General features: G+C 48.4%; 5 protein-coding genes and 3 long non-coding RNA genes across 31 annotated transcripts in view; 3 read left to right on the top strand and 5 right to left on the bottom strand.

Annotated features, from left to right (window-relative positions):
• KALRN (kalirin RhoGEF kinase) overlaps positions 1-34067 on the top strand; it is a 651147-nt gene extending 617080 nt beyond the window's left edge. For 12 of the 17 annotated variants that reach the window (XM_064156794.1, XM_064156788.1, XM_064156780.1 and 9 more), the window contains 13 exons: positions 491-729; positions 1593-1840; positions 5241-5364; positions 6759-6818; positions 17771-17798; positions 18236-18407; positions 20961-21082; positions 22534-22665; positions 25093-25257; positions 26178-26256; positions 27900-28100; positions 29597-29735; positions 32268-34067. In XM_064156794.1, coding sequence (XP_064012864.1) covers positions 491-729; positions 1593-1840; positions 5241-5364; positions 6759-6818; positions 17771-17798; positions 18236-18407; positions 20961-21082; positions 22534-22665; positions 25093-25257; positions 26178-26256; positions 27900-28100; positions 29597-29735; positions 32268-32813 — 2255 coding nt within the window. In that variant the 3' untranslated portion in view covers positions 32814-34067. The other 5 variants (XM_064156835.1, XM_064156843.1, XM_064156859.1 and 2 more) reach the window with 5 other exon arrangements.
• On the bottom strand, positions 14808-18333 carry LOC135182619 (uncharacterized). Of its 2 annotated transcripts, XR_010305251.1 has the most exons (4): positions 18186-18333; positions 17533-17727; positions 17304-17440; positions 14808-16586 (listed from the first exon to the last, which is right to left on the bottom strand). It is a non-coding gene; the product is annotated as an uncharacterized LOC135182619 (long non-coding RNA). The 2 variants fall into 2 exon arrangements; XR_010305250.1 differs by having other exon boundaries at positions 17304-17727.
• Positions 25965-40852, bottom strand: LOC135182624 (uncharacterized). Of its 3 annotated transcripts, none has more exons than XR_010305254.1 (3): positions 40634-40852; positions 28031-28148; positions 25965-26742 (listed from the first exon to the last, which is right to left on the bottom strand). It is a non-coding gene; the product is annotated as an uncharacterized LOC135182624 (long non-coding RNA). The 3 variants fall into 3 exon arrangements; XR_010305253.1 differs by lacking the exon at positions 25965-26742 and adding an exon at positions 27825-27955; XR_010305252.1 differs by lacking the exon at positions 25965-26742 and having other exon boundaries at positions 27825-28148.
• A 100-nt stretch (positions 40853-40952) lies between these two features.
• Positions 40953-48115, top strand: UMPS (uridine monophosphate synthetase). The gene is made up of 6 exons (XM_064156758.1): positions 40953-41106; positions 41395-41548; positions 43011-43679; positions 44383-44558; positions 46036-46150; positions 47114-48115. The coding sequence occupies exons 1-6, from the start codon at positions 40963-40965 to the stop codon at positions 47293-47295; spliced, it is 1440 nt and encodes a 479-aa protein (XP_064012828.1). The 5' UTR covers positions 40953-40962; the 3' UTR covers positions 47296-48115.
• Positions 48116-65299: 17184 nt separating this feature from the next.
• Positions 65300-131935, bottom strand: ITGB5 (integrin subunit beta 5). The gene is made up of 15 exons (XM_064156734.1): positions 131815-131935; positions 127841-127926; positions 117551-117755; positions 111894-112143; positions 107625-107793; positions 101571-101732; positions 100134-100229; positions 97889-97978; positions 94030-94164; positions 90696-91125; positions 72269-72491; positions 71454-71557; positions 67783-67899; positions 66410-66576; positions 65300-65870 (listed from the first exon to the last, which is right to left on the bottom strand). Exons 1-15 carry the CDS (start codon positions 131918-131920, stop codon positions 65775-65777), a joined length of 2436 nt encoding a protein of 811 aa, XP_064012804.1. The 5' UTR covers positions 131921-131935; the 3' UTR covers positions 65300-65774.
• LOC135182532 (uncharacterized) lies at positions 66514-76263 on the top strand. Its single transcript, XR_010305237.1, has 2 exons — positions 66514-66596; positions 75984-76263. It is a non-coding gene; the product is annotated as an uncharacterized LOC135182532 (long non-coding RNA).
• Positions 131936-149198: 17263 nt separating the features above from the next.
• MUC13 (mucin 13, cell surface associated) lies at positions 149199-192450 on the bottom strand. Its single transcript, XM_064154323.1, has 26 exons — positions 192359-192450; positions 192207-192257; positions 192054-192154; positions 190187-190237; positions 188170-188220; positions 186149-186199; positions 184132-184182; positions 182111-182161; positions 180094-180144; positions 178072-178122; positions 176064-176114; positions 174056-174106; positions 172034-172084; positions 170025-170075; positions 168017-168067; positions 166000-166050; positions 164376-164495; positions 163380-163486; positions 160485-160543; positions 158593-158732; positions 157532-157657; positions 156299-156410; positions 155187-155224; positions 153126-153213; positions 151854-152061; positions 149199-150648 (listed from the first exon to the last, which is right to left on the bottom strand). The coding sequence occupies exons 1-26, from the start codon at positions 192448-192450 to the stop codon at positions 150613-150615; spliced, it is 1941 nt and encodes a 646-aa protein (XP_064010393.1). The 3' UTR covers positions 149199-150612.
• A 21720-nt stretch (positions 192451-214170) lies between these two features.
• HEG1 (heart development protein with EGF like domains 1) lies at positions 214171-278325 on the bottom strand. 5 transcript variants are annotated; one of them, XM_064156695.1, is made up of 21 exons: positions 277845-278325; positions 256160-256417; positions 254940-255170; positions 252482-252784; positions 251735-252043; positions 249859-250191; positions 248645-248959; positions 247696-248019; positions 246632-246937; positions 245785-246120; positions 241856-243202; positions 238614-238733; positions 236922-237016; positions 236195-236253; positions 235561-235721; positions 233180-233314; positions 224200-224242; positions 224054-224091; positions 223324-223411; positions 222340-222514; positions 214171-220775 (listed from the first exon to the last, which is right to left on the bottom strand). In XM_064156695.1, exons 1-21 carry the CDS (start codon positions 278011-278013, stop codon positions 220626-220628), a joined length of 5295 nt encoding a protein of 1764 aa, XP_064012765.1. In that variant the 5' UTR covers positions 278014-278325; the 3' UTR covers positions 214171-220625. The 5 variants fall into 5 exon arrangements, with proteins under 5 accessions (XP_064012765.1, XP_064012770.1, XP_064012776.1 ...); XM_064156700.1 differs by having other exon boundaries at positions 247696-248016; XM_064156706.1 differs by having other exon boundaries at positions 277556-277928.
• Positions 278326-285025: the final 6700 nt, after the last annotated feature.

Here is a 285025-nt window from a genome sequence, read left to right as displayed (position 1 = left end):
AATACAGAAATCACAAACAGAATCCAATTGCAGTGCATCAAGTCTGGAAGAGTATTTAGTAGTCACGCTCTCTTGGGAGTATGCAACTGAGACTTAGGGTCTTGACCTGTGTTTTCTGGTGATAGCAAAACTCGCTGTAAATGAGCTGTGCATCTCTTATTCCAGCTTCCATTTATTTTGACCCCAGGACACAATTAATTTGTGCAATCTCAAAGAAAATTAATGCAGTTATGTATGTTACCAATGACAAATATTTTAGCCTAGCACGTTGGTTATAGAAGCAGTTCTTTGCAGCAGCAGAGTGTTCTGCTCATGCACAGCACAATGTAAATGCTTGCCCCTTCTCCAGCCATGCGCTTCAATGGGTGGCATCTCCCGTTCTTGTTTGGTTTGCAGCTTATGTGTTTATTCCAATTACATCACTTCACAGGCTTTGCATCCTCTGGAGCATCGTTAAAAGCATCTAGCTAATTCTTGTCTTCTTTTGCAGCGCTCCAGTCTCCCATAGAGTACCAACGCAAAGAAAACAGCTCGGCAGTGCTGAGGCCTCAGACCGGTAGGGGCACTCAGCCCAACAGCAGACCCTATTCTTCCGTTCCAGTAGGGTCTGAGAAGCCTTTGAAGGCTACAAGCCGTAATCCATCTCTCCCACCCCTGAAGATATCTACCTCCAATGGCAGCACAGGGTTCGAGCACTCACAGTCTGGAGACAAGTATGAACAAAGCAAGGTACTGAGCTCATCTGATAAAACATGATCTCATAGCCCATTTCTCATACCCTTAGACAATCTGTGAATACCTTAGATAATCAGGTACCCAGGTCAACAGCTATCAACATAATGAAGCAGTGGTGTAAAGTGTGATTTGGGATTAAACAAACAGTGAAATTCTGGCATCCAGTGCTACTTCAGCTGGGAAACGGAGCCTAGAGCACTGATCCCAGTGTTTGAGGCAGTGCGTTTGCAGACCTGGTGAACTGAAAATCCATGTGCAGTACTGGCAGCAGTAATATTTGTGCTCATCTGTCATCCATTATCCACCCATTCCTGACGAGGTCTGCTCTGTTGGCATAGAAGTGCTTAGACCTTTTCCCACATAACAGCTCACAGGGTGCCAGTCAAAGATTGTAATCTGGTTGCATGTTCACGACACACAAACCTGCCAGGAGTCAGTAACCATCAGTGGTGTTTGGACTCTGCAGCTGGTTGTGGGTGACCACTTTCCATTGTGACCTGTATTTCAGATTGTGGGATGTGCAAGTATTCAGTTAGCTTCTGACAGTCTTCGTTGGTCTTTCCCCATTTAGCTCATCACAGATCACTCCTCTGTAACACCATGCAAGGGGAACATGGCTGAGCCACCACCCCTAGCAGTTGTGAAACGTAATTTGAAATACAGGGCTGGTTTGTATCCAGTTATTGCAGCCTTTCAGATCCTTAAAATCCTTTTCTACCAATGTGATCTTCAAGTGTTATGCCTCTTTTTTTCCCTGGTGCAGTTAGACTGGAAATGAAGTAGTGGAATTGCTGCCAACACAGGCAGGTTCCTCAGCACTGCCCGCTCACCACTTTCTGTTGTGTCCATTTTCACAGACTGATTTGGGAGGGTGCAATGGGACCTCTTCCATGGTGGTGATTAAAGATTACTATGCACTGAAGGAGGATGAGATCTGTGTGAATCAAGGAGAGGTGGTTCAGATCCTTGCTATCAACCAGCAGAACATGTTCCTGGTGTACCAGCCTGCAAACGACCACTCTCCGGCCGCTGAAGGATGGATCCCTGGCAATATCTTGGCTCCCCTCACTAAATCAACTACAGATAATAACGACGGAAGCATCAAGTAAGTGCCATGTTGGCTTCGCTGGGAGCACTATGTGGATTTTTTGAGGAAAAAAAAAAATATACATATAATAAATAAAAATAAACCAACCCAAATGGTAGGGAATTCCTGCTGATTTTTATCTACAGTGCCACTGGAACAAGCCGAGCGGTCAATCTGCAGCATTGGGCAGCCGTGGTGCATAGCTCGGGTTTGGCTTATTTTTCATTTTGTGGGGTTTTGTTTATCCTTTGGAGAGAAATAAACCCATAGGTGGTTAAAGACGTGGTTTACGTTACACCGTTTCACACCAACATGGACACGCTCGGACTGGACTCGTATTTATGTTGTATTGAGTTACTAATCTATATATTGGTTATAACAGCATCTAGCAAAACCAGACAAACAACAACAACAACCACCAAAAAAAGGCAACACAAACAATTCCAGGCCCTGTGTTGGACTGAGGTTCACTTCTCAAAGAGGAGAGATTTTGTTGTCTATGGCAATTTCTTTGTACAGCTTGTAACTTTTTTTTTTTTTTTTCCTCCTGTTGTTTTCTTTTCCTTTAAGTTTGGTTTGATTTGGTTTTATTTTTCTGTTTGCTGTAGCTTTTGTAAGATACTTTTTTTGGTTTGCAAGCTCCTCCCTTTCCCCCACCCCCATTCTGAGTACATTCCTGTATAAAGTATTTTGCACTATTTAAAACATAAAAACAAAAAACCAAACAAAGATTAAAAAAAAAGGAAAAGAAACAAAACTCATCTTGATGAAGTCAGGTTGTGCAATACAATGGATAGTCGCAATGTTCATCATTGTACCTGTAATGTAACTAATTTTAAATGTACTATTTTAAATATGTAAAATAAATTTTCACCCTGAGCATGTTTTAATGAGGTAAAAGAATTAGTTTGACCCTTTTCTTTTTTTTTGTTTTGATTTGTTTGTTGGGTTTGGTTTTTTTTTTTTTTGTTGATAAGTTTTTTTTTGTGTTGCTTATTTAACAAATGTGTGGATATATATTTTTCTTTCTCTGATTTTTAGACGTTTGTCAGTCTGAAATGACTTAATGCAAGAAAGTGGTTTTTTGGTATTAAACACAGAAGGTACAACCCTCTTCTCAGTAATACCTGTTGATTTCTTTTAACCTCTAAAATAACTAGCTGGTAATGCATGATGTATGCCATAAATTTTGTTGCCTTACATGAGTACCTTGAGTTGCAGAATTGAACATGAGGAAGGATTTTGTGACAGAGGCACTAAAAATAATAATTTGATCTCTGCTGCAGTTTCCCTTAAGAGAAATGATGACTTTACCTGTCAGTAAGGAATGCTACTATGAACTGCATGTTAAGCCAAAGGAATTGCTTAGCATGTCTCTTGCACATCCACCACAGCCATTCCCAGGTTCCTCTCTAACCACAATGCGCAACCACGTGCCCTTAGATTCATCCATGGCACCAGACTCCTGGTGAAGACTCTGATTTCGTGGCAGCTGTGCAGTCAAATTCTGCATCAAATTGCGTAGTTGAATGAATCATGGCCAGGAAAGTGTTATAAAATTGAAAACCACGTGCATTGCACTTCTCTCTTTCTTGCTGCAGTGAGATTTAAAGTCTTAAATCATGTTTTCAGGCTCAAAACAGCTAAAACAACCCTGAACACAAAAAAATGTTGGAATAATAGGTGTTCTGTGGCTAGAAACACAACCTGGAGCTGGTGTTATCTTCAGCCCTGTCTAGTTTGCCAGATCATATTGAATAATTAGTATAAGTAATAAAACTGTTTCTTCTGCTGACAAATACTGTAGACAAAATATGTGGTTGGTCCAGTAGCGTTGACACCAATAGGTCAGGGAGTCCATCAACCACATCCTTGTCTCTTACTGTATCTTAAAGGCAAACGTAACAGTCTTGAAGTGTTGGATAATTTTCCCTGCTCTGTGCATCTAATTTGGACCTACTCCAGAAACACCCAAATATCAGACAGCACTTACTGTCTGGCTGACACACACAGAGCGCTCTGGTCTTCGTTGTGCTCAAATATGACTGCTCGTGCCAGCTATTTGCAGTGGAGACACTAATCCTGGCTGCACAAACAGTCAGTGTGACCCGGTTTGGTCTTGTGTCAGTGGCAGGCAGCTGCTGGGAGGGCATTGGTTTGCTTTTTAAATTTGAGCTATTGTACAGCTCCCATCAGGTGCTGAAGTACACCCGAAAAGCTGCAGTATTCATGGGGGAGTATCGGCTGCGTGGGGCACCCTTTGAGTCCTACCTTGCTAACATACTGCGTTTTATTGGCACCGCAGGTGGTCGTTGGATTACATGAAACTTGCTTTGTAAAATAGATCAAGGTACTGTAGACGTGACACGTGCAAACATTGGGCTTAAAAACATGCAAATCAAATTTGCATGACTTTAAAGGTGGGCAGATGCTTTGAACCTGGATCCCAACTCATCACACTGCTGTTTCAAGAGCTTTCTGCTTTGGACAACATGCCCCCTTCCCAAATATATCCCACTTTCCCCCCTGCCCCTCCCCCCCAACCTGTCCACTATTTAAACCAAATGAAATCCATATTAAGAAGTCTTTGTTTTCTCTTACCTTTCTTTTAAGCTTGCTTTGACGTGCAGTTTCTGTTGTGGACACAGCATAGCTCTTACAAAGGGTGACATGGTCTATCTTTTCATTACTTTTTTTTCCCCCAAGAGTAAGGGCATAGGAGCAGCAGTAATGAGGGATGAAAAAATGCCTGTTGTGACGCTAGTCAAAACCCATGGGGTGAGTGATGTTCTCTCTAACCAGACTGCCAAAATCACGTGGGAGATTCTTGGTCTGGAGGGGCACAGCACAGTTTGCCATTCTAGGAAATGACTTACCTCTCGGAAAGCTGATTGTGTAGCTCCTGGTTGTTGAGCTATCTGTTCTAAGGAGCATGTTCTAAGCAACATGCAGGGACCAACACCTCAAATTTAATTGTTTTTTTTTAATTTGCTCTACTGAGTAATCTCTTAAGACTGTTCTCCTGTATTTACATTTTTTCACTGCCTCTAACTAACAAGACCAAGGAACAAATTCCCTTTTTAACTGTAGCAAAAAGAATTCTCTATTTGTGGCCATGCAAGACGAAGTCCCTGAAACCAGGTGACCAAGTTCTAGTTCCCTGCTTCCATCATGGGCATTTGTTTTTTCTGCTCCATGCATTTAAACAGCAAGCGTGGCACAACATCTGCTTCACAGAACCGTTTGGTTTGGGTTTTAACTTCAACTCTCATTGCTCAGATTGAGATGGGCATTTGCCAATGGCTTTCACCTTCTAGAGAACTGCAGTAATCACAAACGCGGATGCTGGCTCCCCTTTCCAAATCCTCCCCTCCTGCAATGATTTGCCATTTGATTGCTGCGTTTTTTGGTACAACAGGAAGTCATGTTCATGGCATACCCTGCGCATGAGAAAGCGGGCGGAAAAGGAGAGCAGTGGCAAAAATGAAGCCAATGGGCCACGTAAATCCAAGGATATTCTGGGCAACAAAGTCTCTGTTAAAGTGAGTAAGGCCATCTGAAGCTATGTGCTGCTCTCCTGCTTCCCATCCTTTTCACCCCCTATAGCATCCTCTCCTGAGAGAGGGAGGGGGCGGTGATTTTGGGTTTGTTTTTTGGTGTTTTTTTTTTTCCTTTGGTTGGTTTGGTTTTGGTTGTTTTGGTTTCTTTTTTTCCCACTTTAGTTATCTTTTTTTTTTCTTTTTTCTTTTTTTTGTAGTATCCATTTTAGCAGGATTTTTGCATGCAAGATAAAATGCAGCCTTTGTTTTTTGTTTTCTTTTTCCTGGCCTCCCACATGCAAGTAAGTAATCTTCAGTAGAAACCCAACTACATAGGTAGTTAAATAACTGTTCAGAAAAACTGGGGTAGTAGTGGTTTATTAACCTCTGACCTAGCCCAATCTGTAGCTCCATCAGAGCAGCTGCAGTGGTGAGGAAGCCTCTGGATGAACCAATGGCCTTGCTGAAGTCAGCGAGTTTTCTTTAGACCAAGATTTCACAACATCTTAAGATAAGGGGTTCTCAACCTTGAGATGCTTTAGTTTTATGGTTTGAGGAGATGGTCTCAATGACCCTTTTCTTTCCATATTATCAGATAGGGCAGAGACGCTGTCTTGCCAGGAGAGGGTCGTGTGTGTGTCTGTGTGTGTGTGTGTGTGTCTGTGTCTGTCTGTGTCTGTCTCTCTCTCTGAGCTCTCCCAGTATGGAAAAGATTGAGAACTGTGGGGTTAAGCTCCATCTTCTGCTCTGGGTGCCTGACTACTCTGCTCCAATTCAGAGGATCCACCTCTATAAACCGACCATGAGACCTGCTCAGGACTAATGTGGGGTTTTCCCTCCTAACAGAGGCAAGCAAACACTTGTGATTTTGACACAAACCAAAGCCCAGTCTTGACTCAGGAAAGCACTTGAGCATGTCCTCTGGATCCACCTCTCTCCAGGAGAGCCCATGATTAAGTGTTTTCCTTTGCAGAGGCTTTCCATTTTGTAAGCCTAGTGCAACAGCCATGGCATGTGCAAAGGGAAGAACTCTGCCACTGCAACCCGGGCACCCCCTGCACCCACTGCGCAGCCACCCTGCAGCCCCTCTGTCAGCTGTGGAAGGACTTGGGCCCAAGGGAAACGATTGCTCCAGCATGGTGGCCACAGTTCTTCCTCCTATTGTTTCCTTGCTGTTTTTACTACCTAAACAACATGCAGAACCACAGCTGCTTCTCTGGCAAAAGCATGTCTTTGCCTTTGCTTCCCTTGTTTGTGGTGTGGGTTTTCTTTGGGGTTTAGAGCATTTTCTGTACTGTTACCATGCTGCTCACAAATCCTGTGCTGCTCTGCTCTGTCTAACCAATCTCTCTTCTAATCTCTTGTTCTCTTTCTTCCTCTTCATGCTGCCAAACAAGGAGACAAACAGCTCAGAGGAATCAGAGTGTGATGACCTTGACCCCAATACTAGCATGGAGGTAGAGACAATTGTCCTTGTGATGTTTTTTTCTTAATTACTTTTTTTTTCCCCCTATGAATATGTGCCCATTCCAGAGTGCCTGGATGAAAGGAGAACTGCAGGGGGAGGGGATGTATCACTCATGGACATATGTGCCAATTATATGTGAGTCACACAAAGCTCCAGTTCTAGGTTTGCCAAGTGGTGAACTGGAGTTTGGGTTGCCGTTGTGGTGAAAGAAACGGAGGAAGCTGAGGAACAAACCACTGCTGAGCTGGAGGCTCACTTAACCACTCTCAGTCGCTGTTTCCCACCTGAGATTCCATTTAATGGAACAACCATGCATGTGTGCCAGCTGCTGATAAACGCTGCAGCTTTCTCTGTTGCCTTGCCCTGGCAATACGTGCTTGTGTTAGAAATCACTGGAGCAAACGTGGCTGCACCACAGTGAGTGGTTTAAATTATCTAGAAGATCAGAAAAGGCAGTGTGTGTTTGTTTTGGGCTTTTTTTTATAGCTTGCAGAGTAGGGAATTGTGTTTCTGTAAAGGTGTACTGGAGGAGAATGGTAAAAGTGCTTGCGTGAATGTAGCTACATCACAGACGAGGCTGATGTGGATAGAGGCACCCAAATTACGATGCAGTACACTATTCTCTTTCCAGTGTGAAGCCACCAGTTCTAGTGAAGTGACAGACCTGCTCTTTGACAGAGCCTGAAGGAGCTTAAAATCATGAAGAGTTGGAAATTTGGTTCTCTTCAATTAAGATCTTGCAGGGCCCATTTTTAACTGTGTATGGCAATCACACCAAGCATTCATATACATGGTACCAAGGCTGAAAGAGTTTCCTACTGAAATAGGCCAGGACACGGTCCAAGAGAGACAGAATTGATTTTATGGAGGTATCAAGTGACTGGAGAACAGAGATATCTGTGTCCTAGATCTCCAGAATGCTGTTATCCAGGCTGCTGCACTATAAACATCCCACAAAAGGAAAACTGATTTTCCTTTTGGAAGGTGGGGAAAAAAATATAAAAGAGTGAGGAGTGTTGAGATGCACCTATTGAGATGCACCAACTCAGCTATTAACCCAAAGGCTCTCTTTTATTTTGATTACGTTGGTGTAAATGAACACATTTTTGAGAAGGGGATGTGTACTAAGGGAAAGCATCTTACCCAGCTGAAGCCCTGGAGGTTGAATACTCATTACCACCAAAGCTGAATTAGTGTCAAGAGTGTGTTTGCATTTTCAAAGAGCATGTTGCCAACCACGGGTGACAACTAGAAGTAAATAGGTTTGTTACAAGGAAGTGGCCAGGTATTGCATGTAAGTCTGTGTAAGCATTAGATCACTGGAAAGTGCCCTGTGGAGTGAAAGGTGGCTGAGCTACAGGTGTATTGCAGAGAGCTGGGTGAGAATCACCATTCTTCTTCCAGAGGACTTTTGTGTTATAACTTTGCTTGATAAGTGGAAACACATATGTCTTAAAGTTGTCAGTGGAAGGTTAACTGAATGTCTCCACTATTGGCATTTCTCACCTATTCCACGTGGCTCTGTTTCTTTTGGGCTTTTTACTATGGTGCAATCTATTGTTCTTGCCTGGCTCTTTGAAATTCAGGAGATTTAAACCTTCCCATTTAAACCAAAAGACACTAATGTGAAGTCTTAACTATGGTATGTCTCTTCTACTGGGGGAGTAATTAGATGCCTGGTATGTGACTTGATTTACACTCAGAAATCTTGTCCTGCATGTTCTAGGTCACTTACTGGGGGTGACAGTGTCACTGTGCTGCACTATAGTCCCCAGGAGCCACAAATGTTCCCCATGATTTCAAAAGCTCAAGACTACTTCTGAGCAAAACTCTTTGGGACTGAGCAAATATTTAAAATGGCAGAGAGAGAGAGAGAGAGAGAGAAAGAATGCAGTTGTGAGGGTGACTTACTAAGGTCACACTGTCCTGCAAGCTGCAGCACGGCCCTTGCTTTGTGCTGGGTTTAGTACATTTGCAGCCTGCAGTGAGTGTGGTAAGCTCGTTGGTCTGGCAAAGAAATATTAAAGGGGAGGAATCGTTGGTACCCGGAACAAATGTAACAGAATCATCCAGAGGGAGCAGGGCAAAGATGAGTTAATAAAATGTTCATGAAGCCCTTGAACATGGGGAATTCTAGTCTGTGGAGATCTGGGATATTCACTGCTAAAAGCCACAGGTTTTCTCCCTTTGCCTTCATTATGTGTGTTTTGATGAGCTTCAAACAGGTTATGAGAAATTATCTATATTAAGGCCTTGCTAAAAGTCTTTTCTCATTAAAACAGAGGCATGGCAACTACTTCCACCACCACAGCCTGGTTCAGGGGCTCATCTGTCTTTTAGGCTTTGTGTCCTAGTCTTAAATAATTGTTAAACATCTGTGCTACCCCTCCACCCCAACCTGTGTGTGCAGTGAACCTCATCATCTCACCTAGTTTTCTGTTCCTTGCTCTGTGTGGTACATCCCAGCAGAGCCACTGGTGAGCGCCCAGGGCAGCTGGAGACAGCAAGACTGACAGCCTAAGGAAGGGGGAAACCTCGTCCTCACACCTGGCTCAGCTTGTGATGGATTTTGTAAATACTGGAAGTGCTGGTAGGAGAGTTGTGTCCTGATCATCAACATTCAGCAGAGCACAAGCCCCTGCCTGTGTCATCAAGTCGGTAGCTATCATTACTGCTAGCTAATAACAGGACAAGCACCTGGCTTCTCTTACAGGACAGTCACCCCTGACATCCCTCTTCCTTCCACTGTGCATGAGAACGTGCCTCCAGTGCTAGAATAGGAGCAGACTATTCAAAGCAGGCATATTAATTACCTGGAAATGTCAGTGCAGTTTACCTCCAGCTTACTCATTGCTGAAGAAGCCAGTAAGCTGGTCATAGTGTCCATGAAGTCCCACAGCTACTGTGGTCTTTCAGATCTGGTTTGCTTGCTGTTTATGAAGTATCAGATGTCTGCTCAGTAGATTACTGAAGCACTTTGCCTTTCTTTCAAGAGAAAGCATGGAAAGAAATGGGAGAGAACACAGAGCAGGAGATTGAAAGTCTTGGTGACTGTTTAAGAAACTGGAAAGCCATTATTGTGGTTTTGCCCACGCAAGGACATGCTGGCCCTGGTTATTTTAGAGTAGAAATCACATCTCTTGGTGATTGCTTCTTTTCTTTGATTAATATGTAAAGAAAGTGTCTAAGGATGAAAATTGAATTTAGAGGGTTTTCTGCTTTGCACTGTTGTTTCACCAAACAGCAAGGTGCAGACTCACCTATTAGGCATGTGAGTGCAGGAGCAGGCACTTAAGGACCATGTGTAGCCACGTGAGGGATAGAGTAACCTGCATTTAAATAAGATTGGAGACTCCCTTTCCATGTGCTTGTAGCTAATTGCACAGGGACAGGCAACTCCACTTCTGGGAAGAATGTGTATGCCCTCGTGAATCAGTATCATCCACACCCGTCTGGGGTCCTGGACAATGACACAACTAATTGTCCTACAATTCTGTGTCGTAACATCTCGTGGGGTTTCAATATTGCTGAAAGGGTCATAAGTCAAACCTGTTTTGTCTAAGTCAATTTCCTTTCATCGGTCAGAAGGCCTGACTAAATCTCACCAAGTTCAGCCACAGCTCTTCCCAGGTTTGGGGTGGACCTCACATCTGACCCTGGCTCCAGACATTGTGTTTTGCAAGGTGCGACTCCGCCTGCAGTGCTTTGCAAGTAATCCTGCCCAACACACAACTGTCGCCAAGAGTCCTGTGTTTGTTCCAGTTTCTTAGCTGTGCAAAGGAGATAGGAAGTCCAGGCCCACCCCAGGTCAGTGGAAGTGTCATCACTAGATTAGTGAGCTGGGCTGTTGCCAAGGTAAGCTGAGCTTCATAATCTACTTTTTTCACTTACAACAACTCAGGAACACTTGGAACACATCTGTGTTGTAAACTTTTTTAAAACCCAGAAAAGACTTTATTAAACATCTGATGCTAGCTGAGTGCCTGATGCTGGCTCTGCATTGCCTTTCCAGTCGTCCCATGGTGTGTCTAACAACTGGAGTGACACACAGCAGAAGTTACCAGCTGAGGAGCACCTACTCTGGAGCTGTTCAAGGCAAGATTGGATGTGGCACTTGGTGCCATGGTCTAGCCTTGAGCTCTGTGGTAAAGGGTTGGACTTGATGATCTGCGAGGTCTCTTCCAACCCTGATGATACTGTGATACTGTATGAAACATCCCATAGGGAGGAATATTGTGCTAGTAGCCCCAGAGACCAAATGGTTGTGTAGGCAATGGTTGGTGGACGCAGCATGGGCTCCAAGTCAGTGCTCAGCTCAGGCCAGGAATTCCCACATTCTTTAGGAAAGTGCTTTCACCCTCTGCCTTGAGTTTGTCATCTCCAGAGTGGATCTAGCATGCTCTTTTGGTGATGTCTTGCACAATACCGGTAAGAAAGCCTTTCATGGTCTGTTACCACAGTATGAATGAGTAGAATCCTTAGACCATCCTGTGTTTCCCTGTGGTGGACTCCATAGGCAACACCAATGCCCTGAATGGACAGAGACTGCTGAGGCTGACCAAGATGGCTCATCAGATGTGACACAGCCTGAGCTGGCAGCACAGGTGTGGTGGTTTATCCTTTGGAAAAGGACAAAGCGACCTGCTTCATCTGTTGCAAGGAGGCAGAGTGCTACAACATGGTGTCTGAAGTTCCAGAGACATCACACAGCTAACAGAAGCATACCAGCCATGAGGGCAAGAGGACTTCAGCTTTGCACGGATGTACATACAACCACCAGCATCACTCTCATAGAATCATAGACTAGAGTCATAGAATGCTCTAGGTTGGAAGGGACCTCAAGGATCATTCGGCTCCAACCCTTCCCACCAGAGCAGGTTGCTCAAGGCCAGCAGATTGCTCAAGGCTGATGCTGTGGGACCTTTCACAGATACCATTCCCACATTTGAAATTGCATTTTCCCTTTGGTAGCATCTATCCATGGGTAGCAGGATCCTTATTCGCTCTTTTCATCACAAAATCTTTCTTGTGATTTTGTTTCTTCTCTTGAGGGGGGTGAGGCTGGTGATGCTGTGAGCTTGTCCCCCCCGAAAAGGCTCAAAGTAGCTGACCTAGTCAGAAATGGATTGATAGATCTGATAGATCTTTTCCCACAAATGAGAGTCGGCTTCATACTGTAACTCGTTTTTTTCTTAAGAATCATTAATATTTCACTTGGGCTGGGGGGGTGGGGGGGTGGGGGTTGAGTGAGGGAGCAAGGAAGACGCCGCTGACTCTGCTACCAGCATCTGCAAATGCTTCAATATTTTATGTTAATGCAATGAACAAATGCCATGAAGCATTTGCAGAATGCTGAGCTGCTCGTCTTGGAGTAAACATGCCCTCTGCTGTTTAGGTAAAGCATGGATCTCATTTGCAGATTAGTCTTGGGGGGAAAAGAATTCTCACTCCTGCTTCTAATGCACTCTTACCGTGGGACTGAAACGTGGCACTGGAAAAATCTGGGCATCTGCTGGGTCCGTCTGTGCATTACATGTGTCTGGGCTGGGCTCAGGCCTCCTCCAAGGAGGTGGCACAGCGAGGACATGGCTGCGATGGAGAAGCAAATGCTGGTGAAGGCAAGAAGCCCTGGCAGGCAGCCAAGCTGTGCTTGAAAAGCATTCCAGGAGTGGTGTTGGCACTGCAGAACAGTTTCTTGCTCTCCACCAGGTACAGCTTGTTGCACAAACGAAAGATGAGCTCTTGCCAAGAATTAGGGCAGTCAGAGTCATTTTGCAAGTGGACTTGCTGCTACTGCTGCAGCTGCCTTTCTGTCTTCATAACATGAGCTTAAAATAGCAGGAAAAGAGTGGCCTAGTACTGCAAAATACTGAGTTGCTGTATGCAGCACCTATTACTGTTTTTCTGAAGCTTGACTGTTACACTTAAGTCACTTAGATCTAAGTCACTTAGATCTCTGCAGGCCCCCAGAGGCATTCAAGTACATGCCTCAGATGCCTTTCTTGGTTTGAGCCCTGAAACAGTGCAGGCTGGAAGAAGGACAAACAAGTTCTATTCTTTTGTTGTTGTTTTTTAATTGAGTAGCCCTGCCCCATCCTCCCATTTCTTCATCTCATCCCCCTCCCTCCATCACCCTCTTTGCCTGGGCAGCCTTACACCTCACATCACTTGAGCAGAGGCCATTTCGTGGTCTGCCTTTGTCACCTGGTGTGGGCTTTCCACCTCAGCTGTCATTGTGTGGGAAACAAATTCTCCTGGCAAGGGAGGGAGCATTGCAGGTCTTCCCCTATCCTGCAGGAGGCTACAGGTACTTCATCCGTGGAAAATACCAATCTATCTCATTTCAGCTAACTGTACCTCCCTGGAATAAACGAGACAGCTGTATTTCTCACCTGATGAGCAACTGCATTGCCAGCTGAGTTTCTTTGCTCTGGGTTTGTGCTTGCCTGGCGTGGGCTGACCCTGAAGATGGTATGAGAAGTTTCTGGATTGAGTAGTTCCACCCCCCACAACTTTGCTCACTTGCAGGCCAGACTGGCAGCCACAGTGGTTCAGGTGATTGCAGTGAGCTATTCAGGGAGCCCCTGTCAACACCAGACTCCAGGCTGCCCTGTGGCTGCCCATGGCTATCATGGCCAGGAATGCTTGTCTGTAGGCTGGGCTGTGAGCTCCCCATTCAAAGTGCTACAGGGCAGGTGAGGTTGCATTGTGGAGCTTCATGTTTCTTTTCAGAGAGAAGAAAAACTTCACCAAAGCCACATAACCGGCAGGGGCTTCCCACTTGGTAATCTCAAAGCAGTGCAGCGCATTCCCTGATGGAGTGATGCACAGAAGTGATGACTCCTGCATCACCCCCCACAAACATCCCTGCTGCTCTTCAGACTGAGTAAGCAAGCAGGGGCTTTAAAAGGGGGGAAACATGCTGTAGAGCGTGGTCTTTCACCTTTTCTCTGGAGAAGAAGTCCCTTGGATTTCGAGCCCTCCATATTGCCCATGCGAGCATCTCTGGTAGCATCCTGTGGTGCAGCAGGTGCAGCATTCTGGCCTCGACCCTCAGCAGCTGTGGGCAGCTGCACCCCCTGCTCATAACCCTCATTTCAGTGCACAGCACCTCACCTTGCTGACCAGCAGCCCACCCCAGACCCATCACTGTCAGGGATTTCTTCTCCTCAGAAAAACATGGCAGGGCTTTCATTTCACTAAAGCCTCGAGAAACAGGAATGGAATTGGGAAGTTCCTTGTGTGGATTCTGACAGCTTTTCTAGGTTTTTATACACTCCATCACTTTCAAGTGGCTCTGGAAGGTGCTTGCCAAGTCCATCCATAAGGGAAGACAGCATCAGCAGGAGGCTGTCTGGACAAGCAGCGCAGGAGCTCCATCTTCCAAGGGCAGCTCGGCCACACTCTGGAGCCCTCCTCTCCAACATGGGGATTAAAAATCTATTTGCCAAATGAAGAGATCATCTCCAAAGGTCTTGCATTTAATGTAGAAGGACTCTGTGGACTGTGTCATCTTCTTAAGAGCAACGAAGCTGGTGAGGGGCCTGGAGCACAAATCCTATGAGGAGAGGTTGAGGGAGCTGGGCCTGTTTAGCCTGGAGAAGAGGAGGCTCAGGGGGGATCTTATTACTGTCTACAACTACCTGAAGGGGCATTGTAGCCAGGTGGGGGGTTGCCTCTTCTCCCAGGTAACCAGCAATAGAACAAGGGGACACAGTCTCAAGTTGTGCCAGGGTAGGTCTAGGCTGGATATTAGGAAGAAGTTCTTCACAGGGAGAGTGATTTGCCATTGGAATGGGCTGCCCAGGGAGGTGGTGGAGGCACCGTCCCTGGGGGTCTTCAAGAAAAGACTGGATGGGGCAGTTAGTGCCATGGTCTAGTTGATTGGATAGGGCAGGGTGATAGGTTGGACTGGATGATCTTGGAGGTCTCTTCCAACCTGGTTGATTCTATGATTCTATGATTCTGCTATCACCCATAGCCTGAAAACCTGGTCAGCCTAGAGAGAGAGGCAGCAAACCCCTGGGGCCTGGGAGCAGATGTGTGAGCCAGCAGAGATGGCTTCTGGATGCAGATCTGGCTGTGAACCTTTGCTTTCCTGTTTCTGCTTTTCTCACTCCATCTTTTGACCCCCCCTCTTTCAAAGCAGACCAAGTCCCATTTCCTAGCTAAAGATGTATTAAATCACTTTGGTGGCACTTAAACATTCTCTTGCAAACAGGCTTTTATTTTTGTCTAAGATTAGAGCAGGCAAAAGCAGTGATGTGGCTGTGAGGGTGTTGTTAGGTTAACATTTCATTAGTTAACAGTTGAAGTTTTAGCAATGGAAGTGTAAATTTTAGCCATAGACTCTTCCATTATTATCAAGCAGCAGTAATTTTATTTCTGATGTTCCCATGGCAAGACAAGGGGGAAAAAGCATTAGTAAGGCCTTGGGAGTCATTAGAAATGCAGCATTACTTATTCATGGATATATCCATTACATTCATCACTGGAGCTGCAGTTTCTAATGAAACCTTAAAGTTACAAAAGTAACATGAAGGGTTAGGAGTGTTTCTTTCCCCTGTTCACTGGTGGAGATCAGTGAATATTAAGGGAATTTAGTGCCCATTGCAGGGAAGGAAGAGGAGAGGTTGGGGGTGGGGGTAAATGTATATTTCAGAACTACAGAAATGAAGCAAATGAACTGATGCCTGGGGCTGCTCAGTTGATAAGTAGATGGTCTCACTGAGAAGTGGCAAGTGATGGATATCCACAGAACAGCTTTTTCTTCCTTTTCTGTGTTGTCTAAGCAGTACAATTTAATCACAAAGATCCAGCTCCCCTTTTCCACATGCACAGGTGGGGAAGAAGTTCTTCTTCAGCCAGTGCCTTCTTGCTCCCCAAGTCAATCCTGTCTGCAGGAGCCAAGGGGCTGTATGTGGGTCCTATGCAAAGCAGCAATATCTGCATCTGAGCCACTCACCCTCTCAGAGGCTGCCAGGCTGGCTAACTAGAGGCCCACATCCTAGTGTTGGTGCATAGATGCACCCTTCAGATGGAGCTTTCTGCTTCCTGGGCAACCAAGGCCAGAAGATGCAGCCAGGAGGAAGATCTGACACAGGACCCAAAGAGGTTGGCTGGCTCTCTTACCCACTCAAGCTCCTACCTGCTGAGCCATTGTTGTCCTATTGCAAGGTTGGCATACTGTCCTGCACCCTACCCAGCTCAATGGTGCTTCCAACAAGGCTTTAAAAAGTAAGAAACCCTAATTCTACTCATAGTGCTCAAAGAGCCATCTGCAGAGATGTAAGCAGAGGTTGGTGCCTCCCAGAATGCTGAGAATGCAGTGTTTGAAACCTCAGTGCTCTTGGGAGCATGTGAGAGTCCAAACCATCACACTTTTGCCCACCAGGTACAGACATTTAGGAACTGCCTGGCTATGTGGTAGGGCCTGAAACCTTCTTTTCTCACAAACAGAACCCCCTGCTCATTTCTGGAGTGCAAAGTGTAAAGCACTGGCATTGGCCTGTTGTTTCAGCCAGCACTGTGAGCTGTAGATGTGTCCCAAAGGATTAAAGTTTGTCTATTGCTAAGGACAAAGGACAGTCTCAGTGGGCATGAAGTTTGTTGCAGTAAGGTGTCTTTTTCTGGGGGGAAAAATGAACCTTTTTGAGCAGTGAGTCCATATTATGCCTGATTCGTTTGAGCTCTCTGGTGATGACAGTAGAAAGGAGATCCTGACATCTCAGGGCTGGTACCAGGGGTTTGCCTGGGGCTGTGAAGAAGGGCAATGAACACGAAATAAACCTGGATATGCTTCTTGGGTGCCATTCTGAGCTATTATAATAGTAGCATTCTTATAAATGGTAACATTTATAAAGCCAAAATATAACTATAAATCTTGAGGATGCATCCATTGTTTTGAAGGGCTACAGCTTCTGCCTTATGGCCTGGTTTCTGAGCCTCTGCAAAACCTCCCATCAGCTTTGGCAGGCCACAGAATTAGGTCACTGCTTCATTGGCATCTCCCAAAATAGCTCTGAATAGATAGGAACAAATATATTTAAGGTGATGCAAGCCACATTGGTGTTGATGGTGCTTGATATCAAATTACTGGTTTGAATTCAGATAACAAAGCCTTATGATAGTATTTTTAAAGTTAATGAAACTAAACCCCCTATGCTGTTGTACACTACTATGTAGTTAGGGCTGATGCTGTGTGTAAGAACTTAGTGGCATTGTCCCAACTTTGCTTCCAGGGATACTTGAGGTAATTGGTGTATATAGGCCATGGAGAGAGTGTACCTTTTCAAGTCTGTGCTAACTTGATCAATTAACTGGTTATACAGAAATAACTTTGTTAATCCAAACCTAGTTTCAAGTTGGAAAGTTTCCTGCAGTTCAATGAAATGAGCAAAAAAACAGAGTTGTTGCAGGCCTGACAGTTGCCAGTAGGCAAAAAGAAGGCAATATTTCTGTTTTAGTGCTTTACCTTTTCTTCCTGAAGCTGAGCAGAAGTCAAAAGACGTCTCCCCAAGGCTGATTAGTGGCCAGAGTGCTGGTGAGATGCCCCAGGTGCACGGTGTCTGCAGGTGCTGTGTGATGTGGGTAGAGAGGGGCACAAACCACCTCGGGGAAGATGAATTAATGGCTTGAGCATTGTCACCCGGGCAAGGAGAACGCATGTCCACCCTCCTCAGCCTCAGTGTTCTGCCTGTTACCTGTGATGCTTCCTCCAAATTCCAGAAGCTGTAGCTTTCCTGTACTGTCCCAGCTGTGCACGGGCTTGTTCTGTTGTCACTGGAGCTTGCTGTGTCTGCCAGTTGTTAGAGGTTGCTTGTAGCCACTGGTCAGTGTGTCTGTGGTTCTGGTCAGGTTCACCAGAGTACCTTGTGAAACCAGATGTCTCTCTGTCACTGTCCAGAAAAATAAGTGCTTTTATTTCTTTGTATTTTACAGATAATCAACCCTAATTTTATTCAAGAAGGTAAGTTAAGGACAGCTGTGCACTGATTGGCATGGAGGGGTGAGTAGGTAGCTGTAATTTACTCCAGTGCAACAGCACACTCTGTACTCACCATCCTGCACAGCACAGGCAGCTCCCAGCTGCTTGGTGCCTGGGGACAGTGGTCCTCCTCAGACAGGGCACATGCTGAGCCCCTCAAGCCTGCTCTCACAAAGTCTCACTCTCCTGCCAGAGCACAGTGCTGGGGGACAGTCTCTGCTGCCTCCTTCTCTGAGCTGTTGACAGCTGGTTTTTAGTGGAGGAGGAATCCTGGTAACATGGACTCTCATACTCTCAGCTGTTTGGGACCCAGATCCTACAGCTGATCCTGCAGTGTAATCTCTAGACTTATATGGGGAACATCCTCACCTGTAGACCAAAAGAAAATGCCACATATGTGTCCTCATGTTTTTGTCCAGTGGCTCCAGAGTTTCTTGTGCCATTAGTGGACATCACCTGCCTGCTCGGTGACACAGTGATGCTGCAGTGCAAAGTCTGTGGACGGCCCAAACCAACTATAACCTGGAAAGGACCAGATCAAAACATTCTTGACAATGACAACAGCACAGCCACTTACACGATGTCATCCTGGTAAGGACTTGCCTGTGGACCCAGACACAGGGTCGTGATGATCATGTTGCCCTCAAGTATGGCACCAGCCAGGCTACAAGACCCATTAGAAATGAAGTTAATCATCTGATTTGGTGTATCAGCAGCTAGAAAGGGCCAAACACTGGGGCTGAAGTAGCATTATCATTTCCCTAGCCGACATGGGATGTATCCATAAAGTGTATTGCTGGCAGAGGTGAGCTTGCTCCTATTGACCTGCTGAGACAGCTACAAGCCAGAAGCCAGAATGTTTCAACATAGTAGTTTGGCTAATATTGCCTCCAGATTGCTGGGCTTTCTCTGAGTTCAATGCCGTGCTGACCTTTGGTAGGAACAGGAGTTAAGCCAAGCAAGTCCTCACCATCTTGCAGTACCTGTATCACTGGGCATTGTGTCACAGGCAGAGGTGGTAATTCATGCAAGTTTTGCTGACCCTTTCCTCAGCTGCTCCTAAAAGAGCTTATCTGTGCTCCCAGGAAGGCTACACCTGGCTGCGCTTAGACAGAAAGATGCTTGCCGTGATGTTCCTGGTCTGGCTAGTGAGGAGGAAAACCACTTTCACAGCAAGCACAGGGAAGATCTAAAAAGATCTGGAGTTGAATTCAGGTCAGGTGACAGCCTGCTGCTGGATGCTCATCTGCAGCTTATATAAGCAATCTGGGCCAAACTGCAGTGGAAATCTCCAGAAGGCAGTCTTTCATGGGAGCTATTCAGCACTTCTGGCTCAGGCTGAGATGAATCCAGGGAGTACAAAGTCACTGAAAGTGAAAAATGAACACTAAGAGAAAAGGGATTTTACTTGTTCAATTTAAAAAAGAAAAGAAAAGGGAAAAGTACCTCTGATCATGAGCTTACTTCAGAGACCATTGCCTTGTGCAGTCACCCCAGAGGACCCCAAAAAGTTGAGCCATTACTCGGTAGATCACTGGTGCCTTACCTTCAGGGTCTGACTGGGGTTGGGATAGGAGGATATTTCCATACTGGGTTCTGTTTTCCATCAGAGTCTGCCTGTGCATTTGCTCCCTATGTGCTATCAGCACTTGTGTTGCTGCCTTACTCCTTTCTCAGTGAAGACACTGTCTGCCAGAGAGAGGCCTAGCAGATCAGGGGCTGTCTTACAGATCTTGCTGGCATGAGTGTCTGGACTGGGGGGGAAAAGGTTATTTCTGTCCTGTTTTAAACCAGCATAGTCAGAGCAGCAAAAGCCACAGTGTCCAGACAGTTACACCAGCAACCGTGTTCTCCTGCAGTTTCCAACAGATGACACATTCAAGAACCAGTCTGCTCTTGCCATCAAGAGAATTTAGTGTTGGCTCTAAGCTGGGGCTACAGTACAGCCAGAGCAAGCAAAATCCTTTCATTCACGCCAGCTCCTTTCATCTAGAGGGAGCTGGACAGGCTGGAGAGGTGGGCACAAGCCAACCTCATGAGGTTCAACAAGACCAAGTGCAGTGTCCTGCATCTGGGCTGGGGCAATCCCAAGCACAAATACAGGCTGGGCAGTGACTGGCTGGAGAGCACCTTATTGTGGCCTTCCAGTATCTGAAGGGGGCCTACAAAGAAGCTGGGGAGGGACTTTTCAGGATATCAAGGAGTGAGAGGACAAGGGGGAATGGAGCAAAGCTGGAGGTGGGTAGGTTCAGACTGGACATGAGGAGGAAGTTCTTCACCATGAGAGTGGTGAGAGCCTGGAATGGGTTGCCCAGGGAGGTGGTTGTGGCCCCATCCCTGGAGGTGATTAAGGCCAAGCTGGATGAGGCTGTGGCCAGCCTGATCTAGGGCAGGGTGTCCCTGCCCATGGCAGGGGGGTTGGAACTAGATGATGCCTGTGGTCCCTTCCAACCCTGACTGATTCTATGACTCTAACTGCATATTGAGGACTGCAGTGTGCAAACCAAAGTGACTGTGCACAGACCTGCCATAAAGCCACTAGACTTTGCAGGGCTGTTTATTTTCTCATATGGGTCCAAAGATTGAGTGTCTCTCACTAACTCAGTGCTGGTGCTCTTTATCCCCCTGACCATGGGCCTGGCAGTCACATTAGGTCCACAGCACATGCTCCAGGGGTCTGAAGCTCCCCAGAAGTGTCAGGCACCCTGTGCTGTGTGGCCACCTTCTGCATCCACAGGAAGTCCAGTGTGTGTTGGACTTCACTGCAGAGGCACAACAGCTCAGCAGCTCCAGAGACAGGGAAGTCTTTCCAGATATATGGAGTCTAAGGATCCAGCTGTGGACAGGCACAGCAATGTGTACATCTTCTGGACTTCACTTGCTCTACTTGAATGGTCCTTTCCCATCTCTTCCAAAGTCACAACAGGCAGTTTGGACCACTCTGCTCAAAGGTTTCATTAACAGCTCAATCCTAGCACATGGTGGGGGTTGTGCTTGGCTACCAGATTGCTGGGGGGATGTTCCTACAAGTGAGTTAACAGGCTTTGTGAGCAGGTGTGTTAGAATGAGGCAGGCTAGGAACTGGCATGAAAAGCACTAGCAAGTGAAGAAGCACTTTCTAACTAAGGCTTCCTGCATCCACAGTGACTCTGGGGAGCTGACCTTGAAGATTTGCAACCTGATGCCCCAGGACAGTGGCATTTACACTTGTGTGGCAACCAATGAACATGGAAGTGCATCAACGTCTGCAACCATCAAAGTTCAAGGTAGTGCATCTGTCCCTAACATCCAGGATGTGTTCTGTCTGTGTCCCTTAGTGGGGGCTGGGAGCACACAGGGATAGTTGGTGCAAAGGCAGCCAGACATGGAGCTGTGCCAGGTGAATTGAGATGTTAAAATCATACAACTGTTCCCCAGACAAGACTCCCACTGCTGGTTGAAGGCATTGCAGACTCTCTGTGCTTAAGTCATCTGATCATAAGCATCACATCTGGGAACTGAGCACAAGCTGGCGCTGGTTCAGCTCCTGCCTCCTGCTCTCAGCACTGTGTCCCCGGGGCTCGGTAAAATCAGCCAGGGAAGCCGAACTCCCTCAGGCTGCTGAGACCCTGGGAGATAACTCCCTGGTTACCTGCAGGGAGCTCTGGGGTTCAGAGACTGCCTGGAGCAGAGGGACCTGAGATTCAATTACACAAATTTGTCAGCCTCTCCTTCTGTGTCAGGGGCAGAGGAGGTGAGAATTAAGATTTGACCTGGGTGAAGTGTTCCACAGGGATTCAACTCAGAGACGTGTCTCTGGGCCTGAATTCTCAGCACTGTAATTAGTGACCCCATCTGATTGTAATGAATGTGAAATGATGAGTTGATGCTCTGGGAAGGGATCTGCTGGCATGAAAGATGAGAGGTGACTGCTGTGTGGAAGGAGATGGCACAGAGATGGATGTCTAACCAGTGAGTTAGAGATGCAAAAGTGTCACAAGCATTCAGAAGTCAATTTGTTTGCTCTCCCAAACTGCCCTAGAGATAAAATTTCCCCAATTTATCCAAGCAAGTTAGTGGCTGCACTAAGCACTCCCGTGCTGAAGAGAGCCCTGAGCTAAAGACAGAAGGATTACTAGTCATTTATCAAGCTGCTGCCAAACATACCAAGCATCATGCACTCTGAGTGGCTTTCTTGTGTCAGTTTTTGGACACTTCAAAGTGAATCCCCACCTCCAGAGCCTCACTCACTGCTTAGTAAAGTCCAAGAAAGTATTTGTTTTCCTTCGTTCCATGGCCTTGAGCTGGAGCCAGAATTAACATCAGAGTGTGGCAGATAATGAGGCTCTGCATTTACAGCAGCTGATCCTCAGCACCCCAAGGTGATTGTCTGAGCCAATACTGCAGGTAGCTCTCTGGGGTGCTGCAGTTCAGGTGGCCACCAGCTATGACCAAGAAGGTACTCCCCCTGCCCTGTAGTACAGTGAGACCATATAAAGGCAGTGGAGCTTGCAAGCAACGTAGTTCTCTCCTAGCTGCTAGCATGGAGGTCTCAGACACAAAAGGGTAGGTGAACAGCACAATAACACTGCCTTTCCTCTGGTTGTGCTAGTAAACCCAGTGTAAACTTGGAGCATTCCCTCTGCAGAGTTCAGCTACCTTGTCTGTTATACCTGGTCTCCAGAATGAAGCACGAGTGCTTGTTGAGGTGATGCTGAACTTGTTTTCTTTTCCCAAGGTGTCCCAGCTGCCCCAAATCGCCCCATTGCTCAGGAGAGAAGCTGCACCTCTGTGATCCTACGCTGGCTACCCCCATCCAGTACAGGCAATTGCACCATTTCAGGCTACACTGTGGAGTACAGAGAAGAAGGTAAGCTGTGCTCACTGGCTGGGAGAATAAGAACAAAGTAAAACTCTTTTATGGCACAATGGTTCCCAAAAGCATCCTTGCCACTTTTGGGATGCCTTCCTGTTTCCTCCATCACTTATGGCAGGTGAAGTGTGCTAAGCTAAAACATAATCCTCACTAAGCCATCCTTTGCATTCTACCACTGTGACATCCATCCTCTCTGGTGAATGTTTCCCAGAAATGCAGAAACAAAGCAGCCTCTATTTTTTTCTTTTCCTCTGCATACAGTTGCAGATTCCTCCCTGCTTTTCAAATCAGCTCTGAAATCTATTGGTTCTTAAATCCAACCACATTTTACCCCTGAAGAATTAAACAGATATTAAATGCACTGTTTCCCAATATGCCCAGGGAATGCTCTTGAAGAGGGCATTCGAAATGATTCACATCCCTTTTTGCATTCTGTCTGAAAGGTGTGAGGCTCTCTGGGCAGTAAACCTTGCTTAGGTATATGGTCTCTGGTTTTGACCTTTTGTCCTTCCTCTTGCCAGTAAATCCTTCATACCTCCTCATGCTTCATCATCCTACCTCATGCTAGTAAATGTGCAAACTTAATCACTCCATTGTATTAATAATTCTCTAAGCAAATACTGTGTGACTGGTATTTTTGTGGAAGAGCAAGTAAAAGCTCTTCCATTAACAACAACTGCCAAAACAAAGAGCAAAAAGCAACAGTGTTCTCAGTATTCCTCCCACGCCAAAGGAATCACTGACTCTTGCCTGTGAAGAAAAACCCTTGACCTTGTGAGACCTGGCAATCAGAATTTGGCCACAGAACACAAAAAATACATGGGTCATGGTAAATAATGTAAAGGTAAAGAAGCCCTGAACTTACTAAAATAGTAAAATGTATATATTCTTGAATGCAATCACAGGCTGTGGCAGGCCTTAGTGTCCTAGAGGTCCTTTTCTGTTCTGTTCTGTGACCCTGTACAGATGAATCAAGTACCTCACCTTTGGATGCCAAAGGTTAAGCAACCATTGGGTTTGTTTCTGTTAAGAGCAGAAACACATGACAGAATCCCACACTGCTGTGATCCTGCTCATCTGCAAAAGGCCAGTGCTAAGCTTCAGAAAGATCATAGAATCACACAATCAACCAGGTTGGAAGAGACCTCCAAGATCATCCAGTCCAACCTAGCACCCAGCCCGATCCAATCAACTAGACCATGGCACTAAGTGCCTCATCCAGGCTTCTCTTCAACACCTCCAGGGACAGTGACTCCACCTCCCTGAGCAGCCCATTCCAATGCCAATCACTCTCTCTGGGAAGAACTTCCTCCTAACATCCAGCCTATACCTCCCCTGGCACAACTTGAGACTGTGTCCCCTTGTTCTATTGCTGGTTGCCTGGGAGAAGAGACCAACCCCACCTGGCTACAGCCTTCCTTCAGGTAGTTGTAGCAATGAGGTCACCTCTGAGCCTCCTCTTCTCCAGGCTAAACAACCCCAGCTCCCTCAGCCTCTCCTCATAGAGTTTGTGTTCCAGGCCTCTCACCAGCTTCATCACCCTTCTCTGGACATGTTTCAGCACCTCAACATCTCTCTTGAATTGAGGAGCTCAGAACGGGACACAGTACTCAAGGTGTGGCCTGACCAGTGCTGAGTACAGGGGAAGAATAACCTCCCTTGTCCTTCTGGCCACACTGTTCCTGATGCAGGCCAGGATGCCATTGGCTCTCTTGGCCACCTGGGCACACTGCTGGCTCATCTTCAGCTACTATCTACCAGTAACCCCAGGTCCCTTCCTGCCTGGCTGCTCTCCAGCCACTCTGTCCCCAGTCTGTAGCACTGCTTGGGGTTGCTGTGGCCAAAGTGCAGAATCTTGCACTTGGCCTTGTTAAATCTCATCCCATTGGCCTCTGCCCACCCATCCAGCCTGTCCAGGTCCCTTTACAGGGCTCTCCTCTGGGCTCTGCTGTAATTACCATGTCTTCTGAAGGATTTCATCTGCAAAAACACTTGGATTGCATTGACATCAGGCCTCCAATTCACCTGGGACTCTCTACTTCTTTTGCTGACATCAAATCAGCCTTCCATTCCATCAGCCTTATCACACTACCCCGAGACACCACTTGTAACACACAGCCACTGCTAGGCTGCTGGAGAAATCAGCTTGTCCTTGGGCTGCATTTTTTCCACTACCATTGGTCAATTGAGGGGCATTTCCTTCTTCCTTTAGCCAGACTAGAAGGTGGCTGTAGCACAAGAGAGCTTCCTGTGCTTCTGGTTTAACAGAAGACATCAGTCTACTGTAATGTTGCCTTTTAAACACCTTGTGGATTTTAACCTCCTAGGATGCTGCATTAGTTAGGCAGAGAAAGTCTCTGAGCTAGGTCCATCTACCAAGACTGTTTCCTTCTGCTCTCCTCCTCTCTCTGTAAAACACAGGCTCGCAGGTCTGGCAGCAGTCAGTAGCCTCAACTCTGGACACATACCTCGTCATTGAGGACCTGGCCCCAGGCTGCCAGTATCAGTTTCGAGTGAGTGCCAGCAATCCCTGGGGGATCAGCTTGCCCAGCGACCCATCCGAATTTGTACGGCTCCCAGAGTACGGTGAGTGGGGCATGGCGAGAAGGGGCTGATGCACACAGGTGTCCACCTGTGCAGTCCATATGGTTGAGTTAGATGTGTGCTTTGGTGAGTTCCAATGAAAATGTCAGTCCTGGAGCTGGTAGGAATACAAGGAACAGCCTGGAAGATACTCAGAGCCAGCTCCTGCCACTAGAAGGGCTTTCCACGTCTGTCCCTTCAGCAGGGCTCGCAGCCTCCCTGCCACAGAAGCTATGCAGTTTCCAAGCACATCCCTGCTTTCTATCCCAAGACCGTTTCTTGTCTCCATCTCTGGGCAACATGCTCTGTGTCCTGGTTGGTGTTCCCCCTGCTTTTCCACAGTGCTAGCAGCACCAGCGTCTTCTGCTGGACAGTCTGGCTGGGGTCTGCAAGTCAGCTGGCAAAGCATACTCCACCAGGCAGTGCAGCTGGCACAGGGCAGCTGCGACCAAGGCGAGTCCCCAGCATGTGATGCTGCAGGAATTTGGGACACAGCTTACTCCTACCCATGCTGAGCCCACATTTCCCCATGTTTTAGCTGCTCCAGTGTGTAAATAGATCTGTGACTGGCTTGAGTGGCCAATGCTGGATGAAACGAGAGCTTGCACGGTGTAGTTCTACCACTCAGTGACACACAGCTATGCCCTTAGACTGTCTGCATAGCCCTTTGCAGACCAAAACTGCAAGAACAGATTTGAATCCACCTTTATTTATCCACACCTTATTCCTTTGGGGAGCTCTGGCTTTTAAGTGATGTAACAAGTCAGAGCTGTGCATTAACACTCTGAAACTGGACTCCCAGTGGTATTATTTGCTGATTTAAGTAATATAGTCTCACATCATTTTTAAAATATGCAGTATGTAGTAGACAGGAATCTGTCCTTAATTTTATGCTTTCTTGAATGTCCTTTGCTCCTTCAAAGACTCTGCTGCCGATGGTGCCACTATTTCATGGAAGGAAAACTTTGACCTTGCTTATGCAGAGCTGCACGAGATTGGGAGGTAATATTAACCCTGCTTATCACCACAATAAACCACCAAAACGATGGCTTGAAGCTTTTTCCTTGTAGGAAAGCCCAGGGTGCTTTTTGTAGTTAGCTTCAGAAGTGTTGCCCCTTGAAAAAGCATGTTAAGTGCTGATTGACATACAGACTAGGTAAAATACGGACTGAATTCTGTTTTTAAAGATTATCTGTGATTTGAGGATTGCAGTCTGGCAAAACTTGTGAACAATTAAGCAGCCAAATCTCTGACAGCCACTGGCAGGTCCCACTGATATCTCCTCTGTTATCCCTGATTTGATGTGAGCTTTGGAAGTCCTGATAGTTTGCTCGTTCTGGATAAGCTTAACCTCAAAGTCTGAGTTTGCTGAAGCACACGAGGCATATGACTGATTTAAATCACATGCTGAAGCCCCTTTCAGAGTAAGATGGTCACTTGAACAGGAGACCGAACAGGCAATGCAGAACGTTGTCAGGCCTTGGTGCTCTGTGCAGACAGCAGATAAGAGGCATGTAATTAGTGCATTTAATTGAGATTAATGCAATTAGTTCTTCAACTGCAAGATCTGAGGAGTGTGTAATTCTGGGACTGAAAGGAAAGGAGTCTCTCTAGTTAGAATCATAGACTCAGTCAGGGTTGGAAGGGACCACAAGGATCATCTAGTTCCAACCCCTCTGCCATAGGAAGGAACACCCTGCCCTAAATCAGGCTGGCCACAGCCTCATCCAGCCTGGCCTTAAACACCTCCAGAGACAGGGCCTCAACCACCTCCCTGGGCAACCCATTCCAGGGTCTCACCACTCTCATAGTGGAGAACTTCCTCCTCACATCCAGTCTGAACCTACCCACCTCCAGCTTTGCTCCATTCCCCCTAGTCCTGTCACTACCTGGTATCCTAAAAAGTCCCTCCCCAGCATTTTTTGTAGGCCCCCTTCAGATACTGGAAGGCCACAAGAAGGTCACCTTGGAGCCTCCTCTTCTCCAGACTGAACAGCCCCAACTCTTTCAGTCTGTCCTCACAGCAGAGTTCTGTGCAAAGAAGAGTGATGTATTAACAAGAGGCCAAGTTCAGCACACGTCCTGACTGAGTAGTTTTACTTTCAGGAGTGGCAGTAAGCACTAGTCTGTATGAGGTTCCTAATTGCTTTCCTGACAGCTTTTTTTTCTTTAACTTCTTACTGTGTGCCTGAAGCAGCGAGACAAAACGATAGCTCAGTGACTATTTAACAAGGCTTCTCTTTTCGTTGTCTAGGAAGTTTGGGCTTTTTATTAAAGCAGCTGGAGAAGGGAAACCCACAGCTGAAAGAAAAAAAAAACAGAGAGAGAGAGATAGAACCTGTAAAAGTGGCTGCAAATTGAACCCAGGGGAGATTGTTAGAGGACATCAGTATGGCTGCACAAATCAAAGCGACACCATTTGCTCTCAGTGTTTGCTAGTCCCCAGTGAATCTCTACACCCAGAGTAAGAGGTGGAGGCCTTTGTTGGGAAAGGTTATGCACAACTACTTCAATCTGATTCCTTGTGAAATATTGATGTGCTGAATCACATAACGCTTCCGAAATCAGTCTGTTATTGCACTGAAAATGAGGCATGGTTTATTCATGAGGCTCCTTCATGATTCTGCTTTTTAATTTCATTTCAGGGGTCGCTTCTCCATAGTAAAGAAATGTGTTCACAAAGCCACCCGGAAAGATGTTGCTGTAAAATTCATTAGTAAGAAAATGAAAAAGAAAGAGCAGGCAGCACATGAAGCAGCTTTGTTGCAGCACTTACAGCATCCTCAGTACATCACCATCCACGACACCTATGAGTCTCCTACTTCTTACATCTTAGTTTTGGAACTGTAAGTATGTGGAACTTGCATCCAAGTGCCTGGACAGGAATCACAGCCCTGTTAAAAACCAAGGACAAAATTCACCCTGAGTTCAGGAGGGCAAAGATTTGCTCATCTGTATTTTAATGTTTGTGATGTTAAATGAAACATCCATTTTCTGCAGCACTTCCACTGCCTTTTCTGTGCATTAAATAAGTTTCAGAGGGACAAATCAAACTGCTGTGTACTCCAGTGAAGCTCAGGTACTCGTGTCAGCAGTTAGTCTGTCCTACTGCAAACTAACTTGTCCCATTGCAACTGAACAGCATCAGATATATTTGGGCAGTTTTGTCCACATTACATATTTGAGTAAATGCATTTCAGATAGATTGAAGCCTACATTGTTCTAAGACTTCTTGGTGAAGAGCTGTGTACCAACTATGCTTGCCCCTAGGAGGGGAAATAGCAACCAAAATCCAAACAACTTCTTTGTTCCAGTATATCCAACCAAGTGTACTCAGGCTATTTGCTTGCTTATTTACACATGTGGTGATTTGGGTGTTATCCACCCTCCCACACTTTGGAAATCACCCAGACTAGACTCAGCTGACTCTGGAAATTTGAATGAAGCTTATATTTACAACTAGCACAATATACAAGCAGATATTTACAGTATATACAGTTATAGACAGAAATATACAAGGTACAAAGTAATACAGAAACACAACAGCCCACCCAGAAACCTGAGTCCCCAGGAGGGGCTCCCAACCACCCTTCCACCTTCTCCCACTCCCCTACCTTACCCCAGACGTTGCCTTGTGCCCCAAGGGAGAACGGAGAGTCAGCCAAGGGGGTTAGGAAGCAAAGTGGATTAATCAGAGAGAGGGAGGGTGAGGTTAGAGAGAAAATACCCAGAGCCTAGATGAAGAGTGACTCCCTTATCTATGTTTGGATTCTTGTTCTTATACATCTCAGCAAGCCTATGAGTGAAGTAGACATCACCATTTGTTTCTCTTTCACAGCCTGTGATCTAATCCTACTCACCAAAACATTCTAGCTAGCTTCAAACTAGCACAGTACAGATAAATAAAACTAGGTGGAAAACTTTTCTTGGGTTTGTTTCCCCACAGAGAACATATTACCAGCTGAAAATGTCAGGGAGGTTTTTCTCTCTTCTGCATTATGCAACCAGCTCTATAAATAAACAGATGAATCCAAATAATGAAGAGGATCCTTTTTTCAAAGGAATTGCCTTTGTCTATTGAATCCATCCTTAAGCAAATGAGTTTACTTTGAGACTGTTGCTAAATTTTTCAAGGACTGGAGATAACAACTGAGGATTAATCATTCTACCAACTCCATGGCCTGCAGTATCTTGAGATATCATTAAACACTCATCAGGTCTTGCATTTTAGTTTCCTCCATTTTTAGGTCACAAATTTTGCACTGTGGTTTTGTTTTCAATTATTAACTGTTCCTAGAGATGCCAGGTGGTGTTTCATGGGCCAGGTTTGGTTTGTTTGTAGGATGGATGATGGCCGTCTCTTAGATTATCTCATGAACCATGACGAACTTATGGAGGAAAAAGTTGCTTTCTACATAAGGGACACAATGGAAGCCTTGCAGTACCTGCACAACTGCAGAGTGGCTCACCTGGACATAAAGGTAAGGAAAGTGAAGGACGTAATTATTCAGTGCCCTTGTACAGACAGTTCCCAGATGCACAGACGGGGAGGATGTGCATTGTGTACCCCAAGGGGATGATCACTCCATGGGCAAGCATCACGGTTCAGACTTGTTGACCAGATTCATGACAGACCTATTGACCAGATTCTCAATTCTCAGACTTAGGGACCTGCAGCACAGGGTCTTTTTCTTCCTTCAGACAAGATGCACCTGTTTCCTGACTTCACTGCTTTGTTTTCAAGGGCTTTCTAGATTTAATGAAGGAAAAGGATGATGTCTGAGACAAGAGTGAGATGTCCCTAGCCCTTGCCTGAAATGGAATCTTATCATCACAGAATGTCAGGGGCTGGAAGAGACCTTGAAAGATCATCTAGTCCAAATGCCCTGCCCGAGCACCTATACCAGATCACACAGGAACGCGTCCAGGCGGGTTTTGAGTATCTCCAAAGAGAGAGACTCCACAAGCCCCCTAGGCAGCCTGTTCCAGTGTTCTGTCACCCTCACAGTGAAAAAATCCTCTTTCTGTTTAAATGAAACTTCCTATGCCTCAGCTTCCACCCACTGCCCCTTGTCCTGTCACTGGGCATCACCGAGAAGAGCCTGATTAATCCACAGGGTATGGTTTGGGTTTACACCTGTACCAACTTTTCTACCAAGCTTGCTAAGCAGAGCTGGCTTGTGCCTAGAAAGCTCAGGGCAGGTCAGAAGGAGTCCACCTCTCCCTCACAGTGCCCTGAAGAGCCCAAATGCAAGGGGAGGGTGCAACACATGGAGGAACTGCTGACAGGGGCAAAGGAAAGCAGCATATTGCTTTGTGCTGCAGAGCCTGAGAGGGGAACTGGGGTTTTGAGGGAGGAGTTCAAAGGAAGAACAAGCTGCATCATGGAGAAGACATTCAGGCCTTCTGTAATGTCCTGCTCAGTTAGATTAGCACAGCTTGTACCTCCTTTTGTTAGCACACATGGCAGGAGGCACTGTACTGTCCTGGATTCGGCATTGTGCTGCTGTCCTCTCCAATGTCCCAGTTATATTGGATGACCAAGAATTAACAGTTGAAGTTATGATCAAGAGTTTTGTGATCTGAAACATTGATTCTGGTTGCCAGGCATACAAGATAATCTATAATTTTTTGCAGGCTTAAGTGCCAATTATAAATGGGGAAGAAGAGATTAATTTAACTTTCTTATACAGTAGATAGTCCAGCCCCAAGGAGGTCTCTTCATAACTCCCCAACTTCCCAGGCGTGTCAGATGAAGTGATGCTTTCATTCTTCTGCTACCTACTACCACTACAAAAGAAACCCCAAAACTCCAACAATTCCTTTTGTACAGTAGCTTTTGTGAACATTAGTCCCAAAAGGCTAAGTCATCCTAGTTTCTTTCAGTAGGATTGTTTGTATTTTCTGCTGTATTTATAGGATCTGTCAAAAAGCAGATATCACTTGGAGGTTAGAAACTGCACTATTTGATCCCAGAAACAAGGTGGGAAGGCAATCTTCTGTGACCTATTTACAGTTTTGCCAAATAAGGGATGCTATATAAAGCCCTTTTTGTTGCTAAGTGGGAAGCAGAAGATGCATTGGTAGTGACAACAGACCTAGCCATGGAGTGTCTTGTCCCAGGATCCTGCTCAAGAATGTGTTGATTTTCTTGATGCGGAGTGCAAAAGAGAGGTTTGAACAAGAGTGTAGTGAACTTTGTATTATATATATATGTAGCCATAAGGCAGCAGTAAAACATGCATGTGATGGGGGGCTATAGAACAGAAAGGTGAGTCCAAAGAAAGTGCAAGAAGTACATTCAGAAATCATCACAAAGCCAACAAAGAAAGCCCTGTTAAGTACCCAGAGTAGAGCGCATAAACAATACTCAGCATCTCCCACTTACAGAGAGATCTTAGTACTGAAATAGTTGGCAAAACAGAGAGAAAACCAACTGGAATGGAATATAATTGCACTCTGGCTTGGAAGGCATAACTGTGAGCTCATATTTCTTAGAGGACACTGGCATCTCCACGTGTCAGCTGAAAGCAACAATAGTGGCACACATCAGAAGTCCTCCCAGGATGAGAGGTAGAGGGAGCAAATTTGAACACCAACTTCTGCTACAAATTACGCACATTTATGTAGCCAGCTGTCATGGAAACAATCAGAATCTAAATAAACTGAGCAGAGACACACAAGTCTTATCAAAATTTAAAACTCTGACAGTGCTCTTAATCTGTAGAGATTAGTTTAGGAAAATAAACTGAGAGTATTTAGGACAAAGTGCAAAATTCCAATGTGTTGCCCTAGTGCAAAAGAGGATGTTGTCATTGCAACTCTAGCATCAATCTGAATTTACAGTAGTGTGAACAGCAGCCGAGCTGGTTCCTTGTCATTCCCTCTCCTGATCTGTACCTCACACAACTGGTTAAATTCAAGTTTTGATTGGCTATTATGATTTTGTAATCTACATCTTTTGTTTGCAAAAACATAATGCGATTAAGGTTTCGTTACTGTCTTCTCAACAGCCAGAAAATCTGCTCATTGATTTAAGGATCCCAGTACCTCGTGTCAAGATCATTGATTTGGAAGATGCAGTTCAGATCACAGGTCATTACCACATCCACCACCTCCTCGGAAACCCAGAGTTTGCAGCACCTGAAGTTATCCAAGGCCTCCCTGTCTCCCTGAGCACAGACATCTGGAGCATTGGGGTCCTCACCTACATCATGTTAAGTGGTGTCTCTCCTTTTCTGGATGAAAGCAAAGAGGAAACCTGTATCAATGTGTGCAGAGTCGATTTCAGCTTCCCACCTGAGTACTTCTCTGATGTGAGTCATGCTGCAAGGGATTTCATCAGTGTTATCCTCCAGGAAGACTTCAGGAGAAGGCCAACAGCAGCCACTTGTTTACAGCATCCGTGGCTTCAACCACACAATGGCAGCTACTCCAAGATCCCTCTGGATACCTCCCGCTTGGCTTCCTTCATCGAGCGCCGCAGGCACCAGTACGACGTGCACCCGGTGCCCAGTGTCAAGAGTTTCCTGATGAGCAGGCTGAACCCAGGCACGTAATGTCTCCTGGGATCCTACACTGAGGCGAGGCGCAGGTGGCAAGCAGGCACAATGCAGACTTGTCTGTACATAGTCCAGCATTTACATTTCACCTGGCTTCCCTAGCTGCAGGGTGCAAAGCACTGCGGAGGTGGCAGCACCTGCCCAGCTCCTCAGGACCAAGGCAGAGGGGGTAACAGTGGGAAGCAGTCATCCCCTGCCTTGGTGGGCACCTCCTGGGACAAGTGCTGCTGTTGCATCCACTGCCAAAAAACCACTGCGGGAAGCAAACGCCAACTGGAAACCAGAGCCAAAACTGCAGTTGCCTTAATCTTTGAGAGGCAGCCTTATGAGAAATCCTCTTGATCTTTCTGAGCTGACTTCAAAATGTACAAGAGTTTAGCGGTAGGATAGTGGTGAGGGGCGAGACTGGGCTGACCTCAGCACATACTGCAGAAATGGACTGAAGTCAGTCTTTGCTGAAATCATTGCAAGCCTGCTCCAGGTTCACAGAGAGGTTTTGCATGCCTCGTATACCCAGGTCTGCTGTGATTTCCATGAGGGCTTTGCCTACACAGGACGTGCAAGATCAGGTCCTATTCACTGCAGGATCAGCTTCCATGGTGGCCTGGCTTAAATACGCTCTCGTTGCGTGGTAGTGCTCAGATCAAAACCCACCGTTAATTCTTGGGCTTTCTGCTGTGTCACATCAACATGCAGCACCTTCAGAGCTACGATCAAGACAACGAATTCATTGGAGCATACAGCTGGTTTTGACTAAGCACAATGGGACTGTGGTGGGGTTTTTTAAAAGCATTTTATACACACTGTACAGAAATCTTTTGCAAAACCTGTGCATTGAGAAAAGGCTGTGTCCAATTTTTGCAGTATCTGTAAACTAGATGATGATGGTGGTGATGAAGACAATTTTTTTTCTATCACAGGTTTTCAATATACATATATTGTATTATATATAAAAATATATATATAAGGGATCCTGTTCCATTTCTAGCTTCAGAATTGCTTGGCCCAAAGTCCATCTAAGACTTTCAGAGTGCAGTAGGAGTGGTGAGTTCACCCTTGTGCTTACATCCCAAAAACTGTTTTCAGTGTTTAAAGTATGTCATTTGCTTCGTTTCCAAACTTGTAAATATCTGCCAGCTGCCATTAGCACCTCATCATCAAAGCATTTGTGAGGATTTTTTTTTTAATGTCCAAAGCCTAATTTGTGATAAAAGTAAAACTATTCACAATTAAAATACTTCTCCCTTGCAAGCCAAGTTGCAACATCATCATATTGATGTCACAGTGACAGAGACAGCTTTAAGTATAACAAACGCAGGGAGTCTGCAAACACAAATCAGCAGCTCACAGGCGGGCCAAATCTTCCTCTCTAGCAACAGGACTGGAAGGAGAAACATACCCCCAGCTGGTGCTTCCTCATCCTGCTAGCACACTGTAAAACTCTGCAGTCTGGGTTTCTTTTTTAACCCGGCATGTGAGGGCTTTTTTCTTGGTGCTGAGTGCTGCTGCGGCTTAGAATGGGAAATGTCAGTTGTTACCAAAGGTTGCCTAAGGAAAAGGGCTTGATCTGACCATGTGTGCTCAGCATAGACACTCTTTAAGGGCAAAAGTCAAATTTAATTTACCATCCAAGTAGCTGCACTGTGAGCCTGCAATGTATCTGCAGGACCAAAAGCTGTTTCTGCCTGCAGATGGTGGAGATGCTCTGCAAGTACTGTTAAATTCTCAGGGTCCTGCTAGCCCTTCTTTTAATCCACTTCCAAGCTCAACTTCACAGCAGGTAGGTAGACCTGGCCCTTCTCTTTGCACTCACTCTATCACTACACTGGAAGAGTCAGTATTTTGCTAGTGGAGAAGAAAGCAGGCACAGCAGAAAAACCCAATGTTCAGCACCATGTGGATGTGATACAAGAACAGACCTTGAAGTTGAGGAGCCAGAGTCAGAAGGCTAAACCCAGGTACCTGAGCAGTCTGATGGAAAGAGATCTAATACAGGGGGAAGCTGTAGAAAGGTTTGGAGGAGATGGTATTCTAAACCATCTAGATCAGCTACAGCTTATCTCAGATTGGCCACAACAACCCCAAGCAGCACTACAGGCTGGGGACTGAGTGGCTGGAGAGCAGCCAAGAGGAAAGAGACTTGGGGGTACTGATAGACAGTAGCTGAAGATGAGCTAGCAGTGTGCCCAGGTGGCCAAGAGAGCCAATGGCATCCTGGCCTGCATCAGGAACAGTGTGGCCAGCAGGACAAGAGAGGTTATTCTGCCCCTGTACTCAGCACTGGTCAAGCCACACCTTGAGTACTGTGTCCAGTTCTGGGCCCCTCAATTCAAGAGAGATGTTGAGGTGCTAGAAGGTGTCCAGAGAAGGGCGACAAAGCTGGTGAGGGGCCTGGAATATAAACCCTATGAGGAGAGGCTGAGGGAGCTGGGGTTGTTTAGCCTGGAGAAGAGGAGGCTCAGAGGTGACCTCATTAATGTCTACAACTACCTGAAGGGACTTTGTAGCCAGGTGGGGGTTGGCCTCTTCTCCCAGGCAACCAGCAATAGAACGAGGGGACACAGCCTCAAGTTGTGCCAGGGGAAGTATAGGCTGGATGTTAGGAGGAAGTTCTTCCCAGAGAGAGTGATTGGCATTGGAATGGGCTGCCCAGGGAGGTGGTGGAGTCACTGTCACTGGAGGTGTTCAAGGAAAGACTGGCTGAGGCACTTAGTGCCATGGTCTAGTTGACTGGCTAGGGCTGGGTGCTAGGTTGGACTGGATGATCTTGGAGGTCTCTTCCAACCTGGTTGATTCTATGATTCTATCTGCATTAGTGCCATTAGCTTGCCAGCATGGCTTTGTAGATTGAGGGGCTGGCTTTCAGAACAGCTTCTTTAAAGGAATTAGTCATGTCTGAGTAAAACAGATCCCCTCTGCAGCACAGCAGCTAATCGTCTAAGCAACCCAGAAGCACTTCTCAGAGTGAGGAAGAGTGTGAATTATGGGATTTCTTAGCAACCAAAACTTCTTCAGGCAGCAGCCATCAAGGGGTGTCTTTAATTAGCACCAGCCTCAGGTACCTTCTCATAACAGGACTGTGTGTACTTCTTCCTGTTTGTCAAAGCTGGCTCTTTGTGCTCTGATTGTGCTGCCCTAAAAAAAAAATGTTTTATGGAAGTGTGGTTTATAAACCCCACAGTTTTATGAGGCCTGTGGGTATAGCTTAAGCCACAGTCTTTCTGCCTGGCATTAATAGAGGCAAATTCTTATGCATCACATGAAATCTGCAGTTGTTTATCATTTTATTTTCCTACCTCATGAATTTGCATACAACAGACATTTTGGATGCACAGGTGGGGAAAGCTGAGTTGCTTAAGGGAATATTTAAGCCTTTCAGTGCTATCAATTAACAGAACAAAACCCAAAAGGCTGAAAGAGGATACATGTTTAGGTATCGGTGCTTAGACCCAGCAAAGAGATTCCTCATCAAAGCAGAGCTGGAGGTGCTGAACTCTCAAGATTTTTAAGGTTATAGGGCTGCTTTCTTTAATGGTTCTGCCTTTTCCATATCCCAGCACTTTCAGGAAAACTGGAACCTGTTAGTATTTCCAGATACACTTGTGATTGTCAACCACTCTTGCATTTTATCTCAGAGTTGTGTGTTGGTTGGTTTTGTTTTTTCTGAGTAAGGTCAACTTGACGTGAAATGCTGCTGTATGACAAACACAGAGGAAGTAAGTATTCTGAATTTGCTCTCTTGAGGTCTTTTTCAGCCAACCTGTGGCCTCTCTGCAGATCCAATGGGTCCTGTAACTCTGTTGTAAACAGACTACAGCTCCGTAAGGAGGCCTGGAGAGAGCCCACAGGGTGAGAAGCACAACAACTAAACCTCTCTGCAGCATTCTCCAACTACTGGATTTTTTTGTGCATGAAGTATTGCCTGTAAGAAACCTGGGGAAAGAGTTTCTCATAAAGCTCTGTTAGGCATTTAAAAAGCTCCCCAGAGAAAAGCTCTCTCCAAGGGGAAGATTTCCACCTGGAGCATTACCAGTCAGGGTGTTCTCAAGACATCCAGGTGAAGGCATGATGGGCTGCACTCTATAGCTCCTGCAGCAGCTTCAGATCAGCTAGAATGACCAACAGTAATACTAGCAACAGAACACCACAAGCTTGGTGCAGGCTAGCACTACACACACAGCCACCATCTTCAGACATCCTCAGAGCGGTCTGACCTTGCACTGACATCCACTTGCTCACAGCATCTGCAGGAAGGCAGTAGCAAAGGCGCTGCTGAAGTGGAGACCAGAGGGTATGGTGCTCATCACCAAAAAGGGCTGCATTTACTGATCGTGCATGGCAATGAGACTCTGACTTTCCACCCTCTCTCCACTCTGCTTGAAGCCACCAAGGCAAGCTATTCCTCTCTCAGCCACTGGATGGGAAATCTGATTGCCCATGCAACACTGTCAGCTCCCATCAGGTGACTGAAGCACTTACTGCCATGTGGGAGATCCCCACCCCTCTGCCAATCTGCCAAGCCCCCTGTGCACATTGCTACAGGTACCACACACAGCCAGTCCAGGGTTTTAGGCCTCAATGTTTCAAAGCAATCCAGGCTTTAAAATTTCCCTCTCCCTACTTGTGCCAACAGGTCTTGTTTAGTTAGTCTGACTGCCTTTTTATTTTGTTCCAATAGCAATTACTTCTCAAGGTATATTGCTTATCAGCTAAGTTAATGCTGAGACAAAGCCTGTGCCCTCGGCTGACCTGCACAAGTTCTGTGGCTTCAGTGGAGCCCATCAGCATTTCTGACAATGCTATCAGGCCTTTGTTATGAATACCATGAGTAAAGGCTAAATGCACAACTGCACATAATGACCTGAGTACATATAACCATACTTTAACACCTTTGCAATGAAGGGACTGCATCAAGTGATCTGGAATAGTATAAACTTCAGAGACAGATATAAAGGCCAGTCTGTATATTCAAAGGTCTAACGGATCATTAATGCACACAGGGGCTAACAAACTGGGTTTGTTTCTGTTCCTTTCCATGCAGAGATCGATTCCCCTCTACACAGGGCCTGAATTTATTTTCCAGCTCGTTCTTTCATGTCCCATCAGAAAATGGTGCTTTCCCAAGGAAATAAAACAAATTCACGTTTAGCTAAGCTGACTGCACACTGCCATCAAGTGATGAATTCTTGTTCTGGGATCTGTATAGTGGTGAGTGTTACCATAGCTTCAAGATGCTGAATATTCACTGTAACTGTAGTCTTTATTATTAAGCTAGTGAAAAACAAACATCTTCTTTACTCAAGCCATATTTCACCTTCATGTCCAACTTCTGATGCTGGTGCTTTTACTTCTCTTTCTACCAAACTTGTCAGCATTGCTCTGCCACTGAGGTCAATTTGCTGATAACTTTTAGGAGGCAAATGCAATCAAAATTGCAAATAAAATAATAATTTTTAAAAAAATCTCAGATTTATTCACTGAGGTAAGAGCAAACAGTGGGCATATATTGATGCTTTTCAATCTTTGCAACAATCAGCTGAAGGAGATAAAAAGAAACAGTATTGCTAACAGCTCGGCATTTTCAAGGTGCAAAGTAAATTCCACAGCCTTAATTATTTCAGTGTATTGCTGGTCTGCCTTAAATGTATCTTCAGTTTTACTGCTAATTTCATTTTGTATGCACACAATGTCATTTTGTAAAGGTAAGTTTGTAAATATTTCCTTTGTAAGTCTAATCATTCATGTGTACTGTTGCGAGGTGATTACTTGCTGTCCCATGTTGTTATTACTGTACTGCAGTATCTATGATCATCTACAGATGTAGTTTCAAACTGTACATCTTGTCCTTGCATTCCTATAAATAGAGTATACTAATGATTCAGTTTCTGGGCTTTTTGATTAAACACAATTGTTCAGAGAAGACTGGGTCAGTATTATTTCAAACGTGCATGGGATCGAAGACTCAGAGCTTGCTGATTGCTGTACTCAGCTCATCACAGAAGCACAGAATGGCAGGGGTTGGAAGAGACCTCTGAAGATCATCTATTCCAAGCCCCCTGCTACAGCAAGATCCCCTAGAGTAAATCACATAGGAGCACACCCAGGAAGAGTCATAGAATCACAGAGTCATAGAATCATAGAATCATAGAATCAACCAGGTTGGAAGAGACCTCCAAGATCATCCAGTCCAACCTATCACCCAGCCCTATCCAATCAACTAGACCATGGCACTAAGTGCCTCATCCAGGCTTTTCTTGAAGACCCCCAGGGACGGTGCCTCCACCACCTCCCTGGGCAGCCCATTCCAATAGGAAATCACTCTCTCTGTGAAGAACTTCTTCCTAATATCCAGCCTATACCTCCCCTGGCACAACTTGAGACTGTGTCCCCTTGTTCTATTGCTGGTTGCCTGGGAGAAGAGGCCACCCCCCACCTGGCTACAATGCCCATTCAGGTAGTTGTAGACAGTAATAAGATCACCCCTGAGCCTCCTCTTCTCCAGGCTAAACAGGCCCAGCTCCCTCAACCTCTCCTCATAGGATTTGTGCTCCAGGCCCCTCACCAGCTTTGTTGCCCTTCTTTGGACATGTTCCAGCATCTCAACATCTCTCTTGAATTGAGGGGCCCAGAACTGGACACAGGACTCAAGGTGTGATCTGACCAGTGCTGAGTACAGGGGAAGAATAACCTCCCTTGTCCTACTGACCACACTGTTCCTGATGCAGGCCAGGATGCCATCATCTCTCACAAGGGATGTTCACAGGCAACCAGAGCAATGACCTAACACTCCAGCCAATACTGAGCCTTGGATACATCAACCAGGAAACCAAGCAGCCTCTTGGGGGTCACCTCGAGAGTCAAGGAAGAGAGGAGATGTCTTGTCACACCAAGCCCTCCCTACAGCAGTGCTTTCTGCTTCTCTGCGCAAAGCACAGGTGGGGATGGGAGAGATGTACAGGGAGGGCAGGCCTGAAGTGGCCCTCCTGCTGCAGCAGTCACCCTCTGAGAATCATACAGTTGTTTTTGTTGGAAAAGACCTTTAAGATCATCGAGTCAAACCATTATCTAACTAACCAAGTCTGGTGCTAAACCATACCTCTTAGTACCACATCTATGTGTCTTTTAAACACCTCCAGGGACAAGGATTCAACCACCTCCCAGGCAAGCCTAATCCAGTGTTTGATAACCCTTTCAGCGAAAAAGTTTACTCTAATATCCAACCTCTCTTTTAATCTTGAAGCCATTTCCACTTGTCCTATTCTTACTATGGAGAACAGACCAACACCCACCGCACTCCAACCTCCTGTCAGGTAGTTGTAGGGAGCCAGAAGGTCTCCCCTCAGTCTCCTCCAGACTGAACAGCCCCAATTTCACAGTATCACAGTATCACCAAGGTTGGAAGAGACCTCACAGATCATCAAGTCCAACCCTTTACCACAGAGCTCAAGGCTAGACCATGGCACCAAGTGCCACGTCCAATCCTGCCTTGAACAGCTCCAGGGATGGCAACTCCACCACCTCCCCGGGCAGCCCATTCCAGTGTCCAGTGACTCTCTCAGTGAAGACAGCATCCTCAGATGCTCCTTGTAAGACCTGTTCTCCAGACTCCTGAGCAGCGTAGTGGCCCTTCTCTGGGCTCATGTTCAGCCGGCTGTCGATCAACACCTCTTGGTCCTTTTCTGCCGAGTAGCTTTTCAGTCATTTTGCCACAAGGCTGTAGCGCTGGGTGGGCGTAGGAGTGCGCTCTGCTTCGAAGGGGTCTTGTGACCCAAGTGCAGGACCCAGCACTTCACATTGCTGAAACTCATACAACTCACCTCAGCCCTTCGATCCAGGCTGTCCAAACCCCTCTGCAGAGCCTTCCTACTGCCAAGCACATCAGCACTTCCACCCGGTGCAGTGTCACTTGCAAGCTCACTGAGGGTGCACTCAATCCTCTCACCCAGGTCGCCGATAACGGCGCTAAGAGAGAACCGCCCCAAGACCGAGTCCCTCAGCACACTCCCACCCGCTCCGGACCGCGCCGAGACCCGGCCCTGAGGGGTGGGGCCCCTGAGGGGCGGGGCCGGGCTCCGGGGGCGTGTCCAGGCCGTCCCCGCCCCGGCAGGCTGCGTCATCTGGCGGCGCCGCGGCAGCGTGCAGCGGCATGGCGGCGGCCGGCAGCGTGGCGGCGGCGCTGTACGAGGCGGGCGCCCTGCGCTTCGGCGAGTTCGTGCTGAAGAGCGGCAGCACCTCCCCCGTCTACGTCGACCTGCGCGGCCTCGTCTCCCACCCGCGCCTCCTGCGCCAGGTGCGGGGTCGGCGGCCCGGGGGTCTTTCTGCCTCTTGCGGGACGAAGGGTCTGAAGGAGGGGCAGGGGCTCGGGTGCGCTGCTGGCGCCTCTCCTGAGCCCTCCCCGGGGCTGGGGCCGCGCTCTGCTGGCCAGGAGCTTGGCATCTGCTCGCTGTGGCGGCAGCGGCTGCCAGGTCGTATATAAAAGAGGGAGGTTTCGGTGCATCTGCGTTACTTCCCTTGGTAGTGCGTTTGTTTAGTCGCCTTCGCGCCAGGCTGTTTACAGACGCTGGGTTTTCGTTTTCAGGTGGCAGCTCGTCTCTTTCAGACAGCCAAAGATGCTGGTCTCAAGTATGACAGCGTGTGTGGTGTTCCGTACACAGCACTGCCCTTGGCCACCATTATCTGCTCAGAAAATCAGCTTCCAATGCTTATACGGAGGAAGGAAGCAAAAGGCTATGGTAAAACCCTTCACACCCAAAATTTGCGCCAGCTTATTGCTTTGTTTGGGAAATTACTTTTCCTGTTTGTGGTTCATTTGTAACGTGCAGCATCCCTATTCCGGTTTCACGTTGCTACTCCGATTCAGAAAGCAGCCGCTCACCCCTCTGAAATGTAGCTCCCCAGCATCCCAACCTGCTCAGGCTCCCCCGGCTGGTCGCTGATTAGGCTGCAGGTTGAATCCTGCTGGTAGTAGGTTTGGAGAGCCGAGGGGGAGCTTCTTGTTTCTTTGTGGGAAGTTTTTTTAATTGTTTCTTCGGCAGTGTCTTGTTTTCTAAAACACCACTGCCGTGGTGCTGGGTTGCTCACCTAACCGAAACCCCAGACAGAGCTCCAAGAGGAACCTTGCCGGTCTCATCTCCGTTTACCTCTCAAGCCCTTTTTTCTCCCAGATCCTGTAGTTCTGTGATCTGTGGGCAGGGTGAAGCAGTCGAGAAGCAGTTCTCTACCTAATAAACCACTTATTTGATTTTGGTAAAGAGCAGGGAAAGAAGCCTGAAGCACTAACCTACCATGGCAGTTGGATTTTTACATGCCATAAGAGCTGCAGTCTTCCAACGGTATTTAATTACAAAGTATGTTCATTAAAACTAAGTGTTACTCCTGTGGTAGTGTGCCTGGCATGAAAATGTTTGCTGCTCTTTCTTGTGAGGCAGAAGTCAATTTTGAAAGCAGTTAACTGCCTGGCACTGTGTTCCTGGTATCATGAGAATTACAGAGCTGTACAGAAGCTTGTTCTCTAGGCTGTCACAGTCTAAGCACCACCTTCTGGTATTGCTGGCTGCTTCCTGGGAAAGCGAAGCGTCTTTTATTGTTGCCCCCCGGGAGGTCTTTGATGCACATGTGCCTGTTGTTTGTTAGGGCAAAGGAATTTGGGGCTTTACTCCTTCTAATTGTTGTAGTGTCAAGCACTCCAGAGTGCCGCCTGGAGAAAATGGGAAATATGCTGAAGAGTACCAAGAATTTGGCTGCTTTAAAGATATTTTAAATAACTGGAGATAATAGTTTTGTTTTTTTATTCTGAGTATTCGATTAATGGCAGTTAATTGAAGATTAAAAGATTTAAATGTATGCAGTTAACATCACATTTTAGTTAATGGGCATAACTTCAAGGAACATTCTAAGGAGCATTATATTTACCTGAAGAAGTAGCAATCTGTATGAATTGAATCACAAGTCAGTCACTGAGCTGTGGTAAGAGCTATGGCTGGTATCAGGTGACAACTAAACAAATTAGCTCTCCATACTGACAGTGAATGTGAGATTCTTATTCTCTTGAAGTCCAGTTCCACTGAACTTGAGGGCATGCTGCAGCATGTGCTTGTGTGTGATCTTTATGCTAGCATAGCAAGTTAAGGCTTAATACTTTAAGCTTTTTGGGTGTTTTTTAAAACTTGCTTCATTTAGTGTTTGCCTTTTAAGGTACTAAGCGGTTGGTTGAAGGCACCATTAATCCAGGAGAAACCTGCTTGATCATTGAAGATGTGGTAACAAGTGGATCTAGTGTGCTGGAAACTGCAGAAGTTCTTCAGAAAGAAGGACTAAAGGTCACGGATGCCATCGTGCTGCTGGACAGAGAGCAGGGTGGGAAAGCCAGGTTAGAGGAACGTGGAATTCACCTGCACTCTGTCTGCACATTGTCCGGGGTGTTGGAGATTCTTCAGCAGCAGGGAGAAGTAGCTGTTGAGGTGGTTGAAAATGTGAAGAAGTTCATTCAGGGGAATATGTTTGAGCCACTGGCTCAGAATGGCTCTGCCCCTTTGAAGAGACTGTGCAAAGAGCTGAGCTTCAGCGCCCGTGCCAAGCTGCCAGGGGTGCATCCTGTTGCAGCCAGGCTTCTCACCCTTATGGAGAAGAAGCAAACAAACTTGTGCCTTTCTGCTGATGTAACCAACTGCAAGGAGCTGCTGCAGTTAGCTGCCAGCCTAGGCCCCAGCATTTGTATCCTGAAGACTCATATAGACATCCTGGATGATTTCACCCAAGAGGTAGTAAAGGAGTTGAGGACACTTGCAGATCAACATGAATTCTTGATTTTTGAAGACAGGAAATTTGCAGACATTGGAAACACGGTGAAACATCAATATGAAGGTGATTATCATCAAGCTCAATTTACTCAATGTGACTTTGCTGATGGTATAGCTGCAGTGCTGGCATGTGTTGCCAGGAGAGGTTGTGGAATCTTCAGCCTCATTGAAGAGACTGAAGGGGTCAAGGCCCTGAGCAACCCAATACAGTTTTGAGGTTAACCCTGCTGAGAGGGCATGACCTCCAGAGATGCCTTCCAACTTAAACCTTTGTATGACTCCATGGTTGTGCTTACTAAGTACTTCTGCATAATTTGCTATGAGGAAACATAGCAGGCTGCCTTAAGAAGCCACACTATTTTATGTTTGTGTGGTGCTAGGGCTATCAGTCACCTGCCACGGTAGAACCATTTTTTTCCTGACCATATATTCCATATGACTTGCACACTGTGTTGAAATGTTTGGTTTCTGGGTTACCCTTCACTGTGACAGTGGATTTCCAGCTTGGCACCAATGTCTCAGTGAATACTAATGGTGAGATACTAAGAAGTGTTTGAGGAAAGTAAAGCTGAGAGGTTACACTTTGTGGTTAGGCAGCTATGAGAACTGCCTGGTGAGGCTGAACTTGTAACAATCAAGCTTCAGTAGTAAAACTGCCTTGTGAAATGTGAATGATTTAGCATGCAGTTTGTTTTGTTTGGCTCATGTTTCCTGCTCACTGCATTTCTGGTGGCGCTTTGGCTACATCTCCCTCTCTGTGTTCTCAGGTGGTGTATTCAGAATTGCGTCCTGGGCAGACGTTGTTAACGCCCATGTGGTTCCAGGCTCTGGAGTAGTGAAAGGTCTGAAGGAAGTAGGTCTTCCCCTCCAGCGTGGCTGTCTTCTGATTGCTGAGATGAGTTCTGAGGGGTCTCTTGCAACAGGTGCATACACAAAAGCTGCAGTAAGTAGACAATCTTGTTTCGGGTTAAAAGCTCAAAGTGTTGTGTCAGGGAGGTGGGGTTGCTTTTTGTGCTTCTAGTATTTGTACTTCCTGCATCTCAACTGATGCAGGATTTTTTCCTGTGGAGACTCAGGAACCTGGCAGCGTCGTGTTTACAGGCTGCGGCTGTCGGGTTTTTCCTTAAGTGATGCTTTCTAACTGTGCTAGTCTGAAGCTAGCTAGAATGTTTTGCTGAGCAGAACTAGATTACAGGTTGTGAGAAGAAAACAGTGGTGATGTCTACTTCACTCATTGACTTGCTGAGATGTATAAGAATAAGAACGTAAATACAGATAACACAGTCGCTCTCTGGGCTTTCTGGGCTGCTTCAGATAAGTGTTAGGTGCTCTCTAACCTAACCTGTTGTCTGTGTGACTAATTCACCTGCTTCCTGACCCGCCCCGGCCAACCTTCCAAGCTACTTTGAGCATAAGGCAAGGTCTTGGGTAATCTAGAGGGATGGGAGGAAGGTGGAAGGGTCGTTGAGAGCCCCTCCTGGGGACTCGGGTTTCTGGGAAGGGAGTTGTGTTTCTGTATTACCTTTTACTTTGTATATTTCTGTATATACTGTAAATATCTGCTTGTATATTATGCTAAGCTGTAAGTATAAAGCTTCTTTCAATTTCCAGAGCCACTGAGTCTAGTCTGGGTGATTTTTTCCAAAGTGTATGGGGGAGCAGGTAACACCCAAACCATCACACTAAATTTATTCATTGCATTATTTATAACATAGAAAGAAAAGTGCAGTAAGATCAGTGAGGGATGAGTCAGTGTGCTAGTCTGAAGCTAGCTAGAATGTTTTGGTGAGAAGAACCAGATGACCAGCTGTGAAAGACAAACAATGGTGATGTCTACTTCACTCATAGGCTTGCTGAGATGTACAAGAGCAAGAATCCAAAAATAGATAGGGCACTTCTTCTTGGGGCATTGCCTGAGCTGCATTTCTCCCTCTAGCCTCTCTGCTGTCTCTCTGATTAATCCACTTTGCTTCCTAACCCCCTGGCCAAACCTCCATTCTCCTTTGGGACTGGGGTAAGGTTGAGATGGGTGGGAGAAGGTGGAAGGGTGGTTGGGAGCCCCTCCTGGGGACTCAGGTTTCTGGGAGGGCAGTTGTGTTTCTGTATTACCTTTTACCTTGTATATTTCTGTCTATAACTGTATATACTGTAAATATCTGCTTGTATATTGAGCTAAGCTGTAAAAATAAGCTTCATTCAAATTTCCAGAGCTGGCTGAGTCTAGTCTGGGTGATTTCCAAAGTGGGGGGTGGGTAACACCCAAACCATCGCAGTCAGCTCTGGGTGATGTTATATTGGTAAAGCAAAAACTGATGTTTCGTACCCTGACCTTGCACAGCTTAATGTGTCAAAGGGTGGGTGAGAAACAGATTGTTCAATTTTATGTATATGGCTTCTAACTTTTTACTGATCATCCTCAGGTTCAGATGGCTGAAGACAACTCAGATTTTGTCTTTGGATTCATATCTGGATCCAGAGTTAGTAACAAACCAGAATTTCTTCACTTAACTCCAGGGGTGCAGCTGCAAACTGGAGGTAACTTTTTTTCCTGCAATACTTCAGTTATTGTATTTACAAACAGACTGTATGTAGCTTTCAGTGAAAAACTGACTTCTGAAAAGGATTTTATTGCTGATTGTTTGGTGGGAGGAGTCTGTTTGCCATTATGGGCTGCCTTCTATATTTCTGGGTATGCTGATCCTTTTCTTGGAAGCTGTCTTGGGTTCAAATGCAAGTTCCCAGAGACTCTAATAAATTTAATAGACCCAATGACAATTTATAGAATTTATAGAGTGCCCTCCCCTCTTCCCCCTCCTTTTCCCAAAAGATAGGGAGTAGATATAAGGAGAGAGAGGTAAGCACACCCAAATAAATCAATCTCACTCTATTTAGAAGTAAAAAAGGAAAAGTTTAACAATAACTTAGAAAAGGTATTGGAGGTAGGGGAGTTCACAAAGGATAAAGAAGGGAAAACAGCAAAATACAAAAAGGGATGGATACAACCCGAGCAATGTGATGGTGTCTCTGCCTCGTGGCTGCCACGTGGTGTGCTGGTATGCAGTGTGTGTGTGTGTGTCGAGAGGGAGCGAAGAAAAGAGAGGACTAGGAGCAGGAAGCTCCTCTGTTTTATAGGACAGGAAGTGGGGGGGGAGTGGGCTAACCATCACCTGGAGTGTGGCCCACCCTTGGGGAGGGGCCAAGACCCCTAGGGTCAGGTTCAGGGTTACTCCCCCCAGGAGTGTTAACCCTCTACAGAAGCTCTGAAGGGCAACCAGCAAGCTACACAGATTTTCTTGTGTGCTGAGGTCTGTGCATACCATAAAGTACAGTCCTTAAAACATGTGAGGTGTCTTCAGATAGGAGTTAGGTTAGATGTACAGTTCTGTTTGTAGGTTGTTAGGCTGAGAGCTGGGACAGTGTACCCGTTCTGTTCCAGCACATCTTTAAAGGCTTTTAATAGAGCTTTGTGCAAACTAAAAAAAGGTGTCTTTGTTTCAGGTGATCACCTTGGACAGAAGTACCTAAGCCCCAAGGAAGTTATTAGTGAAAAAGGCTCAGATATCATTATCGTGGGACGTGGCATCTTGTTAGCTTCAGACCATCTTCAAGAAGCGGAGAAGTACAGGAAGGCAGCTTGGGAGAGCTACATAAGCAGACTTGGTATTCATGCAGAAGACTGAAAGCAGGCCACTTCCCTAGGCAATAAGCAAAGCTGATGAAGCTGCCATCGTCATGAGACTTCCATTTAAATACACAGGCACTTCAGCCAGCAGAAAACTGCCCTTTTGGAGAGAAATTTGTTACTAAATAACTTGGGTTTTGTTGTACACAGATAAAGTTGTACGTGCCATGGTTGGTTAGTTGGTATGCTTTTTTAAATGTTTGGATGTATGAAACCAAACCTTCATGCCCAATTCCTAGCCTTAATAGCTTTTCTCTGCTTAAAAACCTTGCACAAAACACTCCAAGGGTTTTTTGTTTTGCTGTTGTTTTTCTTTCTTTTCTCTGCCCTTGCAGTCCTTCTGTCTGTGGAAATAGTAATTCACTGTTCTTAATAAACTTCACCTGCCTACCTAAGACCTGCTGCCTGACTAATGGATTACTCACTTTCCAGGGAGCAGCAAGTATGGGTCTTAATCCCACATTGAAATTGAATCATATGTTGCTTAATAAGCACTCTCTTGGTATGGTTTTCCTTTTATTGGCTCTATAGGTCTTCCTTCTGTGGCAGTGTGAAATACTGTGTTCAGAACCCTAGTATTACAAAAAGTCATCTTAATGTGTTTGTGACTGCAGGAATGGGTTGTGATTCTTGTTTACAGGAGCTACAGAGAATTTGTCAGAGCAACTACTTGTGTTCTTAATTACAGTGAAGCTATAAAGAGCTCTGTTAATGAGAAACAAAAATACACTTTCTGTTAATTGACTTTCTCTGACAATAGAAGGAATGCTTCCAGGGATTGCTTTTCATTCTTCCTATTGAATAAAGAGATTCTTGTATTCTGTGTTAAGAAATTGATTCAATGTGAAGAGATGTCCCTAAGGAACAGCCACGAGGAAGTAGAAAGCTCACGTGTAAGAATTAGAGGTAAGGCAGCAAGGGGAACCTTGTTCGAGGCTACTACAGGCCTCCTAATCAAGAGGAGCCTATTGCTGAAGCATTGCTACTCCAGCTACCAGGAGCATGGTGCTCACAGGCTCTCATTCTGCTGAAGGACTTAATCCACCCTAACATTTGCCTGAAAAATAGCACAGTGAGCTGGAAAGGGACTGTTTACAAAGGCATGTAGTGACAGGATGAGGGGCAAGTGCTTGAAATTAGAGAAGGAGAGATTTAGACTGGCTGTTAGGAACAAGCTCTTTAAGATCCTGCGAGTGGTGGAACATGAGCAGGTTGCCCAGGGAGGTAGTCAAGGCCCCGTTCCTAGAGATAACCAAGGTCAGACTCTACAAGGCTCTGAGCAACCTGATCTAGTGGAGGATGTCTGCTCACTGCAGAGCAGGGTTGGACTAGATGCCCCTTGGAGGTCCCTTCCAAGCCAAAACATTCTCTAATTCTGTGATTGGCTTTGATTAGTAAAGAATGGAATAACATTCAATATAACCAGTGCATGTGGCAGAAATCACCTTGAATTTCCTTTGCTCTCAGGAAAGCAAAGGTGAGGCAGTTCTGGGCTGTTGCTGTTCCTGCAGTGATGCACAGCACAGAGAAAGCTGGGTCCTGTTAGTACAGCGACCTGTAAACTAGGAACGATGGCTTGGTGAGAAAAGTTTTGGCATTAGTACTGTACTCTTGGCTAAGCCTTTCAAACCAGGAGGCTGGAGTTATACTGAAGTTCGAGAGAAGAGGTTTTGTTGATTGTTGGTTGGATTCATCTATGCACGATGTATGTAAGATCAAAGGGGGCAGGCTTGGATCTGAGGCTTTTGCCTTGTGTTTGTGGCACTGTGCTCTTATTGGCACTTGTATTCTGAGATCTGAAAGACTTCTCACTAGCTAGGGATAGTTGGAGCAATGATTTTACCCCTTCACATGCCCTGGAAGTATGCATCTACTCCCTTTGATGTACATGGCCACTTACAGGGCTTAGGAGTTGTTTCTTGCGGAGGAAAAGATTAGAAGGCAGTGTGTATGGTTTGTTTTCCTTTGGGCTACCACTTCCTTCTGTAGTTGTTTCGTGTGCTGTAATTTACATCTGGAGAGCTCCATCCTGAGATGGAGACTCTTCAGACACCTTTCACCGCTGAAGCTTGGTGATCAAGTCTGTCTTGTGCAGTCACCCTGCAGCAACGATAATGGTGGTGTTTAACGTCCGCTTCTGAGGCGTTCTCCTCCTCAAGGAAAACAGGATTTGGGATTCGTTTACTGTCTCGGCTTAGTTTATGGCCTTGAGGCGTGGAGCAGAGACAAGACTCTTGTCACTTAAACGGTTTTGCATAGAATTACTTTTGCTCGGCGCCAGAGGGAGCTGAGACTCTGTTTTTCAGGGTAGTCGACGCCCTACCCTTTTTACGGCTAACAGTTTCCAGCGGCGATACCAACTTCAGATATGCTCGGCATGGAAATCGGTCTGGTTTTCAACAAGTTACACCCTTGGTGATGCCCTCATTTAAGGCAGACTCGTTTATTAGAAGGCAGCCGCAGGCGTGGGCTCAGCACTGTCTGTTGCAGGCTCACTCTTGCAGCCCAGGCAGGATTTTGTGAGCTCACTGCTTCGCACTGTGCTGGGCTGCGTCGAAGGGGCGGCTGGCATAGTGCAGCTAAATCCCTGAGCCGACCTTTGGGAGAGCTGAGTTATCAGTCATGAAGGCATGGAGTCAGTCATCAGCAAGTTTGCAGATGACACCAACCTGGGGGCAGATGTGGCTGGGTTGGAGGGCAGAAGGGCTCTGCAGCGGGACCTTGACCGCCTGGACAGATGGGCAGAGTCCAATGGGATGGGGTTCAATAGCTCCAAGTGCAGGGTGCTGCACTTTGGCCACAACAACCCCATGCAGAGATACAGGCTGGGGTCAGAATGGCTGGAGAGCAGCCAGACAGAGAGGGATCTGGGGGTGCTGATTGATACCCGCCTGAACATGAGCCAGCAGTGTGCCCAGGTGGCCAAGAGAGCCAGTGGCATCCTGGCCTGCATCAGGAATGGTGTGGTCAGCAGGAGCAGGGAGGTCATTCTGCCCCTGTACTCTGCACTGGTTAGACCACACCTTGAGTACTGTGTTCAGTTCTGGGCCCCCCCAGTTTAGGAGGGACATTGAGATGCTTGAGCGTGTCCAGAGAAGGGCGACGAGGCTGGTGAGAGACCTTGAGCACAGCCCTACGAGGAGAGGCTGAGGGAGCTGGGATTGGTTAGCCTGGAGAAGAGGAGGCTCAGGGGTGACCTTATTGCTGTCTACAACTACCTGAGGGGTGGCTGTGGCCAGGAGGAGGTTGCTCTCTTCTCTCAGGTGGCCAGCACCAGAACAAGAGGACACAGCCTCAGGCTGCGCCAGGGGAGATTTAGGCTTGAGGTGAGGAGAAAGTTCTTCACTGAGAGAGTCATTGGACACTGGAATGGGCTGCCCGGGGAGGTGGTGGAGTCGCCGTCCCTGTGGCACTTCAAGGCAGGATTGGACGTGGCACTTGGTGCCATGGTGTAGCCTTGAGCTCTGTGGTAAAGGGTTGGACTTGATGATCTATGAGGTCTCTTCCAACCCTGATGATACTGTGATACTCTAGCTGGAAAAATTAGCATCCGAATTCGGATAGATGGATGCAAACTAAACCTAGTCACTTGCAGAGGATACGTGCAACTTACTGTCGTTACAGAGCAAGTTGCAAGGAACGGATGGGTTTGGAAACTTTGTTTCTCAGTTGTTCCTTGTGCACTTGCTAAGTGGGCTTAGTGAAGGCTGCATTTGGGTGCTTCCCTTGACACCGGTGTTGTAAACGTTTCGATTAGTCAAACAGAACCCACCTTACCTCCTATATGCATTCTTCTGTCAGAATGATGATGGTAAACAAGACTGTGCACTTTCTTTGGGGCACCTGAAAGTGATTAAAAGTCCATTTCAAATTAAGGACAAACGTTAATTTCCCTTGCTTGCCCCTGCTGCTCACATTCATAGCATAGTTCCTGCTGCTGGTCCCAACTGTTCCTAACATGGGAACTAGGTCACAATTTACAAAACTCATTTGCATCATAATGTATGAATCTGAAAGTCTTGCAATTCATTTTCTGATCTGCTTGAGTCCAGGATAGAGGCATAAGGGTGTGTTTAAACTGCTGGGCTGTCACATCATTTATATTGTCTGGCAAATGGATGTTTCTATGAAATGGTGATCCTTAATCCATTCTGGAGTATGGTTTATAACAACAAAATTATGCCAACCTCTTCATAGTGGAATCAGACTCTTGATCGAGTCTTGTGGGTGCTTGCAGCAGAAAGAAAACTGACTTGCTGCTGTTTCTTAGCAGCATAGCAGGGACCCTGCTTTTACAGCACAGGTTGGAAACATTAGGGAGTAGCTGCTACATAGCCTTTGATATTTGTGTGTGAAGTTCACTTTATCTCTCCAAGGCCTGAGTATCTCTGTGTGGCAGGAGGAGTGCCGTGTCAAGAGACCCCAGCCTGGGCACTTCAATCGAAGTAACTCCACTAGCAGAGTGCTCGACTCAGACTTTACATTCCTGCAAAATCTTGATAAACCCAGCACCAAATTAAAAACAGCCCTGCTAAGACTTTTGTCCTTGACAGTATGATTTGTATGTCGCAGTATCAGGATTGCTTTTCTAACCAGTGACTGACTGAGCATATTGTAGTTTCCATAGCCTTTTGTAAGAAAACTTAGTTAAGGTTTAGTCTCAGAAAAATAACTGAACCACTTCCCTTTAAGTTTACATGGAAAGCCTGTTGCTGTGGATTTTTTGTTAGTAAGGGACACAAACATTGCATTTAGGGAACGGGACCAAAGGAATGTGAAACACCCAAAGGAAGTTTGTTTCCAGATCTGGGTTTTGAAGGTCACTGTCTCTGGCAAAATGATCTGTTTTGGAAGGCTCATAACAGGGCCACGGGCTACACAGGCTGCATGTTTTGTTTGTTTGTAATCACTCTGTTTTGTTTGCTAGACAGACTGCATGTTTTTGTTGGTTTGTAATTGCTCTGTCGGATCTTGGTCAGCCTGCACCACAGTGACAAGTACAGCTTCATGGTCGAAATGCAGCAAATTAAAGCTCAGCCTCTGCCTGCTCCAGCTTCAGGTTTGCTTCTAACTCTCTTGGTTAGGTGTTTGCATGCTGGAAGCAGTGACCCTGCCAGCATGTTGGTTTGGTTGAATTTGTTCTCAGCCTCAGTTTTCTTTTCTCCATGACTCATGTTCTCTGAACTTTTTCTTATAATCTGATGATGTCCACAGTCAAGCTGTGGAAATGCACAGTTGTAGGTGGAGGTTGGCCAGTATGAAAAACAGGAGGAAGCCCAAGCAAGATTCTAAGTGTAAAGTTCTTGCTTATAGTGCAGAAGTTGTGCCAGGGAAAGTACAGGCTGGATGTTAGGAGGAAGTTCTTCACAGAAGAGAGTAATTTGCCATTGGAATGGGCTGCCCAGGGAGATGGTGGAGTTGCCATCCCTGGAGGTGTTCAAGAAAAGACTGGATGAGGCACTTAGTGCCATGGTCTGGTTGATTGGACAGGGCTGGGTGCTAGGTTGGACTGAATGATCTTGGAGGTCTCTTCCAGCCTGGTTGATTCTATGATTCTAAGTGTGATGGTATAGTGCAAACAGTATCACAGAAGAGGCTAAGCTAGAGCAGTGACTTTTGATCTGATGCTGAACAACTAATAGTGGCTCTACAAAGGATACTTTGCACAAACAGGACTATTTAGATGGAGGAATTCTACAGTACTACCTGCAGCCAATCATTTCTACTTTGCTAAGAGCTCATCATTTTAGGCTGATGATGAAATCAATCACCATAAAGGTGACCTGGTTGTATGAGGGAAAATATTGAAAAGAACATCTCTGCTCACATAGTAAAGGAGAAAGTGCCTGCCAGCCTGGGAACCAGAAGCAACCTTGAGGAGTACAGCTGGCATCATTTGCAGTGCAGCTGGATACCAAGAAAACAGAGATAGTCCAAGATACCATTAATTAGTGCAAAAACAAGGATGGTAACAGCAACTTATCTCCTGGGAAGGCAAAAAAAAAAATCTAGAAATGGGACAAAACATCCTGAGAAAGTAAGCATTGGTAACTGCCATTGTCTGTTCTAACTCACAGAACAGAAAAACAGTCTGATAAAAATTGGTCTGAAAGCACAGAAAACATCACCAGTTATTGGCTGTGCCAGATCAGAAACAGAAGCTAGCAACATCTATTGGTTGCCCTGCGTGGTGGTGCCCTGTGCCCCTTTACATCTGTGTGATACAGAAAGGACTTGCTTTTCACCCCAGCTAGAGCCTCTTTCCTGCACACAACTCCTTGTTCCCCACATTATTTCCTTGGCAGAGCAGACCCCTATCAGGGACACCAGGCTGACTCTGGGCTCCGTGGTGCAGATCATCTTCCACATGAGATTTCATCCACTGCTGACTGGCCCTGCTGCTGGGATCTGCTTGATGAGCACTTGCTACTGGTAAGGTTTAAAAGTATATGTATAAAATAAGTACATTTGCTGCTTTATTTGTGATAATTCTACTTTAGTATGTACTACTGAAATACAGTCTGGGTGCTGATATTGATTGCTGCCACAGGGGAGCTGTCTGTTTGCTTTCTACTAGCAATTTGTAGCTACTTTTATAGTAGTACTTGTTTTACCAATCATAACTACACTCGTCTAGTAGTAAACTATAAGGAAGTAAAGAACATACTTAATAAATCCTCCTGGGTCTTTGTGTGTTACGAAGTCCCGCAGACCTACAAAGGGTTTGCACACCCACAGGTCACCTGTGGGTTACTGATGTCAGAAGTGGGATTCTGTGAGGCGCAGGACATGGACGATTGGCAGAAAGCAGTGGAAGAGCAGCGAAAGTGGCAAGAGGCCATGGGGTGGACAAGCCCTCAGTGGAACAGGGATTGGGTGTCTGAGAATTGTCTGAATTGGGAAATGCTGCGTGCAGAGTTTCAGAAGTGGCAGGACAGTCACAAATGCAACGCAGAGGACACCAAGGGAGCCTTCATTGGGCTTCTCACAGAGGCGCTGGCAGCTGCAGGTGCTTTGTTTAATAACCTTAGACAGAAACTGGAAGCTTTGCAGCAAGCTAAGGATGCTGAGGCAGAAGCAGTGGGCTTTGAATCCCATAGTTTTGTCACTAACCAACTACTTAGGCAATTGGAAATGAATATCAGACCTCTGGGTATGAAACAGCTCGAGCAAGAGCCTACATGCATGGACTTAGAGAGCGAGCTCAGTGAAAAGATGCGCACAATGGAAATAGACAATCAGGAGGAAGGCTTTGCTTCTGGCAGCTCTCCCGCCCCGGCTTTGCTGCTGGAGCACTGTCCAGATAACGCAGCCGCTTTATTCCCCAGCATTAAAACTTTACCAGTACAACTCCCAGCTCCTGCTGGAGAGGAAGGTGCTGCCCTACTGCCTGGAGCCATGGTGAGCACTGCAAATTTTAATGCAGAACAGCTCTGGCAGCTGTCCTTGCAGTACAGCAAAAAGCCCCTCGAGGACTGGGTGGGATGGGTGGCACGGTGCTACCAGCTGGGAGCTGGAGCTGTGATCCTTAATCAGACTGAGGCCGAACAAGTGTTCCTGGGAGGAGGAATATTTCTCCAGAACCCTGATGCAGAGGGCAGGATGAATACCTTCTCCTTGCTATCGTCAATAATTCATGCTGTTAGAAAAATTCCAGGACCACAGGGATACCTTCCTCCACCTCCCTGGAGTACTCCTGATGGGTTTTCTAGCTGGACAGTAAGACTGGCTGCTCGAGATGTCATTAAGGGACAAGGGCCGATACCCTGGGACATGATGGCTCTGCCAGCAACAGCAGCAGGGAAACTAAAGCTCTTGCAAAATGCAGCACTCGGGGGCCCAAAAAACCTGGCCTTAATGTTATGCTATGAAAACTGGGACTGGAACACCATAATGGCTCAAGGGCTGCAAATTTGGACAGCCCTTATGGGGAAGAAACAAGGACAGGGAAGCACTCCCAAAATGATGATCTCTAAAAGAGAAGGTTTTGTCATGGCCCCCCAGATGCCAAAGGGAGGTCGGAGTAACAAGAATAAGGACCAAAATGCTGGAAATGCTGAAATGAATCAATCTAACACAAAGCAATTCCCTGGCAAACGAGAGTGTGAGCTGGAACGGAGACGCTTATGTGATCTCCTGCAAGGAATAGGATTTACAGCAGGCCAGTTAGAGGGGATGCCCACATCTGTTTTGCAAAGACTGTGGGATAAGCGTGATACTGGCAGCATCAGCAGACCAAGAGGGTCAGGGAACGCACCAGGCAGTCTTAGTACCTCTGCTTCTTCCATCATGGACAGCCTTGTTCTGCCTGCTCCCCTAGCCCCCCTACCTGAAATGAATTAGAGGATCTCTCAGCCTCAGCCCAGGGAGTCACAATGACCACTGCCAGGTGCCCACAGTTTTTTTAACTGATGTAGGCAACTTTGTATGGCATTAGATGTGGCTGGTCTCTGACAATTTCAGTGTCCACAAATTAGAAAATCACTGTTCCCACATTTGTGATTCTCTGACTCAGAGGACTGGGTAGTATTATTAAAGACTAGAGCAAAAGCATCATCAAATGACTGTTTTTCCTTCATCCCTCTTAGCCAGATAACCATCTTCAATAGGTATCACACCAATGTTTTCTTTAGTCCTCTGCTTGCTATTAACACACTTTTAAAAGCCCTTCTTGTTTTCTGACACAACACTAGCCAGTTTTAACTCTGAGCTTTGGCTTTTCATGGCTTCTTCCTGCAGATAGAATGCACAGATCTGTAATCTTCCTACAAATTCTGACCTTGCTTTCAGGATCAACCAACTCCATTTTCCTCTTGAGCTCCATGCAGAATTCCCAGTTCAAACAAATTGGTCTTCTGTCCCATTTGCTTGATCAGCATTCATGGACTCCTAAACCCTCAAAAGCTGATTCCCAGAGCACACTGCTAAGTAGCTCCCTGAGTAGCTTGACAGCTGCTCTCTTGAAATCCAGGGTAGAAACTGTCCTGTCCTTCTGTGGTAGGTTGACTTTAGCTGGACACTGGATCACCACTAAGCGACTCTATTGCTCCCTTCCTCAGCAGGACAGGGAAGAGAAAATAAGATGGAAAAAAAACCTCAAGTGTCAAGATAAAAGTTGTTTAATAAAGCAAGAACAAAGGCTGCACACAAAAGGAAAGGAAAACAAACTATTTTATTCACCACTTCCCATCAGCAAGTGCTGTTCAGCCACTTCCCTGGAAGCGGGGCTTCAGTAGGCATAGCAGTTGCTCTGGAAGACAAATACTCACTCTTCCTCCCCCTTTCTCTTAGCTTTTATTGATGATCTTATGGTATGGCATATCACTTTGGACAGCTTGAATCAGTTGTTCTGGCTTTGCCCTCCCCTCGCCCCCTCCAAGATTTTGCCCACCTCCAGCCAAATAGTTGGTTGGGGGCAGAAGGGGGGAGAAACAGCCTTGGTGCTGTGTGAGCACTCAGCAGCAGCAGCCAAAATACTGCTGTGTTATCAATACCTTTCTGGCTACCACTACAAAGCACAGGCTATGGGGGATGCTACAGGGGAAATTTAACTCCTTTGCAGCCAGATCCTGGGGGGAATCAACAATACAATATGCAAAGGTATGGGTTGCTGAGCCAGCCCCAGTGCAATATATACCACAGAATCACAGAAGGCTAGGTGAAGAGACATCCCACACACACACCTCTAGGTAACAGTAGTTTAGTAGAGCCAGTACAGCCTGGCACTTTGTCAACTGAATCTTAAAACTGCCTAATGTAGAGGAACTCACTGCTTCCCTTGGGAGATTATTCCAAAGTCTAATTCTATCCTCTTGCTGAAAAATTTTCATCTGCAGTCCAATCAGAGTCTCCCCAGTCATAGCTTGTACCCATTAGCCTTTGTCCTTTCCGTGTGACTCCTTGTGACAATGGACTCTCCATCCTCCTGGTAGCCACCCTTTATGTAATAGTACCTGACAGGTCTTCCAGTGCTCTGATCATTCTTCTGGTCATTCTCTGGACACTTTCCAGCCTGTCCACATCTTTTCTGTACAGCAGAGGCCAAAACCGCACACAGTACTCCAGGTATGGTCTGACAAGTGCTGAGCAGAGTGAGATAATGTCATCTTTATCCTTGCTGGTAATGCCCTTGTCAGTGCAACCCAGCACCCTGCTAGCTTTCTTTGCTCTGCAGCACACTCATGCTAAGCTTGTTATCCCCCAGGCACCTCTCCACCGGGTTGCTCTCCAGACAGGTGGATCCCAGTCTGAGATGCACTCCTAGGTTATGTATTGCCCCGTGCAAGACCCTAAATTTGTCCCTTTCCAGCTTCATAAGGTTCTTGCTAGCCCTTCCAGCCTGTCCAGGTCTTCCTGGAGGATGGCTCTCCCTTCTAGACTGTCAGCCTCCCCCCTCCCTTTGGTGTCATCTGCAAGCCTCATCAGGGTGCTCTTGTTCCCGACATCCAGATCACTTATGAAGATCTTAAACAATGAAGATCTTAAACAGCATCAGGCCCAGTATTGATCCTCAGAGGACCCCACATGCAACTGACTGCCAGGTTGAGAAAGAACTATTTACCACCACCCTCTGAGTATGGCCTATCAGCCAGTTTGTCCCCCTCCCCATCACACAGATCACTTCTCTAGGCCATAACCTAATGACAGAAAAACTAAAAGATGGAAAATTAAAGGAAGATGCTCAATCACCCTGGTGGGTGCTTAATAATCATTTATTAATGACTAAGCAATGATAAAATGGCAATTAACTAATAATGGAATGAAAATACGTTTCATCTCAATCTGTGGTTAAGCACTGATCTAGTTTCTAAGCAGTGGCTGTCCAAATTACCTAATATCCAAAAGGAATGAAGCGCTGTTTTTTTTCCTACAGGTGCAACAGTAGCAACTTGGAACTCAGATTGCTCTCCCTGGATTTTGGTCCTACCTTATTCGTGGCACTCATCATCTGGCAAGTTGGTGTGAAATGGAACACTACCATGAGCACTTCTCTTTCCTACAGCTGTTACAGACACAGTGACTGGATCAGAGCTGGTAATTGCAATTTGCTTGTTCCCTTATCTCACGGATTGAATGGCAGTCACATTGGTCAGTTTATGACCATCATTTCTTGAGCAGGCAATGAATTGGATTGTTGGTATTGCTTGCACCACCTTCAGCCATTAGATACCAAATTTTGGTGGTAAGCAGAACCTGTCTCTGAAACACTTTGGTATTAACGATATGTACTTCCCAATGCCCCAAATTACCAACACCAAACTTTCACAGCTCATTCATATAAGAACCCAGGGTGCATTGCAAAGCCCCAGGATATACATTCAATTTGGGGAGCGGGGACAAGCAATTGCTCTTTGTATTATTGTCATACCCAGGCATGGTTTCAATGTCATCGGCACAGATAACAAGCTTGTATTGATCCTGGAAACCTCCTGGACCTGGAATAATGAGTTAGCAGTTACAAAGTGGGGCTTCATGGGCACTGACATCTTACACGGGATGTTAATAACACAAATTGTCAAAGCTACTATTGTTTCAACAATCATAATTCTATGTGCTGTTGTCTGCAGAGTAAAGGTCAGCTGTGTAGAATGTAATCCTTTTGGTAGGTTCCTTTTGATGTGTTTAATAACATTTAATTGTTTTCCTAATCCATGTTCTTCTAAAGCATTCTGAAAACATGACAATGACTGTGGGTGAAGCTGGTGGCCAATGTTTTAACACCTACATGGTTCTGGCTTTGTTGCACTAATACCTCTAAGAATCACAGAGAACAAGCACTTGTGCTGTAGCATGCCTTGCTCCTTAGGCATTTCTAGCTCAAGATTTGATGTCTAACTTCCAATACAACCATTGCCCTATAGAGAACCAGGGCAGAGTGTTTAACCCTGCAGTAACAAGACCATCTAAATTTGTGTATGTGCCATTTCCAAACTTAGTGGCAGTTGGTTGGGACAAACTGTTGTTAATATTTCTGCTACTATGAATGCTTTGAAGGACAGAGATTAACTCACTGTCACAGCTGGCTGCTGTCACAGGTGAATTATTAAGTGCAGTCATCATTGTGAGGTTAAATAAAAGGAGTTAGTAATGATGAAGGGATGATCAAATGGTAATTAATCAATGACTGGATGAAAATCAAACAATAATCAAATTATGGTTAACCAATAACTGAATGTTAATTAGTGATTTAACAATAATCTGAGACTTATGTGAATGATTGTTTAGATAGTGATTAGGTCATGATTTAGTAATGCTCTTACCTTTGTAGTAATTAAGATAAAATTAGCCATATAGGTGTAGTTAGCATGCAATGTACTGTTAGGCCTAATGTAGAATGTTGCTTGCCTTGTTATAGATATCAGATGCCAGATAAGAGATGTCTCAACCTTGAGAGTCATCCCTGCCAAAGGGGATACCACCTGCTGCCATGCAGGAAAGTTCAATGGGCTCAAGGGGCTGTGACATCTATAGCTTGAAGTGATTGGTTCATAGTCAACCTCTCTTGCTGTGTGTGTGTAGCTGTAGAAATTTTAGTTTTGCCCAGTCTCACCTCGGGCTGGTACTGTTAGTTCTGATAAGACTCCTTAGACCCTGAGAAGATGTGGCCCAGAGCTGTTCTCAGGTTTTGCACAGCAGGGCTGATTTCAATCAGAGCTTTTTTTCAGTGATGCCTGAACCACAGCACTGCTCAGGCAGTCAGAGTGGGGGAGCCTGTTGCAGCTACCCACAGTCACTAGGCTTCAGATTATCTTTTAGGCTGCCAAAGGGGTATTAGTATGTTGATGAACACTATCCATTGCATGGTGCTAAGGGACATGGTTTAGCACCAGACGTAGTAGTGAGATAATGCTTGAACTCAATGATCCGTAAGGTCTTTTCCAACCAGATCTATGCTAACAAAATCAAAACAGTCCAATGTGAAGTGAATGTTATTCAGTAACATACCCACTAAACAGCCTAAGAGCCATCCTCTCCCGGGGCCAGCTGTGGACTTTATCTTGGCTGCTACACCCCAGAACACAGGTACAGCACATCTCAGTGACATTCTCTCATCCCAGCTGTAGAACTGGTGCTTTCCTGCAGTGCATCTCACTGCAAAGCACCATCTTCAAGAGCGCCTCAACCAACAAATCCTCTCAGGAGTTGCCACAACACTGGACCTGACGTAAGGCTCCTTCATCTCACATTAGGATGCAAGAGAGACTTGCCATGAAGGGTGTAGTCTCACGCCCAGTGACTCATCAGTGCTGTAGGCCAAGTGCTGGAGTGATGGGAGCAGCCCTAAAGTTGACCTGGTTGCAAGAGTGGAAAATATCCAACAGCAGAAGAGCCCCATTCAGATACTGACAAAGAAAAAGCCTACCAACCTGGGAACCAAAGGCATCCTGGAGGAGTTCTGCTGGCATCTTTTGAACTGCAGCTAGGTACCAAGAAAACAAGGACATCTCAAGGTGCCATCAATGCAAAGCGCAAAACCAAGACACTGTGACAAGAATTTATCATCTGGAAAGCTGAAAAAACATGGATGGGAAAGGAGGAAAATATCCTGAGAAAGGAAGAACTGGTAACTGCCATTAGCTGTTTAAATGGCAGAAGAGGAAATACAGTCTAGAAATACAAAAAAAATGATCTTGGAGAACAGAAAATATCATCATTTGTTGACTGTACCAGATGAGAACCAGAAGTTAGCAGCATCTGTTGGCTGCTCTGTGTGGTGGCATGTTACAAGGACTCACTCTTTTACCAAAAAATGGAGTCTCTTTCTGAGAAGAGCCTGCACATGAAGTCCTGTTCCCTACATTATTATTTCCAGGGCAGAGTGGAACCTTGCCAGGGACACTAGGCTGACTCTGGGCTCTGTGATACAGATCATCATCCAAATGACTTTGTCCAGATGACTTTGTCCAGTGTTGACTGGCCCCACTTCTGGGATGAGTTTGTTAAGCATTTGATACCAGTGCCATTTGTGTGTGTGTGTGTATGTGTGTGTGTGTAGACAGGCATATATATATATATATGTATATGTACACATGGAGAGAAAGAGAGATAAAGGCATGCATAGAATCATTCAGATTGGAAAAGACCTTGGAGATCATTGAGTCCAACAGTAAACCACACTTGCAATTCTACCACTAAACCATGTCCCTAAGTACTACATCTACATATCTTTTAATTACCCCCGGGGGGGATGGGGTAATCCCCACCCCATCCAGGGTGGGATGCGGACTCCACCACTTCCCAGGCAGCCTGATCAGTGCTGGACAACCCACAGGCAAGAATTTGTTTCAAGTATGCAACCTGAAACTTCCCTGGTGCAATTTAAGGCTATTTACCTCTTGTTCCAAAGAATAATTACAATTTTAAGTGTATTTGCTGTTCTATTAGTGTTAATCCTTTAGCAATTTGTAAAACTGGAATATATGTTTGCTACTAATATTCATTACTACTAATATTGGGTTTTGCTGATGTTGAAACATATATATTTGCCTTATGGTAGCTATTTGTAGTAAGTTTTGTGCTAATCATAAGTATACTTGCCTTGATAGTGGTGACCTGTAGTAAAATGCAATAGTAACTTAGAAAATAAGGCTTCTGTGTCCTTATTCATTACAGAGTCCTGCAAACCCACGGGTGTGACCTTTGCCCACCTGCAGGCTATAATCCTCTGGGTTGTGACAGCTAAATGGCTAATGCACCAACTAGTAGGCATGGAGAAAGGGATATGATGAAATACACCCCTGTGGCTCTGCTGTGTTGTCATGCTTTGGCTTTTTGCAGACTGCCAGTGAAGAGTAGGTAGAGGAACAAGTCACTTGCAGTTCAATGTGTGTTCAAATATGGAGATAATGATGGAATATAAGGACCAAGAGCTGCTGCGGGGTTGCAGAAGTAGTCACTGCGCCATGGTGCTTCCTGCAAGCTAGTGACCACTAAGCTCCTTTGCTTTCCATGTGGCTAGAAAAACACAAGGTTAAACAGAGCCCAAAGTGTGGTGCAGTTTATCTTCCAGAGCTTGGGCTTTGCTTTCAGCTGTTGAGCACCTTCTCACTCCACTGTGCAGAGCAAAAAGGATGCCAAGTGAGCATGCTCTGCTCCAGCCTGTGCTATAGCAAAGGGTTACTGTGCATCTCCACAATCAAAGCAAGTAATACTACTCTGGCCTTGTCTTTTTCCAAGATATGGTGTGATGCTCTCACCCCCACAACACCAATGACACAGGGAAAATGCGCTGGTGAGCCCCAGCCCCAGTGGCCACGGAGCAGAAGCCTTCAGCTGTAGCTGAGAAAATAGGAGGAGTTGATGTTGCAATGGCATCCGGATTCCAGCTTGGCTAGACTCGTGCTGACATTTTTCCATCACATGTGACCCCTTGATGGCTTCTGCTGTAATTTTCATTCAGGAATGCTAGCTGTGGTCAGGCTGCCTGTATTTTCAGACACAAATAAACTGCTGCTGACTGAAATACACCATTCCCATGACTGCATTTAGCATTATAACCTTGCAAGGGTAAAGGCAGATCTGCTTACACGCTAAAACAAAACCTTCTTGCTCTTAGCATCATTTCCTTCTCTGTTTTTTTTTTAGATGCAACCTTGTGGAGAAGCTAAATTTGGAAGGCAGAGTCTAGAAAAAAATAAAAACAAGAACTTGTTTCTTTTTAAAGTTTATATAATGTTTCTTCAGTATCTCCTGGTAGCAGAACTCAAAGCAAGCCTGACCTAGAAGCTGAAGCCTTTCTGCACCCAGGCATGGCTGCTGCTCTCCCTGTGGAACAGACACCCGTGGTGTGCTCTGTACTGCCTGGAACTGGGCAGCCAGATACTCTTTGGTGACTACAACCAACCCTATTTCCACCTTTTTTCTTAGACTTTCTTGGGCAGCTGATCTGGCCTACAGCACCCTTCCCACACCTACTCTCTCCTCAGCTTACTCCCTGACTACTTTGCAGACCAGTTTGTCCTACAGCTGCATCTCTCTTTGCAGAGGCAGGTCATTTGCAGTCCAAGCCCTTGTCTCTTGCTCTCCTCCTCTGCACTCTCCCTAACCAAACCAGCCGTTTGCAGTGACTCAAACTTCAGCTTCCTGCGGCTGCCTTGGTTGTTTGGTCCCTCAGCTCTAACCCAGCTTGCTGGGAAATGCCACAGAGCAAAGGTAATCCACAAGGGAAAGGGAGGGCAGCTCTCGTGCCTTTCCTTTTGGAGTGTAAAGCAAGAAAGCAAAGGGTTTGGTTGTTGTTTTCAAACTGTCTAGTCCCTTGCAAATTAACTGCAGCAGAGCTGCATTCAGTGTCTGCCGCACTGAGTGGCAAAGCTGATTTAAAACACTTCTGCCCTTCCTTTCCCTCCACTTTCCTTCTTGCTCCTGCTTTCCATGCCTGGGGCAGTATGGCTTGTGTGAGGCAGGCACGTGAACCAAGCTAAAACTTGCTCTGTCTACATGTGAGGACTATTTTTTGACTGTTTTCTATTTTTTGTTTTGTGATAGTGATGAACTCTATCTTGCCAGCCTGGCACTAGGCGGTGGGATCATCACAAAAACTACATGTGCCCTGTGGATGCCCCTTCTCTGGCAGCAGCACTGGTTCCAGGTATTTCATATGTACTATCTCAGCCTCTAAAATGTAGCCTAGAGTTCAGTGCTGCATGGGAAAACTGGGAGCTCTGAAGAGCTGCCCCTCTGCAGTGCTTAGGGAGGCAGCAAAGGCCCCAGCCCACACAGGGGTGGGTTAGAGGAAGGCAGCACCAGCCTTTAATCAAAGCCTGCCCTTGCACTTGCTTTCATGCTGTATGCACCCTCCTTTTCTGCTAGAGCAGAAAGGATACAGATTTCATTTGTGTAGAGCTTTGGAGGTTTTTACTTACCTTATTAGTGCCAATGCTGCCAGTGTGCCACTTGCTGCACTTGTGAAAAATCCCCATGTAGTGCTATTTTTAGTGTGGTCTGCTGCATTTCTTCAGTGCTGCTGGCAGATGGATTGAAAGGGGGGGCTTAAAGTTCTTGAAGGAGCACTGTTTATACTGAGCAAATAAGAGCCTCTGTTTATAGAGGCAAAACCAAACAAAACAAAACAATCCGGAAGGATGGGCTCATGGCCCCGTTCCAAGGAGAAGAACAAGTCAAAACAATGAACACCGTTTGGTTTTGCTTTTCCCTGGCAAGCTCCCTTGAGCTGACTGTTGTAGGCTGTTCTGGGCAGAGACAAGAGGAGAAAAAAAAAAAGGAACAAATAAAAGCAGGCAGTAGTGACTGCTCCAGTTTCTCTCTACTTTTGGTGGCTGCAGTCTCACTGCAGTCACTGTGGGTTTAAAACCGCATCTGTCAGCCAGGGTAACCCAAACCCAAACTCCAAGTGGGAAATGGATGGGGCTGGGGGAACAGTCAAAGGGGGAGGAAAAAAGGCAACAAATCCAAAGGAGAAGGTACGATGTGAAGGAACAACACTGGGCTTTATCCAGCTCTCTTTACCAAGCAAAAGCTCAGAACTCCCCTGCCACAGTCTGCTGGACCCCACAGCAATAGTCCTCCAGTAAAAAGTCAGAGATCTGGAGGAGCTGCTGTGTCTCCCAGCTGACCCAGGCTAGATGTCTACTTGTGTACCTGAAAGAATGGGCTTTGAATTCAGTTTCCTCTGACTAAACTCCCATTTCCCTCAGGCTCATAGAATTATGGAATGGTTTGGGTTGGAAGGGACCTTAAGTATCATTTGGTTCAAACCTCCCTGCTGTGGGCAGGGACAACTTGCCTGTTTAACATTGCTAGCACAGAGCAGGAGTTCCTTGTGGCACTCCCTACCCTGGGTCAACACCAGAACATTAAATCAACCTACCTTCTGCTGCAGCCACTGCTGCTCCAGCTTCTATTTCTGTAGCCATGCTTTGGCTGACGAGGCTTTATTAATAAATCAATCAGGCAGCACCACTTGCACTTCCAGGAGGAAGCCCCAGCTCAGTCTGTCACTGATGGGGTGCTCAGCAAGGGAAGAATGAACTCTACTCACAGCATCACATTTGCACAATAGTTTTATTTCTTTTTTATTTTTAATATAAAAAAATCCTAAAGACTGCAGACCTCTTGTATCCTAATTTCTTACACAACACCCCCTTCTTTTTAAGCTAATTGCCCCCTAACAAATTGCAATGGCACGGGTTCCCCTGATGTTCAACTAGTCACTCTTTCTAATGGGATATGTTCTAAAGCTGTAATATGGCACTTGGTTGACTTAGTTGGCAGGTTTAATACATCCAGGAAGCTGGGGTATGGAGTAACACACGGCTCAGAGTCCACCAGCAGGGGCAGGCAGCCTGCTTTTGCGTCCGTGCCTCCAGAACGAACCAGACTTTTCTCCTTACTGTGCAAATAACAGCCTTGGGTCATCGGCCAGTCCTGTCGTAAGGGATTCTCACCCCTGAAGAGGATCTCTTCTTCAAGTGGGGAAGCAGCACGTACAGTCAAGCAGTCCCAGGTGCTGAGGCCCCATCAGTCAACTGTACCGTTGTAAGACTTGTTGAGCTTGTTGAACGTGAACTCTACGTTGTGTGTGGAAATTGGCTTTCGGTAGAGAGGATTTGAGGCCTGCGGAGAAAGGAGTGGACAGAAAGAAAAAAGGTGAGGAAAGAAGTGTACAATCCCCCTTTTCTTCACCACTTAATCTGGAGACAGCACTGCCTTTGGCTTTGACTGAGATGTGCATTCAGATCCCAAAGCAGTGCTGTTCAGCCACAGTTTGTCCATCAGACCCACCTTGCATCCTGTCTGTAGGCACAGGTGATGTCATCAAATGCTGGGCATCCCCATCTAAAGCCTTCCAGATGGGATCTCTCACAGACCTGACCAATCTGGCTGCTGCCAGAATCGCAGCTCAATTCCCACTCCCCCACCACTCTCAGCTCTCCAGCCCCTCTGGGGAATACATGACAAAACCAAAGGCTGGCCATAATTTTGCAGAATATTTGTAACTTCCTGCAGGGAAGGGCAGTGCAACCTGAAGTTCTGCTCCATGCCACCACAGGGCACAAGAAGCACTCACACTCCTCATGCCTGTCACCCTTCCTGATCCCTGCAGAGCTGTTTGCTGCCAGTGCATCCCAGCAGCACCCCCACCTCAGGCTCACCATTTCGTATCTGGCCCGAGAGCGTTCGCTCTGGAACCGGTCGAACTCCCGCCTGTCGTGGATGGTGACCAGCAGCTTCCAGAGCGCCAGAAGAATGATGCCGATCAGCACCACGCTGCCAATCACTGCCAGCACGATCGTCACGGCACTGGGGGCTGAGCTGCACTCTGGAAACGAGGGGCAGAAGGTAATTAGCTCTGGTGTGAGTGTATCCTGGATCAGGATGCGAGGATGTAACTACCTGGACCAGCGCCACTGAGCGAGTGACCTCAGGGCGGCACTAGCAGCAGCGACTAAGTTAAAAAAAGCAACTGCCCCCTCTGGAACCAAAGGGATTCTATTTAGTAAATCCATTCCTGGATAGAGGCAGATCAAAGGCACAGCTCTCATGGATGTCAGAGACAGAATGTCACAGAGCACTTTAGGGGAAGAATAGTGCTGCAGTGCCACCGTCCAACAGCGACGCCTGGATTAATGCCAGGTGACCCATAGGGGACATGAGGTTAAGGTCCCTCTGGCAAAAGCTAGCTCAGCTTCTGGCCCACATGGAGACAGGTGATCACTAGGCTCTTTAAGCAAGCACATTAACTGTCAGCTAATCAACTGGTCTTCCGAGCCACTGCACAAATGGAATAAAACATGCTGCGTCTCAGTCCTTCCCATACTGGCCTGTGCCTCAGAGGACCAGAGCAGATAGCAAGAAGCTACTGCTGGGTGCTTGCCAGCTTGTCCCACAACACCACGTGGGGTTTTGTTTGAGAAACTGCATTGTACATGATTAAAATAATGCTGGGAAACACAGCTGCCTGCAGCAGGGGAGAGGGGACACACAGCCCTTACTCTGCCTGGACCAGAGCTGGCTCTTTGGCAGTGCAGAAATCCATAGGTTGTGTGGGGCTTTCCTAACAGCCTGACTTAACCAGCCGCAGCAGGTGTGCCTTCTGATTTTTTTTCACTCCCAGTGCCTGTATCTCCAAAGCAGAACCTGGCATGCTTTTTGCTGTGTAAATAGGCTGTGTTTAATTTCAGCATCCCAAACTGGCACAAAGCTCTTCAGCTGTTCACTAGCAATGCTGGTGGCTCAAGTGCATGTTTCACTCTCACTGTTCTGTTTAACTAGGATGGAAGCATTTGGAGCTGGGTTTCAGCACCGCACAGCACTATTTTAAATCATCTTGTTTCATCTGCTCATCCGTGCCTATGGCAGGGTGTTGGAACTGGATGATCTTTGAGTTCCCTTCCAACCTAAACCATTCTATGATTCTATGCCTTTGTGCAGGCAGTGCAACCAGCCTTTCTGCAACATGCCAGGCTCCCCAGCAGCATCCCATCACCTCTCCCAAGGCAGCGTGTGCTATTAATAGGATATCAACCTGGCTCTTTGAGGACGGTGAGGTTGGATTTCCCACTGGGAAGTTCCAAGTAGGTGAACTTCATGACACAGTTGTTGACTGGGTAGGCGCAGAGGATTGCGTTCGGGTCATCTGTTTCTGGAACAAGATGCAGAGTCACAAAGTTTTATTTTGCTTTATATATTTTAGTAAGTCATCATGATTACAGAACTCTTGTATCCTGGTTTCTTACACAAATGCTTCTAACACCCTCTTCTTCTGAAGCTAATTTTCCCTCACAACTTGTGATGGTATGTGTTCCCCTGACTACGATTATAGTCAGTCATCCTTACAATAGGATGTCTAAAGCTGCACTGTGGTACTTGGGTGACAGTTGGCAAGTTTAGTACTAGGAATCAGCACAGTTCTCCTCTGCAAGCTGAGCTGGCCTTCCCACAGATGTCTAGGAGTGGAGGAATGGGGAGCAAGCCTGGAAAGCAGCAGGATTTGATCACAGCTCACACAAATTGTAACTGAGCAGCATCCAGACCTGCTGTTAGTGCTTGAGAAAATGTGTAACTCAGCAGACACTACAGGGCACAGAGACACAACTCACACATACACACGTGCTTCCTTCACATAAGTCTGCTTTGGCTATTTGCCTCTTACATTACTACATTGCTTGAAGAGTGGAAGTTGAAGAGAAAGCAAGGGGCACAGACTCAGCCTGTGAGGACACAGACAGGGCCACCAGCAGCAGTGGTCCATTCCTGGCTCATGCTCGAGCTGTGCCCAACAGGTCCAGCTCTGGAAATGGTCAAAAAGCTTGTTTGTAAAGAGATAGAAAAGGAAAGCATGGAGGAGGAAAAGGGTTGGGGGGAAAGATGGAGAGGAAGGTGGAAGAGATGAGTTGGTTGGACAGAAGCATGTGGAGATTGGGGAGTTGCAAGAGATGAAACTACTTGATTCCCATGGCCATACAGATGCTGCCTGTTTGCTTGTTTAATATATCATAGCAGCAGACAGAGCCTGTCGCTGCTCTGCTAACTGTAAGCTGCTTCGTGAAGAAGGCTGCCCTACAAAAGCCATTACAAAGTTTTGGCAAGGCCATTATCTGAACTTTTGCAGCTCTAAGCTTCAGGGATGATTATGGCAGAGCTACCATCATGCAGACACAGCTTGTGGGGGTGTCCCTGCTGCAGAGTCAGTGCCTGGAAGGAAAGGGGACAGCATGTTTAGCCACAGCAGGAATTTCTGCAGGAGCACATCTCTGTAGGCCTGCGTGGGTTGAGTTTCAAAGGAGAGGAAGGGATTTGGGCAACCAGTGGTATTGGCTGGCAAAGGCATGACTTTAGCTTAGGCACCTGGAAAATGCTTCTGACAGCTCTCCTTCTCACTCATAGCCACACCTGTCTGTCACACTGAAAAATGGCCACATTAATGACCACTGCTGTTACAGCCCCTTATCTCTCTCCTGTCTGTTTGTTTTTCCTTTTCATGCCTTTGACCTGCTGCTTTCAGTAGGAAGACTAATGGGCTCCATTTCAACAGCTCTGAGCCCTAGATGCAACTACCCCTCTCTGACAGGAATCCTGGACAAACCCCAGCTGTTCCTGACTTGAGACAGGAGAATCTGCTCTACCTACACAGTAGTATCAAAGTCAGGACGGAAGAACTGCAGATTGTTACAAAGCAAAGTACTAATTAGATTAATATTGATAAAACTTGCATGTTTCTTGCCTCATGCCCTTCTGAATTAAGGAGCAAATCTCAAGCAGGCAGTAAATCTTTGTTCCTTCAGGTGCAGCTGTTTTCCATCCTACTCTTGTACTGCTGGTCTGCTAAAAGATATGGTAATTGAAGTCTTGATAGTAACAATCTGTTGGTCTTCACTAGGTTTCAGAGATCACACACCCACAAAGATGTACAATGATCCCATCAAGCTTTCAGGGCCATTGATATGTGCTGTTAGCAGGTTCAGCTCAACACTGGACCTGTCATTGAAAACTTCTCTCTGGAACCATTGGGAATGGAGATTTACCCACTGCAGAAACAAGTGAGAGCCTGCAGAATCCAGTGCAAGTCATATAAGCCTCCCCAAAGGCACTGTTCTGGCTCTTGAGTCCAATAATAGATGTCTATGCTCTATGAAGCTCTGAAGCACTGACTGCTTCACAGATAGAGGCAAAAAGCATGTGGGACCTTCCAGGGTATGGTGATTGCAACTTGATATTTAAAGTCCCATCCTCCACAGTGCAGACCTATATCTTCCTATTTGTGACAAATATCAGAATTCAGCCCCTCAGCAGGGGCTTTTAACAAGTGCTACCCATGACAAAAGCACTTCAACACCAGGATTTGGCTGAGTCTGCTCATAGAGAAGTTTGCAGTCCCCAAGCACTGTGATACAAGGAATATTTTGCTCTGTATCTTTCCCTAGTAGCTTAGATCTCCAAGCTGCAGAGTGCCCTGAGCTATCAAGAGCTCAGCACCACCTGCAACCTGACTGCAATAGCTCAGCAGAATAAGGGTCATTCAAAGAAATGTCTCAGCCCAGAAATTAGGCTGTGGTTTGTTGTTTTCTTTCTCAAGGCCATGCAGGATGCTGGCAAGCCACAGCACATTCTCATCTCCCAAGGTGCCATCAGCACAAAAGCTGACTTTGGTGTGGTGCAACACCCAGGCAGGAGAGATGAGCTCCTAAGAAAAGCAAGTAGCTAGGCATCAGGAAAGAGCTTTGTGATTTGTAACTACTTTGTAACCTCTCACAGTGTGCTGTTGTAGGTGTGCTCCCTGCTAAACTGCAGGGAGGATGGAGAGAATGAGAGCAAGTGTCCCAAAGGGAAAGGTAGGAAACCCCACTGGTCATAATTTAAAAGCTAGACACTGGATATGAGAGAAGTCAATAGGAAAAACATTGCCTGTTGGCAGCTTGGGAGGAAGGAAGAGAAAGGGCAAGCAAGGCAGAGCACTCCTTCCTCTATAAACTATGGGAAGATGAGAAAATGTCAGATGTGGAGGGTAATTTATCTCTGCTTGATCTCTATTCATCCCTCCAAGGGTTACTGCGAAGGCCAGGGTGAGGATTAAAGCTGTCAGTTTGGGTCCCCTCTATTTCACCAAACAGAAACCAGGGACTCCCAGAAAGAAGCTTGAAAAGAAGGGGTTGGGGGGAAGTAATCTGCTAAGGGATGCAGGTGTGGAGTGACCTCTAGAAGAGGATATAGAGTGCAGGAGGGGAACTTGCCTGGGGGACTTTTAGCAGTCAGTTCCACCACAGAACTCATCATCTCCAGAAAGCTTTGCTTTCTCTTTTAAACTCACTTCTTCTAGAACAAGTTCTCAGAAGTTTAGAGAATGCCTTTTTCAGGTGATACTTTGTCCCTTGGTACTCCCTCGTAGCTCATCTAATCTGTATTATCTGATCTCATTCTACTCTTTTTTGCTCCTTGCACTGTCAGTAGTGGTCCTCACATATCTTGACTTTAAGATGTTATTTAAAAAGCAAAGGATTTATTACTTAAAATATAGATTGCAGCCAGGAGTGAGGCTCACACCTACCACATGTGCACACTACATACAGGTGTGCATTTCTAAACCCCAGGTTTTCCCTGAGGCTTTCTTTACAAGTATGTCTTGATCTGGTTAACAGAAGTTCCATGCCACAGACACGAGCACCCACATCACCTGCAGTCCTGCTGCTGCCTACTTACCGAGAACATCCACAGTGGTGATGATTTCATCCTTGCAGTGCTTTTGGCAGGTTTGGTTATCAGCCAATCTTCCTGAGTTAAACAGCTTGCACTCAATGCAGTCCCTACAGAAAGACACAGGGAGGGGAAGAGTCAGCACCTGTCAGGGACTGCATGAAGATAGATCTTCAACCCTCACAAAGGGACTCCCTGGGTGTTGATCTGGAAGCTGCACATCTGCACTACAAGGAAACTGAAACTTTAGGGCCAAGAATCTCCATCTCAAGGATGGATTTATTCTATGGGTGGATTTAATGAGGGTGCAAACAGCTGGTAGGTTGTGGTGTGTTTGCCCTTTGCATGTCAGCTGCTGCACATCAGCTACTGCAAAATCCATCATGCCTGAGATTAAGGCAGATAGCACTGCTGCTTTGTGCCAGTCTGAGGCTGACGCCCAGGATGGACACCTCCATCACTACAAGGCAGTCAGTCATCTCTGTCCTTCCCTCACCTGCACCTTGCAGTTTCCTGGGCCCAAATATTTGCAGCTCAGAGCACAGCAAAACTGGGATAGCCTTTCCTGCAAAGTGGGACAGCATTGCAAATGAACAGGGATATAAATCTGCACAAGGACTTGGGCAGGAAGATTTGAGGGTATCTCAGGTAGAGAAGCAACAGGTTGCTTAGTGTGGGCTTTGAGCATCAGCAGGCTGCTCTAGGACTAATCACTCCTGTTAAACGAACCAGGAATAACTCCTTAGCTGGAAAGCCTCCCAAGAACTAAAGATCTGCCCTCCCTACCAGCCAGAAGTCCCTCCTGAGCCCTTCGTGGGTACCTTTTAGTGCTGCAGACACCTGGGCAGGTGGGACACTTCTCACATGTATCTCCAAAAGCCCCAGGCTCGGTGCACTGGCACTTCCCACAGGCGCAGGTGCCCCTGCCGCTGCACATCTGCCCGTCGCTGGAGACGCAGCCATCCGTCTCAGTGGAGCAGTTGCAATTGTCCCCGATGTAACCCGCGTGGCACTTGCACTCCCCGCAGTGACACTCCCCGTGACCTGACGGCAAAGGCAGCAGATAGGTGTCAGCAGCATCCTGGGACAACACTGGGCACTGCAGACGTCCCTGTGCAGGAGAATCCAGCAGTCCAGCAGGAAAAGTTGCCAGAGATACTTTGCTTGGCAGAGTAACAAACAGATGGTGATGGGAAACATCTAGATGTCAAATTATTACCTACAGTTGGACATAAAAAATGCCTACCCACAGCTCCTCCAGCTTCCCACTAGAGTCACTCAAGACAAATGGGCACCTCTTATTTGCTAGGTGGGACCAGGTGGCCAGAGCAGGGACACAAACTGCCCTTGGGAGGTACTAGCAGGGATGGTGAACAGTACAGTTCTCTTTCATCAAACAGCCTACAGGCAGGGGAGATGACTTCCTCTCCAAGTCCACGTGAAGATGAACCATTTGCTATTGCAGAGCCCAAGCATGATTTCAAACCACATGCCTCAGCCAGGTGTCAAACTTGTTACTCCTATTTTCCTCTCTCTAGATGAGGGTTTTGAAGCATGCCGCTCTTTTCAGGACACCCTTTCGCACCTTCCTAGCTCACTGCCATACAGTACTTGACACTGACAAGCAAGCAGGAGAGCATGTTTCAGCCATGTGTTGTCTGTCATAAGCCTTTCATACTCTCAGTTTGAATGTCCCCCTGTTCTGCTTAACACTGAAACTGGGCTTTGCAGAGTGATACGTGCCCTGCCTCCTGGTGAGGTGAGCAGCATCCCTGGTACAGAGCTGAGCCAGGAGGGTTGTGTGCAGCTCAGCACTGTCATTTCCACTGCTACTGGAATGGCAAAAGTATTCAGTCTGACAAAGGGTCTCTGGCAGCAGCTTTCAAAATGCTGCTTCTAAAGCAGTGCTGCTAAAGTCCATCTCAGAGACAAGGCACTGGTAAAACACTTCAGGGCACCAGAGGATGCCACAGAGTTGATGTGATCTTGCTGCTCAGCATATGAGCCAAGCGAAAGGTAACATGGCCAGACTGCAGCCAGTTTCCTCTTGAGTCTTGCTGCAGCACTGGATTTTGCTAGCAGAGACACTATGCCAGTAAATGGGGGCTCAAGTCACAGTTCCAGCCTAACTTTCTCCAGGCCACAGCACTCAACAAGAAATTTTCTCCTCCTCCACACTTATCCACTGCAGACCTCAAATTCTGGAGATCAATATTACTGCTAGGCCCTCAAAATGGGGGCTCCTGTGAGGGCTTCCAAGTTTAGTGGGCTGGCTGGTGCTTTGTATCAATTAATCTCTTCCTTCTCTGTCTGCATCAAGAGACACGAAGGCAGGGATGGAACAGTGCTTTCTCGATGGTTTTAAAAGCAGGGTTTAGCAGGGGAAAAAGCCTGGCAGGGCAACCATTTCATCAGGTCTTTTCAACCTTTCTTTTCTAACAGTTTTACTTAAGAAACACTTCCCAACACCCTAAAAAAAAAATCTTTTTAAAAAAGCAAAGCACCATCTCCTGTGCCCAAGACAGACCTGTATGCCCAGCCAGTGCTATGAAGGCTGCTGGGAACAGCTGAGCCTCCCCACCCCGGGAGTGGCTCAGGGTAGCTCTCAGTAAAGATGAATGAAGAAATTGACCCAGGAAGGGCATTTCTCTGCTGAAGCACCTCCTTGCAGCTATGGGGTTTAGCTAGGGGCTGAGTAAGTCAACAAGCTTCAAAGCTTTCAGTGATGGTAAGTTGAGTGGCTGACTGCTGAGCATCTGGTTTGGGAAAAGCATCCATTAGCTCCCTAGAAATACTGCTCAAATTGCTCCTTGGCTGGCCCCTAGGAGAAGGGCTGTGTCTGAAGGCATAGTTTATAGAGCTGAAGGGTTTGTATACGAGGCTCATCAGCAACCTAATTACAGCTCAGCTTTCCCACTATAAACAACCTCAAGCTCCTCAAACAAGGCAAATTATAAATTACATACATGCTCCTTTCATCAGCACAAACCCACTCATCTCCCTCCTCTCCTACAGCTTCGAGTTTACCAGACAGGCTGTGCATTGTCAAGATATATCCCTTGCCAGAAATCATTGGAACACCTTCTGTTTTACTAGGCATCTCATATGTTCCAGCACATCACAAGCTGCCCTCCTACAGCCTCCTTTGCACTCCCACCGTTTGCTTTGGATTCAGCCTGCAAAGTCAAACACTACTAGACAGAGGAGATTACGTTTAGAAGATCTCTAGAGGTGACCTCCTTCCGTGCCTACATCTGATGGAGAGTAAAGATCTCTGCTTGCCTTCACAATGACAGCCTTGCCCTTTCTCCAGACACATCTGCAGACAGCTATGGTTTGTCCTTTCTCCACAGTGCTCTGATTTTCAGCCTGTGGACACAGCTACACCCACCAGCTCTGCTGCTTGGAGCACAGCTGCAGAGCAGAGGCCCTCAGCCCTCCACCAGCAAACAAAATGGGGTGCAAGAGGTCAGGGTCTCACACAGAGTGAGTCTGGTGTCTCCATGGTAGTGCATGTGTCCAAATTAGCTGTGAATCATGGGCACTGCTTCAAGGAATCCAAAGCAGCTGGCATTGGGAACCCATGTACATAGTATTTAGTAAATGTGCTCATGCTTGAATCTGAGCTGTGAGGGCCAAGAGAAGCAAGTCAAATACGTTCACAGCATCCACTTTAAAAAAAACAGGGTTTAAAGCTGTCAGTGCCAGGCCAGCAGAGGAGGCTAGAAAGACTGCACATCGCTTCCAGGCCCTGGCAGGCTGGGGACAGAGCCTGGAATGACTGCTCAGGAAAGGGAATAACAGCCATTTCCAAATAGTGCATCTTGTTAAACCACGGTGATTGGAAAATCTAAGAAACAGCATCTTAAAGCAGCTATTTTCATTTACTGAAGGGGATGAAGAAAAAAGTCTTTCTGTAGAAGGATGACTAAGTGTGGGGTGTGAGCTTAAAAGTTAAAAACACTGAGATATGTTTTCTGCCTCAGCCATACCGATACAACATGCAGAAAGTCACTAGCTGAAGCTCACCAGGAGGAATGTGCCAAGAGTGGGAATTTCCATGCTGAACTTTAACAGCAAAGATGTTACAACCTTCCCGGCCTGGAGTCAGCTTGAATGCAGGCTGCATGAGCTCCACTGCTGGTGCTCTCTACCTATCTCCCACACAGCCTGAAGGCTGGAGAAACGTAGTGAGTGGGAGACGTTTCCCATATGGAACATGACAATGTCCACCTGGAGATGGGAATGCACTTCATTCTATTGTTCAGGACACAACCTGAGAGAAGCCTCAAGGCGATGTAGCAGCAGCTCTTTGGGTGATGGTGACCCAGAGCTGAGGTTTGTAGCAGAATGCTACCCAGTACTCATGTTTTGCAGTAAAATGTGCTGCATGCTTCCAGTTTCAGCTATCTTACAGTCATACACGGTGTTAATGTGGTTCAGCAGTCTATAGACCACGTAAGATCATGCCTGCAGGAAGCCTTCCACCACTATGCTGATGATGAACCTATTTTCACTTCCCTGTTTCATTTCCAGGATGAAAATGTGTCCTCGAAGAGGGTGTGTTTCAAGACACTTCTTCACCAGAGCAAGTCTTATGGTGCAGGATTTCACCCTGGACTTCAACTTCCTGGAACCCTCTGAGCTTACATGTTCTCTATAAAGCAGGTTTGTGAAGCCAAAAGACATTAATTACATTCTCCAAACATAACAAGAGATGTTTTCTTCTGTCCCCATCCCTGAAATAAGACAGGCTTAGATATGTAAAAGATCCAGATCAAACTGAGAAATTAAATGTTCCCTCTGAATTTGATAACATATTTTCCAGCCAGCTCTTGATTGTTGGGGGGCTAACACAAAACACATGTAAGAGTGGCTGCTGAACCATGCTGAGAGGGTGTAGCAGAGGAAAGCAAAGCTTCTGAGGAGAGAGAACAGTCCCCACAATAAGTTTGGAATAGTCTGGGAAGCAGCAGGGTAGGAGCCACAGGGTGCACTGCTGCTTGGAGGCCCTCCCTTCCCAAGGAGGCCACCAAAGGTGGACTGAGGTCTGGAACTCAGCTGGTCCCTCTGTCTCTCATCTCACCCCAAAATACATCCCCATCCCACTGCTGTAGCCCGGCTGAGCTGCAAGTCTCACTGTCACTCAAACAGCTTTTGGCAGGACATCCAATTGTCCTCGTCTCACCCCCAGTCACCTCTGCCTCTCCCCCTCGACTGCCTGCCAGGGTGATAGCTGTGGACTAAATCCCCCCTGCCCTCTCACCCCAGCACCCTGTAAACTTGGCTTGGCAGCCTGACGCCAGCATTGCTGTGGCTCTGGTCACTGAGCAGGGTCATTGCTGGCAAGCAGGAACTGAGATAGCAGCTACTGGCAGGAACTTCCAGCCTCAGACCCCGATTTTATCCCAGCCTTCCTGACAGCAAGCAGGACCCTGTATGGTCAAGTGCTTGACGGCACTGTCCATCTGCCTGCTGTAGTAACTCTTTGCCTCCATCACTCCCTTTTATCCCCTCCTAGAAAACTAATTTGATGTGCCTACCATACCAGGGAAAAAAAAAAATCCTCAGGATTTCTAAGCCAGTTTCTTGGGTTTTGAGCACTCTGGGGAGGAAAGGTCATACTTTACTTTGCTCTGAGACAAACTTATTTTTGTGCCTCCTTGCTCACACACAGGATTTGTGTCAGGACCTTCACAATGCTGTGATTCTGTCCTTTTTGATTACTTCTACAACTAGTTTGAAAAAAAAAGCAAACAACTACAAAAGCCCCACAGAAAAAAAAAACACCCAAGAGAAATAAGTTATGGCAAGTAATTTCCTAATTCCCTGGTGCCATCCCTTTAAATGAGCCCTGGCTGCTGTGCCCATCACCTGGAGAGTCCCAATAGAAAATCTACACATGTTTTGTGCATTGCTTGCATCAAAACCATCTGCTTCTGAGAGTAGAAGAAATCAAACCCTACTCACACAGTGCACTGCTTAAACATTAGTTTTGTACCATGCTGGACAATCTCTCAACAAAAGTGCTCAATATCTGCAGGAAAGGCTCCGTGGAAGAGACATTTTGAGTGGGAGGAGGGAGGACAGCAGAAGAGGCTTTGAACACTTGGAAAATGCAGCCCTTTCCATCTGTCAAAGGCTATGACAGGACACAGTGCCTGTTCAGGCAAATAAATTATTGACTTCTACACTCAACTTTTTCCATGACTCAAAGCAGCCAGCATTGCACATCAGGAGCCCAGGCATGGCAAGGCTGCCTGCCCATGGCACAGCTCAGGCTCATGACACCGTCCTGCTGCCAGATGGTCAGCACCAGTGGGAAGTCAGGGAGAGCTCAGGAAATTAAGTGCTGAGAATGGGCTTAGGATCCATTCCCCAGGTCACACCAGTTTGGCAGAAAAAACAGGAGTGGCAGCCTGGCAGGAGCATCCCAAACTTCGGGAGCCTACTGAGCATAACAACCTCTTTGTGAAAAGGAGGTTACTGTGTAAACAAGGACAGACAAATGTCAAGAGTCTCTGTGTAAGCTGAAATGCATCCACCAACCGCCACCATTCACAGCAGAAGAGAGCCTGCCCACGCTCATTCATCCAAAACACAGCACTGAAACAACAAAACAAACACTAAAAAGCCAGACATAAGTAATCAGTGATTTCTGTATGTTATTTACACAGACGCTATGGATCTGCGTATCTTCCCATTGCATTCATTTCAATGGATATTGAAATCTGGCCAAGAATTGGCAAGGTTTTAACGAAATCTTCACTTCAATCCTAGTGCTGGCTGAGTTCCCCAGTCATCAAAAATAGCAGCAGGGATGCAAACTAATGAAACCAAAGGTGAGGGAATAAATAGATGCTCGAGCTGCTAATTCAGCCTTGGGTACCACTAGCCCCGTCACCAGCCCCACATCACTGCCAGCATCCCCCATGCTACAGCACTGCTATTACAGAAGAAAACCCTGCAGACCCCCCCAATGTCTCACTCACTTGGGGACTTCTGAGTTAAAGGAGAAATGGGCAGGGAAAATAAGGCTTTTGAAACTGCTGTGTCATGAAGGCAGATGAAAGCAATCAGGGGCAGGCGGATTTCCTGCAGCAGCCCTGGCCAGCCTTTCCTCATTTTCCTTCTCTCTGCTACAGAAGCAGAGCTGAAACACAATCATGAGATACGGCTGATGATCCACCAGAAAGCCAAACCGGGCAGTGAGGAGTCATTTCCTGGAGGAGAGCTAAGCTGCATTTCTTAAAATAAAGCCTCCTCTTTTTTTGTTTAAGTAGGCTCAGCACTCCACAAATCTCTTGACTTTTGCTTGTGTTAGTGCCTCAGCTGAGCCTGCTACACGTGGCCTTTTAGACAGAGATCCAGACTTGGGAACTGGAGATTTTAGGTCCTGTTGCTGACTTTGCTACTGATGCAGGAAACGATCTGGGGCGAGGGCTGCTCCCTGAGAAGGACAGCTTCATCCTCAGCAGAGGCAACTAGGATGAATGTGCTGGTTCCCTTAGAGCCATGGGTCTAAGTGCCATCCCATCAAACTGGACACAACCTTAAGAACCTGACACAGCATAGCAATTTTTATCACTCCTTAAGACAGGAAGGAGGGTGGCTGTGTATGTATAGGGGGAGATCTCCAGCTTTTTGCCTCTTCCTGTGCTTCCCTCCAATCCTCTAACTCAAAGGACTCTGTGCCACTGTCCTTTACCACTGACTTTAATCCATTGTTAGGCAAGTATTTATTTGGTCTTCCGTGGGGTGTACTAATACCTTTCTCAATGTCATGCTCCTCTCTCCAGTCAGCTCTTCATCTCCTGAACAGATAAGACCTGCACACAAAACCCCCTCAATGCAGCTTCTTCCACTTATTTCTGTTCTCCCAAAATAATCATAGAATCAACCAGGTTGGAAGAGACCTCCAAGGTCATCCATAATCAAAGAAGATTGTTTGACAGAGAGACATTTCCATTTGGCTCTGCCAGCCCTGCCCAGATACCACCAACAAACACGAGTCCAAAATCAGGAGCTTCTCCCCAGCTTACATACTTCTTGGTCTGCCTCTTAGCCCAGGTCCACTTACACAACTTTAGCCATCAGCTTTTGTCACCATGAAGCTCTGGAAGGTTTAGAGAACTGAAGGGGCATATGGTGATCATGTGTTAGATGAAATGCAAATAAAAGGCTTGAGAAAATCTGCAGTGCTGCAACCATCCTACCAATGCATGGTGCTTATAGAAAGGAGGAGCTGTCTCCCTGCTGTAATGTCCAGACAGGTTCCTACCATCACCTACCACCCAAACCCCTCCAGATTTATTCTTGAAAACAAAACTTGGCTCTAAAACAAAGCTTACAGTCTCAAATGCCTGTGCCCCAGAGCCAAATTCTATGGTTCAGACCCATTTTTCAAATGAAAATCAGGGTAATTCCTACTCTGCCAAATGGGCTGAATGTCCTTTCAGCTGGATTTTGTTAAAAGAAGTGGGCTCTGGAGCAGAGACAGACTCTTTCTCTGCAAAATCCAGTGCTGTGGGAGCCTTGCCCAGTTCTGTGTTTGGATGCAAACACATCATCTGGTGCAAGTTCACCAAAGGTCCGTGGCTTTTGGAATGAGTTTCTCCCTTCCCAAGGAAGCTGGAAGAAAACAGAATATCATGCAAAGTAAGACCAAAAAAAGCAGAAAGAATGAAGTCACAGCCTCTGCTATACTTCCCCTCTAGGTCAATTCTTTCAAATTCTTTTTTTTTACACTAAAGCAGGCTTGCCAATACATGTCAAAAAGAAATGCAGAGACCCAGAACTGCACTCACCTGTTGGTTTTATGCTTTCATCTGCCTCTAAACCCCAATGCAGCACCCATGTCCAAATGGTTATTTCTGTTAAATCAGGACCAAACTCGTTGGGATGCTGGCTGTAGAGGCAAAGTGTTTAAGTGCATTTGTTCCATGACAATCCTCTTTCTTTGAGAGCAAACAGGCAATGCACTGTGTTTTCAGAGTTCATGTCCTTTTTCTTTTGGAGCTTTCTACTTTTCTGAGATGGGAGGTTCTGGTGATGGGAGGGGGCAGCTGCAGGACAGTGGAGTTTGAACACTTGCATGCAGCATCAGATCACACCTTCAGCTGTCACTCAGGCGTTGTGCAGCTTTAAGAGTGGCGACCCGCAGACAGAGCTCTGGCTCCCATAAAGATGTCAAAGACGTCACTTCTTTATTCTTTAACTCTGCCCTAGCATTTAATGCCTCATTAGTATGCATTAACGCTTGCAAAAGGTCCTCTCCAGGACAAGCAGAAACCCCAGAGAAAAGAGGCAGGAACAGCAGTGCTCTGTGTGGGTTGGTTGTCCAAGGAGCTGCTGCCAGATTTGGGAAGAGCTGCAAGACTTTGACAGCAGTGAGGGCCCAGGCAGAGGGAAAGGAGGGGCAACAAAAGGCAGCCTTGCCCTTTCATGCCAGGAATGGAAACTCTGGCAAAGCAGTATGAGATACGCTGAGGAAAGGAAAGTCCAATCCAACTGCTCTTTCAGTGTGAACAACCAACACAAACCTTTGGTGTGAATAAGGTAGGGCAGGCAGGGTGTATCTGCTGCCAGAAGCACAGGGGAAGGCGAAGAACAAACACAGCACTGAGTAAAAACATGAATGGAAACATCATTTGTGTTTCTGTGAGAAATCTATGCAAAGATCATAAAATATCTTGAGCTGGAAGAGATCCAGGAGGATCACCAAGTTCAAATCCCAGATAACCCATAATATTTAACAGGCAACAATGTAACAGTAATGCCTGGTGGTGTTATCACCTAATACTGCATGTATTTCCTGTGAAAGAAATCCAGAGGAGTACATACATCAAGTACAGAGCATTCTAGATAAAATCCATCCACCTGTACTGAAAAGCAACCACTTCTGACCTGGAACACAGGGGCTGCACCAGGCAACATAGGAGGTCATCAGCAGAGCAGTCAGCAGGGGAAACAGGCATTTCTGCACATTGCAGCTACAAGCACTGGCCCTGCTTTTGCAGGTCATGGCCAGCAAGCAAGGGTCACCCCATGCCATTAGCCCAGGCCCAGTGGCCATTTGAACCCCTTGGGATCTCCAGCTTCTTGAACAGGCATGGAGCAGGGCAAGGAGGTGCATGCTCTTGGAGTAGAGTGGCACATGTCTCATGACTAAATTGAAACAAGAACAGAAATCATGCTCAAGGAAAAAAACAAATCTGGAGAGGAAGCAGAAGAGAGATATAGGGGAAGGGTGGAAATGATGCCCTGAGAGGGAAGCAGCAGGCAGCAGGAGCCTTTCGGGACTGGAGATGCGAGGAAACACATGCACAGAGTCACCCCTATGCTCATCCAAAATGCCACTGAGGATTTCTATGCCAGGGAAATAGAAAGTTCATGAAGATTATATTTGGAATGTAAACACTTCCCATCCTTTTTCAGCCTCCCTCTTCACTGGGCTTATGAGCCATGGCTCCTGGACATGGGTGCACCCAGAATCACATGGGACACACTGCTGAATTTGGTAGCTTAATGTAGAGAGATCTCCAAAGGGCAAAGGAGCTATTAGGTGTTAGAGGATGACTGCACAGATACCAGCAAGACTGGGGGCAGATATGACTGAGTTGGAGGGCAGAAGGGCTCTGCAGCGGGACCTTGACCGCCTGCACAGATGGGCAGAGTCCAATGGGATGGGGTTCAATAGCTCCAAGTGCAGGGTGCTGCACTTTGGCCACAACAACCCCATGCAGAGATACAGGCTGGGGTGGGTGTGGCTGGAGAGCAGCCAGACAGAGAGGGATCTGGGGGTGCTGATTGATACCCGCCTGAACATGAGCCAGCAGTGTGCCCAGGTGGCCAAGAGCCAGTGGCATCCTGGCCTGCATCAGGAATGGTGTGGTCAGCAGGAGCAGGGAGGTCATTCTGACCCTGTACTCTGCACTGGTTAGACCACACCTTGAGTACTGTGTTCAGTTCTGGGCCCCCCAGTTTAGGAGGGACATTGAGATGCTTGAGCGTGTCCAGAGAAAGGCAACGAGGCTGGTGAGAGGCCTTGAGCACAGCCCTACGAGGAGAGGCTGAGGGAGCTGGGATTGTTTAGCCTGGAGAAGAGGAGGCTCAGGGGTGATCTTATTGCTGTCTACAACTACCTGAAGGGTGGTTGTGGCCAGGAGGAGGTTGCTCTCTTCTCTCAGGTGGCCAGCACCAGAACAAGAGGACACAGCCTCAGGCTGCGCCAGGGGAAATTTAGGCTGGAGGTGAGGAGAAAGTTCTTCACTGAGAGAGTCATTGGACACTGGAATGGGCTGCCCGGGGAGGTGGTGGAGTCGCCGTCCCTGGGGCTGTTCAAGGCAAGATTGGACGTGGCACTTGGTGCCATGGTCTAGCCTTGAGCTCTGTGGTAAAGGGTTGGACTTGATGATCTGTGAGGTCTCTTCCAACCCTGATGATACTGTGATACTGTGAAGACAGCATTAAGTACAGGTCCCTTCCAGGGTAGTGATTTATGGATGCTTGTCTCTTGATTTAGGGCTGCCAAGAGGAAGGAGTTTGCACCCAAGCCAAAGCCTGACTGTGTGACCCAGAAAGCCTGCATTGGTAAAAAAAATATCTTTTAAACAAAAATCCTTCCTGGGTTCTCTGTTAAAAACAACAAGCAGTTACTTGTTACACCACTAACACATGATGGCAGGTATCAATCATCAGCATGAGTCACCTCATTTCTCTGCCTCATCATAGCCCTCCAAAGTAACTCCCCAAAATAATACTGTCCTCCAAAATGGAGAATTGCTTGCAAGAAAAATTCAAACACTGCTAAAGGATGTTGATACCAGCCAGCTGCTAAAGCTCCTGGGGAGCCTCCCTCTTCCCTTTCAAAGTATTTGGGAGCCTAGGTCTGGGTGTGTCTGCTTCTCATCGCAGAAGGTGCCACTCCAGCTCTGGGTAAAATGGAAGTGCAGAGCCCTGTGGGCTGCCCGCAGCAAGCATGTCCTGTATGTGCCCCTGTGAGTTCTCATCCTCTTCACGCTGTAAAGAGCTTCTCAATGACATTCCCCATTAAAGGCTGAGAGCTTTTGAGTGTTGCTCTTGGAGGTCACTGCCCCCAGGTCAAGCACGGGCAGACCCAGCTTTTCAGGAATGCCTCGCGGGAGCCAGCCTAGGATGACCCCAAGGCTGGCTGGCAGCTCCTGGCCCTGCAGCGAGACCTAAAAGCCAACATCCCACATGTAAGGGCAACCACAGGCTCCTCCCATCAGTGGAAATGTTTTCTAAACTACCACTTGAGCAATCTTGCTGCCCCAGAATGCTGTGATATCATGCTCCCTCCCCCTCTCCCCCCCTCCCAACTCTGCAGGAGATCAAGCAGGAATGTAGGAATATCAACAACTGACTTCCAAAAGGATCGTGTCTACACAAACATGCTTTGGAAAAGAAAAACAAAAGCTCAGATCTGTAGCTCAGATGCAGACAAATGACATTGGACACATGGCCAACAGCATCTTCAGGGAGTTTGTGCACTGGGTGAGGATGGCATCAGTCTAAGCAGGATGAAGGTGAATTCACTTGGCTGCTCTTCCAGTTAATCCCCATCACAGCCCTTAGCCATGCCTGACTTAGTTGACCTGGACTTTACATTTCTTTAGGCTGACCCACAGGAAGGGAATAAAGAGAGCTGACCTAAACCTCACATTTCTTTACACTAATCCATGTGATGAGAGTGAGTGGAGCATGCCCAGCTTCAGTTCAACCCTGACAAAGGGAACGGATGTCCCCAGTCTGATTCATTTCTTACTGCATGTTTGAGGTCTACTCTTGTTGGAGCCAAAAATTTTACAGGTGGAAAGGGTGAGGTAAGCCCACCCAGCAGCAATGCCAGGCACAGGTGCTCCAGCCTCAGTTCATCAATGCTACAGGACAAGGCAAGCTAGAGGTTTATTTTTTACTCTTCTTCAGGAAGATACTTGTGGTCTATGCATTTCTTCACAGGCACTCAGCTGTCTTGGAGCAAGTGCTTTGCCTGGGCAGCTTCTGCAGCTGATAAAAGCCAAGGCTGAACAGCAATGCAGCAAGGAGAAAGGCTTTTTGAAAGGTCTAGGATAAACCTGCGGCCTGACTGAGACTTGACCACATCTTAAAAGGCAGATGCTGCCACAGTGCTCCTCTTTATTCACTCTGGCCATAAGGGCTCCCTGGGCTACGCAGCAGCTCCGTAAGCAGGAGACTTCAAGATGCCTGAAATCAAGTTTGTGGGCTGCTAAGAAGGACTGATGGGCACCCTAGACCCCACATAGTGTGGCAACATTTAGATATCCCTCTGTTTTCTAGCCTAATTTCAACTGCTTTTTAGCTCCCTGTCCCCAGCCATTCCTTTTTTCTTTACTAGGGAAAAAGAAGCACTTTCAGTCCTGTAACCCAGAAAAGGTTCCAGCTCAGAGGGTATTACTAGGTTCAGCTGACTCCAAACCACCTTCCCATGCCTTGCAACCCCAACAGCACACACAGCTGCTGCCTGGTCCCCTGCAAGCCCCAAACCTGCTGCTAATAACTAGGGCCACAAACAAACCAACCAGTCCCATGAGGTTGCACTGCAGAGACCCAAGCTGACAATGCATTCTCTGTCACCAAAATAAGCCTTAAAAATGCTGGTGGACACGTGCTTCCCACCCTCATCTAGCCCTGGAGTGGTGCAGCATTGACCTGAAGGGCAATCACCCCAGAGATGGAGTCATGTCTCCTCTGCAGATGCATGGCTCTTGGCTGAACAAGCACTTAGCAACAACCAAAGGTTTATTTTTAACTTCCACATCTTATACAGTCCTTTTGTTCCTTCCTTTCTTTTTTTTTTCACCAGGCAGTGCATTTTTTAATGCAAACTAAATTAAAAAAAAACAACCAACCAAGCAAGCAAATCTCCCATATCAAAATGCTAAAAATAACAAGACTTGACATGACTTCAAATAAAAGATTGCAGATGTGGTTTAGGCTATGTTCTCCACCCTCCTCTTGCCACAAGCCATCTTCTTCCCTTATGGCAGTGACTTAATGTGCAGGCAGCGAACACAGGCAAGTTCCCCTTCCTCCCCAAACCACACTCAACCTATCACCTTCACCTCTGAGGTGAACAGATCAAATACTACCCCCTTTTTTTTTTTTTCTTAACAGCAGCTTCTGATAGAAGTTCACAGTATCACAGTATCACCAAGGTTGGAAGAGACCTCACAGATCATCAAGTCCAACCCTTTACCACAGAGCTCAAGGCTAGACCATGGCACCAAGTGCCACGTCCAATCCTGCCTTGAACAGCTCCAGGGACGGCGACTCCACCACCTCCCCAGGCAGCCCATTCCAGTGCCCAATGACTCTCTCAGTGAAGAACTTTCTCCTCACCTCCAGCCTAAATCTCCCCTGGCGCAGCCTGAGGCTGTGTCCTCTTGTTCTGGCGCTGGCCACCTGAGAGAAGAGAGCAACCTCCTCCTGGCCACAACCACCCCTCAGGTAGTTGTAGACAGCAATAAGATCACCCCTGAGCCTCCTCTTCTCCAGGCTAAACAATCCCAGCTCCCTCAGCCTCTCCTCGTAGGGCTGTGCTCAAGGCCTCTCACCAGCCTCATCGCCCTTCTCTGGACACGCTCAAGCATCTCAATGTCCCTCCTAAACTGGGAGGCCTAGAACTGAACACAGTTCACACATTACAAAGGAAGAGAATTAAGGGAAAAAATGTCAAAGCTGGATCACCTTTGTTTTCACAGTAACATCCTCCACCCAGGCACTACCACTAGGTAGGTGAGTATTAACTACAGAAGTATGGAAAGAAGTCCATTTCCATAAGATGTATTCCTGGAAACAGTGATTTGTATAGTCACAGGCCCCACCAGGAACCCAGGGGTGGAGACAGCAGCAGTGGTATCAAACTTGAGCACTGCTCTCAAAGCATGGGGCTCTATTTCACAACCAGAAACTGCTGTGCTGGCAGCAGAGCCATGCTCCCACCAGACCTCCTGCAAACACCCTCATGGTGCCTGGGATGGGGAACACCAAAAACAAATTGCAGAACTGGGAGTGAGATTCTCAGTTGAGGCTGACTTAAAGCCAACACAAAAGCCATACTCCTCTGGGCTTTAGTGCAGGCTAAAACCTCCCAGTGCTTCCCCATTTAATGAAACCAAGAAAGGGAAGCATCCAGAAATAAATACTGAAGACTTGTACATCCTCAGCAGTTTTTGAAGTGGTTTCAATGGTAGAGATGTTCCTGTGCACAACCACAGTTCTGGGTTTTAGGAGCACACAAATGTCACCCACATGGGAAGCTGGGTTACAGCGGTGAAGGTTAAGGGCAAGTTTCTCCAGAGACACTACAGTAAAGATGCTGTTGTACTGCTCTGCATCCCCCACTCTGAGAAAAAAGATTGCAACACTGAAGCCAACAAAGCTTGGCCTCCAGTGAGCCAGTCTCTCTTCATTAGATGCAAACCAGTGATGCCCTCCCAAGGCCTCTCCTTCCTCTTGCCACCTAGTTTTATGGGACCTTCAGGAATGCAATTAGTGCTGAGATGTTTCCTTCTTTTTCAAGCTGCCTGGCAGGCAGCCAAGGGGTTCAAAAAGCTGCTGGGCCCCTGAAGCCAGATGCCCCTTCCCCCACTTAGCTGCAAGCAGTAGGGCAGGCTGTGGGCAGGAGGTCTCTCTGCCCCTCTTCCACACCCACCCACATCTCAGAGTAGAGGCCAGATTAAAACCCTGAAAGTCTCAACACAAGAGGGAAGATCCTCCATCTGGAGCAAGATGGAGAGTCAAGCATTTATGGGCTTGGGAAGTGACTGCCTGCATTGTCAGAATAATCCTATTGCATGGCTTTTGGAGCAACCAAGGACTTCTGCAAGCCATTCCCCATGGCCCTTCCAGAAGTTGGATTAATGGCTTGAAACAGCCACTCTGAAGATGTTAATTGAATTCAGGGATCAGCAGAACAAATGCCACTTGTCAATGACTAAGTGGCATTGACTAAGAATTCGATGCAACTTGACTCAACATTTACAACGTGTTATAAATGACTCTTTTCCTGCCTGCCTCGCAGATGCAGGAGGCATGTTAAACCTCCCACTAACAGGAATTACATTTTTGCTTCTCCTTTACATTATCACCCACCCAAACTCTGCTTCTCCACTTTATAGGAGACTACACTGTCTGCAGTCATCTCTCAAATGCTGACAGAATGAGATGCCACTATTTATAAATTAAGCCAGAAGTGAAAATGCTTTCGCTGGCCAGAGAACTGTGTACCAAGAGACAAGAAAGTCAACGTTTATTTCAGACTAGTTTAACCTTGCTGTGACTTTTGCCAGGAATACAGCATGTCCGAGTACAACCTGCCACCCAGCCCTGTGTCGTGGCAGGGACTTGACAGGAATAGCTTCATTTTGGATCACAAAATGAAGAAAAGCCCAGGCTGGCTGTTGATGGGCTCACGGTGCCTCTGAGTGAAGGCATGCAAAAAGCAGCCTGCACATGTGGATTTTCACTTCTCAGCTTGGAAAACTGCTTTTCTCCTCATGCTTCCCAAAACCTTGGGCTGGGCTGGACTGGCCGTGTTTCCATCAGCTCTGTGTAGAACAGGCACTCAGAGCTAATCATGATACCATTTGGTTCAACGTCTTGGGTAGACATAGATGCATTTACTGGGTAATACCACAGCCCCTGTGCTGAAACAGGTTGGGTTCCTTTGGGGTGAAAATGCTGTTCAAAGCACTGAGAGGCATTAAGTGCCTTCTGTACTACTGACAAGTGGCTGGGCAAAGCCAAGCAACTCCCAAGCAAAAATGGAGGTAAAAATGATCTGCAGCAAAATGATGACTCCCTACATGCTGCTTTTTTGACTTCTGAATTTGCTAAAACCTGTTGATCTCCTCTTGTAGTAGGATTCTTGGAACTAGATGATCCTTGTGGTCCCTTCTGACCCTGACTGATTCTGTGATTCAGTCTGTGAGAGTGGTGGGCACTGGGTTGGTGAGGCTTTTTAAGTACAGACATTGTGCCCAGTAAAAGACAGAGGAAGGGCAGGGTGTCATTTCTCCACCCCTGCAGGAACAAAACCAGCAACTAGACCCTGTGTGACTGCCCCAGGAAACATCTTGCACCCAAGGTGTGATCCAAAGTCCCCTGGCTGCCGGGTTTACACATGCCAGTGGGCTGTGACATTCAGTGCCAAGCCAAACACAGAGTCTTTTTGAAGAAGGCTCTACCTGTAGAGAGGAGAGAGTGCATGTCTGCTGGAAGCCATAGGAGATGCTTGTATAGCAGATGGCTGCTTGACAGGGCAGCTTTGGGCACTGCCCTGCTGTCCCAGATACTTTTGGTGGGCTGAAGAAGGATCAGGCCTCTTGGGCTGACAAAACTATTTCAAAGTGTTATGTCATCAGCATGGCACTTGCTCAGATGTAGCATCATAAGTGCTGGAATTCTTTTTCTAAAAGCCAACAAGCCATAGAAATACCAGGAGGGAGGCACAGGGAGAACCACTCCACCCCAAGAACCTGTGCCAGACTCCATTCCACCCCTGGAGCAAAGAGGCCACTTGGCCTCAGCCTATCCTTTGTTTTCTTTCATAGCTATGAAAAGGACCTTGAAATTACTTTTTAAACCTCGAGCAAATCCCAAAGCAGCTATGCTGCTCTTCCCAGCACCAGAAGCCCTCTACAGGGACAGAAGAAAGCAGATGCAACTACAACATACAACTTATTTTCCCTGTGGAGTGGCAGAGGCCTGGCTCTCCTGATGAAAAGGAGATTCAACCAAAGGAGTGTTCTCCTCTTGCAGTACCAACCAGTACACCAGTAAATTCCAACTTCTTTTTATAGCACCACGCCCCTGCTTGCTATTAAATTAACTGCATTTGGGTGGGAGAACCCCTGGGAAGCACTGCTCCTAATTATTTCACAGCTGAGCTTATTTTTCCCTCCATCTACTTTCAAATATTTTTTTTTCCTTGCTTGCTTACCCCTGTTTCTACTTCTGTATCAGGAAAGAGAGTCCCAGCTCTCCTGGCCTGGGGTGATTGCCGTGGGAGGTGGTACTGACCTTCCTCACTACCCTGCAGTGGGGAGCCCTGGGGCAATGCCAACACCTGGGGTACCACCTGCTCCACCTTCAGCAGTGATAAAATATCACCAGCCAAGCCACAGGACAATGTGCACAAACACCCTCTACTCTCCTGAACAATAGGACCCTCCAAACAGCCAGAAACTTGCAACCCACAGCTGCCCCACTGCTTACTGTGTGGCTCAGAAAGATGCAAAGGGAAGATAAACAGCCAGGGAAAACCCCACCACTTCCCTCTGAAGAAAACATGAAATGTAGCTACTTTTTCCAAGCTTGCACTCATCTTGAAGATTGTGCTCAAGATTTTCAGATAAGGAAATATTTCACTTGCTCAAAAGCAGGCAAATTTTAAAGAGCAACCTTTTGCCCAGCTCCAGCTGAGGGAAATAAGTCAGAGGGCTAAGCCAGGCAATTACTTGCAAGGTAAATTATGTGACCTTGTACAGGGAATTAAAGCCACTTCAGCAAACACAGCTAAATAGCTCCCTTACCTTTGCTTAAGCAAAGCTGGCTACATCTTGCCCAGGGAATGATGTGTTTGGGCAGAAAAATCTAGAAGTAGAAAACCTTTAGGAATCTTTAACATGGATTTTCTCTAATAAGTAACAGACTGAAACACAACCTTTTCTTGCACCTGCACTGCACTAGGGGATCACTTCAAATGCTTCCTCCTTTAAAAAGCAATGTTTCTGCCTACACAAGGAAAGATGCCACATATAGGAGAAATCAAACCTAGGAAGACACCAAAAAGTTTCAGAGAATTCAAGTTTGAGCTGGTTTACTCTTTCCTAGAGATACACTTCAGTGTGCAAGAGCTGTGCATGGTTATGTCAAAATAACAACACCAAAGACAAGACCTTTCCATGGGACACAAGCCAAGACAGCAAACAGAGCCTTTCATTCAAATGCTGGAAGCTCATTTCGGATGGGGAGAATACACTTTGTGATCATTAGTGTGGATGCGCTTAAGCATCTCCCTCCTTTTTTAGTAATGAAAAGAAAGGGAGTGCAGATCCCCCTAGAAACAGGACACGTTTCAGCAGGCAGGGAAAGCGCAGCCCCTCCCACACCCTGCACACACCATCCCAGCAGACTTTCCCGTTTTGGGGCACTCTTCACATCCCTGCAAAGTGGGGCGTGTGGGGGAAGAAAGGCTCCTACCTGAGCAGAGGACTCCCTTGTACCGGGCGCAGGAGAAGTCATCGCACTCGCAGAAGGGCCCGTAGATGTTTCCGAACTCGCTCTCGTAGCAGAGGCACTGGTTACAGCTGCACTCCCCTCTCCCGCTGCAGAGGGGCTTGCCCTCCGCCTCCCGGCACATGGCATTGTGGATGTCCCCGCTGGCACCCTCCTCGCACTCGCACCTGGCGCCCAGGTAGCCGGCGTCGCACTCGCACAGCCCGCAGGCGTAGGTCCCGTTGCCGCTGCACTTGCCGCTGGCTGGCGCGGCGCTGCCGGTGCAGCCACAGAGGCAGTTGTAGGTTACCACCACCTCCAGCGTGTCCCGAAAGCCAGCAGGCTTGATGGTGAAGGTGTGAGAGGTGTCCTCAGCAGGGCAGCTCCGCGCCTCCACAGCCACCTCGAAGGAAACCTGGCAAAAGGCACAGGTTGGGATGCAAGTTAAACGTGCATGGCTCCAAAAGGGTGATAAAGAGCGTCTTGGGAAGGAAAGCAGAAGAGAACTACAAATGTCTTGGAAAAAAAGAGCCATGGGGACCACTCTCAGCACATTAAGCTTCACTTCCTGGTATGCAGAAAAGCCCCCAAACAAATGTAGATCTAGCAAGGGCATCTGCAGCTCCATACACCAATCTAGGAAGGGCATCTGCAGCTCCATACACCAACATCTGTTAGTTCCACAAAGGTTTTGACATCCTCAGCATTGTAAAACTCTTTACTGTTAGCCAATAGCAGTGGTTTTTGTCCACCAGGGACCACTGGCTTCTGAGAAGAGGAAAGAAACTGACTTATTCCCATGAAGCAAACAGGGCAAAACTCTATCAAATAGCCTGGATTCCAAGCTATTTAAAATAACAGACTGCCAAATTAAATTCTATCAAAGATCTAATGAACACAACACAAGGTGCCTACAGGATCATGGATTTAGAAGGTTTTTATGGGAATCCTGCTCAGCACATAGAGCTGTGTGTCAGTCACATAGTCCCAGGCTATCAGCACACTGCTAACAGCCCATTTTTGATGGATACTTCTACTAAGATAAGAGAGTTCAAGTCAGTTGTCCAAGTGGTGCTCCCTCCCAGCTTCCTGTACACCTGCTCACAGATAGCGCATGTGAAACAGAGAAATCCTTAACTCAGGACTTGCACTACTTAGCAACAACTAAAACATCAGTGAGTTATCAACATTAGTCTCACACTAAAGCCAAAACACAGCATTGCAGCAGCTACTAGGGAGAAAATTAACTCTGTCACAGCCAGAACTAGGACTAAGGACTATCCACCATCCCTCTACTTGCTACCTGTTGCAACAGTCCAGGGTGTCTCAGTTCTAATTTAAATTCCCAGAGACCCAAATACAGTTGGTAGAACCAATAACAATTTAAAGAATGCCCTTCCCTCTTCCTCCTTCTATCCCAGAAGAAAAGGAATTAGACGGAGAGAGAGGAAAGGTAAAGCAGACCCAAATAAATAATCTCACTGCGATTTGGAAGTTAAAAGAAGGAAAGTTTAACAATAAATATATTTTTTAAAAGGTACATGAGGTAGGGAAGTTACAAAGGTGTAGGGAAGGGAAAACAAGGTACAAAATATGTAAATATACAACCAGTTTTGTGGTGGCAATGGGTTTTGTCTGCCTCGTGGTGATGGTGGCCACGTGGTGAAACAAAGAGCAGCAGGAAACAGAAAGGGTGATGCGAGCAGGCAGGCGGGGGGGGCAGAGAGAGAAGAGGAAGCCCCCCCCTGCTTTTTTTATACATTTTTAGGCAGGAAGGGGGAGTGGGCTAACCATGAATCACCTGGTGGTGTTCAGACCCACCCCTGGGGTGGGGCCAAGGCCACCTAGAGTCAGGTTCAAGGTCACTCCCCCAGGAGGGTTAACCCTGTACACAGGGTCAGGAATTTTCTCCTTGGGAAAACCAAGACTGTCCTATGGCCATTTGCCTGGCCCTTAATTTAATCCTGCTGTTTGGTGGGAGTCCCAGGCCTGCCAGTGCTGCCTGAAGCTGCTGATGAGCAAAGAGAATTAACCTTATTCCAAGAAAACTAGTCCCTTTCCTAGACATCAGGAGGAAATGATTTTTCTCTGGAGACATTTGGGGTCACTTCAACCTCTTACTGCCTGCACTACCCCACATGCCAAGGGGTGAAGTGCAGACCACCTCCAGCCAGGAGAGCTCACTTCCAGGAAACCTCCTGTGGCCTCCTCCCTTTCCCAAGACTCGAAACAATTAGGCAAGGAGCTCAAATTACAAAGGAGAAGGACATCAGAAAGCAAAATAAGGAGATCAGAGTAATCCTGCTCCCTTTCACCTGCTGACACCCATAGTGCTATGATTAAACCCCAGCAGATTAGGACCCAATGCCAGCCTTATCCTTTCTGGGGAACCTTTCTTTGCAGGAGTCAGATCTTGATCAACATGCAAGTAACGGAGTAGAGAGAGGCAGAACAAAAGGGAATGGAGGGAGAGGATACCCATGATCCTGTGGCACGTCTGCCTGTGCAGGAACCTCAATACTCAGGTGCACCTAAAATGGGAGATGTGCCAGCGCCAGCTTTCTGCTGCATCCACTGCCGAGCCCCCACACTGTGCAATCTGCAGCAGCTGGAGCAACACCCCCTGCTCATGCCAAAGCCAGGAACCCAGGACCAACCACCACACTGAGTCTGCTACCTCGGGGGCTCAGGCTTTCCTGAAGAACATGGAGGGCACGTGCAACACTCCAGGGATTGCTTTTACCTGCCCATCAGTTATCCAGTAAGGTCAGCCAAAAAAGCAGAGGCAACCGCCCTCTTTAACACTTTGCATGATCCTTATATGGTGGGGTAAAAATTCAGCTACTGTTGAGTGTTGCAAACTATTTTTATGTGTCTTAGCACTTAGGGCTCTGGTATGTTTGCAGTGTCACTCTTCTCAAATAAGGCAATCGGGCTGCTAACAAACCCACACCCCTCTCCTTGCAGACAGTGAAAGCCTTGGAGAAGGGGAGTTCCCCACTAGTCTGAGCCTATCAACTCCTTTATCTGTATCAACATTCAACTTAAACCAGCAAAGCTTGGCTTCTTATGTATATATACATATATAAAAGCATGAGATAGATTATGTTGTGCATACTTTTGGCATTAAGGGGTAAGCTGTATTTTTATTCCATTCTGCCATCTGCTAATCCTAGGATCTGAACACACAGGAGGAGGGTTGCTGCCTTTCTGAGCACCTAATCCACTTTTTTGCAGTGCATCCACAGTTGACCATGACCCACAGCTGCACAGAGGCTGAAACGGCATCTCCAGGGGACAGACAAAAAGGCAGACTTACCGTATCTCCTATTTTGAGATCTCCACACTTCCTGAGCCCAGGATAGGACAACCCATCTTGGCATGTGGCAGTGAAGGTCAAGCCAACATCTTCAGGGCTGTCCCAGACTGTGAGCTCCACCTTTGATCGGATACTCTAGAAATGCAATGGGAAAGGAAATCATCAGGTTCTCAAAGGTGTCATTCATCTGCTTTAGTCTCTTCCCCTGATGTTTCCAGAGGTTGGCCACCATATCTCTGCACTTACATGAAAAAAATCACCCTTGCATGCACACTGAGATTCAACATTGACACTGATGCATGCTACTAGACTCACAGAGAGCTGTGGGTGGCTTATGCCCTCTACAACTGGTGTGATGAACACTGTAGCAAGCATTGGAATGATCAGGATGCACAAGAACCAGAAAGAAAACATTCTCAACCAAAAATGGAGCAACTCTGAGCTTTGTGTGCACATCTGTACCTCCTCCTCCCCATAAACCAGCAAAGCACAAAGCCTGATTTTCCACTGGCAGCCATCCTGTGCCATCTGTCATACAGCACAGAGAAGGTACAAAACAGCATTAACTCTGTCCTGCTTTCTTCATTTCACCCATCTGGTCAGAAAAAAATACTTCTCTTCTTAGAAGAAAACACCACACAGCATGTTTTTAGGTGCATCATCTGGAAACACCACCATGGGAAAAAAAAAAAATAAGAAACCTCTTTCTTCTGCCTCTTACCTCTCCACTCTGCTCCACACACAGACTTTTAAAGTCAAAACTAAATCAAGTTTATAAGAATTATAGCAGAATAAGGTTGTTTTGTTTAATTCTTCCAATGGCTGGAACTGATTTTTTTTTTCACGAGTGCTGTCCAAAAACTACAAAGGTTTCACAATGGAGCCTTTCGTACAAATACATGTCTCTGCCAAAGCCAACTTACAGCTCCATTCCTTTCCCCCACCTTGTCCCCAGTCCTTCCCAAAGTGATCAGACCAAGGAAAAGTGCTAATTCAGACCTATTGCCAGTCTGCATGGTGACAAAATCAGAGTTTACACATCAGAAACTTTTGGAAACAGGCAGAGAATAAATGTTTTGGTGAGGTGAATCCTGAGGAAAGAAAGGAATAATTTCCCATCTCTCTGCTGTAGCAGAGGAACCACTCATGGGGAGGCAACGTGGACCACATAGAGCATCCATTGCCTGCAGGTTGAACACCATGCATATTGGGAAAGCTGAACATCCCATTACTGCCCAAAATTATCCCATAGGAATTAGCTGTCAGACTGGCAAACACCCTCTCATTTTCCTGCCCAGAGCACCTTATTTGGGGCACGGCAGAAGGCAGGACAACAGGTCAGCCCTCTGTATGGCCTTGTGGGGACCCTTCTGGTGTTTTTACACAAGTACCAAACTTTCTTAATAGTTCTATACAGTAAAGCTACTCATTTAATTATAATACTGTTATTAGGCACTGCACCCTTACACAGTAATACCTCCTCACAGCACCATGGCCACTGCAGGTCTTTCTGCTATGTTGTTCAGTGGGACCCTGAGTTTGTTGTGCCTTTAAGGATGTCCAGAGAATGTAGGAGAGAACCAGAGGAGAAGAGCCTGTCTCTGAGGTTGAGCAACATCTCTGCCTGAAATAAATCTGCTTGCTATAGCCCATGGGAAATGCAAAGGCTGCATGAGTTCAGTGTAAGAACAAGAAAATCCTGATCTGGCAGAAGCTCCAAAGACAGCTGAAGTGAAGGCCACCTGCCACGGGAAACCCAGTAGTGGTGTAACAGGAAGCACATCTGAGAGCTGCCTGGACTGGGTTTAGGAAAGTGTTTTTTAAACCAGGGTCCCATTTGCTCCCTTCAGTCCCAACTCAGCCCATCCACCCAGGAAGAGACTCCCTGGTATCCTTATCGGCCTGGGCACAGCCATGCAGAAGCCTTTTCATTTCCCAGACACAGTGAGATTTGAGGGAAGGGTTTTTTTCTTAGTGACAGCAGAGAAAAAAGCAGTCACAAGTCTCTTGCTTCTGCTGGGCAGTAGAAAAGGGAGATGGAAGATTAAGTGGTGGGGTAAAGGGATCTCAGGGTAACATAAGCTCTGAGCAAGTCTGATGTACACAGTATGGGAAGTAGATTAGAGAGAATCAGAGATGGCTAAAACACTGGAGAGGCTGAGCCTAGGCCCAGAGCACCAGCCACTGCCACCCCACAAGAGAAAACAGTCTCTATCACAGGTGATGGATTTCTTCAGGCTCAGACTTTCCTTGCCATGATGGATAACAAAGGTTCACACCCACTTGGGAATCAGAAATTTTAGCCTTCTCCCTTAATGATAATTTCCTCTTTCATTTCAGGATGAAAACAAGGCTAGCAAGAGGAGACAGCCTGGGCAGGTGCCAGGTTTCCTGTTGCCCCAGACTGCTCACAGCATAGGCAGGAGCTGCCAGCTCCTGGCAGCTGACTCAGGGGTCTCAGCCCCTGCCCACCACCTAGCTGAAGAGACAAGAAGACAGCCTCAACAGCAGGCGATGGCCCCACACAGCTTCCAAGGGGCACCTTGATTTTAGCATCCTACTGGTTCCAGCCAGCTGCACTGGTGGAAAGCTCACCAGAAAGAGGAGGGAGCAGGGTTGAGGGTATGAAACCCCCACTGTTTTTTTATCAGCTCCTCTCTCTCTGCAAAGGCTTGGAGAGTGGCGAGATAGAGGCCAGGATGCATGTTACCACTGGGAAATCAAGGCATATGGAGGCTCTGAGGCCACATGTAAAGTCAGTACGCAGTGAATGTTCATTTGTTTCACTCGACCAAGCGTCTCAGCCACAAGACCCTCCCTTCCTCAAGGGTACAAACGGGGACAACTGAGCTTTTGCTTTGCAGTGCCTCCAGGGCCTCATTAGCAGATTAGCTGCTCTTTGCCCTTCCTCAGAGGGTGAAGCTTTGTGAAGCACTCTCCCTAAGGGCATACCCAAATGTCGTCGCTTTAGCTGCAGCAGGCTGCTGGGGAAAGAAAGATTAATGTTACAAATCATGCAAGGCACGGAACAAGCCTGCACGACCTCTAGACGTGTAAATTCTTCTAAAGAAGCCCTTACTCATTCTCTTGCACTAATAAGCATAGTATGAAGAAGAAGAGGAGCCTGCAGCCAGGGTCCTACGCATGAAGAACCCTGACCTGAAGGCTCACCAAAACAGCAATATCCTTCCAGAAGCACAAAGTGCCAACCTGTAATAATTCAGGGAGAAGTCAATGGAAACATTGACAACTGAACATCCAATGAACATAAAATTTAGCTGTTTCTAATTGATCTGCTCCTCCAATCCCCACAGAGATGGACAACATCAGGTCAGCAGCACAACTGCAGTTTCTTCGCTGTCCTCCATGGGCCCTGCTGCAGCAGGGCAGACTACACTGGCAATGCCACATAGGCAGGCTCCCTTGGGATACAGGAGAGAACAGTGATGCTCGTGGGTTGCTGAGAACCAATTCATGCTGCATGGAGATCTGTGCAAGGATGTGACTTTAGCTGGATCCTGGTCAGATGCTTGGGAAGCCTCTGGACATCAGATAATAAAGAAATCATCTATTTTACCTACTGGTAGAGATTCTCTGTCTCAGAGAGAGAATAGGTCTCAATCAGGGTTGTAGTTTAAGGGTCATTCTGTGCACAAGAGACATGGGATAAAAGCTCTGACATGCTCCTCCACCTCACACACCTTGTTTCCCTTCCCAGCATGGATGCTCGAGCTCCAGCAGTGTGCAGGGGCCTGGGGAAGGAGGTGGCCCAAGCCAGGTGGAGCACACCCAGAGAGGCAAACCAGCTGAGCTCTTGGCACTTCACACAACAGCAGCTGCAGTACTGAAAGGCACTTACATTGTAGGCCTTGACGATCAGCTCAATGATATTCTTGGAGTCTTTGTGCAAAATCTCCACTGTCGTCCCAGGAATCAAGGAAGTAAAGTTCTTGAGGATTAAAAAAAAAAAAAGGAAAATTAAAGAAAACATTAAAATGAAGAGAGAAAAGCAGAGGGTGAGGGACCAACCATGCACCAGGCACACCAGCCACACACCCTGCTCCATCATCCTGTGGTGTACTACAGCTTGGCTGATATCACTGTGGAGCTTTTTTAAGCAGAGCATTGCTAATGTGGCATGTCAAATGCTACAGGGAGCTCATGGCCATTGGACAGCCCCCCAGGTTAGGAGGGACATTGAGATGCTTGAGCATGTCCAGAGAAGGGCGACGAGGCTGGTGAGAGGCCTTGAGCACAGCCCTACGAGGAGAGGCTGAGGGAGCTGGGATTGTTTAGCCTGGAGAAGAGGAGGCTCAGGGGTGACCTCATTGCTGTCTACGTGGTAAAGGGTTGGACTTGATGATCTATGAGGTCTATTCCAACCTTGGTGATACTGTGATACTATAACAGACCTAAGTCTGCTGCTGGAGGGGGTGAGACCCAGATGCTGTGCACTCTGGACAGCCAGCACAGAGGGGAAGGAGGTGTGGCTGCCTCGTCTCACCTCACGACCTACGGAGCATCCCCAGGAGAAGGGGTGGAGAATGAGCTCAGCTCTCCCGTTCTCCTCTCTGTGGGCGACCAGCAGCATCTCAACCGTAGCAACGCGACTGCTTGCTGTTTTCACTTGAGCCTGGAGAGCCAGCACAGAGGTTTCCAAAAGCAACCCTGCCTAAGATACCTCCCCTACATCCACACAGGAGAAAAACTCCACGGGGCAGCTCCAGATGCAGGCCAGCCCTTGCAGCTCAGGTCACCTTTTTCTTTCAGAGGGAGTAGTGTCACTGATGAGCGACTTCAGATTGTTTGTGGCGTGTTGGGGCCCTGGACTTCATGATGGAAAAACACAGCTGGGCAGAAACACTGTGTGTGATTAGGTAATGGGATTAAGTCACTGCAGAATGGGTTGAACAGGTTTCGGCTCTCCCTTGCATGCTGCACGGCTGGCAGCCGTCCGAACATCCAGATTCAGCTGCAGTCTATTTTAGGTGCTCACATGCTCACTAACACATACATCTGTTTGCTCTAAGAAGCTTTAGTGCTTTTCACTGACAGGACCAGAGGGGAGGGGAGGGATGGGATGGTGAGCTGAGCCTGCCCTGACAGCCCCACTGCCAGCACGTGGCCGTGTGTGTGCACAGCTGCATACGCTCATGCTCACGCCTGTATGCATGGGCACTGGAAGCTGCACACATGTGCTCATGGCTGCACACACATGCTCATGCCTGTATGCATGGGCACTGGCAGCTGCACACATGTGCTCATGGCTGCACACACATGCTCACGCCTGTATGCATGGGCACTTGCAGCTGCACACATGTGCTCATGGCTGCACACACATGCTCACGCCTGCATGCATGGGCACTGGCAGCTGCACACATGTGCTCATGGCTGCACACACATGCTCACGCCTGTATGCATGGGCACTGGCAGCTGCACACATGTGCTCACGCCTGTATGCATGGGCACTGGCAGCTGCACACATGTGCTCACGCCTGTATGCATGGGCACTGGCAGCTGCACACATGTGCTCACGCCTGTATGCATGGGCACTTGCAGCTGCACACATGTGCTCATGGCTGCACACACATGCTCACGCCTGTATGCATGGGCACTTGCAGCTGCACACATGTGCTCATGGCTGCACACACATGTGCTCACGCCTGTATGCATGGGCACTGGCAGCTGCACACATGTGCTCACGCCTGTATGCATGGGCACTGGCAGCTGCACACATGTGCTCATGGCTGCACACACATGCTCACGCCTGTATGCATGGGCACTGGCAGCTGCACACACATGCTCACGCCTGTATGCATGGGCACTGGAAGCTGCACACATGTGCTCACGGCTGCACACACATGCTCACACCTGTATGCATGGGCATTGGCAGCTGCACACATGTGCTCGTGGCTGCACACACATACACTTGCAGCTGCCCACATGCACTTATGGCTGCACACATGCACTCATGGCTCCACACAGGTGCTTGTGGTTGCACACATGCATGCTTGCAGCTGCTTCCACTACATGGCATCAGCAGGAAGATGCTTTCAAGAGATACTTAAATCTCACCCCAGCCAAGGCAGCTCAGCAGCACTCACCTTGTACAGGATGTAATGACTTTTTGTAACAGCAAAAATTAGGTGGATGTTGTTTTCAGCGAGTTTCTCCCCAAGCAGTGCAAGAGAAGGATAATCCTAAGGGCACAAAAAGGGCAAAGAAACTGATGGGTAACACAGAAACAGAGACTCATTTCACTGCTCATCTTGCCCCAGCAGCAAAACTCGTTCCAGAAAAGTGGCATGTTTTGTTACAGGGTGAAGTGCCTGGGGTACCAATTGAAATAACAGAAATTCTGTCATCTCTTAAGCATTTCTGTAGCATCTTTCATTAGAATATATGACTGACAACACAATTAGCCACAGGAACACCTGAACACTGTCTGCTTTTCTTTCCTCTGTCTGCTTTGCCATCAGCAGACACCTGTATGTAATAAGCTGGCTACTACCTTCAGGTATGCAAGGCAGGAAGATCCAGAATTCCAGTAAGTGGAAAAGTCAGATTTTATTTCCCCCTAAAGTAAAACCACCCATTGCCTGCTCTTTTTGCATGCTGGAACCAAAAAGAGATTACAGTGAGCTCCTTAATTCTGCAGACTTGTCAGAGGACATGGCAGGAAAATACTGCTCTACCTACTTACAAGCAACTGAATAATGAACCAGGCATCACTTAGAGGAGACAAGCTTGAGTTTAAAATCTCAAGTTGCTTCTGCAGTGCTATCCTGGATGAAAAACACCTCATTTAGTGGCAAACTGTAGGGTTGGTTGAGAGCCACCAAGATTCAAACATGGAAACACCAAGGCTGCATCCCCATGTCACCTTCCCAGTCAATATGGGAGCTGTGAGGATTCTAGCTTCCATCCAAATATGCCTGCTATTATAAGATGACATCTGTACAGAAAATAGTGCTTGTGACCTGCTGAATAAAGCACACTGTTGCAGAAGGATGTGATAATGAGGTGGCAGGCAAATGCTCCTTCACCCTAGAAGTTTCATCCACTGAGCTTAACTTAAAAAAAAAAAAAAATTAAAAAAATTGGTAAGATCTACATTAGTGATGTGCTCAAAATTTTAAGAGGAGCATCCTGTTACATTTTCTACTACAGTAACCTCAAGGTAGAGTCAGCCTCCTCAGGGAGAAGCTGAGAGTCCACTGGACATTTTAGAGAAGAGATAGCATTTTAAGTTTCCCCTGCACTTCACAGGCAAAATTTGATGCTCTTCAGGATACCATGTCCCTTTGCTCTGCCTTGCAATGAGTCTTGAAGGGACTCACTAAGCTCCTAAACAATTCCTGAGCATCACAGAAACGTTCTCTATGGCAGGGGTGCACATTTTATTGGCAAATTGCAGCAGCAGGTGAAACCATGCTGGCTAGGGGGTGAGTCTGCCACAGGCTGCTGGAGCCACGGGTGGCTGAGAAGTCCATCGACATCCTGAGGTCTCCAAGGGCTGAGTCTCCCATGTAACCCCTCACCAGCTGGCTAGATGCGCTGTATTCATTGGCTTCATTCAGGTGGCACTGGCCATCATGGGGCTGCACCAGCCCCCCCAGCTTCCCATCCAGGGCTATGTGGGGCACATCATCCGTTGTGAAGACCAGCAGATGAGACGCCTCCTTGCGCCAGCCGATCTTCTCCTGCGGGAAAACAAGCCTGTGAGATGACAACTGGCCTGCTCCTGCCAAGCCCAAGCTTTGCCCCTCACCCTGCACACTGTCCCAGCCACGTGCCCATCCAGCAGCAGACCCATTAGCACTAATCAGAAGAGCACTATGCTCCTGTCCACCCATCTCTGGCAAGAAAACAAAATGTCAGTGGCTCATCTAGCAGTTCCCAACATCTCCCTCCAACACACTTACTTACAGGGAGGTATGTGGACTGTCCACCAGACATTCCCTGCCCAGATCCAAGAATAAGAATTTCAGCTGCTTTTAGAGCCAAAGGAGACCTGCCAAATTCCTTCACATATTTAATCTGACTTTGTTTCCTCAGATTTGTGGAGTAGGCAAGGCAACAGTGAGAGCTGCAATATCCCCATTCAGCAGATTCATTGCCAGACACTTGCAGAAGAAGTTGTTTCTGAGCTGTAACACACAGTGAGGTTCCTGCCTGAAGGGGTTGGCTTTGGTGAACCCATGTGCTCACACAGGCACTCTGTGCAAGGACCAGACATTATCACCACCTCTGCATGGGGAGAGATGCAGAGAGATTTTTTTTTTTCCACATAAAGGGATAACATCTAGTGGATGTTTCCTTCCCATGGAGCTTCCCCAGGTTTCTGGCTTTGTGTTGGCTCTAGGAGCAGACCTGTGCTTACCGCAGCACACTGAATCTGTTTGTTGCAATGGAAGTGGAGGGAAACAGAGAAGCCCCAAGGACATTTTTGGAAACCATAGAACTGCACCCCTATGTGTGTTGGCTGCTCCTATGGCAGCTCATGCCAAGCCAAGCAGTCTGAGCTCCCACCTGCCAACAATGGCAGAGAGATCCTGCTATTGGAGTCTCCTTGGACTGGCCACTCTGTCCATCTGCTGGCAGAAACACAGCCCCACACTTTCTCTCTTCACACACATACAGCATCCCACTCCGTCCAGCTCCCAGCCCAGAACAACAATGCCCAAATCCCACAGCAAGGAATGGAGGAAAAGCTGGGAAAAGCTTCCTGATGGGAACAAAGCACAGATGAATATACTCAACTCCTCCAGAGCTACCTAGCAAAATCTGAACTCTGCCTTGTTTTGCAGTAAGATGCCTACAAGCTGTCACAGCCATCTGCAAAGACACTTCCTATGGACAGTCCTGGCACAAACAGGGCAAGGGGGCACAGCAGGCAGAAGGCTGCAAAATCACAGCTGCCAGCACAATTTCTGCCTGTAAAATGTGAGTCGTAGCCCAAAGCCTGCTGATCTTTCAGGTAAATATAACCCTTGCTCAGTGACATCATTCCAGAGTAGTTTTCTATTTCCTCCCTATTGCAGAAGGTTGTTGGGTTTTTTTTCTTTAATGGCATTTTAAAGACCCACATGATACAAAAAAGGTCATAGGAAGGTATCTTTGGCAACACACATCCTTTGCCATGTACCAGTACATTAGAGTCCAGCTGAGTACACAGTGAGGACTTTCTTGCTCTGGGCAGCATAATTCCACTGAAATGACCTCACTGGACAAAACAGGAGAACTACATGCCAAAATGCAATTCCTTAAGAACTCAAACGTCTATAACAAAGCAAGATGCAGTTCTCAGTCTACTCAGCCATCAGACAGAAGCCCATCCAGTATACTTCTTTTTGCACATTCAAAGTGAACTTCCTTTTATTTGATGACTGAGGCTAAGAAACTCCAAAAGAGATTAGAAGGATTAATCTAAGTTTCATTTCCTCAGAAATGTGCTACACACAACAAAAAAGAGCTGCATTCCAGCAGCATTATGAAACCCCTTCAGCACTGACACTGCTGTTCACCTACCTGCTAAGCCAGATTTTCAATCAAGGGCTAATCATCCCTTTACAGATCAACTCTCTGTGCCTCCAACACACACTTTCTCACATAAACAACTTCAAAACCACTTTGGTAGCTTAGCTAAGGAACTCACTTGCCAAAAAAAAAAAAAAGCACCCACAGTGCTGGTGCCAATATTCAGGCACTGAGAGCAACTGGTGCTTCAGAGTATGGGATCAGGATGTCTCAGACAAGCTGGTCAAGCTGGAGACCTACGTAAAAGGCACTGAGAGAGGCTGGCATACTGAGTAGCCACCGCATCTCACACTGCTTCTGCCAGCGGCTTGCAGACGCTGGAAAATCCAGCTCCTCAGCATGCAGTTTCCACCACAAACCCGAGCAGCACTCTGCTCTGTTTTAAACAAATAACCAAAGAGAATTTCATTTGTTTTTACTGGACTGGAATTGTTGAAATGGAAAGACCTGCACTCATATCTCATCTGGTCTTTGATCCTCACGGGATACAAAGGACTTTGAAAGCAAGGATGGGACCCGACTCCACAGGCGAGCAAAGTGGGAAGACGTGTCTCTGCAGGGCTGGGCATGCTACAGGTCTTACCCCTACTCGTGTGACCGACTACAGTTGCCTTCATACCCTCACAGATCAGTTTCTCACTCCTTACAGCCAACAGTGACTGGCTAAACTGCCACAGCTGTTTCAGCACAGCACAGTCCTCCAAGTAGTATTGAAAAGGCTGTAAATCTCTGCATTAGTACCTCCAAGCCTGAAACAAACATCTACATTTATGCTTGGGGTGTTGAATAAAACAGGTCCAATTGCCAAGACATCAACTGCCAGGAGATGTTCCCAGTTTCGTCAATCTACCTAAAACCCCACCAGTTTCTCAGGTGCAGACCTTTGTGGAAGCAAGAAACAGATATGAATGCAAGACAAGTATGCTTTAGAGATTAAAAGCCAAAACCTCCCTCATTTGATGTAGCTCTGAAATGCACCTCAGTGTCTCCCAGGTGTCCTCACCATCTCCACATACCAGTGTTTAGCAAGCACCAAGCAAAAGACACTTTATTTCCTAATCCAGCACCACCCTATCTTAGTGAATAACATCTGCAACTTACATAGACCACCAAGCTGTATGATGCTTGCACCTAAAGAATGGCAGAAACCCAAAATGCTGCAAATGGAAAACATAATTACAGAAGGCTGATTAATATTCCTGGCTCACCCTATTAGCATCATGATAAAGGCTTATTGTCTCATGCTCTTTCATTGCCTCCAGAATAACATTTACCATATCTTCATCTTTCAGAAAGGAGCCAAACAGTGGGCCTGTTTGTTAGTCTGCATTAGCTGTGCACACTTTTGCTACAACTTGGATTGAAAATCAGGCCAAAAAAATTACTCTTAGACAGCTCATGCAGAAGAATATCTTGATATGAATTACAGAATAAAAATACCTAGTCAACAGAGTAGTATTGTTTCTGACACCTCAGCACTTGGAAGGAAGGAAGGAGGAGACCACACTTGGCCACTGTGGGTTGGAGACAGGCTCTGTCATGTCATGACTGGTTGTCCCAAGCACATCTCCCTGGATGCCACAAACACTACTGCTGAACACAATGTACTCCATGGTCAACATGCTGCATAGTTCCTAAGGCAGGAGACTTCCTAAGGTCATAACTGCCCTAAATCTTGGGTTTAGAACATGGTACTGAGGGTGAAATCTGGAAAAAGATGGAGCATATCAGTGAGAAGCAACAGTAATGCTGAGGAAAATCATTCCAGAACTCACCAAAGTATCTATATGCTGCTGCTCCTGCACTAGAGGAAAAGAGTTCCTGAATTAGTAGATACCATCTGTGCAGAATTTAGTCTCCAAGGTCCTTCATTAGTCACCACTGGATGCAAAGCAGCAAAGGATATCCTCATCAAGAGGCAGCACTTACTTCACTGTCACCTCAGATGCCTGACACCTCCACTCACCTTGCCTGTGCTCAGTCTGGGCCATCACATCCCACTAAATGCTCATTTTGGCTGGGGGGCTTAAAAGGTCAATCAGCTGGCCTGAAATTTTGGGTTTTCCAGCTCTGGATGGATGGAGTCTTTGGTGCTCATTCCTGTGATCAGCAGGCAGCTGCTTCACCCACAGCCAGAGGCTGCCAAGGCAACTTGAGCTACAGTATAGCTGGTTCTCCTGCCTTGTATACCAACCCCATGGACTTCATTCCCCACACCTGAGCTCTGGTAATTAATCAGCTGCCATGGCTACAGATATCCTTCTGTCATGACATGCCACATCATGCAAAGAGTCATGCAAGTGCACATGCTCACCTCTGCCCATCCTTCCCAGAAGATACCATACTTTAGATGGTATTAGCATCTAAATTTGTCTTTCGTGTACTCAAGGAAAGCAGTCAAACATTTCGGTCATTTACCAACAGTCTGAGACTAGCACAAAAGTGCAGGAAATATCTTGCAGGTCTCCTGCCTTCCACCAATACCTGCAAAACGAGTCCTTGTGACACAGGCCACGATTTCTGCACCACAGGGAAACATTGTCCCATTTTTGCAATAATGTGATGGAAGGAATTGCAAAAAACCCACGTTGGAAGGCACAGCTGACTCACCGTCCTGAGCTGTCTCTACTCTAACCACGAGAGCCAGCTCTTCAAAACTGAGAAGCACTTTACGGCCAGACCAGTACTGGAAGCAGCACTGCAGTCGTGCCAACAACAATATCTGTGCCAGAGAAGGGAAGGATGACTGTTGAGTGGTATCATATGCAACAGGGCAGGTTCTATCCTGTGAAGAGCGTGAAGCATAAACGAAGCCAACCCAGACAAGGAAGATCTTGTTTCCCACGAGCCTGCGTCCCATCACTCTTGCAGACGATGCCTATCTCCTGGCTCCCAAAACGCAGAGCCAGAAGAAAGCATGCCCAACCAAAAGCACTACGTAAGGCTGGAGCAAATGAAAAACAAAGTGTATGACGAGAGGGCAAAGAGCAACTGGAGCCAGCCCTGGCAAGCTCAGCCATATGGCAGAGTGGAACAAACACTTCCATCGCTAACACGCAAAGTGATACAGAGCAACTCACCTACTTTTTTTCCAGAAAGATATTCAAGCAAACAACTCCAAACCCCCTAAGAATATACCTAATGAGGCACCAAGCTCACGAACTCTGTCTTTAGTTACTGCTAACACCTCCAGTTCTGCTGGCAAAGAGAGTGAGCAGGCTATCAGTGCCTGGATCATCCAGTCCTACGCAAGCAGGGGGAAGGTAAGAGCAGCAGGAATCAGCTCCAAGCCTCAGCAAGATATGCTTGACGCACACTGAAGAAACATACCGAGCTAATGCACAGTGCTGCTGCACACAACTGTATGTGAATCTTAAAGGATTTTGTCCAGCGGCTCAGGGATCAGCACCTACGAGCCTAATCATCGCAAGTCTAACCCTGTGATGAAATCTCAGGCTTACTTTGATTTGGAAAATCACAGTATCACAGTATCATCAGGGTTGGAAGAGGCCTCACAGATCATCAAGTCCAACCCTTTACCACAGAGCTCAAGGCTAGACCATGGCACCAAGTGCCACGTCCAATCCTGCCTTGAACAGCTCCAGGGACGGCGACTCCACCACCTCCCCGGGCAGCCCATTCCAGTGTCCAATGACTCTCTCAGTGAAGAACTTTCTCCTCACCTCGAGCCTAAATTTCCCCTGGCACAGCCTGAGGCTGTGTCCTCTTGTTCTGGTGCTGGCCACCTGAGAGAAGAGAGCAACCTCCTCCTGGCCACAACCACCCCTCAGGTAGTTGTAGACAGCAACAAGCTCCATTATTACTCCTTTAAACTAGAAGAAATACTCTTTTGTCTTTGCCTGTCATGTACAAAAGCACACAAAAGCAACAGCTATGAATTATCAAAGTATTCTTTCATTGTTTCTGGAGGAAAAATGTAGCAGCTATTTCCAAGAAATGGCAAACTGAAGCTTTGCCCTAGTCCAAGAACAGAGTAGAAGAAACCAGCTCTTCTTTTGCTTTGCTTTAAAACCCCAGAAGTCAGAGTGGCTCACCTTGCAGACAGCAGCCTGCAAAATCGCATCGAAGCCGCCCTCCGGAGCATCTCGGTTGCGAGAGACCTTTTGTTTTTTCACCTCTTCGTTGAAACGGTCGACTTTATCCGTCAGGGACAAGAGGTGGCGGAAGCCAAAGGACGGGACACAGCTGGGGAACAGCTTGTAACTGTAGGAGGAACAGCGGAGCGGTCAGCTGGGAGGAAATGCACCACCAATCAAGAGCTGCAGAAGCTCCCAGCCCTGCTAAGTTGGTCTCCAAAGTTCTGTTCAAGAGGATGAAGTATTTCCACAAGGCTTCATGTTTTGAACACTTCAGTTTCTGACTATTGACAGCATCATGCAGTAGAGCCCTCTTTCGGTTTCTCTTTCCCCTCCTCCCCCTCCCCAGGGCTTTAAGTAGCTGACTTTTCCAGAGTTCACCAGAATTGAACATCTCTGTCTATGTGAGCTGTGAGTGGAGACACCAAGCACCATCCCACTTGGCCACACAGCTCTGTAGTTTCAGCACCAATAAAGCATTTTTCACACTGGGAATCCACAGTGCATGATGGGACCTGCAGTGACAGAGAGAGTGCTTTTGGCAGAGACACCCTCACCAGCAGCCTGGAAGGGTGCTGGGAGCTGTGCCACATGGCTGCAGAACTGGTAGGTTAGTGTCAAAGGGCAGCACATGGGAGTGGCACTACCAGGAGCTACTTTTCCCCTATCTTTAAATCTGCATTTTTCACTCAGTCATCCTGTTTTCTTGGCAGTACCTGCCACCCTTTACCCACCACACGTCACCAGGCACCTGGCAGTTGCCCAGCATGAGATGTGTTAATAACTAACACCAACTTATGCATCCTCCCACTCTCCCTGCAAGCCAGTGAGCAAGCACCAGCCTTGTTTCCCACGGCTCCACTGGAGAATAAAGGTAGGAGTGGCACCCTAAGGCAGAGAAATGCCTCAGCAGGCTATCAGGAAAACTTTTTCTGCACAGAACTATCAGGAGGCAGCTTTGGTGCTCACTGCATGATCAAGAGAGCCCAGTAGGCAGCTCCTGTGGTGTAGGACATCAGTGAGTGTGTGTTGGGCAGAGGACACAAAGGGTTAAGAATAAAAAGCATTTAAAAAGGCATTGGGCTTACACTAATTCACTCTTATCTCCAAAGATAAACCCACAGAACAATTAAAGGCATCTGCTGACACATGACCCACTAAGGGTAAATTGCTAAGAGGCTTTTTACACAAAGCCATATTTAAGTTTTACTACTGCTGGTAACTCAAATCCTTCACCAAGGACCCCAGAGTAGGGATTTCCACTCAGCCATGCATGCACCTAACCACAGGGGAGGTCCCCACAGCCCTGGGCCCCATGACTATTAGAGCCATCCCTCGTGATCAACCTCATGTTCAGGCTTGCAGCCACTCACACCCAGGGCCAAGGCAAGGACTGTGCCATGTCTGAAGCCTCTGTTCTGCAGAGTCTCAGCGCAGCCCTTAACCCACCCAGACGTTTGGCTTCTCAGAGCCCTGTTGCTGAAACAAAACACTGACACACTGTAGGATCCCACCTCTCAGGAAGATATATAATTTAATTATTTTTTGGTAGGTTGGTTGGGTTTTTTTTTTCCACACTCCATCCAGGTTTGCTGGCAGAAGCTGCAGGCAGCAGCAGGCTGGACAGTGGATATCAGAGTGACTAGGCAAGAGCACACAGCAGTGTGAGTAGGTTATCTCAGTCTGTAACCTCCACAAGTCCTGTCACAGATAGATGGGCAATTAGGTGTTTGGTCAGACCTTTTGCCTTCCTTATCTTTTTTTAATTTAATGTTTATTTCCTTCATATTATCCCTCATGAATGACACCATCTCTGCAAAAGACAGTATCTTGGCTTCCTGAAAGGTCTCAGGCAGGACGCTGAGCCAGAGCAGGGATGAGATGAAGGAGGCACAAGGAATCCCAAACAGACCTCACAAAAAAATTGGGCTGCACCTCACTCAGACCTACAGAACAACAGCCATCACTGCAAGCAGGAGGAGGAGAGAGCCTGAATCAAGGGCAGACCATGCTTACTTGCAGCTTTTCTTAGATGTGAGCAGGCAACTGGACAAAGTCTACCTTGACACTAGGAATAGCTGCAGATAAAACCACAATCTGACAACTCACCTCACTGCCACATCAGGGAGCCACTCAGCAGCAGCAACAGCTCAGCTGCAGAGCAGGTAGGGGAAGCTGCCACCACTCAAGAGCAATTGGGAGCCAGCACCCCTCATAAGGATGAAGAGGAGACAATTAACAACTGGAAGGGAGCACCCACCAGATGAGCTGCTTTGGGCAATCTTTTCTAAATGGTTTCCCAAGCCCAGACTGGCCTGATGCATCCCATAAAAGCAGAAAAGCAACCATCTGGGTAAAACCAAAAAGGACATGCAGATTGCCCAGTCACAGTGAGAAAAAACAAGGCAATTGCTCTGGATGCCCTTGATAGAAAGACATCAGCTGGCTCAGGCATAACTTGCTGCATACCTCTACCACCCCTCTCCTTTTGCACACTTCACACATCTCATTCATCAAAAGCTGTGTCACCCTAAATCACACACCAGCCAAACAAAGTTTCTGAATGTTCCCCAGCTGGAGCAAAATCCTATCTCCAGCCCATGAGCAATACACGTGGGTGATGAAGACTAAGCCAGAGATGACTGACAGCATCCCTCTGAGGCCATGCCAAATCTTGGGGAAACAAGCTATGAAGACTGTGGTGTGCAGTGCCATGGTGGCAGAGCCACCTTCACATCTTAGTCAGCATAGTCACCTTTGGCTACATTTCATGGCCACAGCATGAGTTTTCAGTGTTAAAATCCATTTAACTTTCTCTCTGGATAGAACTGGCAAAACCAGAATACAGATAATTCCATGTGGGCAACGGTCAGTGTGCAATGAGATGACAAATGCTTGGGCAATGCCAAAAGCTGACCTAGAAACATAGCTGATGTAAGCTCTCTCTAACTTGCCTCTGATATGGAAAAGTTACAGGATACATGCTTGCAGAGCCTGGCATCCATTCATGAAGTCATCTGACAACATGTCTGTGAATGACTTAAGACAGAAATGCTAACCTTATTGCCCTTACATGACTAGAAAGCATCCTAACCATGGATGAGGGACCATGCAGGTAAGCATCAATGGCGAGTGACATCATTCCAGGAGGGCACTTGCTGACATATTCATCTTTTTGTGCCAACACTCAAACCCAGCTGGAGACTTTCCACTACATCTAATTTCACGCTGGAATAATCCCCATTTCAATGGACTGGGTCCCAAGTCTGGTAATTAAAAGTCAAATGCAAGAGTAGCAAAGACACGTAAGCCACCCCAAATGTGAGGAAGGGTGTGATAGAACTGCAAAGCAAATCACATCACTTGTGTCTCTTGCAACTGACAGTTTGCTTTCCCTCCACAGTAACACAGACAACAAAATCTGCCTGAGGTCTTCAAAACACTTCACAATAACTCATTAATCAGTGCTACAGGCTATCACAAATCTCACCTCCCCAAAACACTTCTGTTGGGAAGGACTTAACATTGTCCTGGTCTCTTATCTGTAAAATGGAGATAAAGAGCTTAATTTCTTTACTTGAGGCCAAACTGTGACTCAGAGCTAGGATCAGAAATGTCTGGATCTTGCTCCTTTTTCACAGTATCACCAAGGTTGGAAGAGACCTCACAGATCATCAAGTCCAACCCTTTACCACAGAGCTCAAGGCTAGACCATGGCACCAAGTGCCACGTCCAATCCTGCCTTGAACAGCTCCAGGGATGGCAACTCCACCACCTCCCCGGGCAGCCCATTCCAGTGTCCAATGACTCTCTCAGTGAAGAACTTTCTCCTCACCTCAAGCCTAAATTTCCCCTGGCGTAGCTTGAGGCTGTGTCCTCTCGTTCTGGTGCTGGCCACATGAGAGAAGAGAGCAACCTCCTCCTGGCCACAACCACCCCTCAGGTTTTCTTACAGCCTGCAAAAAAGCCTGCTATGCTCGCATCCTCTTCAGGTACTTAAAAATAGCTTTGGGCTCCTGATACAACAGTTTGCCAACTCTGGATGCAGACATCTCCCAACAGCCACTGCAAAACTGGAAACTCCTATTTGGATTCATTCTGGAGCATCACAATGACATCCATGGCTAGTCAGCATTCCCAAAAGCTAGCAAAAGTAGGAAGAGAAGTCTGAGGCTGGGCTCTGTACCAACAGAGGGCTTGTCCCTTTGGGTTACACCTGCCACTTACCCAATGCAGGGATTGTTTTGGTATCTTGGGGCCGTGTAGGAGAAAGGAGAAATGTTTTTGTCCACGAAAGAGCCAAACCCCAGCCGGAAATTGCTAGTGAGCTTTCGCATCTCTTCAGCCAGCTTTGTCCCCAGGTTACGAATGTTATCTAGGTCATCGTTCATGGAGAGGGACAGATCCATCAGGTAGTAGAGGTCCACAGGATAGTCCTCCACTTGACGAACTTGAACTCGGAAGGAGGTCTGGTCACCTGCACATACACAAGCGTTGAGAGCGATGAAGAGGAAGCTCCTAGCACATGCAAAATCCAGACCAAATGTTTTTTCCCCCCTTGTGGGGCAGATAGGTCACTTGCAAAAGAAGAGCAGGAGAGGAATAAGCTTTTCCAAATCCATCCCTTAGGAGAATAACAGGAAAGCAGGCATTCAGTCGGGATCTTCCTGAGCTGGGTAGTGTACTGGCTGGCAAGAAAACAACACTTCCATAGAGTGCATGTCTCTATTTTACTTCTGAGATATGGAAAAGGCCTTTCCATTTCAGCTGAGAGAGTGTCTAGTGGAAGACACACAACAAATGCTGCTGCCCCAGCCTGTGTACAGTTCAGGGATATTTTCCTAGAAAACTGGGAAGAAAAGCAAGCAGAGCAAACCTCAGATGGATGTCTCATAGACTACTGAAAGAAGGACCATGCACACGCTTACTTGGGTGCATCCTCAAAGCAAACCAGGAGCAGTCCAAGAAGTCCTGCACAAAAGAAAGAAGTGGAGTGGGAGAAGAAGGAGAAAACTGACAGAGTGAGATGAATGCAAGATATCCTCTGAGCTGTGCAGGGAACTCAAGTCCAAGCAGACACAAAAGAAATACCTTTGAAAAGCAACTCTTCCCTGAAAAAACAGCTGTGCCATCATGATTCTGGAGAAAGTAAGGCAAAAGGGAAGTGAATTGGAAAAAGAAGATTGTTAGGATCACCCAAGAAAGTACTGAGGCAAAGATGAAGCTTCCTAAAGTGGCAAACAAAAAAGGAAGGAGCTGTGAGGGCTGAGTCACAGGCTGTGCAGATGTGAAGATCAGCAGGGCAAAGCCTTTCCTGTGACCTTCCCTTTCACCAAACTGTTTTCTCAAGAAGGGCTGTCAGGAGGGCAGGTCACCACCAGCACTGCCCACACCCCAAAAAAGGTGAAGCATCTTCAAAAATGATAGATCTTAAAGGAGTCAAAGAGGAGATGGCAAATGCTTGCCTTAAGCTTTGCTGAGAGAGGGGTCTAGATGGAAACCCCAGACTCTAGCACCCTCAAACCCTAGGCCAGTTTGGAGATCCCACATCCTCAGCCACCAACCTGGCCCCTTTTCCAGCTCAGTGGGGTCTCAGATCCAGAGACTCAAAACCTCTTAAGACTAAGTTTCCCATCCTGCCCATCTTTTCCAGCTCTTAATGGCTGAGGCTGAACTTTGGGCACTGGCAAGTTCAACAAAATAAATGTGGCTTCCTCTCTTCTCCCCCAGAAATGAAACACACATTTTTAGCATTGTGAAAACACTTCCCTAACCATTTTGTTGTTCTCCTCATTGTGTGCAGCAGCACAGCTGCTCCCACTTATTTCCAGCTCAACAACATTCAGGAGCAGCATCAAAAAACTGCCATGCTGGCAAGGCATGGCATGGAGGGCCTTTATGACCCAGCAAGCAGAAGCCCCGAGTGGCACCTGGGGTCATGCAGCGTGGAGGTCAGAGCCAAACACCCTCTCTAGCTCGTAGGATCTGTTTCATCATGATCCCTGCCACATTTTTGTGCACAGGGAGCGAGCAGGCATCCTGTCCCAGCCCCCTGCAGCAGTTGCCAAAGCCCAGCAGCATCCACTCCCTCAGCAAAGCAGCCAGGGTCCCAGTCCCCAGGGCAAAATGCATAAAGGCCAGAGCCTGCCTCCTATAAAAGCAAGCTGTGGAAGGTTTAGATTCAGCTCTGCTTTTCAACTAGATCAGGTTGCTCAGGGCCCCATCCAACCTAGTCTTGAATGTTTCCAGGGATAGGCCTTCAACCACCTCTCTGGGCCAGTGTGTGACCACTCTCCTTCTAAAACGTTTCGTCTTTATCTCTAGCTTCAGTCTATTTTCTTCTAGTTTAAAACCACTACCCTTGTCCTGTCAAAACAAGCCCTGCTAAAAAGTCTGACCATCTTTAAGGATTGAAAGATCACAGTAAGTTCTCTACAGAGCCTTCTCTTCATCAGTCCAAAAAACCCCATCACCATCAGCCTTTCTTCCACGGCAGAGGTGTTCCACCCCTCTGATATTGTTTGTAGCCTCCTCTGGACCAGGTTTACAGTGTAACAAACCATGACTGCAAGCTTGGATTAAATTCAGTGCTGCAAGAATGTCTTTAACTCTGGGAAAATTTGTTACCATGGCTATTTTTCTCATTCCCACATATTTTTCCCACTGGAATACCCAATCCTTTCAGAAAAAAAAGAGGATGTGCCCTTTTGCCTTTCCCAGCACTTCCATTTTCAGAACACTCTTCTTTCAGAGCAAGTCCTAAGACGGAAATTTCTGTGCCAGAAAGGGTATTTGGGATACACTGATCAAACTTTCTTCTTTTAATAGTTAATCAATTTACCAGCCCCTGAGAAAACCCAACAGCATCCTGGAACTGGAGCTCCTTTTCTTTCTTAACTGCACACATCAATTATGTCTGAGAAAACATTGCTAAGGTATGAAGATGTAAGTGCAAAAGAATTTATTATTCTCGATGTGCAGCATTACTCTCACACTTCCAGGCATAATCCAGCCCTCCCCTTCCCCATCTATCATCACCACCATCCTCTCCTTTGGGCTTTTCCCTGAGAAGTTTTAAACTCACAGCTGAATTCAGAAATGTTTCTTGGATACTGTCATGCAGAGGCAGCGCAGAAAATGGGAAGACTGTTTTCAGTCAATTTAAGAACACAAAGTCTACAACTATGCTTATCCAAGGAAAGCCCTCTCCCCCCCCCCTTTTTTTTTTATTGCTTGGTGAGTTTTAGGGCTTGCTAAGCAACGCAGCCTGCATCTAGTAATATTGTAATTCTTTTTCTGCCATTGATATTTTTCATTTAACCAGAACATGCTGCTTTATAGCTGGACCCAGGATTAAAAAGCAACATCATAAAAATTAAATTCACAATTTAAGGCTTTTGGAAACTATGTGTAGGCACAGGGATTGGGGCATGTGACTTCTGCCACAGGACAATTAGATCAAACTGCCTGAGTGGGAACAGCGAACAATTGACAATTCGCTCCCTTCTGCTTCTGCTTAGTGGTCTAAGAATAAAAGCTCGCCACTGCTGCGGACCGCCATGTGAATGCATCTTTGAAACAGTACACCCTTCATGCCCAAAATTAAATCAACATTGTCTCCTTTTTGTCTTGAGTTCACTGGGTGAAACCTATTTTCAAGCCTGAATGGAGAATTTAAGCTGAGGATGCTAATACGAGGGTTTAGAAAGTTATCGTCCCTAAGAGCGCTGCCCAACATCAGCAAGAGAACAGAAATAGGAGTTACTACTACAAACGTGTCCCTCCTCCTACAGTGACTCTGATGCTGTGCAAGGGGAGCACAGGCAGGGGAGCTTCCCAGCCCAGTGTGGGAATAACTGTGGGACTTTCAGAGCATAGAATCATAGAATGGTTTAGGTTGGAAGGGACCTCAAAGACCATCCAGTTCCAACGCCCCGCCATAGGCAGAGACACCTCCCACTAACACAGATTGCTCAAAGCCTCATCCAACCTAGCCTTGAACACCTCCAGGGAGGAATCATCCACAACCTCCCTGGGCAACCTGTTCCAGTGTCTCACCACCCTCACTGGAAAGAACTTTCTAACATCTGGTTTAAATCTCCCCTCTGCCAGTTTAAACCTATTACTTCTTGTCCTGTCATTATAAGACCTTGTAAATAGTCCTCCCCCAGCCCTCTTGTAGGCCCCTTTCAGATACTAGAAGGCCACTACAAGGTCTCCTCTAAGCTGAAGAGCCCCAGCTCTCACAGCCTGTCCTCATAGCAGAGGTTCTCCAGCCCTCTGAGCATCTTCATGGCCCTCCTCTGGACTCGCTCCAACAGTTCAATGTCCTTCTTGTGCTGGGGGCTCCAGAACTGCACCCAGTACTCCAGGTGGGGTCTCACAAAAACAACAGGGGAGAATCACCTCCTTTGCCCTGCTGGCCATGCTTCTCTTGATGCAGCTCAGGACACAGTTCCTGCAGTGCAGCCCACACCTAGAAGGTTTCCCTGCCATCCAAGAAGAATCAAAGATGTCCCTCTGTAGCCCAAAGCACCTGACAGTGTGTCCTCCCAGGAAGAGGCAGGGAGATCAACACCTACAATCTGCCACAGAACAGAGCAACAGGAATCTGCACCTCTGGCTGAGCAAAGGGGAATGGAAAAGGGGAATTTGCTGAGAACTGGGCACTGCATGTGAAGGAGGGTTTGAAGGTGACACGTGGAAGCTGAGCCAGCCCTATGTGCCTCAAGAAACTGAAGTAATAACAACCCCCTTTTTTACAGCAGCAAACCTGTTCCATCAGCAACATTCAGATGCAGAGGCAGGCATCAAGTCGAACATCCAGTCCTGACTACCCTCAGGTATCTGCTTTAAAGGCTTTGAAGTAAAATTCCTTTAAATTTGAGAGTCTGACTGATGACAGCAGTCAGATTGCTGAGGAAGAGTTAATTAAGAGACAGCATGACTACTTAACCCATAGAATTAAGCAGAAGAAATCCTGCAGCAGCTATTAGGCTTTGGGAGAGCCCTGGTAGTGTGAGCACCAGCTCAAACCTCTGTTTTTCTTGGGTAAAACATCCAATTTCATTTTTCTGTATGCTCATGAGAGCTGTCACAAAACTGTAAGCCTTAGAAACCCACACCAATTGCTTATAATGAATTGAGCTTTTATATTTGCTTCATAACTTTGCAATAAAGAGCTTTATTTTTCCCCCTGCAGAACCAGCAGCTGCCAAATTTTTGCACAAATTGTGAACCCATATTAAAGGCTCCCCCCCCACTATGCAAAAAAATTTGATAACAAGCATGCTTACGTGGCTCAGTCCTGCCATTCCCTCCTGATTTTTAATTAAAAGGAAGAGATTGAAGAAAAGTGATGGCTCAGGGGAATGAAGCAGGGATCTGGCTACAGTCCAAGGCCTGAGTCACAAGTTCATATCTCCACCTTCTGCCTTGATCCCATGGCTCTTTTGCATACCGACAGAAAACAGATATGTGTTTTTGTTTCCAATTTATAGAAGGAACTGTCTCAGTTCAGAGTCAAGCACCATCAGCTTAGTGGAGGATCCAAAGTTTTTTTAACTCCTTCCACCCAGTGGTTACATTTTTAAGCTGAGCAGGCTCCCTTTTAACACATGCAGGGGTTAAGTTTGGTACTGAAGTAGCTGTGGGTAGGCATGATTGTCTTTGCATAACAGCAGTGTGCTGTCATGAAGGACACACAACTCAGCCCTAAACCTGCTCATGATGCACCACCAAAGTTGAAGGTCTGTGGAAGGAGCCAGCAGTCACTACCTTCACACAAGGTAATGAGATGTACACTTTGAGCATGTCCCAGCCACCCTTTCCCATGAGCACACACACACTCCCAAGCATATGGCTGTCAGCCATCAGGGACTCACCAGGACGAAGGTTCAACGCAACCTTCTGAGGCATGATCTGTGTGACATCCAGGTGGGTCTGGTCGGAGCCCTTGCTGCTCAGAGGGACATTCTTCACAACACTGATGCTGCTGCTGGGGTTTTCAATGGCCCCAGCACAACCATTTGCAACCAGGTTCTGCAGGAAGTCACACCGTGATGTGATGGACTTTGTGCTGCCAAACTCCTGGGGGATGAAGAGTGGACAAAAGATAAAGGGAGGAAGAAACATCAATCCCACAGCAGGGGCTCTGTTTTGATATGCTGGTATCTGTAGCAAATAGGAGACAACAAGGAGAAACTGGTGTCCTTTGCAGTGGCTGTGCTCAAAAGGATTGATCCTTGAGCCTTTCAAAGGGGTCGAGCAAAAAAAAAAAAAAGGAAAAGCAAAAAACATCTGCAAGGATTTGAAGATGGAATTTGCTCACAGACCACTGCAGCAGAACGCTAAGACTTGAGTTTTCCCCCAGTCACAGCATTTGCTCCCATCCCTGCCCAACGAAAAACGTTTAGTTTGCTGCCTGGACAGCCAGTTGATGTCTCTCTGAGTGGAAGAGGTGAGAAGTTGTTACTTTTTGCACGTGCGTGCACTTGAATGAGCTTTGCAAAAGAGGGGAGAGATGACACAGAGGTGGCACCAAAGGGAAGCAGGACAAACCCATTAACGCAGATGTGATGCTGAAGACTGAGGCTGGATGGCTCCAGGAGCCTGCATCCTCTTCCCTGGCGAGAGACTGCATGTGCCCACACAGGCACCATGTGTATGCTCTCAAACCTCTACGCTGCAGATGCTGGCACAACACCATGACATGATTAAAAAACAAGTGACAGCAGGTGGCCCCTGAGGCACGGAACACCCGTAGCAGTCTCGATGTGGGCAGGCTGTCCTGGGCAGCATTGCTTGAAGAACACAGAATATGGAAGAACCCTCTTGGGAGGTGATCAACAGACAGCCCAGGCAGCAAGGCACAGGCAAGGGGCTCACCCTCAGAGGACAGGCTGCCACGGCAGGGAGTCTCCCAAGGCAGAGCTCCAGCCCTCGCTGCGAGCCCCGTGGGTGGTGCACAATGCAGCCTTGTGCGGGGCAGGGGCAGCGCCGTGGAGCAGCCGGCTGCACAATGCAGCCTTTTGCAAAGGGCCAGTTTGGCAGAATGCTGGAGGAGGAGTGGGGGGGTGTAAATATTTTTTCTATTTCCAAAAAGCACCAAAGGGAGCAAATTGCATGCCCCAAACTCACGGGATGTTTAACAGTTGATTCCTAATTATTTCTGCACTCTAACAATAGAGACAGCTGTCTCCTGCTCCAGGGCCCATGGACTAAGATGACAGGAAATAATGCAGAGAAGATGCTCACAGCAATGCCAGACCCTTTCCTCAGCTGTGTAGCCAAAAAACAGTGTGGAGCTGAATAAGCCTCACTTTTTACACAGCAGAGGACAGGGGAGATGTCAGTGAGGGAAAAGTCCCTATGAGGTGCTTCAGAGGTCCCCCAAGGACAACCCTTGGATGTGGGGCCCCAGGACAGACAGTGGCCCTCTGCTGCCTTTTCTCACTGCAAGGTCCCAATGCTATTTGAACAATGAGAGATTTGCATTCCAGCATCCAGCGGCTGGGTCCAGCCAAAGAGACATCACATCAGATGGATACAAGCACAAATTTCTTGGAACGAGCTGTGTAAACAGGTGAACTTCCAGCAAGGAGGACTGGGACTACTTCAGTTATCTCCAGGATGACAAAATAAACCCAGAGTCTCTGACAAACCAAAAACAACACCCAGCCTTTCAGACCAGCACATTTAGGGCAGCACTGGAGAAGAGTTTATCTCAGATGTGGTTTGACCTAAAGTCAGTGAAAAGCTGGTGGGCTGTAGGCACTCCCCTGGGACAAATTCACCCTGCAGGAAGATGCTCTCCTAGTACCAGGACCACTGCTCCCGGGCAGCACCTCTGCCAGGTCATGTGTTACCTGGTGGTGTTACCCACCCCCCACACACTTTGGAAATCACCCAGACTAGACTCTGCCGGCTCTGGAAATTGAATGAAGCTATTTATTTACAGCTTAGCTCAATACACAAGCAGATATTTACATTATATACAGAAATATACAAGGTAAAAGGTAATACAGAAACACAACAGCCCTCCCAGAAACCTGAGTCCCCAGGAGGGGCTCCCAACTGCCCTTCCACCTTCTCCCACCCCTCAATCTTACCCCAGATGTTGCCTTATGCCTCAAGGAAAAACAGAGGGTTGGCCAAGGGGGTTAGGAAGCAAGTGGATTAATCAGAGAGACAGTAGGTGAGGTTAGAGAGAAATGCAGCTCAAAGCCCAGGCAGTGCCCAAATGCCTTATCTATTTTTTACTCTTGTTCTTATCCATCTCAGCAAGCCTATGAGTGAAGTAGACATCACCATTGTTTCCCTTTCACAGCCTGTAATCTAGTTCTTCTCACCTAAACATTCTAGCTAGCTTCAAACTAGCAGACTACCTATTAGAAAGGGAACTCTGGCAATGCAAAAACACCCCACACAAATAGCACTAGGAGTGCAGCCTAGAACTTTTAGTTTTTCCTTAGGATTTAACAGTGGAGAGAATAAAAAAACAGGATGACATTTAGGGCTGCTCATGCAACTGCAGCCTTTATCAGGCATTTTCAATCCTCCTCGAGGTCTGCTCCAAAACCTCTTGATGTGAATGGAAAGGCTCAACTTCAAAGGGCTTTGAATTAGGGCTTAATTTTCTGGCTGGGCCTGGGATAGCAGAACAAGAGCCAGTAGGGCTGGGCAGCCCAGGGTGAGGAGGATGCTGCTACCTCCCCCAGCTGCTACTCCCTAGCAGTCGAGTGAACACCATGAGAAATGGCTCTGGCTATGGGACCGTTTATGTCAGTGTCCAAGAGGTATACACAAGAGCAGCATTGACATGCTGAGGACAAGACAGCACCAGCACATGGGGTGAAGAGTCTCAAGTTGTGCCAGGGGAAGTATAAGCTCGATGTTAGGAGGAAGTTCTTCACAGAGAGTGTGATTGGCATTGGAATGGGCTGCCCAGGGAGGTGGTGGAGGCACCGTCCCTGGAGGTGTTCAAGAAAAGCCTGGATGAGGCACTTAGTGCCATGGTCTAGTTGACTGGATAGGGCTGGGGGATAGGTTGTACCGGATGATCTTGGAGGTCTCTTCCAACCTGGTTGATTCTATGATTCTAGACTGCTGTGAGACTTGCCAGGAGCTTTTTTGGGAAGGCCACTCATGCATGTGCAAACCTGTTCTTTTGCACAGTGGTGAGAAATGGTTAACACTGCAGAGTGCTTTTCTGCAACCTCTGTGACAAAAGTTCTTCAAAGAAGGAAGCACAGGAGGCGAAGGAAGCCACTAACACAACTCTTTCTGACAGGAGCTGCAGGTCAGCAGTATCTCTGCACTCCTACAGTTCACAGGATGCCTCACTCAATCCAGGTATTTGACCTGAAACTTGTTTCTAAAATAGGCCCAGAGGGCTTGCTAAGCTACAGACCAGCAATTGCTAAGCTACAGCTCCAATTAAATCCAGCCTTCTTGTTTGGTGAAACACCACACTACCCAGGGTGGAAGAAAATACGCCCTGCTCAGGGGTGCAAACATTCCAAGGCAAGGGAGGTGTAGCTTAGCAGCCAGGGGTCCAGGACTGACCTCTACTTGTGCTTGGGTTTCTAACTCAAGCAGAGAGACACTGAACAGAAGGCTAACAGTGGTCTCAGGAAAGACCTGGTGATTACTACAGCACCCTGCAAACAAATACCCCTCACATGCACTCATAGGGCAAAACCCAAAGCCAAAGCTGCAGCTACCAGGTGTCACCCAACTCAAGCACAAAGTTTTCTGCAGCAGAAAAAAATCAAGGCCCCTGGAGAGTAAATGAAAGGGGGAAGAGAAAAAAAAAAGGCAGATTTGAGGAGCAAAAGGACATCACACAGGTCCAAATAACTCATGAGCAGTCATTCTGAAAGGCAGCCCAATACCCATCCAGATGTGGCACATGGCACACAGGTCCTCACCCTGAGCAGAGAACACCTTGCAGCTAGGTAAGCAGTTCAATGCACCTAAATACTTGACCATCTACCCTCTTGTCAGAAATGCAACAGGTGCCCCACAGCAAGGAGGAGGTGCCCCCAGCATCGCTTCACACCACTGTGCAGCATCAGCTCGGGGAGATCCCAGCTAGTCCTTGCTAGCGACGCCGTCTGCCACAGCCCCGTGGGCAGCTCCCCGCGCAGCTGCGGCGCTAACAGGCTCACAAAGGCGAAAGCACGCAAGCAGGCAGCGTGAATGGAGACAGCAGCCTGACAATTACATGCTCATCAGTTTGACAGTTTGAAGACAAATTGTGATGGTTTGGGTGTTACCCGCCCCCTCACTCTTATGAAATCACCCAGACTAGACTCAAACGAGCTGGAAATTAAGAAATGAAGCTTTATATTTACAGCTTAGCACAATTTACAAGCAGATATTTACCATATAGACAGCTATAGACAGAAATATACCAGTTAAACAGTAACACAGAAACACAACACCCTCCCAGAAACCAAAGTCCCCAGGAAGGGCTCCCAATCACCCTTCCACCTTCTTTCCACCCCTCTACCTTATCCCAGACTTTGCCTTATGTGCAAGGTGAGTTTGGAGGACTGGCCAGGAGGTTAGAAAGCAGAAGGAGGAGACAGAAAGCAGGCCAGGGAGAAAAGCACAGGCACCAGCTGTGACAGAGAGTCACTGTGATATCTACATTTATCTTCTTGTTTTTACACATCTCAGCAAGCCTATAAGTGAAGTAAACATCACCATTGTTTCTTTTTTCACAGCCTAAAGTTCTCATCAAAATATTCCAGCTAGTCTCAAACTAGCACACAAATTGTTAGGTTTATGCTATAGAAATGGAGAATAGCACTGACTGTATCTAACTGCCTGCATCTTGCTCCTGACAAGACATGTCCCTAGCATTTTTTACTTTAATCTGTCCATTGTGCATTAATTCAGTCTGCAATATGCCTGCTTTTTTCACTGAAAAAAAAAGACATGTTCCCTCTAGGAACATCCTTGATTTCCCTTCCTCATTCTCCAGGCACACATTCCTGAGACAGGAGATGATTGGGTAAAAGCAACCTGCTGGAAAACAGAGGGTGCCACTGGGGGGACTTCAGTTCAATTAACCAAAAAGGAAATATCAGTTAAATCATCACGATTAATGCACATCTTAATTCTGCAAATGCATCCACCTAAGTAATGCAGGATGAACACACCACATACACAAACCTAGCAAACAAGAGAAGCCCCTGCACATCTGTAGCCTGCTCCCTAAAGAAGCAAGCAGAAGATAACAGTAATATAACAATTTTCCTCCCCTCTTTTGGAAAGTATTGCCCCTGCAATCACTCCAGGTGGGTTTATCATAACCCCCACCTGTCTATCACGCCCCAGCTGGCAGCTCACAGGACAGAACTGAAGCCACTTCCAGAACTCCCTGCTTTCTCCAGCAAGCCTGACAAGCTTGGCTGAGCCTGGACAACTGGATGTCACAGCAAAAAAAAAAATTCAACAAGCACCCTCCTTTCCCACCCATAAAAACAAGGCTGCCACAGAGATCACAGCAACCCCACAGGCAGCCAGAATCTTTCCCTGGCACCATATCGACCATTTCTAGTCTCTTATGGAACTTGCAGGAGAAGGTGAGGAATATCCTCAAAATTCCATCATGGATGGCAAGGCTGTGTCAGTCTCCATTACCCAAGAGTCAATTATTTCCCCCAGATAGCTCTGTTTCAAGGCATACTCAGGTGACATTAAAAGCCACACACATTGTTGCTTCTCTTCTAAGTGCTACGTAAACAGATTACTTCATTCAAGTTCTGTCTTTCAAGGTATTCTTCCAAGAGCCAAGAGATTCAGTGTCTGCTTCCAAATCTCCAGCAGCCCAAAGACGTGGTTAAATGACAGCCCCTGTGGGCTCTGAGGCTGCCGGATACCAGAAGCTGCTATCATCAACTCGTCTGTCATCACTCTCTGAGATAGGAGCAGAGATGATGAATACCAGCAGAAGGCCAATTTAAGCAAGGGTACATGATGCATCCTGTAATAGCAAGTTGGGAGGTGGTGGTCATAAATTCATAACATCTTGACTGCTCTGCTGCAAGCATGTATCTATATGCATGATCTTACCAATTCAAGGCAAAGTAAATACAAGCAACCTTATCCCACTTGGAAAATCATTGAACAGAGCTCCTTGTATCCACAGAACTGCTTTCAAGAACTCCTAGCTCCTAAGTGCAATCCATGAGTGCTTGAGACTTTCTGTTCCTCTGTGGCCATGCAGAGCCAGGATCCAAGAGTGCAAAGGATGATGAGGAGGATGCAATATTGCTGGAGGCTGCATAAGGCATGATTGCCTCTGGGAAACAGTATGGCTGTCCTGCTCAAACTGCTCTTCAACCACAGCTGAGGGGACCCTCTTGATATTGGCACAGCTGAGCACCCAGGGGGACAAAGACCAAACAGGCTTGATGGCACCACCACCAAGGGGGCTGGAGCACCTCGGCTGCAAAGACAGGCTGAGGGAGCTGGGGTTGCTCAGCCTGGAGAGACTGGATGTTAGGAGTAAGTTTTTTACTATGAGGTTGGTAGAACACTGGAACAGGTTCCCCAGGGAGATGGTTGAGGCCCCTTCCTTGGATGTATTCAAGATGAGGCTCAACAGGGCAACCTGATCTAGTTGAGGTTGTCCCTGCTGACACTGAGGAGGTTGGTCTAGATGACATTTGGAGGGCTCTTCCAGCCCAGAGCATTCTATGATTTTATGATGCTATTCCCCAAAGGGAGGAATACTGTAGAGGAGAAGCTATATACACAGGGAAGATACAATAACATATGTAAATGTGTATGCACATATTATAGATATATCTATGCTTTCTGTATGTACAATACATATACACATATGGTAATAGATATAAATATAGAATTATATATGTTTATAAACTTCTATTATACATACCTCCTGACAAGATTATTAATTGTTGCCTGCAAAGATCATAAAATCATGGAACCACAGACTGGCTTAGGTCAGAAAAGATTTTTAAGGTCATGGAGTCCAGCTGTTAACTTAACACTGCCAAGATGACAACAGCTGGTCCAGTTTGCTTACAAGCCTATTAAGCAAATGCAAAGGGAGCAGGAAATGCAAAAGAATCAGCTGATTGTGTTTCTACCATAGCATAACTAGCATCTGTGGAAATGGCTCCAATAGCTTAGCCCCAACTCTTAAACAGAAGCAGAGCTACAGAATTTGACAGGCATATAGATTCCTGAAGCAACATGCACAGTGAATGCCAGATGATGGAAGTAGGTGAAGAAAACAGATTCAAGTTATGAAGCATACCTGACCAGCCTGTGGCAGAGGGAAAGGAAATAAGGTGGTGAAATGGTTATGCAAAGAAAGCAGATATTGAAAGTTTGTAGAATCACAGAATTAGTTGCAAAAGACCTTTAAGATCATTGAGTCCAACCACTACCTAACACTGCCAAGCCTGGTGCTAAACCAAGTCCCTTTGCACCACCTCTATGCATCTTTTAAACGCCTTCAGGGATGGTGATTTATAGCATTGCTTTAAATCTTCTGAAGTCAAAAACCTCCAGGTATCTTTCGCAATCCTATTACCTAACCTGATGAGCTCAGCTAAAGGCAAATAATTAGAGTTTGAAACAGTCCATTAAAAACAAAAACACACAAAAAAACCCCAACAAACACAACAATCAAAAAGAAACAACAAAAAAAACCCCAGAATTAGAATAAGAGTTGAAGCATGCAGCATGTAAAGGGGACAGCAGCTCTTAAACACACAGCTCTTGGCACGAAACACCTTAAAATGTATTTTTAAATAGCTGCTGCAAGCTAAAGGTCAGGAAGTATTACAGCACTTCCTTGTAAACAGACGTCTTCCTTCTTGCCCTCCACCCCCCCGTTTCCATTTAGGAATGTTTTTTTTTGGGTCACTCTCCCATCAGCAAGCTAAGAGCCAGGCTGCCAGTCCCTTGTGTGCTGCCTAACAATTAGTGGTCACAGCCACCACCAGATAAACATTTCCACTGGCAACGTTTTGCAAAAAAGTGTGGTTTGGTTTGGGTTTTTTTTTTTTTCTTGGCATCAAAAGACAAAGAGAGTTTAAAAAAAGAGAGAGAAAAAAGTAAGCTCTTGGGTACCAATAGCTTAATGGCCAGTGTTCCTGGATCCCCTCTCACCACCACAGCTGGCGGGAAGAAGAGCTCTTACAGCTGTTTACAAGATGCCTCAAAAGCAGGATCTATTGCTTTACCCATTCCTTTCTGCACAGCATTTGCCTTGATGGAAAAACAAACAAACAAACAACAGGAAAGCTGTTATACTGCTGGGCAGCATGGTGCTAGCACTATCAGAAAGTTTTCCTGGGAGAGCTGCAGATAGTCATTAGAAGTGAAAATCCAGTATAACAGACCTGGAGAACCAGAGGCTGGGGTACCTTCTGAGACTCAGCAAACTATAGGGCTTGGGGTCCTCCATCTTCCTATGCCTAACTCCATACTTATCTTCATCCCTACCCTCCACCCCAAGGGGCTGCAGCCATCCCAGAGGCAGGGCTGGCAGGAGGAGGGTTGAGACCAGTAGAGAGACAGGACCTGCATCCTCAGTTCAGCATGACCAGCTAGAGCTGGATGATGAAGGGTGTGCCTAATCCCACATCTTGCCCCCCTCAAAATGGTAGTAAGATGGCCATACCAGAAGAGAAAGGATAACTAGGGAAGAGGAGAGCATCACTGATGGCCATTCCTGTTGAGAGGTTCATGATTATCCACTGCTCTGCTGGGCAACCTGATCTAGTTGTGAGGATGTCCTTGCTTATTACAGAGGGAGTTGGACCAGATGACCTTTAGAAGTCTCTTCCAACCCAAACCATTCTATGATTCTCACAGCCCAAATCTTGTTATAGCAGCTGTGCCTGCAAGTAGGCAGGATCTTTTCCTTCATCCATAAGCACCCATATTCCTCTCTTAAACATTTAGGACAGACACAGGCACAAAGCAGGCAGCTGTCTATGCTGACATTATCAGATCTTTCACACCCCTTATTCCCTAGAAATCCTAACTCTATGTGATAAGATTCGATTTGATAAGATATATATGATCAAGTCATAGATATCCAAACTTACAAGCACTCCTTAGGGAGCGGGGAAAGATATTTGCAATTTCTCACAAACCAAGGAGGCCAAATTAAATTACAAGACTGGTGAGAGGCCTGGAACACAGCTCTATGAGGAGAGGCTGAGGGAGCTGGGGTTGTTTAGACTGTGGAAGAGGAGGCTCAGGGGTGACCTCATTGCTGTCCACAACTACCTGAAGAGAGGCTGTAGCCAGGTGGAGGTCTGTCTCTTCTCCCAGGCAACCAGCAACAGAACAAAGGGACACAGCCTCAAGTTGTGCCAGTGCAGGGGGAGTATAGGCTGGATGTTAGGAGGAAGTTCTTCACAGAGAGAGTGATTTGCCATTGGAATGGGCTGCCCAGGGAGGTGGTGGAGGCACTGTTCCTGGAGGTGTTCAAGAAAAGACTGGATGAGGCACTTAGTGCCATGGTCTAGTTGACTGGCTAGGGCTGGGTGCTAGGTTGGACTGGATGATCTTGGAGGTCTCCTCCAACCTAGCTGATCCTATGACTCAGCACCAACACAAGGATCCATTATTACGCTGAAGTGTGCTGTTAAGCTCCATCACTCAGCGCCACAGCACAGTGCAGACACCAGAAGCATGGGTCGCTCCCCAAAACGACACAACAGATTCAGAAAGAATTATCTTTGTGAGAGAATTATCTTTGTCACGGACAAAGAGCCTGTGCTGTGCCAGGCCATTCGAGAAACACGCAACAGGACACTAGCCTGGGGTTAAGGGCTTTGACAGCTTTTCAAGCAGGGCTCCCTGCACTCTAGAGCCCATGAAGGCACTCAGCATCTACCAAAACCAAGAAGGAAACTGAAAGCAGAGAAGGACTGAAGGAACAGTGCTGCTCTGTTAAAGATGCACATGGGCCAGCAGGGTCAGAGACCTATTTCTTACAGTGTTAAAGAGCTGAGGAGTCACATCCACCCAAAATACTCTTGGCATGGAACACCCACTACACTTACCCACCCCTTTGGGCACAGAACTGTGTCAGGAACAGTCAAAGTAAGGGAAGAGCTCCCCTTCTGTGTTAAAAAAACATGCAAGACAAACAACCTTCTCCCACCTACCTCCTTGGAGCACCAGGCACACTTGGGGTGGATGAGGAGACACTCTTCACAGGACGTGGCACTTCCACTGGTGCACAGATTGAGACCTTCAGCAAGAGAGAATGACAGAATGGGATGATTACTTCACTCCAAAGAGTGGCGAGGAGTTTCCTGAGATATTGGTGAGCACTAAATGCACTGTGAGTTCAAACAAGACCAAAGGATCTTCTCAGAGCCTAAGAGGCAGAAGGCATAAATCTTTCTTCACCTGTAAAGTCTGTTTCTTTTATTCTTTCTTTCTTGAAGGAAAATGAAAAGGACAAAAATTTGTGTTGTGGGCCTGAGAACATCTAGTGATTTTTCTTTCCTCTTTTTCATTGGTTTCTGGTTAATGAAAGACTTCCATCTTCCCAGTGAAATACTTTCATCACTGCAAACAGAAGGCAATAGATATTTGACTAGCCTGAAACATGGAGGTGGCTATCCAAAAACCACTCTGAGATACCAACTTCAAAAGTCATACTAGGCACATCTTCTCCATTTTTCCAGCTGAATATATATGGAAGCCACTCTCTCCCCAAAATGTTCATCATAAAACAGTCTTGGAAGATACTGGTCTCTCCTCCACACAGGTGATTTCTATAGGGAACTCAAGTTACAGTAAATTAGTTTCATTACAAGAGTCATTGCCACAGGATATCCAGGTTAAGCCTGGCAGGGTGTTTGCACTGGGGCACATCCAAGGCTGGCTAGGGTGGCAGACCCCACACTGCATCCGAGGCCTCTCCCTGGCCATATTAGCAGGGGCTCTGTGCCCACCAGGGCAGTGGAGATACTCTCCACTCCTGGATTGCTGGTGGCCAGCAGCACAAGGAGTACTGAGTGAGTTTTGCTTGCAAAATTCGCAATTTGGGCTTTGGGCTTTAAAAAATAAAGTGGAACCACACAAGTTAAACTGAAGCAAACATCAATGGTGTTGTCTCTGAATGCAGCAGCTTGTTTAAGTATGCCTTTGGCTATGAATGTGCCCTTCAATACCACTGATGCCCCCTGCTCCCCCGGGTGCAGCTAATAACTTCTACTGTCAATAACTGATTAAACAAATCTTCAATCCAGGATTCAGCACAGAGGCTGCAAACTCCAAATGAAATGCCTCAGGCTCAGACTCTGAGTCTGCTATTTTTTCCAACCCAAATGTCAATAAAAGCACTGTCAGGCCTCTATTTTCAGCCAGTTGCATCCGCAGATACCGTTGCACCACGCTGCTGCTGGGTATAATCTGCAGATTGCGCAGACTTGCCTGCCGAAGAGCCCCACTGAGTTTTCTGCTGTCCCAAGAACTTTCTGCCCCAAGAGCTTTGGAAAAGGGATTCTTTCCACATCCCATGAGATTATAGCATCGAGAAACGCAAAGCGGTGGCTGCCTGGGTTACTCCCATATGAGGGCAAGCTGTGAGCGCAGGAAGCAGTGAATCAAGCTGGACAGCTGGAGGAAAACTTAGCATGCCCTAGGCTAAAAGCAAAAAGAGGATAAGTAGGTCCTGACAGTAATTCTCAGTCATCGCTGAGGCATGACCGTGTCAGAGCCCTGCAATGAAGGGTCTCTGCTGCCCGCAAGGTGGTTAACTCTAACCCGGGAGTGCAAAGCCCAGGACTTTCTCTATGGCTCTCATTCAGACAGGCTGCTTGGGCTCATTCATACTGAACAAGAGCCTTCTTAGTTTTTTTTTCACGTTGCTGGCTGTTACCACATACTTGGGCGTTTCGTTCCTTGTTCACATTCAGAAGCTGTATTCCAGCTCCTGGATGCTGCAAGAGCTCAAAAGTAACTGGGTAATGCAAAGCAAAATGTAACTTGCTTGCCTGAGTCATAATTTGCAGAGAGATTAACACTTCCATTTCCAATCCTACAACACTGCTCCAAGCCTATCCTCCAGAGCTGCTGCTCCAGCAGCAGTGCACGAGGACACACAATAAAAAGTAACAGGCTTTATAAAGAAAACACTTGCATTTGTACTCTGCTGCCCAGGCCTGGATCTTTCATGGCTTCACTTGCCTGTCTGCAAGGAATAGAGTGATTATTTACCTCCATTCCTGACTGCTGGATTTTTGAAAGATTACTTAGTGAAGGAACTACCTGAACAAAAACTAAGGTCTTTCCTTTCCATGAGTGCCATGACCAAAACAACTCACACTCCTGCAGCCAGCCATGGAGCCCAGTGACAGCTTTGAAGTTTCCAAATATGCTTTTCTTTCCACTTTGGAGCAACATCAAACCATTTCCAGCATTGTTGTGAAGACGAAGCTTTGTGAAGTGCTCAGTTTTTGGACTGAAATGTGAGCTTTCTGAGCTGAAGTAAAAACATGCAGGATTTTTTAGATGCCAGTCTTTGCTGTACCTGTTTCAGTGTACCCTTTCCAGGACTGGGCAAAGGAAGGACCTGAGGATGCTCATGCTAGTCCAGATCCCTTCAGGTATTGGGTCTTCACCCACTAAGACTGGAAGAAGCTCAGTCTGTTTCTTGATTCTCATATATTTAACAAAACTACTCCTGAACCACTTCAAGTAAACTTCTTATAATAGGAAAAATTCCACCTTGGATTTAGTTGAGATTAGTCTGGAGGAAAGTAATCCACCCCCCTTGGACTGCAGAGGTCCACACCCCACATACAGTCCTTTACACCGATGTTGCTCAGTAATTTTGCAGAGCAGCGTCCAGCAGGCACAAAGAACATCTCCAAACATTGTTACCTTGGGCAGAGCCACAGGAAAGCCCAGAACAGCAAAGGAAGAGAGTGCATCCCACTAAACAGATGAGATTTTAATACATCAAACTACTGATGCAGAGCAAGATAAGAAGCTCTCATGAAAGGTACTCAATGAATTTACTTATAAAGATTCTCCAGACAATCAGACCTCATTTTAAACCTGTTCTGCAAGAAATCCTAGTTTGGGCCACTCCTCAAACCAAAATTAATGTACTGGCTTGCTTGGGAGAAAAGAAAGTGATGTACTTTATCCTTGATATAGCTCAGTGTGAGGAGTGATTATTTTATTTGTGACTGCAACAAGCATTCTAACAGCTGTGTCTGCAAGATGGTCTTCAGCACAGCTGAATCACCAGTCCTAGGGACCAGACCCACAGAATAATTAAATAAATTAAAGACACTAAAACCTCTTGAGTTTTGCAGTCACATCCCACAGCACTCTGCAAGATGAGCCTCCTCTTAATGTAACTCGTTAAAACATTAAGCATTGAGAGTAAGCACCAGGATGGTGAACTCAAGACACTTCACGGGCTCCCTTCACATAAAAACGTTTCTCTGAGCGCTCAGAGAGAAGAGAAGCCCCGTTTCCAGTACAACTAGAGCAGAGCCACAAATTACACAGTGATCTCGAGTGCGTCCAGAAGCCATGACAGCGTTCCCAATGGGAACATGGGCTGGGACAAGGATGCAACACGCACGTCAGGGAAAGACATAAGGTGGGAGCGAGGGAACAATGTAAGGTGAGATCACGGAGATGGATCCCTGGCAAAGTCAGTGCTTGTGGCTTTCTGCTGCGGTTCCTCATCCAATCATTTGATACACGATGCTCAAACATCCCAGCGAAGTGCTTTTCTCTGAACATAAATAATTAGAGGAGGTTGTATTAAAGTACATATATAGGGAGAGCTGTATTTATAGCTGTTCCCTGCTTTTTACCGCCAAGGTGCAAAGCCCCGCATCGCAAAGCGCCAGCACCGGCTGCCCTCTGGGGCAGCGGGGCACAGCGAGCCGCGTCCCGCTGGCAGCGGGACTTCAGGCGGAGCGGGCGCACACGCCAAAAGTAGCAGAGAAAGCGGCGGGGAGACAGGAGCAGCCGGGAAGAGGTGCGGGGAGAGGAGGAAGAAACGCAGATCGCAGCCGAAGTGCGGCGAAGCGGGCTGGGGGACGATAATCCCCCTTCCCAGGCGGCGCTTGCAGGGCCCGGAGCGGCGGGAAGCGGCCCTTACCTCTGCCAGGCTGCAGTGGGGTGGCCAGGACGAGGAGGCGGAGGAGGAGCAGCGGGGGGGGCCGGCGGGCGGCGGCGGGGGCCGGCAGCCCCCCTCGGCGGGGCATGGTGCGGGCGGCCGGGGCGGCCGGGCAGCCCTTCCCGGCCGGGCCCTCCCCGCCGCCTTTTGTGCAGCCGCGGCGGCGGCGGGAGGAGGAGGCGGGGGCGGCGCCGCGGGGCTGCCCCGGGGGCGGCGGGACGGAGTTGCTCCGCGGTCGGCGGCGGGACGGGGCGGAACGGGACAGGACAGGCTGGCGTGCTTGTGTGCCGCTGTGGTGTCCGTGTGTCTGTATGCCTGTCTGCGTATCCGTCCCGCTCCCGAGAGTGCGCCGCCGCCGCCCCGCCGCGCAGGGAGGGGTAGCGCAGTCCCCGCGGGCGCGGAGCGGGCACGGCCTGGCCCGCGCACACGTGTGGTGCACAGGGACACGCAGGCAGTTCCACGCACGCCCGCGTTCGTGCACATCATCCCCCCGCGCGCGTACGTGCGTGCCTGCGCGTGCACACCCGCACCATCCACGCCACACATCCATCGTCACAGCACCGCGAAAGGGGCTGGGACCTTAAAAAGTCATCTAGACTAACCCCTTGCAGTGAGCAGGGACATCGTCAACGAATTCAGCTTGCTCCGAGCCCCGTTCAGTCTGACCTGGAATGGTTCCAGGCTTCTATCACCTCTCTGGGCAACCTGTGCCAGCCTCACTGTAAAAAACTTCTTCCTCGTCTCTAGTCTGAATCTCCCTCTTTTAGTTTAAAACCATCACCACTCGTCCTATTGCAACAGGCCCAGTTGAAAAGACTGTCCCCGTCTTTCTTGTAAGTCCCCTTTAAGTATTGAGAGGCCACTACAAGTCCTTTCCACAGCCTTTTCTGAGCAAGCACAATTCTTTCATGCTGTCTTCACAGGAGAGGTGCTACGCTCCTCTGATCAGTTTTGCAACCCTCCTCTGGACCCACACCAACAGGTCTGTGCTGGGAGCCCTTTTCATGCACATGCATGTGTGCACCCACCCACACAGGCACCCACGCATGCAGATACCTGCACACGGATGCACACGTGTGCACGGACACACACATGTCTCTCACAGACACCCACAGAGATGCACACACAGAGGCACACCCAGACATACGCCAACTCGGTGTGCACAGCCCCACGCACACACAGACACAGGCTGCCGTACCCACAGGCACAGGCACAACGCATGCCCTCCTCTCCCAGCTCACAGCAGGGCTTGCCCGTATTCCCCACGGGTCAGTGCCTGCTCTTCTGTGGCATTTTCCTGCTTCAGGGATTTTCTCTCAGCAAACAAACCGCGTCCATCTGTTAAGGGGCTCTTTAAGCAAAGGCATCCAGGCAGCGCAGCGCAGCCCTGCCTGCTGGCTTTTTGGCACTGTCCACAGACCCAGTGCCGGTCCCTGCTGCAGTGGGACATCAACACTTCAGATCTAAAGCAAACGGTGGGTTTATGAGTGCGTTTGCGTTGCTGGGAAGCTTTCTGTTTTCTTCTGATTTTAAAAGAAGCCGTAAATCACCCATTGAGCTGATCAGTTTACAGTAACAGTTAACTCCCCATGGCCTGCTGACCTTCATACCACTTCAGCATAACGTCTACTAGAGCTCGCCACTGGATTTTGCTTACAACCTGTCCTTAATCCCACACGTTGTACTGCTGTCTTCAGAAAGAAGTGACTGACTCTAGTGCCACCTGCCAGAACTTCATTCAATTTGCACTAAGTTCTGCCACTGCGTTCATAGACCTGGCTGGTTTCTGCAGACCCCGGGGTGACACCAGGTTTGGGTTTGAAGTTGCTACTTGTTACCTTTGGAAACAGCCACCTACAGAACTTGTGGTATTTCAAGTTGTAACATTTTAGCTGTCTCGGTGTGGCTAGCTCCTGCTATGCTTGTGGGATGGTGGTAACAGTACTGCTTGCAGCCAGTGCAAAAAAGACAACTGAATGTCCCACGGAAATCTCTGCTGTGATAGGAACATGGTGCCTGGGCCAGGCTGTGACCTACAAGCTGCCTTTGAGGCCTCAGCTGTGCGTGGAGAAAGGGGAGGCATCAGCTCTTCCCCTTATTCCACGAGAGCAATTAGGTGCATGCCATCACTCTTTCTTAATAGTAGAATTACTACTGGTCATGTTGCAACTTACCTGGAAATGCAAGCTGTGAGGACTGCAAAGCAGGTCAGTCTTCCATGGCACATTTTTATATATCTGTGAAAAGAGAGAAAATTAAGTGCAGAGGTAATTTGCATGAGATAAAGTACCTCATACAAGCCTCAATGTCCACAGAAGCCTCATGCAGACCTAGAAGTTTCTGCTCAGATCTGCTGGCCATGCCCAAGTACTCTGAGACACAACTACATGTACAGCCATATATAGACAGATTTGTGTGTGAGCTTCAATCACCCTGGCTGTGGGAGCAGGGAGCCCCTCATGCTTTGTCCCTGTGTCTTGTCGTGACATCCAGGGAGCAATGGAGGGAAGAAGCAGACGCACAGAGGTGAATGATGAATGGGCAGCAGGAAAAAAGGAAAAGCAGGGTGATGTGAGAAAGAAACTACCTGAAGGGAAGAAAACCACCTCCTGAGACTCAGCTGCATCACCTCAAGTAGCAGAGGAGAGGATTTGAGGAAGAGGGCCATGACTTGCAAAAGGAACGTATTGGAGTGGGACAGGAGCCAGGTGAGACATAGGAGCTCACTTGTCATCAGTTATATTTAGCCAGGCTCAGCCAAGGTCAAGCTTGTACCCTTGCTTTCTGTGGGTGCCTATGGCATCACTGCAAGCACCTAGTGCCCACCGTGTCTAGACTAACCACAGCCTTCAGCCCCTACAAGAAACCCCTGAGAATGGCCAGGAGCCATTACTAGACTTCTTTTGGGTCATGGGCTGTTGTCAGTGCTCAACGTCTGTTATCAGTCTTGTCACCCTAATCATATTTTTCTAGCCAAATCCTTGTGGAGGTCCCACAGATTCACAGGCTGTAAATCTCATCCCAGTAGACCACCCACAGCCTTTGGTATGGGCCCAGGACTCTACAGGAAAGCCTCCTTGGCACTGCAGGGAGGAAGTGCTACAGTTTCCCTGTTGAGAAGGGCATTAATACCCTTCTCCAAAGCCAGCACTGTGCTCTTGCCTGGGCATGCAGCAGCCAAAGGTGACATAATTGCACTAATGATCAATCAAGTAGCTCTAACCTCATGAGGGGAACTTTGTAATGGCCGACTGTGGAGAATGTACCCACCATATGCACCCACCTCTGAAGTGAGCCTTGTGCCTCTGAAGCTGGCCAGGGACCAAGAGGTGAAGCATCAGCATAGATAACATGGCTTGAAGTGAGGTGCACATAAAGAGTGTATAAATCCTTCCTGCTTGTCAGTGACCATGGTGCTAGACCAAAGCACACTGGCTGGTTTTCTGAAGTCAGGGATGAAGTGGCAGCAGATGCCTGAATAAAAGATTGCCTCCATGTATAAAACCAGATAAATCCCTCATCTTCCTCCTGAGATTCCCTTCTGCTGAATAAAGGGTAAGGAAAAAAATGCTTTTAGTGCCTATGCTCTAACAAGATTATTAAGAGCAAAGGGATCACACAAACAAGTAGAAAATGAGTTTGAAACAACACCATGAGTTTGGGACGGGAAGCTGAAGAAAGGGTCCATCCCCAGGGGATTGTGAAAGCATGACTTGCAACAGTCACTCTTGATTTCCAGGAGACATCACCACTGACCATGTTTTTTCTCTTCTGACCTTCATGTCTCCTGTCTAACAAACGCCATTCTTGAGGATTCTTTAGTCGATGGGATTGAGATCCCCCGAGCTCCTTCAAGTGTTTAGGTGCCACAGCGGCAATTGAGTCTGGGATTTGAGTATCATTGCTCAGTTGTGTTGCAACAGTAAGAGGAAAAAACCCAAGCTGGAAAGGCCTAATCTTTGTCCTTCCTTTCTTATCACTTGCTTTTTGAAGCTATGGTCAATGTGGGACACGAAGTCAACGTATCTGATCTAGGCATGCATTTGCAGGCGATGCAATTGTAAGATAGTTCTTTGGCTCTTTTATTATCAGTCAAAACAAATAAAATGCTTTATCAAAGATGCTTTGGGTGCTTTAAAGATAGGCTTTCATTCTCATGCCTTTCTTGTTGCAGGAAGGATGGAGAAAGACAGCTGAGTCACATCTAGATTTCTGCCATGGCGCTGAAGAGGTTCTATATTTTCAGTGATGACTACTCTTACTGAACCAGTTTGAGCAAAATGCTGGTCTCAGGGCCCCAGCCTACAATGGCAGCACATTGCAGATTGACACTTCACTTCTGCCTTTATACTTTGCAAAATATTGCCTTGATACTGCAGTAAAATCCTGGGATATTGCTGATTTTGTCCCATTTCCAGACTTTGGCGTAAGTTTAGGGCTGCTACTTGCTAGCAGGTCCATCTGGGAGACACATCTTCCAACTGGATGTAACTCATTGTAACCTCATTATTTGCTATAACTCATTTACCCACCATATCTGCAGTAAGTTCATAAGACACAGAATCTCATGCATAGCTCCCTAGTGTGGCAGAAAGATGAGTCAAGACAGCTAAGATTACCTTTTTCCAGAAGTCACAGTGAAGGTGGTGATGGCTGCAAGAGGAATCCAAGTGCAGCCTGGCCTTGGGCATCAGCATGTGGCAGGTCCGGAATATACCCCTCTGTCCTTTGGTCCAAGCAGCTCTCCATTCAACAGAAGATGGTCAAAACTAGGTGATGGAAGCCCCATCCCTCAAAGTTTTTAAGGCCAGGCTGGATGGGGCTCTGAGAAACCTGGTCTAGTCTGAGATGTCCTTGGCCATGGGAGGAGGGTTGGAACTGGATGATCTTCGAGGTCTCTTCCAGCCCTGAGAGTTCTGTGATTTTGTGACTATCAATCTGGGCTGATTTATGGTATCATAAAAAGAAGTTTTGGGGGAGCTAGGGATAAGCTGGGGTGTAGGAACAGCAATATGACATAAAAGACAAACTCCTTTGAACCTTAGAGAACTCCACTGTGTTACAAGCAGTTCTTGCATTAGGAATACACTTGATTTGCTTTTCCAGTTCCTCATTGTGCTGCTTCCCAGGTCCTCCCTGGCCGCACTGCAAAGAAAAATGAGAGAGCAGAGGCACATGCTGTGGGCACTGTGTGGCTGTGCCATCCTCACACTGCCTCTGTCAGTCAACCCGGGCCATAGACCCGGCTGCTGGACTTTTCACAGCCATGGAAAAAGTTTGTCTCCTACTTTTTCTGTGAAAGCTACCAAAAATTTCCAACTCACACAAAATCCTTGTCAGCATTGGGCAGCTATGGCATACCAAAAAATGACAGTCAAGGATTTCATCCTTTCTTATACACTATGTATGCTATTCTCCAGTTAAAGGTGTAGTTCATGCTGCTGCCTGCCATAAAAACAGATATTAAAATACCTTTTTTTTACCATCTGAGGATATATACTTCTGTTCTCAGCTACTCAGGAACAATGCTACTACTCCTGACCTGCTGAGAAGTGTTGCAGTACTGCTGAGGATCAGAGAACTACAGCTAAAGCTGTCTTGCCAAGTCTTGTCTCTCTCCTGCATGAGAAAAGGCAGGGTTCAGAATAAAGCTCTGTACAAGTTCATGCCTGGAGCTGGTGGGCTGGAAAGCAAGGGAAGCACATGGGGGAGGTTTTCCCCATGCCTCTAATGTGCATAAACTTGTTTCTTTCAAATAGTGACAATTAAGCCAGACCAATCTGGTAAGTTTTGATGTTCCTGCAGCTCCTTGAGCAGACTGGAGGCACTTATCTGCCTCAGTGGGGCACTGATCTGCTGAATTTAAATAGGTGATGGATGTCTTTGACAGAATCACAAAATTAACCAGGCTGGAAAAGACCTTCAAGATCGTTGAGTCCAACCTACCACCTAACACCTTATAATTAACTAAACCATGGCACTAAGTGCCTCATCCAGTCTCCTTTTAAACACCCCCAGGGATGGTGACTCCACCACCTCCCCAGGCAGCCCATTCCAATGGCAAATCACTTTGTGAAGAACTTCTCCAAACATCCACCCTAAACCTGCCCTGGCACAGCTTGAGGCTGTGTCCTCTTGTTCTGTCACTGGTTGCCTGGGGGGAGAGACTGACTCCCACCTGGCTACAGCCTCCCTTCAGGTAGCTGTAGAAAGCAATTAAGATCTCCCCTGAGCCTCCTCTTCTCCAGGCTGAACACTCTCAGCTCCCTCACCAGCTTTACTGCCCTTCTCTGGACACTTTCCAGCACCTCAGCATCTTTCTTAAATTGAGGGGTGCAGAACTGGACACAGTACTGAAGATGTGTCCTAACCAGTGCTGAGCACAGGGGCAGAATGACCTCCCTGCTCCTGATACAGGCCAGGATGCCATTGGCCCTCTTGGCCACCTGGGCACACTGCAGGCTCACGTTCAATTGGCTGTCAACCATTAGCCCAGGTCCCTTTCTGCCTGGCTGCTCTCCAGCCACTCTGTCCCTAGCCTGAGCACTGCATGGGGTTGTTGTGGCCAAAGGGCAGAACCTGGCACTTGGCCTTGTTAAATAAAACTCATAGCATTGGACTGTGCCCATCTATGCAGCCTGTCCAGGTCCCTCTGCAGAGCCCTCTTGCTCTCTAACAGATCGACACATGCTCCCAACTTGGTGTCATCTGCAAACAGTGATGCTGGACTCAATCTCCTGGTCCAGATCATCAGTGAAGATATTGAACAGGACTGGGCCTATGTGCTAGTTTGAAGCAAGCTAGAATGTTTTGGTAAAAGAACTAGATAATGGGCAGTGAGATGAAAAGCAATTGTGTCTCTTCACTCACAGTCATGCTGAGAACTCTGAGAAGAAGAAGTAAAACATTCTCCATTTTGTCTTTCATTCTGCCTTTGCCTTCAGACCTGGTCACATCTCATTAACCTTGCTCCCACTAACCTTGCTCCCTAACCTCTTGGCTGCACCTCTCTTCTTCCTGAGAACTGGGGTAAGGTTGAGAGGGCCGGGGGAGGTGTTGGGGTGGTTTGAGAGCCCCTCCTGGGGACTCAGGTTTCTGGGAGGGGAGTTGTGCTTCTGTATTGTTTATCCTTTGTATATTTCTGTATATAACTGTATATACTGTAAATAGCTGCTTGTATATTTGCTGCTGTAAAATAAATAGCTTCATTTATATTCCCAGAGGCCATCTGAGTTAGCTGGGGCAAATTCCAAAAGTGGGGGGGGGGCGGGGTAACCCCCAAACCATCACAGCCCAGCACTGATCCTTGGGGGACACCACTAGTGACAGCTGCCAACTGGATGTGGCACCACCACTCTCTGGGCCCAGCCCTCAGACAGTTCTTCACAGTATCACAGTATCATCAGGGTTGGAAGAGACCTCACAGATCATCAAGTCCAACACTTTACCACAGAGCTCAAGGCTAGACCATGGCACCAAGTGCCACGTCCAATCCTGCCTTGAACTGCCCCAGGGACGGCGACTCCACCACCTCCCCGGGCAGCCCATTCCAGTGTCCAATGACTCTCTCAGTGAAGAACTTTCTCCTCACCTCAAGCCTAAATCTCCCCTGGCGCAGCCTGAGGCTGTGTCCTCTCGTTCTGGTGCTGGCCACCTGAGAGAAGAGAGCAACCTCCTCCTGGCCACAACCACCCCTCAGGTAGTTGTAGACAGCAATAAGGTCACCCCTGAGCCTCCTCTTCTCCAGGCTAAACAATCCCAGCTCCCTCAGCCTCTCCTCGTAGGGCTGTGCTCAAGGCCTCTCACCAGCCTCGTCGCCCTTCTCTGGACATGCTCAAGCTTCTCAACATCCCTTCTAAACTGGGGGGCCCAGAACTGAACACAGTACTCAAGGTGAGGTCTAACCAGTGCAGAGTCCAGGGGCAGAATGACCTCCCTGCTCCTGCTGACCACACCATTCCTGATGCAGGCCAGGATGCCACTGGCTCTCTTGGCCACCTGGGCACGCTGCTGGCTCATGTTCAGGTGGGTATCAATCAGCACCCCCAGATCCCTCTCTGTTTGGCTGCTCTCCAGCCACTCCGACCCCAGCCTGTATCTCTCCATGGGGTTGTTGTGGCCAAAGTGCAGCACCCTGCACTTGGAGCTATTGAACCCCATCCCACTGGACTCTGCCCATCTGTCCAGGCGGTCAAGGTCCCACTGCAGAGCCCTTCTGCCCTCCAACCCAGCCACATCTGCCCCCAGCTTGGTGTCATCTGCAAACTTGCTGATGACTGACTCCATGCCCTCATCCAGATCATCTATGAAGATGTTAAAGAGGATGGGGCCCAGCACAGATCCCTGAGGGACACCACTAGTGACTGGCTGCCAGCTGGATGTGGCACCATCTTAACCCAGCACAGAGTGCCCCTGTCCAAGCCAAGGGCTGCCAGCTTGGCCAGGAGTTTGCTATGGCAGACAGTGTCAAAGGCATTGCTGAAGCGCAGGTAGGCTACATCCAGAATAACCATGAGCCATGCCAGGAACTGAGGAGCGTGTGGCCAAAGGAGTGGGCATGAGGACACACAAGACTGTGGCACGGAAGAGAGTTAAAAATTAAGAGCTGTCTGGAAAGCTGCCTGTGGTGTCTATTAATGGTTAGCCCTAATTAAAACGTGCTCATTACAAGGCTTTGCTGCTCTGGTGCCTTCTCGAACTGCAAAGAGCCAGCTCCATCTTGTGGCCAGGGACTCTGCCAAGCCGCGGGGAGAAGGCAGTGCGAGGAGGAACTGATAGCCTGAAGGTCTGTCCCTACCTCTTTGCAGGGGGCTTTAAGAAACGTCCTCTCTTCCTGCAGCTCTTACCTCAGATAAACAGGACCTGTTTTAATTAGTACTCTGGGAAAGCCACAAGATCCGAAAGCATTCACTGGGTGCACCTAGCAGAGGCTTCCTCATAAATGGAAAGCCTGAAGAGACTCCCCTTTGTATGTGTCTGTATGGGGGAGGAATCATTAAATCTGATTTAATATGTCCACAGGAAGAGCCAGCTAAGGTTGACTTCACTCAAAGATCTGGCAAAATTCCCACTACATGGAGTAAAAAGTCCAGGCCCCTATCTCAAAGGCAAGCAGAGGTGTGTGATGGTTTGGGTGTTACCCACCCCCCTACACTTCAGAAATCACCCAGACTAGACTCAGCCTGCTCTGGAAATATGAATGAGGCTTATTATTTACAGCTGTCACAATATACAAGCAGATATTTACAGCATATACATTTATATACAGAAATATAGAAGCTAAAAGGTAATACAGAAACACAACTGCCCTCCCAGAAACCTGAGTCCCCAGGAGGGGCTCTCAACCACCCCTGCACCTTCCACCTACCCCTCTCAACCTTACCCCAGTCCCAAGGAAGAATGGAGGTTCAGCCAGAGGTTAGGAAGCAAAGTGGGTTAGTCCAAAATAGAGGGTGAGGTTAGAGATGCAGCATAGCCAGCAGCCCAAGTGAGAGTGATGCTGAGTGTTATCTATATTTTGACTTATGTTTTTATACATCTCAGCAAGCCTATGAGCAACGTAGACATCACCATTGTTTTCTTTCCACAGCCTGTAATCTAGTCCTTCTCACCAAAACATTCCAGCTTGCTTCAAACTAGCACAAGGTATCAACTGTTTTCTGACAAATTCCCCTTGGATCTGTGTGATTTGAGCCTCCCAATGTCCCATGTAGCTTTTTCAAAACCTCATTTGACCCTGGGCTATGTACTCACTTTCTGAAGCAAATCGTTGGACTCTGGGTTTTTGCTTGTGTTTTTCTGGCAAACTGTTTCTGCCCAGCACAAGCCTGCTGCTAGAATCTGTTCCCACCAACCTTGGAAGGACAAAACGGTTGAGACATTATGGCAGGTCTAGAAGAAAAGGCCTTGCTTTGAAAAGAATAATAATGTACTGTTGCTGCACACCTGCAACACAAGCCCTGTTTCATTTAGAGGCCCATGTCCACAGTTCCTCCTCAGGGACCTTTATTCCTGTTTGAGGTCAGTATAAAAGAGCAGTGTGCACTTGCAGCCCAGGATCTGGTTGGCACTCTGGGCTGCATCAGGACAAGTGTGGTCAGCAGGTCAAGGGAGGTGATTCTTCCCCTTTGCTCTGCTCTGGTGAGACCCCACCTGGAGTACTGCATCCAGTTCTGGAGCCCCCATTACAAGAGGGATGTGGACATGCTGGAGTGTGTCCAGAGAAGGGCCACTGGGATGATCAGAGGGCTGCAGCACCTCTGCTATGAGGACAGACTGAAAGAGTTGGGGCTGTTCAGTCTGGAGAAGAGGAGGCTCCCAGGTGACCTTATTGTGGCCTTTCAGTATCTGAAGGGGGCCTCCAAAAAAGCTATCAGGGAGTGACAGGACTAGGGGGAATGGAGTGAAGCTGGAGGTGGATAGGTTCAGGCTGGATGTGAGGAGGAAGTTGTTCACCATGAGAGTGGTGAGAGCCTGGAATGGGCTGCCCAGGGAGGTGGTTGAGGCCCCATCCCTGGAGGTGTTTAAGGCCAGGCTGGATGGGGCTGTGGGCAGCCTGATCTAGGGTAGGGTGTCCCTGCCCATGGCAGGGTAGTTGGAACTGGACAATCCTTATGGTGCTTTCCAACCCTAACTGATTCTATGATTTTAAAAGTCAGGCACTGAAATACCTGCCTGAACTTGACCCCTGATACCCATCTAATTAAACATTCCTCTGCCTGAGAGGGAATGAGGTATCTCAGCATGGTAATAAACTCTTGGATTAATTTGCTGTCCAGATATGAAAGGTTTTTTTGGTTTAGTTTGTTTTTTGTTTTGGTTTGGGTTTTTTTTGGGGGGGGGTTGTTTTAAATTTTGGCTGATTTATCCTATAAAAGGACAAAAGTCTTCTTAAGACTTTTTTTCCAAAGTCTTATCCATGCAGCAGATTTTGTTTCCCTAGCTACAGCCTGTAAACTGAAGGAGAGGCTGAGATTCTCTAATGTTTAACCAGACTCACATCAGTGGGTATGGGGCAGGCAGCAATAATGCTCACTGGCTGAAAGCTTTCCTCGCCCTCCCCACCCTAACAAGAAGTGATGGACATTATTCTGGGAAGCTGTAAATGTAATTTTACAAAGCTGTCTGCCAAAAGCAATGACCAGACTGAAATCAGCTGGGTTAAATGCCCTTCAGGGTACTACCAGAAGTGTTAGAGAAAAAAAGGGAAGAAAATGCTTGGCTGTCATAGATGTCCACTAAAAGCAATACTGACCCTTCCACAGCCCTCTCTGGGCAAAAAAACTCCTATCCCTCTCAGTGCTCTATTTTCCCTTTTCCTGCTTATCTGACCCTGCAAGTCTTCCAGATCCCTCAGGGAAAACTCTGCCGTGTCTGGGCCAGCAGCTAGGCAGATACTTTCCCTCCACTCCCCTTGGTGTAGCCCACCTTGGCAGGTGCCATGGGGAATAATGCCTGGGGTTTGGGGACATCACCTGAGAACTGGGGAACAGAGAGAAGCAGGTGAGGCACAGCTCCCTCACAAGCTGTTTTGCTCCCACCAGGAGAGAGGGGTTGGGAGCTGTTGGTTTGCTTTTCCTGGAGTGGAATAAACTGCTCTCCAGAGGTTACTCTTTGGAGCTTGAATGTGAAAGGCAGCACCTTTCTGGAAACATCTTTCATTGGTTTAGTTAGCTGCTTGCAAAATATTTCCTTGTTTCTTTCGTGAGGCTGTGTTTATATAAACAGTAGGAGCCTGGTGAGAAGCAGCTTGCCCTGCCTCTGCATAGTTTATGGACAGCCTGGGTATAACTAAGGCATAAACAATGTACTAAATACACACACTCCAAGCCATCACCTTTCTGCTGCTGAATAAAGTAGCTCAATGAGTTTGGAAGATGAGAAATGTCCCCTTGGCTCAGGTTGTCCATCCATCCCCAAAGCTCTGTTTCAGGAGAGGTTACCCTGAAGGTCTGGCTCATTTTACAACCTCTTCTGCCATCGGCCCTACCTTCTCATACTGTTGGTAGAGGGCACATCTCTATCATGCAGTTCCATCCTTAAATATGCCTTAATCTAGTTTTGAACACATAGATACAGTGTCTCCAACCCCCCCGTGGCAGCAACCTCACCACCCACCTGTAAAGTACTTCTTTATTCTGTCTGGTTTATGCTGACTTCCTTTAACTCTGTGTACCCCCAATTTCTGGTGGGTGTTTCACTGCCATCCCAAATCAATGGCTTTGGGGACCTATCAAACTCAATGAGTTCCGATGAGTCTATGGGGTGTGATGGTCTGGGAACACAGCTCCTTCAGGTCCCCTGCATCAGTGCCACCTGGTCCTGGTCACTTATTAACAACCACTTTAATCTGTTTGACCTCATACTTCTTGTTACCTAGTTACTTCCCTTCCCTTTACTCCAGCTACCTCTCTGCTCCATGTTACCTTTGTAATTCCATTTGCTCTGGCTCCTCTAGCTGATCCACTGCAGAGCATAGCAGATGTGGAAAGCACCCCAACAGCTTCAGCTGCAAGAGGAGCCACAGAGAAATCACTCAGCTTCTCTGCTATGTCTTTGTCAACTTCGTATGCCCCTTTTATACCCTCATCATCAGCATTTCCACCAATTTCCTAGCTGCCTTTGTGGTTTTGGTGTATTTGAAGAATCTTTTATCAGCAGTTAGAGTGTCCTTTGCAAGGCAATTTATGGTTTCTTATTTTTAGGCCTGTTTATTTCCTGGTTACTTGTGACCTGACATGTTTTATAGGTCTCTTGGTTCTTACACCACTTTTAGGCTCTCAGAGTTGAGTTTGGGAATTATTTTTGCTTGCCGCAAGAAAACAGCATCTTTGATCACACCCCAAAACCTGAGAGAGTTCAATCTAGTCCTCTTGGGAACTCTTAATAAGCAAAGCTGCTCCATCTGCAAAGACCAGACGCCTGGCTTTGAAGCAAAGAGCATTACTGGGCTAAAATAAAAGGCTGAAGAGTGAGAGAAATTGGGAGAAAAAATGAGCAATCAATGACTTTGCAGTTGCCCAAGTTAGCAAATGGCAGTCCTCCTCCCACAGGAGTGGCAGGTAAACAAGGCAGTTGTGGGCTTGCCTTGATTGCCTTTCTGTGGTTTGTGGTTCTGGGATAACAGATCCCAGAATTCTCTTCCTGAGTTGTATCGGTGTTCAGTCACCCTCCTGCTCCTAGGGGTAAGCAGAACTGGTTTCCTTAAAACTGGACAAGGACACTGATGTTCACTGGAGCATATTCCTGAAGCCCTCCAAGTCTCAGATGAGTTTCTCTAAAAGTTTCCTGTGCAGGGGGTATCTGCTGGGGAAGCCATTCCTGGTGAGAAGGGGGAAAAGAGCCTCTCTTTACTCCTGTTCCTCTTCTAAGAATCATAGAATCAACCAGGTTGGAAGAGACCTCCAAGATCATCCAGTCCAACCTAGCACCCAGCCCTAACCAATCAACTAGACCATGGCACTAAGTGCCTCATCCAGGCTTTTCTTGAACACCTCCAGGGACGGTGCCTCCACCACCTCCCTGGGCAGCCCATTCCAATGCCAATCACTCTTTCTGGCAACAACTTCCTCCTAACATCCAGCCTATACTTCCCCCAGCACAACTTGAGACTGTGTCCCCTTGTTCTGTTGCTGGTTGCCTGGGAGAAGAGGCCACCCCCCACCTGGCTACAACCTCCCTTCAGGTAGTTGTAGACAGCAATAAGGTCACCCCTGAGCCTCCTCTTCTCCAGGCTAAACAACCCCAGCTCCCTCAGCCTCTCCTCATAGGGTTTGTGTTCCAGGCCTTTCACCAGCTTTGCTGCCCTTCTCTGGACACATTCCAGCACCTCAACATCTCTCTTGAATTGAGGAGCCCAGAACTGGACACAGTACTCAAGGTGTGGCCTGAGCAGTGCTGAGTACAGGGGAAGAATAACCTCTGTTCTTGGAAGAAGTGCTGTCATTGACCTTTGAAATCAACAAGCCAGCCAAGTCAAACAAAATACACAAGTCGAGCCATGGTACCTTACCTTATTTATGCCTCCAGCTTGGTACATCACATGCAGGATCTGTGTAAAAACAGTCTCATAAAGGAAACAAAGGTTGGCTTTTGATAGCAAGTCCACAGAAATAAGCAAAAATACTTCCTGAGTTCAGGCCTGAAAGGTGCTGCCTTTCACATGCAAGCTTGGATGCTGGGCGTGTTTGGATGAAGAGTTTTGTATCTCATTTTCCATGCTGTTTTCAGGCATAAGATCAAGGCCATCCTTACCCCACCTTCCCAACATATGTGTGACAGTGCTTCTCTAAGGCAGCTGCCCAAATTCAGGCTCTTACCCTAGAGTCATCCACAGCACCATACCCCTCCCTTACAACCCCTCATCACTTCAGTACTCTCAGGTGTACCCAGATAAATGAAGAATGACACCTGACTCAGGTGGTCCAAATATCCCCAATACAGGTGTGTGCAAGTATTTGGCCCCAACTCATTTGGCATATTTTAGTACCCCTGTGCAGTTGTACTAAGCAGTCCCTCTAGCCTGATTTTTAGTCAGGGCAAAAGTAGGTGGCAGACCTTGGAGTCACCATCACCCCACTTTCTCTGTGAGTTACATACCAACAGGATGCCTTACATCTTAACAAAGCAGATGATCATCAAGGCTGGAGCAGGTGAACCTTGGGGGCCCTTTGAAGCTGGCATTCTGTGACTCTGTGTGATCTCAGGATGGGTAAAAAGTTGTGGCAATTCCCTGAAGACTGCCACTCTGCCCGCAGGCATGTCCTCTCTCACACTGATGGGTTGCACTCAGCTCCCTTTCCCATGCCCAGTTGAATTTTGCAGGATAGGCAGCTGAAACAACACATGAGCAAAGTGGCAGTAGCCATAAAGCACCACAAAGAGCTATTTTCCATGATCATATTTCACAACAGAGTTACACATTGCTAAACAGAAGAGAAAGATCTGAGAATTTGCCCTTTCACTGCAGAATTCCAGTCCAGATAAAATAGCTGCAGCAGCTTTTGAAATGTTAAAGACTAGTAGGCTTACAGTAGTATCTGATAGTCCATCTCCAACACAGGCTAAATGAGAATTCATTGCAGCTGCAGAAATTAGCTTTGAACTAGAACAGAGAAGATTCCTGTGCAGTTCAGTGATGCAGACACAGAACTGTTTTTGCCACTTTTTATTATTAAAGTCAGAAAATGTCTAAATAGCAGACCCTAAGTTTTACTGCATTAAAGTTTTGTTGATCACTGACCTTTCAGCAGCATTTCCAACCCCTATTTCTTTGTGAATGAATAAGAGATAACACTTGAAAGCCTCTTTCATGTGCCTCTGCAGCAGGCTACTGTTACATGTACTTTAAGGATCTTCTGCACTAAGCTGAGGGAACCAGGCAATTCACTTCAATGAAAGACTCTTGATGTATTGAAAACTCTTTATTAGACTTCACATAACCCCATGTTTCAGTCTGCCACGCAAAGAAGGGGAAAAGTATCCAAGCAAGAACAGCAAGCTGAACAAACTAGAAGTCTACACTGAGCTTGATGACTTTTTGCCATTACTTCTGTCTCTATCTTACATGCCCTTCAGTGTCTTATCCTGTGCAGAAAAAAACAGGGGAAAGGGGGAAAGGAAAGGGCTTAGCAGAGAGATTAGAAACAGGGAGCATCCCCTTCACTCCTGGAATGGTGGAGACAGGCAGGTCTCAAAGAAAAAGAAGGCAGGCGTGAGAACATCATACCTGAATGATACTGTTGGGGAAGGGAGGTTGTCTCCTTTGTAGGGCTTTTCTAGCTGGAGGAATGTCAGGGCCTCTCTGCATTTTGTGCTAAGGGTAGCCACTGTGCTTTGTTTTGCTCCTTACAGTTACATATTCTCAGAAGAAAAAAGTCAAGAAAATACGACCCAATCTCTACCAACCTTCGAATAAGGAATAGTGAGTATCTAAACCCAGCCATCCCTGCTCAGATAGAGCGAAGATCATCTTGCGCAGGTTGAGATGCACAGAGCCAGTGGAAGGTGAGTAAGGCCAGGTGTCCTCCAGACACCAGCCAATAGTAAATGCTGTGCAGCCAAATCACAACAGCAAAAAAGACAAGGGTCTACTGGAAGAAAGAAACAGTGAAATCTCAGGAAAATAATAGAGAGAAAATTGTACCTGCCTGGATGCATACCTGTGTGATCTGGTACAGGTGATCCTGTTCTGGCCGGGGGGTTGGACTGGATGATCTTTTGAGGTCCCTTCCAGCCTTCTGTTATTTTTTTCACCTGGCTACTTCTAAACTATGGCTTATTTCAGGCAGTCCATACAAAGCAAGGCTTGCCTTCTTTTGCTGGAGAAGCCAGATGAGAAAGATGAGGACTGTTTAGTCCCCAGTTTTCAATCACGTGTCTGACAAGTGGGAGCTGGTTTTGATCCCAGAGAGTACTAGAACAACACATCTGTGTGCCCATCCCAGTATCCTCTACAGTCACACACAGTGCACTCTACTGCTGGCCCCCAGACTTGTCCTTTTGATACTGTGCTAACACAGGAATATCGAGGAATATATAATTCTCATAGAATGAATGATTCTTAGTTTCCACAAGAAATAAACTGGGTAAACAGTAAGAAATTGTAACTGTGGGTTTGAGAAAGAAGTTAGGAGGAGCAAACTGGTTTAGACAGACTCTGCGTTCAGTCTGTCTCATCAACCATATCAGACAGCCTAAAGAGCATGCACTAAGAAGTTGGTCAGCTGAAGGCTATAAGGAGGAAAAGGAGGGATGCCCCAAGCAACCACTAGGAGACCCCCACAGCATATAATGAGCATATGTGCAGACTTACATATGTAGTGAGTGCCATTAATATGAATATGCTAATAACTTCTTAGAAAAATGGTGAAACTGTATGAGATGTAAGCAGAGATGCCCTGAGTTTTACTGCCTTTGGTACACTGAGATTGAGCAATCCCCTGCTGCTAAAGAAAAAAAATGCCTGCTTCCTAACACCTCACTGGGCTCAGGGCATTGTCTTGCCTTATTCAGAAACAATTTAAGCCAAACCCCAATTTTATGTTATTTTAGCTGCATGACATTAAGAGTCCCAGATACACACAGCTGCCCTCACAGAGAACACCATGTCCAACGTTTTCAAAGCACTGCTGCAATAACTACCCAGTTTTCACCACACAAAATTGCTGTCAGCATTGTAACAACAAACTTTTTAGCTTCATTAAGACTCAATAATGTTTGTGATTGGAACCTCTGAGTGACAGCTGGGTGCTGATACAGTCTGTGCACGTTTACACCTGAACTCAGCACAAGTTTTAATATAAACTAGCATCTGGAATTGTAAAGAAAAAACAACACCACCAGGCAGCAAGAGAGGAAAACCTTAGTATTGAGAAACAGGAATGTTTAATAGCAAAGTGAATCTGCATATATAAAAGCCAAAACGCTAAATATAACATGGAATTCAACAATGCTTTAAATGAATTTAATCTATAAATATATGTACATATTTATGCATATATATAATATATAAGGAAATGTTAATACTAGCCATTAGATAAGGCACAGTCAGTAAATTCCAGTAAAATGTAGGTTCTTTTAGAGGCAGATTTATTGAGTGTATGTAAAAAAAAAAAGAGAGGGAGAGAAAAGAAAAAAAACAAAAGTAAAAAATCACCTGAAGACCATTCAGACAAAACATAAAGAATTGAAATAGGGGGAAAACAAACCAAGCCCACAATTAATGTTTTTCACAGGAGCTGAGAATATCAAATCAGCCTAGTTGTCCAAGCTAGAGGACAGCAGCGAGTGTTTGGTTGAAGACGTTGTTTCTTGTCACTATATATATTGGGAAGGAAGGCTGCACGAAAAGTCAGGCAGTACTATTGCCTCACACATTGCAGGAATGCAAAGTGAAGAAGGATAAAAGCAGGCAGATGCTGACCTTGGTTCCCACCAGCTGCTGGCTAACTTATCCCAGAAAGGATAATGGACACCTCGTTCATGAGGAAAACAAGGCGTGGTTTATACTGATGGAGTGGGTTGTCCTTGACTAATTATGCTAATGTGTAGGCATGTGCCTTGTGGCCCTGAGGGTATATATTGAGAGCCAAAATGATCAGTAAAGGTCGCTGGCATAATTCACATTGAATCATCTGGAGTCCATGTGGCATCGCCTTGATCACATTGATCTGTGGGGCCTTGACCACGTTCCCGCGGCAAGGTAAACAGCATTCTGCAACAACACATGTCAGCAGAGGGCTGAAGAGAATGCTTTCAGGTAGGAAATATTGGGACACTGAGAAAGGGGAAAAGATTGTATCATATATAGTGTAGAGAAACAGATTAGGTTCTCATGAAGAACAGTTTTGATCACCCCAAGCCATGTAGGTTGCCTGTAGCTGAAAGAGCAAGCACAAATACAGACAAAGCTCTGGATATGGACATTTTTCAGCATAGCACATATTGTCTGGGCCATCTTTCAGAAGGATTTAAAGACAGCAGGTATCTTGTCTACACTCTGATCTCCTAAAAGAAGTCTATTGTTTATTGGAGCTAGTTAGTTCTTGCAAAAGTTTTTTTCTTCTCCCTACCCTTTGCTTCATTTTCCCCCTATTTCAGAGAGTTGCCCATGATCTCTTTCATGCAGGGATCTTTTTCCTTTAGAAAGTCTTCAGAGAATCTGGGGTTATGGACTTCTTGTCTCTTCTGCTGAAGTAGCTGCATTGGTGAGAGGCTGTGAAACAATTTGGTCTGATCCTTTGTCGTGGTGATTGTCCATCCTTCTACTGCTCTGCTTGCTTAATATCTGTTCTGCATCCTGAAGCCCTCAGGTTCCTGTGACATTTTATAGAATTTGGACAAGAAAAGAAATAAAGAGTAGCTCTGTGTCATAAAGCTCCCTTCTCAGAACCATTCAGCATTCAGCACACTGCACATGATAGTCCTCTCTTTGTGAAACACCATCCCTCCAGGAAAACCAAGCAAGGTGAGAAGCTGGTATCTTTAGAAAGTTAGAAATGCCCACATCCATGTGAATCTAATCAATTGACTAACGAAACAGATGTGCTTCTTCTCTTAATTGACAGCTTTTTAAAAGCAGGGAGTTTTTAAACATGAAATTTCTGGATGGCTTCTATCACAGTTCAGGTCTCAACTCTGCAAAATGCATTAATATAATAAAATTATTTTCCTCCCTAAACAAGAGTAGTTTCTTGCACCACAGAGGCGGAGGTAAAATGTCATTTAAATGAGCTGTGAACAGAAAATGTGCTTCCCTATTAACTTGATGCATGCAGAATCCAGCAAATCAACTGTATCACAGCATAGCCCATTTCAAGCCCATGCTCCCTCCACAGCTGCCTTGCAGAGTTCAAGAGTAAAGCAGGCAGGTTTTTCAGGACACACCTTCCAGCTGATGACATCTCCAATGATCAGGCTCCCCTGGGCTATACCAATGCAGAAGCAGCATTAGCTTTATCATGGCAACTTATCCCCTTGCCATGTTGCAGCAGCTGCAGTGGCTCTGACAGTGGGCTAGGCAATGGAAGAGGGGGTGGGAGGATGCTGACACTTTGGCCAGCTGTGCCTGCTAAAGATAGCTGTGGATGTTCTTTTGTTTCTGGATTCCAACTGGAATCTCCCCAGGAGTAACTTGTATCCATTACCCATTGCAGCACCTAATGACACCACAACTGGCCTAAAAAGCAGCACAGGCTGTAGCAGCCTGTAGCACTTGCATGCAGGCCTGTGCTGAAGGATGTGTTTGCCGGTGCAGAAAGAACAGCAGATTGATGGCAGCCAAACTGATGTTTTCACCCTCGCTTTTCACATATCCCTTCTGTGATCCTAGGCTGAATACCAGGCCTTTAGGAAGGTCTTCATGAGTTCAGCATTAAGCATATTTTTTTTAAGCTACAGCTACAGTTGTTCAGTTGCCTTTTTACCCCTCTGGCCTCCTAGGTCAAGGCAGGACAGACAGAGTGAGTTCAAACTCCAGCAATGTAGCCCACATTTTCTGAAGGCCTGTGTGAAGCACTTACCAAATCATCATAATCCCTCTCCGCAAAGCGACCTCTCTTTGTGGAATGGGTCTCATATGGGTTGTTTGGCTGATATCCTGGATTAGAGTGGCCAGAAGTGGTCTGCACTCTGGGGAACATCATGGTTGGTCTACCTCCAGAAGTATTTGGGTTGGAATATTCTGAGTTTATGAGAGTCTTCTTCTCTGGGTCTTCTTTGTGTTTGGCCCTTCAGAGGAAATGAAAGAACAGAGGTTGTTTTAAAAGAGCTTTTAGTGTGCCTTACTTACTCAGTAAGTCCAACTCATGGAGTTATTCACTCCCACCTTGCTTTTAATGTTCAGTCCAGTTCTGAAACATGTAACAGATTTTTCTAACATACCTATTGCAAAAGCCTTTTAATATATGTCAGAGTACAGCATTTGGCACATTTTGTCACAAATGGGGCTAAAGTCCTAGGATAGACAGAGGAGGAATTTGGCCTCTTTTCAACTAGTTCCTAAAGGAGTTTTCTTAACCACCTTGAACTCTGATTATTCAGAGGAAGAAATGAGGAATCATTAGGCCCAATTAAGAAAAGCTGCCCTCATGCCTGCAGCCAAATCTGGACACTCAAAGGGTGCATTTGAATTGTCTGAGATCATAAGTTCATATGTTGCATACATGCCCAGTGCCAGCTTGTGTACCTGCTGGCAGCCTATGCCTGCTATGGGCAGTCTTCTAGGCATCTTCACCTAGGCAGCGCTGAGAGCAAAGGCAGAGGAGCCACTTAAGTGTTTCTACATTTATTGTGTAGAGAAAAGTGAGGAGGTGCAACTGCAGTTGGTAATTTGCCAGTACACCAGAAATAGGAAGCTTTAAAGAGATGCTTGGCTGGAAATGCCACCCGTATTGAGCTGAAAGGCTTTGAGCTGAAGTGTGTTGCAACAGGAAAAGCTTCCGAGGGTCAGAATTTGGGCCATGCAGTCTTCTGATATCAGCATCCTTCTTCAGTCTCATATGGATTCTGTATCAGCACTGGCCAGGGCAGGATTAGTACAAATGGGTCAGGTGTGTATTTTGAAGACTTGGATGAAGCATTCATAGCTGAAGTTACAGCAAGAGAACAAATACTTTGGGGAAAAGCATACTGGCAAACCCAAATTCTAATGGCTACATGGCTTAAAGGAACTTGTCTGCCCCACCAGGCAGGCGAACACGTTTACAGCCCTGCCCCTCTTTAAATTTCTGCTTAAAGCTCTCTATGAGTGTGCATCAATGCAGCTTCTGTTCAATTTTAAGAAATAATCTTACCTTACTGAAACAATGGATATAGCTATCAACAAACTCAGGACAATAGCTCCAAGCACTGTACCCACTATTATAAGGATGAGTTCACTATCTGGAAAAAAAACAACAACAAAACAAAATCAATTAAACAAGAAAACCAGTTTAAAACTCCCAGCAAATAATAAAAACCAAGTCCTGTCCCTGTCCCTTGTTGAATTTCATGAGGTTGGCCTGGGCCCACATCTCCAGCCTGTCCAGGTCCTTCTGGATGGCATCCCTCCTGGCATCCTTTCCTACCTTCCTCTTTTTGGGGATGCATTGCTCTTGGGCCTGGAGGAGATAATCCTTGAACACTGACCAGCTTTCCTGGGCCCCTCTTCCTTCCAGAGTTCTTTCTTGGCACCCTGCCAAGGACATCCCAGAAGAGGTTGAAATCTGCTCTTCTGAAGTCCAGAGCACTGAGTTTGCTATGAACCCTCCTTGATGCCTTGAGGATCTTAAACTCCACCATTTCATGGTCACTGCAGCCAAGGATTCACTTCACTGACCAGCTCCTTGTTGGGGAGGACTGGGTCCAGAATAGCACCTTTTCTTGTGGGTTCCTCTACCACTTGGAGGAAGGGTATCATCAATGCATCCCCAGAATCTCTTAGATTGCTGGTGCTCTGCTGTGTTGTCCTTCCAAGAGATGTCAGGGTGGTTGAAGTCCTCCATGAGGACCAGGGTCTGTGATCGTGAAGCTTCTCCTGTTTGTAAATGGCATCATTTGATTCACCTTCCTGATCAGGAGGTCTATGTCACCTTCTTGGGTTTTTTGCTTGTTAGTGGGGCTGGGGTTTAAAAACAAACAACCCACCCAAACCCAAGAAACATCTCAACATGCTGATATTGCTTGCCAAGATGGCATGAAACAGCCATTGCCCCTTCGCACAACGCTGCGCTGCTGGCTCGCCAGGATGGTGTCTTGCAGCCGCCACCTCCCCACACGACGCTCCGCTGCTGGCTCGCCAGGATGGTGTCTCGCAGCCACTGCCTCCCCACACGACGCTCCGCTGCTGGCTCGCCAGGATGGTGTCTCGCAGCCGCCACCTCCCCACACGATGCTCCGCTGCTGGCTCGCCAGGACGGTGTCTCGCAGCCACTGCCTCCCCGCACGACGCTCCGCTGCTGGCTCGCCAGGATGGTGTCTCGCAGCCGCCACCTCCCCACACGATGCTCCGCTGCTGGCTCGCCAGGATGGTGTCTCGCAGCCACTGCCTCCCCACACGACGCTCCGCTGCTGGCTCGCCAGGATGGTGTCTCGCAGCCACTGCCTCCCCGCATGGCGCTGCGCTGCTGGCTCGCCAGGATGGTGTCTCGCAGCCGCCACCTCCCCACACGACGCTCCGCTGCTGGCTCGCCAGGACGGTGTCTCGCAGCCGATGCCTCCCCACAGGACGCTCCGCTGCTGGCTCGCCAGGATGGTGTCTCGCAGCCGATGCCTCCCCGCACAGCACTCCGCTGCTGGCTCACCAGGACGGTGTCCAACAGCCGCTGCCTCCCCGCACGACGCTCCGCTGCTGGCTCGCCGGGACTGTGCCTCGCAGCTGCTGCCTCCCCACACGACGCTCCGCTGCTGGCTCGCCGGGACTGTGCCTCGCAGCTGCTGCCTCCCCACACGACGCTCCGCTGCTGGCTCTGCCGCCTTTGTACCTCGCGCGCAACCGCGGCCACGCCCCCGGCTGCGTCAGTGCCTCGCGTACGGCTCGTGAGGGAGCCGCCCCTGCCGCCCCTCCCGCCCTTTCTCCAGGCGCCGTGCCCGGGGGCAGCCTCCCGTGTGCCCGAAAGCAGTAGTGCAAGCGCCGGAGTCTCTCCGAATGGCGATTCAAGTTTCAAGAAAGACTTTTAACTCCAGGCAACAGTGAAAATTCACTTCCCTCCCCATCTTTTTACTGCTGTCAGTTCAGGACAGTAGCACTCCTAAAGGCTGCTACTTGTTTGCGTTTTGGTGTTTTTGTGGTTTGTTGTTTTTGTGGGTTTTTGGGTTTTTTTTTTGTGTCAAGCAATTCTGTGCTAGAATTAAAAGCCAGAGACTGTTTCACTTACCGTTTTTGCATTCCTCCCCAGAGAAGCCCACTGAACAACTACATGAAGGGGGGGTGGGGGAAAGAGAACAGAAAGAAAAGAAAATTTCACTAAGTAGAAGATCACCAAATAATAGCATATTTCCAAGTTTTATCAGCAATTTCTCCACAAGGTCTGTTTGTTACAGGTCTCCTCTTTAATGCTATCTTAATCTTGATTTACTTAGTTTCATTGTTAAGGTAAAACAATCTGAGAGTTTCAAATTGACTGGTGAGATGGACACTTAAAACTTCAGGTTCTTAGGCTTAAAAAATGTTGAAAGGGCATAATTTCTCCAGAGAGCTAAGCCCTACACTTCTCAGATTCTTGGAATTGCTACCCACTGTCAAAAGAGTCTCACTGTAAGGTCTGTGAGCACTGGCAGCTCTTTATCTTCCTCCCATATCAGTTTCATGTATTTAAAATACATAGACTTTATGGTAAGAATTCTGTGTTCAGTGTATAGCAGCAATAACTACCCAAAAAATGCTGAATTCATGGGTATGGGGAGTGAAGTCTCTGCTTATCCATGGGAGCAGAGCACAACCAGTCACTTGACCAGCTTCACTAGCAGACTACACTGTTCTGTTCTGATCCTGAGCTGACAGAAATACCCACAGAGAGAAAATCAAGGTCAAATAATACAGGCCTGAAAGTTATCAGAAAACAGAGTCCCCACTGATATCAGTGGAAACTTTGCAGGAGTTTGAGGCCAGTCTTGCTTCAACGTCAGTGGCTTACTAAACATTTCAGCATACAATTCACATAGCTCAATTACTCTGAAGGAATATTTTATGCATATGTGGGTAATCCACAAACTAAGAATGAAGTGGTTTGTCCTCTTCACTGACCCATAGCTGCCTTGGATCTCCTTGACTTTCCTCTGAGGTATTATGAGTGTACACCAACTGCTAATGCCAGGCAGTTAAAACATCATAACTTGTGACACCACAAGACATTATTCACCTGCTAACCACCTTAGACACCTCTCTGGATTCACATAGCTGCAGCCTGTGCTTCTAGACTGAGGGTGACTCTGTGTTCTTCTACCTTCGCATAGAACACAAGAAAGCAAGAAAAAGCTGAGTACTCACGCTACACACGTTCCATCCTCCATCTTTTTAAAGTTAGGAAAGCATTTGCATGTTGGAACCCCTTTTTCTTTTACACAGTACTTCTTGTCTACTTCAGAACAGTCTTTGCAGTCTGTATTTTCAGAGGGAAAAAAAAAACATAGAATGAAGACAGCCCCAAAAGCATCAGCATTGGAAAAATTTCCCCATGATTTTTTGCTTTATTGCAGTGTAAACACACACAGCTTTGCTATGCTTTAGAGTACCAGAATGGCTTTTGGGGGCTATCCCTAAGTAGAACAGAAACTGAACTACAAAAGCAGAAAAAACAGAAGTAAATGGTCTTTGTTTTAAACCATCCAGCTTCATCAGAATGAAAATCTGGATAGGCTGCATCTTACAGAGGCAGGCAATGACCTGCAGCTTGATCTCACAACATGTGATTTGTATTGCAACTGATCTAAAGCTGGATCAGGTTTAGACAGTTTAGGGCTCACAGAAATCTACACATCTCGCTGGCTTTTATTGTAGTCAGCTTTTATAACGGTATCATGAGTGTTTGCAGTATTTTTTTTTTTCTTACAGTTGCACATCTCAGACTTTTTTACTGCTGTGTGAGAATGTTAGGTTATGTAAGAAGAAAGTTTGGGGGCTGTGGAGAGTAGCTAAAAATATAAACAGAGTACTTATTAAAAGGTTCAAAACCAGAAAGCAAATACAATCCAGACAACTAACAGTTCTTAAAGATTGCATAAATTATTCTTCCTACAAAAACCTAACTAATGAAGGTAGTGCAATCCTTGAACTACCAACAAGGCACAGAAGTTTATCATTGTGCATAGTGAGACCTCCAGTTCTGTCAGTGTCCCCGTAGCTGCCTCCAGGTAACATGCAGAAGTTATTTTCGGATGTCCTAGCAGTGAAAGCTGTGAATACAGGATTCAGTTTGTTCCATCTTTTACCTATTTAGGTTTCAGTTCTCACAAAGAGTCTAACAATGCATTTAAAGAGTTGCCCACTAACTGGTTTCAGTGATAGTTTTCTCAGGCTTTAGTTTTTTTTTTTTTTTTTTTTTTTTGGCTGGAACAGGATTATGGATACATTTAAAGTGAAATGTGAGAATGTGTTTCTATGGCTTTCTTAATAAGACACACATTCTCTGATTTTTAGAGGTCAGCACGTTTGCAAAAGGGTCTGAGAGAGGCATTAACCAGGTCATCCTTTCAGGGATAAATAAAGTAGACATTTTCTTACCCGAACAAGAACGATCATCCCATTCTGTCTTTGTGAAATTAGTTTTGCATATACACTCTGGGAACATCATTTCTTTGCATTCAGTGGTTTGACTATCACAATTAAAAGCAGAGCAATAGCTTGCACCTTTAAAAGAGAAACAGTCAAGGAAATGCTCAGTAAATCATAAACAAACTATTTTGCAATTCTGAACAAAAAAAAAAAAAACAAAACACCTTTCAAGATGCCCTTTTGGGGCATCAATACTGCTGGCATTTGGACCAGCCCTTTCTTTTCCCATGCTCTTTACAAGGTCTCATTCACACTATATCTTCTGATCTTCTGTTTCTCAGCATCCTGTAACTGCCTCCAAACCTTCCTGCCCTTCAGTCTACAAAGAGGGAAATTCTACCCAAAAGTTCATATTCTGAGCACTGACTTTCTGACTCACCTTAAAAAGAACCCAAACCAAACAACCAAACAAAACCCTCCAGCACTATTCCTCTGTTTCCCCCCTACAGCTAAACTGTGAGGCCCAGATCTCATTACAGTTCCACATAGATATAAATAACTATGGGCATACAGCTCGTTTCATGAGCACTGTTAGTGTGCCCAGCATGTTGCTCTTTAGATCCATGTCCAAATGATGGGAATGGTTTACAAACTTCAAAGAGTGGCATGAAGTAGAGAGGTGTGATTACTAAGGCTTTTTTTTTCCTATTTCCCTCTCAAATTTAGGACTAGAACACAGGAGTACAGAGACCAAACTCGGGCTATAACGCTCAACAGGTTAGTATCAACATGCTGTTGCTTCCTTGGGAATAAGTATTTCCCCTCTCTTCTTTGCACAGAAAGTAGAAAGCCTTAAGAAAACAAACAAACAAAAAAGTCTAACACTGAATGATTGAGGCTTCAATATTACCTAAGATTGAACATTCAGCTCCTTAAAATGAACAAGGGATATGCTTTGATGGGCTTTGCTGCACACAGGAATGTTCTAAACGTAGAACACAGAATGCTCTTCAGCCATAGAAACCTCTGTTTCTACTAAGCATTGACTTCCACAATAAGAAATTACATACCTTTGTAATCCTCGATATCAGACAAATTTTCTGCTGCCTTATCTACTGCATCCTGAACTGTCACATTGGTCACATTTGAGTTCTCTCTGAACAGGTTTGTCACTGTTACACTCACTGAAGGAGCTCTGGCTTCTGGAAGTCTGAAAAGTACAGATAGCACCATTTTAAAGTCTTGTATAATCCATATGGATAGCATGCTAGATGGAAAGACTGGAGATGATTTCTGCCAAAATCTCCTCTCTCCCCTACCTTCTTTCATCCCATAGTGTAAGTACTTGTCAAGACACCTAAAAATGAGTTTTGAGCCTTGCTCAGGAATACTTTAGTGGCCATCTTTCAAGTAGATACAGATGTAAATAGGTGGCTAGTAAGCAGAGGCTGTTGGATGTGATACTAAGAGCATCACTCCTTTGTTTGTTGTTTGCCCACAACAGACTTTCTTTTAAACTGGTCTAACTTCAAGCTGGCTGCAGTGTGAAGGCCCTCATCTGTTAGACTCTAACTTTTATATGCATGCCTGTGGCGTCATGTAGGAATGACAGGGAGAAGACCTCCTGAAGCATAGTGAGGATAATTCAGGGCACAACTGCAGTGAATTCAGAAGGGTCTGTTCACAGTGTAGAGGTATCTATGCTAACTTCATGGTAGTCGGGTTGAGTTCTGATGGACAACAGTCTCCCTGGGATGAGGTGGAGAACAGCAATGACTACCCTGCTCTTCATCTGAACTTCATGCTGCTGGGATAGGCACACAAATATCTTTTAAGTGATAGGATAACAACAGCAAAATAACAAAACTTTAGAGGTTGGAAGAGACGTCCAGAGATTGTTGAGTCCAACCTCTCTGCCAAGGCAGGATCACCTGGGGCAGTTCACATAGGAATGCATGCAGGTGGGTTTTGAAAGTCTTCAGAGAAAACTCCACAACTTCTCTGGGCAGCCTGTTCCTGTGCTCTGCCACCCTGACTTTAAAGAACTTTCTCCTCATGTTGAGGTGAAACCTTTTATGTTCCATTTTATAGCCATTGCTCCTTGTCTGCTGATCACCAAAACCAGATTGGCCCCATTCACTTGACACCCACACCTCAGGTATTCAGGATCATAGAATGGTTTAGGTTGGAAGGGACCTCAGATCAATGTAGTGCCTTAAGATGTCAGAGTGCCTCATGTTTGTCAGAACTGCTTTGCTGGAAGGTATTGCTCTTGCAACTCTGCTAGAACTACTGCTTCATCCATGGGGTTGAGAGGGCTACAGAGCTGTGTGTGCTGGCATGGCAGGTTTTTCTTGCTATGGCTTAGGGAGCACTCCTAGAGAAGCTAGCAGAGCTCTGGGGACAGTAACCTGTAGCAGGCATGGGAAGAGAGGAGCATCTTCCAGAGTCCACTTGGATCAGAAGGGCTCTATGACTACAGCTGCAGTCACCACAGCCCATTCAATAACATCTTTTCTCTGCCTGCCATCAGGAGGAACCAGCAAATGTGCAATGAGATGCAGTGACCTTCTGTAATGAATCTGTCTTAAAATGGGACTCTAAGCTGGACCTGCTTCTGAAGGCAGGAACCTCAGAGTTAACTGTTATAATTTCAGAGACATGTCAGATATTACAGGGACTGCTAGTTACAGCACAGTCCTACATCCTTCATGGTGCTAGAAGGGGGATATCCACTGTGGAGGTGCCTCAGCCAGACCACCTCACAGATATAATGGAAATTCATGGGGTGAAAATGGCAACTGCATCCCAGAAAAGTAAAAAAATCTGTAAAGAGTGTCATTCTTTAACAAGAAGCTGAACAAATCCCATGTCCTTTCTTGACCTGGGTATTCCATGGGAAACATTAAAATGCAGCATGTGGGAAGCATGTACCATGTAAAATTCAAACTGGCAAACTTACTGAATTTTCAGGATGACAGTCTGTTGATAGGTTTTGAAATCTCTGAAGGCATTCTCAAACTACAGAAGATAAATGAACGGGTGTTAAAGGCAAGGAAAAACTTAGACCAAAATCACATGAACCACTGAGGTCCAAGCTTTAAAATGCTACTAGAGTCACAATCAAAGCAAGCTGATTTGTTACATCCACCATGCAAGGTATTGCAGAAGTGGTGGGAAGGTACTGTAGAACAGGGAATATGGGAGAGCAGTGGATGAATGGAAAAACAAAATAAACGTCAGGCAGAATACTGAGACTGACTGGCTGGATAGCTTCAAATACTCCTTGCAGACTCATAGTTCAGAAGGACATCTCCATGGTACCAAGCTACATATGATTAGAAGGAACAAGGAGAAGTAGACTTCCTCACAGATGGCCTATGTCTCTAAAATGCAGGAAAGTGGAATCGCCAAAGCTTAATCTTGTGGGGAGAAACACAACAATAATACAAGCACTGACAGCCGGATGAGGTCAGTACAAAAGTCACTGCTTTTCCTCATCATATGTGCTAAGGAGGGTTCTGGAGAAGAGCAATGAAGATCTGGAGAACAGTTCTTATGAGGAGTAGGAAACTGGAGTTGTTTAATCTGGAGAGAAGGAAGCTGAGAGAAGACCTTATTGCTCTCTCCAACTAACTGCAAGGAGGCTGTAGTGAGGTGGATGATGGTCTCTTCTGCCTAGTAACAAGTGACAGGACAAGAGGAAATGATCTCAAGTTACACTGTGGGAGGTTTATATTGGGCATTAGAAGAAATTTCACTGAAAAAAAATTATTAAGAATTGGAATAGACTCCCCAGGGAGCTGTCTGAAGCCCCTGTTATAAATCACTGTCCCTGGAGATGTTTAAAAGACACACAGATGTAGTGCTAAGGGCTGTGGTTTGAGGAGAGGAGAGGTTCATTTTCATTCATACCACTGAGTAATTACTGAGACCTCAGCAAACAGTGGAAGTCAAAAATTAAATGGGCTGGAAAACTTCACTCAGCCTACAGTTTCTGGAGAGAGAATGGTGAAAGACACATGTATAGGGTTAACACTCCAGGGAGAGTAAACCCTTAACCTGACTCTAGATGATGGTTAGCCCACTCCCTCTTCCTGTCCCATAAAAGCAGGGGGACTTCCTGTTCCTCTCTCTCTTTCTCTCTCTCTCTGCCTCATTCTCTTCATCTCTGCACCCACTCGGCACCTCTCTGCATCTCCCTGCCTCGATCATACCACCATTACCAGCTGTTTTACCACATGGCCATCACCCACGAGGCAGACAAAGCCACCATCACAAATGCGGGTTGTATTTATACCTTTTGTATTTTGCTTTCCCTTCCCTATAACTTTGTAACTTCCCTACCTCAGATACCTCTTTTAAGTTATTGTTAAACTTTTTCTTTTTTGGCCACAACAACCCCATGCAGAGATACAGGCTGGGGTCGGAGTGGCTGGAGAACAGCCAGACAGAGAGGGATCTGGGGGTACTGATTGATACCCGCCTGAACATGAGCCAGCAGTGTGCCCAGGTGGCCAAGAGAGCCAGTGGCATCCTGGCCTGCATCAGGAATGGTGTGGTCAGCAGGAGCAGGGAGGTCATTCTGCCCCTGTACTCTGCACTGGTCAGACCACACCTCGAGTACTGCGTTCAGTTCTGGGCCCCCCAGTTTAGGAAGGACACTGAGATGCTCGAGCGTGTCCAGAGAAGGGCGACAAGGCTGGGGAGAGGCCTCGAGCACAAGCCCTACGAGGAGAGGCTGAGGGAGCTGGGGTTGTTTAGCCTGGAGAGGAGGAGGCTCAGGGGTGACCTTATTGCTGTCTACAACTACCTGAGGGGTGGTTGTGGCCAGGAGGAGGTTGCTCTCTTCTCTCAGGTGGCCAGCTCCAGAACGAGAGGACACAGCCTCAGGCTGCACCAGGGGAAATTTAGGCTCGAGGTGAGGAGAAAGTTCTTCACTGAGAGAGTCATTGGGCACTGGAATGGGCTGCCTGGGGAGGTGGTGGAGTCGTCATCCCTGGGGCAGTTCAAGGCAAGGTTGGATGTGGCACTTAGTGCCATGGTCTAGCCTTGGGCACTGTGGTAAAGGGTTGGACTTGATGATCTGTGAGGTCTCTTCCAACCTTGGTGATACTGTGATACTGAAATTGAGTGAGATTCATTTCTTTGAGTTTGCTTACCTTTCCTCTCTCTCTACTTCTAATTCCTTTCTTTTGGGAAAGGAGGGGGGAGAGGGAAGGGCACTCTACAAATTGTTATTGGTTCTATCAAATTTATCTGAGTCTCTGGAAATTTAAATTAGAACTGAGACAATTTATTTGGCGCCCAACCTGGGGCTCAAACCCATGACCCTGAGATTAAGAGTCTCATGCCCTACTGACTGAGCCCATTGGTAATGGTGGCATGATCGAGACAGGGAGATGCAGAGAGGTATCGAGTGGGTGCAGAGAGATTAAGAGAATGAGGCAGAGAGAGAGAGAGAAAGAGAGAGGAACAAGAAGGCCCCCTGCTTTTATGGGACAGGAAGGGGGAGTGGGCTAACCATCACCTAGAGTCAGGTTCAGGGTTTACTCCCCCTGGAGTGTTAACCTTATACAACACAGAGAAATTTATATGAAAACTTCCCAGAATAAAAGTAACACAAAAAATGCAGGTATAGCTTATTTCAGGTACATCCCTTCCCTTCAGCAAAAGCCATGGATATACTCATCTGAAGGCAAAATCCAAATTTTTTATGAGTAAGTCTAAATCAGTGTAAAGCATTCTTCAAAAGAAGTTGAAGGCTCTACATTAAAGGCAGAGTGTAGTTACTGTGTCTGCAGGACATTCAGGATAGCTTTAAATATATAGAAAACTCTTCAACATTATCACTTACAAAGTTTGTTATAAGCATGAACAGATTGTTGTACTCTGTGGAATTTACAATTTGAACACTGTCGCTGTAAGCTCTTGTCACTGTAATGACCCCTGGGAATACTTCCCCTGAAATGAAAACAGAGAATATTAGCTAATTAGAAAGCATTTAAGGTTTCACCTTCAAGTTCTCTAGTCTTCAGAGATGGGGAAATACAATGCAGAAATCATTCAGTATAATTTTTGCTATACTGGAGCAATTAGTAGAAAAATACTTGTTCACGCAATTCAGCTGCAGTGGGGGATGTATCACAGCTACCTGGGAAGTGGTTGAGATCCTGAGGTCAGCCAGACCAGCCAAATTATGGAACTGAATTAAATTAAACCATAAGCATGGCCTGAAGCTAACAAAAGCCTCCATCTGAAGTGTGACAGCATTTAGTGAGAAGATACCTGTACTAAAGTCTCTAAATTCACAGGCACTAACATGGCTGAGCATAATGTGAGAAAGCAATTCAGTCTTTGGTCTCACAAGGAAGTTTCAGAATCCTGCTTGCTGGCACCCATTTGCTTGCACACTTGGATTTTAGCATCCCCTCAGAGATGCATTTCAACAGGGCTGTGATGAGTGTTTAGTGATAGGGAAAAACAAGTCAATTGTTCAGAAGTCTTGATGGGTTTGGGCCTTTTTAAATCCCAGTTATTAATACCTGACGCTAAATTTACACTTGCATTTTTTCCTGCTTTCACTCATTTTAATCTCCAGCACCCCTGACAGAGAATTTGCCTGCTGTTCCTAGCACATTAACTTCTTTGGCTGTTACTGTTGTGTGAGATAACAATCTAGGTCATTGTAGTAGTGACTGACTGCGAAGTAAGGCATTATTCATCAGGCAGTTTCCCAGAGTGATTATGTTTTCAGTTATAACTGGAGAACAAGGGATATGTGAGAAAAACCCTCACCTAAGCAATTTTTCATGAGGCAACTAAAAATACAAACAGCTGTTTTGCAACTCACCTCTGTGACAATCCTTGTTGCTATAGTAGAATCCGTATTGGCATAGGCAGTTAAAACGAGTAGCTAAAGAAACACATTTAGCTAATTTGCTTCCACAAGGGTCTCCATAACAAAAGTCACCTGGTAAAAAGATGAAAGGTAGTGACATCAGGATTTATAAGAAATTCTGATAGCCAGTTTGTGCATAAAATACTTTGCATATTAAATAGTTCATATATACTCCTGCTAAAGGAAAATACCTGGTACATTTTATAGACTATAGAGGCACATGTCTATATCTTACTTCATTTATATCTGCATAGTCTGTTTCCTGCATAGAATCCAGCAGGATATCGCAGCGAGGACACAGAGTGAGGCTGGAATTCATTCTCTGTCATACAGAGCATTCACAATTTAGCCCTACTTAACACAACTAAAACCAAGTCAAACAAACAGAGTCTATTGAGGGTTGCCAAAACCAGTGACAAAGCCAGAAGAAAAGCAGAATACAATAGCCTGCATGTCTTTAATGCTGCCCTGGTGTTATAATACAGTCTTGTGATAAGGTCCTTTACCACAGACATATGGTTGTGGTATGAAGCTTCCTAATTAATCTCCGTCATATGCATTCCTCAAGGAGATAACAAATTATGCTGCTCAGCAATTTGTTGCAGTGTCAACAAAGAACTTTTGTTATAGGGTATGGTCTTTGCCTAAAATGGTCACTATTACACTTTGTCTAAGTAATTATATAGTCCATAAAGACTTTACAGTATATATTTTGATACCAATACATAACAGTTAGATTTCAATATACAGTATATATAGGATAGCAGTTACAATTCTTGCCCAAGTCATAATTATTTGGTTTTAAACCCTATCTGATTTCTTTCACATAACTCTATAAGCACATTTTCAAAGAAGAAGCATAGAATATCTCTATAATGGGACAAAAACTTGCAACTCTCTTTCAAACCAAAAACCATGGAAGAGAAAATATGTAATGAAATTTCAATGGGTAAAGACCTCGTCCCCACATATTGTGATTTCACAGTTCCTTCCTGAAGGAAAACTCCAATTCAGAAAGAAGAAATCACAACTAGAGAGAAATGTCACAACTGGAATCATGCCAAAACTACACATTTAGTAAAGACCAGCAGGTAAGAGCGGAAGGCAGAAACACCATGAGCGAGATGCTAAGTGACTCCGCAGTGTGATAAGGACCTGCGTAATCATGGACGACTCCGAAAAACAAATGATACAAAGGCACCCATCACAAGTAGCTGGCATTCATAAAACTTGGTGTCTACTAACTGTATGACCAAGAGCCAAAAATCATCAGGAACACTTTTCTGAGGAAACCATTAAAAACGTGATCTCTGTATGAAGGTCCGGGAAATACAAAGCACAGGTGTGGGTGGCAAAGGCAGCAAAAAGGACTAAAAAGGGGAGACTCTGCAACACCTTACCACAAATTTCTCCTTCCTTATAGGGTCACCAGAGACAAAAGCAAGGCATCACCACCTTCATCTTGAGAAAATCCCATATAGGACAACAAGATGCTTCGCTTAAACCCCGTGCAAATTTCTACAACTAAGTTACTTCAGACTGCCAACATCAGAGCCAGACAGATTTTCAACCTTACCTGAACCCTCCGGAGGCACAGTTGTGTTCCCATTTCCTGTGCCATTGTTTCCTAGGGAAGGAGAAAGAAGCAGATGGTAGCAAGGTGCGCTGCAGTGCACAGAAACGTCATGCAGAACAGCCAGTGTGCAGGGTAATTTCAGAGGAGCTACGTATGGGAGCTGAGCAGGCCAATCGTCGACTGCCCTGCCCTGCCCTTGTTTTCTGCCTAGACAGCATGCTCGTATCGAGGGAAATGTCCATAGCCCCTTCTGCCCATGGTCCCAGACCAATCACACACAGGCTGCGGGTTGTCCCCACCTCACCTCCACACAGTGAGCACAACCAGCTGAGCCGTTGTCAGGCCCGTCTGCCTGCAGCAAAGCTCCCTCCCCCTGCCCAAGACAGCACCACAACAAAGCCAGAGCTTCCGAGCAGCTCGAGGGGTGCCCTCACGCTGTGCACGGCCAGCACACTCGCCCCTGCGCCACAATGGCCTTCTCCCCACCATCTGCCAGAAGAGGCTCTCAGGCCAGGCCACGGGTCTCGATAGCGGGCAGGTCTGATGGGACAGTAGGCAACTGGCAGGATGGATGTGATCATCCAAGCCCTCTCCAGTGGAGGAAGAGCTGAATGGGCAGGTAGGAGCGTGCCACTCAGGGCGACACTGCCAGAAGCTTTGCAGCTCTCCCCTGGTGCTCCCTGGCACCACGCAGGGTCTCAGGGACTCGGCCTGATGTGAAGGATGCCTGGCACGCACGGCTCAGTGGTGCCCTGGCACCCAGCCCCACGGATGCTGTGTGCCACAGCTCCCTCCCCGCAGATGCTGCAAGCAGCCAAGGAAGCAACTCCGAGAAGGGAGCGTTCAGAGGCTGGGCTCTGGGCACCTCCTCTACGCGCATCCTCTAGCACCTGGCACTGGTGTGGGAGGCAAAGGCAGCAAGCAGGAGAAGGGCAGCCTCCGCAAAGCTCTGCCCACACGTTCTGCTTGCAGCTAAGGCCCGCAGGGAGAAAGGGAAGAGTGGAGAGGCTTCACTGCCTTCCTCTGGATTTTGTCTGCCATGGGACAGGCATATGATTTGCGTGACGGCAGAGAGGCCCTTCAGAGGGGCTTGGAGGGGCTAGATCACTGGGCCAGCGTTAATGGGATGAGTATCAGTGAGGCCACATGCCAGCTCCTGCTCTTGGGTCACAAGAACCCCAAGCAACGCTACAGGCTTGGGGCAGTGTTTCTGGAGAGGTGCCTGGCAGAAAGGGGTCTGGAGGTTCTAAGAGACAGGCAGCTGAATAGGAGCCAGCAGCGTGCCCAGGCAGCCCAGGAGGCCAAGGGCATCCTGGCTTGTACTAAAAATGCTGTGGCCAGCAGGAGCACGGAACGATTGTCCCCTTGTACTGGGCTTTGGCGAGGCCACACCTGGAGCAGTCTCTTCAGTTTGGGCGCTGCAGCACAAGAGAGATGTGGAGGTGCTGGAGTGGGTGCAGAGGAGGGCAAGGAAGCTGGGGAAGGGCCTAGAGAAGAAATCTTATGAGGCAGCCGGGGCGGTTTAGTTTGAAAAAGAGGAGGCGGTGGGGAGACCTGCTTGCTGTCTACAGCTTCCTGAAGGGACGCAGTGGAGAGGCTGCTGCTGGTCTCTTCTCACAGAGAAGTGGAGAGAGAACAAGGGGCAATGGCCTCAAGCTGAGACTGGGTAGGCTTAGACTGGACATCAGGACAAGGTTTTCCAGAGAGAGAGTTGTCAGGCACCGGAATGAACTGCCCAGGGAGTCAGTTGCTAAGGGTGTGTTTAAGGGTCGACTAGATGTGGTGCTTGGGAATATGGTTCAAGGCGGATCTTGTAGAGCAGGGCTATGGGTTGGAGCTGGGGATGCTGGGGGTCTTTTCCAACCTGGACGTTTCAGTGATTCTGGGAGTACGGCAAGCTCATGCAGGGCAACGAGACCCTCCCGCTGGGACTCGCACAGCTCTCGGGGACTGACTTCCTCCCATCTGCACACACAAGGGGCTAACGGACTGCTGACTGACTGCTTCTTCTCCTTACCTGAACCCTCCGGAGGCGCAGTTGTGTTCCCATTTCCTGTGCCATTGTTTCCTAGGGAAGGAGAAAGAAGCAGATGATAGCATTGTGCGCTGCTGTGCACAGAAACGTCGTGCAGAACAGCCAGTGTGCAGGGTAAGCTCAGAAGAGTTACGTATGGGAGCAGAGGAGGCCAATCGTCGGCTGCCCTGCCCTGCCCTTGTTTTCTGCCTACACAGCATGCTTGTATCGAGGGAAATGTCCATAGCCCCTTCTGCCCATGGTCCCAGACCAATCACACACAGGCTGCGGGTTGTCCCCACCTCACCTCCACACAGTGAGCACAACCAGCTGAGCCGTTGTCAGGCCCGTCTGCCTGCAGCAAAGCTCCCTCCCCCTGCCCAAGACAGCACCACAACAAAGCCAGAGCTTCCGAGCAGCTCGAGGGGTGCCCTCACGCTGTGCACAGCCAGCACACCCTCCCTGCGCCACAATGGCCTTCACCCCACCATCTGCCAGAAGAGGGTCTCAGGCCAGGCCACGGGTCTCGATAGTGGGCAGGTCTGATGGGACAGTAGGCAACTGGCAGGATGGATGTGATCATCCAAGCCCTCTCCAGTGGAGGAAGAGCTGAAAGGGCAGGTAGGAGCGTGCCCCTCAGAGCGACACTGCCAGAAGCTTTGCAGCTCTCGCCTGGTGCTCCCTGGCACCACGCAGGGACTCGGCCTGATGTGAAGGATGCATGGCACACACGGCTCAATGGTCCCCTGGCACCCAGCCCCACGGATGCTGTGTGCCACAGCTCCCTCCCCGCAGATGCTGCGAGCAGCCAGGGAAGCAACTCCGAGAAGGGAGCGTTCAGAGGCTGGGCTCTGGGCACCTCCTCTACGCGCATCCTCTAGCACCTGGCACTGGTGTGGGAGGCAAAGGCAGCAAGCAGGAGAAGGGCAGCCTCCGCAAAGCTCTGCCCACACGTTCTGCTTGCAGCTAAGGCCAGCAGGGAGAAAAGGAAGAGTGGAGAGGCTTCACTGCCTTCCTCTGGATTTTGTCTGCCATGGGACAGGCATATGATTTTCGTGAGGGCAGAGAGGCCCTTCAGAGCGGCTTGGACGGGCTAGATCACTGGGCCAGCGTTAATGGGATGAGTATCAGTGAGACCACATGCCAGCTCCTGCTCTTGGGTCACAAGAACCCCAAGCAATGCTACAGGCTTGGGGCAGTGTGGCTGGAGAGCTGCCTGGCAGAAAGGGGTCTGGAGGTTCTAAGAGACAGGCAGCCGAATAGGAGCCAGCAGCGTGCCCAGGCAGCCCAGGAGGCCAAGGGCATCCAGGCTTGTACTAAAAATGCTGTGGCCAGCAGGAGCACGGAACAATTGTCCCCTTGTACTGGGCTTTGGCGAGGCCACACCTGGAGCAGTCTCTTCAGTTTGGGCGCTGCAGCACAAGAGAGATGTGGAGGTGCTGGAGTGGGTGCAGAGGAGGGCAAGGAAGCTGGGGAAGGGCCTAGAGAAGAAATCTTATGAGGCAGCCGGGGCGGTTTAGTTTGAAAAAGAGGAGGCGGAGGGGAGACCTGCTTGCTGTCTACAGCTACCTGAAGGGACGCAGTGGAGAGGCTGCTGCTGGTCTCTTCTCACAGAGAAGTGGAGAGAGAACAAGGGGCAATGGCCTCAAGCTGAGACTGGGTAGGCTTAGACTGGACATCAGGACAAGGTTTTCCAGAGAGAGAGTTGTCAGGCACCGGAATGAACTGCCCAGGGAGTCAGTTGCTAAGGGTGTGTTTAAGGGTCGACTAGATGTGGTGCTTGGGAATATGGTTCAAGGCGGATCTTGTAGAGCAGGGCTATGGGTTGGAGCTGGGGATGCTGGGGGTCTTTTCCAACCTGGACGTTTCAGTGATTCTGGGAGTACGGCAAGCTCATGCAGGGCAACGAGACCCTCCCGCTGGGACCCGCACAGCTCTCGGGGACTGACTTCCTCCCGTCTGCACACACAAGGGGCTAACGGACTGCTGACTGACTGCTTCTTCTCCTTACCTGAACCCTCCGGAGGCGCAGTTGTGTTCCCATTTCCTGTGCCATTGTTTCCTAGGGAAGGAGAAAGAAGGGATATGGTAGCATTGTGCGCTGCTGTGCACAGAAACGTCGTGCAGAACAGCCAGTGTGCAGGGTAAGCTCAGAAGAGTTACGTATGGGAGCAGAGGAGGCCAATCGTCGGCTGCCCTGCCCTGCCCTTGTTTTCTGCCTAGACAGCATGCTTGTATCGAGGGAAATGTCCATAGCCCCTTCTGCCCATGGTCCCAGACCAATCACACACAGGCTGCGGGTTGTCCCCACCTCACCTCCACACAGTGAGCACAACCAGCTGAGCCGTTGTCAGGCCCGTCTGCCTGCAGCAAAGCTCCCTCCCCCTGCCCAAGACAGCACCACAACAAAGCCAGAGCTTCCGAGCAGCTCGAGGGGTGCCCTCACGCTGTGCACAGCCAGCACACCCTCCCTGCGCCACAATGGCCTTCACCCCACCATCTGCCAGAAGAGGGTCTCAGGCCAGGCCACGGGTCTCGATAGTGGGCAGGTCTGATGGGACAGTAGGCAACTGGCAGGATGGATGTGATCATCCAAGGCCTCTCCAGTGGAGGAAGAGCTGAATGGGCAGGTAGGAGCGTGCCCCTCAGAGCGACACTGCCAGAGGCTTTGCAGCTCTCGCCTGGTGCTCCCTGGCACCACACAGGGACTCGGCCTGATGTGAAGGATGCATGGCACACACAGCTCAATGGTCCCCTGGCACCCAGCCCCACGGATGCTGTGTGCCACAGCTCCCTCCCCGCAGATGCTGCGAGCAGCCAGGGAAGCAACTCCGAGAAGGGAGCGTTCAGAGGCTGGGCTCTGGGCACCTCCTCTACGCGCATCCTCTAGCACCTGGCACTGGTGTGGGAGGCAAAGGCAGCAAGCAGGAGAAGGGCAGCCTCCGCAAAGCTCTGCCCACACGTTCTGCTTGCAGCTAAGGCCAGCAGGGAGAAAAGGAAGAGTGGAGAGGCTTCACTGCCTTCCTCTGGATTTTGTCTGCCATGGGACAGGCATATGATTTTCGTGAGGGCAGAGAGGCCCTTCAGAGCGGCTTGGACGGGCTAGATCACTGGGCCAGCGTTAATGGGATGAGTATCAGTGAGGCCACATGCCAGCTCCTGCTCTTGGGTCACAAGAACCCCAAGCAACGCTACAGGCTTGGGGCAGTGTGGCTGGAGAGCTGCCTGGCAGAAAGGGGTCTGGAGGTTCTAAGAGACAGGCAGCCGAATAGGAGCCAGCAGCGTGCCCAGGCAGCCCAGGAGGCCAAGGGCATCCAGGCTTGTACTAAAAATGCTGTGGCCAGCAGGAGCACGGAACAATTGTCCCCTTGTACTGGGCTTTGGCGAGGCCACATGTGGAGCAGTCTCTTCAGTTTGGGCGCTGCAGCACAAGAGAGATGTGGAGGTGCTGGAGTGGGTGCAGAGGAGGGCAAGGAAGCTGGGGAAGGGCCTAGAGAAGAAATCTTATGAGGCAGCCGGGGCGGTTTAGTTTGAAAAAGAGGAGGCGGAGGGGAGACCTGCTTGCTGTCTACAGCTACCTGAAGGGACGCAGTGGAGAGGCTGCTGCTGGTCTCTTCTCACAGAGAAGTGGAGAGAGAACAAGGGGCAATGGCCTCAAGCTGAGACTGGGTAGGCTTAGACTGGACATCAGGACAAGGTTTTCCAGAGAGAGAGTTGTCAGGCACCGGAATGAACTGCCCAGGGAGTCAGTTGCTAAGGGTGTGTTTAAGGGTCGACTAGATGTGGTGCTTGGGAATATGGTTCAAGGCGGATCTTGTAGAGCAGGGCTATGGGTTGGAGCTGGGGATGCTGGGGGTCTTTTCCAACCTGGACATTTCAGTGATTCTGGGAGTACGGCAAGCTCATGCAGGGCAACGAGACCCTCCCGCTGGGACCCGCACAGCTCTCGGGGACTGACTTCCTCCCATCTGCACACACAAGGGGCTAACGGACTGCTGACTGACTGCTTCTTCTCCTTACCTGAACCCTCCGGAGGCGCAGTTGTGTTCCCATTTCCTGTGCCATTGTTTCCTAGGGAAGGAGAAAGAAGCAGATGATAGCATTGTGCGCTGCTGTGCACAGAAACGTCGTGCAGAACAGCCAGTGTGCAGGGTAAGCTCAGAAGAGTTACGTATGGGAGCTGAGCAGGCCAGTCGTCTGCTGCCCTGCCCTGCCCTTGTTTTCTGCCTAGACAGCATGCTTGTATCGAGGGAAATGTCCATAGCCCCTTCTGCCCATGGTCCCAGACCAATCACACACAGGCAGCGGGTTGTCCCCACCTCACCTCCACACAGTGAGCACAACCAGCTGAGCCGTTGTCAGGCCCGTCTGCCTGCAGCAAAGCTCCCTCCCCCTGCCCAAGACAGCACCACAACAAAGCCAGAGCTTCCGAGCAGCTCGAGGGGTGCCCTCAAGCTGTGCACAGCCAGCACACTCGCCCCTGCGCCACAATGGCCTTCTCCCCACCATCTGCCAGAAGAGGGTCTCAGGCCAGGCCACGGGTCTCGATAGCGGGCAGGTCTGATGGGACAGTAGGCAACTGGCAGGATGGATGTGATCATCCAAGCCCTCTCCAGTGGAGGAAGAGCTGAATGGGCAGGTAGGAGCGTGCCCCTCAGGGCGACACTGCCAGAAGCTTTGCAGCTCTCGCCTGGTGCTCCCTGGCACCACGCAGGGACTCAGGGACTCGGACTGATGTGAAGGATGCCTGGCACGCACGGCTCAGTGGTGCCCTGGCACCCAGCCCCACGGATGCTGTGTGCCACAGCTCCCTCCCCGCAGATGCTGCAAGCAGCCAAGGAAGCAACTCCGAGAAGGGAGCGTTCAGAGGCTGGGCTCTGGGCACCTCCTCTACGCGCATCCTCTAGCACCTGGCACTGGTGTGGGAGGCAAAGGCAGCAAGCAGGAGAAAGGCAGCCTCCGCAAAGCTCTGCCCACACGTTCTGCTTGCAGCTAAGGCCCGCAGGGAGAAAAGGGAAAAGTGGAGAGACTTCACTGCCTTCCTCTGGATTTTGTCTGCCATGGGACAGGCATATGATTTGCGTGAGGGCAGAGAGGCCCTTCAGAGGGGCTTGGAGGGGCTAGATCACTGGGCCAGCGTTAATGGGATGAGTATCAGTGAGGCCACATGCCAGCTCCTGCTCTTGGGTCACAAGAACCCCAAGCAACGCTACAGGCTTGGGGCAGTGTGGCTGGAGAGCTGCCTGGCAGAAAGGGGTCTGGAGGTTCTAAGAGACAGGCAGCTGAATAGGAGCCAGCAGCGTGCCCAGGCAGCCCAGGAGGCCAAGGGCATCCTGGCTTGTACTAAAAATGCTGTGGCCAGCAGGAGCACGGAACGATTGTCCCCTTGTACTGGGCTTTGTCGAGGCCACACCTGGAGCAGTCTCTTCAGTTTGGGCGCTGCAGCACAAGAGAGATGTGGAGGTGCTGGAGTGGGTGCAGAGGAGGGCAAGGAAGCTGGGGAAGGGCCTAGAGAAGAAATCTTATGAGGCAGCCAGGGCGGTTTAGTTTGAAAAAGAGGAGGCGGAGGGGAGACCTGCTTGCTGTCTACAGCTACCTGAAGGGACGCAGTGGAGAGGCTGCTGCTGGTCTCTTCTCACAGAGAAGTGGAGAGAGAACAAGGGGCAATGGCCTCAAGCTGAGACTGGGTAGGCTTAGACTGGACATCAGGACAAGGTTTTCCAGAGAGAGAGTTGTCAGGCACCGGAATGAACTGCCCAGGGAGGCAGGCAGTTGCTAAGGGTGTGTTTAAGGGTCGACTAGATGTGGTGCTTGGGAATATGGTTCAAGGCGGATCTTGTAGAGCAGGGCTACGGGTTGGAGCTGGGGATGCTGGGGGTCTTTTCCAACCTGGACGTTTCAGTGATTCTGGGAGTATGGCAAGCCCATGCAGGGCAACGAGACCCTCCCGCTAGGACCCGCACAGCTCTCGGGGACTGACTTCCTCCCATCTGTGTGCACAAGGGGCTAACGGACTGCTGACTGACTGCTTCTTCTCCTTACCTGAACCCTCCGGAGGCGCAGTTGTGTTCCCATTTCCTGTGCCATTGTTTCCTAGGGAAGGAGAAAGAAGCAGATGATAGCATTGTGCGCTGCTGTGCACAGAAACGTCGTGCAGAACAGCCAGTGTGCAGGGTAAGCTCAGAAGAGTTACGTATGGGAGCAGAGGAGGCCAATTGTCGGCTGCCCTGCCCTGCCCTTGTTTTCTGCCTAGACAGCATGCTTGTATCGAGGGAAATGTCCATAGCCCCTTCTGCCCATGGTCCCAGACCAATCACACACAGGCTGCGGGTTGTCCCCACCTCACCTCCACACAGTGAGCACAACCAGCTGAGCCGTTGTCAGGCCCGTCTGCCTGCAGCAAAGCTCCCTCCCCCTGCCCAAGACAGCACCACAACAAAGCCAGAGCTTCCGAGCAGCTCGAGGGGTGCCCTCACGCTGTGCACAGCCAGCACACCCTCCCTGCGCCACAATGGCCTTCACCCCACCATCTCCCAGAAGAGGGTCTCAGGCCAGGCCACGGGTCTCGATAGTGGGCAGGTCTGATGGGACAGTAGGCAACTGGCAGGATGGATGTGATCATCCAAGGCCTCTCCAGTGGAGGAAGAGCTGAATGGGCAGGTAGGAGCGTGCCCCTCAGAGCGACACTGCCAGAGGCTTTGCAGCTCTCGCCTGGTGCTCCCTGGTACCACGCAGGGACTCGGCCTGATGTGAAGGATGCCTGGCACACACGGCTCAGTGGTGCCCTGGCACCCAGCCCCACGGATGCTGTGTGCCACAGCTCCCTCCCCGCAGATGCTGCAAGCAGCCAGGGAAGCAACTCCGAGAAGTGAGCGTTCAGAGGCTGGGCTCAGGGCAACTCCTCTACGCGCATCCTCTAGCACCTGGCACTGGTGTGGGAGGCAAAGGCAGCAAGCAGGAGAAGGGCAGCCTCTGCAAAGCTCTGCCCACACGTTCTGCTTGCAGCTAAGGCCAGCAGGGAGAAAAGGAAGAGTGGAGAGGCTTCACTGCCTTCCTCTGGATTTTGTCTGCCATGGGACAGGCATATGATTTGCGTGACGGCAGAGAGGCCCTTCAGAGCGGCTTGGACGGGCTAGATCACTGGGCCAACGTTAATAGGATGAGTATCAGTGAGGCCACATGCCAGCTCCTGCTCTTGGGTCACAAGAACCCCAAGCAACGCTACAGGCTTGGGGCAGTGTGGCTGGAGAGCTGCCTGGCAGAAAGGGGTCTGGAGGTTCTAAGAGACAGGCAGCTGAATAGGAGCCAGCAGCGTGCCCAGGCAGCCCAGGAGGCCAAGGGCATCCTGGCTTGTACTAAAAATGCTGTGGCCAGCAGGAGCACGGAACGATTGTCCCCTTGTACTGGGCTTTGGCGAGGCCACACCTGGAGCAGTCTCTTCAGTTTGGGCGCTGCAGCACAAGAGAGATGTGGAGGTGCTGGAGTGGGTGCAGAGGAGGGCAAGGAAGCTGGGGAAGGGCCTAGAGAAGAAATCTTATGAGGCAGCCGGGGCGGTTTAGTTTGAAAAAGAGCAGGTGGACGGGAGACCTGCTTGCTGTCTACAGCTACCTGAAGGGACGCAGTGGAGAGGCTGCTGCTGGTCTCTTCTCACAGAGAAGTGGAGAGAGAACAAGGGGCAATGGCCTCAAGCTGAGACTGGGTAGGCTTAGACTGGACATCAGGACAAGGTTTTCCAGAGAGAGAGTTGTCAGGCACCGGAATGAACTGCCCAGGGAGTCAGTTGCTAAGGGTGTGTTTAAGGGTCGACTAGATGTGGTGCTTGGGAATATGGTTCAAGGCGGATCTTGTAGAGCAGGGCTATGGGTTGGAGCTGGGGATGCTGGGGGTCTTTTCCAACCTGGACGTTTCAGTGATTCTGGGAGTACGGCAAGCTCATGCAGGGCAACGAGACCCTCCCGCTGGGACCCGCACAGCTCTCGGGGACTGACTTCCTCCCATCTGCACACACAAGGGGCTAACGGACTGCTGACTGACTGCTTCTTCTCCTTACCTGAACCCTCCGGAGGCGCAGTTGTGTTCCCATTTCCTGTGCCATTGTTTCCTAGGGAAGGAGAAAGAAGCAGATGATAGCATTGTGCGCTGCTGTGCACAGAAACGTCGTGCAGAACAGCCAGTGTGCAGGGTAAGCACAGAAGAGTTACGTATGGGAGCAGAGGAGGCCAATCGTCGGCTGCCCTGCCCTGCCCTTGTTTTCTGCCTACACAGCATGCTTGTATCGAGGGAAATGTCCATAGCCCCTTCTGCCCATGGTCCCAGAGCAATCACACACAGGCTGCGAGTTGTCCCCACCTCACCTCCACACAGTGAGCACAACCAGCTGAGCCGTTGTCAGGCCCGTCTGCCTGCAGCAAAGCTCCCTCCCCCTGCCCAAGACAGCACCACAACAAAGCCAGAGCTTCCGAGCAGCTCGAGGGGTGCCCTCACGCTGTGCACAGCCAGCACACCCTCCCTGCGCCACAATGGCCTTCACCCCACCATCTGCCAGAAGAGGGTCTCAGGCCAGGCCACGGGTCTCGATAGTGGGCAGGTCTGATGGGACAGTAGGCAACTGGCAGGATGGATGTGATCATCCAAGGCCTCTCCAGTGCAGGAAGAGCTGAATGGGCAGGTAGGAGCGTGCCCCTCAGAGCGACACTGCCAGAGGCTTTGCAGCTCTCGCCTGGTGCTCCCTGGCACCACACAGGGACTCGGCCTGATGTGAAGGATGCATGGCACACACGGCTCAATGGTCCCCTGGCACCCAGCCCCACGGATGCTGTGTGCCACAGCTCCCTCCCCGCAGATGCTGCGAGCAGCCAGGGAAGCAACTCCGAGAAGGGAGCGTTCAGAGGCTGGGCTCTGGGCACCTCCTCTACGCGCATCCTCTAGCACCTGGCACTGGTGTGGGAGGCAAAGGCAGCAAGCAGGAGAAGGGCAGCCTCCGCAAAGCTCTGCCCACACGTTCTGCTTGCAGCTAAGGCCAGCAGGGAGAAAAGGAAGAGTGGAGAGGCTTCACTGCCTTCCTCTGGATTTTGTCTGCCATGGGACAGGCATATGATTTTCGTGAGGGCAGAGAGGCCCTTCAGAGCGGCTTGGACGGGCTAGATCACTGGGCCAGCGTTAATGGGATGAGTATCAGTGAGGCCACATGCCAGCTCCTGCTCTTGGGTCACAAGAACCCCAAGCAACGCTACAGGCTTGGGGCAGTGTGGCTGGAGAGCTGCCTGGCAGAAAGGGGTCTGGAGGTTCTAAGAGACAGGCAGCCGAATAGGAGCCAGCAGCATGCCCAGGCAGCCCAGGAGGCCAAGGGCATCCAGGCTTGTACTAAAAATGCTGTGGCCAGCAGGAGCACGGAACAATTGTCCCCTTGTACTGGGCTTTGGCGAGGCCACATGTGGAGCAGTCTCTTCAGTTTGGGCGCTGCAGCACAAGAGAGATGTGGAGGTGCTGGAGTGGGTGCAGAGGAGGGCAAGGAAGCTGGGGAAGGGCCTAGAGAAGAAATCTTATGAGGCAGCCGGGGCGGTTTAGTTTGAAAAAGAGGAGGCGGAGGGGAGACCTGCTTGCTGTCTACAGCTACCTGAAGGGACGCAGTGGAGAGGCTGCTGCTGGTCTCTTCTCACAGAGAAGTGGAGAGAGAACAAGGGGCAATGGCCTCAAGCTGAGACTGGGTAGGCTTAGACTGGACATCAGGACAAGGTTTTCCAGAGAGAGAGTTGTCAGGCACCGGAATGAACTGCCCAGGGAGTCAGTTGCTAAGGGTGTGTTTAAGGGTCGACTAGATGTGGTGCTTGGGAATATGGTTCAAGGCGGATCTTGTAGAGCAGGGCTATGGGTTGGAGCTGGGGATGCTGGGGGTCTTTTCCAACCTGGACGTTTCAGTGATTCTGGGAGTACGGCAAGCTCATGCAGGGCAACGAGACCCTCCCGCTGGGACCCGCACAGCTCTCGGGGACTGACTTCCTCCCATCTGCACACACAAGGGGCTAACGGACTGCTGACTGACTGCTTCTTCTCCTTACCTGAACCCTCCGGAGGCGCAGTTGTGTTCCCATTTCCTGTGCCATTGTTTCCTAGGGAAGGAGAAAGAAGGGATATGGTAGCATTGTGCGCTGCTGTGTGCAGAAACGTCATGCACAACAGCCAGTGTGCAGGGTAAGCTCAGAAGAGTTACGTATGGGAGCTGAGCAGGCCAGTCGTCGGCTGCCCTGCCCTGCCCTTGTTTTCTGCCTAGACAGCATGCTCGTATCGAGGGAAATGTCCATAGCCCCTTCTGCCCATGGTCCCAGACCAATCACACACAGGCTGCGGGTTGTCCCCACCTCACCTCCACACAGTGAGCACAACCAGCTGAGCTGTTGTTAGGCCCGTCTGCCTGCAGCAAAGCTCCCTCCCCCTGCCCAAGACAGCACCACAACAAAGCCAGAGCTTCCAAGCAGCTCGAGGGGTGCCCTCACGCTGTGCACAGCCAGCACACTCGCCCCTGCACCACAATGGCCTTCTCCCCACCATCTGCCAGAAGAGGGTCTCAGGCCAGGCCACGGGTCTCGATAGCGGGCAGGTCTGATGGGACAGTAGGCAACTGGCAGGATGGATGTGATCATCCAAGCCCTCTCCAGTGGAGGAAGAGCTGAATGGGCAGGTAGGAGCGTGCCCCTCAGGGCGACACTGCCAGAAGCTTTGCAGCTCTCGCCTGGTGCTCCCTGGCACCACGCAGGGACTCAGGGACTCGGACTGATGTGAAGGATGCCTGGCACGCATGGCTCAGTGGTGCCCTGGCACCCAGCCCCACGGATGCTGTGTGCCACAGCTCCCTCCCCGCAGATGCTGCGAGCAGCCAGGGAAGCAACTCCGAGAAGGGAGCGTTCAGAGGCTGGGCTCTGGGCACCTCCTCTACGCGCATCCTCTAGCACCTGGCACTGGTGTGGGAGGCAAAGGCAGCAAGCAGGAGAAGGGCAGCCTCCGCAAAGCTCTGCCCACACGTTCTGCTTGCAGCTAAGGCCCGCAGGGAGAAAGGGAAGAGTGGAGAGGCTTCACTGCCTTCCTCTGGATTTTGTCTGCCATGGGACAGGCATATGATTTTCGTGAGGGCAGAGAGGCCCTTCAGAGCGGCTTGGAGGGGCTAGATCACTGGGCCAGCGTTAATGGGATGAGTATCAGTGAGGCCACATGCCAGCTCCTGCTCTTGGGTCACAAGAACCCCAAGCAACGCTACAGGCTTGGGGCAGTGTGGCTGGAGAGCTGCCTGGCAGAAAGGGGTCTGGAGGTTCTAAGAGACAGGCAGCTGAATAGGAGCCAGCAGCGTGCCCAGGCAGCCCAGGAGGCCAAGGGCATCCTGGCTTGTACTAAAAATGCTGTGGCCAGCAGGAGCACGGAACGATTGTCCCCTTGTACTGGGCTTTGTCGAGGCCACACCTGGAGCAGTCTCTTCAGTTTGGGCGCTGCAGCACAAGAGAGATGTGGAGGTGCTGGAGTGGGTGCAGAGGAGGGCAAGGAAGCTGGGGAAGGGCCTAGAGAAGAAATCTTATGAGGCAGCCAGGGCGGTTTAGTTTGAAAAAGAGGAGGCGGAGGGGAGACCTGCTTGCTGTCTACAGCTACCTGAAGGGACGCAGTGGAGAGGCTGCTGCTGGTCTCTTCTCACAGAGAAGTGGAGAGAGAACAAGGGGCAATGGCCTCAAGCTGAGACTGGGTAGGCTTAGACTGGACATCAGGACAAGGTTTTCCAGAGAGAGAGTTGTCAGGCACCGGAATGAACTGCCCAGGGAGGCAGGCAGTTGCTAAGGGTGTGTTTAAGGGTCGACTAGATGTGGTGCTTGGGAATATGGTTCAAGGCGGATCTTGTAGAGCAGGGCTATGGGTTGGAGCTGGGGATGCTGGGGGTCTTTTCCAACCTGGACGTTTCAGTGATTCTGGGAGTATGGCAAGCCCATGCAGGGCAACGAGACCCTCCCGCTAGGACCCGCACAGCTCTCGGGGACTGACTTCCTCCCATCTGTGTGCACAAGGGGCTAACGGACTGCTGACTGACTGCTTCTTCTCCTTACCTGAACCCTCCGGAGGCGCAGTTGTGTTCCCATTTCCTGTGCCATTGTTTCCTAGGGAAGGAGAAAGAAGGGATATGGTAGCATTGTGCGCTGCTGTGTGCAGAAATGTCGTGCAGAACAGCCAGTGTGCAGGGTAAGCTCAGAAGAGTTACGTATGGGAGCTGAGCAGGCCAATCGTCGGCTGCCCTGCCCTGCCCTTGTTTTCTGCCTAGACAGCATGCTCGTATCGAGGGAAATGTCCATAGCCCCTTCTGCCCATGGTCCCAGACCAATCACACACAGGCAGCGGGTTGTCCCCACCTCACCTCCACTCAGTGAGTACAGCCAGCTGAGCTATGGTCAGGCCCGTCTGCCTGCAGCAAAGCTCCCTCCCCCTGCCCAAGACAGCACCACAACAAAGCCAGAGCTTCCGAGCAGCTCGAGGGGTGCCCTCACGCTGTGCACAGCCAGCACACCCTCCCGGCACCACAATGGCCTTCACCCCACCATCTGCCATAAGAGGCTCTCAGGCCAGGCCATGGGTCCTGATAGTGGTCAGGTGTGATGGGACAGTAGGCAACTGGCAGGATGGATGTGATCATCCAAGGCCTCTCCAGTGGAGGAAGAGCTGAATGGGCAGGTAGGAGCGTGCCCCTCAGGGCGACACTACCAGAAGCTTTGCAGCTCTGGCCTGGCGCTCCCTGGCACCACGCAGGGACTCAGGGACTCGGCCTGATGTGAAGGATGTCTGGCACACACGGCTCAGTGGTGCCCTGGCACCCAGCCCCACGGATGCTGTGTGCCACAGCTCCCTCCCCACAGATGCTGCAAGCGGCCAGGGAAGCAACTCCGAGAAGGGAGCGTTCAGAGGCTGGGCTCTAGGCACCTCCTCTACGCGCATCCTCTAGCACCTGGCACTGGTGTGGGAGGCAAAGGCAGCAAGCAGGAGAAGGGCAGCCTCTGCAAAGCTCTGCCCACACGTTCTGCTTGCAGCTAAGGCCAGCAGGGAGAAAGGGAAGAGTGGAGAGGCTTCACTGCCTTCCTCTGGATTTTGTCTGCCATGGGACAGGCATTTGATTTGCTTGAGGGCATAGAGGCCCTTCAGAGGGGCTTGGACGGGCTAGATCACTGGGCCAACGTTAATGGGATGAGTATCAGTGAGGCCACATGCCAGCTCCTGCTCTTGGGTCACAAGAACCCCAAGCAACGCTACAGGCTTGGGGCAGTGTGGCTGGAGAGCTGCCTGGCAGAAAGGGGTCTGGAGGTTCTAAGAGACAGGCAGCTGAATTGGAGCCAGCAGCTTGCCCGGGCAGCCCAGGAGGCCAAGGGCATCCTGGCTTGTACTAAAAATGCTGTGGCCAGCAGGAGCACGGAACGATTGTCCCCTTGTACTGGGCTTTGGCGAGGCCACATGTGGAGCAGTCTCTTCAGTTTGGGCGCTGCAGCACAAGAGAGATGTGGAGGTGCTGGAGTGGGTGCAGAGGAGGGCAAGGAAGCTGGGGAAGGGCCTAGAGAAGAAATCTTATGAGGCAGCCGGGGCGGTTTAGTTTGAAAAAGAGGAGGCGGAGGGGAGACCTGCTTGCTGTCTACAGCTACCTGAAGGGACGCAGTGGAGAGGCTGCTGCTGGTCTCTTCTCACAGAGAAGTGGAGAGAGAACAAGGGGCAATGGCCTCAAGCTGAGACTGGGTAGGCTTAGACTGGACATCAGGACAAGGTTTTCCAGAGAGAGAGTTGTCAGGCACCGGAATGAACTGCCCAGGGAGTCAGTTGCTAAGGGTGTGTTTAAGGGTCGACTAGATGTGGTGCTTGGGGATATGGTTCAAGGCGGATCTTGTAGAGCAGGGCTATGGGTTGGAGCTGGGGATGCTGGGGGTCTTTTCCAACCTGGACGTTTCAGTGATTCTGGGAGTATGGCAAGCTCATGCAGGGCAACGAGACCCTCCCGCTGGGACCCGCACAGCTCTCGGGGACTGACTTCCTCCCATCTGCACACACAAGGGGCTAACGGACTGCTGACTGACTGCTTCTTCTCCTTACCTGAACCCTCCGGAGGCGCAGTTGTGTTCCCATTTCCTGTGCCATTGTTTCCTAGGGAAGGAGAAAGAAGCAGATGATAGCATTGTGCGCTGCTGTGCACAGAAACGTCGTGCAGAACAGCCAGTGTGCAGGGTAAGCTCAGAAGAGTTACGTATGGGAGCTGAGCAGGCCAGTCGTCTGCTGCCCTGCCCTGCCCTTGTTTTCTGCCTAGACAGCATGCTTGTATCGAGGGAAATGTCCATAGCCCCTTCTGCCCATGGTCCCAGACCAATCACACACAGGCTGCGGGTTGTCCCCACCTCACCTCCACACAGTGAGCACAACCAGCTGAGCCGTTGTCAGGCCCGTCTGCCTGCAGCAAAGCTCCCTCCCCCTGCCCAAGACAGCACCACAACAAAGCCAGAGCTTCCGAGCAGCTCGAGGGGTGCCCTCACGCTGTGCACAGCCAGCACACCCTCCCTGCACCACAATGGCCTTCACCCCACCATCTCCCAGAAGAGGGTCTCAGGCCAGGCCACGGGTCTCGATAGCGGGCAGGTCTGATGGGACAGTAGGCAACTGGCAGGATGGATGTGATCATCCAAGCCCTCTCCAGTGGAGGAAGAGCTGAATGGGCAGGTAGGAGCGTGCCCCTCAGGGCGACACTGCCAGAAGCTTTGCAGCTCTCGCCTGGTGCTCCCTGGCACCACGCAGGGACTCAGGGACTCGGACTGATGTGAAGGATGCCTGGCACGCATGGCTCAGTGGTGCCCTGGCACCCAGCCCCACGGATGCTGTGTGCCACAGCTCCCTCCCCGCAGATGCTGCAAGCAGCCAAGGAAGCAACTCCGAGAAGGGAGCGTTCAGAGGCTGGGCTCTGGGCACCTCCTCTACGCGCATCCTCTAGCACCTGGCACTGGTGTGGGAGGCAAAGGCAGCAAGCAGGAGAAAGGCAGCCTCCGCAAAGCTCTGCCCACACGTTCTGCTTGCAGCTAAGGCCCGCAGGGAGAAAAGGGAAAAGTGGAGAGACTTCACTGCCTTCCTCTGGATTTTGTCTGCCATGGGACAGGCATATGATTTGCGTGAGGGCAGAGAGGCCCTTCAGAGGGGCTTGGAGGGGCTAGATCACTGGGCCAGCGTTAATGGGATGAGTATCAGTGAGGCCACATGCCAGCTCCTGCTCTTGGGTCACAAGAACCCCAAGCAACGCTACAGGCTTGGGGCAGTGTGGCTGGAGAGCTGCCTGGCAGAAAGGGGTCTGGAGGTTCTAAGAGACAGGCAGCTGAATAGGAGCCAGCAGCGTGCCCGGGCAGCCCAGGAGGCCAAGGGCATCCTGGCTTGTACTAAAAATGCTGTGGCCAGCAGGAGCACGGAACGATTGTCCCCTTGTACTGGGCTTTGTCGAGGCCACACCTGGAGCAGTCTCTTCAGTTTGGGCGCTGCAGCACAAGAGAGATGTGGAGGTGCTGGAGTGGGTGCAGAGGAGGGCAAGGAAGCTGGGGAAGGGCCTAGAGAAGAAATCTTATGAGGCAGCCAGGGCGGTTTAGTTTGAAAAAGAGGAGGCGGAGGGGAGACCTGCTTGCTGTCTACAGCTACCTGAAGGGACGCAGTGGAGAGGCTGCTGCTGGTCTCTTCTCACAGAGAAGTGGAGAGAGAACAAGGGGCAATGGCCTCAAGCTGAGACTGGGTAGGCTTAGACTGGACATCAGGACAAGGTTTTCCAGAGAGAGAGTTGTCAGGCACCGGAATGAACTGCCCAGGGAGGCAGGCAGTTGCTAAGGGTGTGTTTAAGGGTCGACTAGATGTGGTGCTTGGGAATATGGTTCAAGGCGGATCTTGTAGAGCAGGGCTACGGGTTGGAGCTGGGGATGCTGGGGGTCTTTTCCAACCTGGACGTTTCAGTGATTCTGGGAGTATGGCAAGCCCATGCAGGGCAACGAGACCCTCCCGCTAGGACCCGCACAGCTCTCGGGGACTGACTTCCTCCCATCTGTGTGCACAAGGGGCTAACGGACTGCTGACTGACTGCTTCTTCTCCTTACCTGAACCCTCCGGAGGCGCAGTTGTGTTCCCATTTCCTGTGCCATTGTTTCCTAGGGAAGGAGAAAGAAGGGATATGGTAGCATTGTGCGCTGCTGTGTGCAGAAATGTCGTGCAGAACAGCCAGTGTGCAGGGTAAGCTCAGAAGAGTTACGTATGGGAGCTGAGCAGGCCAATCGTCGGCTGCCCTGCCCTGCCCTTGTTTTCTGCCTAGACAGCATGCTCGTATCGAGGGAAATGTCCATAGCCCCTTCTGCCCATGGTCCCAGACCAATCACACACAGGCAGCGGGTTGTCCCCACCTCACCTCCACTCAGTGAGTACAGCCAGCTGAGCTATGGTCAGGCCCGTCTGCCTGCAGCAAAGCTCCCTCCCCCTGCCCAAGACAGCACCACAACAAAGCCAGAGCTTCCGAGCAGCTCGAGGGGTGCCCTCACGCTGTGCACAGCCAGCACACCCTCCCGGCACCACAATGGCCTTCACCCCACCATCTGCCATAAGAGGCTCTCAGGCCAGGCCATGGGTCCTGATAGTGGTCAGGTGTGATGGGACAGTAGGCAACTGGCAGGATGGATGTGATCATCCAAGGCCTCTCCAGTGGAGGAAGAGCTGAATGGGCAGGTAGGAGCGTGCCCCTCAGGGCGACACTACCAGAAGCTTTGCAGCTCTGGCCTGGCGCTCCCTGGCACCACGCAGGGACTCAGGGACACGGCCTGATGTGAAGGATGTCTGGCACACACGGCTCAGTGGTGCCCTGGCACCCAGCCCCACGGATGCTGTGTGCCACAGCTCCCTCCCCACAGATGCTGCAAGCGGCCAGGGAAGCAACTCCGAGAAGGGAGCGTTCAGAGGCTGGGCTCTAGGCACCTCCTCTACGCGCATCCTCTAGCACCTGGCACTGGTGTGGGAGGCAAAGGCAGCAAGCAGGAGAAGGGCAGCCTCTGCAAAGCTCTGCCCACACGTTCTGCTTGCAGCTAAGGCCAGCAGGGAGAAAGGGAAGAGTGGAGAGGCTTCACTGCCTTCCTCTGGATTTTGTCTGCCATGGGACAGGCATTTGATTTGCTTGAGGGCATAGAGGCCCTTCAGAGGGGCTTGGACAGGCTAGATCACTGGGCCAACGTTAATGGGATGAGTATCAGTGAGGCCACATGCCAGCTCCTGCTCCTGGGTCACAAGAACCCCAAGCAACGCTACAGGCTTGGGGCAGTGTGGCTGGAGAGCTGCCTGGCAGAAAGGGGTCTGGAGGTTCTAAGAGACAGGCAGCTGAATAGGAGCCAGCAGCGTGCCCGGGCAGCCCAGGAGGCCAAGGGCATCCTGGCTTGTACTAAAAATGCTGTGGCCAGCAGGAGCACGGAACGATTGTCCCCTTGTATTGGGCTTTGGCGAGGCCACATGTGGAGCAGTCTCTTCAGTTTGGGCGCTGCAGCACAAGAGAGATGTGGAGGTGCTGGAGTGGGTGCAGAGGAGGGCAAGGAAGCTGGGGAAGGGCCTAGAGAAGAAATCTTATGAGGCAGCCGGGGCGGTTTAGTTTGAAAAAGAGGAGGCGGAGGGGAGACCTGCTTGCTGTCTACAGCTACCTGAAGGGACGCAGTGGAGAGGCTGCTGCTGGTCTCTTCTCACAGAGAAGTGGAGAGAGAACAAGGGGCAATGGCCTCAAGCTGAGACTGGGTAGGCTTAGACTGGACATCAGGACAAGGTTTTCCAGAGAGAGAGTTGTCAGGCACCGGAATGAACTGCCCAGGGAGTCAGTTGCTAAGGGTGTGTTTAAGGGTCGACTAGATGTGGTGCTTGGGAATATGGTTCAAGGCGGATCTTGTAGAGCAGGGCTATGGGTTGGAGCTGGGGATGCTGGGGGTCTTTTCCAACCTGGACGTTTCAGTGATTCTGGGAGTATGGCAAGCTCATGCAGGGCAACGAGACCCTCCCGCTGGGACCCGCACAGCTCTCGGGGACTGACTTCCTCCCATCTGCACACACAAGGGGCTAACGGACTGCTGACTGACTGCTTCTTCTCCTTACCTGAACCCTCCGGAGGCGCAGTTGTGTTCCCATTTCCTGTGCCATTGTTTCCTAGGGAAGGAGAAAGAAGCAGATGATAGCATTGTGCGCTGCTGTGCACAGAAACGTCGTGCAGAACAGCCAGTGTGCAGGGTAAGCTCAGAAGAGTTACGTATGGGAGCTGAGCAGGCCAGTCGTCTGCTGCCCTGCCCTGCCCTTGTTTTCTGCCTAGACAGCATGCTTGTATCGAGGGAAATGTCCATAGCCCCTTCTGCCCATGGTCCCAGACCAATCACACACAGGCTGCGGGTTGTCCCCACCTCACCTCCACACAGTGAGCACAACCAGCTGAGCCGTTGTCAGGCCCGTCTGCCTGCAGCAAAGCTCCCTCCCCCTGCCCAAGACAGCACCACAACAAAGCCAGAGCTTCCGAGCAGCTCGAGGGGTGCCCTCACGCTGTGCACAGCCAGCACACCCTCCCTGCACCACAATGGCCTTCACCCCACCATCTCCCAGAAGAGGGTCTCAGGCCAGGCCACGGGTCTCGATAGCGGGCAGGTCTGATGGGACAGTAGGCAACTGGCAGGATGGATGTGATCATCCAAGCCCTCTCCAGTGGAGGAAGAGCTGAATGGGCAGGTAGGAGCGTGCCCCTCAGGGCGACACTGCCAGAAGCTTTGCAGCTCTCGCCTGGTGCTCCCTGGCACCACGCAGGGACTCAGGGACTCGGACTGATGTGAAGGATGCCTGGCACGCATGGCTCAGTGGTGCCCTGGCACCCAGCCCCACGGATGCTGTGTGCCACAGCTCCCTCCCCGCAGATGCTGCAAGCATCCAAGGAAGCAACTCCGAGAAGGGAGCGTTCAGAGGCTGGGCTCTGGGCACCTCCTCTACGCGCATCCTCTAGCACCTGGCACTGGTGTGGGAGGCAAAGGCAGCAAGCAGGAGAAAGGCAGCCTCCGCAAAGCTCTGCCCACACGTTCTGCTTGCAGCTAAGGCCCGCAGGGAGAAAAGGGAAAAGTGGAGAGACTTCACTGCCTTCCTCTGGATTTTGTCTGCCATGGGACAGGCATATGATTTGCGTGAGGGCAGAGAGGCCCTTCAGAGGGGCTTGGAGGGGCTAGATCACTGGGCCAGCGTTAATGGGATGAGTATCAGTGAGGCCACATGCCAGCTCCTGCTCTTGGGTCACAAGAACCCCAAGCAACGCTACAGGCTTGGGGCAGTGTGGCTGGAGAGCTGCCTGGCAGAAAGGGGTCTGGAGGTTCTAAGAGACAGGCAGCTGAATAGGAGCCAGCAGCGTGCCCGGGCAGCCCAGGAGGCCAAGGGCATCCTGGCTTGTACTAAAAATGCTGTGGCCAGCAGGAGCACGGAACGATTGTCCCCTTGTACTGGGCTTTGTCGAGGCCACACCTGGAGCAGTCTCTTCAGTTTGGGCGCTGCAGCACAAGAGAGATGTGGAGGTGCTGGAGTGGGTGCAGAGGAGGGCAAGGAAGCTGGGGAAGGGCCTAGAGAAGAAATCTTATGAGGCAGCCAGGGCGGTTTAGTTTGAAAAAGAGGAGGCGGAGGGGAGACCTGCTTGCTGTCTACAGCTACCTGAAGGGACGCAGTGGAGAGGCTGCTGCTGGTCTCTTCTCACAGAGAAGTGGAGAGAGAACAAGGGGCAATGGCCTCAAGCTGAGACTGGGTAGGCTTAGACTGGACATCAGGACAAGGTTTTCCAGAGAGAGAGTTGTCAGGCACCGGAATGAACTGCCCAGGGAGGCAGGCAGTTGCTAAGGGTGTGTTTAAGGGTCGACTAGATGTGGTGCTTGGGAATATGGTTCAAGGCGGATCTTGTAGAGCAGGGCTACGGGTTGGAGCTGGGGATGCTGGGGGTCTTTTCCAACCTGGACGTTTCAGTGATTCTGGGAGTATGGCAAGCCCATGCAGGGCAACGAGACCCTCCCGCTAGGACCCGCACAGCTCTCGGGGACTGACTTCCTCCCATCTGTGTGCACAAGGGGCTAACGGACTGCTGACTGACTGCTTCTTCTCCTTACCTGAACCCTCCGGAGGCGCAGTTGTGTTCCCATTTCCTGTGCCATTGTTTCCTAGGGAAGGAGAAAGAAGGGATATGGTAGCATTGTGCGCTGCTGTGTGCAGAAATGTCGTGCAGAACAGCCAGTGTGCAGGGTAAGCTCAGAAGAGTTACGTATGGGAGCTGAGCAGGCCAATCGTCGGCTGCCCTGCCCTGCCCTTGTTTTCTGCCTAGACAGCATGCTCGTATCGAGGGAAATGTCCATAGCCCCTTCTGCCCATGGTCCCAGACCAATCACACACAGGCAGCGGGTTGTCCCCACCTCACCTCCACTCAGTGAGTACAGCCAGCTGAGCTATGGTCAGGCCCGTCTGCCTGCAGCAAAGCTCCCTCCCCCTGCCCAAGACAGCACCACAACAAAGCCAGAGCTTCCGAGCAGCTCGAGGGGTGCCCTCACGCTGTGCACAGCCAGCACACCCTCCCGGCACCACAATGGCCTTCACCCCACCATCTGCCATAAGAGGCTCTCAGGCCAGGCCATGGGTCCTGATAGTGGTCAGGTGTGATGGGACAGTAGGCAACTGGCAGGATGGATGTGATCATCCAAGGCCTCTCCAGTGGAGGAAGAGCTGAATGGGCAGGTAGGAGCGTGCCCCTCAGGGCGACACTACCAGAAGCTTTGCAGCTCTGGCCTGGCGCTCCCTGGCACCACGCAGGGACTCAGGGACACGGCCTGATGTGAAGGATGTCTGGCACACACGGCTCAGTGGTGCCCTGGCACCCAGCCCCACGGATGCTGTGTGCCACAGCTCCCTCCCCACAGATGCTGCAAGCGGCCAGGGAAGCAACTCCGAGAAGGGAGCGTTCAGAGGCTGGGCTCTAGGCACCTCCTCTACGCGCATCCTCTAGCACCTGGCACTGGTGTGGGAGGCAAAGGCAGCAAGCAGGAGAAGGGCAGCCTCTGCAAAGCTCTGCCCACACGTTCTGCTTGCAGCTAAGGCCAGCAGGGAGAAAGGGAAGAGTGGAGAGGCTTCACTGCCTTCCTCTGGATTTTGTCTGCCATGGGACAGGCATTTGATTTGCTTGAGGGCATAGAGGCCCTTCAGAGGGGCTTGGACAGGCTAGATCACTGGGCCAACGTTAATGGGATGAGTATCAGTGAGGCCACATGCCAGCTCCTGCTCCTGGGTCACAAGAACCCCAAGCAACGCTACAGGCTTGGGGCAGTGTGGCTGGAGAGCTGCCTGGCAGAAAGGGGTCTGGAGGTTCTAAGAGACAGGCAGCTGAATAGGAGCCAGCAGCGTGCCCGGGCAGCCCAGGAGGCCAAGGGCATCCTGGCTTGTACTAAAAATGCTGTGGCCAGCAGGAGCACGGAACGATTGTCCCCTTGTATTGGGCTTTGGCGAGGCCACATGTGGAGCAGTCTCTTCAGTTTGGGCGCTGCAGCACAAGAGAGATGTGGAGGTGCTGGAGTGGGTGCAGAGGAGGGCAAGGAAGCTGGGGAAGGGCCTAGAGAAGAAATCTTATGAGGCAGCCGGGGCGGTTTAGTTTGAAAAAGAGGAGGCGGAGGGGAGACCTGCTTGCTGTCTACAGCTACCTGAAGGGACGCAGTGGAGAGGCTGCTGCTGGTCTCTTCTCACAGAGAAGTGGAGAGAGAACAAGGGGCAATGGCCTCAAGCTGAGACTGGGTAGGCTTAGACTGGACATCAGGACAAGGTTTTCCAGAGAGAGAGTTGTCAGGCACCGGAATGAACTGCCCAGGGAGTCAGTTGCTAAGGGTGTGTTTAAGGGTTGACTAGATGTGGTGCTTGGGAATATGGTTCAAGGCGGATCTTGTAGAGCAGGGCTATGGGTTGGAGCTGGGGATGCTGGGGGTCTTTTCCAACCTGGACGTTTCAGTGATTCTGGGAGTATGGCAAGCTCATGCAGGGCAACGAGACCCTCCCGCTGGGACCCGCACAGCTCTCGGGGACTGACTTCCTCCCATCTGCACACACAAGGGGCTAACGGACTGCTGACTGACTGCTTCTTCTCCTTACCTGAACCCTCCGGAGGCGCAGTTGTGTTCCCATTTCCTGTGCCATTGTTTCCTAGGGAAGGAGAAAGAAGCAGATGATAGCATTGTGCGCTGCTGTGCACAGAAACGTCGTGCAGAACAGCCAGTGTGCAGGGTAAGCTCAGAAGAGTTACGTATGGGAGCTGAGCAGGCCAGTCGTCTGCTGCCCTGCCCTGCCCTTGTTTTCTGCCTAGACAGCATGCTCGTATCGAGGGAAATGTCCATAGCCCCTTCTGCCCATGGTCCCAGACCAATCACACACAGGCTGCGGGTTGTCCCCACCTCACCTCCACACAGTGAGCACAACCGGCTGAGCCGTTGTCAGGCCCGTCTGCCTGCAGCAAAGCTCCCTCCCCCTGCCCAAGACAGCACCACAACAAAGCCAGAGCTTCCGAGCAGCTCGAGGGGTGCCCTCACGCTGTGCACAGCCAGCACACCCTCCCTGCGCCACAATGGCCTTCACCCCACCATCTGCCAGAAGAGGGTCTCAGGCCAGGCCACGGGTCTCGATAGCGGGCAGGTCTGATGGGACAGTAGGCAACTGGCAGGATGGATGTGATCATCCAAGGCCCTCTCCAGTGGAGGAAGAGCTGAATGGGCAGGTAGGAGCGTGCCCCTCAGGGCGACACTGCCAGAAGCTTTGCAGCTCTCGCCTGGTGCTCCCTGGCACCACGCAGGGACTCAGGGACTCGGCCTGATGTGAAGGATGCATGGCACACACGGCTCAATGGTGCCCTGGCACCCAGCCCCACGGATGCTGTGTGCCACAGCTCCCTCCCCGCAGATGCTGCGAGCAGCCAGGGAAGCAACTCCGAGAAGGGAGCGTTCAGAGGCTGGGCTCTGGGCACCTCCTCTACGCGCATCCTCTAGCACCTGGCACTGGTGTGGGAGGCAAAGGCAGCAAGCAGGAGAAGGGCAGCCTCCGCAAAGCTCTGCCCACACGTTCTGCTTGCAGCTAAGGCCAGCAGGGAGAAAAGGGAAGAGTGGAGAGGACTTCACTGCCTTCCTCTGGATTTTGTCTGCCATGGGACAGGCATATGATTTGCGTGAGGGCAGAGAGGCCCTTCAGAGGGGCTTGGAGGGGCTAGATCACTGGGCCAGCGTTAATGGGATGAGTATCAGTGAGGCCACATGCCAGCTCCTGCTCTTGGGTCACAAGAACCCCAAGCAACGCTACAGGCTTGGGGCAGTGTGGCTGGAGAGCTGCCTGGCAGAAAGGGGTCTGGAGGTTCTAAGAGACAGGCAGCCGAATAGGAGCCAGCAGCGTGCCCAGGCAGCCCAGGAGGCCAAGGGCATCCAGGCTTGTACTAAAAATGCTGTGGCCAGCAGGAGCACGGAACAATTGTCCCCTTGTACTGGGCTTTGGCGAGGCCACATGTGGAGCAGTCTCTTCAGTTTGGGCGCTGCAGCACAAGAGAGATGTGGAGGTGCTGGAGTGGGTGCAGAGGAGGGCAAGGAAGCTGGGGAAGGGCCTAGAGAAGAAATCTTATGAGGCAGCCGGGGCGGTTTAGTTTGAAAAAGAGGAGGCGGAGGGGAGACCTGCTTGCTGTCTACAGCTACCTGAAGGCACACTGGGGAGAGGCTGCTGCTGGTCTCTTCTCACAGAGAAGTGGAGAGAGAACAAGGGGCAATGGCCTCAAGCTGAGACTGGGTAGGCTTAGACTGGACATCAGGACAAGGTTTTCCAGAGAGAGAGTTGTCAGGCACCGGAATGAACTGCCCAGGGCAGGCAGTTGCTAAGGGTGTGTTTAAGGGTCGACTAGATGTGGTGCTTGGGAATATGGTTCAAGGCGGATCTTGTAGAGCAGGGCTATGGGTTGGAGCTGGGGATGCTGGGGGTCTTTTCCAACCTGGACGTTTCAGTGATTCTGGGAGTATGGCAAGCTCATGCAGGGCAACGAGACCCTCCCGCTGGGACTCGCACAGCTCTCGGGGACTGACTTCCTCCCATCTGCACACACAAGGGGCTAACGGACTGCTGACTGACTGCTTCTTCTCCTTACCTGAACCCTCCGGAGGCGCAGTTGTGTTCCCATTTCCTGTGCCATTGTTTCCTAGGGAAGGAGAAAGAAGGCAGATGATAGCATTGTGCGCTGCTGTGCACAGAAACGTCGTGCAGAACAGCCAGTGTGCAGGGTAAGCTCAGAAGAGTTACGTATGGGAGCTGAGGCAGGCCAATCGTCGGCTGCCCTGCCCTGCCCTTGTTTTCTGCCTAGACAGCATGCTCGTATCGAGGGAAATGTCCATAGCCCCTTCTGCCCATGGTCCCAGACCAATCACACACAGGCTGCGGGTTGTCCCCACCTCACCTCCACACAGTGAGCACAACCAGCTGAGCCGTTGTCAGGCCCGTCTGCCTGCAGCAAAGCTCCCTCCCCCTGCCCAAGACAGCACCACAACAAAGCCAGAGCTTCCGAGCAGCTCGAGGGGTGCCCTCACGCTGTGCACAGCCAGCACACCCTCCCTGCACCACAATGGCCTTCACCCCACCATCTCCCAGAAGAGGGTCTCAGGCCAGGCCACGGGTCTCGATAGTGGGCAGGTCTGATGGGACAGTAGGCAACTGGCAGGATGGATGTGATCATCCAAGGCCCTCTCCAGTGGAGGAAGAGCTGAATGGGCAGGTAGGAGCGTGCCCCTCAGGGCGACACTGCCAGAAGCTTTGCAGCTCTCGCCTGGTGCTCCCTGGCACCACGCAGGGACTCAGGGACTCGGCCTGATGTGAAGGATGCCTGGCACACACGGCTCAGTGGTGCCCTGGCACCCAGCCCCACGGATGCTGTGTGCCACAGCTCCCTCCCCACAGATGCTGCAAGCAGGCCAGGGAAGCAACTCCGAGAAGGGAGCGTTCAGAGGCTGGGCTCTAGGCACCTCCTCTACGCGCATCCTCTAGCACCTGGCACTGGTGTGGGAGGCAAAGGCAGCAAGCAGGAGAAGGGCAGCCTCTGCAAAGCTCTGCCCACACGTTCTGCTTGCAGCTAAGGCCAGCAGGGAGAAAGGGAAGAGTGGAGAGGCTTCACTGCCTTCCTCTGGATTTTGTCTGCCATGGGACAGGCATTTGATTTGCTTGAGGGCATAGAGGCCCTTCAGAGGGGCTTGGACGGGCTAGATCACTGGGCCAACGTTAATGGGATGAGTATCAGTGAGGCCACATGCCAGCTCCTGCTCTTGGGTCACAAGAACCCCAAGCAACGCTACAGGCTTGGGGCAGTGTGGCTGGAGAGCTGCCTGGCAGAAAGGGGTCTGGAGGTTCTAAGAGACAGGCAGCTGAATAGGAGCCAGCAGCGTGCCCGGGCAGCCCAGGAGGCCAAGGGCATCCTGGCTTGTACTAAAAATGCTGTGGCCAGCAGGAGCACGGAACGATTGTCCCCTTGTACTGGGCTTTGGCGAGGCCACATGTGGAGCAGTCTCTTCAGTTTGGGCGCTGCAGCACAAGAGAGATGTGGAGGTGCTGGAGTGGGTGCAGAGGAGGGCAAGGAAGCTGGGGAAGGGCCTAGAGAAGAAATCTTATGAGGCAGCCGGGGCGGTTTAGTTTGAAAAAGAGGAGGCGGAGGGGAGACCTGCTTGCTGTCTACAGCTACCTGAAGGGACGCAGTGGAGAGGCTGCTGCTGGTCTCTTCTAACAGAGAAGTGGAGAGAGAACAAGGGGCAATGGCCTCAAGCTGAGACTGGGTAGGCTTAGACTGGACATCAGGACAAGGTTTTCCAGAGAGAGAGTTGTCAGGCACCGGAATGAACTGCCCAGGGAGTCAGTTGCTAAGGGTGTGTTTAAGGGTCGACTAGATGTGGTGCTTGGGGATATGGTTCAAGGCGGATCTTGTAGAGCAGGGCTATGGGTTGGAGCTGGGGATGCTGGGGGTCTTTTCCAACCTGGACGTTTCAGTGATTCTGGGAGTATGGCAAGCTCATGCAGGGCAACGAGACCCTCCCGCTAGGGACCCGCACAGCTCTCGGGGACTGACTTCCTCCCATCTGCACACACAAGGGGCTAACGGACTGCTGACTGACTTCTTCTTCTCCTTACCTGAACCCTCCGGAGGCGCAGTTGTGTTCCCATTTCCTGTGCCATTGTTTCCTAGGGAAGGAGAAAGAAGGGAGATGGTAGCATTGTGCGCTGCTGTATGCAGAAACGTCGTGCAGAACAGCCAGTGTGCAGGGTAAGCTCAGAAGACTTACGTATGGGAGCTGTGCAGGCCAGTCGTCTGCTGCCCTGCCCTGCCCTTGTTTTCTGCCTAGACAGCATGCTTGTATCGAGGGAAATGTCCATAGCCCCTTCTGCCCATGGTCCCAGACCAATCACACACAGGCTGCGGGTTGTCCCCACCTCACCTCCACACAGTGAGCACAACCAGCTGAGCCGTTGTCAGGCCCGTCTGCCTGCAGCAAAGCTCCCTCCCCCTGCCCAAGACAGCACCACAACAAAGCCAGAGCTTCCGAGCAGCTCGAGGGGTGCCCTCACGCTGTGCACAGCCAGCACACCCTCCCTGCGCCACAATGGCCTTCACCCCACCATCTGCCAGAAGAGGGTCTCAGGCCGGGCCATGGGTCTCGATAGCGGTCAGGTCTGATGGGACAGTAGGCAACTGGCAGGATGGATGTGATCATCCAAGCCCTCTCCAGTGGAGGAAGAGCTGAATGGGCAGGTAGGAGCGTGCCCCTCAGGGCGACACTGCCAGAAGCTTTGAAGCGCGGGCCTGGCGCTCCCTGGCACCACGCAGGGACTCAGGGACTCGGCCTGATGTGAAGGATGTCTGGCACACACGGCTCAGTGGTGCCCTGGCACCCAGCCCCACGGATGCTGTGTGCCACAGCTCCCTCCCCGCAGATGCTGCAAGCAGCCAGGGAAGCAACTCCGAGAAGGGAGCGTTCAGAGGCTGGGCTCAGGGCACCTCCTCTACGCGCATCCTCTAGCACCTGGCACTGGTGTGGGAGGCAAAGGCAGCAAGCAGGAGAAGGGCAGCCTCCGCAAAGCTCTGCCCACACGTTCTGCTTGCAGCTAAGGCCAGCAGGGAGAAAGGGAAGAGTGGAGAGACTTCACTGCCTTCCTCTGGATTTTGTCTGCCATGGGACAGGCATTTGATTTGCGTGAGGGCAGAGAGGCCCTTCAGAGGGGCTTGGAGGGGCTAGATCACTGGGCCAGCGTTAATGGGATGAGTATCAGTGAGGCCACATGCCAGCTCCTGCTCTTGGGTCACAAGAACCCCAAGCAACGCTACAGGCTTGGGGCAGTGTGGCTGAACGGCTGCCTGGCAGAAAGGGGTCTGGAGGTTCTAAGAGACAGGCAGCTGAATAGGAGCCAGCAGCGTGCCCAGGCAGCCCAGGAGGCCAAGGGCATTCTGGCTTGTACTAAAAATGCTGTGGACAGCAGGAGCACGGAACCATTGTCCCCTTGTACTGGGCTTTGTCGAGGCCACACGTGGAGCAGTCTCTTCAGTTTGGGCGCTGCAGCACAAGAGAGATGTGGAGGTGCTGGAGTGGGTGCAGAGGAGGGCAAGGAAGCTGGGGAAGGGCCTAGAGAAGAAATCTTATGAGGCAGCCGGGGCGGTTTAGTTTGAAAAAGAGGAGGCGGGGGGGAGACCTCCTTGCTGTCTACAGCTACCTGAAGGCACGCTGTGGAGAGGCTGCTGCTGGTCTCTTCTCACAGAGAAGCAGAGAGAGAACAAGGGGCAATGGCCTCAAGCTGAGACTGGGTAGGCTTAGACTGGACATCAGGACAAGGTTTTCCAGAGAGAGAGTTGTCAGGCACCGGAATGAACTGCCCAGGCAGGCGGTTGCTCAGGATGTGTTTAAGGGTCAATTAGATGTGGTGCTTGGGAATATGGTTCAAGGCGGATCTTGTAGAGCAGGGCTATGGGTTGGAGCTGGGGATGCTGGGGGTCTTTTCCAACCTGGACGTTTCAGTGATTCTGGGAGTATGGGAAGCCCATGCAGGGCAATGAGACCCTCCCGCTCGGACCTGCACAGCTCTCGGGGACTGACTTCCTCCCATCTGTGTGCACAAGGGGCTAATGGACTGCTGACTGACTGCTTCTTCTCCTTACCTGAACCCTCCGGAGGCGCAGTTGTGTTCCCATTTCCTGTGCCATTGTTTCCTAGGGAAGGAGAAAGAAGGGATATGGTAGCATTGTGCGCTGCTGTGTGCAGAAATGTCGTGCAGAACAGCCAGTGTGCAGGGTAAGCTCAGAAGAGTTACGTATGGGAGCTGAGCAGGCCAGTCGTCTGCTGCCCTGCCCTGCCCTTGTTTTCTGCCTAGACAGCATGCTTGTATCGAGGGAAATGTCCATAGCCCCTTCTGCCCATGGTCCCAGACCAATCACACACAGGCTGCGGGTTGTCCCCACCTGACCTTCACACAGTGAGCACAACCAGCTGAGCCGTTGTCAGGCGCGTCTGCCTGCAGCAAATCTCCCTCCCCCTGCCCAAGACAGCACCACAACAAAGCCAGAGCTTCCGAGCAGCTCGAGGGGTGCCCTCACGCTGTGCACAGCCAGCACACCCTCCCTGCACCACTATGGCCTTCACCCCACCATCTGCAAGAAGAGGGTCTCAGGCCAGGCCATGGGTCCTGATAGCGGTCAGGTCTGATGGGACAGTAGGCAACTGGCAGGATGGATGTGATCATCCAAGCCCTCTCCAGTGGAGGAAGAGCTGAATGGGCAGGTAGGAGCGTGCCCCTCAGGGCGACACTGCCAGAAGCTTTGCAGCTCTGGCCTGGCGCTCCCTGGCACCACGCAGGGACTCAGGGACTCGGCCTGATGTGAAGGATGTCTGGCACACACGGCTCAGTGGTGCCCTGGCACCCAGCCCCACGGATGCTGTGTGCCACAGCTCCCTCCCCGCAGATGCTGCAAGCAGCCAGGGAAGCAACTCCGAGAAGGGAGCGTTCAGAGGCTGGGCTCGGGGCACCTCCTCTACGCGCATCCTCTAGCACCTGGCACTGGTGTGGGAGGCAAAGGCAGCAAGTAGGAGAAGGGCAGCCTCCGCAAAGCTCAGCCCACACGTTCTGCTTGCAGCTAAGGCCAGCAGGGAGAAAGGGAAGAGTGGAGAGGCTTCACTGCCTTCCTCTGGATTTTGTCTGCCATGGGACAGGCATATGATTTGCGTGAGGGCAGAGAGGCCCTTCAGAGGGGCTTGGACGGGCTAGATCACTGGGCCAGCGTTAATGGGATGAGTATCAGTGAGGCCACATGCCAGCTCCTGCTCTTGGGTCACAAGAACCCCAAGCAACGCTACAGGCTTGGGGCAGTGTGGCTGGAGAGCTGCCTGGCAGAAAGGGGTCTGGAGGTTCTAAGAGACAGGCAGCTGAATAGGAGCCAGCAGCGTGCCCGGGCAGCCCAGGAGGCCAAGGGCATCCTGGCTTGTACTAAAAATGCTGTGGCCAGCAGGAGCACGGAACCATTGTCCCCTTGTACTGGGCTTTGTCGAGGCCACACGTGGAGCAGTCTCCTCAGTTTGGGCGCTGCAGCACAAGAGAGATGTGGAGGTGCTGGAGTGGGTGCAGAGGAGGGCAAGGAAGCTGGGGAAGGGCCTAGAGAAGAAATCTTATGAGGCAGCCGGGGCGGTTTAGTTTGAGAAAGAGGAGGCGGAGGGGAGACCTCCTTGCTGTCTACAGCTACCTGAAGGCACACTGGGGAGAGGCTGCTGCTGGTCTCTTCTCACAGAGAAGCAGAGAGAGAACAAGGGGCAATGGCCTCAAGCTGAGACTGGGTAGGCTTAGGCTGGACATCAGGACAAGGTTTTCCAGAGAGAGAGTTGTCAGGCACCGGAATGAACTGCCCAGGGAGGCGGTTGCTAAGGGTGTGTTTAAGGGTCGACTAGATGTGGTGCTTGGGGATATGGTTCAGGGCGGATCTTCTAGAGCAGGGCTATGGGTTGGAGCTGGGGATGCTGGGAATCTTTTCCAACCTGGACGTTTCAGTGATTCTGGGAGTATGGGAAGCCCATACAGGGCAACGAGACCCTCCCGCTGGGACCCGCACAGCTCTCGGGGACTGACTTCCTCCCATCTGTGTGCACAAGGGGCTAATGGACTGCTGACTGACTGCTTTTTCTCCTTACCTGAACCCTCCTGAGGCGCAGTTGTGTTCCCATTTCCTGTGCCATTGTTTCCTAGGGAAGGAGAAAGAAGGGAGATGGTAGCATTGTGCGCTGCTGTGTGCAGAAACGTCATGCAGAACAGCCAGTGTGCAGGGTAAACTCAGAAGAGTTACGTATGGGAGCTGAGCAGGCCAATCGTCAGCTGCCCTGCCCTGCCCTTGTTTTCTGCCTAGACAGCATGCTCATATCGAGGGAAATGTCCATAGCCCCTTCTGCCTATGGTCCCAGACCAATCACACACAGGCTGCGGGTTGTCCCCACCTCACCTCCACACAGTGAGCACAACCGGCTGAGCCGTTGTCAGGCCCGTCTGCCTGCAGCAAAGCTCCCTCCCCCTGCCCAAGACAGCACCACAACAAAGCCAGAGCTTCCAAGCAGCTCGAGGGGTGCTCTCACGCTGTGCACAGCCAACACACCCTCCCTGCACCACAATGGCCTTCACCCCACCATCTGCCAGAAGAGGGTCTCAGGCCGGGCCATGGGTCTCGATAGCAGTCAGGTCTGATGGGACAGTAGGCAACTGGCAGGATGGATGTGATCATCCAAGCCCTCTCCAGTGCAGGAAGAGCTGAATGGGCAGGTAGGAGCGTGCCCCTCAGGGCGACACTGCCAGAAGCTTTGCAGCTCTGGCCTGGCGCTCCCTGGCACCACGCAGGGACTCGGCCTGATGTGAAATATGTCTGGCACGCACGGCTCAGTGGTGCCCTGGCACCCAGCCCCACGGATGCTGTGTGCCACAGCTCCCTCCCCGCAGATGCTGCGAGCAGCCAGGGAAGCAACTCCGAGAAGGGAGCGTTCAGAGGCTGGGCTCAGGGCACCTCCTCTACGCGCATCCTCTAGCACCTGGCACTGGTGTGGGAGGCAAAGGCAGCAAGCAGGAGAAGGGCAGCCTCCGCAAAGCTCTGCCCACACGTTCTGCTTGCAGCTAAGGCCTGCAGGGAGAAAGGGAAGAGTGGAGAGGCTTCACTGCCTTCCTCTGGATTTTGTCTGCCATGGGACAGGCATTTGATTTGCGTGAGGGCAGAGAGGCCCTTCAGAGGGGCTTGGAGGGGCTAGATCACTGGGCCAACGTTAATGGGATGAGTATCAGTGAGGCCACATGCCAGCTCCCGCTCTTGGGTCACAAGAACCCCAAGCAACGCTACAGGCTTGGGGCAGTGTGGCTGGAGAGCTGCCTGGCAGAAAGGGGTCTGGAGGTTCTAAGAGACAGGCAGCTGAATAGGAGCCAGCAGCATGCCCGGAGCCCAGGAGGCCAAGGGCATCCTGGCTTGTACTAAAAATGCTGTGGCCAGCAGGAGCACGGAACGATTGTCCCCTTGTACTGGGCTTTGTCGAGGCCACACGTGGAGCAGTCTCTTCAGTTTGGGCGCTGCAGCACAAGAGAGATGTGGAGGTGCTGGAGTGGGTGCAGAGGAGGGGCAAGGTAGGAGCGTGCCCCTCAGGGCGACACTGCCAGAAGCTTTGCAGCTCTGGCCTGGCGCTCCCTGGCACCACGCAGGGACTCGGCCTGATGTGAAATATGTCTGGCACGCACGGCTCAGTGGTGCCCTGGCACCCAGCCCCACGGATGCTGTGTGCCACAGCTCCCTCCCCGCAGATGCTGCGAGCAGCCAGGGAAGCAACTCCGAGAAGGGAGCGTTCAGAGGCTGGGCTCAGGGCACCTCCTCTACGCGCATCCTCTAGCACCTGGCACTGGTGTGGGAGGCAAAGGCAGCAAGCAGGAGAAGGGCAGCCTCCGCAAAGCTCTGCCCACACGTTCTGCTTGCAGCTAAGGCCTGCAGGGAGAAAGGGAAGAGTGGAGAGGCTTCACTGCCTTCCTCTGGATTTTGTCTGCCATGGGACAGGCATTTGATTTGCGTGAGGGCAGAGAGGCCCTTCAGAGGGGCTTGGAGGGGCTAGATCACTGGGCCAACGTTAATGGGATGAGTATCAGTGAGGCCACATGCCAGCTCCCGCTCTTGGGTCACAAGAACCCCAAGCAACGCTACAGGCTTGGGGCAGTGTGGCTGGAGAGCTGCCTGGCAGAAAGGGGTCTGGAGGTTCTAAGAGACAGGCAGCTGAATAGGAGCCAGCAGCATGCCCGGGAGCCCAGGAGGCCAAGGGCATCCTGGCTTGTACTAAAAATGCTGTGGCCAGCAGGAGCACGGAACGATTGTCCCCTTGTACTGGGCTTTGTCGAGGCCACACGTGGAGCAGTCTCTTCAGTTTGGGCGCTGCAGCACAAGAGAGATGTGGAGGTGCTGGAGTGGGTGCAGAGGAGGGCAAGGAAGCTGGGGAAGGGCCTAGAGAAGAAATCTTATGAGGCAGCCGGGGCGGTTTAGTTTGAGAAAGAGGAGGCAGAGGGAAGACCTGCTTGCTGTCTACAGCTACCTGAAGGCACACTGTGGAGAGGCTGCTGCTGGTCTCTTCTCACAGAGAAGCAGAGAGAGAACAATGGGCAATGGCCTCAAGCTGAGACTGGGTAGGCTTAGGCTGGACATCAGGACAAGGTTTTTCACAGAGAGAGTTGTCAGGCACCGGAATGAACTGCCCAGGGAGGCGGTTGCTCAGGCTGTGTTTAAGGGTCGATTAGATGTGGTGCTTGGGGATATGGTTCAGGGCGGATCTTGTAGAGCAGGGCTATGGGTTGGAGCTGGGGATGCTGGGGGTCTTTTCCAACCTGGACATTTCAGAGATTCTGGGAGTATGGGAAGCCCATGCAGGGCAACGAGACCCTCCCGCTGGGACCCGCACAGCTCTCGGGGACTGACTTCCTCCCATCTGTGTGCACAAGGGGCTAACGGACTGCTGACTGACTGCTTTTTCTCCTTACCTGAACCCTCCAGAGGCGCAGTTATGTTCTCATTTCCTGTGCCATTGTTTCCTAGGGAAGGAGAAAGAAGGGAGATGGTAGCATTGTGCGCTGCTGTGTGCAGAAACGTCGTGCAGAACAGCCAGTGTGCAAGGTAAGCTCAGAAGACTTACGTATGGGAGCTGAGCAGGCCAATCGTCGGCTGCCCTGCCCTGCCCTTGTTTTCTGCCTAGACAGCATGCTCGTATCGAGGGAAATGTCCATAGCCCCTTCTGCCCATGGTCCCAGACCAATCACACACAGGCAGCGGGTTGTCCCCACCTCACCACGACTCAATGAGCACAACCAGCTGAGCCATGGTCAGGCCCATCTGCCTGCAGGAAAGCTCCCTCCCCCTGCCCAAGACAGCATCACAACAAAGCCAGAGCTTCCGAGCCGCTCGAGGGGTGCCCTCACGCTGTGCACAGCCAGCACACCCTCCCTGCACCACAATGGCCTTCACCCCATCATCTGCCATAAGAGGCTCTCAGGCCAGGCCACGGGTCTTGATAGCGGTCATGTCTGATGGGACAGTAGGCTACTGGCAGGATGGATGTGATCATCCCAGCCCTCTCCAGTGCAGGAAGAGCTGAATGGGCAGGTACGAGCATGCCTCTCAGAGCGACACTGCCAGAAGCTTTGCAGCTCTGGCCTGGCGCTCCCTGGCACCATTCATGGACTCCGCCTGATGTGAAGGATGCCTGGCACACACGGTTCAGTGGTGCCCTGGCACCCAGCCCCACGGATGCTTTGTGCCACAGCTCCCTCCTCGCACCACAACAAAGCCAGAGCTTCCTAGCCCTCATTTGTCCTTCCCCCACAGGCTGTTTTCCAGTCTTGGTAGCACTTACCTCTTTGTAGCCTTTCTGCCTCAGTCCTCTAGCTGATTGTGGTGTGCATTTTCTCCAGTACACATGCGTCTTTTTCCAGTAAATCTCTCTCACAGTGCCACATGGCCTCTTCTGGATTCCTCATCAGGGCCAAGGGCCTCCTATTCACTAATGCACATGCTGCCAGTTGAGAGCCTGTGGAGCTCTGGTTTGGTCTACTGCCAGTGTTGTCAGTTTCTCTTGCTATCTCTGTACTTTCCTCTTACCACGTACTTATTCCCTGTTTTTTTTCCATCATGAAGCTTCAGTACTTGCACTGCATTCTGTTGCATTTACAAGACACTGTACTCCACAGTCATCATAGTCACAATGACTTTTCAGATTTTGCCTAGACCTTGAATAAAAAAAAAAAAATATTCCTGCTGCAAGCTCTGCGCATGCAGATATGCTGCAACTATGGACCATGTGCTTCCGAGAAGTGTCATTAAACACTGCATTAACTCTTTCAGAGCTGCAATGGAAGCGTGACTTGCCTGTGCTGACACTTCCTCCTATGGTTTAGCAAATTGAATTGGACGTTGAAAGCAGAGTATTTTTATGCAAAGAATGCATGTTCTGCTACTTTATCTTCAGTGGTATCAAGACATCCTTTGCAACACTACATTTTCATGCAGTTTTGACAATATGTGTGATGTTTTGTCATTATTTTCCTTAGAAGCATAGAAGGGACCTCCAAAGGCCATCTAGTCCAAACACCCTGCTGTAAGCAGGGACATAGAATCATAAGATCATCTTGCTTAGAGCCTGATCCAGTCTGACCTTGAATATTTCCAGAGATGAGGCCTCAACTGCCACCCTGGTCAGCCTGTCCCACTGCTTAGCACCCTCATGGTAAACAACTTGTTCCTAACATCCAATATAAATCTACCCTTCTCTAATTTTAAACCATTGACACTCATCCTACCACCACAGACCTTTGCAGCCTTCTTATAGGCCACCCTTCAGATACTGGAAGACTGCTATAAGGTGTCCCTGAAGCCTTCACTTCTCCAGGCTGAACAACCTCAGCTCTCTCAGCCTGTCCTCACAGCAGAGCCCTCTGATCCTAGTCATGGCCCTTCCCTAGACCATTGGGTCTGTGTCCTTCCTGTGTTAAGGTGTCCAAAGCTGGACACTGTACTCCAGGAGGGGTCTTACCAGAGCAAAGTGGCAGAATCACCTCTCTGGATCTGCTGGCCATGCTTTTTTTGATGCAGCCTAGGATGTGATTGGCGTTCTGGGCTGCAAGCACACACTGTTGGTTCATGTCCAGCTTTTCACCCACCAGTACCCCCAAGTCCTTTTCTGCATGGCTGCTCTCAACCTCATCATATTCCAGCCTGCATTGATATGTAGGATAGCCCCAACCTAGGTGCAAGACCTTACAATTTGCCTTATTGAACCTCATGAGAATCTCCTGAGCCCACCTCTCCAGCTTGTCCAGGTCCCTCTGGATGGCATCCCATCCATCAGGCTTATCAACCATGGCACTCAGCTAGTTATGGTTTTCTCCAAATACAGTGAAACCTGGCTGATACCGGACAATAATTGAATAAAGCTCTCCTCACATTTTGGCTTCAGCATTGCCTGTTATGCCATTTACTCTTCCAAAGTATTCAATCTGTTTATTTTTAGAATGTTTATTTTATGTTCAAACTGTGTCATGCTTGTTTTGTATATAAGGAGTGTTTTGGGTTTAGTGTTTTGTTTAGTTTGGCGATTTATTTTTTGTTTGGGTTTTTATTTTCTTGGTGTGGGCTTTGTGTGTATGTCTAGAATTAAGGAGAACAAATATTAAACCAACCTTGCTGATAAATGTGTGACACCAACAAATGACTAGTTTGGATCATATGCTCTGACTTTAATCTCACAGTATCACCAAGGTTGGAAGAGACCTCACAGATCATCAAGTCCAACCCTTTACCACAGAGCTCAAGGCTAGACCATGGCACCAAGTGCCACGTCCAATCCTGCCTTGAACAGCTCCAGGGACGGCGACTCCACCACCTCCCTGGGCAGCCCATTCCAGTGTCCAATGACTCTCTCAGTGAAGAACTTTCTCCTCACCTCAAGCCTAAATTTCCCCTGGTGTAGCTTGAGGCTGTGTCCTCTCGTTCTGGTGCTGGCCACCTGAGAGAAGAGAGCAACCTCCTCCTGGCCACAACCACCCCTCAGGTAGTTGTAGACAGCAATAAGGTCACCCCTGAGCCTCCTCTTCTCCAGCCTAAACAATCCCAGCTCCCTCAGCCTCTCCTCATAGGGCTTGTGCTCAAGGCCTCTCACCAGCCTCGTTGCCCTTCTCTGGACATGCTCAAGCATCTCAATGTCCCTCCTAAACTGGGGGGCCCAGAACTGAACACAGTACTCAAGGTGTGGTCTAGCCAGTGCAGAGTACAGGGGCAGAATGACCTCCCTGCTCCTGCTGACCACACCATTCCTGATGCAGGCCAGGATGCCATTGGCCCTCTTGGCCACCTGGGCACACTGCTGGCTCATGTTCAGGCAGGTATCAATCAGCACCCCCAGATCCCTCTCTGTTTGGCTGCTCTCCAGCCACTCCGACCCCAGCCTGTATCTCTGCATGGGGTTGTTGTGGCCAAAGTGCAGCACCCTGCACTTGGAGCTACTGAATGCCATCCCATTGGACTCTGCCCATCTGTCCAGGCGGTCAAGGTCCTGCTGCAGAGCCCTTCTGCCCTCCAACCCAGCCACATCTGCCCCCAGCTTGGTGTCATCTGCAAACTTGCTGATGACTGACTCCATGCCCTCATCCAGATCATCTATGAAGATGTTAAAGAGGATGGGGCCCAGCACTGATCCCTGAGGGACACCACTAGTGACAGCTGCCAGCTGGATGTGGCACCATTCACCACCACTCTCTGGGTCCGGCCCTCCAGCCAGTTCCTAACCCAGCACAAAGTGTTGCCATCCAAGCTGTGGGCTGACAGCTTAGCCAGCAGTTTGCTGTGGGGGACAGTGTCAAAGGCCTTGCTGAAGTCCAGATAGACCACATCCACAGGCCTCCCCACATCCACCAAGCGGGTCACCTGATCATAGAAGGAGATCAGGTTGGAGAGGCAGGATCTGCCCTTCCTAAATCCATGTTGGCTGGACCTGAGCCCTTTGCCATCCCTCAGGTGCGCAGTTATTGTCCCCAAATCTGAATTAGTTAATGTAAGAGTTAGGAATAAACATATTTGCTCTAAGTTAGCACTGCTGTAATCAATTTAATCTAAAGCCATTAACAGCATGCAGCTGGAAGACTAATGTATCTGTGGTGAAAATTCTTGGCACTAGCACGTTCTTATAGCTGGTATTTTTTTTAAAACAAAAAACTGCAAGTCTCAGTAGACACTGGTAAAATAGACTCCACATTTCAAGAGCTTTGTAGGGCTTGAAAATCCAAAGTGAGGCAAATTTTGTAAACTTTTTTCTCCTCATCAATAAAGCTGATGTAGAAAAGGCAGCAGCTAAAGTAATCCAGGTGAAGGGGAAAGGCGCAATTACAGCAGTTCTTTCTGCCTCCACTGGTCACTGAGGCCTATAGATAGCTTTATTTCTCCACGAATTTGTGTGGCCCACAGGTCATGGCTTTGGAGCATTATTTAAACTGCCTTCTTATAACAGATTTGGGGGCAGTAATTTGTTACAGAGCTAATCCTTGGTCTACAAAAACTGTTAGGTGCTGTTTCTTCATATCTGGTGAGAAGCTATGGCAAACCGTTGTTGAGGAGTACCCTTTGGACTTGGGAAGAATCACATCTGTGATGACAGCAGAACACATGAACTGCAATTGAAACTTGCTGATGCATTTATCAAAGAAAATAGAGCTATTTTATGGCCCTGTGTAGACCCCACCTCTGTGTAGTGAAACAGGATATGTTTATAGACTTAGGACCTTACTACACAGATAAAGAAATGGATGCAACAGCAGGTTGTGGAATAACAGACATTTGGCTGCTGAGAAGGGCAGGGCCTTGGCTGTTACTATTCAAACAGACACATCCTGCAAAGCTTTCACAAAGTTTGCTTAGGATGAAAAAGGTTTTGTTTCCTGGTGGAAAGTCTGTTCAAGTAAGTGAAAGACTCACATTGCTTTCAGTAGCTCTTGGATCAGGATTTTTAATATCTTGATGTTACCCACAAGCCTCCAAAGAGAAAAATCAATCACCTGACAATCTCAAAGACTTCTACGCTTATAATTTATAGCTTAAAAAAATTGTCTGTAGCATGTTGTAGATGTTTCTGGAAATACATGTTCACTCACAGTAACCATCTGTCTATCACCAGTTGCAAGCTTAACAGCATCAGTGAAGGTCTTAATTTGGCACATGACTTTGTAAGTCCTATGTTAGCTGGGAGTTCTTGTCCTCTCACAACTACAAGTTACAACAAACTTCATATTGTTGCCTTAATTCTACTTCTGCCAATGCCTACATTTCCTCCTACCTGTCTATCAGTGGTGGGCAACTGTCTCTGGCCCACAACTACCGAGTCTTGTCACAATGCCAGGAAAAGCAGTAAGTAGTTAAGTGGTTTAAGAAACAACACCTGCCCTTCAGTTTGAGTAGGCTATGATGCAGCCCTCCGCCACTCAAGTTGGTTGCGAAGTTCCCAGTCATTAGTTCCAGCAGAAGGGAACAAATGCTCTGTGAGCCTTCTCATTTCGATTTCCAGACCAATTGTTTAAGGAGCTTCTGGTCAGAAGGCCAGCAGCAGCACTCCTTTTCCTGGCTACTGGCGTGGAACAGTCTTACCTTTTGTTACGGCTGTAATAGAGCTTGAATTACCTGTGTTTAGTGGGCAGGTCCTGAAAACTACTCTTGAAATAGGCTAAATCACATTAATCACAAGCGTCAGTGATTTTGTATTGTTCTGTGAACAGGGAAAACCGTCGGCTTGCAGACAACGTTTTCAGTTGTTAATTAATCAAAATCTAGGTGTGCTGAATTGTGTATTGCCACTGACCTCCAGCCTCTCAGCGGCTACCGAAAGTACTAAGCAAGCCATTCACTTCCACAGAATAGCTGCCCTGATAAATCTCAAAGCAGAAGATAGTGTTTCTTACCTTTCAAAAGGCTCAACACCAGGATAAGCAACACGGTGAGAAATGTGCAGTGCCTCATTGCTGCTTCTGTTGCTGCTGCTGCTGCTACCTGCCGTTAAACCCAAGTGAAAGTACTTCTCCCTGGCGTCAGCTCATTTAAGGTCCCAGCCACAGGTAAAGAGTTCAGCCCCAAGCTGACGTCACGATGGCAAGTGGCAAATGATCGATCCGAGATGTGGTTTTCTTCCTCTTCAGGCTGGGAGGAGATTTCTACATCTGCAGTGTTCTTCCTTCAAGTAAAAAATGCTTGAGACCTGTTGACACAAGGAGGTTTCTGCTAAATAAGCACACCTGGGAACTGACAGCACACCAGCAACCTCCTGCAAGCTCCCGATGCTGATAACTTCACTGCAAATTAGATGGAGGGTGCTGTTTGGTCTTAAAGCAGAAGCAGCTATCCCATCCCAAAACATGCTAATTACACACTGAGAGCGGAGTCCCTGGGATCCACATGCTCACTTCCCTTGCAACAACCCCCCCATTGCAGACAAGCTCTATACCTCAGACTCCAATTGTTGTTTCCTTATAAGCAAAATTTTATGCCAAAGCACTTCTTACCGCTCAACAGCAGGTTGAGGGTGGTCCTCCTGCCACTGTACTCTGCCCTGGTGAGGCTGCACCTGAACACTACAGCCAGTTCTGGGCTCTCCAGTTCAAGAGGGACAGGGAACTTCTTGAGAGAGTTCAACAGAGGACCACAGATGTGGTTAGCGAACTGCAGCAAGTCTCTTAGGAGCAGGCACTGAAAGACCTGAGGCTCTTTAGCCTGCAAAAGAGAAGATTGAGAGGAGAATCTTGTTAATGCATACAAATATCTAAAGGGTGGAAGTCAAGAGAATGGGGCTGGTCTCTTCCCAGTGGTGCTGAATGATAGGACAAGGGGCAATTGTGATGGTTTGGGTGTTACCCGCCCCCCCCCACACTTTGGAAGTCACCCAGACTAGACTCATCTGGCTCTGGAAATTTGAATGAAGCTTGTATTTTACAGCTCAGCACAATATACAAGCAGATATTTACCATATTTACATTTATATACAGAAATACACAAGGTAAAAGGTAATACAGAAACACAAATCCCCTCCCAGAAACCTGAGTCCCCAGGAGGGGCTCCCAACCACCCTTCCACCTTCTCCCACTCCCCTACCTTACCCCAGTCCCAAGGAAGAATGGAGGTTTGGCCAGGGAGTTAGGAGGCAAAGTGGATTAATCAGAGAAACAGCAGAGAGGCTAGAGAGGGAAAAAAAATGCAGCTCCAAGCTCCCCAGTAGAAGAAGAAGTAGTGCTTTATCTATGTTTGGATTCTTGTTCTTATACCTCTCAGCAAGCCTATGAGTGAAGTAGACATCACCCTGTTTATCTTTCATAGCCTGTGATTTAATCCTTCTCACCAAACCATTCTAGCTAGCTTCAAACTAGCACAATCCACCCCTGTCTATTGCAATGGGTGCAAACTACAATACAGGAAGTTTCACTTGAACTTAAAGAAATCCTTCTTTACTTTGAGGGTGCTGCAGTACTGAAACAGGCTACAAAGAGAGGTTGCGGAGTCTGCTTCTTTCAAAACCCACCTGAATGCATTCCTGTGCAACCTGATCTAGGTGCACTTACTTTAGCAGGAAGCTTAGACTAGATGATCTCTAGAGGTCCCCTTCAACCCCCACCATTCTGTGACTCTTCTGTGGACCGGGCAGAAAGCAACAGACATCATCTGCATCTTTGATAGCAGAAAAACAGGACGGACTTTGTCCCTTCTGGCAATGATTATGGCTGTTCTGTTTGCTGCCATCCTGTTTATGTAATATTAAAACGGTGTGGCAAGAGAAGAGGGAGCATGCAGGACAGGCAGCAGGTGTTTGACTTTGGGTGGCAAGCACTTCTTTCCTGAAAGGAAGAGTGTTTGTGCCAGGGATACCTCTGGAAGCGGGGATGGTCATGCTGGAGCAGGGAGCCCACAGCAAATTCAGAAGCAGAAATATCCCAGAAAAGCATGAAGCAGGTAACACAGCTGTGATACAGGGAAAATAGATGAGAGATAGGTACTTGATGACATTTCATCTTAGGATGTCTCTCAGAATTTCTTGATAGAGACCAAGACAGGAAAAAAAGGTCTCTCTGGGCAAGATCTGGTTTTCCCAATCCCTCTTATTTTTAGCTGACTCACCTGCTCAAGTCATCTAAATAAACAGAGTATTGGTTCTGCTTTGTGCTCCAGTAAAATGCCCTGCTTGAGAGCATTAGAAATCATAACAGCCTGCAGTGATTTTCAGTTCCTCTTTTTCAGGCAAGGGGTTGGTCTCTTCTTCCAGTGACAGAACAAGAGGACACAGTCTCAAACTGTGCCAGGGCAGGTTTATACTGAGCATTAGGAAGAAGTTCCTCACAGAAAGAGTGATTGGCCATTGGAATGGGCTGCCCAGGGAGGTGGTGGTGTTATAAAAGAGACAGGAACTTGCCTCAGTGGTAGAATTTTTTTTATACCACAGGAAGTGGGGGGGAGTGGGCTAACCATCACCTGGAGTGTGGCCCACCCCTGGGGAGGGGCCACGACCCCCAGGGTCAGGTTCAGGGTTACTCCCCCAGGAGTGTTAACCCTATACATGAGCTTATACCAATATGGTACACAGGAGGTCAATCTGTTTACTGAAGCTAAGTGTGATGCTCATATCATGGAGTTTGGTACAGGGGCCTGTACTCCTGATAGGCTTACATAGCAGGCTATGGCTGTCCACACACACAGAGGCAGACCTGACCAGCTACCCCCTTTGCACAGCTAGCCACAACATTGCTTGTTCCCAGAGCTAACCAATCTGCCCCCTCACAGAGCTCAGAACTTTCTCAGCTTCTCTGCTGGCCTCCCAGGGCCACCCCTCTGCAGCTGTGTCTCCTTATCAGAATGAACTAAGTCTGTTCAGTTAGCCCTGCTCAAACCCCAGCATGAGTCCAGAGGAGGGTCAGAGAGATGGAACGCCACTCCAATGAAGACGGACTTCAGCGTTGTTCAGTCTGGAGAAGAGAAGGCTCCAGGGACACCTTTTAATAGTCTTCCAATACCTAAAAGGGCCTACAAGAAAGAGAGGGCCTTTTCACATGGACATGTAGTGATAGGGGCAAGAGAGAATGGCTTTAAACAGGAAAACAGTAGATTTAAATTAGATACAAGGAAGGACTTCTTTGCTGTGAAGGTGGTGAGATGCTGAAACAGGTTGCCCAGAGAGGCTGTGGATTTCCCATCCCTTTAAGTATTCAAGGCCAGGTTAGAGGGGGGTTTGAGCAGCCTTATCTAATGGGACATGTCTCTACCCATAGGAGGTGGGGAGTGGGACTAGACAATCTTTAACACAAATCATTCTATGGGCAAGATTCTATGATTCTCACCTCATTGTTCCTGTTTATCGTGATCAAAGTTTGGGAAGTGTGAATCATTTGCAATACAAAAAGCACCAGTTCATCCAGGAAATAATGCACTGAGTAGACACATCCCTTCACATGCCAAATCACTAACTTCTGCTTGCCCTTCCTTGTCCGTTTCATGACACACCAGTGGTCACAACGGTCTCTCCCTGGGCAGAAGAGAAGTGATAGGCTGAATGGGCCTCATTGCTTTTCCAGTCTGGGGGGGAATTAGTAATAGAGGATTTGGTGGTTTAGGAGACCAGACATAGAGAGTCACAAAAACTGGAGAACTGGTGTCAGTGAAAGGCACCGTCACTGGAGGTCTTCAAGAAGAGACTGGATGAGGCACTTAGTGCCATGGTCTACTTGACTGGATAGGGCTGGGGGATAGGTTGGACTGGATGATCTTGGAGGTCTCTTCCAACCTGGTTGATTCTATGATTCTAATGCAATTATTAATGAAGTTGCTAAGCACACATTTAGACAATAGATAACTGACTGTTAGTCCCAGGTAGTCTCACATAGCCACAGCATGTGTGATGTCTTGTAAGGAATTACAGAGGAAAAACAACTCACCTTCCTTTGCAGAAATAATAACTTTCCAGAAGCTGTAAAACCAAATTAGTGTATGTCAGCGTTTAGGTATGACAACCAGGAACAAACCTGCCAAATGACTATGGAATAAAAAGTCTGCTATATTTGGCAACAATCACAGTAGTTGTCCTCTTGTCCTGATCTCTGTTTATGGCAGGGAGCAGGAGTATGTACTAGAGGGTGCACACCATTATTTAACTCTAAGTTGCATATTAACAAAGGGTAATCCTGTTGCCAGAAGACATATGTTCAAGTAAGAGTAAGTGGCTTTTACAGCTGTTCATGTGTATCAGCTGGATACTTGTGTATTTCTTCAGTCCTAATCCTTACTAGATTCCTACACATTCCACTACCTCAGGTAAATTTGGATCCCCCACTGTATGTTACATGAAGCAGTAACAATAGACATCATAATTGGCTAAAATTTAAAAAACCTTCATGAAATCTGAATCATAGAATGGGTTAGGTTGGAAGGGACCTCGAAGATCATCTAGTTCCAACCCCCCTGCCATAGGCAGGGATGCCTCCCACTAGAACAGGTCGCTCAGGGTCTCATCCAACCTGGCCTGGAACACCTCCAGGGAAGGAGCAATCACAGCCTCCCTGGGCAGTCTGTTTCAGTGTCTCACCAGCCTCACTGTAAAGAATCCTTTCCTAACATCTAGTTTGAATCTCCCCTCTTCCAGTGTAAACCCATTATCCCTCGTCTTGCCATTACAAGACCTTGTAAATAGTCCCTCCCCAGCCTTCCCGTAGGCCCCCTTCAGATAGGCCACTACAAGGTCTCCTCGAAGTCTTCTCTTCTCCAGGCTGAAGAGCCCCAGCTCTTGTAGCCTGTCCTCATAGCAGAGCTGCTGCAGCCCTCCAATCATCTTTGTGGCCCTACTCTGGACTCGCTCCAACAGTTTGACTTCCTTCTTGTGATGGGGGCTCCAGAACTGCACACAATACACCTGGGGTCTCAAGAGAGCAGAATAAAGAGGGAGAATCCCCTCCCTTGCCCTTCTAGCCACGCTGCTCTTGATGCTCAGGACATGGTTGCTGTCTGGGCTGCATGTGCACACTGCCAGCTCATGTTGAGCTTTTCATCAACCCAGACCCCCAGGTCCTTTTCCTCAAGGCTACTCTCAGCCATTCACCACCCAGACTGTACTTGTGCTTGGGATTGTGCCGAGCCAGGTGCAGGACCTTACACTTGTGCTTGTTGAATTTCGTGAGGTTGGCCTGGGTCCACCTCTCCATCCTGTCCAGGTCCCTCTGGATGGATCCCTTCTCTCTAGCAAGCTGACTGTGCCACACAGGTGGTGTCCTCTGCAAGCTTGCTGAGGCTGCACTCAATTCCTCTGTCCATATCACTGACAAAGATGTTAAACAGCACCAGTCCCAGCACTGGCTCCAGAGGGATGCCACTTGTCACTGGTCTCCAAGTGGACATTGTGCTGTTGATGACCACTCTCTGCGTGTGACCATCCAGCCAATTCCTTATCCAGAGAGTGCACCACCTGTCAAGTCTCTTTTTCCAGTTTGGTGACCAGGATGTCACGTGGGACAGAGTCAGATGCCTTGCTCGGGTCCAGTGCTATTCATGCAGGTTCACTGCAAGGGAAGCAGGGGACTTCTTTTGGTGTGGTTCCCAAAACAGTTGGGAGCACACTCTGTGGATGCACCCAACGTCTCCGAAGCACTGGTGTGCAAACCTGAAGTGGGCAGGACTGTTAAATCACGTGTTTGTCCAGAACCACCAACGTCTTTTAACAAATCTCACAGCAATGTTGTGAGCAGTCCTTTTGCACCGCCTCTTGCCTTCAAAGGTACCAATATCACACAGAAAATAAAATCACTTGCAATAGCATTCATAACAAAACTGAGGCACTGTTACCAAACAGAACCCCAAGATTCAGTCAAGTTACACTTTCCTTTTTGTCTTGCCAGAGTCTTACTAAACAAGAGGCAGACATACTACATAATTCTTTACTATTTCACAGCAGAGAGTAGACTAAAGATACAGGACATAGCAGCAAGTATGTTCTAGACTCACCATTTCTCTGCAAGTGGTACTCACTTCACCCAGGGCAGCAGTCTACTGTGGGGTCCTGTGACACTACCGTCAAGTTTGAGGGATAGCTTACCATAGAGTGAGCTACCCTCTGTGCACAATTATCTCTTTTCATGATTACTGGAGGAAATAGATGGTAGGCTCAAGCCAGCCACCTAACTTCTAGCAGGGCAGATGAATTTCACTTTAGTTCCATCCAATTGCTATTGTGATTGAGTGTTGTACTTCTCTGGAGCAGTATGAGAAAAGATTGTCCCAGACAAACATACCTGTTATTACTCCAGATGATTTTCCACATCACACCTCTTCCCAACAGCCTGGGCCTGACACTGTGTTCATCTGGATTCAAGGTACCCTCCTTGTTCCTCTGAAACACAGCCACATATTCTTCCCAGTCCCTGATAGTATTTGCTGAGGTAGGACTGATCTCACTATGGTCATGTTCAGTCCCTTGTCTTTACACACAGCCCTGCTGCACCAGTCTCCCCCCTCTCCTCCAACATGCACTTACACATACATACATACAACTTCACCAATTCTGTTCTAATTCCAGCAGAGTGAAAATTTATATTGAGAAAAAAACATAAAAGTAAACTCAGTTGCTTAATCATAGAATCATAGAATCAACCAGGTTGGAAGAGACTTCCAAGATCATCCAGTCCAACCTATCCCCCAGCCCTATCCAGTCAACTAGACCAATGCTACTGAAATTGGACTCGATGATCTGTGAGGTCTCTTCCAACCCTGATGATACTATGATACTACTATGAAATAAACATATCAGACACAATCTGTATTTCAGCTGAGCAGAAATGCATTTAGCACTATCTGCCCACTTCCTTTCGGCTTTCCATCTTAGTTACTTATTCACCAGGCACCACCATAAGAACAAAAAAACTACCAAAAAAAAAAACCCAAACCCCTTATTTTCTTGATTAAATTTCTATTTACAATAAATTAAAGTTGGATGTGTATCTCCATGCAGGGAAAAGCTAAAGATAATAAAAAAGCTGAGACGTGGTGATATCCATAGTTTTATTGTATCCTTTTATAATACTGACTAGAACGCCAGGTTTCGTAATATTGGATGCTGGTATAAAAATAATCCAATCCTTAAAAATTATATTTTTGCTACTACAGTACTGTGTAATTAGTGGAGGCTGAAAATATGATACAACTTTAAATAATACTGGCTTGGAAGATGTTCTCAGAACCCAGTGAGTTGGAAGCAAACACTCAGAGATAAGGGAACAGAGCAATGTAAAAGAACATAAAGCAGGTTTACATTCAGGTTGATAAAAGGAGCACAAACAGATGCTGATACATCTATTTCTGAAAGAGAGCTCACAAAAGGTGAGATTTACTACTTCACTTCTGCAAGCTGATCAAAGAAATCATTACGATTTTACACACAGAGTTTGGCCTTCTGTCAGAACAAAGTCCTGTAGGGACTTGAAACAAATGGCTGAGTTTTACAGAATTTCTTTTTAAAAGGAAACTATTAAGTATTTCTTTGTGGGGTTTTTGTTTTCTTTAATGTAAACCCACCCTAGCAGATTTTATTGGAGACTTTTTTTATGTTAAGTGAATTCTATGTCACTCTTCGAAGGAAGTGATTAGCTTTTACTGTATTCCACAGGACTTTGCAGATCTAGGGGAGGCTTGCTGCAGTCATTAACCCAAATGAGACTCCCATCTCTTCTAGTATTTTACCAGAATAAAGACCGAGGGACTCTGCATTTCCATACTACTTTTGAGGAACATCAGACACCCTCTCTTGGTTTTCCCTCAATGGGGACATTACACACACAGCACAAACCATACACAGAAGTGTCATCTCATAATACACAGTATCACACAGTATCACAGTATCATCAAGGTTGGAAGAGACCTCACAGATCATCAAGTCCAACCCTTTACCACAGAGCTCAAGGCTAGACCATGGCACCAAGTGCCATGTCCAATCTTGCCTTGAACAGCTCCAGGGACGGTGACTCCACCACCTCCCAGAAGCCACACACTGTAGATGTTTACTTCTGCAAAACAAGTAAACATATTACTTTCCTTTTTTCTCTCTTTGTTTGTTTACTATCCCTTCGTGCATTTCTGTCCTGCTTTCCAATTTCAGGAGTTCAAAAGAATGAAGATTTAATACACATTGCAAAGCTCCCAAAAACCTTACAAGCATATAGTGGATACCCCTTATGAAACTAGGCGACACCAAATAAGAGTGAATTGAAGAGTATTTCTTATCTGTGGCTGCAGAAAGCATCTCTAAGTCCCAAGATCTTATATGACAGGAAACAGGCTGGCTGATCAGTAAAACAGCTATTCAAAATTCACATTGATTCTCTCCTCAGGAAAGTTGTCTTGAACCTGCTTTGTTCAATCTCACATAATACAGGTCCTGTTACAGTAAGAAAGAATGCTTTAAAACAATAAATACAAAATGGAAAGGCAGCAATGGTATCACAAAAGCAGACAGAACACAGAGCCATTGGAAAGCAAGTACAGATGACCTTGGTGGTGGAATAATTCAGGCCTAAAAAAAAGTCATTAGAGTCCATGGGTGAGTTACCCCAGTCACTACAATGGGTGTGTGTAAAGAGGAAAAAACATTAGCCAGCACAGGAAGGGCATTTAAGTAAAATGCATCTGTTCTTGCCAATTTAAGGAAGAAAACTAAAGACTAAACATCACTATGAGGGAATCAGAAGTCCAGCTGGATTTTGAACACAGACGGCTATTGCGTAGCATTAGAGGCAAGTCCTGGGGCCGCAACTGGCGCATTTGTAGCCGTGTCCAAACCCAGTCTGCTGCTCTCTTGGTTCCTAGCAAAAAAACCTTTACCAAGTATTGGCAGAAACAATTTCACAATGTCAAAAGCCTCTCTCTAACTGCAATTTCATTGCTATTTTTAAAGACTTTTACTACCACTTAATATGGAGGCAAATACCTTTCACAAAGGTTGACTCAGTACATGACCATACTGCATTCATTGTGCTACCTAATGCTCTAAATGTGGGGGACAAAAGACATTAAAATGCCCCAGTCCTGTTTTTCCCTTATAAAGCTCAATTCAGTCTGTGATGTTTCAACAGCATGCAAAAGGCCCCTGATTTTTGCAGTGTAGCTGGGAGAGGTGGCCACTAGAGCAGTGGTGTACAGTAGGGATGCTGGAAGGCTGCACGTATGAGCTTCTCTTTTGAACAATCCCTCAAGTCTGTCTTTTGCTGCTCTGTTCACCGAGGCTGCCTCTTAGACTGGCTGTCAGGAGCATTTCTGTGGGTGAAGGGCTTTTGGCAGCACAGTCAGCAGAGCAGTGTAAGAGCAAGCATGTGCTTCCCACATCTTTTCCCAGCAAGCAACAAAGGTAGCATTTTTTCCAAAGTTAATAAAAAAATACAGCCATACAAAACTGCCTTTGCTGACTGCTCCCCTAGCTTTCCAAAGCAGCCAGAAGCAAGGGCAGATTTCTGGAAGTGCAGCATAGGTGTAGTTTCCCTTCCTTTTCCCACATCTGGCTGAACTACTTGCATTCTCCTTATAAGAAACATGCCACTTCCATCTTATAGTCATGGATAGTGGAGAGCAATTCCACCTGGCAAAAGCATCCAGTGTGGTCAAAATTTGCAGTTTCTGGTAGCTACAAGTAATGTAAATAGTCTTACAAATAAGATGTATTTGTTCAGACATTTTACTGCAAGTTAGGTACTGACCAGAGAGGCATCCACATTTCAAAGTGGGTTTGAAGGTATGTGAAGACCCCTCTCACACCTAACGGGAGTGACAAACCCCACTGCGCTGCCAGCGGTGTTACGTTTATGGCAGAGATGAAAGCAGAGACGATTCCAGCAGGAGCTTTAAGGAAGGTGAGCTGCACGGAAGTAAGTCTCACACCTGCTGTGGCTGGGCAAGCCCAGAAATGCTGACAAGTGGATATAAATAACTGCAGTAAAGTAACTGTCATAACAGAACTGCTGACGTGGATATAAATAACTGCAGTAAAGTAACTGTCATAACTGTGGCAGAACACACTGCACTGCACTTACGCCTTCTGACCAAGTAGAGCTGGGAACTGGTGGGGCTTGGGTGAACAGCAGAGCATCACAGCATAGGGAGTGACTGAGTTGATAAAATCTGAATCACCCCAGCTGCATCAGTCAACACTGAAAATACTTCCCGGATCACCGTGTGGGAAAGCACCTGTACTTATCCCAGTACTGGCACCTGCCTATGTCTCTGCTTGATGAGTCGGGTCTCCTAGAAGTCCCAGAGGTGGTGATGCAGGTTAGGAGAGACCCTCCTTTCCTCTGAGCTATGCATTCACTCTGGGACTCCCTTCTTACCAAAGTTAAAAAGAAAGTCAAGCTGCAGTGGACGTATTCTCATAAGAAATTCTTTAGTGTTTACCTGCTCTGGAAGAGAGAAAATTTGAGTGTGATAAAGTTGTTTCCTTTGGAAAATGCTAAATTTCAAAGTCCTCACCCAGAAAATCCTGCTGGCTTATTGAGATGCTTTAGTTCCCTATACAACATTAAGAAGAGTTTGAAGATCATCAAGAAATCAAAATCAGTTACTTGCAAAGTTTTGTGTGATCTCAATTATGAACAGTTCAGTCTATTTTCTACTCAAATACTTTCCAATCTGCAATTTGTCATGAGATACAGACCAGGAGTTTTCTTCATGCAGTCCCTGTTACTTTTTATATCTAAAAATTGAACTGCAATTGTGAGTTGGTATTTCCTACTTTGTACTTGGCACACAGAGGAACATTACCCATGTTTTTAAGTAACTAAGCAATTAAACAGATTTGCCTATGAGCATATGCCTAAACTCTTCCCTATCTGACAAAAAAAGCTGGCATGTGGTAAAGTTCTAGCATTGTCACTTTGCTAAGCTACATTAGTCAATAGAGGTAGAGCCCAGTGCTCATCTATATATGCTTTGAACTTAGATTTAGCATGAATCCCAGTTTCACACTTCTTTCATAGTACAGATTAAACCCTCTTCCAGACCATGGGAAAGGCAATCCTTTCTGTCCTAGGTATTCTCACAAACAGAGGCAACTCACACAGAAACAACCCAGCCAGTGCCCACAGCACAGCAGGCTCAAGCCCTTAGTTCACATCATCCAGTGAATCCTGTCCGATTAAGGTACTACCTGCCAACGAAAGGGAGACATCCTTGGTGGACTGGAAATACTGGTCAGCATGGCAGGGAACAGCTAGTTCTTGCACTTTACCTGTTAAACTAGTTTTGTAACTAGAGTTTTCATGAAATATAGCTCCTTAGGCAGCTGTACTTCCCATAAGCATCTGTTCACTATTTCCCTGCAGCTGGGAGAAGTTGTGTACTACCACCTGCAAGGCTGATTATACATCAGACAGGCATGAAGATTCATTCATTGCCACCATAAGGTCATGTAAGTGCAAAGCATACTACCCTAGGCATCCCTAAAGATCTGGTTTTCTGCAAGCCCACATTGCTTTCTGCACAGTAGGGAAGGGGTGAGGCATAGAAAGACAATGACTCTTGTGTGCTATGGCTGGTACACCAAACTATGTCTCCTCAAACACATTTGTGGCACCTTTCCTGCCTTACAGTTTTGAGAAAACAGAAGTAAGTATGAGCAGAGACCAAAAACCTCTTAGAACATGCAGCTGATGATTACCTAGTGCGAGCTCCCCTTCCTCTGGGAAGCTGCTGCTCACTTTTGATAGGGAACACAAAGCTTATGAAGTGACTGGGAAAGGATTGAGGGACTCACAGCATCTGTAGGACACAAGTACTACCACCGGCTCCTCATCATTCCACATTCACCTCTGGGGAGCAACCACACAACATATCAGGATCTGAACTGCTGTTCTCATTTGGAGTTAGGCACTTTGGGGGGACACATCCTGTGGTCCTTAGTGCTTCAGTGAGCTGAGCTACCTCATAAACCACTTGTAGGCACTGAGTCTTTTTGAGCTCTGCAGGGGAGAGGGAATATCAGAGAGTATGTGCCCTTCAGGAAAAGTAGTTTATGTGTGCACAACAGAGATGTTGGTTTAATGGCTACATACAAGCAGCCACTTTGAATTGAAAGTGCAATCACATTTAGGGGAAGAATACATATCTTGGATGATTCAAGTTAACAATGCAGTAAAGATAAGTTGTAAATATATTTCATCACTAAGGTGTCCTTCAACGCCCAGCTCAGGTCAGAATACCATTTAAGAGCTTTCAATGTAATCTTTGCTGAGAAATGTGGTAACTCATACACTTGAGCTTTTGTCAAGATAATTAATACCAGTTAGCACAGCTAGGCGAGAAAGCCTGCCTCAAAACTAGGACGGAAGTAAGCAAAACACTTCAACTTATGTGACCTTTGGTACGTTGGGGTTGAAAGGATAACATTTCTCGCTCCTGTAAATGCAACTGACTGCAGGAGCCTTATTTTCCAATGTACTGAAAGCCTTCACAGCTCCTAGAGAAGTCAAGGGGGTGGCTGTGGAGGCAGGTTCCACCTGCCCAGACAGAGCTATAGCATTATTGCTTGTTCCCAGATTCTTTGCAAGGAATAATCTGAATTCCCAGCTCACCACCTTCTTTCTTGTGAGCAATTATTTAACATTATATTGCTGTTTCTACAGATATTCAAATCCCTGCAGGGAAATAGAGCCTCATAATATTCTATATGGAAGCCCTGAGATGACAAGTAGTGGTATCTTTACTGAATAATGGAGATTGACAAAAAAACCAACATATTCAGACTCTTGCAAAAAGCACATAGGATCAATTGTGTCTTTTTTCAGCTGAAATTGCAGTGGTATGACTAATTTTCCCATGCTCCTTGGAGATAACTAACTCACGAATTCAGCCAACATTACCAGGTACCAGGCTGCAGCAAGGACCCACCCATCTGAAGAACTTCTACCAGCAAGAAGGTGGGTGCCAGACGACATGCCTGCTTTCCTGTCATGTACAAAAAAGAAAACAACACAGCAATGTGAAAGAAGTGGACAAACTTGCCCTACCAAAAGCAGATGCACAGTGAATCTTGGCATGAAGGCTGGCTAAGGTGACAAGCACAGTCAACAGCAAACAAGATCTGTAAACAAAACACTCCCTAGTGGCATTCAATGCAGAGTGCTGAGCACAGTTCCTCTGCTTGTACTGATCCATGCTTGCCACGTAGCGTAAAGAGTGAAGAAGCAGCACAGAACAAATCTGGAGTACACGTGTTAACTTCCATCTGGGTCTTTTAGTGATGTTTACTTTGAAATATTCCCTCCTCTTCCTCCTCCCTTTCTGCTGCTCAGCAAGTGTAACCACTCCTCAGGTCAATAACGCTTGGCATGAAATTCAAAGTCCTTCCTGTTAAAAGTGAAGATTAGATTGATGTGGGCTGGACTGTCCAGGAGACAGATTGTACCTGGGGGAGACAGGCCACAAAAGTGTGCCAATCTTCCATTCCCTCTCCACTCTTTGCTAAAAATAGTCTCTTCTTCTGGTTTCATCACTAATGAAGGATGGATTGTATTGTCCAGGGTAGATACACGAATGTCGAGATCCTGGCAAACCAGTGTAGGGAGGATAAAGTCCATTTCTTTCCAGTTCAGGATTTCTCAGTCCAGTTGGCTGTATCAGAAAAAAAACCACAGATCTTATTCTCACATTTAAATCCTTCTTAATGCACAGTGTCACTACCTTTCCTAGCAGTTATTTCAGTAGCTAGAAGGAACAATGTCTAAAGCCTAGAATTATTTTTACTGTGGGAGTTATGTATTGCCTGAAGGTATTATACTGAGTCAATTTAATCTCAGCGTCTTGCCATTAGCAGACTGGCAGTTTACCTGACTCCACTGAGTGCACTCTAACTACACAGCTAATTTTTAATCCAAGAGAACCGTGCTGTTCATCTCAGGTATTGAAATAACTCTGATGAGAAGGATATTGCCCCAGAGCCATTTTTCAAGGAAAAATGATTTTTCTAGAAAATCAAAGCTATTCTCCTGCTTTGGTTACTTCCTAGGAGCACTCCTCTCCCCCCCCATAGGCATGTGCCCTCCCAACATAGGGACCTGAACTATAAATAAACATTTTTAATATAAAATAAACATTAAATTAAATAATCTGAACTTCCTTTCTCTTATGTAAACCTCCTGAGGACGTCTGGTTGAAGAACTGTGGTATCGGACCAAGATTGCACAGTCCTCTCACCCAGTCAGTACCATCAAGCCACCCAGTCAGATGTGTTAACACAGCACATCCATGCAAAGTCCTTGTCATCTACTGTTCACTAAAAGCTCCCCTTTCTAGTTGCCAGCATAATAAAACCCTGCAAAACTGTTTAGGAAATACATCTTCACTTCCAAATATTTCATTCTTACTGGAAACAGGAAGGAGGGAAAGGAAGAGAATCTCTTGTGCCATGCAACCTGGCAAATTTACATACAGGAAATCTTAAAATACAAGCCAGAAAAACCAAACCAAACCAAACAAAAAAAGACTACCACTTGCTGCTCTTTGCTCTCAAAAACAGGAGTACAGAATGTATGATTTAGATGAAACTCTGCAACCTTCATTCACACAAGTAACCCCTCTTGAGTATACTGCTGTAGATTAGTGACAAGTGATACACCAGTATCACAGCTCTAGCTCGATACAGACATTAAGATGGTACCAACCATGACAGCTTCGGTCTTTTTGTGCCCTACATAGCCTATTACTCCTCCATTACTTCTTCCCTGCCACTTCTTCCCTCACTGCTACAGAAAGGAGTCTGTACCCTGGAGAGTAGACAAGTGGAATAATAGACAGCCCAGCATCTTCACATCTTGGTATTAAGGCACTCAGGCAGAGGTCTCAATCTTCCAGCATCATCAGTGAGGGTGGAAAACTACCCACAGGGATCCCTAGCAGTCTGTCCAAACGTTTAACTGTTCTTCTCCACTCTAGGATTGGACATGTAGGGCAAAATTTTCCTAGATGTGTCTCAAGCAGTTTTCCTAATAACATCTCTTTGTGGTATTCACCATGTGTAATAGCTAGAAACCCATAGGACTCCCTGGCCTTGCTGTCTATGGAATTTGCTTTGTTCTTTTTGTTTTGCAGGAAAGGGATCTGGACTTGCAAAAATAAAGGCATGTGTCTTTCCTGTATCGGGCACAAAGGGTGAATAGGTAAAGCTATGGATAGGTACCGAATAATACACATCTGTCATCTGCAACAGGTTCTTGGTGCTTCCATTCTCCTGCATCTCTATGGTCTCCCTGCCCCACTCTTGTGCCCGGGGGTTCTTCGGGTATTCAGCGTACGGTGACATCTGGAAGTCCCCACTCTTGAAAATGAGTTTACTTATGTCATTTTTATTCTTCCTGTTAACAAAATAACAAAGGAAAGAGAAAACACACAGCTTATCCTGCCATCTTGTAAGCAATTCCAACCTGATTTCGAGAGATTTACTTCACTTTACAAATCATGACAGGGAACAAAGATGCTCTTGGAAGGGCTACAGTTCAATATTCTGCTCCAAGGCAAAACTCATATATTAGGTCAAGTCATGCTACTCAGGGCATTATGTGGTGGGATATGACATCGCCAAGGATGGAGATGGCATAACCTCTTTGAGTAGCCGCTTCCACTGCCTCACTGTCTTCTCAGTGAAGGAGTTTTTTCCTACACTCGGTCTGAACCTTTCATGTTCCCGCTTATGCTTATTGTCTCTTGAATGTATGTGTCTTCACCTGAGTCAATAAAACAGCAAAGGAAATTCAGGAAGAAAGAAGAACATGGGAACCCTCACAGTATTCAAATCTCCAAGTGCTTAATTACAGCATTTCCTAAGAAAGATTTGCAAGGGGCTAGTCTGAATGACACCAAACACCCCTACATGATTACTATATTGTATGATGTACTTCGGTGACACTTCTGGTTCAAAGCAGAATAACCTCAAGAAGTCACATAACCTCACGAGACATCAGGTTCACTTTCTTAGTCCAATGAATGGTGGGGAAAAAAGGTATGTCCCAAACTAAAGCACAGTGCCATACTCTGACATAGCCACTCGATTAGCGATCCTACATTTTCGTCCTTCAGGGTTCACTTGTGGGGAGCAGGGAGCACTAAGCGTAGCAGAACCCACTGAGAGCACGGCATGTGAGCCAGGGCTGTTGGCAGCACCTACCGGCAGCAGGTGACAATCAGTGCTATGCCCATGATGAGCAGAAGTCCTCCTCCTGCAGCGGCAATCACCACAGTGATGAGCTGATACGCTAGAGTTGAGAAAGACAAAGACTCACTCAGCAACAGTGCTGTGCTTGTAAATACAAATGTAAACACACTCATAGCCCCTGTGCAAAAGGATGAACTATTTCCCATCTTCCCTTTCTCCCTGCTGCCTTAAAATTTCAAGTGAAATGAATGGAGTAGGGGATGTCCTGCTGAAGGAAGAACTTGTTTCCCTAGTAGATGGATTCCCTTCTCTGATAGGGAAGAAATATTCAACACCATTTCATGGATAATTCAAATAGTATTTAATGGATTCAGCTCCAAATGCCTTGCATTTCTGTGTGACCTATTCTAGATGATCCTGCTCTGGCAGGGGAGCTGAAATAGATCTTTCAAGGTTCCTTCCAACCCCTAACTTTCTGTAATTCTATGACTCAGGAGTGCCCACTAAGTGTGCTGTCATAGAAGAATAGTCAGAGAAAGATCTCTTTTGCTTAGGAGATAATATTAAGTTAGCTTTGTCAAAGGGCTCAACAAAATAATTTTCAATAGAAAACGAAGAAACAAAAAACACTGACAAGAGTGACATGTACCTACTGCATTTTAGACATAATAATTTGCAGTTACTGCTTTCAAATTTCCTGTTTCTGACACTGGAAATAACAGAAGCAAAACTCAGTACTTACGGTTTCCACAGTTGAATCCACCTAAGCCAAACGGGCAGCTAGTAACAGAAAACAACAAGGAGTTTCAGTGCCTTCACTGTGCTGACAGGTCACCACAGCAATGTTAAGGACAGTGGGGTAGGAGGGGGGCAGAACAGTCGCCATACCTCACGCAGGTCTCGTTTTCCAGCTTATATCCATCTTCACAGGCTAAAAAGACAGATAGAAGGGCCGTGAGCGCCGCCTGGTGGCTGCCGCAGGGGAGCCACTTCCCACGGCAGCCTCACCTCAAACCGGCTGGGGCACTGTGTGCTCCGATGTATCACAGTATCATCAGGGTTGGAAGAGACCTCACAGATCATCAAGTCCAACCCTTTACCAGAGAGCTCAAGGCTAGACCATGGCACCAAGTGCCACGTCCAATCCTGCCTTGAACAGCTCCAGGGACGGCGACTCCACCACCTCCCTGGGCAGCCCATTCCAGTGTCCAATGACTCTCTCAGTGAAGAACTTTCTCCTCACCTCAAGCCTAAATCTCCCTTGGCACAGCCTGAGGCTGTGTCCTCTCGTTCTGGTGCTGGCCACCTGAGAGAAGAGAGCAACCTCCTCCTGGCCACAACCACCCCTCAGGTAGTTGTAGACAGCAATAAGGTCACCCCTGAGCCTCCTCTTCTCCAGGCTAAACAATCCCAGCTCCCTCAGCCTCTCCTCGTAGGGCTGTGCTCAAGGTCTCTCCCCAGCCTCGTCGCCCTTCTCTGGACACGCTCAAGCATCTCAACATCCCTCCTAAACTGAGGGGCCCAGAACTGAACACAGTACTCAAGGTGTGGTCTAACCAGTGCAGAGTACAGGGGCAGAATGACCTCCCTGCTCCTGCTGACCACACCATTCCTGATGTGACGCAATGCCTCCTCTGGCAAAACACTCTGCACTTAAATTCACCTGCCGCTGGCTCCGACAGGACCATTCCAGGGCTTGCCAGCAGAGCTAGCAGGTACGTAACTCCCAGCAGAGTTTCTTGCCCAAATGCAAACTCACTGCACATTTGTACTGCTTCCCAGAGAGCTGCAGTGTGAAAAATCTGCAGGTGCCTCCAGTTTGTGCTTGGAAACCTCATCTGAACAGTGCTACTTTAGCACCGGCGCACATTATTCATTACTTTTAAATGCTAATACGGCAACAAAACGTTATGCAAACACTGTTGGGGTAACGCAGAGTGGTGACGTTTTGCCTTATGCCACCTTTGCTTGGTTTTCCTTGTCTTTCAAATTTGGAGCTAAAGCAAATTTTTAAATACCATGTTTTATCACTGAATAGGAATTCAATTTACTAGGTCTAAATAACCCAGAAAAATGCTATGTACAAAAAGCTGGTGAAAAGCTGAAACCATCACTTCAAAGTAAAGTTAATTTCTGTGCTTGTGGACAGTTATCACCTGAACTATCTGACAAAATTATACAGCCCTTCTGGTGAGCAACAAAAGTGATGATACATTGGACATGCAATTATAAGCTTCAAATTACTGATAACTGCTTTTTTTTCAGCAGTAGTCCTACCACAGCTCCTGCAGTTCTGCTGCCTTTCATTGAGGCAGAGAAAGTGGTGACTCAAACACTTGAATAGGAGTGACAGGGATAGAGTCACTCTGGGCAGAGGGACAAGCCAAGACCTGCACATGCAGCGGCCCTTCAGGGTCTGCAACACATCACCTAGGGGTCTGGGAAACACCTACATTGCACTCCACAGGGAATAAGACTAGTTCAGTGAAAATAGAAGTGCTCATGGAATTACCCCCTCCTTAAACACTATATATGGTTTCAAATAGTGAGGCAGCAGCTCTCAAGTCCTCCTCCTTCTGGCTTGCTCCTTCGGCACAGGGAAAACCAGAAGACATTTTTTAACCTCAGCAAATGTGAGGAAAGCAGAAGGCCTCCAGCAAGTTCCATGTAAGCTTTCTTTCACTCCTCTGCTGCTCTAAGCACACCAGATGCCTCTTACCCTCCTGCACAGCAAGGTATTATATTTTCAGAAACAGTTAGCACAGGAAGGGAGAAAGGAAGAAAAGAAGCTCAAATATTGTCCTTTAGGATGAGCTGGGAATATCACAGTAAACCAATGGCATCCTGGCCTGGATCGAACAGTGTGGCCAGCAGGACAAGGAAGGTTATTCTTCCCCTGTAGTCAACACCAGTCATAGAATCGTAGAATCAATCAGGGTTGGAAGGGACCACAAGGATCATCTAGTTCCAAACCCCCTGCCATGGGCAGGGACAACCTACCCAAGAGCAGGCTGGCCAGAGCATCATCCACCTCCCTGGGCAGCCCATTCCAGGCTCTCACCACTCATACTGAACAACTTCCTCCTCACGTCCAATCTGAACCTACCCACCTCCAGCTTTGCTCCATTCCCCCATGTCCTGTCACTACCTGACAGCCTAAGAAGTCCCTCCCCAGCTTTTTTGTAGGCCCCCTTCAGGTACAGAAAGGCCACAATAAGGTCACCTCAGAGCCTACTCTTCTCCAGACTGAAAAGCCTCAACTCTTTCAGTCTGTTCTCATAGCAGAGCTAGTCCAGCCTCGTGGCCCTTCTCTGAACACACTCCAGCACATCCACATCCCTCTTGCAGTAGTGGGTCCAGAACTGGATGCAGTACTCCAGGTGGGGTCTCACCAGAGCAGAGTAGAGGGGGAGAATCACCTCCCTTAACCTGCTGGCCACACTTCTCCTGATGCAGCCCAGGATCTGGTTGGCTTTCTGGGCTGCAAGTGCACACTGCTGGCTCATATTGAGCTTCTCATCCACCAGCACCTCCAAGTCTCTCTCCTCAGGGCTGCTCTCCAGCCACTCATTGCCCACCTGTATTTGTGCTTGGGTTTGCCCCCATCCAGATGCAGGACCTTGCACTTGGTCTTGTTGAACCTCTTGAGATTGGCTTGTGCCCACCTCTCCAGCCTGTCCAGGTCCCTCTGGATGGCATCCCTGCCCTCCAGCCTGTCTGCTGCACCACAGCTTGAAGTCATCAGCAAACTTGCTGAGGGTGCACTCAATTCCACTGTCCATGTCACCCACAGAGATGTTGAACAAGACTGGTCCCAGGACTGATCCCTGAAGGACTGGCCTCCTCTTGGACATGGAGCCACTGACAGCCACTCTTTGGGTGCACCCATGAAGCCAGTTCTTTATCCATCTAGTGGCCCACCCATCAAATCCGTGTTTCACCAGCTTGGAGACCAGGATGTGGTCAGGCCACACCTTGAGTACTGTGTCCAGTTCTGAGTTCCTCAATTCAACAGAGATGTTGAGATACTGGAACATATCCAGAGAAGGGCAACGAAGCTGGTGAGGAGCCTGGAACACAAACCCTATGAGGAGAGGCTGAAGGAGCTGGGGTTGTTTAGCCTACAGAAGAGGAGTCTCAGGAGTGACCTCATTGCTGTCTACAACTACCTGAAGGGAGGTTGTAGCCAGGTGGGGGGTGGCCTCTTCTGAAAGGCAGCCACCAACAGAACAAGGGGACACAGTGTCAAGTTGTGCCAGGGGAAGTATAGGCTGGATGTTAGGAGGAAGTTCTTCCCAGAGAGAGTGAGTGGCATTGGAATGGGCTGCCCGGGGAGGTGTTCAAGAAAAGACTGGATGAGGCACTTAGTGCCATGGTCTAACTGACTGGCTAGGGCTGGGTGCTAGGTTGGCCTGGATGATCTTGGAGGTCTCTTCCAACCTGGTTGATTCTATGATTTTAGAGAGAGCACTAGTATTCTGCTTGGATTCAGAAGTTTATGGCTCTTCCAGCACCAATAACAAGAGATGGATGCCAGCAGGGAGCAATGTGACTGTGACCTCCCCTTCATAATACAGGTCACATAACTTCCCTAAATTTGATTCCAGTTTCAAATCAAATAGTTGAACTAGAGCTACACTTTAGAGAACCACTGGAGATTGATTTTAATGTTTTCAGTGACAGACAATCAACCACAGCCCTGGGTCAGATGCTCATAATGAAGTTAATTTCCTCAGCCACTAAAAACATTCACCTTCTCTGTGGTCTGAATTATCCTAGTGTCAAATTCCAGCCTTTGGATGTTTACTTGCCAGACTGAAATAGGTTATATGATCACATTTCTCCTCCTCACCACCACCAAATCACTCCTTTGCCTTTAATAAAGCCAAGTGCACTGAGATCTTTCAGTCTCCCTGGTTATTGCAGCTTTCCTGTGAACACTCACAGCTTCTCTCTGACCCTTTTGACTTCTGTCTCCCAGAAATAGATGTTGCATGTCCAGGGATAACAAAATTTCCCCTCTTCTGCCTGTCCATGCCCCCTAAATACATTCAGGGACCATATTAGGCTTGTGAGCCAGAACTACAGACCTCCTCTTTGCCTGCCAAGCCTCCCTCACAGCTCTGTTCAAGTCTCTGCTTTCCAAGAGACACAATCCACAGCATGCCAGGCACTTTGGATGTATGGCCTTGCTTGTGGCCATACTGAAATCGGTTGCCTATATGCTGTTTGCTAAATGTTTTGTCTCATTTCCTCTGAGGGCTGTGTGGACACGGGTCAAGTGATACAGCCAATCAGGAATATTCACAGAATCACAGAATTGGAAGGGACCTCAAAGATCATCCAGGTCCAAAACCCCCTGCCATGGGCAGGTACACATCACGCTAGATCAGGTATTGCAGCTCTAGGCACAGACTTAACACAGCAACTGGCACCAATGATGACAGGAGGAGGGGCTGATGTCCATGGTAGCTGGTCGTGCACCCCTCCTTCTGACCTATATAGCCACACTACTCCTTTGCTACCTCTTTCACTACATTCATTCCCCCATAGCTGGAGATGGAGAGCATGATGCTTTTTAAGTAGCCCAACTGCTGCATCTCATCATGACGGTTTTTCACAAGATTCATTTTTCTCTCTCTAAGATGGTTTCTTTGAAGTCAAGGCATTGATCAGAGAGAACTGGACAAGACTTAAGAGCCTCAGTCAACAAACAGACAGGGCAAGGATAGTAAATACCAAAGGATCCTTGCCTGGCTCATTCATAATACCAAGGCATTAGCAAAATGAGACTGGACGGGTTGCTTCTTTCACTCGCTAACAAAAGCAGACCAAAACCATCACAGAGCAAATATTCTACCAAAGCAAGCCACAAGATAAGGCAATAACGAAATCTGCAATTGGGGGAGGCATCAACAGCTTGCTGGAGTTGCCTTCTCTAGCAGGAGCTTCATGTAACCCAGCACCAGCCTAATGTCTGCATGTTGGGAAAGTCTGGAGGAGCCTGCAGGCAGCCCAGCCTAAACTCATCCCTTCAGCCCAAACCCAGCAACATGTGTAGAGCACATACACCTTGAGTGGTCTCAAAGCTGGAGCTCTGCCTGGGACTCCTCTGGCACACAGCTTTCAGGCCAAGAGGCTTACAGATGGGACAGTACAGAGGAAAGGCAAAATCTTGGACATGCATCACTGTCCTAAATACTCTGTGTTTATGTCTTTTCCTCTCCTCACCCTGCCTTTTCCTGCCACTTTGCTTTCCCCTCTGACATCTTTCCTGTTCCTTTGAACATGATCCCAGGAGAGCTCGTGCTGCCACACTCAGCAAACTTTCATAATCAAGAAGGGAATAGAGAAAAGGCTTAAATGTCAGAGTCCAAGCAAAGCTATAAAACTTGTGCTTTCCACTTGGGATTCCTTTGCCTTCATGAAAGAGACTCAAGGGTCTCTGTGGAAACCTGGTTTGCTGCTCCTTGCTTCACTCCAGACACACTCTGTACTATTAAAAATAGTATACTCTTGAAGAGCTGGCACGTTGGGTTTGCTGCCTTGTTTCTAGAACAGCTCTGCAGATATTAGGAAGGGTAAAATCTAGCAATGACCCAGAGATAAGCAAACTGCACACCACGAGGAACCACGGACAGTGTGTCAGAACTTCTGCGGCTCACAGACCTAACCTTTCCTTGGCTCCTGAGATCCTTTTTGAGTGTGCCTCAGGGTACAGACACTGCAAGGCAGGACAGAACAATTCCTAGGGGCCAAGATGGCTGATCCCCCATGCCCCAGCAGCTCTCCCAGGCACACCCACCCTCCCACAGAGGAGACCGGACAGGGCAGCACAATAGCTGCTTCCCTCTTTTCATACACTATAATTGGAGTTACTGAGCCACATTTTCATGACCCACAATGAGGGTCGGATGCTCAGAAAACCTCAGTTCCTGTTTAGTCACTATGAGGGCAGGGTTTTTCAAAGAGGCTATATTTATTGTATGCTATATTTATCAGAAAATAGCCCTATGTATTAAATGAGGGCCACAGCTTGGCTGTTGAAAATAATCTTTACAAATCCCAGCCACCTGGTTTACTCAGATGGGAGCAAAGTGATGCTGAGAATCTAGTCTCTTGGTCTGCAGCCTAAAGCCCACAGTGTGCTAGTTTGAAGCTAGCTAGAATGTTTTGGTGAGGAGAACTAGATTACAGGCTGTGAAAGACAAACACTGATGATGTCTACTTCACTCATAGGCTTGCTGAGAGGTATAAGAACAAGAATCCAAACATAGGTAAGGCACTTCTTCTTGGGGCACTGCCTGAGCTGCACTTCTCTCTAGCCTCTCTGCCACCTCTCTGATTAATCCACTTTGCTTCCTAACCCCCTGGCTGAACCCCCATTCTTCCTTGGGACTGGGCTAAGGTTGAGAGGAGTGGGAGAAGGTGGAAGGGCAGTTGGGAGCCCCTCCTGGGGACTCAGGTTTCTGGGAGGGGAGTTGTGTATCTGTGTTACCTTTTACCTTGTATATTTCTGTATATACTGTAAATATCTGCTTGTATATTGAGCTAAGCTGTAAATAAATAGCTTCATTCAAATTCCCAGAGCTGGCTGAGTCTAGTCTGGGTGATTTCCAAAGTGGGGGAGGCAGGAAACACCCAAACCATCACATACAGCAACCCTGTCCCTCAGACACTCTTAAACCAGTCAGTAAGATGTTTCCTACTGAGAGCAGTCAGCTGAAAGTGGCACTGAGGCCTCACTGTGTGCAGGTAGGGTTTTTCATACTTCGCACAGCAAACACTCACAAATAAGGAATAACCGCATGTACAAGAGGTCAGATCTTATAGCCCTCTGCAAACACCCCAAGTCCCTCATAGCCTTTCAGATATTTATCTTCAGAACATTGCTTGGCAAAAAGATGTGGACAAGTAAACTGGAGTAACTCACTCTAAGTCCCCATCATCGATGACAGAACAAGAACTGAGCAAAAGTCTCCCAGATTTTAGCTCTGCTACCCACGCAAGTCCTTATCTTCCTCTCAAGGGTCAGTGGAGATAGTGTTTCCTAACAGAAATTCTTCCTTCAACATACAAAGCAAAGAGAGGGAAGGAAAACACACAGAAGGAAGGTTTTGCCTGGAGTCACAGTGTGGAGGATGAGGCAGGACCATGGCCTGGGACTCAGAGATGTCCATCTCCAGGATGCCCATCCTAGAGCACACAAATTATCTCCAGGCACATATTTTTTTCTCACTCTCTAATCAGATATGGAATCATAAAGCATCTCCTCCTATTTCAACAACAACCCAGAAGTCACTGCCAGAAGCAATATACAACCACTACTGCAATTCTGATTCATAAGTCACCAGAAAACTGCATTTCTTAAGAAGCCTTACAACAACTGCTGGAACTAGCAAATAGACACCTTGACCTCACGGAAGTCATTTTGACCACTGGATCGTGGACAAAGACTTTATCTAAGAGGTAGCAAACCCAGATTTCATGATCTGGAGAGTACCTTTAAAATAACCCTTAAGCATAACATTTCTGTTAGGAACCCAGCTGAAAAATAAATTAATAATCCTTTTCAGACACTTATTTTAAAAACACCAGTGATGTATTAATACAAGCTTGTGAGTTAAAAGCACTTTTCCTGAGTTCGCTGAGAGTTCAGACAAAACCAAAACAGAGACGCACGTCATCTCTGCTCTGCGCCACTGCCCAAAGCAGGCAGGCCTCTTTCTCCCTCATCTCAATGACTCTGACTACTCACAGTGTGCTCTAAAAAGAGATAATATTATTCCTAGAGAGAGACTGCACCTTCAGTGTCTGCTGAAAAGTCCCCTAACTAAATGAAAGAAACTGGAGCTGCTAATATTTATTCATAATGTTGAGCTCCTCTCGTGCACAGTGATACACACATGCTGATTTCACAGTATCACAGTATCACCAAGGTTGGAAGAGACCTCATAGACCACCAAGTCCAACCCTTTACCACAGAGCTCAAGGCTAGACCATGGCACCAAGTGCCACGTCCAACCTTGCCTTGAACAGCCCCAGGGACGGCGACTCCACCACCTCCCCGGGCAGCCCATTCCAGTGTCCAATGACTCTCTCAGTGAAGAACTTTCTCCTCACCTCGAGCCTAAATCTCCCCTGGAATAGTTTGAGGCTGTGTCCTCTTGTTCTGGTGCTGGCCACCTGAGAGAAGAGAGCAACCTCCTCCTGGCTACAACCACCCCTCAGGTAGTTGTAGACAGCAATAAGGTCTCCCCTGAGCCTCCTCTTCTCCAGGCTAAACAATCCCAGCTCCCTCAGCCTCTCCTCGTAGGGCTGTGCTCAAGGCCTCTCACCAGCCTCGTCGCCCTTCTCTGGACACGCTCAAGCATCTCAACGTCCCTTTTAAACTGGGGGGCCCAGAACTGAACACAGTACTCAAGGTGTGGTCTAACCAGTGCAGAGTACAGGGGCAGAATGACCTCCCTGCTCCTGCTGACCACACCATTCCTGATGCAGGCCAGGATGCCACTGGCTCTCTTGGCCACCTGGGCACACTGCTGGCTCATGTTCAGGCGGGTATCAATCAGCACCCCCAGATCCCTCTCTGTCTGGCTGCTCTCCAGCCACTCCGACCCCAGCCTGTATCTCTGCATGGGGTTGTTGTGGCCAAAGTGCAGCACCCTGCACTTGGAGCTATTGAACCCCATCCCATTGGACTCTGCCCATCTGTCCAGGCGGTCAAGGTCCCGCTGCAGAGCCCTTCTGCCCTCCAACCCAGCCACATCTGCCCCCAGCTTGGTGTCATCTGCAAACTTGCTGATTTCCACTGGAACAAAAGGTTGAAGCAAAACTCAGGCAAAATATGCCACATAAAAAGCAATACCTCTGCAGGAGTGGTCCATCTTGTTGTATTTGAAGTATCCACTTTTGCACTGGCACAGCGCTACTCCATCAAAGTCGGTGCACTCAGAAGTTTCCTTGTCGCACTCAGGGTCTTTCTGCTTGCACAAGCTGCCAACTGTTGGGAAGAGGTGGCCAGCATCAGCCTGGTTCTCTCTGAACCTAGTGTTATGCACATTTGCTTTACCCAGGCACCATATTCAGTTCAGGTGTTGCTTTAATCTCTTTTCTTAAAATAATGCTTGTTCCATGAGGACACAGTCACGGCACCATGTCTCACACATCACAGAATCACAGACTGTCTGGGGCTGGAAGGGACCTTGAATGATCATCCAATCCAACCCCTCTGCCGGAGCAGGATCACCTAGAGCAGATGACATTGAAATGGTCTTGAATATCGCCACAGAGGAAGACTCCACACCTGCCCTGGGCAGCCTGTTCCAGTCTTCTGTCACCCTCACAGTGAAAAAAATCTTCCTCGTGTTGCCATGGAACTTCCTATGCCTCAACTTCCACCCATTGCCCCTTGTCCTGTCACTGGGCATTACCGAAAGAGCCTGACTCTTGGCACTTGCCCTTTACTTAGTTATAAACATTAATGAGGTCACCTCACAGTCTCCTCCAAGGTAGAGCCCCAGCTCCCTCAGTCTGTCCTTGTAAAGATGTTCCACTCCCTTAATCATTTTTGTGGCTCTGTGCTGGACTCTCTCAAGCAGCTCAATGTCCTTCTTGAACTGAGGGGCCCAGAATGGGACAAAGTATTCCAGATGTGGCCTCACTAGGGCAGAGTAGAGGGGAAGAAGCAGCTCTCTCAACCTATCTACCGTCTTTTGCAAAGGCAAATAGAGGGAGTGAATAACAAATGTTTCGGCTCAGAGGCAGAAGGGAAAATGAAAAAGAAAAATTTGGTTTGGCTCAAGCTGAAGCACACTCACCCTCTGAGACAGTTCCACAAATCAAATTTTTTCAGTTTATATCAAGCAAAACATTTTGCTCGGCCCAAACCAATTTTTTTCCATTTCAATATTAAGCAAAGAATTTGTCCTTTCATTTACATTATTCTGAAGCAGTGCTTTACTCTAGAAAGTCAGATTTGTTCCGACGAGCATTCAGCAAGACTAGGGGTGAGTGATGGAAATTGTGTCACCAACTTTACATTTTTTACTGGGAGGTCAGACTAGATGGAATGAGAACATGAACAAATATTCATGAGAAATAGGATTTTATGGAAAACACGTCACTTGTTTGGCACTCATCTTCTACAAACCTCTCCTCCCTAGATCCATTTTTTTGTTGGGTTTTTTTTTCTTATTTTATTGCTTATTTGTTTGGTTTTGGAGGTTTTGTTTGGTTGATTGTTTTGTTGTTTTTTTTAATCTAACATCTTTTAAGTAGTTACACAAGAAAATAATTTATTTCTTAAGTCTTCTTATTTCAAGCTAGAAGTAGGCTTTAGCAGAAGCATTGCATCAGAGGTACTGGCCAGATATAATCTAGCAAAATAATTGAATTCCATCCATGATGAAGTGTGGTTACAGCATGTTAAAATAAAAGCACAAGCTAAAGTTGTCATCTCTGTGTTTGCTGAAATCATTTGAGGGTTTTCCCACTACACTCAGGCTAAGCACTGCTGCCCTTCATTCTAAAGCCCAAAGTCACAGAGCTCCACATGCAGAAGTTTCCTTGCAGGAGCCCATCTTTCAAGGGTGCTTACTTCCTGCATCCTGTTGGTATCTCTCACAGCTAAGTTGGAAAGAGAGGACCAGGAGATGCAGGGCACAAGACCATAATCACCAGTGGGGTTCACCAAGGGAAGCTTCTGCACAACACTACAGTGCTTCTCCAGGTCTCTATCAGGTAGAGGATTCAGTATAGAAATCAAAACCTCTAAACTGTGAACCATTTTCATAGCCTGCAACACTGAAATGGGGCAGGTAGGTGAGGACAGCTCACCACATAACCTGCAGCAGCAATAATGACCTCAGTGGGGGATTTTCTCTTGGCTTTTATGCCATTCCCCTAGCTCCCAGACATGCAAGTGGAATTAAGACTTATGTTGTTTTGATCTGGCCAGGGCCTGGTGTCACATCCCAGAGATGAAAGGCTGCCCCACAATGCCTCTAATCCTGTGCTGCATGATGTTTTCACAGAGAGGCAGATTTTTCACACATGTGGCAAAGATAAGGCTCAATATCTGCACCCCTTTTGTACTGTGAGGCTCTTAAGATGACTGCCATTTAAATAAGATAAAAAAGATTCTGAGGGGCTTTTCGAAACATCAAAATCTTTCTCCCTCTTTTATAAAGGAAGCCAAATAAAACACCCTTTCCTCCTCCTGTCACAGTCTTTCCAGATGCTGCTTACCTCTGTGGAGTGGTCTGAGGCTGGAAATGAGCTGGCAGGCATCGGTGGGGGATTTGCAAGCTCGAATGTAACTTTTCACACTGCTGACAACGTCATAGAAAGTCACGTTGGATGCTAAAGAGAACGTGGATTGCACTGAAACATGCACAAAATTTGCCTCCCTAACAGAAAACAAAACAAAACAGCCCTGAGTACCATGGGTCAATCTGATATCATCATTAGCACCTTATACATAGGACTCTTATTAATGCGCATTATACAACAGGAGTCATTAAGGCAAGCAATGCTCAACACAGATACAATACTGCACACACACTGAAGCAGCCATGCATTGTAGCAGACCTTAAAAAGAGGACAAACTTAATACTCAAGAGAGGTATATTTGGGGCTGGAAAGAGTGCTGGTAGCTCACTTTGAAACCAACCACAAATCCTTCCTGGGCAGCTCTTAAGGCCATCCCAAGCCGCTCATACCAGGAGGACCCTAGGAGAGCTGGGAAAGGTAGTCAGGCATTCCTGTGCCCTGCATCAATCCCCACGGGATTACATCGAGCCCAGCACCAACTCAAAATGGAGAACATGGACCTCAAATTGAACATTTGAGTTTTTTGTTCCTCTGGTAGCCTTAGCCTTACCTGGTTGCCTTAACTGTGGAGTGGTGGTATCCTGGCAAGCCTGACAGCGATGCATTGAGCTGCAAGAAACGAAGAGCAGCTGTTAGTGCACCAGGGGAGGCAGCCTAGAGGCAACACGGAATGGCCCTCCTGGGTCATACACATCATCCCCTGTGTTCACCAGATCTGCCTGCTTAGGCTGAGGGGGCTCTGAGCACCCCAGCTGCTCTTCTGCTCAACAGGAAACATGCATTATCCTGTTGCCAGCAATGGATGGCTGAAGTCACCATCATGCAACTTTGGACAAGGATGAAGACCTGATAGTTCTAACATGAGCATCTGCCTGGGGCCCCAATGTATAATGACTGCAAAGGCAGGAAGCCAGTAGGGAGAGTATCCCACATGAGGCCAAGCTCAAAGCATGGCCCTTGGAGAATGAACATTTTCCAAGGAGCTTCCATCCTGCACAATCCACATGTGGTTTTCTGTGCTGATATGCTGTCTGAAGTCCCTTAGGAGCCAGGTCTCTCCATTGCTGTCTTGACAGTCTGGGCAGGGCAGGGCAGAGAAGCATGCTGAGGTTTGAAAGTGTATGTCTCACCACTCCTACTTACACCAGATCAGGACAGTTTAATGATTGAAAAGGCTAAATCCACACTACAGTCTCGTGGTTTCCCAAGACCACTGTAAGAGGAGCAATGAGGACCTGTCCCATCAGCATTGCCAAAGCCCCATCAATGACACTCACCATTGTCAGGATTTCTTCCTCAACATGGAGGAGTTCTGTGTACTTCCCATGTGTAATATTAAGTTTCAGGGGGACCTGGCCAATAAATATTCTTACTAAAAAGGAAAATAAGACAAATTACTTGGAACATATGTCCACGTCTTACATAGCTGCAGTGTCATCTGCCTTACACAAAAGACTGTCTTCATGGAAAACCCCTTTACTCGGTGGATAGAAAACTCATATCTGAGAGTCACTGCCCCAGTAAAGCAAAGTCCCAGCCTTGTGATATTTTGCAAGGGTTGCTGCAAAGTTCCCACAGCCCCAGTCAAATTCCAGAGCTGAACAGCCAGCATTTAGCTGCAGCGTTCATGCAGTTCATATCGAAACAGAGACTAATTTAAAAGACCCCCTGAACATAGGGAGAGTTGGGTAAATTTAGTAACGAGACAGCTTCAGGTAACCAAAGCTATTTATAATAATCTGAGACAAACATGTCAAATCTCATGCCCCTCCTTGCAATAGAAGGGAAGCAGACCAGCAAGTCAAAACAAAGCATTGTAGAAAGGACATTTTCATTCTTCAGACTGTTGGACAGAATGAGCAATGACAGTTGAAAAGGGATCCAAAAGATGCATTTTTCCATGCTTAGATTCATATTTGATTCATGGCAGCAGAATGCAGTAATCCAAGCTGTCCAGACTCAGAGAGATAATGTACCTAAATCTTGTACTTGGTACAAACGAGAACTCAGAGCTCCAGTCATATGTTCCATCAGAAAAACAAATACAGTTGAAGATAACATTATAAAGTCTCCAATTCTCTGTCATTTTTTCCCATCCACAGAGCCTATCTTCACCGCAAATCTAATATCAGACAGCTCTAATGTAACAGCTCAGAGTAAAAATAAGATGAAAATCACCTTTGCAGCATTTATATAATCTGCCCATATCCCAGCTCGAGGTATAATCAAAACAACTCTCTAAATTAGAAGCTGACACATTCCAACTTGAAGAAACGTTTCAAAACACCCTTCAGGGACACCTCACCCATGTTTCCTTAACAAAATTTCCATGCCTCTAATCCTTGCTGATTAAGGGTCAGAAGAAACTCTAGCAAAACAAATTCCCCTTTACAATGGAACATTGTTAAATCCTTGAGATTGAGAGTCTTCTAATAGAAAGGAGGGGGTCAGAACCTGAGCTCCAAATAACAACTGTGCTGCATGAAATACGCTAAAGGTATGAAACAAGACCTTGATCTTACAAAGACTTTCACGGCTGCTTAATTTTCCACACATGGCTGACCCCACTGAATCCAGGTTACACAACAGCCCCAGTGACTTCTCCCAGGCCAAGCACCATCACCTGGGTTTGAAAGGCTAGGAGTCATAAGCTGCTGAATGCTCTCTGGGGGTTGTAAAACACACTAGAGTCACATCTGTCCTTACTAAAAATCCTGAGCCCACTGCTCTGTTTTCAAGAAACCTCCAGCTCTCACTGTGCCTGCACCCAGGGGCAGCCCAACGTGACAGACATTAGACACTGCACTTGTATAAACAGTGAAAGGCTCCTGTAAAAAGTGGTGGTTGGGAGAAACATTAAGCTCCTGAACTAGTCTGAGCCTAGGTTAATTTATTGTAGAAGATTACAGATAATTATTTCCATCTTGTTCTACCCTTGGCTTTTCACTTTTTGTTTTATTTTTTCTTACCTAAATTGCACTTTCCTCTTTCCAGCTCATATCCAAGAGGACACTGACAGACATAGGAGCCATGGGTGTTGTTGCAGGTGGCCAGTGCAGGACAAGGATTGGAAAGACATTTATCTACATCTACAAAAACAGAAAAAAAAGCCCAGACTATAGTTACAGAATCACAAAAATCATCAGCTGTTGGGAAAAAAAAGATCAAACTGGCTCCTCTTCTGTGACCCCTTGAGCACTGTCATATGTTTCCTTGCATCATCTGCACTTAGTATTTATCCCATTCTTTATTATTCTGTTGAAGCTGAAAGAATAAATCCAAACCACTTTCTCTTGAGTATTCATTCAAAAGCCCTTGGGATGTAGTGTTGATCCACGTTAAAATGAATACACAGCTTGTCTAGAGCTTATCTGCAGATTTCAAGGTGTTTTGCAAAGCCAAACAACCCTACACATATGATGGAGAGACTGAAGAAGGGACCTCAACAGCCAGAGCCAAACACAGGAGTGTTTGCCCTTTTCATGCAAGTCCTCTTTCCATGATCCAGAGCTACTGCTGGAACACTGATGCAGTCTGTAGACTAGCCAGTAATGACAGAGGCAGCTCTGGCTGCCATCATCTCCTTTACTGGGGCTGCAGCCTTCTTCGTGCCAGGCTGCGGATGGTCACAGTGATACCTACCAGTGCCACTGGGTGAGCAAGGGCTTGGGGAGCAGATACCAAACTGTGAAAGACAGTATCAGAGTATTAATGGCTGTAGATTCAGGTGTAGATTAGCCAACTCAAACAACAAATCCTGTTAAGATATCCAGTATTTCCCTTGAAAAAATACATGTCCTGCTCAAAACCACTCCTCGATCCATATGACTCAAACAAGCACAGATGCAAGCCACGCATGTGTGCAAGGGCAGACTGTAGGCAGGACCACAGACTTGTGGTGACAAGACGAGCCAAACATCTTACAAACCTCTCAAACCTCTGCTGCAGAGGCAGGAAGGATGGGCTTTGAGGCTAAAGCACAAAGTCTGAAAGCCAAACCCATGTCTGCGTTTCTGACAGTGCTGTGACATGTGGCACCACCCAGGCCATGCAGACCAGACAGTCCCAAGCCAACCTCTGCATCAGGAAACACCATCAGACACAATCTTCACATTGTGGCTAGCCTGGCACAGCTACCTCAGCATCAGCATGAAGGCAGTTTGGTGTCTCTGATCTGAAGCAGCCAGAAATAAGGGGGTGTATTTTCAAACGCTGCCTTTCACTCCACCATATCACTCCGTGATTTCTTTGGTGGGGAAAGAGGGCAGCTTCTCTCGCTGCACTGAGTGCCCATGTTCAGAAGACCCCATGCCCAAGGCAGCAGAAGGATCTTTTGCATTCTGGTAAACAGAAAGAACTTGGTATTTAAAGGAAAGGGTAATTTGGCAATTGTGCAAATGGGTTGGTTGAAAGGGCCCCTCAATTCAAGAGAGGTGTTGAGGTGCTGGAGAGTGTCCAGAGAAAGGCAACGAAGGGACATTGTAGCCAGGTGGGGGGTGGCCTCTTCTCCCAGGCAACCAGCAACAGAACAAGGGGACACAGTCTCAAGTTGTGCCAGGGTAGGTCTAGGCTGGATGTTAGGAGGAAGTTCTTCACAGAGAGAGTGATTGGCATTGGAACGGGCTGCCCAGGGAGGTGGTGGAGGCACCGTCCCTGGGGGTGTTCAAGAAAAGACTGGATGAGGCACTTAGTGCCATGGTCTAGTTGACTGGATAGGGCTGGGTGCTAGGTTGGACTGGATGATCTTGGAGGTCTCTTCCAACCTGGTTGATTCTATGATTCTATGACACATTACCACAATGCTTTTGATTTAAAAAAATCCATGCCCCCACTGTGAATTTTTTTGCACGGAGTCATAGCTCTAATTAAAACCAAGCCTGATAAATAACCTTTGAATAATTAAAACTGGATGGAATATATGCTATTAGTAGTATTTCACTGAGATTAATACAATTAGCAGATGGAATAGCCTACAGAGGCATGAGGGCCAAGCTCCTGGACTTGGAATACACAACAGATTTCCATTCATGTGAAACGCTGGTCAGTGTAATTACTTGAGGAGAAATGGAGCCTGGCAATAGTAATAAATGATTGTCACAACACATTCAGCAACACTATGGTATGTAGCCTACCAAGAGAAGCAACAGGCCCTTGAGGAGGAGATGATTTAATGAGGTGAGAAGAAAACAACTGCCAGGTTGTAACAGCAAAAGTCCCAAGAGAAACACCAACTGCTGGTCAACCACTCATATTGATCTGTATCTGTAGATACTGTCAATCAACTGACAAATTGACTGTGGTGGCCAAGAGAGCCAGTGGCATCCTGGCCTGCATCAGGAACAGTGTGGCCAGTAGGACAAGGGAGGTTATTCTGCCCCTGTACTCAACACTGGTCAGGCCACACCTTGAGTACAGTGTCCAGTTCTGAGCCCCTCAATTCCAGAGAGATGTTGAGGTGCTGGAACATGTCCAGAGAAGGGCAACAAAGCTGGTGAGGGGCATGGAACACAAACCCTATGAGGAGAGGCTGAGAGAGATGGGGGGTGTTTAGCCTGGAGAAGAGGAGGCTCCGGGCAGACCTCATTGCTGTCTACAACTGCCTGAAGGGACACTGTAGCCAGGTGGGGGGTGGTCTCTTCTCCCAGGCAACCAGCAATAGAAGAGGGGGACACAGTCTCAAGTTGTGCCAGGGTAGGTATAGGCTGGATATTAGGAAGAAGTTCTTCACAGAGAGAGTGATTGGCATTGGAAAGGGCTGCCCGGGGAGGTGGTGGAGGCACCGTCCCTGAGGTCTTCAAGAAGAGAGTGGATGAGCCACTTAGTGCCATGTTCTAGTTGACTGGATAGGGTTGGGGGATAGGTTCTACTGGATGATCTTGGAGGTCTCTTCCAACTTGGTTGATTCTATGAAATATAAAACACATCCTATGCTTACTTGGAAGGCCAGGCAGTTGTGTTTTCTTAAAATTCTCAAACTTCAGCTTAATGTTTCTGTCAGAGATGGTTACCAATGTGCTCTCTCTTTCCCAGCAGTTCAGCTTGATTGCTAAACCCTTTTCTTAAAAATACCAACAGAAAGACTGAGCTTTTTTCTTCAAACCCTGCTGACAACAGACTTGCTTTATGTACACACACACCCTTTCAAAGGTCTTTAAAGTGTAACCTAGACACTCCTGGCCCCATCGCTGACAGGTGCCATTGGACACATTACCTGTTGCCAGAGACGACATCCTCAGCCCAGCTGTGCTACTCAGTGGAGAATTGGTGGTTGGTTTGGTACCAGCCAAAGTAGCTGCTGTGCTCACAGTGGTCTTGCTGGTTGCAAGGGCTTTAGGACTCGTAACAGGGATGCTTTCCTCGGTGACTTTACCAGGCCTTGCAGTTGTGGGACCCATGGCCTGTGTGCTTTCACCAGTGGTATACATGTGCTCTGTGGCAGCAGGCGTTTCGGCTCCGCGGGCTTTTGCGGTGCTAGTATCACCTGGGGTGGTGGCCAGTGTTGTCAGCACAGGAGGCTTCACCGTGGTCAGTACTACTGCAGGGACAACGACACTGTGGTTTGTTGCAGTTGGTGAGGCACTAAGGGACGTGTCTGTAGCAGCCAGTGAGGTATCACTGGCTGTGGTGAGCAGGGGTGTCACCCTCCCGAAGCTGCCTTCCCGGGCAGTGGCAGCCCTCGGCGAGGCAGTCTCAACTGCCACTGTGGGAGCAGACAGAGTCGCAATGTGTCCACCCAGCTGCTCCATGGGTGCTGTAGGGAAAGGAGACTCAGTGGAGGTGAAGATGGTTCTGTTTGGGGGCTGCTGTGTAACACTGTGCTTGTTGGTCCCTCTGGGTGAGCTTCCAGCCACGGCGGCTGTGGAGGGCACCCTCCTGACCACAGTCGTAGCTACAGGGGTGCTTGCTTGATCATTATTATTGGATTGTGAGATGGATGGCGGTGACGAAAATAGAGGCAATAAAGATACTAATGGATAAGATGGGGAAAGTAAGGAGGAAGTGGGCAAGGAGGATGACAAAGCCTGCAGAGGCGGTGAAGATGCCATCACAGAGGATGAGAGTGGCTCAGATGATTCTGATGTTGTAAACATCAGTGGTGGTGGTGTTGATGACAATGAGTGATGCAGTGATGACAGTGAAGGAGAGGCTGGAAATGCTGATGATCCTAGAGATGATCTGCCAGTGGTCAACATCTCAGAGTCTGTGCTGAAGACAGTTGTATTTTGTATGCTGTCTGCAGAAGCTGAAGTCATCAGTTTGGAAGAGTGTACCAGCAAGGGCTTTGTAGATGGTTCAACAAAACTGCCATTGCTTGATATATTGCTCCTTCTGTCCTGTGCCACAGGAGATTTTGATGAATCAGAAGGGCTGGAAATTTCAGAAAAAAAGGTGGAACTTTCTGAAGAGTCAGCAGAGGTGCTGCTATTTGAGATGGACAGGAGGGTCCTTTCTCCTCCTCTGGTATATGTGGTTGAAATGTATGTGCCATCTGTATGAGAAACTGAGGTCCTTTTCTCAGCATCGATGCTACTGACTGGCTGATGGCTACTTGGAAAGCCTGGAGAAAAAGGACAGGATATATTAGGAAGACAGAGTAATATGAAAGTATTTTGATGTGATAAAGAAATCACTTGCTAAATACATGAAATATTCTTGTCTGTGAACTGGCCCATGCTTTTCTGAAAACTGAGAACAACATCCAAGCACGAATATCAAATTAGGAGTCTTTTGCACTCTTTAATTGTTTCTAACATGATGAACTCAGACACAAGGCTCCTGTGAAACACAGAGGTTTCTAAAACACTCTTCTTCCAATATTGTTTTCCTATGGGTGTGAGCATGCATTATTCTGTGGCATTCTGTGGCAAGCTAAGTAGGAAAATTCATTTGTTCCTTTTATCATTTGCAATTTACAAAATTTATATCCTCTCTCTCTTATTCTCCATTCCCAACTAAAGAACATTAATCTTCTTGAGTCAATTTGTTTTTAGACACAGTGAGCTTCATGCCTCTGCAGGATAAAATTATTACATTATATTAATTTGCAGCTTATCATGAACTCATTGACTGAAAGCTTTGCAGTCAGGAAATATTAAATGAGTAGCACATCAGGCTGAAAAAAAAAATCAGATTATTTAGCATAAAAGATGCAGTCAATCTTGCAATATGAATTTCAGGATATACAGCTAAGCTCAGCAATCTCTAAAAAAATAATAGGGTATTGAAAACCTGGTTTAATTCTAGAACTGGCTCGGGTCAGCATAAAACATTCCTAAAAGCATCACGCAAAAGAAGTCAGTCAAGGTGCAACAAAACAACACAGCTGTCAGTCCCAGTTTGGGGCCACGAGCATACCTAGGCCGGAGGACAGAAATGATCTGGACGAGGGGATTGAGTCCAGCATCAGTAAATTTGCAAATGACACCAAGCTAGGAGCAGGTGTTGATCTGTTGGAAGGTAGGAGAGCCCTGCAGAGGGACCTGGACAGGCTGGATGGGTGGGCAGAGGCCAATGGGATGAGATTTAACAAGGCCAAGTGCAAGGTTCTGCACTTTGTCCACAACAACCCCAAGCAGCACTACAGGCTGGGGACAGAATGTCTGGAAAGCATCCAGGAGGAAAGGGACCTGGGCGTACTGATAGACAGTAGGCTGAAGATGAGCCAGCAGTGTGCCCAGGTGGCCAAGAGAGCCAATGGCATCCTGGCCTGCATCAGGAACAGTGTGGCCAGTAGGACAAGGGAGGTTATTCTTGCCCTGTACTCAGCACTGGTCAGGCCACACCTTGAGTCCTGTGTCCAGTTCTGAGCCCCTCAATTCCAGAGAGATGTTGAAGTGCTGGAACGTGTCCAGAGAAGGGCAACAAAGCTGGTGAGGGGCCTGGAACACAAACCCTATGAGGAGAGGCTGAGGGAGCTGGGGTTGTTTAGCCTACAGAAGAGGAGTCTCAGGAGTGACCTCATTGCTGTCTACAACTACCTGAAGGGAGGTTGTAGCCAGGTGGGGGGTGGCCTCTTCTGAAAGGCAGCCACCAACAGAACAAGGGGACACAGTGTCAAGTTGTGCCAGGGGAAGTATAGGCTGGATGTTAGGAGGAAGTTCTTCCCAGAGAGAGTGATTGGCATTGGAATGGGCTGCCCAGGGAGGTGGTGGAGGCACCGTCCCTGGAGGTGTTGTAGAAAAGCCTGGATGAGGCACTTAGTGCCATGGTCTAGTTGACTGGCTAGGGCTGGGTGCTAGGTTGGCCTGTATGATCTTGGAGGTCTCTTCCAACGTGGCTGATTCCATGATTCTATGATTCTATGACTGCTACGCCTTTCCAGCAGTGAGAAGGAGGATACTGCACACTGACTGCAAGTTTAAAGAGAAATTCCATTTACAAGAGTATATAGAATCATAGAATCAACCAGGTTGGAAGAGACCTCCAAGATCATCCAGTCCAACCTAGCACCCAGCCCTATCCAGTCAGCTACACCATGGCACTAAGTGCCTCAGCCAGGCTTTTCTTGATCACCTCCAGGGACTGCGCCTAGCAATCAGGTGGAATAAGTACCAAAACCTATTAAGCCCAAAGTGGCCTTTTCAGAATCCTCCACCCCTTGCACCCTCAGTCGGCCTGAGGTTAGGCTGAAACCACCATCCCCCCCCGAGCTCAGGGGGTCAGTTTGCTGCCCACCATCACCCACTCCCACCCCCCACGCCCCCGAGCCGCGAGCAAAGAACGCCTGCTGTTTTCAGAGAGGAGAAGTGGAAGCAAGATGGGAAGAGAAGGAGGAGAGCTCAGTTCGGGCACAGTCTCTTAAGCTGTGACACCAGCAGACGGAACAGAGTAGCAGTATCACAGTACCCTGGGACGAGCAGGTCCATCCCCCTGGAATGGGCCTCCGTCCCTATGGTTTTGTTTAAGAGAGACCTAGGATCCCTCAAACTACCACACCATCAAATCAGGAGAGCTTCTGGGTACATGGCTCGGTGTGTCTGGCTTTGAGTCGTTTGCGGGAAGCACGCCCCTGCATGAGCCTGCAGGTGGCATTGCATGCACTCGCCAAGGAGAACTTAGGGTACCACACAGCCCAGCGCAGAACGGCAGGGACGTGGCCTCGCTGCCCGGCGCAGCGCACCCCGAGAGACATGAGCTTACTTGTGAGATCGCTTCGGAAGGAAGAGCGGGTGGGTGCCTTGGGAGAGCGTGTGAAGAGCGTCTCGGTCACAGAGCCCGCAGAGCCCCCGCTGCTGGCGGAGGCGGAGGCTGTCCCGCCCCGCTCTGCTGCCTGAGCCGGCCTCGGAGCGCCGCCGGCTTCGGCGCGGGATGCGGAGCTCTCTGCGCCAGCGGCCAGCGTGCTGCCCAGCACCGGCGGCAGTGTCCTCTCTACGCTGCCAGCAGACGAGGATGAACTGTACGCAGGATCGGTCATGGGGCTGGACATCCCTTCCTCCACATTTTGGCTGCTTAGGGAGTGATGGATTCTGCCCATGGCTGGAATAGGACGGAAAAGCAGGCACCTGAGCTTATCATCTCAGAGCAGAGATACTTTGAGTTCTACAATAATGCTGTTTGGAAATGCAGATTAATCAAATTGCACAGATAAACACCGACTAAATACAGATTAAGTAGATCTCATGTAACTACCACCTTAAATGCGCATTTAACACACAAAGTCTACTCCAAAGAAACAGGACTGTCCAAATAGAGAGGGGCAATCAGTACCACTAGAGTCATAATGGCATTTTGATGTTACTTCTAATTATCACCCTAACCCAGGCAGGCAGCAGATGTGTCCTACATCACTCATTCCTGAGACCTTTCAGTTAAGCATCAACTGCTGCAGGAATACAATACCAAGGAACAGAACCACTACTGCTCATGAAACACCTGCAACAGCACAGACACATGTGAGCAGTCTTATCACCCTCATGGAAAAGGGGGAGTGAGAGGCAGCAGGGGTTTTCCTAATTCAAACATCATCCTAGAATTCAGAAAAACTCACTGGCAGGTTCACTGGCAGCTGAGAAGTAGGTGGAGACCTTGGATGAAAGTGTGAACTTAGGCTCTGGGTACCCTGCTTGGCTGGACCAGACATGTCTTGCTCCAGGCCATGCTGTGGAGGACAGGAGGGGGCCAGTACGAGGCTCTGTGGCTGTATCTGGGTAAGACGTGAGGCTTTCTGCTGCTGTGCCCCACACACCATGGTTAACTGCAGGCTGTGATGCCCCCTCCTTGCGGCCAGAGAGTGTGGTTGAGATATATGTGGTCTCGGTAGAAGCACCAGAAACTCTTCTTCCTCTCTCTGGAACTACAAAGCAGAGTTATACATAGATATATATATCTATATATATATATATATATAAACACATGTATTTTGCATATTGCTAATACCTTTGAGACCTCTACAGGGGCTAAAACCTGAAAACTTAAATCCCCACAGCAGCGGTGGCACTTAGTGCCAAACATCACTTACTTGCTAAGTAGGGTTCCCAAAGGGTCTTTACTTTTTCCCTTTATGCCAAAAAATAAAACAGATCGAGGTCCATAGCCTTTGTGAAGGAGAACAGTGGCAGGGAGGTAAGGACCTGGTCTTTAATGTCCTGCAGAAAATTCCCTTGGGTAGACCAGTCGGTTTCAAACCAGCTCTGGTGGGAGCTCGGCAGCCCACTAATGCTGAAACACAATAATGGGACAGAAGGAACAGCAAAAGGTCTACCAGTCCCTTGCTACATCTCATGCCAGGATCCTCCAGTTTGAGGGCTGAGGTCAAGGCTCCATGGCAGCCTTCACATGTGGCCCAGAAGAGATGTCTGGACTCGATGATGGCAAAGGTCTTTTCCAATCTGTTTAATTCCGTGATTCTGTGATCTAGTTCCCAACAAGAGAAGGGCTGCCCCACGTGCCATTAGGCGAATATTCATCAACTGTGCAGTGCTCAGATGCCCTCCACTATTAACCAGGCTTAACTAAAAAGGCAAACTTAGTTTAAAGATAAAAAAGGGAGGGTGGTAGCTCAGGAGTGGGACAATGAAGAGGAATGTCCTCCGTGATAAACAGAAAACCCACCTGAAGCACTTGGTGAAGGTGAAGGCACTGAAATGCTGGGAGAAAATGCAGGAAGTGGCCTTGTTGAAAGTTCACTCAGGCCAGCAGCACTCTGTGAAATATGACTCTGCCTTCCAGGCTCTGATGAAGACAGCAGAAAAACCCCATCCAAGTAGCTGGTGTGGAAAGGAGCAGAAGTGGAGCTCCCTGCAGGGCTGAATGCTGCATGGGTGTCTGACGCAGGCACTGTGCTTCTCTCCCCACCACTGATGGCTACCACCAAGCTGGGTGTACTGGTAAGAGGAACATCAGGCAGGTGTCCTCCCATAGGTGAGGTCCTTTCTGCTGAGAAGAGACAAAACAAAATGGTTTTATTCATCCTAAGCTACAAAGGTGGGCATGCTCTCTTTCATCACCACCCTCAGGCTGACAGCACAGGTATAACATGGCAGAATATCCAAGCCTGAAGAAAACACTACCTGTGAAGACACAACTCTTTACTGTTTGAAGAGGCACTGCTCACAGGAGGACACCCTGAAGAGGTCACTAGGAACAAGTGGTGGGAGCACAGAGGGGTTTGTTTCCCTTTGGCAAGGCTGTTCACTGCAATGCCCATAGCTAACTTCCTGATACTTGAAACAAGGCATGGCAGGTTGTATGGGATCAACCATGCAGGGTGGGAGTCAGGAATGACTGGTGTTGTCTCACACTTGTACAACTACAGACAATAAGGCAGTGTTGAAATGGTGCTTTCTCAGAAAACACCCCAAATCTCAGGCCCAGACTGCTCTTGCAGTGAGGCTGGAGGGGTTTTGGTAGCCAAATGCAAAAAAAATCAGCTAATGCTGACCTCTGGAAGTTGGAATTTTCCTCCCTGGTGCCCAACACCACCTAGCATGCCCTCGCTCCTCCATACAAAGCAGATGTTTGAAGTGTACAGGAAAAAGCCCCATGAGGACAATCTGCTCACCTGGGGAAGCACTTTCTGAAGCAGGTGGTGAGCCTGTGAGCAACACAGTGGACATCATGGACAATGCCGTGGCACCTCTGCCACTACTACCTTGGGCTCCTGAAGAGGACCAGGTATGGTCTGGAGAGATGAAAGTTTTGGTACCAGTGGTGGAAATCTCTGTTGTTTGGGTCAATCTGGTGCTGGACGGCAGAGACCTTAATGTCCTCCCTCCACCCTTTACAGTTGTTATGGAAATGGAGGCAGCAGTAGTAGGGTAATCTGTTCTTTTCTCTCTTGACAGGGTGCTGAATGAAACATGGCTGCTTCTAGGAGCTAAGATGTGATAAAGAAACAATTTACATTTTCACACATGTGAAGCCAGACAGATTTTCTTCCAGCAACAGCCAGAACCAGCAAGTACATGCATAAATAGAAAAATATGAGAAGATGTCAATCCAGGGAAAATAGGAAATTTCCAAGGACATGAATCTTTGCTGCAGTAATCTGTCTTCTGAAAAACATGGTTTGATGCTGAGAAAAGTGCTATTATACAAGAACTGTTGAACTACTAACTCTGCACACTTGATTTCACCATTATGTGCCTGAGTGAATTCCATGCTGCTAGAACAAACAAATACCCTAACAACCCAGGAAAGCCTGGAAATCAGCTCAGACAAAGCTCAATGCTGAGCAGTGAAAAGATCTTACAGAAGCATAAAGAAATGGTATCAGGGGTACCAGACCTTTTCATCACCACAGCAGGGTCTAGGACCAAAGAGCAGCACAAAGGACCTTAGAGGCCACATTAAAAGTTGCCTTAGATTTATTGAATTGGTTCAATTTCTGGGAAGCAGCCTGGTCCGTGGAGTAGGACAGAAGGCTGGAATTGAAGTTCATTCCCTGGGACTGCAGAGACATGATCTAATCCTCACTTACTAGTTCTCTTGCCTATATGGAGATGGCAACTGGAGATAGCAAGAAACAAGAAAATCATTTGAAAGCTAATTGTTTTTCTTGGCATAAAGAAACTTTCCACACATGTGCCCTCTCTGTAAAACACCCAAACCACATTTTTCAGTCAAGCAAGAGCTGAAATATTTCAGACACAAAAATCTCACTGCATCTCTCCAGTTGATATGTTCTGCATAGCAGGTCAGGAAAGTGTAGGATGCAGTAACAGTCCTCCCTTTACTGTGAAGATAAATGGTATTTCACTTCTAACTTGAGCTCACCTTGGGAAGGACCTTCCTGAGGAGAGTCAGAATGCGTTAGTGAAGGGTCTGCCACTTGCTCAGTGAAATCCATCATTCTTCTGGGCCCATGAACTCCATAAGTCTCTCTCACAGAAGACAGGGATGAAGACTGAATAGTGCCCAGAGTCCTGTAGATGCTACTGCTGGATGTGGAGTCTTCTGTTGCCCATCCGCTGCTGTCTGTGGCAAACCTCAGGGGCCTCCTGCTGCTGCCAGTGGCCTTAGCTGAAATGAAAGTGCTCATGGGAGAGGAAGCAAGGGAGTTTTCCTTTGTTGTCAAGCTGTTAACTGCTCGGTGGCTGCTTCTGACACCTAAGACAGATTAAAAAACAGGTTAGATTTACGTATATAGAGCCATACACTGAAGGGATTGTTTGTACAGAACACATTTCTATGCTTCCTGCTGAGAAGTTCTCAGGCTGGGAAGGGTGCTGCTCTGAAGAGATGGATCCCTTACAATCAAGCACACATGGCTTACAAAGAGACATGAAAATCTCAACTTAAACCCATGGGTTTTAACTCCAGGCTGTGTGCACCACCTGATTTACGCATTTAAGCTGCCTCTGAGCTTGCTCAAGTCAGAGTATACATGTCTAACTTCAAACCATATCTAGAGGATGAGCTAAAGCAAGTCTGATTAAGGCGTTCTCGTGACAGTTTGGAGAGCCAAGATGCCATCTCAGTATCAGGCGGATAGCCAAGCTCCACACAAGCACCAGGCAGCCAGGGTCATGCAGAGCCAAACACAGCCTCACTCATATGATGCTCAGGAACCCCTCAGCACCGCAGCCTAGAGTTTGACCCAGCCTGGTTTACCCCATGGTCAGCTCCGTGCTGCCCCAAGGCTCTCCCATACCATAGTGCTGGGGATGTTGGTATTTCACCAGCTCAAAGGAGCTGGAGCTGCACTATGATTTGCAGAGCAATGGGCTTAATTGTGAATAAATGTTGAATTAGAGGAGCCTTTTGGTTGCAAGAAACTCTCAGATATCATCAGGTTCAACCACTAAGCTAGCACTCCCAAGTCATCACTAAACCATGTCCCTAAGTATCAAATTGACATGCCTTTCAAATAACTGCAGGGATGATGACTCCTACAGCACTCTGGGGAGCCCAATCCAGTGCTTAACAACCCTTTCAGTAAGTAAACTATTCCTAATATCCAACCTAAACCTCCCCTGGTTCAACTTAAGGCCATTTCCTCTTGTTCTATCTCCTGCTACTTGAGACAAGAGACAAACATCTACCTCACTACAACCTCTTTTCAGGGAGCTGCAAAGAGCAATGAAGTCTCCCCTCAGCCTCCATTCTTTTCTCCAGGCAAAATCCCAGTTCCTTCAGCTGCTGCTCACAACACTTGTGCTCCAGACCCCTCACCATCCCCTCACCAGCTTCACTGTCCTTCTTTGGACATGCTCCAGCACCTTATTGTGGGGTTAGTGGAGCAGAGCTCACTTGGGACCACTCCAAGGGCAAAGAGAGTCAGCACTGTCATGGCAGTTGGGACTGTGAGGACTCTCTGTGCTCTCTCACACAGCCTGTGTGTCAGAAACCCAGTGAAAGCATCTCCAGCAAGGGAAGACCTGTATGCACACACCTCTAAACCAATGGCTGCTTTTCCCAGCACAGGACTAATGTCAGCAGTGAGGACACTGATGTTATTTGCTTTTCCACCCAAAAAGCTGAGACCCACTCCCACCCTTCCCAGCAGCCCCACTGCCAGCCCAAAGCACCCAGTAACATAAACATCCATGTACCCAATAGCAGCTGGTGGTCATATCTAAAGAAAAACAGCCTGAGGATGTCAAATCTCGGCCAGCCCAAAAGCAGCTAGCTTTCAGACTAACAGATTTACCCCTCAAAGTGCTTCCGGAGGCAGAGAGGGAGCTTGTGAGTGAAGGCTCCTCAGGTGTTGGGAGATCAGTGGCTTCCTGTGAGCCGTTAGGATGGTGTGTCCTGGCTCCCAGGAAGGAGGTCTCACCCAAAACGCTGGTAGGGTTGGTGCTGGTGGCAGAGCCCCTTGTAACCCTGGCTGTGTGGCTGTTTGCAGAGGACGCCTGTGCCCCTGCTGCCACACTGGGCACGTCATCACCATGGGTGTCCAAGTACAGCGTCACCTCTTCTGCAGCTGGGATGCTCTTGGGTTCGTAATTGCTGCTGAAGGCTACAAAAGAGGAGAAATGAGATATAAACCTCTGTCTTTATAAAATTCCATACACATAAATGAAAAGAGCTGGAGAGGTTTCATGCTGCTATCACCAGGTGTAAACAACATGTGTCTGAGTATTCAGTATGGAAATATGGAATACCGGGAAATAAAATGAAGACAGGGGAGAAAAACAGTGTCTGTATAGCAACTCCTCAAGTTCTTGCTTGCAAAATTCAACTGAAAGTTTTCAAGGAGGAAAAAAAATCTCTCCTCCTCTTGCAACAAGAATAATATTTATCCGTACTTTCATTTCTGTGAAATGTTTTTCAATGTACAGAATGTGCCAAATACAATATTATTCCTCCTTTCTTTTAAAATAGGAAGGATGTATTTTGCTTATGAAGAGTCTTTAAATAATGTTCTGAGTTATACATCTAAGCTATCAAAACTCACTCATGGATGCGCTATCTGGAGCAGCCGGCGAGCCTGTGAGGATCAGGTCTTTGGCGCCTCTGCCACCACCACCACCCTGGGCTCCCAAAGAGGACCAAGTCTGATCTGAAACGCTGGTGATTTCAGTACCAGAGGTGGAAATCTCTGCTGCATCGACCAGCCTGCTGCTGGCTGGCATAGACCTTAATGTCCTCTCTCCACCCTTGGTGGCTGTTGTGGAAATGGAGGTGCTGGTGGTGGGGAAATCCGAACCTCTCCTCTCTGCGGCCAAGACGCTGGATGGTTGGTAGCTGCTTCCAATGGCTATGGTACAATAAAAAAAACAGGATTTATATGCAAGAAATTATAAACAGATGGATCCATTTTCCTCCCAGCTGCTCACAGCGCACACACAGATATTAGGCATAGGAAGTTTTCAATCTGGATGAAGCGCTCCTTTGGAAAGGCATGAAACCCCTTGCTGCAGGAAGACCTTGCACAAAACCTGGGGCTCACTGCCAGGACAGCACAGCTTCATGAGAGCCGGGGCAGATCAGCCAGAGGGAAACCCCATGGGACAAGGACTGCACAGACTTGCCTTTAAATCCCAGATCAGCCAGAGGGAAACCCCATGGGACAAGGACTGCACAGACTTGCCTTTAAATCCCAGATCGGCCAGAGGGAAACCCCATGGGACAAGGACTGCACAGACTTGCCTTTAAATCCCACCTTTACTCTAAGATTGATGGGAATCAATCCATGTTCTCTTAGTAGTTTTTCATAGCTTGGACAGGGAATCAAACAGCAAAAAGGGGAAACCTGAGTGTCATATTCCTATACAAGCCTGCAGCTCAACACACATCCCAGGGCTTAACGGGACACAGGGAAAAGTGCTTAAAGAAGCACAAAATTGGGTAAAATGCCACATCACAGATTAGCTGAGCTCGCTCACAGCAGTGCTTTCTGAAGGCAGGTGAGAAGGCACAAGCCAGTGCTCCATGGAGGATCCAAGGAAATGTTCTTGTACTGCCATCACTGAGAAGGGTGCTGAGGCCAGAGTCTGAGCCACAGAGCCAGGCACTGCCCTTTGGATACCAGACTTCAGGTTTTCTGCAGCCCTGATGCTGCTTCAAGCAGCTGTGATAGCAGGAAGGGACGTGTCAGAGTGAGAGCCATGGAGACGTGTTTGCTCCTGGCAAACCCCGGGCACAGGATAAGGACTTGGCAACACTGAAGTTTTCAATACATTCATGTAGAGTGCAGTGAAGTCTCCATTTTTGAGAGCTCCAGAAATTAGCTACTTGCAAAGCAAGCAAGGGGAAGCTGTGGAGCCAGGGGATCTCAGGTTTGTTGTTCTGTGCCGGCTGCTGAAGCACAGGCATCTCACTCTGCCTAGCTGAGAGTAAACCCACCTGGTGTGGCCATGAGCATGGGTTACCAACTTCATGCCCTACTACAGCACTGCTCAGCTGGGACACACAGGCCAGGTGGGGCTGGGAATCACCTTTGTTCTGCAGCTGGCTCTGAACCAGCCAGGATATTTCACAGTTCAGGTATCCACCCCACAGAAAACACACTGATAAGGTACAAAGACTCTTTTTTTTTAAGTGGAAAAAGTTGGGAGGTTTGGGATCCAATGATTTTTTTTTTCCTCATTGCTTTTTCCTGCTTTCAGCAGGAAAGTTCAGATAATCATCCAAATAATAACACAGCACATGCAAAACACAACATCTTCTCTGCAGCAATCTTCAAGAAAGCAAAAACCATGCAAAGGCTTTTCAAAGCTATAAAAGGAGTTTGTGGGCTTGCAAAGCTCACCTCCAAAAGTGCTCTCTGTGGCAGGCAATGCTGTAAATGAAGGGCTTGTGGAGTCCCTGTGACATCTCTGGGATGTAGCATGATGTGGTTTGTACCAGTCTAGGTACTGAAAGCTTGGGGAAAGAACTGGGGCTGTCCTGGAGAGCCAGGGATGGAGGTGCTGGGGAGGGGCTGCAACATGCCCCATCACTCCCCAAGGGACCAAGTGAAGTAGCCACAGTGCCTGTAGGAGAGCTACCAAGTGGTTCCATGCCCACCCAGCTGCCTGCTGGTTGAGAGAGGCCCACCAGTGACTGCAAGACAATGGGGAAAGCAAATGAGAGAGAGGGCTAAGCTCCCACCCAGCATCCTCTGCTGTCACCTTCCATCTCCTCCCACAGCTTATGGTACTCTGGTCTGTACTCTACCTACAGCAGCTTTGTTTATGGGAGCTGTATTGAGTAATGCATAGTTTCCAAGGCTAGGAGAAGCCACATGGATCCTTCTCTCCACCTTCATGCAGGAAGAATGCCAGAAATCTGCCCTGAGCAGACAGTGACGATGGACATGCAGATCAAGCACACAGAACTCTAGCAGTGCAGGGGAGCCAGGCTTAACTGACACCCACTTTCTCCACAGAGCAGCATCCACCTTTCTCCCAGGCTGAACTGGGATGGCTCACCTGGGTGACGAGTGTCTGTGGGTGAAGTGGGCAGCACTGTCCTCGTTGTGCTGTCAAACTCCACCATGTCCCAGGCCCTGTGATGCCTGCCCAGTGTTGTCTCAGCAGAATTGGTGCTGATGGCTGCCAAAAGCAGTGGTGTGCTCTCAGCAGTAGCAGGAGTGCTGGGAGAAGCCAAAGCCCTCTTGCCTCTCTCTCGACTACCCACAGCATGGTGGTGACTTCCTGCAGCTGGAAGACAATGTAAAGAGGGTCATGTTTTCCCTTGGAGAAGTTAATGTGTCTCAGCTGAGGTGGCAGCAGCATCACCTGCAGTGGTACCCAGCCCTACCATATGCAATAGGTCACAGCTGCATCCCCAGTGTTTCCTCTGTTTAAACAAAGAGCACGCTGCAAGAGGCCCTGCTGGGACAGAGGGTTTCTATCACCAAAACCCACCAGCATTTCAAAATCTGTCTCCATTTGTGCACAGCAAAAGATATGCAGCTTTTAAAAAACATTAGAAGGCAGCAAGGAGCTCACCCTAGAGCAGCCAGCAGCTGGCAGCCTGAGCAGGCCAGACACACACCCAGCTCTCTAAGCAGGAAAAATGATGAGACATTGATACATTAATGAAAACCTCTATGGTCACATCTAATTTTTTTCACATTTATTTCATCTGGGGTTATTAGGATAAAATGGAAGTGGGCAGAAGGCAACCAGCACAGCCTTGTCCTTCTGGTATGGGAAACAGACTTCGATTTAGTGCATGCTTGAAGTGCATTAGTTTACTTATGACCAGAGTCTCACCAAATGTGGTGAAGACTATGAACAAGTCTGTGTTCACTTGCATGATTTCCACATGAGGACCTCAGCTGCACAACTGGTCAGATATTTTCAACTCAGGCACTTGTAATCTAGGCTGGACTCATGATGGGGTTCAGCTCCTGCTGGGAGGAGGCATGGGGATGTGAGGGATCTCTGCTTTGTACACAGCCTTTAAGCTCTGTGGCCGGGCAGGGCTCTCTGGGGCGCAGTTGAGTGGTGACTAACGCCAGTAGCAGCTCCTGAGAATCACTTTCACTCTATGGTTAAAAAAATAATCTGCTCTTCTGGGATTGGATCTCTTCCAAAAATCTGAGTTTCTAGCAGCAGGGCAGGAATAATTCCTAACCCACAGGTTACACTCAGTCCATGGGCTAGGTACAGCAAACAGGGACCCTCACCTTGCTGAAACTCACCAGGAGGATGGGCATGGGTGGGCGGGCGGGTCGTTATCCCAGCAGATGGGCTGGCTGAGGGTCCTGCTCCTGGCCGGGTGAGAGGACCAATGTGTCCTGTGACCTCACTCGCTGCCAGCACACCACCAAGGCCGGCAGGCAGCAATGCCTGTTCCCCATTCCTGGCCAGCATCGTCGCTAGTTCCACACCATCCACAAGAGCACCAGAAGTCCTTATCTCCGTGTCCGACCCTCTTGCCTGACCAGTGCTTTCAATGACTGAAAGGCAGAACAAGAGAAACATTAAAATCCCATCAGTGCTGGACATGCAGGCTCTGCTCGCTGCAGTACAACCGAGGCCAAGCTCTGATCTCATTTTCACTAGAGAAAATTTTTGCCTAATCAAAATCCAGACATGAAATTTATTTTTGGATTCACACCAGTGGAAATTAGCTTGGTCTGTAGGGCCAAATGTCAAACCCTACTTTTGTGACTAAGATCAACTCAGTTCAGCACCCCTGTGCTTTTTGTGTGTGTGTGTGTTAGGAGAAAGGAATCTTTGGAGGAGAAAAGACAAATTTTTAAACAAATAGCCAATGAAGCTACACAATGTGGAGTTCATGGGTGTAGGTCTCCAGAGCTGCTAGCCACCTGGAGACCAGCACAGCCCATGTGCCCCATCCTAAGGATGTGAATGAAAGGTAGAGAGCCCCACAGCTCTTCCCCTTTATCTGCTCAGCTAGTGCCTGCAGGATGTTTGACTTCAAATCCCACTGCCTCCAGAGAGCTAGCAAGAAGCTGGCTGAGAACTGCAGGGCAAACAGGAAGGTTGGCATAACCTGTCAGGCCTCCAGGACAGAAGAGATCAATGCATGGTGTGGTGTACTCTGGCTGATCAGGTGCTAAAGCAACCCACAGTGGCTAACATTTCAGTGTATCTGACATTATTGTCTACCAAATCACAAGAGACAAGATGGAGACATTTGTACATCTGCAGGTATTGTCTGTCACCAAGGGTGGGTGAAGCCTCTGCTCCATCCAAACAGTGCTTGGGCCCACAGCAAGAAGGCTGCTCCAAACTCTCACCTCTCCCATGTCTGGAGTCATTTTCTCATTTCATTAGAAAGTGAATAAACACACTTATGGAGCAAATGTTGGTTCCCAAGCCAGCACTACTCTCTAGCTTAGTTAGCTCTTCCACCCCCTCTGCTTCCTCCCCACCATGCCAAGGTGCAAAAGCAGCAACCTTATCCTCTATTTTGCCAAGTTTCTTCTGCATTTCTACCAGCTGCTGTATCTTATGGACCCAAAAATGACTTCTCCCAGGGACATCAACAGGCATTACATGCCTTACAGGATCCCCAAAAGCACACAGATGGTTGTGTGCATCCCTAGAATATAAATATGTTCCCAAATTGAGCCCTAAGCAAAGACTGAAGATGTTACCAGTAGCCAGCCTTTCAGCACAAGCATCAACACTGACAGTAGCAGCAGGACTTGAGTAGCTTCAGCCTTGGGTGCCACCCAGCCTGATACTGCCTGGAGCAAAGCATCCAGAGACAGCTGTAGTGAGTGGTTCCAGTGAGGTCAGCAGGGGAACTGGGGTTTCCAGTCCATGGTACCATCCAGGGCTGCACAAGGATTTCCCTGTACACTGGTCACATGAAAACCAGCAGCAATCATCCCTGTCCTACATTACAGCCCCAAGGCTCATCTGGCACTGTAACCTTGGATGCTCTTTCGAAGCCCACAAGAATGGTGTGGTCAGCAGGAGCAGGGAGGTCATTCTGCCCCTGGACTCTGCACTGGCTAGACCACACCTTGAGTACTGTGTTCAGTTCTGGGCCCCCCAGTTTAGAAGGGACATTGAGATGCTTGAGTGTGTCCAGAGAAGGGCAACGAGGCTGGTGAGAGGCCTTGAGCACAGCCCTACGAGGAGAGGCTGAGGGAGCTGGGATTGGTTAGCCTGGAGAAGAGGAGGCTCAGGGGTGACCTTATTGCTGTCTACAACTACCTGAGGGGTGGTTGTGGCCAGGAGGAGGTTGCTCTCTTCTCTCAGGTGGCCAGCACCAGAACGAGAGGACACAGCCTCAAGCTGCGCCAGGGGAAATTTAGGCTTGAGGTGAGGAGAAAGTTCTTCACTGAGAGAGTCATTGGACACTGGAATGGGCTGCCCGGGGAGGTGGTGGAGTCGCCGTCCCTGGGGCTGTTCAAGGCAGGATTGGACGTGGCACTTGGTGCCATGGTCTAGCCTTGAGCCCTGTGGTAAAGGGTTGGACTTGATGATCTATGAGGTCTCTTCCAACCCTGATGACACTGTGATACTGTGAAGTCAAAGCAAGTGCAAATGAGTGTTGTGTGATCTGAAACAGCAAGATCTCGGTTTTGCCTATTTTCTTTATAGCAAAAATGCATTCTGTGAGCTGGAATAGCCCAATGCATGCTACACTTGCTGAGTGGGCAGAATGGGAGCCTGGCTAGGGAAACTGCAATGTAAGGTGACAGGAGCTGAAGCCTCTCTAGAAATTGAGAAAAGCTGTGTATTTGGGGAGAGGAGTTCTCTCTGCTTTGCAGTTCAGAGATCCACCAGCTTATGGGATGTGTCTGTCATGCACAAAGCATCTCAAAACAGGGCTGCAGGTAACACGCAGAAGCTAAAGGCCCCACTCGGTCTGTCCCCAAAAGCTCCAGTGTTGAAGGCTAAGTCTTGCACATGTGTCCTTAGCCTCCGAGCTCTTTCCAGAAGAAAGCTGTGCCTTGGAGAAACATGGATGGGACACCTACTCATCCTCACCTCCTTTGGATTTGGCTGTACCTGCCATGCCAGAGGCAGCAATTTCAGACATGGTCTCTTCTATCCATCTGCAATAGCTTCAGTGGGAACTCATCAAGAAAAAAAAAGAGATTTGTAGACAGGACAGAATGCATTTCCTTCTGGGAGTCTGAGCACCATGAGGCCCACTGAGACATGAGCTGCAGCAGAGCAGAGCCCCTCAGGTGCCTTTACAAACAGCCCTAGCCATGGCTGCTATGTTCACCTCACCAAGCCCACCATGCAGCTGCTGCCATCTGGAACCTACTGTGAGCCATCTCCTGTCCCACAGAACAAGCTGCTTGATGTCTCCATTTGGACAAAGGGATGCAGTCCCCAGGGACTTGCTACACTCATTTGTGGGCCAATACCCAGCCCGTAATCGTACCCTGCAAGCCCAGTGAGGGCAGCCCCAGATGATGAGCAATGTGAGTGTTCTGGAGGGCAGCACATTGACTTCCTCTCTGCCTCCCTCTTGTTAAAAGCTTTTGGCTGTGCAACCCGTGCCTACTGCGCCCCAGCAGCCAGCTCTGCTGCACAGAAACACGGCGAAGCAGCAGATGCTTTAAGAAACCCTTAGGGAATGAATATAGACAGAGGGAAATTTGCTTTCTCGGGTTGCCAAGTCATTTGTCAACAAGGGCTCCAGCCAGGCACACTAAAATATATAGCAGGGCACTGCAGCAGTCATTTAATTGCCACTTCTTAAGAAAAGCCCTGGAAATGCCAGCAGGCAGTACCTTCAGCTACAAACCTTGATTGAATGCAGCCAGTTCAAAAGTAAAATGCTGCTGGCTGTTTATCTTGTTTGCTCTGCAAATCCAGAGTTTTCTCTAGCCTCTTTTGGCTCTGCAGAACTGCTGGGAATAAATCGCAGCAAAATCCTTCTCCTTATCAAGAGTGCCAGCAAACCCAGTTTTGAGTGCAGTCAGGGAGTGGAAGAGCAAAATAAGAAGGTATTATTTACACAGGCTTTTAAAAGTCATCTGGCATTTTTAATGCTGCCCTGCAAGGTATGCCAGGTCCTGGGTGCAATGAGGAAAACCTTGTGACAGCACAGGTTCACCTCCCAGTTTGGTGGGTGCAGAGCAGGAGCATGAACCACACTTGAAAATCCAAAACACAATAAGGAAATCCCCCCCCCAAAATCAGGCTGTTCCATAAAGCAGGCATGAAATCTCAGCTCTTCACACACCCATCAAACCGGCCAGAAGTCCAAGAAAACCACAGTCTCCTCTTTGACTTGCCTACAGAACTCAGCTTCCAGAGATTCACAGTATCACAGTATCATCAGGGTTGGAAGAGACCTCACAGATCATCAAGTCCAACCCTTTACCACAGAGCTCAAGGCTAGACCATGGCACCAAGTGCCACGTCCAACCTTGCCTTGAACAGCCCCAGGGACGGCGACTCCACCACCTCCCCGGGCAGCCCATTCCAGTGTCCTCTGCTGGAGTGGATGGGCCAGATGCAAACTTCTTCCAAAAAAATATATATGGGACAGTTGTACCTCCCCTGATGTATTAGAGACTCAAGGCAGAGTGGCCCTTTAGCTCAGGTACTTATTTGTCACTGACAACTCCTTCACATCCCAAGCTGCCAGGGACTATCCATGGTTTAACTCCACGTGACTGCAGCCATCAAGAGAAATATCTGACTTACAGTGCAAACCCCCTCTGCCACCCGCTGGACTGATGTTTTCCTTCCCAGTTAAAACTAGCAGTGATGCTCACCAGACAGGTCGAGCCTCAGAGTTACTTTTTCTTTGCAAGCAAAACAAGTTTGTGGCTTGCTGGGAGCTGAGTTATAACACAGCCAGGACAAACAGATCAAGTTCCAGCTGATTTCTTGAGGCTTCGGGTTTGCCTCTGGCAGCCCAGTTGGATATCTACCTTGTGAGACTCCTGAAAAATCCCTTTTACACCAGCAGCTTTCTGCCTCTGTCCCTGGGTGCAGCATGGACATTGTCCTGGCCAGGAGATGGCTGCTGCTTGAGATAATGGCATGGTGTGGCTCAAGACTCTACCATGAAAATCACAATCGTGCAAGTTTTCAGCATAGGCTGTGATTGCTTGTGGCCATTTTAGAGTAGAGATGGAAGAGGGGGAGCAGGATTCAGGCAGACATCATTTGGCAGGAGCATCACAAGCTGTTCCAGGCCTGCTGCTTTCCTGCAAAAGGGATTTTTCTCCTCAAAGGGCAGAAAGAGACTCCCTCGACTGGGGAACGCAAATTTAATCTGTCTGCACACAGAAAAAGCCAAGAGTGGTTGCTTGGCTGCCCAGAGAAGCCCTTCACCCCAGAGCAATCCCTCCTTGAAAGGGTGTTGATTCCCTGGGGAATCCACAGCTCACAGGACAGCTGCCCATGCAGCCGCTCTTTCACCAGGGAGAAGGCCACCCTGGGAGCATCCCATGCTGAGCTGAGCACTCGTGAAGCTAAAGCAGGCTCCTCCCGAGGCCAGGCAGCTATAATTACAAAGCTCACATCTGTTAACGTTGCATAATCTTGGTATCATCCTAGGCTCACAGAGGGAAAAATCCTCATCTCAATTTAGGAAACTCTTTGCTGGCTGTAGGAAAAGGTTGGGAAGAGAGGCAGGCTGCAAGGGAGAAGAAATGGGGAGCAAAGCTGGGGCTGCTGGCTCTGTGGTGGGTGGCACGGGTGGCTGCTGGTGCTTGCTGGGGCCGGGACTGGGCTCTGTGCTGTGTTTTGAACGGCTGCTGCGGATGTCAGGATCATGGGTGGAGGCCGGTTAGGAGCCAAGTGAGTTTGTGTGAACAAAAGCTACAGCCCTAAATCTGGATCGTCCAGGGCTCTCTGGGATTTTCAGTTTCCTTCCTTGTTCTTGCCCTGAAAGAAGCAGTTTGAGACAGGGCGTTAGGGGGGGAGGGAGCAGCAGGGGGGCTGAAATGAAGATTAAAAAAGCTCATACTTGAGGCAGGTCAGCTGAGTGTAAACACACTGATAATACTGCTGGGGGAAGGTCCCTCATGTGCACTAAGCATGGGAAGAATGTGAGAGGTTCTAGCCACATGTGGTCAACCCTCGTTTGCTAATTCTTTTGATACTAATAAAAATATGCAGGCTGGATGAAGAAAGGTGGCAAGAGAAAGTGGATGAGGAAGGGAAGAGGTTTAGGAACCCTGCCAGCACCTCCCGCCCTGCTTGCAGGGCTCAGCTTGGATGGGTTACCCCACAGGCACATCCCCTGGCAGTAACTTGCTCTGGTTCTTGTGCTCCTCATATTCTCCCCACTAGCTTCCAGGCAGAGCAGGACAGTGATTCACAGGACTTTAAATTGTTTCAACCATTAATATTAAAGATTTATCCAGCCACCAAAGGTGATTGGAGCTTTAATATGTCAGCTTAAGAAAGGTGCCAGGGGCTTAATACTAGCAGTAGACCCTGCACGCTCTCAGTGCCAAGGTCCAGTAGGTTTAACACCTACTTGATCACTATAAGTGACAGGTGGCCACAGGACAAGGGTCATTAACGTTGTCTTCAGGCCCTCTTATGGCAGGCCACAGCACTTGCTTGAAACAAAACCACACCACTTCCACACCACCTCCCCTCCTGGACCTGTAAAACCATGGAGGATGCTAAAGGCCATTTTTGTTTCCCACCCTTTTTTTCATTATCTCAGAGTCTGATACCCAGAGATAGCATAAGAAAAAATATTAAATTATCCAATTATTTCATTTAAGAGCAGTACCCTAAAGCAGCAAAACAGGTACTCCAAAACAAAGAGCACATAGGAACCTGTGGTCATGTCCAAAAAGCACACACAACCTGCCTGCAACCAGGGCAAACAACTGCCTAGTGCAGGGACAGGATATGCTCCTGTTATCCAGTGGTTTCCAGCCTCTTAATTATGGTGTCCTACACATCTCCCTGGGAAAGTGCAAGCTCCCAGATCACCATCTTAAGCCTACAAAACCCTGAGCTTCTTACTTGTCATTCTGGGGCAGTTCAAGCTACACATCCCATGCTGCCTGAAACTCACCATCCCAGGGTTCAGAGCCTTTAATAGCTTTCAGCAAGTAATTTATTTTCTTAAAGCCCTGTTTTACCATCAAGTCTTTGGAAAACACAATCAAGTACAAGTCCACTTCCAACAGGACTAAGCTGCCTCATGAGTACCCACACTCCTAAAAGCCTCCATCATTACACCAAGGCTCCAGTAAAATCCTAATCCAACCAGCCAGATGGATTAGGAACCAGTGAAGAGGAGACCAAGCCTCCAGGTCCAGAGAGGCCCCACAGGACCACAGGACCCCAGGACCCATGTTCCTGATGCCTTTTCTGAGCAGAAAGCCTGAATTTGCTGTATTTTCTCGCTGGCTTATTTATTTTCTACCTCAGCAGTGTCCCCCCTGATGTCATCTCCTGGTGTCAATGTGGGAGGCAGCTCTGCCCTAGCGCTAGCTGACAGGGCCCAGGAGCACTTGCCAAGGGGGTTTCTTTCTCATCATTTTCAGTAAACATCAATTAACATCAGTCAAAAGAAACCTCTCCAAAAGTCACACCTCTCTGAGTGCTCAAACCTCCTCTCCATCCCCTCCCTGCAATACTGAAACTTCACAGTATCATCACCAAGGTTGGAAGAGACCTCATCGATCAAGTCCAACCCTTTACCACAGAGCTCAAGGCTAGACCATGGCACCAAATGCCACATCCAGTCCTGCCTTGAACTGCTCCAGGGACGGCGATCTCCAAGCACCCTGCAGCACTGCAGACCCCCAAGTACTAAATCCCGGCACCACCTAATTCACTCCTAAAACCCCACACCTTGCTACAAGGTCCTGCAGAAAGGCTACCAAAAACATCACCCACGCAACACATCTTTCTCCTTCCAGGGTTGTCAAAGTTCCCAGAAGCTTTCCTCACGGGGCAGGCAGTGGTACCCTCCCAGAACTTGTGAGGGCAGAGCACAAGCCGTGAGGGGACCCAGCCCATGTCATTCTAACTTGTGCTCCCATGCGAGGGCAGTGCTGATGGAGACTGCCAGACGGCTTGGGGAGGAAGTCTCCTGGCAGGGCTCCACCAAAGTGGAGTTGCTAGGTCACTGGAACAATAAAAAGGCAAGAAAAAACATCCTGGCTGCAAAAAAGAAAGGGAAAAAAAATAAAGAGGAGGCTGGGGGGGTGGGTGGGTTGAGGGGAAGCCATAGTGGTGTGTACAGTTGAGGTTAAGGGGAAATAAATGGATGGGGAAAGAAATGGATGGGGAAAGCAGGAGGATGACACTGATGCTGCCTTTTGTAGACAAGAAATTTAATTTCCAGCATGAACCTTTCTCCTAAGCTTTCACAGGAATAGTTCCTGAAACCCAGGAATTGCCTGCAAGGTTTGCAGTTGGTAAAAACTCACATGGAGCAGTACTTCCAGGGAAGTTGGCCCTGCTGGCCACTACTAGGGAGAAATTAGTTACCCTTGGCATGTCAACAAGGGGCATCACAACCCATCAGACGACTTTTCTGCCATCACCATGCAGCCCCAGCAGCTGCCCACTTCCATTTAAACTGGTGATATAAGAAAACAGCCCTGTGGGGTTTGAGCTTCTCCATATAGAAACGTGCTAGGAGCTTTGAAGCTGCAGGATGACTTTTTTTTCTTTCAGAAAAGTTTAATTCCAGGGCCAGAAGGGAGCATTAGCTCATTCTGTCTGACCTCATGTATAACCAAAGCCATTCCATGCGGCTTATTTACTCCCAGTATAAGCTCAGCGACTTGTATTTGACTAGAACGGATCCTGCAGAGAAAAAACTCAGACTATTGATATCTGGGGTTATTTGGGACTGTGTTTAAAACACTAAGAACAATGGTCTGAAGTACAGATTTTTCTGCACAAAATCTCAACATGCATCAAAAAGCAATGCCCAGTGGTGTGAGATGTACGTGCTGCAGGACCCATTCATCCCATGAGCAAAGGACTTCATCTCTTTGCATACCTGGGAGAAAACAAGGCAGTATTATCATGCCAGACTCTGGAAACCAAACTACAGGTCCCTGCTCCAAAGTGGTCTAAGCTCAGGAGGCGCTTCCCACAGCCAGGAGGGGACAACAGAATCATAGAATCAACCAGGTTGGAAGAGACCTCCAAGATCATCCAGTCCAACCCAGCACCCAGTCCTAGCCAGTCAACTACACCATGGCACTAAGTGCCTCATCCAGGCTTTTCCTGAACACCTCCAGGGATGGTGACTCCACCACCTCCCTGGGCAGCCTATTCCAATGCCAATCACTCTCTCTGGCAACAACTTCCTCCTAACATCCAGCCTATACTTCCCTCGGCACAACTTGAGACTGTGTCCCCTTGTTCTGTTGCTGGTTGCCTGGGAGAAGAGACCATCCCCCACCTGGCTACAACCTCCCTTCAGGTAGTTGTAGACAGCAATGAGATCACCCCTGAGCCTCCTCTTCTCCAGGCTAAACAACCCCAGCTCCCTCAGCCTCTCCTCACAGGGTTTGTGTTCCAGGCCCCTCACCAGCTTTTTTGCCCTTCTCTGGGCACATTCCAGCACCTCAACATCTCTCTTGAATTGAGAGGCCCAGAGCTGGACACAGTACTCAAGGTGTAGCTTGACCAGTGCTGAGTATGGGGGAAGAATAACCTCCCTTGTCCTACTGGCCACACTGCTCCTGATACAGGCCAGGATGCAATAGATACCAGGAAAAAGGATAAGGAAATAGGGGAAAGAGTGCTGCCAGGCTGGGAGCAGCCAAGCACTGCCACAGGTCCCTGGAAGGTGAGTGATTCTGCCCACCAGGGTGGGATATGGTTTAGATGTCATAACTAGAACTTTGCTCCAGCAATGTGCTTAAGAAGGGCTCCCCAGGGAGCTATTCTCTGTGCTTAACACTAAGCATATGCCAAAGAGCTTTGCTGGCTGGCAGCTGCACCAGGGATGATGAGCAACCTGGCAACTCAGCAACTTCTCAAGGATATGGTGGAGACCAGAGGCACGAAGGGCTCTCTCAGATGCAGGAGGATCACAAAGCCACCAAAGAGCAGACATAACGTGGTGACACACAGACACAAGGTTCACCAAATTCCTCCCTTCATGTAGACTGGCAAAATCCAACCCCATCCCAAGAGAAAACTTATGGCAATCCAAGCCTTACATCTAGCTCTCCCCTCCCAGCTGAAGGTGGCAGCGGGAACTCCAGATGCTCTTGTGGTTTCTACTCTTCCAGCAAGGGACAGTGAGATTTAAGAAGGGATGAAGAAAAAAAGCAAACATGTGAAAACCAAAGCCATTCAGAAAGAAATGAATCCCCAGAAGAGATAGGGGCCCCCCCCCTCCCTTCCCCCACCTGCTGTGAAGGGATGATGATCTAAATCACATTTCCTAGATGATAGGGCACTGATCTGCTGCCGGAAGCAGTGGTGGCAATGCTCAGGATGGCAGCAGACATCCTTCTTGCTGGGCACAGGCAGCACTACCTGCCGGCTGCTCACCACTGCCACAGAAGAGCAGCATGTCCAGGCGCCCCTCCTGCTGTCCCCCACCGCTCTCCAGCTGCCTCTGCCAGTCACATGTTTCCTTTCTGAGAACCGGAGGGGAAGGGATTGACCATTTCCAGTGCCTTTCTGTAGAGGTTTCCGGGAGGCTGCTAACAAGACACCTTCATTGCCTGCCTGCAGGTCTCTGCGCTGCCCCTGACTCAGCCAGCAGTGGAAACAGGTGAGGAAGAAAGGCAGGGATGAGGCTGTCACCCTTCCAGGCTGTCACTGAGAGCAGAGTAGTCAAGGTCAGGTCACAAGTTACCTTGGTGCACACAAGCACTGTGTGCTGAGTGAGGCTGTGCTGAGGATCTGGAACCCAGAAATCTGCATCCAAACCCCATCCACTTTTATTACCCAGCACAGAGCCATTTCACACACTTGCTATCAACTGACCATCAACTTCAGTCTTAACACAGAAAGTGATGCACCCTCCCCAGTACCATATGACCTGCAGGCATACCAGCAATTTGCAGAACAAGATTACAAGGATCTCTGCACAGTATGGACCATTCTCAGAGGCCATGAATTGCTAGTACTCCCCTTCCTTAGGTCAGATGCCTCCTGGTCCTCATTTTGCTTTCTTCATGCATCGTATTTGTTCCACATCCCTCTGAAAAAAAAAATCTGGATTATTCTGCACTCTCTGATCAAGTTTCCCTCCTAAGAAACGTCCTTTCAAAGGGCTTTTATCTGCAGGCTTGGCTGCCAGTCTAATATTGCAGCCCCATTCTGCATTTGCTGAAAGAGCTGATAATATCCTAAAAAGAATTAACATTTAGATGTTAGCCCTGTAACTAAATCCAAATCAAACAATGATGACTGTTCAAATGCCTAAAGCTACTGGGGCATTTCCCTTTGAGCTCTTCCAAGCTTCTACCAGGGGTAAGGAGTTTTCTAAAGATGCCTTTGTGAGCACCAGCTACTGAAACCCTTCTCCTCATCCCTCCAGACACAGATACAATTATGCTCAGCTCCGGCACAAAGATAAACGCCGAGTTACAAGAGCAGTATTATACTCCACAATCAGGGTCCTTCATTCCAATTGACAAGGAAAGCAAATCATGTGCTGTTGGTTTGCTGATGTTTCCAACCCTGGAAATTCACTCCCATCACAAAGGAAGAAATTATTTCAATACACAGGATTACCTTTTGCATCATCTCCTCAGACTGCTGAATTACCTGAACTTGTCAGTCCATGAGATCTCGCAAGTTATGCAGGGTCAAACCTGGCCACCACTTGCATGAGAGATATATCTTTCTTTGCAGGCCTAACTACCAGCTGCTACAGTTTCCCTGATAAGAAAGTGTTTTCTTACCCATAATGGGACAGCTATCCAGAGCAGCTGTGAAACCTTTCTGTGGAGTACCTTTTTTAAGACATATTAGATGAACACCTTCTGGGGACATCCTGCAAGGGGAGATGTTCTGACATCCTTTGGGAGATATTTTGAGATTCTCTCCAGCGTGGCCAAAAAACAAAACCAAACAAAAGTACCCTTCAAACATCCATATTCCAACCTCTGCTCCTCAACTTATGCATACCCCTCCCCTTAAAGCAGGTCCTTCCACTCTGGGTGGGCTGCAGTACCCTGCTGAGAGGCTATCATGGAAAGCATCTTTCTGATAATATACTGAAGCCAAATCTTCATCTTAGTGTGATTCATCTCTGCTTCAGTGAAGTTCACCAGAGCATGATGTTTCACGTCAGTCCTTGGGGCTTCAGAGATTTTCCACAAGAGGAAGGGTGTTAACACCAGCATCCTAACAAGCAGTGACGTGGGTAATCGCACTCTATAGATCCAAATGCCTCTTGTCACTCCAGATGCAGAAATGCCTTTTAGCATGCTCCTCAAGAAAAAAAAAAGAAGCCTTTCTTTGCTAGAGGCAACCTAGAGGAGGCTGCTCATCAGCCCAAAACTCTTGCATGTGGTTTCCTCCACAGTCTGCAGATCCCTGAGGGAATCTGAGGGTGGTTCTGGTAGAAGAAATGACAGTGATGTCTGCCTGGTTATAGAGGCAAGAGGTCAGATTTGTTCCTGTAATGGCCTTTAAAACCTCTGCATGTTGAAAAACGCTGATTAAAAACTCTCTGGATGTGTGTGCAACAGGATGTCCTCTGGGAGATGAAGCCTGGGCTGCACTCCTGGGACAACTGTTAAGCCCACTGGGTTAGAAAGGCATGCAGACTGTGCATGAAGGGTTGTCAGATCACTGCAAGTGACACGGTCACCCTCAAACGGCTTACACTGGCCGGATCACAGTCAGGATGCTGCAAAAGCAGCTTTAAGAAGTTCTCATAGCTTTGTGTCCTTGTAAAGAACGAAAAGGCAGGCGGAGCTCCCTTCTCCCGTAGGAGAGTCAATCCGCCAAGGTCACAGCTTTTGCACAAGGTATTCAGACAGCTGGAGAGGAGACAACTGGGTTTGCACCCAATTTACCAGCTGTGTTGCTCTGCACTTCTTTGTGCACCCTCCCTTTTCCTAGCCAAGCAAAAGACTATGATGATTGCACTTCTGCAGACACTCAGGCAGAGACTTCCCAAAGCAAAAGTGTCTGAAACAGCCTCTCTGTCTGCACTCAAAAGCTGCTGGAGATCAGCTCTGAGCTACTAGTATCTTTGAACACAGCCAACCTGGACTTCTTGAGTGACTCCTGGATTTGCAGCTCATGTACTCAAGGAGTTTCATCTACCATCTCGACAGAGGCTCTTTTTCTCCCCCTGTAACAACAACTCCAGGAGTTGGGGTTTTAAGGAAAAACAACCAGACCCTTGGAGACTCTTGACACAGATCTTGACTTTTGGCAGCAGGGCTCCCTCACCCACAGCTGAGATGCAAACTGCAGCTTGGGATATGCTTAAGTAACCAACTGCAAAACTATTTATCACACTGCTCCAAGTCAAGGGCACAGAGGATGCAGAAGCAGATATAACCCTCCTCAACAGCTCTGCCTGCACAGAGGACAAACAGCAAATACCTTCACTAAAGCCATGGAAGGGACTGGGAGCAGCCACAGCTTGTAGATTTCCTACAAACATCTTGCTTATAGAAAACATGCTGGGGTTTGCATCTTGAGCACTTTTTAAAGTCTATTTTTACATCTCATGCATTTTCTACTGGTTTTTGAAGAGATGAAGCTCCTGAGACAGCATTGTCTGTCCTCCTGCATTGCCTGAAAGGCAGAGACATCCAAGACACTAAGTTCCTACAGGTTTTCTAAAGACCAGGACTTTGCTAGAGAAGACTCTAGTGAATGTCTGGCTTAGGGGGCTGCTGCACAGAGAGGAAGGAGAGCACTTGTGGTTCAGCCCATGCCCTGGCTGTGGGACCCATACATAGTCAGCACTCACAGAGCCCACGACACACACTACCACCACCCACCCTGTGGTGCGAAGATAACAAACCACAAGTACTGCTCACAGAGTAAATTCCTCCTGTCTCTCTCTTTCCCTTGCATGGGTTTGCCCAAACACTGCCAACTCTAAAAATTAGCCTTCTCCTCCCCTGGGTTTTACACAACCAGACTTTTGGCCTCAGCACCCCAGTTAGTGGAAACCTTGCATAGATTTACCTTCCTCTAGTTGGTCACTACATTCAGCCTAGCTCTTCTTCCAAGCTCTCTGGGACCAGGGGTGGCCATTACACCACTCAACACCCAGCTGAGATAAAAATCAAATTAACAGCAATGAAGGGATGTGACTCCAGATCCTAAAATCTCTGTTATAAGCCTCACAGTATTCAGATCCTACAAGAGATCATCCTTTTAAGCAGGAGCTGGTTCTTATTCTCCTTTGCCTCTCTTTTTCTCCTAAGCACTTCAAGAAAGCAGGTCTGACAACAGCATTTCTATAACACAGGCAACAGCACTGCTAACAGCTTGGAGGAGCTGAAGTTTACAAAGCTTCCTTTACTCAAGGGAACTGCATTTTTCTAAGATTATATTATTACTTGGGCTGGCTGCTCAGCAATGCAACATCATTTCCCTTTTGGGTGGGAAAGTTCTCTCCTTGTCCTCGGACACGAATGATTTCAGCCTGAAAAGATGAATGTGAACTCTGCATAATCAAAGAGCCATAAATGAGCCGTGACCCTTGCTGAAGCAGGAGGATGTTATGGTGTGACACCTGGGCATTCAAAAATATATGCTGATGGGTGTAGACACATCAGCTGTATGCAAGCAGAAAAGGGTAGAGAGGGATGGGTGGCCAGATGTGACAAAACCATTTTCTCCTGTTCAACACCCACAGACTTAATTCTTTCACCGAGCCTGTGCTTGTAGACCTCCTGCAGCTGCTCTGGATGAACATCCCAGCAAACAAACCTCTAGTATTTACAGAAACAGCAAATTACAATGCAGATGTCACAAAACAGCTCAGGGAAGTTAAAATTTGAATTTGTAATCAAGGCTACTGCCACTGGAATTTGGATTCTGCCTTTGACACTCAGCTGATGAAGAAAGAGAAAAAAAAAACATATTGCATGACCTACATCTTCAATTGAATGTAAATAACAGGGCCTGTGGTATATTAAGGCCTTGAGACAAGCTTACTCATGAGCTACAGACTATGGATTTTTAGCAGCATTTATCAGGGAAATATTATGAACAACCAAGCTTTAATTCAGTTGGAACACCTTCTGACCCTCTGGCTGGTCAAACTGCCCCAGAAGCTTCCCTGCACCATTGTAACAGCAGAAAGACAAAAGAGGTGCCAGGATCTGGCCATGCCTCTTTCCAGAGGAGCTTCATGCATGCCCAAATGGACCAGCCCTGATGGGAGCGGTGCTGTTTGTCTACACAGAGACAGCCTGACCCTCTGCCTCACCCCACACACTGGAGAAATGGTCTTGAAAATGGGGGGGGGAGCAAAGTCAGAATCTAGAGTGTTTTACACCTGCTATCTATGATCCATCCACCTCCAGAAAATCCCCTCAGGGTATTTAAGAGGTGGTAGCCCTGCCATGAGCACCCCAAAGCATGGCAGGGGCAGCTGGACCAGGTGCAGCATGCCATGTCTCCTCCTGCTTCCCTCTAGCAGCACAAACACAGGCAGAACAACAGCATCTTTGTGCTGAAAAGAAGGCAGCAGGCTCAGCCACGGCTGAACCCTAGCATCTGTATCTATCCCTGTTTTGGCAATGGTACATAGCTACCACTGATAGGAAACCCACAGCACCAGTCAGTGGGTCCTTCCAGCAATGACTGCAGAGGAGCTGCAGACTTCATCTCTACGCTACAGCACTGAAACACCGTTGCTATGCTGACCACCTCTATTGGCTTGATTAACTTGTTAGTTGGAATAGTTCCTTATGCTTCATAAATAATAACATCTCAACCAGACTGATCCTACCTAGGCCTCAGACCACTCTTGTACAGCCACAGGTGCAGTGAGTGGGGCCAGCAGCAACTCCTGCAGCAGCCCTGAAGCCTGAGCAGCACCCAAGCAGGCAGCCAACCAGCCAGCACGCATCTACAGCTGGCCAGGCTTTGGTCTCTGCTTTCATCCAAAGGACAGCTCAGTGCCCACTTTGGCAGCTTATAAGACAGACCAAATCCCCTGCTCCTATTGCCTAGATACCTCCCAAAAGCCCTTGTGCAGGATTGCCTGAAGCAGTGCATGTTTAAAGAAGCAGCTTTATATTTCAGATGCACAGGCACAGTTCCAGCCATGGCAGCATTCAATTGAGTTTTACACTACCACCTCACCCATACCAAATGCCTTTCTGGCCTGGTACTACATCCCCTCTGCTAAATGACCACAATCCTCTGCCACTTCCAAGACATGCAACGGTGATGGAGCCATTACTCTCCACACAGCACTCAGTTGCTGTGACATAGCCCCTGAAGATGAACAGGACAGGGAGAATGAAGGCAGCATGCACAACAGCTTGGAAACTCAGTCATGGAGAATTTCTTACTTCCAGCCCAAAACCAAGTACAAGTGAAGGAAGCAAGTTGCCCCAGAAAACGCATGCTCCTCCTAAGCTTAGCAGTATATGCAAGTTTGGATATTGGGAAAAATCCCTGAGGAGAGCACTCCTACACCAGCAAGGCTGACATCAGCCCCTGCCAACACGGCAGGAGCCACCCATCTCCCTTGTCTTCCCAGTCACAAGCAAAAATAAAGCAAATCAAGTTACTCCTCTGAAGTGGTGACAACTCCTGCAGCAGAGCATGCTGCGAACGGCTGCTGAGCAGGCACAGCCTGGTGCTGGTGGTTTGGTACTGGGAAATTGAACTTTGCAGATAGCACAAGACCAGGCACTACCCAGTGTGCTCTGGTCACAGCTGAGCATATTCACAGGGCACACAGGTGTAAACCAACAGGCAGCACATTCATGGGGCACACAGGGGTAAGCCAATAGGCAGCACATCCATGGGGCACACAGGTATAAACCAATAGGCAGCACATTCATGGGGCACACAGGTATAAACCAACAGGCAGCACATTCACGGGGCACACAGGGGTAAGCCAATAGGCAGCACATTCGTGGGGCACACAGGGGTAAGCCAATCGGCAGCACATTCACGGGGCACACAGGGGTAAGCCAATAGGCAGCACATTCGTGGGGCACACAGGGGTAAACCAATAGGCAGCATATTCATGGGGCACACAGGGGTAAGCCAATCGGCAGCACATTCACGGGGTACACAGGGGTAAGCCAATCGGCAGCACATTCACGGGGCACACAGGGGTAAGCCAATAGGCAGCACATTCAGGGGGCACACAGGGGTAAGCCAATAGGCAGCACATTCACGGGGCACACAGGGGTAAGCCAATAGGCAGCACATTCACGGGGCACACAGGGGTAAGCCAATAGGCAGCACATTCGTGGGGCACACAAGGGTAAACCAATAGGCAGCACATTCATGGGGCACACAGGGGTAAGCCAATAGGCAGCACATTTATGTGGCACACAGGGGTAAGCCAATAGGCAGCACATTCACGGGGCACACAGGGGTAAGCCAATAGGCAGCACATTCGTGGGGCACACAGGGGTAAACCAATAGGCAGCACATTCACGGGGCACACAGGGGTAAGCCAATAGGCAGCACATTTATGTGGCACACAGGGGTAAACCAATAGGCAGCACATTCACGGGGCACACAGGGGTAAGCCAAAAGGCAGCACATTCGTGGGGCACACAGGGGTAAGCCAAAAGGCAGCACATTCACGGGGCACACAGGGGTAAGCCAACAGGCAGCACATTCGTGGGGCACACAGGGGTAAGCCAATAGGCAGCACATTCGTGGGGCACACAGGGGTAAGCCAAAAGGCAGCACATTCACGGGGCACACAGGGGTAAGCCAACAGGCAGCACATTCGTGGGGCACACAGGGGTAAGCCAATAGGCAGCACATTCAGGGGGCACACAGGGGTAAGCCAATAGGCAGCAGCAGCATGTGCTCCCCCCACCAGTCAGCTTGCACAAGTCTCTCTGCATTCATTTACCACTTAAATACCGTGCAAAGTGCTCCCACAGACTGACGTGAACTAGTCGATCAATACACAACCCTCATTACCTTCAAGGGCTCAGGATGGAGAATGGACAGGATCTCTCATCCCCTCCCTTCTCTGAAACACACTTTTGTCCTTCCGGTTTTTTGGGCTTGGGCTGTTTTATGTGGGGTTTGTTTGTTTGTTTGGGGTTTTGGTTGGTTGATTTGGGTTTGTTTGGTTGTTTTTTGATTTAAATTACATGCCCTGAAGGAGAAGAGTTAAATCTATACAGCTCCAGGGACTTCACATTTGCAGTACACTAACCAAATCCACTTACAGCTCAAAGAGAGGAGCAGCAAAGATGCCCAAGAAAAGCCTGTAGCAATGAGGAGACATACAAGGCAATCTTTCCTTGACTCCACGACACAGGGGAAGGAAGTATCCTTCCTGCAACACTCACAGTCATCTAAAATCCTATGGAAGCTGAACATCATCATCATTTTACACCTCTCTGCATAGAATCATAGAATCAAGCAGGTTGGAAGAGACCTCCAAGATCATCCAGTCCAACCTAGCACCCAGCCCTAACCAATCAACTAGACCATGGCACTAAGTGCCTCATCCAGTCTTCTCTTGAAGACCCCCAGGGACGGTGCCTCCACCACCTCCCTGGGCAGCCCATTCCAATGGCAAATCACTCTCTCTGTGAAGAACTTCTTCCTAATATCCAGCCTATACCTACCCTGGCACAACTTGAGACTGTGTCCCCTTGTTCTGTTGCTGGTTGCCTGGGAGAAGAGGCCACCCCCCACCTGGCTACAATGCCCCTTCAGGTAGTTGTAGGCATGACTGCGCAGGGAAACAGGCTTCTGCCCCTCTGGAGCCACGAAAACTGCCCGGTGAAATTGGAGACAGGTTTGGAGGCAACACCATGCTCTGTACAAACAGGTATCTTCATCGTCTCCTTCCCTCTCATTCCTGCATTGTTCCTTCCACATACAGAAAGTTTCAAAGACAGAAAATTAAGGGGGGAAAATTATTTTTTTATATATATATATATATATATGTAGGATGTTCTGCCCCTCTCAGAGTTGGGAAGTTTCACCTAGCAGCCAGCCTAAATCTCTGCTGAGAGCTAAGCTGATTCCTTCTCGGGTGATTTCACACCTTATTTCCAGGACTCCCACTGGGGAAGCTGCAAAGAAAGGCGGCAGCTGGCACAGGAGAGAGGGAGAACAGACAGAAGGCCGGACACAGATGGCAGAAAAGCAGATCAACTTCTCAGGACAAGCCCATTGCTGGCAGCCCCATGCTGTGCTGTGCAGCATGGCAGGGCACTGGCATGGGTCAGAAGTGAAAGGGGAAGGGACATTGCAGAAACGGGGTGAGATGCCAGCCACAATGACTTTGTCAGGGGCTTGGTGCCACCTCTGCTATCCCCATGGTGTCACTGGAATTATTCCCATTTTACGGATGGGAAACCTAACATAAGGAGCCCTGCAGGAGGACAGAGCTTGTAAAAGAACCCCTGCCTGCTCTAGGCTGGTGGCAGACTGAGTCCTTTGGCTTGCCCTGCGCCCATGTAATATAGCTGCCAGGAGGAATTTCACAGAGGGCTTTGACAATGCTTTAACTCTGCTGCCACCAGCTTTCTCTCTTCCTACTTCACCTATTTTTTTTCCTATGTTCCTCTCTCTCGGTTCAGCCTGTACTTTAAACAACACACGAAAGCCATCTGTCCTCAGTTCTTCACCAGACAAGCCCAGGGTGGGTTTGGCAGGGAGGGGCAGCAGATGCAGGCTGAGGCACAGGCAGGCTAGGAAGGCAGCGAGGCTCTGCAAGGCAGCCCAGATCCGGCCCCACTCCCACCCCATCCTTTGTGAGACTCAAAAGCCCCATTTCTACACCCCCTGCTTCACCATCTGCTCCCTAAGCCCTGCCTAAGAAAGGGCTTTTGCTGCCTAACCTCAGACTCATTTCAAACAGAGATGTAATCTTCATTTCCACGTAGTGCTGGGGTGATGGGTTCCCAAGAAACACTCCTTGCCCTGCTTCAAGCAAACAGTTTTAGAAGTGAAAAACATCTCAGAATGGCCGGAGCATCAGTGAGAAAGACAACAAGGATTTCTCAACATCTACCAAGCATCTACAGCTCAACCTGAGAGTTGAGTTCGGGAGATCCCCTCAGTCCACTCCCATAACACCAAACAATTCCCTTGACTGACAAGCATAGAACTGTAGCTAACAGCAAGTGAATTGTGGCTGTCAAGAGCCAGCATAATTCATAATGCTGTTTGCTTGGAAGCAGGCTACTGCTGTGCTATTTACCACTCCTTCACGAAGTGTCCCCCATTCTTTCTGGATGGGGCTGACACGATTCACGAGCACCTGTAGCTGCCAAGCAGGGACTGCGTGGAGCAAAGCCTCTGCTGCTGAGCCGGGTAGCCAGAGGCTGGTAGCCAGACAAATGGCTTTTCCAGCACATAGACAGATAGCTGGAGCTTTTCAGACTCTTAACAAAGGAAATGCATTCCTCCACTGCCTCTCAGGAGTCATCAAGGTCACAGGAAAAGATGCCAGATCGAAAGCCGAGATGAAATTAAGTATTTTTTTTTTCTGTCCACCGAGGAATTTGCGTAGCTCTCATCAAATAAAAGGTGAGCACTTGGCTGGCAGATTGCAGGTTTTATCTTGACAGCGGTTGTTAGCAGGTAAACCAGTATTTCTGTCTCCCACAAAGCAGCGGCTGAGTGGGAACAGGCCCAAATCTCCTTCATTTCGGTGCAATACCCTAGTCACCAAGCTGCTCCCACATAAACACTGTTAGCTGGGAGCTTTCTGACCCACTGCAGGGTACGCTCCAGTCGATATCCCCAATTACTCATTTCGTCTAGGCACACCTTGGTACGGTGAAGAAAACTAAAGTGTTATAAATGTAGTTTTGTCACACTTCCTGAAACTGCATAGCTCTATAAAATTAAACTTAACCCCAAGTACCAAAGCACAATACTCTCTCCACATCAGAAATTAAAGGATGAGAAATGATGGTCCAGCTCAGACTGGGAATCAATCCTGAAACCTACTTAAAACCTACCTGGGACTAATTTGACATACTGGATTTTCTCATACCACCTGCAGATATTCAGTGCTTTCCAAACTCATCAAGAATTAGTCATCCTTACAGCCATGTGACTTCAGCAAGTAAGTGCAGCAGTTTAGTGGGTGACACTTGAAATGAGCCCCACTTGTTCCAGGAAAAGTATGGTTTTTCCTGTGCTGAAACCAAATTCATCATCATTTGTGAGGCACCAAGCTCCTGATAACAACACTGTAGATGTGGCACGGAAGGAAATTTTTTACTTTATACATGAGTAATCTGACAGTCTGTAGGCGATGCAGAGAGAGAAAGAGAGAGGGGATATTTATAGAGAGCTGATGACATCTGTCCCCACACCTGGATGTCAGTTAGCACCTAAGATGACATGAGAGCATGTCCGGAGATGAGCAGGAGGCAGCTCAGACCCTGAAGACCACCTACAGGAGCCAACAATTTCCCTTCTGGGAAGAAGCACTGTGGCGAGTGGACTCATCAGTCATGCCCCTCGTACCCACCAGTGCCTTCCTCAAGTTCCTCTGTGAAGTTCCTATCACCCACCTTCGGGTCAGTCCGTGCAGCTGCACTGTGTTTACGGTTTCCCACCTAGGATTACTATCCCGAACCTTCACCCATCAAAGCTCTTGCCTGTACCACGATAGGCTCGCCAAGGGAGAGTGGCTCGGGAGGGAATGCAGCTCCGGGTGATGCCACGATGCTCAGCAACCCTCGGCCGTGGTGCGGTGGAAAGCGCGGATGGGTCCCACGTCGCGCGGGCTCCCCTGTGGCGTGGGATCTCCCCGCACTCTCTGCCGCACCGCAAGCGAATCCCACGTCCATCCCCACTCACCCGGGCTGCCGGCGTGTCCCGCGGCGGGAGGCGAGCAAGAGCGGCCGAAGCGGCTTCGGGACGGAGGAGGAGGAGGAGGAAGACGCCGTGGGGAAGCAAGGGGCAATGACCCGGCCGGCGGGACCAGCCCCAGCAGCAGCAGCAGCAGCAGGGTGCAGGCTGCCGGCATGGCGCTGGGGTGGGGGGCGGTGGTTGCTCACATGCCCAGAGCGGGGCAATGAATAACCACGTAAATAGCGATTTTTAATTAATTCACAGTGCCCCCCCCGCCCCCCCGCGGGGCGGCGCAGAGGGCGGCCGCCCCGCTCTTAAAACTGCGAGGTGCCCATAGCGGAGAGGGCAAGGAGGGGCAGGGAGGGACGGCCGACAGCAGCTGCAGCCTGCGGCCAAGTGCCGGCGCCCGAAAGTAAAAGGGCAGGAGGCGGAGGCTCCTCCTCGAGCCTGACATCACCCAGCCGCGGCTCCGCTCGGCTCGGCCCGGCTCGGCACGGCCCGCCCTGGCCCGGCACAGCCCCGAGCGGCCGCCCCCTCCCGCCCCGCACAGCCGTCGGGTCGCCCGCTCCCTCCGGCGGCTGTGTGCAGCGCCCTCGTCCTTGTTATTATTTATTTTTACTTTTACTTTATTCTTCCTGCTGCAGCTCCCAGCGGCGTCGGTCGAGCAGGAAACCCCTTTACCCCCACCCCGCAGCCGCCGAGGAAGTGCCCCGGTGCCGCAGCCTTAGCGCGCTTAATTGCAGGCAGCGCGCAAGTCCTGCGCCCCGCTCAGCGGCCCCCAGCTCCCGGCATGGCCACCCCCCGCACGAAGCCGCTTTGCTCCCAAGGGCAGCGCTCCCCCGGCCAGCATGGCAGGCCCCCGGCGCGGCGGAGGTGAGGGGGAGCAGGCCGAAAGAGCCCGGGCGCGGTGCGGACATCCTGCAGCTGCGTGGGCCTGTCCAGCCCGGGTCCCACACATTGCTGCCGGCTCCGTCATGCTTCCGTGCTCCTGTCTGAGCTACAGGGAAACAAAGCCACGATCGGCCGAGACCTGTGCCACAGATCTCTGGTTGCGACCAACACGGCTTCTGAGGCAGCTGAAAACCCGTCCGGCTGTGCGCTGTGCAGCAAGACTAAAGTTTCTTTCCAGATGAGCCTGGTGAGCCTCAGATAGCCCCAAACTTAATTCCCATCATGACTGATTCCTTGTGAAATAATGTCCAATCTTTTACTGGTCATAAAGCTAACCTGCTGTCTTTGGAATGCCAGCAACAGCACTGGAGCCTGCCGCTTCTTCCAGTGGTGAATTTCCCAGGCTGGGCTGTCCAGCCGGCAAAGGATTTCCCTTCATTGTTCTGAAATTCCCTTCCATGGTTTTGTGCTCCTGGTTCTGCGAGACAGCACGCCATGGAGCAGCAGGCTGGGCTTTTCCGAGGCTGCTGGCATCCCAACGTGCAGGCTTTAGCATCCTGATCTGAGTGCTCCCTCCAGAAGGAACAAAAAACCTGTCCTGTGCAGCATCTGCCCTCTGAGCTGATCCTGGGCCCTTTGATTTTGACTGAAGCTGTGTCAGAATCAAGCTCAGTGTCCACAAGCCATGCAGAATCCAATCTTTCATAAGGGTCATCAAGTGACAATACATCACATCCATATAGCTGCTGTCTCAGACAAAACTCAGATCTGCTCCACAACTCCCCCCTCACCAAAAGCAGGTGACGGGTGACAAAACGCAAACTCTCCTGAAAGCTTCCTTCCACCCAAAAGGTGGCACTGGTGAGCCCACACCAGCACGCTTATGACCTTGGCTTGACTCAGACACTGAACTCGGTCTCACCTGCTACTGTGCATCTCTCTCAACACGCTGGTGCTGTCTGCACCTTCCCCCACAGCTGAACTGACTACCGTCGCCTTTGCAATGAAGCACACTCGGAAAGCTCTGCTCTGACGCTTACATAATCATAGGTGAAAGCCCTGGAAGAAACAGCTCTTTGAGATGCCTCTCATCAATCCATTCTCTATTCTATTCCCTACAACTTTGGGCATCTTGCTCCAAATTTCCTGAAACTCAAGGAACAAGTCAGGACACTGTCAGTTTGGGACAGCATGTTGAAGCACAAGTAAATCACAAAGTGACTTCACACAAGTAATCATTACAGTCACAGCAAAGGGGCACAATCAGAGTGACCCAGAAACCACAGGCAGATATCACCAAGGTGAATGATCCACACAGGACATATTTTTGTTTCTTAAGCCTGTGTCAATGTACTTAAAACATTCTTTATGGAGTAGCTTCTTCACTGATAAGATGAAGAGACCAATACACAACTAAGTAATGTGCCACCATGAGACTGAGTTGAAGCTCAGGTGAAGAGCTGTGAAGTACTTTTATGCTTTGGGAGATGACACAGGTAGAGCAGAGCAGCAGATCAAATACCTGAATGTGAAACTCAGGGCTTCATGTTACCAGCCTCTGAGATAACAAACAACAGCAGTAATAGTTATGATTCTTAAGACTGTTTTGTTAGACCCTGGAACAGAAGTCTTGCAAATCTGACACATTCCTACACCCTTTAATTATGTGGTACTGGTGAGGCAGCCAGAGCAGAGAAACCTCTACAAGGTCAATGATATACTACCAGGGTTGACTAGAGCAATCAAAACCAAATCCAGCCCAGACGTGAAATGGATTCTTTTGTGTTCACTCACTATCAAACCTGAAGGTCTTAACACTGAGCCTTGAGCTTCAATCGTTTTCCCCCAACCTTTCCCAAAAGAATTCCACAACATCTAAGCCATGAAGCAGCTCCCTGTTCTTACTGCATCCTCCCAAGCTGTAAATCCAACCAGTGGAAGCATGATATGAAATGTTAAAAAAAAACCCTCCTTCATAAATTCTTCCTACTGTTTTACTCAACAGGCACACTGAGTGCAACAGCAGCAGCAGGTAAATGCAAACCAAACGTTGCTGAATGAACAACTGGTGTCTGCATCGAACTGCTCCTTCTCGCTGTACCCTTGTGGTGCATCTGTACCATGACCCACGGAGCTGTGAGCCTTGAAGACCTGAAATAACCCCCTCTGGGTGAGAGGAAGGCATCTAGCATCCTCTCTCAAATTATCATTAAACCTGCCCATGCTGGTGTAATGCAGCATTTCTGAACCAAACAGGACATTTGTGACCATCTGGGAGGTGAACACTAGGGCTATACCTCTGTATGCCAGACCAGCACTAGGAAACACCATCCAAAGCGCCCTGCACTGCAACTGAACCGGCTGCATCTCATCAGAGTTTAATATAGTTGCAAAAACACTGCCAGGATGGCTGCCTGGGGTTGGCCTCACCCAGCCCCCAGTGCCCACAGCAGTGATGAAGCTGCTGCTTTCACTGGCCCCATCTGGGGCAAAAGCCCCAGGGTGTGAATCTGTGCTTTTAAACCAGTATTTACCATCACAAAATAAATTCCCTCCTCTCTTAGTCACAGTTCCAGTCATGAGCAGCACAGTATTCATGAGCACCTGGATAGGAAACACCAATATTCAGGCAGTTTCAGACTTCCCAAAAGCAGTCTCTTCACCCACAGGTGCCTATAATTTGCCAAAGATTAGTGGCTGTAAATTTAAGAGTATTGTGTTTTCCTATCACATTATTTCATTCCTACCTTTGCCACTTCAAAGGAATACCTCTGCACCAAAAGAAAAACAAAAAAGTCAATGTATGACTGGTATTTTTGAGCTTCAGATCCCAGAGTCACATGAGAACATGGAGGGGAAAAAAATCCTCACCTTTTTTCTTGTTTTAATTAATTTCTTGGTATGCATTGGGACTGCACAGGGCAGCATAGTGCGGATGCCACCTACATGCCATGCTAGACACCCTCCTGGGAAGCTGGGGAAGAAGCATTAGTAGTAGGAGAAGGATGCCTGCAGCAAGAAGAGGGTGGCTGTTGGAGTGTGAGAGCTCAGCAAAAGCCACTGGCACTTGGCTTTTCCTAACGTGGGCCTGGATTTGTTTATCCCTGTGGCACAACTGCACGCTTCACTGCTGCATCCTGCCAATAATCATTACAGGGCAGCTCTGGGCTGAGGACTGCTCCCCTCCTTCCTTCAGAGCACAAACCTAATAGGAGATTTAAATGCATGAAATTGTGCCTGAGGAGTTGGATGGGCCAGGCAAACCCTGACACAAAACAATGCTATGGCATCCTCCTTAAAGATGCTGTGACCGCAAACATCTACCCAAACTGTACATAAAATAAATGTAACACTTGTATCTGAAAGCAGCCAGCACAGTCATCAAACAAAAGAGCTAAAAACAGAGACAGACACAGGAAGCCTCTAACATAACTATATAAAACATCACTGATATTATATGTTGATTAATTGAATCCCCCCCATCACCTTGTTTTGTGGTGGCTTTATTTCACCTTGATTTCCACCCCTCAGATTTAAGGGATGGACAATTTGTCTGAGTCTGCATTGTTTTGATCTGAAATAGCCAAAACCCACAGGAGTGTCCACAGAAGAGGCACCTCTGCAGTGCTTTGTCAGGATGACACCCTTCTCTCCAATTCTTTAGGAGCCTTTTGCAGCGCTGGACAATGTCATGAGACTTCTGCAACTGCCCTGAAATTCAGCCCAGAGCTGTCCAAAACTTGGATCGGGCTCATAAGCCTCAGACAAGTTTTAGGCTGATGATGAATTAAGGTACAAAGTGAATGTTTTCTACTCCTGGAATTTGTTATTAAAAGTCCTGAGTTTCCAAAGAGGATAGATAGTTCCTAACTGAGTAATTAATTACCTTTTCCCATCTCCTCTCGATGCCATAAGCCATCCATTAATGTAGCTTGTTCCAGAGGCTTGACATTTGGAGGATGGATACAGGTCTTATGATCTCTTCTCATCCCTCACAGAAAAAAAAACACAACAAATTAATATGACTTATTTTGAACCCTATCATCAGAAATAAATCCTCTATTTTCTGGAGGGGGTGTGGGGGGGTGAAGGTAGTAATTATAATAAAAACATCCATTTAAATCTGGCTGGGAAGAAGCCAGTCTACATTTATCACTTATTTCTTTTAGGATCCCAGCCAAAATTCAGAAGTAACATTTGGGTCTGGAAAAGTTACAGGTGCTTTCCTTGCTTTCATTTGCTTTTGCATGAGGTGAGCAAATCCCAGGTACTGTTGAGTAGGTGCATGGAAATCACATGCAAAAAGCCACAAGGGACAAAACGCAGGAAGGGAAGGAGCCTCTCTTGTGTTGTATGGGGTTTAAAGCTACTTATTTCTAGCCTGCAGTTTGCTGCTAGAACCTCTTGTCCACAGCTTTTAAGGCTGTTACTGCTGAGGTCTCATATCATCTCAGGTTTAAGTGATGCCTTGCCAAATCTGTGTCAGCAACACACCACTGTGGCATATAATCAAGTCCATTATATACCTCTTTTGTGTGGAGTCATCAAATTTATAGGTTGCCTATGAAAGGTTCATTTATCCCAGTAATTGCCTTTTCTAAAGTTTACCAGGCAAGGGCAATAACTCAAATAACCTTGGCTTCCCACTAACCTAAATAATAATCTCAGCCTGGCTCCTGTGATTCAGCAAATCTCTTCCAACCCTGCAGGTGTAAGTATGATGCTGTTTGAGACACTGTCTGAACCAGAGGTGCATGGACCTCAGCTCACAGAGCACAGAAAGCCTCCCCTGCCTAAATTCCATCATGCACAGAAGCATCATTTCACATTTTGTCATCACTCTTTACTACTTCAACACTGTGCTCATGACTATCTGCTATGAATAAGTGACTATGGCAGGTGTGTGTTTTGGCCAGTGTACATAACAAGGATCACAGTATCACAGTATCACCAAGGCTGGAAGAGACCTCATAGATCATCAAGTCCAATCCTTTACCACAGAGCTCAAGGCTAGACCATGGCACCAAGTGCCACGTCCAGTCCTGCCTTGAACAGCCCCAGGGACAGCGACTCCACCACCTCCCCGGGCAGCCCATTCCAGTGTCCAGTGACTCTCTCAGTGAAGAACTTTCTCCTCACCTCCAGCCTAAATTTCCCCTGGTGCAGCCTGAGGCTGTGTCCTCTTGTTCTGGTGCTGGCCACCTGAGAGAAGAGAGCAACCTCCTCCTGGCCACAACCACCCTTCAGGTAGTTGTAGACAGCAATAAGGTCACCCCTGAGCCTCCTCTTCTCCAGGCTAACCAATCCCAGCTCCCTCAGCCTCTCCTCGTAGGGCTGTGCTCAAGGCCTCTCACCAGCCTCGTCGCCCTTCTCTGGACACGCTCAAGCATCTCAATGTCCCTCCTAAACTGGGGGGCCCAGAACTGAACACAAGGAAACTCAAACCTCATCAAGAGAAAGTCGAGAGGAAAAGAAAAAAACAGAGGTTTGAGCTAAGCTATGGATTTAAGAACCTTGGTTTTCCCTGTGCAGAATCCTAACAGGAGACACAGCCAGATCCATTGTGATGATGGCAATTTGTACCAAGGAGCTGTCTCTTAATGCCAGTATCACAATAAAACTTAACTTTTCTGGCTGTTCCTAGTCTTGACTGTTTGTGCTGCAGGTTTTTTGAGGCAGAAGATTCTGATTTCCTGACCAGGTTGGTGCCATGGGATCACAAAAGCATTATAAGCTTCCAGGCAATACAGCAAGGCAAGTAATAAAATATTTATCCTCCACTGCTTTCTGGGCTTGTATGCTCCATAAAGAAAGCCATCAAAACTGGAGTCACCAATTTACAGCTGGAGTCTTCCAAAGGAACAAACCCAAGCTACTACCTCCACATCTCTCCTGAAAACAGATCCTTTTACACCCTGACCCATTGCAAAACATTTTCATTTCTTACATAGTAATAAAAAAAAATTAAAAAGCAAATTTCCAACAGAAAGGAAAAAAAATGATGGACACTAAGAAAGCTTACATGGCTTGGAAGACAGGGGGACCTGTCAATAATGACTTTAACCAAGCTGTATACTGGATATATGCTGCTCAGAGCTGGGTTCCAAATTCATCCTCAGGGAATCTGAAGTTCCATGAAATCCTCTGCATCTGAAGTCCCAACCAGGGTGCACAGTCATGCACCCCAGGGAAGTGGAAGCAGCATGGTCCTGCAAGATGTGGCCATCTCTGCCTGCATTTCTCCCCTTCAACCACTACACCTGAAGCCAATCAATTCCTATCCATAATTTAGCCCG

This window comes from Pogoniulus pusillus, chromosome 2, assembly GCF_015220805.1.
Source record: "Pogoniulus pusillus isolate bPogPus1 chromosome 2, bPogPus1.pri, whole genome shotgun sequence".
NCBI lineage: Eukaryota > Metazoa > Chordata > Aves > Piciformes > Lybiidae > Pogoniulus > Pogoniulus pusillus.
This window is presented reverse-complemented; position numbering and strand designations above follow the sequence as displayed.

Excerpts from the sequence above, each read along its gene's own strand:
- UMPS (XM_064156758.1), top strand. The coding sequence starts at position 40,963 with ATGGCGGCGGCCGGCAGCGTGGCGGCGGCGCTGTACGAGGCGGGCGCC. Across the intron at positions 43,680-44,382 it reads GGTGAAACATCAATATGAAG|GTGGTGTATTCAGAATTGCG; the intron begins GTGATTATCATC and ends CTGTGTTCTCAG. Across the intron at positions 46,151-47,113 it reads GGTGCAGCTGCAAACTGGAG|GTGATCACCTTGGACAGAAG; the intron begins GTAACTTTTTTT and ends TCTTTGTTTCAG.
- ITGB5 (XM_064156734.1), bottom strand. The coding sequence starts at position 131,920 with ATGCCCCGCCGAGGGGGGCTGCCGGCCCCCGCCGCCGCCCGCCGGCCC. Across the intron at positions 100,230-101,570 it reads ACAGCGCATCTAGCCAGCTG|GATTATCCTTCTCTTGCACT; the intron begins GTGAGGGGTTAC and ends TTGTGCCCTTAG. Across the intron at positions 67,900-71,453 it reads CACCACTGTGGATGTTCTCG|AAACAGATGACCCGAACGCA; the intron begins GTAAGTAGGCAG and ends ATCTTGTTCCAG.
- MUC13 (XM_064154323.1), bottom strand. The coding sequence starts at position 192,450 with ATGGACATTTCCCTCGATACGAGCATGCTGTCTAGGCAGAAAACAAGG. Across the intron at positions 186,200-188,169 it reads TGCGCCTCCGGAGGGTTCAG|GAAACAATGGCACAGGAAAT; the intron begins GTAAGGAGAAGA and ends CTCCTTCCCTAG. Across the intron at positions 163,487-164,375 it reads CAACAAGGATTGTCACAGAG|GGGAAGTATTCCCAGGGGTC; the intron begins GTGAGTTGCAAA and ends TTTTCATTTCAG.
- HEG1 (XM_064156695.1), bottom strand. The coding sequence starts at position 278,013 with ATGCCGGCAGCCTGCACCCTGCTGCTGCTGCTGCTGCTGGGGCTGGTC. Across the intron at positions 235,722-236,194 it reads TCCACAGTTAAGGCAACCAG|GGAGGCAAATTTTGTGCATG; the intron begins GTAAGGCTAAGG and ends GTTTTCTGTTAG. Across the intron at positions 223,412-224,053 it reads TGGATTCAACTGTGGAAACC|CGTATCAGCTCATCACTGTG; the intron begins GTAAGTACTGAG and ends TCTCAACTCTAG.